Source organism: Anthonomus grandis, chromosome 14, assembly GCF_022605725.1.
Source record: "Anthonomus grandis grandis chromosome 14, icAntGran1.3, whole genome shotgun sequence".
Classification (NCBI taxonomy): Eukaryota; Metazoa; Arthropoda; class Insecta; order Coleoptera; family Curculionidae; genus Anthonomus; species Anthonomus grandis.
The window spans coordinates 13,978,280-14,238,621 of NC_065559.1; the positions used below are offsets into that span (position 1 = coordinate 13,978,280).

General features: G+C 31.3%; 1 protein-coding gene and 1 long non-coding RNA gene across 9 annotated transcripts; one reads left to right on the forward strand and one right to left on the reverse strand.

Moving 5' to 3' along the window:
• The first annotated feature begins 2,391 nt into the window (after positions 1–2,391).
• On the forward strand, positions 2,392–231,181 carry LOC126744646 (uncharacterized). 8 transcript variants are annotated; one of them, XM_050452145.1, is made up of 16 exons: positions 2,393–2,623; positions 132,647–132,820; positions 178,524–178,694; positions 193,637–194,097; positions 195,742–196,210; positions 196,296–196,532; positions 196,582–196,836; positions 196,889–197,234; positions 197,711–198,192; positions 198,304–198,560; positions 199,266–199,388; positions 199,804–199,935; positions 199,988–200,268; positions 200,357–200,550; positions 224,038–224,409; positions 230,456–231,177. In XM_050452145.1, exons 2-16 carry the CDS (start codon positions 132,721–132,723, stop codon positions 230,692–230,694), a joined length of 4,119 nt encoding a protein of 1,372 aa, XP_050308102.1. In that variant the 5' UTR covers positions 2,393–2,623; positions 132,647–132,720; the 3' UTR covers positions 230,695–231,177. The 8 variants fall into 8 exon arrangements, with proteins under 8 accessions (XP_050308106.1, XP_050308102.1, XP_050308103.1 ...); XM_050452146.1 differs by having other exon boundaries at positions 196,296–196,526; XM_050452147.1 differs by having other exon boundaries at positions 196,901–197,234; positions 230,456–231,176.
• LOC126744664 (uncharacterized) lies at positions 49,012–140,717 on the reverse strand. Its single transcript, XR_007663276.1, has 4 exons — positions 140,624–140,717; positions 116,458–116,580; positions 112,764–112,933; positions 49,012–49,924 (listed from the first exon to the last, which is right to left on the reverse strand). It is a non-coding gene; the product is annotated as an uncharacterized LOC126744664 (long non-coding RNA).
• Positions 231,182–260,342: the final 29,161 nt, after the last annotated feature.

Consider the following 260,342-nt stretch of genomic DNA (forward strand, 5'->3'; position numbering starts at 1 on the left):
AAAATTCTCTTCCCATGGTTCTACGAAGTTTCGGACTTGACAGGCCGCTCTCGTGGAGTCTGGCATGCTAAAGATTTAAAGGCACATCCACCTGATAATAACGTTCAAGATCAAATCTAATGTTAGTATAAGTCAGCATAACTCAATTATATTAGATTTATTTCTTTTTAATTATTTCTAGGGTTTTTATAATGTATTATATTAAGTGTTTTCAAGTTAGAATTTCTTTTTACTAAGTTATTTAGTTAGATTAGCTTTTCTTTATTGTGGATTGAATTGCCATTGCAAGTTTCAGGTAAACTTCCTTTTCAGGAAGGAGGGGTGTGTTACAGGTTTAATCTCCAACAGATATAAATTGTTTTGCTTAACTAATTCTCTTTAAATTCAAACACAGAAATATTAAACAATTAACTGATTAATTTTTTTGTCACGATAAAGTAAATTTTAACCATAATTTCATTAAATGATTAATTTGAGAATCATGTATAAATGTATATATGTATGCTACACGGATGTGATATGCCGTTGGGATGGTCCCTCCTAACATACCCGATCTGAAACAGAAGGAAAACCATTATTGGATGAGAAAAGTAAATAATAATATGGGATATTGTTTAATATTTTTGTTAGTTGAATAACATTAAGAACTGTCATTGATTTTACCTTGCAGGTCAATTTGGCCTATTTTAGATTTTAATGAATACTAAGCATATATTAATTATTTGTTTATTTTGTTCAAGTCATAAAGATCAATATTGATAACAATAGTAATGTCAACAATCTGGTCTGTCAAGTTTTTTTGTAAATCATTGTTGCTAAACCATGGCCTCAAGTTATAAGTTGCTCGATAGTTGCAAATCACTTAAACCAATGTTGGTACCAGATAGTACCTAGTAGTTAAACCCAGCATGTCAACACCTAGGTACTTGACAGATAAGTGCATACCTTAAAATCTGGGGAAAACTGACAATTCTATTTTTAATAGATTCATTCTTTATCTGGTCATAAAGTATGACAGATAGTTTCGCTTAATGCGGATATGAAAAGGTGGACCCTATCTTGGCCTAATTTTTTTGTAGTTACTAATATATGCTAGGATAGCTTAATTGCTAATTTACAAAGTAGGCCTAAGAGTTTATAGGGCTCCCTGTTTTTTTTGTGTTAAATAAACCCCAGAGAAGGCCACATTCCATCTTCGGTAAGTTAGCACATGTCACATTCCTAAGTCTTTTTCCTATTTTTTCATTTAATTAATTTCTTATGTGCATGCTTATCGGTTTAATTTAAAAGAATATCAATGCATCCAACTTTTCAGAGAGCAATTTTATAAAATTTAACTTTCGGAACTTGCATTTTTACCAATCGGCTATACCTATTACTCTTCACTACCTGCTAGACATTCTGGAGGCCTCCTAACTGGTTGATCTGCTACTGCCTTTTTTGGCCCAAACGTATAGCTGCTAACAACGGAGCCCCATTCAGACCAGGTGGGTCCTGCTGCCAGTCGGAGAGACTCAGAATTCAGTTTCTTCAGGTACTGATTTATCGGCTCGCCGTAATTTATAGATTTTTTTTTTTGAAATTAATATGTAAAAGTGGTTACAGATTTTAAATTGAATTTAGCAAAATTGTTTATCTAGCCACCGTCATTGATTTGATTTGAAATTGGGAACTGAGTATATATGTATATGCGAGGTATTATAAGATGAAGGCAAATAATAATAACCCCCACATTTAGGCATTGTGAGAGAAACAGTGCATTAAGTGCAAAAAAGGTTTTGAAATGTTTAAAACATACTGTAAATTATGGTTTTAAATGCTGTTATGATGTAACAGAGCTATAGGGTTTTGTTGATGCAGATTGGAGTGCAAATGGTGTTGATCGGAGATCAAATACAGGTTATGTTTTAACCACTTTTTAAGAGAGGCTCTTGCAACCAAGGTTCTACAATTAAAATATTTAAGGATTGATGTTTTGCTGTGGATGAACTAATAAAGATGAAAACGAAAGTCTTGTTACAAATTAAGTTTAAAAATTTGAAATTAAGTTAACTTGGCATCACCTTATGCAATTTAAAGTTGACAGTCAGATGAGAAAAGGAAGATAATAAAATTCGCATCAGTCTGTGGTTTTTTGGTCTGTTGCAAAGAAAAAATTTATCTTTTAGTTACTGCGAACCACGTTTTTTAATTAATATTACTATATTTTTCAGAGGTTATTGCAATAGTTCATATAAATGTTCAAACGGAATCAACCTGCCGCGACGCAGTTTTCGCGAAAATCATAAACGTATAAGAAGAACAACAATAATCAACATCTTAAAAATAAGTAGGCCGCGACAGCCGCCATATAGCTAGCCGCCTTTGCACTTAGCCATTTCCATTTCCACTAGATCAGCAGATCAGTCTTCTGCCGAACGTCACCTGATGTAAAGTCGCGGTTTATTGTTAGGTTACCGAACAGCAGCGATATTGGCGACGACGCGATCTTTGGCGATTTTCGACATTTTTCATGTCCTTTTACATCGCATTATAACAGCTATATCCGCGCGCGGGTTTGTTTTTTTGCTTGTTCAATGATTGATTATACTTTGGTTTGCTAGTTGGCAGCTTAGCGATAAAGGTAAGATTCAATTAGTCAAGTGAATAATTTAAAGCAAATATTTACCATATAATTATATTTTTCTGTTATTCTATTGAAAAAAATTGAATAATTTTTCTGCGAAAGAATTAGTTATGGCAAATATTTATAAATATCTGTTTAAACTACAGTAATGTTTATATGTATATACATTGCCTAATAAATTTTAAAAGAAGGAAAGAAGGAAGGCAAAAATGATTATAATTAGTTTCATATCTAATTTTTTTTCTTTGACTTTATGTTAAATTTCACTCTTTGTAGTTGAGTTTTGCTACATTTATCTAAGAATGGAGTTTGTCTAAAAAATTATATTGATTAACCATTAACTAAGAAAATGTCGAACAAAAGTTTTTGCAATTATTATGTTTTTATAAAAATTGAAATCATTTTAAATACTTGTTAAAATTTTGATCTAGGCGCTCTGCAATTTTTTTATTTTTTTTTATGTATTTTGGGTTTTAGGAAATTAGCTGCTTCACAATGTAATCTGTTTGCAACTTTCTAGTTAATTTTTTATATTAAAGTTTTTTAATGGTTAAGCATATATTTTATGGTGCATAAACTTTAAGTTTCAGATAACTCTTTGAAATGTGATCCCTAGGATTAAGAACAAAGGTATTAGGAGCAAGAATCTATAATTTTTCACAGTCTTAAAAATCTTTATTCATAACATATCTTTTGTTATTTGTCAAACCCTTAACCTTTTTTTTGTTATATATTATGTTTGTTTGAAATTTGAAATTTAAAGTGCATTTGGAATTTTTTAGTTTTTAGGATGCTTGTACACAAGATTTCGTTTTGTCTTTTGTAATATAGCACATTTTCTTTCTTTCTTTCTATTTTTTAAAGGTTTTCATGTCTTTTGATTGGTCTAACTTGATGGTAGAATTGAATCATGCAGGCAAATTGGAGCTCTTGAAAAATTGCTAAGCCTGGTAACATATCCAGGGTTAATACCGTAACGATAGTTAAACCTACTCTTGTATTGTGGCAGTATTGAAATTCAAATTTCTATACGAATATATTCTTGTAAAATTCCGCTGTATTGACAATAAATCCTTGCAAGTTAAATCCTATATTCCGATATATTATTTCGAAATAATATTCCGGAATATTAATTCGTAGAAAAGTGGGGTTTCGTTATTTGATTAAATAGCTAAATTGCAAAATATCTCAGCATTAAAATTGTATGTCATTAGTGCCTACAAGCGTAGGTACATGTAGGTATCTACACATAGGCATTCGTGTTTTTTTTAAACGTTTAAAAATTAGTAGGTTTATTTATTAATTATGTGCATTTAAAGAATTTTCCTGTCTATCAGGTCAAGAATATACAGGTTGGAGAATTAAAATGACTCATTATTCAAAATAATGACAGCACCGCTTCCTTTTGTCGATGAGCGGCCGCCTTCAGTAGTCTAATAGGTATTTACTGTTTTAATTTTTACAAGCTGTTTTTGTTTTTATTTTTGAATAATAATAATATTGGCTTGCCTCGTTTTGCTTCTGACTGTACGCTGCACTATTGAATTTTAAAGCGCTATTATTTTGTCTCAACTGTTTATACTCCTTCTGAAAGAGTTCAAATTACTAAAAGTTCTATGGAGCAAATTCGGCAATACAATGTAGTAATTTGTTTTCAATTTTTGAGTTAATCAATTTCAACATTTGAAAAAAACCGGTTCCTTGCCAAGAAACAATTTTAAATTTTGACACTTTTTTTTGTCTTCAAGATTGTCATAAGTTCCACACTAAAATGCAAAAATCTTCTATCGACAGGTTCCAGGAGTAAAAACGGTTTGTAGTGCCCTAGAAGTATATTAAACAGGATCAAGTAGAAGCAACAGAGCGGGACTGGGTATAGATCATAATACTGTTACCAGTAATTAGAAAAAACATAAATAGAAATGTTTCAAAGATTCCAAAACTCTGGAGATAGTTTCTGAAAACCAGTAGCAAAGAATGAAATTTTGTGAAACCATGATGGAAAAGCAAATAAAAATAATTTTATTTTATGAAATATTTTATTTTTAGATGAATCTTCTTTTGCATTACATGGAAAATACAATATTTCGGTTTTCAATTCCGTACTGAAAGAATTTTAAATGAAACATAAGTGTTTCCCGAATGCGTACGACAAAATAATTCACAAACACGACAAAAAATCTCCCATTTATAATTTTTTGCTTTAAAATTTTAATTATTAAAAAAATTTAACCAAAGCACAACGTTAACGTCGGTACATATTTTATGTTCAAAATTTTCAACTAATTTTAAGGCGACGATTTTATAGAAAATATTTCATTATTAAGCTAACTTTTAAAATATCGTGTTTCTTGTCGAATTTCCTAAAATGTAACTAAATCGTAAGATCTAAATATGTTTACTAAATTATTTTTTATTTAAATTTGCAGTTTAAACACTAAAACCTAATAACATTTTTTAAATAATTTTAAATATGTACGGATTTGCGGAACTTAAAATAAAAATATTCGTAATATTAGAGTTTGAGAATTTTATATTTCGAGTTATAAATACCTCGAAGTTATAAAACAAGGTATGTTCCTATTGTTTAAATAATCAATCAACAATCCGTAGCAGTACTGTTTAACTGTTTACTTGTTAAGTCATGTAAGTTGTCTCTAGAGGTCTCAATATCAGACCACTGCCACATTCTCATTGATCTAGGAAAAGATACTCGTGACAGTGAACGTAGTCTTCAGAAACCCCAGGAAAAATATTTTCAACCCAGTTCGCGAGGAACACATTGGTGAAGTTATATTCCGATAAGGTACACCCTTCCAGCAGACATTGCGATTGGCAATAATAACTTTACTAGCTAAACAGTCGCGGTATTCTAAGATACTTGACTTAAGTTGATAAATCTTTACTACGGAAACAAAGACTCCACACTACAGCGCCCCATGAAGACAGCTGTACGCATAGCGGTGGTGTGCCTCTCGAAAAGACAACCCAACATAAAATATGTCGCTGGGAGGTGTGATTAATTACGCAGACTGTAAGTCCTTCATGAACTGTAGGCTGCTGATACTGGTCACGTAAAAAATTTGGTCGTACCACATACACATACGTTCTTCTAATGAGTGACCATATTCCGCCCATGATAATACGCAATAAAGCCTTTGCGGTTAACTTTGCTGGATACTCAAAGACCAAAATAGTAAGGGCCATATGGTATATCACTCTAAAATTAATGATAAGGCTCTCATAGGCTTTTAGGGAATGTATCCTCAAAATAGCAGAGCTTACTCGCATGAAAATACATTTACAATTACAATTATGATACAATTATATAATTCTATCTATGTTTACTTATAGGTAGAAATTAAAATCGCCGACCACATTATTTGGCAGTACCTGACATTCGCACGGACTTTCTTTACTAAATAAAAAAACTCAAGTCATTTTAATATCTACAGGGTGCAACAAAATTCGGTGCAAATCTTTTAACAACGTATTGTTGGGGTCAAAATAAGACGTTTTTTTTAATCAATTATTTGGTACAGTGACTACAATTATGCGTCAAATTTCCTGAAAATTTACAAGCTTCCATTTTTTTAGATGCTTTTCATCCCAAAAATGGAGTAAACCAAATTTTAGAAATGGATTCAAAGGGGCTTACTTAAGCAGTCGCGGCCCATTTTTTTTCCTAATTTGATAGATAAATCGGTTTTAATAATGCTTTTCTTTTATTTACCAGCGATTTTGTCGAAACCGATCAATTGTATCGAAAAAATGCAGGAAACGAAAAGTTTTAGTAGCCATGAAGGCTAACTAGATAGTGTTGCTAGATTTTAAAATTTCTTGTTGGAAACATGAGAAGAGTCAGCCTTCCTGGATCCTCCCCATAAAATTGAATTTACACCATTTTTGGGACGGAAAACAAAAAGAGCACCTAAAAATAGGAACTTTTCAGAAAGCGGGCTTTAGCTCTGATGCCCCCCATTTTAGATACATTCTAGGAATTCAAAAAAAGGAAAGTTATATCTTAACTCCAACACTATGCTCTTAAAGTATTTGCACCGAATTTTGTAACACCCTGTATATAAATAATTCGAGATATGGATAATATTATGATCGTTATGATCTATGACATGGTTGCACAGACTTATTAAGACTAGAGGCCACTACACCAAATTATGAACTGATGGCAGGCCGGCCGCCAGTAAGGTAAATAAAGACCATAAAGAATTGATAATAATTTATCAAAATTGATAAAGAATTTCTTAATTTGAAGCGTGGCACTGCATACTGCTTACAATCTTTTTTACATTTGGCTCAAATTTACTTGTAGCAACACGTAAAACTGCTTCCAAACTTTCATTTGCAAGGCGGTTTCGATTTTTTGTTTTATTATTATTTAGTATTGAAAAAGTTTGTTCACATATATAGGTAGAACCAAATAAGCTGGCATATTTCAGAGCGTTTATGCGCAACTCTTTGTACATATTTTTATTAATGCAGCGGTAAAAGTTTAGCAAGTCTCCTTCGTTGAATTTGTTGCGTAAATCTTGGTCGTTTTGAATATCAATAATTTCTAACTGCATTAACTCTGGCGCATTTGCAACTGAAATTGTGAAAGGATTGCTGAATATGTCCAACAGAGGTTTCACTTTTTTAAACTCCGAAAATCTGTTTTGAAAAGATTGAATCAGAATATCTAGCTTTTCTACATAACTGAAATTAATCGCAGTTTTGTTGAATTTTTCAGCCATTTTCTTATAATTCGGAAAATGATTGTAATTCCCAGAATTGAATTGTGATCTGAAAAGTGTCAGCTTGTATTAAAAGGAGGATACCTAAGCGTAGAGTTGGGATATCAGCTGATTTCAGCCTTGAAGCCGTGTGTTCAAGACATTCAAATGATTTGTAATGTCAACTAAAAAAGCCAAATCACACAACCAATCAGGATTTTTAAGTTTCGGGACATCTCTTTGCTTTTTTGCCAGAAATATTCCAATTTCTTCTATTAAATTTAGAAATCGTTCCAATGTCAATCCACGACTTAGCCACCTTACTTCTGTATAATACTACGTATTCGCGTTCGATGTCATCAAGGAATTGTTTGAATTGTCTGTGATTAAGTCCTCGTGATTTTATGAAATTTACAGTCGAAACTACCACATTCATGACATTTTGAAATTAATTTTTTTTAGAACAGAGGGCCTCTTGGTGTATAATGCAGTGAAACTACATGAGGTCTTCAGCGTCTATGTTTTTTCTTGCCGATGCTTTTTCAGCAAAGTAACTAGCCCGGAACTGACACCAATCATCGAAGGAGCACTGCCAGTCGCAACTCCCGATAATTTTAAAGTCCAAGTCAGTTTTTGAACACTCATCCAAAAGTACATTGAGTATATCAACTCCTTTGCTTTGACCTTTCAATGAACACATTCCTAATAACTCTTCTAAGACTTCAAAATCTTGAGTAACACCTCGTATGAATATGAGAAGCTGAGCTGTGGAACTAATATCAGTGGATTCGTCGAGTGCTAATGAAAAAAATTCAATGAACTTAGTTTTTTCAATTAACTGTTCCGACAAAGTACCTGACAAAGACATAATTCGTCTTTGGATAGTCATACGAATTAGTTCAATTTTCTCAAACTTTTTTGCTGCTTCTGGATACATTTTCTTAACGGCAATTTCTAAGCATTCTTTTACAAAATCGCTATCATTGAAGGGGCGACTTCGCTTTGCTATCATTCGAGAAATTTCATAACTAACTTCTGTAGCTATTTCTGAATCTTGAATGGGTTTTGTAAACATAGCTTGCGGACCAATAAGCTCCCGTTTCAAAGACAACATTTTTTGCTTCCTTAATTCTCCTGTAAACTTGGTAAAAGAAGGATACTGCGTTTCATAGGGCCTTTTTACATTATATTCCTTTGCAATCGCAACAAATTTTGGGAATATTAACACAACACCTAAAAACAATTACAATACTTAGTTAAATTACCCATCGTTTTTTAATTTATCAAAAATATTTGATAAAATAGTATTCCTCAGAGATTTTAATATTTTAACAGTTAGAGAAATTCTAAAAGAAAAATTGTAATTTATTTGTTTTATTTTAATATTTGGGCAACACTAAACCCAAATTTGATTAAAATCGATTAAATAGGTAGAGAAACACTTATTAATAACAGAGTTTTACTTACGATTTCACAATTCAATTATACACCGCACTTGAGGGGTTAACACTGCAACAGGATTGATTGTGATCAAAATATATGACACCGGCTAGTCGAGTTAAAATCTACACTAGAGCTATTGCCTGCCCAAAACACTATTAAACTGCACTTATTCTCAATCACTTATTACTTCCCTTTGTATTTTCGCGCTTATTTCTTTCTGTTGACACTTCACTCAAATTAAAACCGAAGTGTCGGTCGCTGTGGTTAGCATGGCTTTTATACCGCGCATACGACTCTGGAAGCTTTGTGTATTTACCTACGCGAGCAATCGGGAATTCGGGACTATTGCTATCTCGCTTGCTCACATCGCGCTACAAAGTTGTTGATTTCTCTACTATTTTGAACTTTATATAATAATGTAGAGCCCACAAAACATACGCTGTGAGCGTATTCGCTTTGAGCTACCAGCGTCAGCGAAGAGCGATTATTAAAAACACTCGTTTGGGTATATACCTGGCCACGCTAGTTTAACCCAAAATATTTTGTTTTGATCGCACATAAAATGAATTTAGAAGCATTTATCAATGCTGTTCAAGAAAGGCCAGCTATTTGGATTTCACATCAGGAGTTCATCATATTGGAGTTCACATCATCAGCACAAATTCAAAAATGTTGTTAAGAGATTGTGGGACGAAATAAAACTTCTATTTCCGGACTACTCAGGTAAATTTTTATTTAGTTATTAAAATATTATAACAATATTATTTAATTAGTTTGAAAATAGTTTTTAAACTGATCCCGTATTTGAAAGGCTTGTGAAGTTGCCCGATTGTTTCGCCTAGATAACCGAGGAGTAGAAGAGTTTTTACCTTCATTTATCATACGAAAGTCAACATCTTTATTTCCATCTTTATCTCTTATAATAATATGTAGTAAACAAGCCACTTTTATAAGTAACTCTTGCTCTGGATAATCTCTTATTGAAATATCTTTTTTCGTCATCTAAATTTGTCGATGGATATGGTCGCATTAAAACATTTTTTAATGGATAAGCTTCATCTCCAATTAATACAAAAGGTAATGTAATATTTGAACCCGGAAGGCATTGGGGTTGCGGAGTATTAAATTTGTCAGACATAAGTAATTTATTTAACTTTGAGAAAAAAAACGTTCCTCCGTCATTCTGCCGTCCTTTTCCTCCAACCTCAATAGTAACAAATTTATTATCTGCATCAGCCACAGCTTGAAGTACCAGAGAAAAAAAATGTTTATAATTATAGTATTCACTACCACTTTTTAGGGGCTTTTTAATATGAAGTGCTTGCCATCAATCGCGCCGATGCAGTTAGGAAACTGCAATTTTAACAAAAATTCTTCTGATATCTTTAATAACTGTTCTTTAGTGGGTTGTGGCATATGAATTATCCATAGTGTTGTCCAAATGGCTTTACACGTTTTATAAATGCCTTTTGCTATCGTACTTTTTCCCAATCTAAAGGAATGTCTCAAAGATTTGAATGATAGTCCAGTTGAAAGAAATCTGAAAAAAAAATTATTGTAATAATATATGAATAATCCTTATTATATTTATTAATAATAGTACGAACTAAGATTAAGTTTTTTTGTAGCTGATGCCTTGAAGAAAAAATGGAAAAGCCTAAAGGATACATATAGAAAAGAACTAAAGAAAATTCCAATTCCGCGATCAGGAGATGCTGCCATTAATATTGAAGTTAAGTGGAAATATTTCAAATTATTGTCTTTTCTTCGAGACGAAATGATAATCACAACTGGAGACCGTAACCTTGAAATTCAAGACGATCATTTAATTCAGGAATCCTTGAACGAAACTGAGAACTCTGAGCTATATACTACTGCCACTGCCGAATCTAATTCCGAACAAGAAAATTCCAGCAATTCCCAGACATTCAGTGAGACTCAACCATCGTCTTCAACAATAACAACGTCTGGTGAGCCATCGACATCGAGAGACTCAATTCGGGCATCGGTTTCGTCTCAAGAACCTCGTTCTCTGCCACTGTCTCGTACTCCATCAACAACCTCTGGAATCTTATCTGGAAAACGCAAAACACCCAATGATATACGAGCTGAATACCTAGAAATAGAGAAAAAGAAATTGAGGAAAAAATTTATGGAGTTGAAAATATTTAAAAATAATAACAGTTCGCAAACTGAGCCAAAATCAAATGATCATTTTTTAATGAGCTTGCTGCCGCAGATGGAAAATTTGCTTCCTATTCAAAAGTTACGTTTGCGCAGCAAATTTAATCAAGCTCTATTGGAATAGGTTGAAACATTAACATACGGATATGGATCTGTGTCGGATTTTGTAAATTTATAAGAAAATTAGTTAATTTGTTGTTAAAAATTCAGTAGTTTAATAAAGTCATTATATGACACCTTAATTACTAAACTTAACAGCTAATTTTATTAAAGATATTAAAGCATATTTACTTACCTTAATGTTAAAAATAGTTTTTCCGTCGGTGTAATAATTCTTGGCCCTTTGATGGTAGATTTTATGGAATCTTCTATATTCTGTTGTATGTAGTCGAAAGTATCTATCCTCATCCTAGTGTACTCAAAAAACTTATTAGGAAACTGCCTAATTGCTTTATAAAGCGTGTGGAATTTACCTAGCTTTGGTCTCTTGTTGTTTACATCGTGGACTCCTGATTTACAATTGATTATATTTTGTGACATGAAAGAGCTGCTTTCGAAACAATACAGAGCTATTTTTGATAATGACATTATAAAGAACGCTCTTAAAATGTAGATACAAATATCATACAATATAACCGTTCTTCCTTAAAGACAAGTACCTAACTAATAGGTAAACCTCGCATCAAATGTTTTATTTTCGCTCAATTTCGCTGTCCGCCGCGAAAAGCTCTTGGTCTCATTTTAGACGCTCTAAATTGCCGCTGTAGGTTTCTAAACGCTTTAAGAGGGGCGAATTTTAAATGGCCCTCGCATAAAGGCGGCAAGCGATGTTACTGACTTAGCATTTTTGGGCGCTAGATTCAAATAGCGCGCGCGCGAGATTCAAATTACTTTTCGAACTAATTTTGGTTTTGGGATAGAATTCAATATTTTTCGAATATACGAGAGTATTATTTTTGCTGTCAGCGGGCCACCAGTATTTGACCGGCGGGCCGCGGTCTGTGCATCCATGATCTATAGCTTTATGATCCTACTGATTAAATCCTTGAACTAATTGAATTGGTAAAAGCGATAAATAGAATTTATAAGAATATTTATTGGCTTAAACATAAAAGTTAATGTGACTTAGAAGCTGCTGTTCTGGGTAACTATTAATTAAATTTGTCAAATTTTTAATTCTTGTTATACTTCAAAAGCTCATAAAAGCCTCTGGAAGGCGCTTATAATATGTCAAATCTATAATTAAACATTAATTACCGTTTTAACAAAGCTTCAATTATATTGCACCTCATGTAAATGTAATTATGTAATTTGGTAAATCAATGAGTTAGCAACATATAATTAAAGTAATTGATAAATATATTTATCATGTTTTATACGCAATTGTCCTTGAACATTTCTATAAATTTGCTTTTCTTGCTTGCGTAGATGCAACTTTCCTATTTATACAGTCTATGTGCCTGATATTTTTACCAAAATCGAGGTTTATGTGAAGCATGGTTTAACCTAGATTACACCTGCGTATAATCTGTGCAATTCCTTTTTTGCTTTATATAATCTGCTATTTACAGGGATTTTTTTTCATATGCTTAGCATAAAATAAAAAAATATTGAAATTTTATTTAGGAACTTTCAAAATATAGAGGCAATTCCCGGATTTGGATGGTTTGACAAAAAAGAAAAATTTTAATAAAAATATTTTCTATAGTCTCTTCTTAAAAAGTTTGTTAAGAGCGCGTTTAAAAAAAAAGTAAGAAATTTTAAAAATAAAGTAGAGAACTCCTACTCCTTCGCTTCCCAGAGACGCACTACCTCTAATATTTTGACGATGAATCTTGTATCTCCAGAAGTACAAAATTACATAAAATTCTAATTAAATAACAATGGTAAAATAATTAAATAAATTACAATAGAAAATAAACTCAATACTAAATATTTTATTTTAGAAGCATTTGAACAGATTTCTTCAGTTTTTATTACTGAAGGCAAGTTATTAAATCCAGTTAAGGCTGCACTAGTCATTATATATTTAATATTTTGCAGAATTGATTAAAATAAATCTCTAGATATTTATAGCGTATTATAATACATTCATATATTTTATTGTTTACATGGTCTATATAACTAATTCAATTGCTTATCAACAATTAACCCTTTATTAAATGAAAGAACAAAGGAAAGAAGAAACACTTATAAAACAGATGAGCTTGTAATTATTTTTCGATATCTTCAATCCCGATTTATAGATATGATATAATTTCACCATTTTAAGCTTCCTGTGAAAAATACCAAAGAATAAGGCATTTGGTTTGGTAGACTAATTTAAGCAATATGAAATAATGAATTCTTTCATATTAATAAGATCTTTACCATCACGGCATCGTGGTCTGAAGTAGAAAATCGTTTGTAAGAATAATATTAATTTTATTCCTATCACTTATATAAAAAAATATATATTTTTATCAGAATATACCTCACTGAAAAACAAGTTATACCTAGATCACTCTTTTCTGCTAACAATACTCTCAATGACTTTTCATATCATTATTGCGTTAAATAATTTTTGGCTGCAAATTAATATACAGTTCTCTCTGGTCTAATAATGGATAATCCTCTACACTTTACTTTAGTTTATTTTTAATAGATGTATTGCATAGCATGGTCAATTAATATACGATTAGTTACAGTAACCTTCGTAGCATGATCAGAATTTGCTTCAGTGACTAAAGAAAAACCGTTAACTAACAATAGATATTGTTAGTTAGTAGTTAACATTTTGAGGCAAGTGAATTAATGTCTAAAATATTTATATTTATATCTCGGTTAAAAAGTCCTTATCACACTATACAGGGTGTTTCAAAATTCGGTGCACATATTTTAAGAGGGTATTGTTGGAGTCAAAATAAGATTTTTTTTCCTATAAACATATTTCCTGAAATGCTTCCCTTCAGAGCTATAGCCCACGCAAATTCCCTGAGAAAAATCGATTATTTAGAATCAAAAATTTGTTTTTTGATTCTAAAAAAAAGTCCCTATTTTTTCAGTGCTCTTTTTATTTTCCATCCCAAAAATGGTGTAAATCCAATTTTAGGAAAGGATTCAGGGGGCTTACCCTTCTGATTATCTTAAGGTTATCTATCTTGTCATTTATAAACCCGAATTTAGTAGGTCAAATTTAAAGGAGTAGCGAGCAAAAATTACTGTCATTATCATGTCAATTCCCTTTCTCCAGAAACTCATCTTTTGAAAGTACCAAATGGCGAGAGGAGGTTTAAGCCATTGGAGGTTGAACATTGTGAGATTACGATTCTATGTGGCTTGTACACTGATTAATGTAAAGCACGCATCGAGTAAGATTAATGTAAAGATTGATAATGTAATAAGACTGATTAATGTAAAGCATCCATCGAGTAGCAATACGAAATGCATGCGTGCGGGTTGTCATATTTCGCCTTTAAGCACCTCTCTATGCGTAATGATCCATCCCCCAACCCGTATAGTAATAATTTATTGTTTTTTCTCGTATTTTGAGCTTATTGTTGGAAATAAACTCACAGTTAGGCTACCACAATGTCTTTTTAGGGTCCTCACGTTCTTTTTCTTTAAAATATCAGGATATTATTAATTATGGCTATAATAAGATTAATATTATATTGTAACAATATCTTAATGTAATACATCTATAGACTAGGAACAGCAATCGGACAACAAACTTTATGCATATTTACCGACTTCAATATTCTTCTAAACAAAAGTGTGAGCTTCCGGGTAACGTTCCAGTGATAATTCTGCATCATAATAATCAGATGAAGGATATATATTCCCGTTAAAATCGACTCTTCTACGTATATGAAACAAGTCCGCATCGATATTTTCATCTCACAATATATAAAATTATCCGCCTTTCTAAATCGTAAATGAGTCGAAGCCCAAGGCGACCCACAGACCGTCGCGCCTGCCCGATTCGAGCGTCATAGAGCAGAGGTGTTAAATGAATAGCGCTAAAGCCTAATGATATGAATAATATTTAATAGTCATAAAATTATATGTTTGTGCTTCCTAATTTCGAGGAATTTTCTGATTGCTCTTGGTATTTCTTCGAATAATTTTTTAATGATTAAGGTTTTTTTTCGTGTAATGTCTTACTTCAAGCTAATCATAAACTATATATACTCTGACGTTGATGTTCTAGCTCATCAATTTAATCACAGCTACAGGTATTACTTAACGAGAGAGTAGTAAGAATGTAAGACGAAAGAACATACATTCAAATATTTTTTTGTTGGAGAATCATCCTGTATAGATTTCCTGGACACCCTAGAAAATTAAATGTTGTGATTGCTAATGTTAATTAAAATTCTGGTCTTTCAAGCTACAAATTTGTCGATTCTTTCGTTATCCTGTAGATTGATGTGCGCTTTAAGCAACACAACCAATGACATTATATTGTTGAGGAAAAAATGTGATGAATTGTAATAATTTCTAAAGTAACGTAGTCCGATGCCGAGGTTTTATAGCAGTTTTTTTAATACTCGAAGCTCTTTTTACTACCCGAAAAAAACATTTATGGTTTGGTATTCTAAACAATCATTAAATGACTCTTAGATTGCTCCTAAAGTTTAGCCGTCTAAATTAAATCTTTTACTATTTAAAATTGTTTACAGTAGTAGGTATTTCTATGATATAAGGCGCAACTGGTTTCAATATTAATAATATTGTAGCGTTTTAACCGTTTGTTAAGGTGTGAATGTAAATACTTAATGCTAAAATATAAAACAAAGGTAAGAACACAAAGTCACGGTCTCATCAAATCCATATAATTTTTTCAAAGCTACACGTGTTTCGCTCCTATCGGAGCATCATCAGGCCTAGACCTACACAGATCACATTACAACATAGTCAACTGATTTATTTACATACTTACATTACTAAACACGAACACTTATGACTACTAGAAATATTTATCAAAAAGATATTATTTACTCATCAATTATTAAAATTATTTTTCTTAAGTTAATTATTTTAAAATGAATTACCTTTGTGTTCTTGGAAAATCCATGCAATTTTACAGCATATGTTATGATCACTGGAAGAAAAAAGCAAACCACAAGTGATTTTTAAGTGTGTCAGGGTCTAATTCTTGAGAGGGCGTATTATATTAGTTCCAGTTATTTCTGTTTGATTTTAATAAATCAACATCTTGTCAGGATGTATTACAACAGTAAACTTTTAAACAGTATCAAAACGATAAATGTACTTAAATTAACTTATGGTGTATGTTTTGAATGTGTAAGAAGACAGAATGATAGATGTATTGCTTACGTCAGGATTGGAGATTTTTGAGATGATACGATACTACATACCTAAAAAGTAAAAGGTGCCTGTAAGCAAATATCTTATCCTAGTTATTGTGAATGTTTAATAAAAGTAAAATAGGTTTACATAAAGGCATTTCATGTTTATAGCACCTATACACCATACCATAAAATTATCAATAAGACTCTCCTTAAAATTATAGACATCAGTAGACCTTGTTTAAGAGTTGTTCTCTAATCCAGATAGAACAAAACCTGATGTCCAGCATTAGAAATCATGTTGATGGGATAGTGCTCGCAAACACTCACGAAACAACACACTGATGTAATTACACAGTCTACTAAATAATCCCAAGTACCACAACACTCTGGGTTGCACTAGTGCCACGCACCCACTTATACACTAGCTAGCGTTGTTTTACGTACCAAGGTATCAGGTAGCTACACTTATCATGGAAGGATGTGCATTTAAATATTACTTTATTTATATTGATAATGATTAAGATAATGGAAAAACATAAGGCATTGCTCAAAACTAACTACACTAACCACAACACTTAAATAATTTTTTTTAATAATATATTTTTTTTTACGTTCTAGAAAATGAATTAGCTTATCCAATAAGTTATATTAAGTTTAGAAAAATTTTGTGTTTTTAGGGGATCAATATAACGGTACTTCAAAACTTTTAATACGCCCCATAAATTCCTTTTTGAGATACAGATAAAGTTGTCGAAGAATATTTATGTCCGATTTAAATATCGCGCCAATATTCCGAACCTAACTTTAACTGAACTACTGCTTCCCAGCGGCGATGCGGTCCATATATATTCGGCTGACTATGAAACCGGAAGATTCGCTGACCTTCCACGCATCTCCAGAGACATCGTGCGGTGTGCCTACTTGTGTCATAGAATAAACGATCTCATCGATAATATCGTTTATTCTGTGCTTGTGTCATTCCGACATGACAGAGAACAACTAGTATTCACGCGTTGTGAATATCTTTACAATATAAAAATATGTTCGCAGTTTTTGTAGTTTTTAACAAGATTCTCTAAAATTGATTAGTATATTTTCATTTTTATTCTATATATATTTTCACACATTAAACGTTCTAGGGAAAAATGGCATTAAAATTCCTTATTAATAAAGTGTGTGACCACTCCTGTTACAAATAATAACTGGATATTTGTTTGGCATGTTCCTAATTAAATTGTCAATGTCGTTTTGCTCAATTTGTAACTATTTCTTTTACATACAGTTCAGTATATGACATTATTGCTTTATTTAAAACACGGCTTTTCAACATGTCGCAAATATGCTTGATAGGATTTTAGTCGGAAGATTGCACAGAGCATGGCAATACAAATAAATTGTGACGAAAAAAAATTCCCGAACCTGAAAATTCTCACAAATTACAAGATGCAAATAGATAATCAATATTTTTAAAAATAAAAAAATCTATTGGTAAGTACTGCACATCTGCGAAAGTAATACAGGACACTGATCATGTAGAAACTCTCGAGTCTACTCTTCACAAAATAAACAAAATTTGCCAAGTAGAAAAATAACTTTCTGGCTTTAAATTAGCAGCACCTTATCCATAAATCAGTATAAATTTATTATATACTGTATAGATATATCATAATATATAATTATATATCTATACAGGGTGATTGATCGTTGATGGTACCTTAGAGGTTTACGGAGAACGGAAAAAAGATTTTTTTTTATATTTGGCATCATGGGTTTTAGCTAGTGATCTAAGCTATTTAAAATATTTTTAGCGATGCAGCGTTGCTGCTTATACCAAAAAGTAGTAGCAACTTTTTTCTATTTTTTTAAATAGAATACCCTGTATATTATTTTACTTTCTGATCCGCTATCGCTTTATAATTGTTTTTGGATAGATATAGATAAGATAAGATATTTCTATACCTATTTTTTAGTGGCTGTCGAGCAATTAATTATTTTTTTTAGCTTTTGACCAAAACATAGCTCCAAATAAATTTTTATTACTATGTCACTGGAACGCGCAGAAAATATGAGTGTAAATTATGAGCGTAATTTACGGAAGTACTGTACATTAGTCTTCACTATAAAAATTTGTTCTACATTATACCAACAATTATGACCAACCCTGTGGTCAAAATTAGTGATTTTACCGCTAAATACAAAAACTGTGAAAAATTTTTTAAAACTGTGAAAAGCATTTTTTTAAATGGAACACCCTGTATAATATAACATATTCTAAGGATTGGATTGGATTGGATTCTTAAGGATTGGAATCCCTTCCGAACGAGGTATCATGTTATCATCATCATCTAAGTAGTTTGATTTTTGAAATATTTTTCTATTTGAATAAGTTTCTGTAAAAATAGGGATATTTCATATTTGCTTTAGGTGGCCATGAATGGTCATGACCAAACAATGCTATGCTATTGTCGTTTGACAGTTACATTTTGTTGATCAATAATAGTAATACACGTGGGTTTTTATTTAAAATAGGTACCTACAAATTAATTGAATTGGAAAGAAATAGTAATTTAAATGAAGTTTTGATAAATCTATTTGTTATTCATGGACAATGTGACATAATTGTAGCAAGAACATGCAGAAAGTTCACTGAAATGTACCCCATTTTACAAAAAGTGGATAAAAGAAAATTTGTGCGAATACAAAATAACTTAATGAATACAATATACCTAACTAGAGAGAAAATATGCAAGCACATTTATTTTTAATATATTAATATTATTAGTAACGATTTTTGGATTGCGTGAATCCTCTTGACTCTGTACATGTTGAAATGAAGTCGTGGAAATTTTTAAGATATGTTGTTTTTAAAAACGCTCTTCTCGATCGTAAAATATATGTATTAAGTTATTCATTATTATTTATAAGTTTAAAAAAATTAAAGTTAAAAACGAAATGTTCTGACGTAAATACGTATTTAGTTTATCGTGAGAAGGTGATTAATAGCTTCAAAAAGACCTAACTGCCCGAAAAGTGAATACAATAATTAAAATTTTTGTTTCATGAAAAATGGGCAGATATTTGTAGTAACAGATTTTTGTACGATAAAAAATTAAAGGATTGGTAGGTGTTATTAGAAAAGTATTATTTAATTAAGTACGTATACAGTATTAACTTATGAGATTTTATTTACGCCAGAATGCCGTATTTATTAATAGAAAGTTTAAATGTCACCCTGTATAAATTAGCCCAAACCAATATACTATAATTTTATAATAGATTCTGCTAACGAACTGGCCAAATGTTCAGGGTGTACATCTCATTTCATACTTTGATTAATTAATATTCCTTATACATTTTTTATTATCAATTGAAATATTCGTAAAATTAGGTCTATTGGCTTTCCTATGGAAAAATTCTATGAAGTTTGTTTTTGTTATATTCAGACTTAATTCATATGTTTCGAACAACTTTTTTATTTCATTTAATTCCTTTATAGCAAATTGTTTAGTTCGAATGTCCACTATCAAAAATAATAATGATAATGGTATATACATATATGGATATAATAAAATAATTGTGGTTATCGACCGTACTATTTGAAGAAATACAAACTTATTATCAGGTAGCGGTCTGTGACTAATAAAACATCATTTATTTATTCTCAATATTTCGTCCTATATTTTAGTGACTTCTTCAGGAGAAACTACAAGAGAGTAAAAAAGTATGTTAATATATAAAAGAATTGAACACAACAAAATGAAGCGAATGGAAATACTTTACATGCTATTTAAATTGCAAACAAAAGTTCAATAAGTATAACTTACAACACAGAGTCAGTTTAACATCTCATACATAAAAAAACGCAAAATGTTTTCTAATTTGAACTTCACCCTCGGGATTAAGTTCCAGAAGGTAGGTTCCTTTGTTCACGATACTGTTGCTGAATCTCTGGACAGCCACTGTGTAATTAGGCGCTATACCAATCCATTTCTTATCTTTGACTATTGGACAGCTTTCGTGAAAACTTTAGGAGTTGAATTTCACATGAAAAATCCTAATCTGACTTCATGCGACTGTTTTCATAGCAAATGAATTTCTCCAGAATGATTTCTGTACAAGGTTCCTCAAAAATGAAATGATTTTGCGCATATTCAATATTAAATATTTAAAAATTGGAATAATCTTATTAAAACTGTTCTGATTCATTATACGTAAATTGTAAAAATGAAAATAGTTGTATGTAGTTTTTTTTAACTAATAGTATAATATCAGTGATAAATATAATTTTATTACCCTTATGATAGATCTTAATTTTTAGAGTGTTTTCAAAAAGTATAGAATTTTCAGCTTGTGGAACAAACTGTAATTCACTGTGGGTGAAATATTTTAAAAATTGATTGATTTCTTTTAAAAGTTCGTTCGGCTCTATCGTATAGTTGTGGAAGATATTTATTTTAGCAGAAGTTATGGCTGCTTCTATTTTTTCGAAAATATCGTATACTGATTGAAATTGTGCAATTATTTGGGAAAGTAAACTTTATAAATACACGTGATTTATAGATGCACTTCTGTGGATAAAATAACTTAGTTTATCTTGTAAAATAACTTGATTCTTTGTTTGCTTCTTAACATTATTTTCAAATATTTGTATGGATGTTTCGAGTGACGAGATTTGATCTTTCACAATTGTTTTAGTTTTTTCCTAATTGAAAATTTTCTTTTTTATAAGTTATTAAGTATTTTAGTACAGTTTAGAAGTTTTGGACCATTTTCTGCAAAATGGTCTAAATAGACTTTATTAAATTTTATGAATGGATTATCTGTATGTAAACATATACATTATGTTTTATTTAAAAATGATACTCTCTTAAAAAAATCAATTATTCCAGGTTCATTATTAGTTTGAGGTATATGAACTGTTAGGATTTTATAAGACTTATAGTTTTCTTGATTTAATTTTAATTTGGGGAAAAAATTATATTTGATCTTAGTAAAGTAATATTTGTTTTATTATTGACCATTTCGTCAAGTATTTTTGTTGCGTTATTAGTGGTTTCATTGATCGAAGAGTGTGGTGTTTAAGAGTCAATTTGATGTGGTTTTTTATTTATTACTTAATAAATAAGATTCTTATTAGATCGTGTTTTAACATTTGATGACTAAATAAGGGTTGGTTTTTATTGACATTTATTTTTATCCGATAGATTCGCAAAAATTACGATTTGTCGAGTTGTACCTTAAAATTTGTATTTCTTAGCCTAGTGAAAATTCCACTTAATCTATCTAGATGCTCTAATAAAGTAGTAAAAATGACAATGTCATCAAGATAGACTAAATATTCTTCATTTAGTAGTCCTCGCAATATATTATCCATTATCCGCTGAAACGTAGAGGGTGAATTGTCATAGTAGTATATCCATGATGTTTGGCAAGAAGTATTTATTGTTCGTTTGGTTTTCAATAACTGACAACTAGTTTCCATTTTCGTTCTCCGGATGAATCTATTTTTTTGCTAATCTATATTTTTAACAGTCCAAATCGGACTTGACCATGTGGAAACTGAGCCCTGTCTTCTAACTTCTGACTTATAAACTATGTATTCACTATATGTATCCGAAAAAAATGGTGTTTTGTTTGTAAAATTTATTTTGTGTGTATTTTATTGATAAAAGTTACAGGGATCTGTTCACACTAAAAGATGTCTCGAAATTTATAAAATAAGTTTCTAATTACTTTTTTTCCTATTGGTTACCATAATCGACACGAATATTTTTTTAATTGTTTTTTAATATACAGGGTGTTTCAGAACTATGGGATCAAACTTCTGGGGGTTGTTCAATGCAACAGAAGAATCCATTTGAATATAGGAACCCATGTCCGGAAATGCGTCACTACGGCCCTAAGACGCGTTAAAATTTATAAAAAACATAAATTACCTAAATAGGATCTGCTGCATTTATTTTTACCTTTTGTACATGATACAATAACAACAATTGTTTAAAATCAACGCTTATCAATGTCAATTCTCAATGTTAATTCTCAATGTCATGTTTAAAAATTTTATAGCTTACAATTTTTAAACACTTATTGCTAATGGAAACCTTTACCAATCAAGAATTGGCGGATATGGATTTGGCATATGGAGCAACAAACTGCAATGCACGAGCAGCATCGCGGTTGTATCATGAACGTTATCCCGAACGACAGCATCCATACAAAAAGTTTATTGCGGTTCCTCGGCGGCTGGCTGAGATAGTCATGTTTAAGACCAAGATGCATGATACTGGTGTTGCTCGAACCATAAGAACGGTCGAATTTAAAGAAGAGATGCTTCAGCGAGTTGCCGATGAACCATCAAATAGCACACGTGACGTCGCTAAGAATATGAATACAAGTAACGCTTCTGTCTGGCGGGTACTACACGAGCAACAACTCCATCCTTACCACTTCCAGAAAGTTCAAGTTATTACTCCAGCCGATTATCATCCTAGAGTTCAATTTTGTCGATGGCTTCTGGATCACCTCATTGCACAACAAGAAAATCCTTATGCAATTTTTCCAAGAAAACATCAGAATCATTGGTCTGTCAACGTATGGGCAGGCATTGTTGATGATTATTTAATTGGGCCATACCTTCTACCGGAACGATTAACATGACCTATTTATCTGCGTTTCTTGGAGGAAGTTCTTGAAGAACTCCTTGAAAATGTTCCACTAAACGTTAGACAGCAAATGTGGTTTCAGCATGATGGAGCGCCGGCTCACTTTGCTGTACAAGTACGCGAGTATTTGGCTCAGCGGTTTGGGCACCGTTTGATTGTCAGAGGTGGAGCAGTTTCTTGGCCTCCTAGGTCACCCGATTTAACGTCGCTCGATTTTTGTTTGTGGGGACATGTAAAGTCTTTAGTCTACGAAACTCCGTTAGAATCAGAGCTAGACTTAATTGGACGAATAACAGCAGCATTTGAAATCATTCAAAACGAGGATCAAATTTTTAGTGTAGTCCGCCGAAATCATGTGCGGCGTATAAATTGGTGTATTGAGGTTGGAGGAAGACATTTTGAACAATCGTTGTGATGGTATCATATACAAAAGGTAAAAATAAATGCATCATATCCTATTTAGGTAATTAATATTTTTTCTAAATTTAAACGCATCTTAGGGCCGTAGTGGCGAGGTGACACATTTCCGGACATGGGTTCCTATACTCAAATGGATTCTACTGTTGCACTCAACAACCCCTAGAAGTTTGATTCCATAGTTCTGAAACACCCTGTATTAACTCGTATAATATATGATTTATTATCAGGTGTCGGTTTGTTATTATCTAGGTTTTTGATTAGATTTAATTCATTAAGATTTAGTTGTTGAACATTAAAGGGTGCTATAATAATTGTTCTGGGGTTTTTGTTAGTATAAGTATATTTATTTAGAATTATATTTTGTAAAATGTTTGATTTAAATTTGGATTTTTTTTAAGTCATAGATAATGGGTATTTTAGCAAATATCGTTTTAATTTGTTTATTATTAGGCATAGTAAATCAACACATAGAGTCTATAATCATATTTATTACTAAAATCAAAAACATAAAATTTATGACTTTCCTTAACGTTAAAAAGTTGGAATAATAATTACTTTACTACGATGGGAGATTATGTGTGCGGTTTGAATTTGAAAGTCTTCTTTAAAGAGAAATTTTTTAAAATACTTTTATGCAATTTCTGTTGAGATTAAACTTTTGATATTCCCCGTATCTATTAGAAATTTGGCATTTATTTCGGGTATTAGTATGTACGGTAAATCTACGGAGGTATTATTTAAAAGTACGTTTTTATTGTCTCTTTGTTACCTGGATCCCTAGTAAAATTTGTTCATCTGAGATCATTGTTTTGGGAATGTTTATGCGGATACGGATGTATGTTTTCGTTTTGTGCAGATTGGTTAAAATTACCTACGATAGCGTCATTTGTTGGTTCAGCATCCTTACCATTGTTAGATTAATTATGATATGGATCATATTGATATGAATAAGGTTCTTCATAATTTTTGTTATAAAGATAGTGATTATACATATCTTCTGTACTTTGGCTAAAAGTTTTTTGATTAAAATTTGGAATATAGAGTCGATTCTGGAAGTAATTCGGTCTGTAAATATTTAGTGGTTGGTTTATTCTAGAAATGGTGTTATTGTTGTTTGGAAAATTATTGTATCTTGTGTTTGCATTATGCTACAAAAAAAAACTTTCTCAATTACGAGAGACACTGCTTTTTTTAGCTTTTCTGGATTTCTAATTCTAATAATATTTTGTAGAGGTTCTGCTAGACCTCCTATAAAAGTTTTTAAGCCTAATTCGTTACAGTTTTTAGTTATTAATTCTTGGGCTGCCGCTACTAAATTTAAGATGTTAAATTTTGAAATGACTAAAGATCGCGCATCTTGGCAACGCAAAACTATATAGTATTTCGCCTTTATTTGAATTTAAATGCTGATCTAATGTAATTAAATCCTGAACTAAACAATCATGATTTCTGTGATCACCAAAACTTAATTTTAACGCGCCTTTTATGTTATCCCAAATTTCAAATTCGCTTATTCTAGAGGCAATCAAACTTCGAGCCTTGCCAGTTAATTTTCCAATAATTGTCCTACATATAACACTATTGTTAATTTCATCACCTATAAAAATTATTAATTTATTTATTAAAACAGCCAAAGAATGTGGCTTTTCATCAAAATTTGGGATAGTATTCATATATATGTACTAGTTTTAAAAGTTAAGTTAAAGAATAGTTTACAGTTATATTGTTTATATTACTGCTGTTATTTGTATTCATGTTATTGATTTGTTCCACATTAGCTTAACTAGTTGCCATATTTCTTAAATTTAAAGCAAGTTTGTTTTTATTGCGTAAATTGTATAGTTTATATTTCCTTATTAATTCTTGAAGTAAAACATCAGAATCGTCACTATCAGACATTAAGAAATTAAAATTAAGTTATATTAACTAAGAAGTTCTTAAATCTTATTTCATTCACAACAAAAAAACATAGCATATGAAAATGCTATTATACTATCAGTGAGCTTTTAGAAGACACTGTTTTAAGTATATTTGTTTTATTATCTTGGCTTCATTTTAGTTTGCGTTGGAATGCGTTGAAAATTTTAATTTTCAATCAAGTAATCACGGAAAAATAGTTTTATTGCATTTTATGACTTAAATGTTTTACACGCCTATTTAGCACATTAGCACATTATTGGAAAGAACCACTTTTGAAATGCGGTTTCTTTCTCCCAATAATTTGATATGATTATTTTTTCAATCGGTTGATAAATAAGCCCATAAAAAGAAAAAAACTAATTCACAAAAATGAACAAACAGAAAGCATTGTAATAACAGGCCTGCGTATTTTTTTCAAATGACATAACACATCATATTTTGTCAAACGTCATATTACTATTTGAGAATAAATGAACAATTTTTTCAATATAATATTTTTTTCAATATCTTAATTGTACATATTTTATTTACCATTTACCTAACATAACATAGGTACACACAAACGGCAAACAAACAGAAAAATATGAGGTTTATAAATTATTTAAAATAAAACTTTTTACATGTTTTGTTCGAAACGACCACCTTCTGGTCTAATGAAAGTAAGTATGCGCGGGAATACCGGAGTACGGCATATCAACTTTTTCTTCATTAGTAAACATTTCAAATATTAGCAAATTTATTTAAATAACAAATAATAATTGCGCTTAACAAGATGTCATGTATTATGTCAATTTAAAAATACAAGAAGAACGCGTCATAACGCAGCCTATTCAAGAAATCAAAAAAAAGCCTTCTATGCTATTTTTATTAATTGAATGCGTTTATGTGACTTAGATTTAAGAAATTTTAGATTTAAGAATTTCTTCTTATGGGCTTATTTATCAGCCGATTTAAGAAATAATCATATCAAATTATTGGAAAAAAGAAACCGCATTTCAAAAGTGGTTGTTCCCAATAATGTGCTATTTATATAATAAAGTAAATGCGAAAATTAATGGTTTGGACAGTTTAAATAGGCGTGTAAAAGATTTAAGTCATAAAATGCTATGAAAATTATTTTTCCGTGATTACTTGATTAAAAATTAAAACTTTGAACGCATTCATAGCACTCTAAATTATAAAAAAATTTCTATGAGTATAAAACATAAAGTAGAAAATACAGTATCATTGTTTTCAGAATATTATTTTTTATTGAAATACCTAACAATATACCAAGTGTTAGTGCAACTTCCTGTTGAACTGGAAGTGATGTAAAACAAAAGAATATGTCAAAAGATGCTCTTATAACTACTCTATCGATATACCAAATTTCATTTATCAATTTAATAACAATTATTTAGTGTTCCCTTTTTTTTGTGTCACCCGGTATATTTATTATTAGTTTTTAGTATTGATTGGTTTGTAAAATAAAATGATTATGCAATCATACGAGATAATTAAAAGTTGAATTGTGCGAGCAATGGAGTATCGGGAAGTGAGAAAAACCAAATTATCTTAAATGTAAAATTTTTGTCTACAAATACTTTCAATTAGTTAAGCTTTTTAGTTTTAAGTTATTTCCATGAAACGGTGTAAACATAGCCTATATACAGTAATAGTGATCTATAAGTGAACATACTATATATAATTAACTATTGGCGTTTACGAATTTAATTTAAATTCCAAATGGACCATCATAGTTACTAAAATCTGATAATCATTACAAAATCGTTGATTCTTGTAGTTACTTCCAAGTATGGAAACCAGCCGACCAAACGAATACCGAATAAAGAAGTTAAGAGACTTTCACAAATTCATTCATGGCAAGGCAACTAGGCGTCTGATGGCGTTAAGGTTACATGTGCAAAAGGTATTACGAATGATTCTTTTTCTTTTGGTTCTTAGCAAGTGCTGCTATAGCATAATCATAAATAATTGCGCGCCGATGCTGGTTTTCGTTACACGCCTTTAAAGACATACAGTGGAAATAAATAACATCGCGACTGCCATCATTTGTTTTTGAAATTACATTGAATCCTGCAATCCAACCAACTTTATAGCATAAATGGTACAAAGTTTACATAGCTATACAGGGGCGGATTTAGACGATATATTATGTATTTTCTTGATCCTAATTGTTCTTCCGAATCCTATAATTTTTATTAGGGTTTTAAAGCAGAAATATAAGAAAAATCTCTTCTCTTCATGACAAGCAATAACCGAAGTAAACGAGCTAGTCAATAACTTATTGGGTAGATGCAAAGAAGAATTGTTATTTATACCTTACAATATTAGAAACTGCAGATATAAACAAGTGTGTGGCAAGAGTAGTCATTTGATTATCATTTTTATGTGGCCAGATAAGAGCAAATGTTTGAAAAAATTGAGGTTACAAAGTCACATCATAAAAACCTACACCTAAACATCATAAGATGAATAATCAAATTACATTACATTTATGGCGAGTATTTAAATAGACCTTACATTTTTTTTATTTATTTACTCGATCGACGAATGAATGATTCATTCGACTCCATTCAAATTTAAGAAGTGCGGCAATATGAAATTTCTTATTAATATCCACATACAATAAATAATAGCCTAAAGTAACAACATTTGCACATTTTTTAATTTTTTTCGGAATAATGTAAAAGAAATTTAAAGCATGTGCATAACTATAAAGAATTGCAAAGATTCTACTAATTTGATTATTTAGTATATATGTTTCTGGTTGCATAAGAAGGTATTGGGAAACACAGATAGCCATTCCGGCGGATATCTTGTCAAGCTAATCAGTACTCTATATGCAAAATATACCGGATACCATTTCCTTCTTTATGATATCTCATTTAGAGACAGGTATGACAGAATCTGTTTAGTACTAAAAATTATCCCAGTTATAAATATTATTTTATAAACTTTATAAGTTCATACTAAATAATTTTAATTCGATCAATATTATTTTAATAGCTAGGTAACCTTATTGTATTTGAAGATTGGATTGACATATAGTGACTTCAATACTAAGAGAGTCGTAATATCCGCATATTTACTTTACAAAGCCCAAAAGTCTATTTGCTTTAAAGGTTATATTATCAAAATGGTGAGAGAAGTTATGCGTAGGGTCTAATTTAATATTTATTTGTTTACTTCTAGTAAACTGCATGTAATTTTGGCGACATTAGGAAAATATTTTATTGTTGCAATTCTGCAAAATAACAATGTCTTTTGAAGATGGGATTCTTCGAAAGAACTTTAGATTATTGGCAAAAAGAGCCTTTTTAAAATTTGTTCTTAAATTCTAATCTACCTACCCATATAATCCTAGAAATTTGTTCCCGTATAGATATCGTTTTAAAAGAAAAACTTTTTTCAAACTAATGAAAAGTTCTATTCTCCGGAGACAGGTTTGGCCATATGTTCTAATTTGTCACCTTTTCTGTACCTGGACAATGTTTTTACTATTTTCACCGGTTTGGAAAAAGATCTGCAAGATTTTTTTAAACATCTAAATTCCGTTTATAGGTGCAGTAAATTTACCTTTGAAAAAGAGAGTGAGGGTCGTCTACCCTTTTTAGATTTATTGATCAAGAAATCTAATACAGATTCATTGGAGTTTGAAATATTATAGAAAGCCATCAGCAACTGATAATGTTATCCGTTTTTCTTCTAACCATCCTTTCATACCAAAAATTCGCAGCATTTAATTCACTTTTCACAGACTTTTTAATATTCCTCTTTCTTTAAATGACTTTAAAAAAGAATTAAAAACTATATTTCAATAGTATTACTTATTTCGATTAATTATCCAGCCAAGTTGCCAAAAGTTTTTAAGACACTCAGGCAGCCAATTATGTGTGTGCTATAATACTTCTAATAATTTATCTATGCACCTGGTTAACACTAAAAATAACATTCCTGCAACCGACCGATCAGACTCAAATGATCTTATCCTGACTGTAATGTGTGTTACATCGGGCAAAGCGAAAGAAACATTGAAACTAGAATAAAAAAACATACCAAACTAACAGAAAATAACGTAAATAAATTTATTAATAATACTTCTTCACCTTTCGCCAACCATATCATCAAGGCTAGACATAGGTTCGCACCGGAGGCAGACAGAGGTTCTTCATTTGTCAAAAAGGCTTAAGGTTAGACCTTTTAGAGATCCTCGAAATTTATAAAGCCATAAAATCACCAGATTTTGTTTGTGTCAATGAATAGACTAAGTTTGATAGCAATCTATTTTTTAACTCCTAAAGTACACACAACCTTCCGGCTTAATATCCTTTTTAAGAAATACTTATCATGCATACCTCCCTCTCCAACTTTCTTCTTAATTTTAACCTTTTTTTAAATAACCTCTTCTCCCCGCGCTACTATAGTACTCTGTAGACGTTCAATATTAATTCGAGCTTATTCGCCTTTATCGTTATAGTTTTATCTTTCATGTTCAAACCTTAGTTTTAGCTGCGTTTACTAGATGTCGCGCCATTCATCGAAATGCATAACTCTTGATATAAGATTATTATATCATTATTATTATTATTACTTCCCAACCCGCTACTTTATAAAAAGACTAAAACGTAGTGGTCCAAGAGAACCTGGAGGGGTGGGGATCCTGGAGAACCCCCTGAAGAGACCTTAAATTGTATGGACAAGCAACTTCCTATTTTTACCTGCTGATTTTGACTCGTTAAATATGATTTATTTCACAATGATAAAAACAATCAAAATATTACGCTTGACTTTGTCAAAAACCTTATTAAAATCTGTATAGATAGCATTAGTTTGACTCATTTTTTCAAATTGGTTAAAATATAATTTGAGAATAGAAAAAAGTTTTGTCTCGACTAAACGTCCTTTGACAAAGCCAATGCTGCTAGTTGACAATAACTTCTAGATAAACTATGAAAAAGTTAAAAGTTTTTTAACAAAATCAAAAAGTTTTGGAATAGAAGTAAAGATGAAGAAAGAAAATATGAAAAATAAAGATGCTTATGAATCTTTAATTTAAAATGTCATTCCTGTTTTAGTTTTGAGGATTGGGCAAACATTTAATAAGTTCCAGTTATTTGACAACTCACCAAGTTTTAATGATTAGTTAACCCTGCGCTGCACACATGGGATAACATTATGAGTTCTGAAACTTAAGGTGTGGCATACCCGTATTAAAAAAATCTGGAATTTGGTCGCACTGTTTTTTATCATATGCTTTTATATAATTATTTTTTATTTTAACAACGAAATAAATACCTTCTATAAAAATCAAATTTATTTTCTCAAAAAATTCAATTAATAACTTGATGGCAGAGCAAAAGGAACATAAAAAAGTATTAACATTGGTGACTTTTCTTTTGAACAATTTTTTATGTATTAACATTGTTAGTGGCCCGCGTCGGCTGTGATACGTTATATGAGGCTAAAAGCTTATCGACTACACCTACTCTACATTTAGTAAAATTACAAAAAGGTATTATTTCTGGAAGCTTCTTATCTGCTTCATTAATGGTATTATTGTGATGCAGAGAGAACAGCAAAATAATGACCTTTCCTTTTCTTGGACCCTGGAAAACAATAGTATTTTTATTTTGGAAACCAAACAGAGGCGAAGATATTTCTCTTTTCTTGAGGTTTAAAACCTCCGGTGAAAAACACGACTTGTTTTTTCTGTTACGATTATTTATAAGGTCCAGATTGGAATACCAGTAATCAAAGATAATATTGCGTCACAACACAGCAGCTACTCATCGATCCACCATATTCTTAGGGCTGCTGCTAAGTCTAAAAGGTCCTTTTAGGCTTCTTACCAACATAAAATTTCATAATTAAAACATAGAAGGTTTTCGCATACACTAATGCATCTTTATGCCATATTTCGCAGGGTTATTTGGCATGTACTGTCTGAAAGAGTATCTACCTCCAAATGACTTAAGCTTTTCGTCAATCGCAAGATAATCTGAAGGGGAATAGGCGGCCTAATAGTTTTAATTAAACTTATCACAAACTGCTCTAATATGGGCTAGCTTACCAAGTCTTAATCGATCACGGTTGCTATTGTGATCAAACTATAAAAATAATACTAAAAATTCGAAGCGCCTCATTGATATAATTACTTTAGAAAACTCCCGTTATACAAAGCAGTCCAAGAATAACTTTGAGAACTGCAATGAATTTTTTATTTTTTCCATTTGGTTCCATCTTTTTCTTGAAAAAGGTACCCTCTTAATTTCCGTTTTCCTTTTCGAGCATCAATTCTACCGACACGTATTTAGCCCTTTAAAGTATTCTCCTCGACTAGCGCGGCATGTTTGGCTATGCGGTAGCGGTTAAGTAGGAAGAGGTAAACAGAAGCTACTCAGGCCTTGAAGGCTATGCTCAGGAAATGAAAAAAAATACCGCAATCGTTGCATACAAATACTGCAAGCAAAAGTTGGGTGTCTCATACTCCACGTGTCGGGCACCGGGTTAGTAATATAATAAAAAGGCAGATACAACACTCGGTTGGGCATTAGATCATATCCAGCTCCCTTATGAATGTCTACCATAAAAAGTGCAAATTATATATCAGTAAGGCTTATTAATCTATAACACACTACATTGAACCTATCAGAATAATTATAATTATTTTAAGCATTACGAGACCCTACGTAAAAATTACCAGTATAAATAGAGGAAAAGTGAATAGCAAATACTTCAATGATAAAGAAAACAAATCGGCCATAGTGTCATTTTTTACTCATTTATAATATTGTTATGTTACGAGTAAAGACTGTAAAAGTTAAATCAATGTAAGTAAAATCAAACTCCAGAATTGATACATGATTGATACATATTTCATTGAACTATATTAAACCTTAAAAGGTAACCATATTGCAGAGCTATTATGTAACATATTACTAGGAGATTAATATATTCATTGCCTCAAACTCCAACCCGACTACACCAGTTATTTTAATTTTTTGGATACATCTTGATAGAATAATTTGACTGAAACTTTCATGTAAATTATTAGGTAAATTATTTTAAGTTTTATAAAAAAGATTATAATTTTTGTGTGGGGGAATTTAAAAATACGAGAACCAAAATCTAGATTGGCGTTTAATTGAGTAATTACATCTAATCCTCTCAAAGTTAAAAAGATAAAATTTGTTTATACCTAATGTAGAAATGTAGATAAAGTTGGAATTGTTGCTACTGTTTGAACTTAAAAAAATTACTTCTTGTATTAAATTTAAAAATTTGACTCATAAATTGCATTTCGTTCTTCTACAATAGTTTCTCTCAACAACTTTTAAATCTGTTGGCCTACTAAATTTGTGTTTACAAAAAACAAATTTAGTAGGCCAACAGAGGCCTAGAGACTGCACTTAAGATTTGGAGTCAAATCTGGAGATTAGTAGGCCATTTAATATCGCCAGTCTCACCAATATGACGCTTAGAAAACCTATTTGTTTAAAATTCTTTTAGCATAACCACATTATGAGCAGGACAGCCGTTTTGTTAAAAATAGATCGATCTCAAATCTAAATCAGGGATAATTTAAATGGCAGAAAGTATTTTTAGTATTTTTGACCATTGTAAATGAAAATTTCTTATTTATAATTTCAAGTTTGTTTATGTCTTTGAATACCTCATTAACTTATCATCAACTTGGTAGTAAAACTTTTAGAAAATAGACTAGTTTAGCAAAATATCTTGAAAACTTACACACATATAATAATAAAATATCATAATACATAAAGACAGACAGCATAAGATAAATTAAAAAATTCTCAATGCAAAAATCCCCTTGCTTTAATATTGTTATAGGATTGGTCTTTTTGTGTCTAAAATGTGTATTGTTAAAGCGACAGTAATACAAATTAGAAGTTGCACATACATTTTATTGTTAATCATCTATGTTGAGTAGCTACAACCAATCGTAGAGCTTTTATTGCAAGATACGTACAAAAATATCTATTAGAAACAAAGAACAACAATAAATACCAATCAGTGAGATTAAAACACTCATACAGACACATCATGACCCAAACATCTTGGTTAAGATGACAAATCATTTTTTACTCATGGAAAATAAGAGTATTCAGAAAGAGTTACTTCCATCTAAGGGCGCTTTACTGAGGAAGACAATATTTAGATGGAGGAAGGCATCATTTACATAAAATTGGAATGATCGGTAAACCGCGAGTTTAGATAATTTTACTAGTAAATCTACAGAGCGAGACATCTCGAAACTGTGCTTAGAAAATATTACCAGAAGAAAATTATTTGCCTACTCCCATTTTATTATAATAAATTTCTCGATTATGCAAAGCAATAAATCTAAAGAATTGCCATTTTTAGTTTATGTGATACTATATTTTTGGTCAATTTCAACTTTTCTATACAGTTTAAGTTAAGTTTATTATTTTTCTATTAAGTTTAAGTTTCTATAAAGGTAAAATTGCCGTGTCCTGTCGGTTGTGATTTGTTATTTTGTAAGAATAATTGGTGTTTTGCTAAGCATTTGCACTTCTCTATAACTTTTTATATTAACTTGTTCTTTAATTTTTTTTGGATAATAATCCTATATTCTTACTGTTATAGTATGTTTCCATGTGCCATAAATCGAATTATTATTATAATTTCATATACAAAAATGAAAAACCAATAACAAATAAAATATATACCGCATGGCTTTGCGATCCCAATATTCTATTTTTAGTACATAACGTCAATTTTTATTTATTTTTCCATAGAAAACTATGAGTATTTTAAAATTTTTAAACAAAATAAAAAATCATAATATATTTGTAATGCGCAAGTATGATCATTATATTTTAAAATAAGGCCAGCTTCCTTCGACGACATTAGAAACAATTAAGATTGAAAGTAAATGAACGGTTACGAACGTACTTGGCCGCCTGACATTGAAATTCCGTAAAAGGAAATGCATCGGTACAGTATTAAGTCTCACATGAAACTAAGAACAAATGTTTACATCTTTATGTTTTTTTTGACTCCTTATGTAGGTTAAAGACAGGATCGACTGAACACAAAAGCCGATTCAAGGTTAGCGCATTATAATAGATTTACCAAGAGTTACAAATTTAAAGTGGTAAAAAACAAGGTTGTCAAATAGATGAAAATATTATAATTATAATAAATTAATAAACAAAACATGCAAACGTTAAAGTAGTTTTCTTTTGCATCAGTCACTTTTATTCTGCATATTATTATGCCACTATGATATTGATTTCAGGGCATTTAGTACTGGAACTCGATGCCCTTTTTCACCGTTACCTCAAACCGCCTAAGTCCTTTTAATAAGGTATAGGTGTCTATTCAAGTAGCAGTTCCATCAAATCCAATTTGTCATATTGATTTTACTTTGCAAGATGTTAGGGTTCGTCGGAATTTAGGAGTAGGGATGAAACACTATTAGTTTAGTGCCATGTCTCGCTGGTTTAATTCCCCAGGCACTGAAAGTAAAGACATGAATTGAGGCGTTGAGAGCGGACTATCCCTGACTGACTTTAAATGGAGATAATTAGGTTTAAAAAATATGCATTTTTTTGTACACTTCTAAAAGGTTATATTTGAATTTAATTTATGTTGCAATACTAAAAATTATATATTTTTTAATATATCTAAGAAAATAATACTATATTTAAAAAAAAAGGAAAAATGTGGGTTGGTTCGTTTTGGTTTTATAGAAGTATAATTAATTTCCATAATGGACTCTAACCAAATAATGCAAATTATAAATTTTTTTACATATTTTTATTTCAAAATGAACAATTAACTTAAAACTATACAAAAAAATATAAAAGTTTTTTTCTGCAAAAACAACGAGAAATATATTCATTTTCTAAAGAAATAGAGAGAAAAACTATTCATCATTTTTATCAACTATAGGAATTTCATCCCGTGCTGCTGACGAACAGTTTAAAGAGTGAAACAAATTGTGATAAATTGGCGGAATGAACTCAATTAACTTTAGAGGTCTTTTTTTTTCGAAAGTTACACAGTGTCCGGTAGGGTAAAATAAAGGCAAAGGTCCCTGTATGTTATCTTTTGAAACATTTCTTTTTTGAACATTAAACTTTTGCAAGGGTTGAGTTTCGCTTATACCATATTTAAAATAAATTATAAATGGATCCTTTTTTTTATTATAATACAGTGCATTTTTAACCATTCTACTTTTGTAGAATCTGAACTTATTTTTCTGTTTGTAATTAGTTTTTCTAAGCCGACTGTAGAAAAAAAATTGTTTTGGTTCATTTGAACAACTTTAAAAGAATTTTTTTTCTTTGCACTTGTAATGACATTAACCCAATCATTAGGAACATAAATATTGGGAAAGAATTTTTTATTTTTTTCAATTACACCAGAGTCTCTATCGCAAACTAAAAAGGAATGACCGCTAACTAAAAAGTTATGCTGAATTTCTTCTACCGTAAATTCCTGAGATTGAACAACATAATGGCAAATTTAAGCCATTTTAATGTTTCTGTTCTGACCTCCGCAGCCGTCAGAATATAAATATAACTTTCTTGGTCGTTACTTAATTTTAAGTTTACTTAGTCGTGTTTAAAATAATACATAAGACATGATCCAATTTCTTGTGATCCACGAGATGCTAATGATTCATCCCATACAAACATCGTGGCTTCATTGCTCTGCAAATTGTGTACTCCAAGATACTATCTTGAAGTACACATTGCCATAATTGCCTTTGTCCATTGTCCATAATTGCCTTTTATAATAGGTTATACCTGTAGAGATGACGGGCGTAGGCAATGTTTTCATCAGATCGAAGGCTATAACTGTAACTTCGTCCTGTGACATTTGGGCATCTAGACTCATGGCATCGCGTAGTTGTTGCGCTTTTCGTTGGTGAAGTTCTAGTTATAAATTTAGTTCCTTTTCCTTTCCTTCATCTACTTCATATTTTAATTTATTTTGCTACATTTCTTGCAGGAGTCTACAATAGGTGGGTGAAAATGAAGATCAAACTTACTATTAAATACATCACGGAACTTAAATTCTGACACAGGATTAGCTGCTTTTTTCTTATACTCAGTATAAAGAATTCTAATATTCATGTCGGGACAAAGGTACTTTCTGTCCGTCTTATGCCTTGAGTAATGGGAAACATAGGTTGGAAAGGTTCTAATGAAGTCACAAAAGAAGGTTCTAATGAAGTTGATCCTGTGGTAGCATTAATTTATTTTTTTTCTTAAGGGTTTTATCAAGTTTACGGTCTGACGCCATTAGAATTTGCTTAAACAAGTTTTTACATATTTTAACGTCACTTCCTTGACTATTAAGTAAATAATATTCTCTCGTCATATGTTTTGATTTATTAGTAGGAGTAGCATTATTTATGGTATAATGACGAGCCACTGGCTTAACTTTAACTTGTGAAAATATGTATCCGGTCTGTAAGTCGAAATTAGCTAGTCCATAAAATTTCTTATGGATTTCCGTTTGAATTTCTGGAATGATTAACTTATAATATTCTAATTTACAGCAACAGTCTGCAGGTAAAAACGTTTTAGCGGGAACAATTTGGTTTTTTACATTGGTATAACTCTTACCACTAGCTCGAAAATATTTACGTTTGTTTTTTTTCCATTCACTCTCGTTTCTCATATGCTTTCTTGATTTTTTTTACGCTTTCTTCTAACAAAGATTCTTGAAAAACATTGTTATCAATAGTATTACTAGAATCGCTCTCGGGTTCTGACTGTGAAATTGAAGGCTGGTAATCATCAGAGCTGCCATTGTCTTCAAATTCCGAGGGCTCACTTTGACCATCTGAACTTGTTTCTAAAAGTTAGATTAGGATTAGCTAAATATCGATTTACTAAAGTTTAAAAAACAAAAACACCAACCTTCTATTTCCTGGGATGTTCCTGGACCTGAGCAACTAGTTGAGGCCATATTTTTTAAACTAAACTCTAATAAATAAGTATTACTAGCTTTATAAAGTGTTAAACGTTACCACGCGTATCGTTTATGAACTGGACTAACCCACGGTAAACAATCTTTATCATAAATACCAAAGCGGATCAAGCCACATAGTCCGCTCTGGCACCGATTTATCATTAAGATCGACAGGGTGGACCATCCTATTTAGTGGCGCCATCTGTTATAGGATGCTTGCAACTCAGATGGTCCACTTTGGCTTTGAAAAATGTAATATTAAGTATCGAAAACACGCCTTAGTCCAATATCTATGATTTTGTCTATGATTTTGTGGGATAGTCCGCTCTGGTTCTCAGCGCCTCAACTGTAGGACGGTAAATCCGATTGAGCGTGTTTGAAATGCTTAATTCGTTAATAAAACGGTAGAAAACGACAATAAATAATAGTCACAAGTTATAAATAATGTACTTACATAAACCATAGAATGAAATGTAAGATTTTTAATTTAATGGTGAGGTGCGAGGAGATAACACGACATTTATATACAAACCTAAAAAAGTAAAGTACCTGTGAGCAAATATTTTACCTTATTAGATATTTTATAAGAGGTGCATTATAAAGCCATATTGACATAAACAATGGTATAAAAATAACATGCTTTCATGAAGACTAACTAGCCTCATAGCTTTGCTTTACGATCAATTAAAAGAATAACATCAAACAACTGATATCTCATTTAAATAGCAAACAAAAACAAGTTGATGTGGGCACACCATAAACCAACAACTACTGGATGTGCATCAGACATCCAGCTACTTAAGTAAACAAATTGGCTCTATCGGCGGGCAGTACTGGAAAACAAGCGCTGACACTAACGTGATACCCCGTTAGCGTTATTTAAGGTGCCAAGGTATCAGTCACGTATACTTAGCACGAGTACGCAAAATTCTAATGAAATACTTATTAAACACAATTAGGTATAAATAAAAGTACATAAAAAATAATGGGTAAAATAAATAAACAATTAGGTGAAATAATGCTCAGTGACAACCCTTATCTTGAATAAGACTAGAAATTCAGGAAAGCACAAATAAGGGCACAAGCACAACCAACACACATAAACCTCACTTTAAAACTGATAAATGAGTAACCCAATTTGTGATTTAAAAGCTCCCAAAACCATCCTCTCTTGAAACTATGTTATAAACTCAGGTATTTTACTGGTTTGCAGGTTTTTCGTACTTTTCCTTAACCTTTTAAAAAACATAACATTGTTGCGTTGCATTGCCTGAAATTTTGGGTTATAATGATAACCCAAAATTCCAGGCCTACGAGAGATGTTGCAAATGTCTATAAAATAACAACTTCAAGTACCTAAACTAAATGCTTTAGATACATATCTATTTTTAAGGTTCTTTTGTGCCTTCAACTTTTAAAGTCATAAAGTAATTAGTAACTTACGTCTCACAGAACTCACATAACAAAATAGGGAGGAATCCCTTTCTTCAAAAACTCGTTCCTATTTTTTTAAGTTTATGTGTTGGCTGGAATTTAAACGGCGAAACGTCGCGCTAAGCTAATAGTATTTCATTCTTACTCCTACATTTCTATGGTTTCACGAATCCTAACGTTTTACAAAGAAATTAATTTAAGGAGACGAAACTTCAATACTTGGTTTTAGTTACCCAGATTTTAAAGTTTGAATCTTACTGATGCTAGGATCGGATACCGACGACAGAGGTTCGAACAGCATAGTCTTATAGGGCTCATTAACTTCTATGCCACTCTTCAAAGGTCCTTGAGGTCATCTTATCCCACCTTGTACAGGGTTATATTTCTACACATAGGTCAATATTTAATTAAGCATTTTTGAACATATTTAACATTAATTTTTAACTTTTGGTTTAACTTTAAAGGTTGTGGAATGGTGAGTCGTATTGCCAGATTTTTACAATAACGAACCGAACAGTTTTCTAAGTATGTAGCCTTATCAATTTGTACTAAATAAAATTTTTCACAGATTGAATTTTGTGTGGATTTTCTGTTCAAAAAAAAATTTTTTTCTATTAAATATTGCATTGGTTGAAAATGTTGCTTGATATTGTAGTGCAAAAATTGAACTAAAATTTAAGTAATAAAGTTTTTTTTAGCCCGAATAATCCATTTCAAAACATTTTATTTTTATTTTTAAATTTTAGTTATTGTTTAAATACATAAAAATGCACAATTGACGTTTATACAATCCATGGCAAACTCATTAAACCCACACTATCATAAGTTCAAATTTAATAAGAAGTCAACTAAGGCAAAAAGTAATAAAATGGAACATACTAGCAATATTCAAGTCCAAAAAACGATAGAGGAAATGCGTTGCCTATGTTCAGTTTTCATATATTGCAAGCATGTTTGATTGGGAAATAGTGACATAAATTCCTAAGATTTTTCCTGTTCATCAACCAAACAATGCCTATATGCGCTTATCTTTATTTTTTATTCTCATTTTTCTTACGCAGCAATTACTTGTCTCTCTATCCAGACTGAATAGTTTAAGGTTTCACTTACACATCTTTGTCTTAACAGTTTAGCTAATCTGTTATATTTTTTACCACCCGCTCCTGCTTTCGGCAATATACAGGTCGGGGAATTGAAGATCACGGTTTTTCAAAATTATGACACCGCTTCTTCTCGTCGATGAGCGGCTACGTCCGGTCGTCTGATAGATATTTGCTGTTTTTATTTTTTACATAATAACAATAATAATATCGGCATGCCTTATTTTGATGTGAGACTGCACCGTGCACTGTTGAATTTTGAAGCGCTATTATTTTTTTCTTAACTTATTCTGGCTGTATACAGGTTGGCGAATAGAAGACTACACATAGGCATTATAAAAGACAACGCCGCGTCTCGCTTACTTTCTGGTTGATAAGCGGCGCGGCGGATTGGGATCGTCTGATTTGCTCTTTTCGGCACGGCACAATCAACAGACCTCATTTTGCTATGATGCATACTACACTGGTCAGTTTTAAAGCGCTATTGTAATTTTTTTAAAGAAATTCTATTTTGATTAGAGTTTATATTTATTTTAATAAGAACAACACTTTAATTTTCAAAACGCAATGCACAGCAGAAAAAAATTAGATTACGAATCTATGCGGCTTTTACATGATGTGTAATTCCTGCAATAGAAAAATATCATACCAATGCCGCGTAACATTTTTTAAAATTTTGCCGCAAGAGATACAATCCCCACCCACGTCAGACGCTTACTAAAATAAAATTTAAAATAATGAGCTCCAACCTTGAATGCCGCAGTCGCGACAGTATGCTGGTTACTGTCGCGACTGCGACGTTGCAACATTTCGCCTGTTAAGAACTTAATAAGAGTAGTGATTCATTCGCCAATTTGTATCATTTTCTATACTCCTTCCGAAGCAATTCAAATTAATAAATGTTTTCTTATGGAGGCAATTCGGCAGTAAAATATAGGGATTTGATTTCAAATTAATTTTAATATAGAGCGATTCCTTACAAAAAAATTATTTTAGATGGTTTCGAATTTTGGGGAATCCTTTTATCTTGCCACATTTAAGTCATGAACCTTCTATCGAAAGCGTCCAAAAATGACTGAATGTAAGAAACTGAATATGGACTATAAAAATGTTACCAATATTTGGAAAAAATATGTGTACAAATATTTCAATAACTCAGCAGATATTTTCCGAAGACCAGTGGAGAAGAATAGAATTTTTTGAAACCACAATAAAAAAAGCAAATGAAAATGAAAAGTTTTTACCAAATATTCGATTTTTAGATGAATTTTCTTTTCTATTACATGGAAAACATAATCCTTCCGTTGTTCAATATTGGTCTCGGGAAAATGGGCACACAAGTCTTAATTTCCGTAATTACTTTCATCAAGAATCAAATGTTTGGGCTAGTATTTTGAGCGACCATATTATAGGATGATTTTTTATTGATGGGTACTTTAAACTCCCAAAAATACCTTAAGTTGCTGCAAAACCATCTTATTGTTGCTGCCATTTAAATTCTCCTTGATTTAGACCTGGGATTGGTCTATTTTCAATAAGACCGTTATCCTGCTCCTAATGCACTTATGGTAAAAGAATTTCTAACAAGTACTTTTGCGGATCGTCTTATTAATATGACTAGCGATATTAAATGCCTTCCTAGATCTTCAGATTTATTTCCAAATGACTTTTATTTTTGGGCTTATCTTAAGGAGACCATTTACAAACACGTAAATGAGAACTATTAAAGCCATGTCCTTAACTTTTTTCTGGATATTCACTGTGGGGGTGAGAGCAATAATTTTATGAGAGAAAAAGGATAATAAAAATGAACATACCATAGGCTGTTGATTCCTTTCTTCTATATACTTGAGCTGCTGATCATTTGGGTCCGAGCTTTGAGGGCATAAGGGGCGAGAGTTAAGAACACCTTCTATTTGAATGAGGACGGTATTAAGTTCTTCAAATGTGAGTGTTTGCAAACCAATTACACGAACAAGGTGTGTTTTTACTGATTTGACACCTGCTTCCCACAAACCTCCGAAATTTGGAGCATAGGGTGGATTAAAATGCCATTCAATTTTTTCTTCTAAGAACTAATTTCTTTTCATGCACCGGTAAAGTTTCTTCCCTGATCGCTATAAATGTGGTTCATCCTACCTCTTCGAGCAATAAAACGACGCAAGGGCGCCAAAAATGCAGCACTTGACATGTCTGAAGCAAGCTCTATATGCAGAGCCTTAGTTGCCATACATATAAAAAGGCAAACATATGCCTTTAAAACCTTAGTACCACTAACACGGCTTGAGGTTATAGAGAAGGGTCCGGCGTAATCAACACCAACATGAGCAAAGGCCTTTTGCTGTTAGACGACTAGGGGGTAAGTCACCCATGAGAGGTTGAACTGGCGTAGGGTTAGAGCGAAAACAATTATAACATTTAGAAATCATTCGACGAATGGTACGTTTTGGAGCCATAATCCAATATTTTTGGGAGAGAATATATTGAAGAGTTTGTAAGCCAGGGTGTAACATAATTTTACGAGTATATTCTATAATTAAATCCGTTAAACGATTATTGGAAGGTAAGAGAATTGGATGTTTTTTACCAAAATCAATTTGGCTATATTTAATACGGCCACCAACGCGTAAAATATCTTTTTTATCGAGAAATAGGGTGAGTTTGCGAAATACTTTTGTTAAAATTTTATTAGAATTAAGAGCGTGTATTTCAACTGAAAAACATTCATGTTGAACAAACTTTATGAGGAGGAGCAAGGATTCTTCCAATTCAAAAATTGAAAACATTCCATATTTGCGATTTGAGGGTTGAGTTTTACAATTATCAATAAATCTTTTTAAGTAACAAACAAAGAAAGAAGAAGTCTCAAATGCCGATAAGCATTGAATGCGACATTCTTCGGAGGGTTCGAAAAGTTCAAAATTGCTTGTTGGCCAATTAGAATGAGGTTGAGTAAGCCAAGGGGGCCCCGCCCGCTATAAGTTATTAGTAAGTAAATCCAAGGGAAAAAGACCTCTGGAACCTGGGTCAGTCGGGTTTTAATTTTAATAAGTTTTAACATTAATTTTAATTTTATTAGAGAAAACTCCCAAAACAAGTTACCAATTTTGAGAGTAAGACGGCCGCGCATAACTCTAAGCAAGCGGGGAATAGAAATCCTTCTTAAAGGGCATACCTTTGATTTTGAAATTAAAAAATTGGTTTTTATTGAGCCATCTTTATACAAATTTCGTAAGTATACTACTGCACAATATGCGTCCTGGCTAGAATCGCAAAATCCGTGCAATTGAGATGAGACTAAATCATTTTCAATGATTCGCCAAGGAATTTTTAATTGAGATAAATTATTAAGTTGCATTCTTATTTTAGTTCAGGTATCAATAATATTTTTTGGAGGCTGGGAATCCCAATCACACCCGCTACTCCAAAGCCTTTGAATTAAAATCTTTATAGAGATATTGTCACTGGAGACAAAAAATCTAGAGGATCAAATATTCTTGCAAGTTTTGATAGTAAATGTCTCTTAGTGCAAGCTATATCCCTTTGAGCAATTTTGAATGTAAAACAATCAAAGTGGAAATTCCATGAGAGTCCCAAAATTTTTAAAGTAGTGTCATCACTTGAGTTAAATGAAAGAGGATTGAATAGCCTGGAACAGGAAGGTAAGTGCGAGAGAAGATCGGGATGGTTACTGGCCCATTTTCGTAATTCAAAACCAGAAGACCTAAGAATTAATATGAGATCGTTTTGCAACTTTATTGCATCTTGCAAAGAGTTTTCTCCTGAGAGAATGTCGTCAACAAAAAATATCATTTTTCAATACTTCTTAAGCTTTTGGATAGTCTTTACAACGTTCTTTTCCTACCTCCAAAATGGTTTTTATGGCTAAATAGGGACTACAACTAACGCCAAAAGAAACAGTTTTTAATTCAAAGTCCTGGATTGGATCATTGATCAATTGATGAATCGATGCAATATTCGTTGGTAGGGAGTGTGCTTAGGGTTTACTAAAATTTGTCTATACATCTGCTTTATATCCGCAGTAAACACTATAGAGGGGAATCTAAAATTTAAGAGAATAGTAACAATATTTTGTTGAAGCTTGGGGCCTGCATAAAGACATTTATTTAAACTTTGCCCATTTAAATCAGGTGCGCTAGCATCAAAAACAACTCTTAACTTGCTAGTAGAGCTATCTGGTTTGAGAACACAATGATGAGGTATATAATAAGACCGTAAGCATCCAATATTTTTCGAAATATCAATGAGATACATATGTCCCAAATCAAGATATTCTTTTAAACATTCATTATACTTATTGTAAAGAGAGTTATTTTTTAAGAGCTTTCTTTCAAGAGATAAAAACCTTCGCAGAGCTATATCTCGAGATCCATCAAAGGAGGGTTCCGCCACCTTGAACGGTAGTTCAACAACATATCTGCCATCATTATTTCTAAAAGTGGTCTTTTCATAATGCTCCTCAACCAAAACATCATTTCAAGATAACTTAGAGCTTGCAGGAACCTCTTTTATTTCCCAAAAATGTTTTATGGTGTCTTCGAGATTATTGACAGAGGTTAAATAAGTATTACTAGAAGGAAAGATATTTTGAGAGGGGGAGGTAGAAACTTTACTTATAACAATCCATTCAAAAGAGGTATCTAGTGCTACAGGTTTATCGAGTGACATAGAGAGAGAATTTCTGCTTAGTAAATATCCAAAAATATCAGCACCTAAGAGCATGTCTATGGGTCAAGATTTATAAAATTTTGAGTCAGCGAGAGATAAATGAGAAAAATTTTTATAATAATCTTGAGGGAGAGAGACAGTAGGGTGATTATTACATATTTTGGGCAAAATAACAAAATCGAGTGTATAAGAGGGGTTGAGTTTTCCTACTGGCTTAAAAGTACATGAGACGCCACCTGTAGCCCGTGAGTGAGTTTGACCGATACCGTTTATATCCAGGGAAAGAGAATACCTTAATAGACCTAATTTTTTTAAACATTTTAGGTTATAAAATTACTTTAAGAGGCACTATCTAGAAGAGCTCGAACAAGTTTATATATACCCATTGCATCGCGGACTTCTATAATAGCAGTGGCTAATAATACTGTGCTAGAAATATTTGAGACTAGTGAGGCTGTAGTGGCTAAGTTACAATAAACATTTGACGTATTACTTGAGGAGAGAGGAACATTGGTTTCAGATCCAGAGTTACTATTAATGACTAGAGGAGTGTCCATATGTAAGAGTGTGTGATTTTTTTTAGAGCAATTTGACACACTGCACGAGAACTGCAGTGCCAGGACATGTGTTTCGTACCTAAACAATTAGTGCATCATCTCTTTTCTTTTATAAGAGAAAATCTCTCACCTGGATTTTTTGCACTAAAAATTGGGCAATTATATATGAGATGATCTTCAAGACATAACTGACAGGACACTTTCTTATTTATTACACTGTTCCTCTGATTTTGTTGTGAGTTAACGACAAAACTAGAAGTAGGTTTTGCTTTATACTGAGAGTGATTATTTGGTTTTTTATCATTGAGTTTAAAATGCGACTTTGATTTCTCATACTCCGACCTTTTAACAGAGCTATTAGAGTAAAAAACAGTGTCTAATGCTGAACATTGTTTATTTAAAAAACTGACAAGTAATTGAAAGTTGTTATGTAAGTTTTCATCTTTGACTAATTCTGAACCACATTCTAATTCAAGTAGCAGTCGCTTGATCCAATCGATCCATTAACATATTAAATAAAATAAAATCCCAGAACTTAACAGGGTAACCTAAATTTTCCAAAACTGAGATATTTTCCAAAAAAGTATTCACTAATAATCGTAAAGGAGCAGAGGTATCTAGCTGAGAAATTCGAACAGTTGATTGAATAGAGAGCCAGTGAGTATGAGCAATCAAACGCTTATAATCATACCTAGCTTTTAATGCATTATAGGCAACTATATAATTTTGGCTTGTCAATGGTGTACATTTAACGACAATCAGTGTCTTTTAAATAACTAACCAAATAATTAAACTTTTCAATATTAGTGATAGAGTCATTATTGTGAATCAAAGAGTCGTACATATTGATAAAGGTCTGCCTTGTTTTTAAATCTCCATCAAATACAGGTACAGAAATTTTAGGAAGTTTGGCATTATTATATTTTGATTGAGTTTGAATTTGAGTACCATTATTTTCTTCAAAATGTGTAGAAAATATAATTTGAATTTCAAAATTAGTTTTATCAAAATTCACTAAAATTTCCTTTTGATTATCCAATTCAGAATTTTCCTGTCCAGAAATTAATACAATTATGTTGTTGTGAATTTTCATAAAATTATCATATATAACATCAATCAACATGTACCTACACTTAAAAATGGAGTGCTGAGAAGGATCTCTTCGACTGATGAGCAGGTGAAACTATAAGGGAACTGATGTGGCGGTTTTTATAAGAGTGTCTAAATGTAGGAGTACGAGATTTTAAAAATTATTTTTTATTTAATTTTGATAATATGAGAATATTGGTATGTGGAGGCTCAGTATTTTTTAGAAAGGATATCCGGCTCGAAGGACCAACATGTGGGGGTGAGAGCAATAAATTTATGAGAGAAAAAGGATAATAAAAATGAACATACCATAGGCTGTTGATACCTTTCTTTTATATACTTGAGCTGCCCGTCACTCCCGCTACCGGCCGGTATTTTCGATAATCGGCGAGGTTTTACGGGATTAGTTACTTAATTTGAGTACTATAAATAGTAAAGTATACATTCAAAATGCTTCATATACATGAAAATGGTTCCCTTTTAGGTGCCTGTCCACTCCTCTCACGTCTGGTTCCTTCATTTTTAGGAGGGGAATGAGGAATTTTGGTGTTAGCGAGCAGACATATTTTTAGATATAGGGGTCATTTGAAATTTACTTAAAGAAGTGAGATTAATATAGGTATTTAAATAATTACTGCAAGTAATGCTAATGCCATTACTGAACATTCACCAATTTCTCTAATCATAAAATCCAAAAAATATTATATTTTTTATGTGGAATTTAGGTGTTATGTATCTTTTATTGTTGGTGTCTTTTAGGATCTCTTATTTGAAAACAACACACTGTACATTTATTTATGTATTTTATTAAATTGAACAACAACATTTCGTAAATGCACAGAAGATATTTTACAATGTATTCATACAATGCATCATTGCCATCGAAGAGGTACTTTCTGCTAAATCAATCACGACGTAGTTATTAGCGGCTTATAAAGTAAAAAGCAAAAGTTTCTTCGGGTACTGTATCGGTCCAGTGCCTTTATAAACAGGGGTTTCGAATATTTATAAAAAAAGATTGCGCATCGGAGAATTCGACGACGATGGTCGCCGACGATATCCATTAACTTTCGATCGATCGATGGAGAAAATTTTATTATTGGGAACGCGGCGCACGGTGACTAGACTGATTTGCAGACGTCCGATGCAATTTGTGATTGCAAAAACGATATTCCCACAGTTCGGTTATAAGAAGGAACGATGAATGGGCAAACTCCCTCATCAAAAGTTGACGTTGCCATGATTGTAGCGAGAATTTTTTTGTGATTCATATAAAGGGCGGGTTTCGTAGCAGCGAGTCATTAAATTCGAATTCAATTACGAATTGGTTCAGATAAAATTAGAATCTTGATAGTGTGCAGATTATTGGTGTTTCTAAAATTTAAAATGAAATATAATAATATAATTATCATAATAACTAACATCTGTCACACGTCATGTTGGTTTTGGTCAAAGCTTCCCATAATTTATGGTTGCTTTTATAGTTTTTCTTGTATAAATTTAAAACGAAATAAAATTGAGGGTTACTGGTAATAAGTATAAGGTACATTATACTTATTAAATATACGATTACTATTTATACGATTTTGTATTTGTATCTAAAAGTCAAGGCAAACTTAAGGAATTTATAAAAAATGTTTGTCTTAGTAGCTTATCCAGATCTTTAGCAGAAGTTAGTTGATTTCTTTATTACTATTGCAATCGGCTATTTATTTAATAATCAAGATCAAGAGAACATGCTTTATTTAGATGATACTAATTTAGTATCTACTTAACAAATACTGCTAGTTTTATAAACTTATAAAACAATTGAATAATATTTTAAATGCCAGAAACAAAATTCTAGATCTCGCAATTGTATCATAAATTAATATTATTTAGTTTTTCTTAGTTGTTAGACTTCAAAATAATATGCTCTGAGATCATTTAAAAAAATAATTTGTATCGATGTTTTGATTTCTATAAGATCATCCTCAGAACTCTGCAAAAAATTTATGTATCATATCATCAAGTTTCACGTAAAGGTAAGATCTGTGCATTTTAATATAGTACCAGCAGGTTATTAGCCAAGATAGTTTCAACTGTATTGCTTTTTTCTTAGAACAGTAAATTGCTAGGTCTTAAATATAATAAACTTCATAAGCATATCACCTATTCTTTAACAATTTTTTATCCTTCCTTTCATAATAATAACTATCAAATATTACTCAATATACAGTTTTTTTATTCGACTTATGAATCCGTGACTTAACAAAGTTCCTTGTAGTAATTTCAAGAACAGTGAAACAGAAAATAGATACATAAAAGTTTGAAAATAAAATTTAACGACAGCCTATGCTTATTAGCCTATGCCGAACAAAGCGAGCAATTTGCCATGACTATTGCATGTGGATTATTGTCTTACCTTTTCTTTTTGGTGACCTACTGCTCGAACCTGAAGCTATCTGAGTTTATGGTAATCATGAACTGTTGTGTCCGGAGTAAGTTTTTAAGCTAATCTTTCTTGAGTCAAGTTTTACCTATGTTTAGAGTATTGGTATAGTCGACAGATTGCATATTTTTATAATTTTTCTGTATAATTCTGTATAATAATAGTACTATAGCTTTAAATGACTTCTTCGCCTTTATAAATTGGGCGCTTTGAAATAAATGAGCCCTTTAACAAGTTTAGTTTTTCAAGGTATTAGCTTAATTGTACCTCTAACGCACTTTTACAGTTTTATGATGCGGTATGATCTTAAGATTTGCCAGTGGTTGAAAAAAAAGTTCAAAAAATCAGTTCGTCCAAGGATTATATGCTCTTTTCTCGTGAATATATTAACCGTTTCGAAGATCTCGTCTTATGATTTTAGTGATTTTTTGGAAGCAATGATTAATGTTTGTTAAGAATCTCATAATTTTTATATTCTCTTTTTTTTGTGGTCGAGTTCTATAAAGAAGAGATAAAATTAAAATTCCATGTCTCGGTCTCAAAACATCCTTTATATATGTCACGAAGGTTAAATGTTTCGCTAATAAAGCATCATCAGACCTTAGAAACTAGATGACCTGCTTAGTACTGACAAAAAAATCAAATAAAGTAAGTAGTAAGAGTGCAATAAAGATGGACATGACGCGGTCGATTTATTTGCTGACTTCTCCTCCCTGTGTATGCAAATCCCTATGCAGAAGTGAATATTATAAACGACCTAAAATGCAAATTAACCTAAATTAAATTAATATTACCCTAGAGTCTGTCATTAAGGGCATTCATTAATTAAAACTTCGAACGATCGAAACTGTGGAAATATAAAGCAATTAAACCCCACAACCAGCACAGCTTCCTTATTCAAATGCGTCCAATATGTGCACGTACTAGAAGTTTCTGTTAAGTGCTTTCAGAAATAGACATAAGTCGACAATGTATATTAATTTAATAACAGAGTAAATTATACTTTGTTCCTAGTGTTAGATAAAAAGGGACAAAAAAATAAACAAACTCACTACAGTATATTTTCAAAAGTAAATCACTTAATTACTTAAAACTAAATAATATTAATTTACTTATCGAAGTACGGCAAATTTAATAAATACAGACGGCGTTTAATACGAGTGTGTCGAAATATCATTCCCTATACTAGTGGGGTGATCTTCGTACAACCGCTTGCGGTCTGCATTTTTAAGGTGGGTATGCGCAGGTTTTTTCTTCCTTTTTTTATTTTAAACAAAAGGAATTCTTATCTGGCATAAGTAAACTGAGCATCATCAAATCAAATGTGGCCATTTGATAACTTTTTATTCATTGCGTCATCCATGTCCTAAAAGGAAATTAAATTAATATCAAAATTACTTAAATAGAGTAACTTAATTTAATCAGAATACACGAAACAGCGAACATGGTTAATAATTTGAGAAGAACTAACTACTTAAGGAAAAAAGCCACAAGTTCAACAAAGAAGCTCCTAAAAACATACGATTTGATTTTTATTTGAAAAAAAAAGGTGTTGATAGTGTTGATGCAAAAAACGCCTTCCCCAAATTTCTCAATTCTGAAATATGTGATTTTTTGTATGATATTGATGATTTTTTAAAGGGAATTGAAAACTACACTATCGCCACGACATAAACAAATAATATAAATAAAGAAGAAAAATAAGAAAAAATACTAAAAGAGTAAATTTGATTTGATTATCATCCATAACAAGAAAAATTTAGCAGCTTTTTGAAAAAGTTATTGCCTTTAAGATTCTGAAACTGGCTTTCGGTTTTGTTTTAATCCCAAATAAAGTTAGAGGTTTTAGTTTACAGACCATATATGAATCTCTATCTTATTTATTGTTTTAGTATTATTTTATTAAGAATTATTAAATACCATATCATTTTGTAAGCCGTTTTTGCCATGCATTTTATTCATTTTTATAACACCTTACCGGTCCGTAAATGGGTTCCACCCACGTATCATTTGAATGACGTCAACCGATGTTTTTAGACACGGTAGGCGCACAACCAACTTTGAGATCTGGCAGCACCAGAGAACAGTTACCCAGATTGAAGTATTTATTTAACGCCTTCTTCAATATACCAAAAGTTTAATTGGAGAACATCGAGACAAATAACTGTCCCAATGCCTAATACGCTTATGGTTTCATTTTTTTTATACACGACATATGCAAATTTATATTGGTTGATGGTAGGTTGAACTGAGGTCATGTGATTTAATATTCCCCTGTTACAAACTATACTAAGTAATAATTTTAAACTAAGAATAGAGAGACGCTGAGTTAAAATTACAAAAAAATATTTAGTGTGACGTTCTAGAAAACTTAGAGATCATTCTAGAATCTAGCTTTAATTTATAGATTTTCTTTTGATTTTTTGTAATTGAGTGGTAAATGATGGTTTTGATAGTTTTGCTCTGCCACGCTTCACATTTCAAAATTCAGTCTCCACCGACATAATAAAATAAAATATTAGATGATAGGTGATTCAGATTTTTTATTCTAATATAACACCGTGCCGCCAGAAATAGTTTAAAATGTGAAATTTGACTTTATTTATCTCTTACCGAGTAATTTCTTTCTTCTTATAACAGTTGGATTCCAAAAGCTTTTCAGCTCCAGTTACAGTATTAAATGCATATAGGTTATAAATTAGGAAAAAGGAAGTGAAAATACTGTAGTTTTGCTTGATAAATGACTTTTAGTTTTATTTTGTGAGTTACGTAAACCATAGAGAATTAGGAAAAGACTATTTATCCATTATGAACACTCTTTTACACAATATTACTAAAGAAAAAAATAAAAATACTAAAATAAGAATTTCTAAAATATTGTTTGAATTTTTAAATATTTAAGGCTAATAAAGTATGCATGTAAAATCTATTACAATGACAGCAGAATAGCAAAAGTTTTTGCTTTTTGGCTTCATTCATAGCCTCATGGCTAGAGGATATAGACTCAATATATGCATTTAAGGATATAAGCTTGCAAAATATTTCTATGTTATTCCTATCACCATCCTCCCAGCATAGAGGTATTATGATAAATGCTGTAGAGGACACAAAGAAGATCCAATAGGTCTTCTCTGGAAAACTTCACAGGTCACATCCGTTAAAATAAAAGTTAGGTAATTTTAATCCTTTTGTAATAATTGAGCATATAACCTTCTTTTTATTAAAAGTAAATAAGCCACTTGATAATTGTTTTGTTGTGATTTGCCTATTACTCATCCAACTAGGGTGACAAAATCCTCAAAAAAAAGCTAAATATAAAGCATTTCTAGTTAAGCTCTCCGATTTTCACCTCTCAGATCATAGGAGCATAATAAATACCATATTTACTCAAAATAAAGCAACTTCAAAAAGTATTAAAATACAATTAATTAAGTTTAGGCTTAAGTGTCGCAATCAGTAGCAGGATTTTTAACACACTAGCAAATGGTTGATCCTACCTGTTGCCTTTAATAAGTCAAAATTCTCCAGGAAAAACAAAAACGGTTGATTTAAATAATTTAAAAATATATTGGTTTAATCAGAATTTTAAGAGTAGGAGAAGACATAAAGTTTGTAATTGATCTATCATACCTGAGACCCGAATTAGAGCTCAGTGACACTATAAAATCTGCTAGGAAAATGTATCGAATTAAAATAAATATGATAAAATAGAGAAAATCTAAAGGAGCGGATTGCTCGCAAAAAATAAACCTAGAAAGTTGTGAAAAATTATTAATGAGTCTAAGTCTTCAAGAAACTTGACACTTCCTAAATTTTCGTAAGACCACTTTAATTTATATTTTTTTGCATGTTGCATTTCTCTGGATATGTCCAAAAAAATTCCATGAGATGGAAGTCATCCATGTAGGTATTTATCAGCTTATATCTATCAATCTATGTTCCTGATGAACAGTAATTCAAAGGATGTTTATAGACAAGCAATAAAATAGGCCCTATTTAAAAAAGAGAGTAATAGTAAATGATCTTCTCTTCCCACTTTGGATAAGGTGATGGTGATGTGAGAACATGATATTTTGCAAAAAATTGTCATAGTTTTTTAATAAAAATAAATGTCTCCGTCAATTTAGGTTTATAGTATAGTTGTCTAGATTTATTGCTGGTGACGGAAGTGGTCATGGCTTTCAAAAAGGGGTAAAGAGATTACAGCGGCTTCTGAGAACCCTCGAAGGCTTTTGATTATATCTGTCACTCTATGCAATGTCATATTTTTATTAAATCGATAGCAGGTTTTTGAGTTTGGACGCGAAATATTATTATCAGTACCAGTACAGGTGGGAATTTCCCAGTCATTTAGCTTGGGAACCTACCTTATTTATAATATACAGAGTCTCTCAGATTCAGGTAGAAAATAAAAGAATTATATGTAAACATTTCCTATAGGCCCTCCCCACGAAGATACGGCTCTTTAAGAAAGCCGCTGGAAATTGGTTTTTCTTGAATAACTTTTGAAGTACTGGGCATAATTTATTACAAATTTTACGTGATCAAAACTACTAAGGACATCTAAAAACGAAGTCCTTAATACACATTTACCTTGTTTATTTTGCCAGGGGCCGACTAGGTTGTACATTGTAATGCTTAAAATTTTAGCATCCTGTATGATTTGTTTCATTCTTGTTCATTGTCGATAAAATGAACCATTTTGGAGAAAAAAATTACGGAATCACTGTTTTATTTTAATTAACAAGAACTATGATATGTTCTTTTCTTCAGCGATGCGATAGTTGTTCAAATAATAGAGAAGTTCCATTTTAAGTTGTTTAATCTGAAAAAGTACATGTTTTTAAAAATACCTACGGAAAACTGGTAGGCAATTCCACTTAGGAAGTTTTGCGAAAAAAAGTACTGATTCTGGTCAGAGAAGAACAGTACGTACGGTAGAATTGCAGGAAAATATTTTGGATGCTGTAGCTGATACTCCTTAAACGAGTACTCGAAAATTAGCCGCTTAGCTTTAGACACCAAAAACAATAATAGATAAAGTACTCCAAGAACAGCTGTTATACCCATATCATCTACAAAAAGCGCATGAACCAACTCCTGAAGATTTTCCTCGTAGAATACAGTTCGCGAACTGGCTATTAGATCAGCAGCGATCTAATCCAATTTTCATTAGCATTATTCTTTTTACCCATAAAGCATGGTTTACCGAAAATGTTATTGTGAATTTACATAACTCGCATATACATATAGGCTGATGAAAATCCTCATGCCTCTGTTGTTCCAACATCAGTTCCAATTAATTAATATCTAGGCAGGAATCATTGGCATTTTTTTATTAGGCCATTCGTATTATCTTTACGATTGAATGGAGAACTTTATTTGTTCCTTCAGAAAAGTTTCCTGTATTTAATGAAGCATTTGCCACTTGCGATCCGCCGAAATACGTATTTTATGCATGATGGAGCCCCATCTCATTTCAGCGTTGCTGTATAACGTTTTTCCAAACTGTTATATAAGTAGAGGAGTATAAATTGTCTGTCCTCCTCGGTCTCCCGATCTAACGCCACTGGATTTTTATCTATGGAGTCACCTTAGAACCTTGGCGTATTCAACTCCTGTCGATACTCGGGAGAAACTTTAACAGATAATCAGGATTCAATGTGATGTGATAAGGAAGAATCCAGGGTTGTTGTGGCGAGTCCGGCAGTCCACGATTTATGGTACTCGCGAATGTATCACACGTCAAAGCTATCGTCGCTAAGTTTCAAGCTATTCATATTTATTATTTCAGGGTCTTTATCATATACAGGGTGTTAAAAATTTAAGCATTATAATATACAACTCAGTCCGCCGTTAAAATAAACAAGGTAAATGTGTTTTAAGGACTCCGTTTATGAGGTCCTCGATAGTGCTGGTCAGGTAAAATATTTATTAAATTATACCAAGTACTTCAAAATTTATTTAAGAAAAACCGATTGGCGTCTTTAAGGGGCCATATCTTCATAGGGAGAGCCTATAGAAAATTTTTTTAGAGGAAAATTCCATATTATTTTTTTATTTTCTCCCTGAATCCAAGAGATTTTCCACATTGTCCGGGACACCCCGTATGTTAACGATCTATCACTTATTATTTTGAATATGGTTAAAACAGACCAATACGCTGATACAATGTAATTTTGGTGGGTGAGGAATTTAGTGAGAATTCAAAATGCAGTTGCTATGGCAAAACAGTAGTTTAACTAACTATAAATTAATTTCAATAGCATCTGCTTGCTTGATATTAGTTGTAAAAATCCTAATTTTGGAAATATTCCATCGAGTATCTCCTTAGTATTCTCTGACAAACAGTATTGTACTAAACATGGTTGACAGATGAGTTGCTTTCCAATTACTTTTACCACTAGGTCAAAATAAAGGCACATATATTAAGCTACGCAAACTATTTTTTTTTATGTATTTGCGTTGAGTCTATTAAAATAATTAAATTCAAGTACATGACCATGCAAATATATTTTTCATGATGCCTATACGATAGGAAAATTTATACGTTTTCGTAAAATCAAAATCTGAAATTAATAAGCAAAACAAAAAATAAACTAATTAAGCGCTGTAAAAGTGTGATAAATAAAGTTAGGCATGGTTTCGTTCAACCCATGGCTAATTGTTGATTTAATTATCTTTGAGAATTCGTTACAAAATAACCTTGACTTGATTGTATATAAAAAATATACGTTTTCAGGTTTATCGAGGTACGATAAATAACTAGATATTAGGGTATTAAATACTAGTTGATGACGTTAATGACGTTGTTAAGGATGGATACAGGGTATAATGTGTTTGTTTAGTTGCTGTAAGTACAAATAATATGTGCACTTTGGTAATAAATTAGGGTCTAATTTAAATTATCAGATTTTTTATAAGGTTTCTTATTGAAAATGTTGCAGATGCTAAACAGTGAATCTTTTTTTATGTTACCTTACAATAAATTTGAGGTAGTGGGTTTCCATTATTTCATTACCATATTTGGTGGTAGTTTTTGTCTAGTTTACTTCGAGCTACAAAGAACTTTTTGTTATAGGTAAACATTGCGACATGATGTTTGGTCAACGTTTGACGGCATTGCTTTTTAAATATAAGGTATGTTAAATTTGGTAGTAAAAAACATATATAAATGAAAAAACAAAGTTTCACTTTTTTAGTTTTTCCTAACTTGTATTCTTTCTCTGTATAAAATGGTATAATAAGTATTTATTTCGTTCCAAATTTTGATTATGTTCAGTATGTAACACCTTTAAAAATTTATCTTTCTCTTGATTCTCTTAATAAAAGTTAGAATGAAAGAAGACGCCACACTGTGACTAGAGGTGCTTTTCTCGCAAAGTTCTTTATTTTTTAGGTTTTGGGCTCCTATATACTATATTCAAAAAAGGCGATAGCTATTGGGGGTAAAGTCACTTAATTTATTTAAGAGAATCGTATAAGCTATAAGCTATTATGTGTGGTGATATTGACTAGAAACAAGAACAATCACCTATTATATGTTATATTGTCGATCCTTTTTAAGAAGAAACCTCATACCAAGTGTTTGCAACTTGAATAGAAGCCAGACCAGTGTTTTAATTATTATTTGTTGTTCTAATCAATAAATAAAAAAGGCAATCTTTATCTAAATTAATTAATAATTTATTACTTTTTCTTATGAGAATATAATCATTTAGGCATAGGGCGCATAATACCTAATATGTTCGAGGTCTAGTAATCAGATTTTTTTATTATGACTGCTATTAAAAAAATAATTACAAACCGCTCATTTATCTGGACAACACAATGATCTTGCTTGATAATACGTAAAGCTTGTTCATTCACTCTTAACGTCCTCTAGCCGGTATTCTCGCTAATAATATTCATTTATAAGTAACCGAGATAGAAAGGACTTCCATTGGTTCAAAGCATTATTAACTGCCTGAGTCTATTTCGTTTAACAGCCCTCATTACCGAGTCAGTTATTACTAGTCGGTCGTCCGCAGATACACGTATGGTAGATAGATATAGTATACAGTGGCAACAAGAGTCTAGAATCTATCCCATCCCGAGACTAAACACTACATTGTTCCCATCTCAGAGCCAATAAATTCACTATGACTTGCGGTTTACAGATCTTTTTAATCTGTTTTATCGCGAACCGCTCTACTTTCATTCTAATATTGGGTTAAAATTGGTATACGTCTTACAATGGTAATTGCATATACAGCGAAGTAATACCGTAAGATTTAATAGATGACGGACCCTCGGCCGAGAACGAAATGAAGTAATTTTAAATATATAAGAATATGGTGATTAAGTCTAGATTGTAATAACAGTTAACTACTCTATAAATATTAACGCTTCGCTATTACAATCAAGACAGCTTACAAAATAGTGAGATCAACGATGTAATATAAATAGGGGAAAATGACAAATACTTAAGTGCGAAATAGGTGCCGAAAATTAATTAACGCATTATCGATGCTAACGTTACTAACAAGTGCATACATAGGAGAAAATGAATATTAAGGACAAGCCTCAGGGGTAACCTATTTCTTTGCTATTATTAATATTTTTTTATTTATTAAAAATATTAAAGAAAAAAACACAAGAACATTCATAAATAAGAGTTAGGAACATTAATCGGAAAGCTGTAGTAAAAGAAATCTAAGAGGTAACCCGAAGAGGATCTGACGTAATCATCACTGCACCAAGCTATCTGATGAATTGATCCAATCATGGAGAAATAAACTGTTTTCTGGAAGACATGTTTATGAAGTTTTGTCAATAAGCAGCGAAATACTAGATACTAACGAGATAAATTATTCCAGAGACAAAATCTTCTAATTTCAATGAAAAATTATTAAAAAAAAACTAAAAATATATTGTTAGACTACTATTTAAAGAAAACTGTTTAACATATTACGAGGTGCATGGTATTTCCATCGAAGCCTTGTATGATTATTATATGCCAGATACATGTCAGAGATGGATATCTTTTAGTGTAAATATTTTTTTTAAGTTTACCGTTAGTGTCACTGATTTGCAGAGTAACGAAATATTAATAATACACAAGACTTTACTTACATTGATATATTAAATGAAAAAGTTTACTGATCGATGTAAATATAAAAAAGTATTATAGAAAATATAGTTTAAATGTTATTGCCATGTTTGAAGTATAGGAATGTTGATGATGTATGAGATCCCTAAAAGAAAATTTACAAAATCGTAGCATTTTGACCATCAAGAAACTCGCCATAATGTAAAATATGGAAGTAAACATATTTAAAAGATTATGCAAAGGGAAGAAATACTTTTTAACAGATGATTTGGTTGGGACTTTGTTTTCTTGAACTGAGTAGTAGAGTGCATTTTCAAGTATAATTACCGAATTTTGAGGAAAATTCGGCAACAATTTTTCTTCTAACAACTTAATAAAATTGGCTTCATTCATTTGGCGATGATAGTCGCCACTAGCTTGACCCGCTTTAAAAACAAGACCAGCGTTGAGTACAAAACCACTCTGAGGTCCGGCGTGAACAATTACTAATCGACCTGAAAATCGAAGTAAGAAGGAGCAACATTTATTTTTTAAATAAAATCTAAATTATTGCCGCTGATACATATTCAAATCAATTTAGTATTGGGCATTTCGCCGTTAAAAAGTAATATTAACAAACAAAAAATTAAAAAAAAAAAATACTTTTAGCTTTAAAAAAAAAGAAAAATTCAATTTTACACTTATTCAACAATTTAACAAACTCGCATCTAAATCAATTTCCCTTATTATTATTTATATTAAATTTCAAGTAAATTTTAATTGGCTTAAGGTATAATAAACTTCTTATTATATATGATTTGTTGTTTTATTAAGATTTTCTTAAAATTTTATATTTATTATTAATTCTATATTCACGGCGAAATGTATAAATAAATAGATTTATCCTTAACTTTAATTATAAATTTAACTTTACATCGTAACTGGTGATAAAAAGCAGTGAATAAAGAGAATTAAAAATGTTCTTTTTATAACGTCCTTGCAAGCATTTTATAATATTACTTTAAAAATTATCGAATAATAAAAAAAATAACAATATTCTGAATACGTTTCAGTATGACCTTTAAAATGAGCGCACAAATATGTTTACCACTTGCTTCAATGTTGCTAAAAACCTCAAAAAACTCATTGCTTTGCCAACATTTTCCGAAAGTTAAGTCATTATCCACCCATGTTTCGTCATAGTATACAATATTTCTTCCTTCTTCCCTATATTTTTTAATTGCCCTAATATATTCATAGCGCCCATGAAGAATAGCAGGTCGCTCCACCAAGATGTTTCTTTTATTTTGACATTTTCTAAAGTAAAATCCGTTGGCCTTTAAAAGCTATCTCAAAGTTTCTCTGCTATACTGAAAATTCATGGTTTCTCGTAACTTAATAAGTAATTTATTTATAGTGGGAACCATAAAAATCATTGATTCTGCGTCTTATAATTGGAAAGTCGTCAAAATCCCTAAAGAGACAGATTCGAGATTTTTTATTAGGTGGGAATAAAGCATCTGATCTGGGTGTTCTGCTTGTCGTTTCATATCTGTCTTATGAATTTGATTTACTCTATCTTTAGAGACGCCAGTATATAGAACAATTCGATCAAACTTTTTTTAAGAGGCAATTTAAATGCGTTGGCTAGAGCCTTTTCATCGCAAACCCTATAAACATTTGCTATTATCTCCTTAGATTGATCGGTTAATGGCTGTCTATGTAAGAATTGGTTTCTTTCCATAATGAATATTTCGGAATAAAGTAAGAATTCTTTTAAAACTCTGGAAATAAATATACAATTTTTGTTATAAAAATACTATTTGGTAGTTGAAAATTACAACCCACAATAACCGTTAATAACACAAAACAGAAAAAAAATAACAGTTAAATATAATTGCAAATTAATAAGCGTTGAAATCGCAAAATCGTCGAAAACGGAGAATCTCTACGCCTATGGCAAGATAACCAGAGAAGAATGCTTTAATCCTAAAATATGCAAATGTGTCACGTGAGTTATATGCCTAAGAAGTGCTGAGTCTCCAGTGTAAATCTACCCACTTGCGGGGTTGGCTACATCAGTACTTTTTGCGTTATATCAACCTTAGATTTTAAGGCGCTTTATCTCATTATTTCTGTTGCTGCACGTTATACTGTCAATTTGTATTTTAAGAAATAAAATTGTTTTTTAAAAGGTCTTCGTGTCGTTCAACGTTCGTATTTGGCGCAGTCGGTAGATTTGTGCCTTAGTTGTCAGGAAAGTCGGTCTACAAAATTTTCGTATCGTACGGAAATCGTACCGAAAAACAAAGACTTCTAGGAGTGTTTCCAACACTAATGGTGCAATCCAGAAAAACCAGCGACACCTGACACCTCTGTAGGTAGACTCAAGAGATCACGGGAAGAAGGAGTCACGCAGTAAGTGCCTTTTCCTTTCACCTCTATAAACTCTCTGTTTAAGGAATTTATAGGGATATTTAGGAATTATCGCGAATTAAACGCATATAGATTTTATTTCCAGCACATTGAATGCATTTTTTAGTTGATAGTTCCAGCGAATTGATCGTATTTAATTTTAATCTCAAGCGCATGGATCGCATTTAGTTTTAGAACATTATATCATTCTTATGAACGATATAGAAGTACTTCGCTTAGTGATTTATCTTTAATAGAAAAACTTATAGAAATGACTTCACCATCCACTACCACCAAAGTAAATTGGGATCTTTTCAGAGCTAAATTAAGCAATATTAAGCCTTACGATGGTGATTGCAATAAGCTTAATAAATTTATTAGTAGATGCGAAAGCTTTATTGATAGTTATAGGAACCTCAACGACGAGGAATTAAATAAACATATATTCGAATGTATCCAGGAAAAATTAATTAATAAAGCTGAAAATTTAGTCGATAACCGCGCCGAAATAACTGATTATTACATTAAACATTACGAAAAAACTGACCTAAACACTTTTATTGCAGACTGTACAGGCGTTCAAAAAAATAATATGCATCTAAAAAGACCCGCCAGTCTTGAAGACGCAATGGCCTATATTAAAGAGTTCGAAAATTTCGAAAGGCTTTATGGTAGTTTCGAAACAAATAAGTTTCAAAAATCTAGTCACAATCCTAATAATAATGTATATAATAACTTTAGGACTAGTAATAATGTATCGAGTAACCCTCAGTCATATAACAGACAAAATCACAAAAACTCCTTTAATTCACAACCCAATCAACAACGTTACTCTCAAAGACCACAATTCTCTAATCAACATAACTCTTTCACACCACAAATGCAAACTTCCCAATTTCCAATTGGCCCTGTTAACATTCCACCCCCAAGGCAGTTACCACCCCAAAAATATTTCACAAACAGTAAAATATTTTTGAAAAACCAAACAATGCCTTTAAACCCGGTCAAATAAATCCGCGGGATCTACCAAAACCGGAACCAATGTCCACCACTTCTAGAAATCCTTCTATGAGAAGTTTCAGACCACCCCCACAGTATGGAAATCGCAACTATTTCCAAACAAACCCAAATGTAAAACCCAACTTTACATTCCAGGAATTAAATCACCAGGAATATCCTGATGAGTCCTCTCGAGAATATTCCGATAATTATGAAGGCACATATTGCACCAATTATGCTGATAATTGGGAAATAGTTTAAGACTATTTTGATGAAATTGATCAAAGTGTCGAATTAAAAAAATAAGAGAAAAATCCCCAAACATTCAAATAAAATCTATAATACTGACTTTCTAAATTTTTAAGACCTATCCATAACAGATCAAATAACATAGTTGAAATAAATATTTCTTCTTATAACTCGCTACCCTACCTTGTAGTTAGTTCCCCCAAAACAAAATTATTGATCGACACTGGTAGTAGTAGATCAATACTAAAAACCGTATATTGCAGAAAAATATTTCCCGAATTGTATATATAACTCTAAAAACATAATAAAGACAGCTGTAGCAAAAATACTCAGTATCAAGCTACAATCCCTTTACTGTCAGAATATGGAATCAACCATAAACTAAATTTTATACTTTTTGATTTCCATGATTATTTTGACGAAGTAATTGGGCTCACAGATTTACTGAAAACAAACCTAAACATTGACTTTAATAACCAAATACTTTGTAACAGCGAAACAACAATACCATTTAAGTTTCGACGACCCGAGGACGTTAACATCACCTTATCTTTGAACCCTCACGAAGGCACATTAAAAAGTCTACCTGTTTCTGTAGATGAGTGCGCATAATTAGTACCTTCGATGTAATTTGATCAGCTTTTTATCCCACAGACACTTAGCTGTGCAAAAAATGGTCATGCAACCCTTGAAATAATAAACAATACTGATAAGATTATTAATGGAACTTTAAACAGACCAATTAACGTCGAATCTTTTGAATCAGACACTTTTGAATTTTTCTCATACGAATGTATTAAGCAAATTTCAAAAAATAAATATTTTTAAAATTCACCATGCAATAACGATATAAGAAATCTTATTCGTTCAAAGCATATGAACTCTGAAGAATCGCGTGCTATAATTCATTTATGCACCGAATTCAAATATATATTCTATAAACCAGGAGACGAACTTTCCTTTACGTCCAAAGTAAAGCATGAAATAAACACTAGCGATGAGGTCCCTGTACACACTAAATCATACAGATACCCCTATGTCCACAAGGATGAAATAAAATCCCAAATAAATGATATGCTCGAGAAAGGAATAATACGACCTTCTACTAGTCCATGGAGTTCCCCTATATGGATTGTGCCTAAAAAATTGGACGCATCCAAACAACAAAAATTGCGTGTTGTCATTGACTACCATAAAATCAATGAAAAGACAATAGACGACCGTTATCCAATCCCTAATATCACTGACATACTTGACAAACTAGGACGTTCACAATACTTTTCCACCGTTGATTTAGCCAGCGGGTTTCATCAGATTGAAATAGCACAAAATTCAATCCAAAAAACCGCTTTTCCTATAGATAACGGGCACTACGAATATCTTAGGTTGCTCTTCGGCCTTAAAAATGCCCTTAGTACTTTCCAACGTGTAATGGACGAAGTTCTAAAATAAAAGATCTTCAAAATAAAGTATGCATGGTATACATGGATGACATCATCATTTTTAGTACAAGACTCCAAGAGCATCTTCAAAACTTCAATCTTGTGTTTAAATTAAGAGAAGCCAAATTAAAAATCCAAATCGATAAATGTGAGTTTCTCAGAAAAGAAGTTGAATTCCTAGGTCATGTTGTGACACCTCAAGGAATTAAACCTAACCCCAGAAAGATTTCAGCAATCCAAAACTTTCCAATCCCTCGAACTCCAAAAGAAATTAAACAATTTCTAGGCCTACTTGGGTATTACCGCAAGTTCATTAAAAACTTTGCAAAAATTACAAAACCCCTTACCCAATGTTTGAAGAAAAACGAAAAAGTAATTCACAATAAAGGATTTATCGATTGTTTCAAACTTTGCAAATCTCTTTCAATTTCAGAGCCGGTATTAGCCTACCCTGACTTTACAAAACCATTCGAACTTACGACAGATGCTTCGAATTACGCCATTGGTGCCATATTGTCTCAAAATGGACACCCAATTAGTTATGCTTCCCGCACTTTAAACTCAGCAGAAATAAATTATTTCACCATTGAGAAAGACCTTTTAGCCATAGTCTTTAGTTGTAAATACTTTCGACCATATTTATTCGGTCATAAATTCACCATACTATGTGATCATAAACCTCTAGTGTAGGTTTACTCCCTTAAAGAACCAAATAGTCGATTAGTTCGATGGCGACTCAAACTCGAAGAGATCTCTCTAGAGATCTTCTCTGTTGCAAACGAACATGGCGATATAGACGAAATAATAAACCGATTTTTACGAGCATCAAACGACCTACCTATACTTGAACGATGATACTTGACGACGATGAACTAGCATCCATCCTTGGCACTAAAAAGACAAGTAAAATAAAAATATTACAAGACATTCGAGTTTCACCAAGAGGAACTATCGAAGATTTGACCCCAACACGACAATTCTCACGACAATTCTCCCCGATTCCCGAATTGGACAATTCAGACTTAGAGACTGTACATACATCTTTTGAAAACCCAATTTTTTATTTTTCACTTACTGAAAGACTACTCAACGGGTATAGAAACCAAGTTCTCCTTACCGAAGGTGATATAGAATCACTTAAATGCCAAATCTCACAGGTATTTCAAAATACCAGGATTCTAGTAGTCATCCCTAGGAATAACCTAATTCCCAATATAATTCGATTCTTAAAAGAATTTATTGAGCCAAAACGTTTATACACATTCTATTTTCGAACGGAAACTCTAGCTCAAACCTTTACAAGAACCATACAAAAACTTTTTGTAAATTCCTCCTTTAAGTTTGTTCAAAGTACGATATTCCTAGAAGACATCGAAACTCAGGACGATCAGCAAGAAAAACTTAGACTCTATCACACTACTAAGACTTGCCATAGAGGAATTTCAGAAGTGAAGTGTGCTCTAACTGCTAGATTTTATTGGCCTAAAATGGTTGAAGATATCGAACAATATATTAATCTTTGCGAGATATGTAAAAAGAATAAATATGACAGGAATCCACCCGCCATAAAATTTAATCTGACCCCTTCTACCTCGAAATCGTTCCAACAAATTCACATCGACTCGTTCAAAATCGATAACGAATCATTCTTGACAGTAATCGACGCTTTTTCTAGATATGGACAAGCTTATCGTCTTAAAAGCCTAACAGGCCCAAGCATCATAGAGTGTTTCCTAAACTTCATCTCCCATCATGGTTTACCTCTTAAAATCACATGTGATCGTGGAACCGAATTCAAAAACACGGATTTCGAAGACTTTTGTCAATTATATAAAATAGAATTGCATCATACTACTGCTAAAAATAGCAACTCTAACTCTCCTGTGGAACGATTCCATTCTTAATCGAAGGTTATCGTTGCCTTAAAGAGAAACAAAATCGCCTCACAACTGAGCAACTTGAAACGTGCTATCCTAGGTTAGAATAATTCCATTCATAGCGTAACCAAATTTACCCCTTTCGAAATCATCAAAGGTCACATAAATGAAACTAATCCTTTTGATCTTAACGACCAAATAATTGTCTCCGACTATGTTCAAAATCATAAAGAAAAATGTCAAAAGACTTACGATAAAATAGCAGAAAACAACCAAGCTATTAAAGAAAGGATCATATTTGAAAGAAATGAAAGTTGTGAAGAACCCCCTAAATTCGACGTATCTAAACCCACTTATATTAGAACTAAGTTACGAAGTAAAGCACTTAATTCAGGAAGACTATAATAAAAGATCAGTCCTCGATAAAGTTAAAAACTAACTCAGAACTTATCATAAAAACTTCGCACGAAGACCAAAAATTAAACAAAATCAATCTTTACAGGACAAAAATGGACCTGAAGATCTTTCCAATACTGACACTACTGATAACGCAGGTACTTCAACTGACACACAGCGACGACGTTAAACTAACCCCTATCAAAAACCCCATTCTTCCTATTTCATTAGGACCATCTAAGATAATTTACCCTAAACACACCTTTCTCCATTTTATTGACACACACTTACTAAAACAACATTTAAATAATATATAAGTATATTTTAACAAATTAAAGGCTCAAACCTCTAAAGGAAAATCGACCCATCCTTTAAATTTTATTGGCCCAACCCATGGCTTAATACTCAGAACCGAGTATTTAATTAATATTACTCAAAGTAAATTGTTAAATCTTGAACCCACAGACAGGACTAAAAGAGGTCTGCTCAACATAGTAGGGAAAATAAACAAATGGCTATTTGGCACCCTTGATGCCGACGATGAAAAATACTATACTGACGCGATAATAAGTTTGCAAAAAGATAAAGACAATTTAGTCAAGACGGTAAACTCGCAAATGTCATTGTCAAAGAAACTTATTGATAACTATAATTCTACAATATTTAGTCCTATAAATAACCAAATTAAGTTAGAAAAAGGGATCAACATGCTACAAATGTATATAGAAAATGAAATAAATAATACGTATCTTTATATTTCTTTCGAAGGTGTAATTTCTCAAATCAATTTAGATTGCCAAAACTTAATAAACTTTTTGGATAATCTAGAAAACGCCATCACTTTCGCAAAGCCTAATGCAGTACACAATTCTGTAATTTCGGTAAACGAAATCAGAGAAATGATGGAATGCTTGGAAACTATTTACGATCCTAGAGTTTTGCCAAATTTTAAGAACATTCTTTAGTACTAATTCCTTGGAACACAAGTAAGTTTTTCAAGTAATAAAATCATTTTCGCAATTCATGTCCCTATATTAAAACTTAAACAAGCCACTTTCCACCACCTACTTCCTATCATACAAAACAATTCCATCATTTTTCCAAAATACCCCTACCTGGCACAAGAAGAAGTCGACATCCAATTTGAAGACAGCTTATGTCCAGAAATCGAGAAAACATTCTCCTGCCTAGAGAACTTTTAACCTCAGGATAGTTGCAATATTGAGTTGTTGGAGAAACGTCCACCAACAAGTTGCACACAAGTCCTTACCAAATGTACCCTTATCCAAGTTCCTGCAAACTGCGGAATAAAGCTTGATGGAAAAACATATTCCAACGATGTCAAACTAGTAAAAGGGAAACCTTTGGTACTATCAGAAATCCAAGACTACAAACCTCAAGTATCCAGACCTTACAAGTTGCCCAATGTAAGTCAAGTCAACATACAAGACACTTATGAACTCAGGAGCCTAGCGAACCAGCTACATCCCATTGACGACGTTTCACCGATCCAGACTTCAACAATAATCAACAGTACCCTGATTATTGTTATTATTATAATCATAACTTTACTAGTGGTTGTCCAGAAGAAGCTGCTTCCAAGACACCAGAAGCCAAAACCTGGACCTGCCACTTCCAACCCTGAAGAGCCAGAAGAGCAAACACACTCCATTATGTTTGCCTCTTAAGGAGGGAGGAGTTATATGCCCAAGAAGAGCTAACTTTCCAGTGTAAATCTAAATAGCATATGTCTCGACATATGCTACGTTCTTAATTTGGTCCATAGGCATATATAACTAATTATTAATATTAAAAATCCTTTTAAATAATATGAATGTTACTATATCATTATTATTTTTAATAAGAATCAGTTTGTCTTATTTAAAGTGGATGATTTTAAATGCTAAAAAGTCTTTGGAACATTAGATAAGCTTAATGTTTTTATCTCTAGCTGATCATCATGTCTACAGAAGCACAAATAATTCGCTATATGGAAGAAGAAGTCATACACGAAACTCAGAAGTAAATATTTGAGCCGAGATTTTAAATATTTTAATTTTATAAGTTATTACTTTTGGACTTTCGTTTTAGATATAAATTCGATGATCCTTGGCATTTCTTTAGAATAATTTAATGCCAACAAAATGCATCAAAAATAGTCCAGCAAGGTTGAATGTAAAAATTTACAGTCATCGGACCCATACACTTTTAATCATTTTTAATTGTCACATTATACCATAGAGTAATATAAAAAGTAAAAAGTATGAGAGGGTTCAATCCCATAGTGACAAGTAGGCATCATCTTTCAACAATCATCTTTACCCTAAACTCGATTGCAGCGTACGGTTGCGGTCTAACCGAACTAAAATAATTGACATTTGTCACAGTCGGTAAAATAGTCTACTGTAATACCGATCCGTCATAGAAATGAAAGGCAGGCTATTCAAAATTTTAGAATGGCGCGAAATTTAAAATTATTGACCCATTAAATCAATTTTTAACAGCGTAAAGGCTGTGAATCTCGATCACAAACTCTAAAAAATTATGAAATAGTGCAAGTGTATTAATTTAATTTTTGAAGAGGCTAAGAGTGATAATGTATGTAATTTAAGTTTATTTTTTACATTTTTTAATTGAATACGTTCGTATTTTGACATTAAATTCATCAAATTTGCTTTTAAGCTGTTAAGTTAATGCATTTAGGCCCTTCAAAAAAATAAATTGTTAATTGCACTTTTTCATTAATTTTTAGAGAATGTGAAAGAGATTTTACAGCCCAATACGCTATCAAAAAAAGATTTAATGGGTCAATTATGAAAGACAATATTTTACAGATTAAGTATAATATAGTTAATCGTATTTTGAGAGTTAAATGCTCGATTATCACTGTTATCAACAAATTAACAAGGGTAGGGGTTGAATTTAAGTCAATTGTAAAGTAAGTTTATAATTTATTGTCTTAAAAGGGATCCTGATACAATTTGTTTTTGTGCTGCTTTAGCACAACACTATCCATGGTATGCTTTTTACATTTTACATTTTAAGGATATGATACAAAAATTACAATTTATCAATTTTATAAATTAATTATTTATAGACATAAGAACTATATTTCTCAAAAATATGCCCTAAAAATTTTATGTTTACTACCTACTTTTTTGTACAGAGGGCACCCGAAAATGTTAGGGGCGTGATAATATATAAAAACTAACCCTGTAATTAAAATATTCTTTGTGGAGAGTATGATATTAAAAATTAGTTGACACTGATGTATACCCTAAATTCTAGATGTCATCGGTCTTTTTTCTTAAATATTCAAAGAGAATCCCTGGATCTTACTCCCATCTTATCGAGGTGAGGTACCTCCTTGAGTAGTGACGTGGTAGAATGGAAGTTGTTTCACTTATTGTGCTTTTGGTACTTCCTAGCAGCAACGCACATGATACCTTTCGTCAGACCTAGTAAAAAAAGTTAAAAAAACTACTATATACAATATAGTGTGAATGACCATTGGCCTAGCATAATTATGTTCATTCTAAACATTATATTGAGATTGCTGGATTATGACAGCAGGTAATAAAGTCAATGTATCTTCCCAAGGTACTTGTGCCTCAACCAGTACTGGGGCATTTTGAATAATACTTGGGCCAGCAATTGGGAGAGCACACTTTCTTAAACGAGTATGTATAGTACTAGTAAATGAAATATCATCAAAATGGTATTGACATAAATAACACCTTGTTGAGGTTGGGCTTACACTATGTATTTTAAACCATTCGGACCTCCTAATAATGTCACTTTCAGGAAATTTAAAGAAAATTTTATTTTTGTATGAATCTTCAATAGGACAATAGTATGTATTAGAACAAATAGGTGCCTTGCATTTAAAACAACAAAAAAGCTTCTACCTATATGATGAAATTACACTTTAATGACTTTAAGCTACATTTTTAACAATTTTTTGTTGAGAAAAAAACAAAAGAACACACCCAATGGACGCCCAAATAAAAAGGAATAAGCAATGGCGACGATCGATGATGCGAAGGTGGGTGATGGCAAGGAACGAAAGAAAATCGATAATCTAATGACAATTATGACAGAAGTTGGCCCTCGATGCCGTCTAACCGAACTAAATTTCTTAGGTTAAGTTTTAAAACTTGATGATCAGGTTAGGCTACCTTTCAAACACTCTTTTAATATTCATTTGTCTATGCATTATACACACACTGTGTATGTGTATAATGTGACCGTTAAGCATGTACTGTTTGTAGTCGATTTTTAAGGTCTGACGATGCTCTTTATAATAAGCGAAACACGTGCAATCTACTGTTAGAATTAATAAATACTTTTGAGACCGAGACTTTCATTCACTTTTATTTTTTTTTAAATGGAAAGGGGTATATATTATGATACAATTTATAAATGGGATTTATATTTTTTTTTAAATGACGTTTTTCAAAGTTAAACGCGTCGCTATGTAATGGATTTCAAACATTTTACTGGACCTCTTTTTTTTTTTTTGTTTTTTTTTTTGCGGTCGGTGGAGAAATTCTTTAGAAACACTGGTTACACGGCGCCGCCTTCAGTAGTGTGGGACTCAGTGTCGAGTCTGTTTCGTCCTATACCCACTAAAACTCCACCGCTGGGTGGTGCCTTGTGGCTCCCTACACTGCGGTCTGCTAAGAAGCAGTCCTATTGTGTTTCATATGTTTAGTCCCACAGGTTCAATTCTGTAGCTTCAAGGAAGTCCAGGATTGTGCCCAGTGGTAGATTTCTTATACCCTCTGGTGAGGGTTTCTCTTCCCCCAGGAATGTTGCCCTGGTTTGATTAAATGCTTCACAGAAGCACAGTATGTGAAGAGTTGTTTCGTCCTCCTCATTGCATCCCCTACATAGCGAGGTAACTGATTTCCCTAGCGTATGCAGGTGTTTCCTGCTGGGTGCACGGCCTGTAAATAGCCCCGCGACCCTTCGCAGTTGTTGTCTGGAGAGGCCCAGTATGTTCTCACCCTTCTTGAAGCGTGGGCTGCCTATAAGTTGTTTGGATTGTTCCATCTTTGGCAGCTGTTCCCAGTAGAATTTGTTCTGGTTTGTTAGCCAGTTGCCGATTTCCCACTTCCAGGTCTTATCGTTGACATAACATGTTGGTTCAGGGCCTACCAGGCTGTTGCTGGCTCCCTGAGTTGCAAGTTGGATAGCCCTTCTTGCAGCCTTATTGTTGCCTATATTCTCTGCTAGGATTATCTCTGGCCTATTTTGCGCTTCGGCGAGGTTCCTGAGATCCTCCCAGCAGCTTTGCACAGTCCTTGACTTAGTCTCGAACTGTTGTAGTGCAAGTGTTGCAACCTGGTCTCCTGTAAAAATTGCGAAGGTTTTGCCTCTTGGCAGCCCTTCTCTCATTAGTTGGACACAGGTTTGTATTCCTATTGAGCTTGCCTGTAAATTTGTTGTTTACAGGCCCAGGTTTAGCATAAGTTGTCTGCTCTGTTGTTCGTCCTCCACCATGCCCACAGCTACCCCGATCTTGGATCGTTTGGTTGCCGTGTGCCATACTGAGTAACCTCTTTGCCTGAGCCTGTCCGCTTCTGCGTCCAGTGGTCCCCTTTTCTCTTTGATGACAAAAGGTTTGTCTAGGTATGTGACCTTGGTTCTGTCTGTTCTTAGGGCCAGGCGCCCAAGGTCCTGGACCTCTTATTTTAAGGTTTGTTATTAAAAAATTTGTTTTATGAGGTGTAGAATAATGTAAGGGTCAAGTTACTATGAAAACTACATTAAATAGCCGAAAATTTTCTGATATAACGGAAGTTTCGCACACCACTGTACAAAGAATTCTTAAATATTATAAATGGAACACATAAAATTCAATTTCTTGAAGAATTAGATAATGATGACCGCCGTTAAACGTTTCGTAAAATAATGTGCAAAATAATTCTAAATACTCCTAACTATCTTTTTAATATTAATTTCTCAGACGAATCTTAATTTTTTCTTAATCGTAGTGTCAATCTGCATACTTGTTACTGGTTCAACACAAATCCAGGGAGCTACCATGAGGTTCATACATACAATCCTCAGAAATCCAAATTTTGGGCTGGTTATTTACGGAGAAATTTAAATGGAAATACTTACCTAGACTTGTTGGAGAATACAATTAACCCAACAATTAACCCAACAAGTCAAAATAGTGTTGATGAATTGGAAAAATGGCATGCTGTCGAATGGCACTTGATTTGTTCCCTCTTGATTTTAAAGAACATTTGAAATTGAACATTTATGCCAGACTAAATCCTTAGAAGATTAACAGGATCTCATTAGTAATGAATGCCAACACATCACTCTCGATCTTCTTCACAATGTCTGGGAACACTTCGAATAGTTACTGTTTTATTTAGGTGTATGAGGTGATCGCCGGAAATGTTCAACAATTATTAACATAAAACGTAAGAACTAATCAATAAATCGTATGCTTATTAAACACGAATTTTGTTCAAAATTCTAACCTTACAAATAAGATTTGTAAGACCCTGTTTATTTTCTAAAGAGTTGAAATATTTTTCTAGTCATTAAGATGAAATTTATCGGTCTGGCCGAAAAGATGGCCAGAATATTTACAAAACTAAAGCTAGCTCAGCGATACCGTAAGTAACCAAATAGGGTTTACACTTAGCGTTTCCCCTCGGGAATTATTTTATTCTATGAAAGAGTCTGAGATAAATATTTGGTTTATAAAATTCATTTGAGTTTTGGTCACTAAAGAGTGAACACTTAATTAAAACTGTGATTAATGAAATATTTTAAAGGCCGATTGTTGCTTGTCTTGCTTGCGTTATTGTGACGATTGTTTGTTGTTTCTTGTTAAGATACTGAGCTGGTCTGGGACCATTGCACAGGTCGTTGTATTTAACAAGGCTTTATATCTGGAGAGGATCTTCGCGTTTTGGTGTCCATTGCACCCCTCAGTACAAAGTGTGTTATCGTCAGGTGGTCTAGATCGGAGATTGCTGTCTCAATCTCATGTTTTATGATAATGTTTTTGGTAGCATTTTGGCTACGGTTTGTGCGTAATGTATTGCTCACGTTTTGGCATATTGAACGATTGTATATCATTCAATATCAGTATGCTGTCGTTACTAGGACATTTAACCACAGATAGCTCCGCGGAGCTATTTACATCTGTGCATTTAATAATCGAATAAAAGTAATAAATTGGTCCATAAAGAATTTTGGGATATTTAAGTAAAGTGGTTAAATGTTAGTGAACATGAATTAAATGGTTACTGTAAAAATAAAATCATATTAATTCATATTTTTCATATTAATGAGTTTTGCTTATTTCTTTTTAATAACTAATTTTACAGGAATAAGTGTGCTCAGGTTACTTTTATTATTTCAGGTCTATACGTTACAATCTCTACTTTGGAGTCGCTTAAGTGCCCAGTTGTTTTACAAGGTGTTTATTCTATTTTAATGCTTTATTTTCATTATTTTGCACTATTTTGAATTTATTTGACGTATTAAAAAATATAAAATTATTTAACTAATCCTCACAGCTTTTAATTTTTTTATACATATATAGTTTATTTACAAAAATCCACAAAATCCTTCTTAAACAATATTTTAGATGTTGAATGAGATATGTAAATATTAAAGATATTAGATGCCTTTTTAATGGCTGTTGGTATTCTAGACAAAGCTGCATACATTGTGGCAGTGGTATGCCACAATATTAACATTTTGTCGCAGTATCTGCACGCTCACTCATGTCTTATCAGCATGACATGACACGTGAAACCAAAACTTCACGTTCGTGTTTAAAATTTTGACGAGATCTGCAAGTCAAGGCCCCGTAATGGTCGACGTTTCTCGGTAATATTTAACTTAATACCGGGTTTGCATAATATATATTTTATTATATCTCGTCAGGCCTGTTTTACTAATTATTTTTTATTTTATCTATAAGGTGTTTCTTTCAGAAGTAATTTCAGTAGTATAAAGAATGTTTTTTTATTTATTGTCCACATTGAAAAACTTTTAAAAATGAGCAATTTAAGGTCTTATTTGACCCTGTAATAAAATCTTTTTCACCCTGTAATGTTTATCACAGGGTGAAAATAATAACTTTTAAATAATGATATATTGGCTCAAAAAAATGTTAATGTGTTTACATTTTCCTGCCTATGTTTGTTTCCTGCTTAGGTAGGTCATTAATAGCAATTATGATTATTCAATTGGATCATATCTTTTGTCAAAAGTATTATAATCAAAACGGCTATTTCTTTCAAGGAGGATCTCACACTGTTTTTAAAAATGCACCTATATAAAAGTTAATGGATAAGGCCACAATATCCTCAGAATTGGCATGCCCTATATCTAGAATTGTGCTGGATTCCGAATTATCCTCTCACCCTTATTAAGATTTTAATTTTTCACTAATTAATTTTTAAGGAGTATACAAGTCAGGTATATTTCATTATTAAAAAAAATGTTCATGGTCGGTTTCCTAGAAGGGTAATATTAATTGAATTGATTTTTTTCCCAATCGTTAACCTAATTTAGGTGGATATGATTTTTAAATAGCATATGAAATATTTGATGTTTAAAAGTAACATAATATAAAAGAATATCTAACTACTCCAAGTTGGTTGTACGTATATAAATTCATTTGCATTATAATGCCTAATAGCTATATATCTCATTTTGCATGAATTAGTATATCATAATGTTACTGTTACAAAGCAAAACCACTGGCAATATATTTATCAGGTGTCGCCACAAATATTTACTTTCACAGTCTTGCAATATCCAATGTCTTTTACAGGTTAAACAAGTTAAAAAAACAAAATCAAGTTCCCTATTAAGGGGATCATTAAATGCATAATTTTCGCACATATTACATTTATTTTCACACTGTTTATATATATATATATATATATATATATATATATATATATATAAACATATATATATATATATATTTTCTAAATCACATAGTACACCAGTGTAAAAATAAATGTAATATGAAAAAAAGATCGGTAATAGGTGGCTGGATTGGGACAGCTTTTAAAGCGGGAGGGATAAATTCATCTCTAGGAAGCTTTAGATCTGCTGTAGCTTCTAGCAAGGCGATACAACGATATGCCTTTGGACCTGATTCTTAAATGTGGCAATTGGATAGGAGCTCAAAATGTTTTTAAGCATTATTTTAAGGAGGTGCATAGGAACGGTTCTTTAAAAAAGACTGAAATAATAAGTGATACCTTTGTGCCATTATAACTACGGTTACCTGTTTATGTAACTAGTTGTATTTTGTTTGACTTTGTGTTATATTTTTTCTTTTGTTCGCGTTCTTGAATTTTTTTTATTTCTAATAGAAATAAATTTCTGTTTAATGGTAAAAAGGAGAGTTGCCTCATTCCTTCCCCCAAATTTCACAGTACACTATATATACAATAGTCGTCAGAAGCCAAACACTTCTTATTAGGGTCAAGCCGACGGCACAGACCCTAAAATATACAACGCTTTTCGCCCAAAGGGTAAAAAACGAATTATTTTAGGTCTTGCCTAGGCTTGACCCCCGTTAAGTTCTTGACGACTTAACCTTTACATGAGAAGGTACTAATCAGAGAGACGCGAACTCAGTCAGTTGATCCGGTGAGCGGACTAGCAGGGGGGTGGGGATGTCGCAGAGGGGTAGGATAGGTTAAAAGGGGAGGTAAAAGACACTTGTGCTCGATCAGAAGAAGTAGGGTAATATTAATAGGGTCAAGCCTAGGCAAGACCTAAAATAATTCGTTTTTTACCATTCGGGGGAAAAACGTATATTTTTTATGCAATGGTTCCTTTATTTCGGGTTTCAAATTCGCCCAAAAATGTGGAAAAAATTAAAAAAAAAAACGTGTTTCATATCCGTATACGTTTAAAAAAAGGTGATTTACAGGAAGTAAATCATCATTTTTTGATTATCAAATATTATTTATTAAATTTCTTACATTCATTAAACATGTACATGATTCATAATTAAAGCAATATATCAGATGAAAAAAAAAAGAATAGATATTTATGTTGATGCTAATGTAATGAAAAAAGATAGTTTACCAGCAATAAAACACTCTACAAAGATCCTCGCATCATTGAACTCTTAATGAATTCTTTTATAAGCGTTTCGGATCTCTTGCAATGGAACACCTTGAATATCTTGAATGGATTTCCTAATTCTGTTTTTAAAATTATCAGTGGTAAATTCCAAATAAGTTGCATACTTTCTGGTTAAGAAAGCTTTACAAAAAAAGTCCATTATTGTAAGATCAGGACTTCTTGGCGGCCAAGGAATTAGTCCATGTGGCTCAATACAACACTTGGGAAACCGCTGATTTAGCTATTCCAACACAATAACTGTAAAATATGAAGGATGACAATCTTATTAAAAATATGAATCATTGTATGTCATTAACAAGGTTTTTCCTTTTGGAGCAGCATGTTTATTAAGATAATTGTATTTAACATATTTTCGTCGAAGAAGTAGGGTTCCATTATTCAGATGGACATTATTGTACCACAAACGTTTCTTGGAGTATACTGTCTTCTGAAAGGAATTCGAAAATGGGCATTTCTGCATGATCGACCAGTAGTCCAAACTTTGAAAACTACTTTTATTAAGAAAAACCATTAATTTGCTATTTATAATAATTTTAATATGTATTAAAAAATAAGCCTATTATCAAAAAGAAATATTAAGAGTAATAAAGTTTTTTAATACATTTTAGAGTTTTTTATTAATAGATTTATCTATTTTTTCCAATAAAAAAAACTTTCGGAAATTTAGGGTGACGTAGAACTTTTGTGTCTATGTGTATTTGCGGAAGATACTCAATATTTAGTAATGTCCTGGTTTGGTAATCTTTTGTCTTGTTACTACTTTTTTTTCTGCCAACTATCAACACTTTTGGGATAAATTTTGGTTAATCATACAGAAGAGGGCGGTAGGGCTTTTATCTCCCTATACTTGGTTACAAGTGCTTACTAAAGGCAGTTTAATTAAGAATTAATTCTAATTCCGTTTATTAAGGATTTGCAGAAAACGAATATCAATTGTATTTTACTAATAAAAAATTTGGTTTAAAAATAATAGATTTAGTTATTATGTCAATTTTGGTATTCAATAATAAATAGCATTTTTATTTAACTTTACCTCGATTGCGTTTAACAGCATTCAATTTCATTATTAGATATGCATATAGTATGCATATACATTTATACTATATACATTACATTTATACATTTATACTAATATAAAATATAAGTATAAGTAATTATTAAGTTCATTAACTACACTTTAGAACCTTTAGAAGAACATTCCCTTAAGGACTATTCAATAGTATCTAATAAATTTGTACTACAATGAAATTTTCTGATGTCGTTTTGGGCGTCCGGTACATCAATAATTTTAAATATTTTCTTCGCTTTCGCATTCAGCGTACAATAACCTGCTTTGAATGAATATTAGGCGGAATAATATAAATTACTTATTATTGCAGTTTATGTAAACTGAGACTTCAAACACTGATCAATACTATAAAAACAAGAGTATTTTATGGTTATTTTGGATCATTTATTTGCTTCGATTTGCAATGCAGTTCAAAATATACACAATAGAAATATATGATTAAGTTATTTGCATTCATTTATTTTTAACTTGAATGCGCCAAAATTTTAAAAGTTGCACCATATAATTTTGTATCGACATTCATTATAATAAGTATTTTAATTTTCTCGTGACCTTTTACAAACTGGTTTAAGATAACTATATAAGAAAAGGAATTATAGTGCAGCCCTGCAATAATCCTTGGTTGATTGGCATTGAACACTGAATACGTCTTTTTTTCACGATATGAGCAAAGTAAGTCTGAAGTTCATGTGGCACGATATTTTATTTAAGAAAGATCGCCTAATTTGACAAAATTTCTATGTCAATGAATTGCAAAATATTAAGAAATGTACGCTAGGAAAACATTATAAGTAATAGGTCTAGTACGAAGGATTTTAAAATAAATGTTTCTGGTATCTAAATCTTTGTCTAGAGTCACTACTGCAAGATTTTTCGGGCTCTATCATTTTCTGATGTAACACGGTGTTTTTTGTCAGCCTGGACTGAGTCCCGGTAGGACAATCAGGCAAACGACTTATTGTTCACATAAAACATTCAAAAACTAATATTTTAAAGACTGTCAAGTCTACTATCTAAGACTTGTTTCATACATGATTTTTGATTTGCAATTTAACGAAGGTCAGTTTTATGGTAGCTATATTGTTACATATGTGCACTAGCAAGATTTATTGATTTAGGCATGTTATATAAATCAGAGTTATACACGACATTTGGAACGTGTTTTATATATCTAAAATCGTTTGAACATTCTTTTAATCTTTTTACTTCTTAATATATGTAGTAATTTCTGGATCAAATGTGTAAAAAGATGACTTTTTTATAAATGGGAATTTTATCAATTTGCATGAATAAAAAAGGAGATTTTTACTTATGTGTAAGGTATACATTTCTAACTACCGCAGAAAATATAAAATAAGATGTGATATTAAATAAAATATGAAATTGAAAAAATACTAAATTACTTTATGCGCGAAAGTGTAAAAATATCAACCAAATGTCAAAAAATACAAAACCATTTCGAACCCCAAAAATAGGTTAGTATATTATGCCAGTTAAAAGGACAATTAATAATAGGTTAATAATATATTACAATAATAATATTAAAAAAGTTTCTTAAATATATTCATTTTATTCAGATTATATGTATACAGTGTGGTGACTTTAACTGGAATAAATTCAGTTAAAACTAATCAAATTTTATCTCGCAAAATTCCTGAGACCCGTCGATTTTTGTTTATTTTTTTTCACATTTCAAGATAGTTTTTGTATTTTTTCACCTAAAGGGGGGTCCAAATTAATCCAAACTTTTTTTTCAAATGGAAAGCCACTTTTTTTAAACTCTCATTGAAAAGAGCCCCTTTTCCTGATTAAATTGCCCTATTTACTTTTGTGATTATCTAAAGGAGAAATACGAGAAAAAAATAAAAACCATTAAATTATTAAAAGTCTCGAAATATTTTGTGTTGGTAAATTTTTGGCGTGTTTGTTTATTTTATTGGTATCGAGACATTTCCTGACATTGTTGTAGTGTCACTGTTAAAGTGAATTTCAACCAGTTGTTAAATAAGTTAACATATATTGAAAAAATGCCTATTTATCCCAATCCCACAAGATTGAAATCTTAATGATGATTGGTTATGGGGACAGAAGTCGTACTCAGCTAGAGGTTGCCCACTTATTCAGGCAGAAATATCCAGATTTGCCACCTATTAACCAAGGTACGGTTAGTAAAATTGAAAGCAGATTTCGAGAAGTTGGGCACGTGAGGGATCTTTTAAGACAAAAGTCTTCTAAAATCGATAAAACCCAACTAAATGTATTGTTAGCGATGGAAGAAAATCCGGTAACTGCAGCCAGAAGAGTAGCTCGCGAAAACTCTATTCATCATAAATCTGTGATAAAAATTTTAAAAAGTGCAAACAAACGACCTTATAAAATGCAATCCGTTCAAGAGTTATTGGAAGACGATCCAGATCGCAGAGTTCAGTTCTGTGAATTAATGATGAACGCCATTGACGAAAATCGCATATCTTCGGAGTGGATCTTTTTTTCTGATGAGGCTACATTCACCCTAAATGTCCATGTTAATAAGCAGAACTGTCGCTACTGGTCTGACGAGAACCCACACTGGGTAAGGGAAACTAATACACAATATCCCCAGAAAACTAATGTTTGGGCTGGCATAATTGGCAGGCAAGTTATAGGGCCCATATTCTTCAATGACACTTCAACTGGTGAAATATATCTAGAATTTCTTGAACATGAACTAGTTCCAGTCTTACGTGCCTTATATCCGAGTCAGTTCGATCCAGATTTGTATGATGAAAGAATCTGGATATAACAAGATGGTGCTCCCCCACATTATGCCCGTAATGTACTCCAGTATTTAGATGACAATTTTCCAAACAGATGGATTGGTAGAAGGGGTGCAATCGAGTGGCCGGCACGTTCTCTCGATCTCACCCCACTTGATTTTTTTCTGTGGGGATATCTGAAAATTCAAATTTATATGAGCAAACCAGGCAGCCTAGACGAACTCAAAGAACGTATTAGGCAAGAAATCCGACAAATATCTCCAGAAGTGTTAGAAAATGTCAGAAACGAATTTTATTATCGTCTTGGGCTTTGCCAACAAGTAAATGGTGCTCATTTTGAGCATCTTATATATTAAACGCAACTTTTAATAATTTAATGGTTTTTATTTTTTTTTCGTATTTCTCCTTTAGATAATCACAAAAGTAAATAGGGCAATTTAATCAAGAAAAAGGGCTCTTTTCAATGAGAGTTTAAAAAAAGTGGCTTTCCATTTGAAAAAAAAGTTGGGGTTAATTTGGACCCCCCCTGTAGGTGAAGAAATACAAAAACTATCTTAAAATATGAAAAAAAATAAACAAAAATCGACGGGCCTCAGGAATTTTGCGAGATAAATTTTGATTAGTTTTAACTGAATTTATTCCAGTTCACACCACCTTGTCTTGGGAACCAAACAACGTAGCCTGATACTATAAACAACGATTAATAGAATACTCTAGTAACGCGACAATAATTTGTTATGAAGACACTAAGTGCGGGTATACACGATCCGGTTTTAGACATTCTGTAATAATTGAAAAACTTATCATTGTACTGCTGAATATTTGCATAAAATTTGTCGATTTTTTTAACAGGATGATGGATGTCTTCAATGTTACGTTATATTCGCTCTCACAAAAGATCTTCTGCTTTAAGATCACAAATAATTCTTAGCAATGAAGATATTATCTCTCTATGAAGGGCTCGAAGCAATGAAATTTTGGATTTTTTTTACTGCATATTCGTTTGCAACGCCAGTATGTATCGCGTATATTCCATGCGGTAGAAACGGATGCGTTTCTACCATGCGAAGATCATAATTTTGTAAATTATAAATATTGAATTTGTTTTTAAAATTAATCGCTTTTTAATTCGTTTCTTACATCAGAAGTAAGACAAAGAAAAAATTAGAGAAAGAAAGTTGTGAACCCAATCAAAGTGTCTACGGTGCTGTCAAATCGTGTGATGAAATTGAGAGGTTGGAAAAGATTTTTTATTGATTTAGACAAGAGCTATTAGTGATGAGTTTCAGCGGGCTTTTTGGAGAAGAAAAGAAGTGGTTTTTGATTTGACATTTGTTGGAAAGTCCTGCGATGAGTTTAACATTGAATTATTGTGCCAAACGAAATCTCAGTAATAGACTTACTTGCGTTGCACCATTGTAAATTACACCAGCAAGGAAACAAAATCTTAAAGTAAAATATCAGAAAAAAATATTTTTTTATTTCTTTAATTTTTGATTTAACTGCGGGCCAAATATTGGAATTTATTACTGAGTATATTATTGACATTCATGTCAAAACTCCGTGTTTAACTTCTTACTTTTCTGGGGAATTATAATGTGTCAGAATTAAAGGAGAAAATCTCAGAAAACGTCGGTCAAAAAAGAACATCTTTTTTTAGGAGTACACAAGAAGATGTAACAATTTATTAGGGCTTTTATTACTCATGGAATGAAAGAGGTCATGTCGCCAACCAAAGGCATGCTTCGTGTGAGACCTGGAGAATTCTTCGACTCCTTAGAACAACATTTTTAAGTTAATATTTAATAATAATATTTGGTGCATATATAAGTTAATTGCAAGTAACGTTAAGTTATTTAATATTAAAGTATTTTTATCTTCTTGCGTCAAGATATAGAATTAAAAAATATATAAAATAATAAATTTAAAAAAAAAAAATCTGATAAATGATATATGTCAAAATTTATGATGTACTTTTAGCTGTACGATAATATACTTTTAGCTTCAGATAATCGCGTGAATCCGAGAGCGAATTAATGTGAGGTTGGCAATGTTAGAATTAAGGCAAACCACAAGATGCCTTATCCTTGGAACTAAACACCGTAATCTGATACTATAAATAATGACGAATGGAATACTTTAGTAATACGCCAATAACTTGACATTTATAGGAATACTAAGAGTTCTTGGTAAATGTAAATAAATAAAAGGGTTGGTAAATCATCATTGGGGCAATAACTAAAATTAATTAATGAGATTTTGAGTAAGATAAAAGTTAAAAGATACTCCGGTGAGTGTGCCGAGTACGTGCTGTACACTCTAGAACATTTGGAAAAAGTTAATATCTCAAAAAATTATTCCTAAAAATAGAGATAAAAATAAGATTAAATATGACTTACTAATATCGTTCAGTAAAAAATCTCAGGTCATAAAAATTATAAAAAATCTATAAGCAATAACTTGACAAATCATGCATTTAATTAAACCAACCTGAACTGCTTCGTAAAATTAATAATATTCGTATTCACAGTCTACCTCCAACCAATTTGTGGAAAAAACACAACTTTATAATGATAATCATTTTTGTCCTGAAATTCAGTTCACAACCACACCGGAGGAAATTTACATTATTAAATCTTACACACAGTTAAATCTAATGCAATGGGTGTTGATTCAATATATTAAAAATTATATAATTGAGACTGATGACATTTCAACTCTTTGGAAAACTGCAATTGGTATCCCACTCCCTAAAGTCAATAGCCCAACGGCTTTTCTGATTTAAGGTTAATCAGTATATTGCCAACACTGTCAAAAGTTATTAAAAAAGTTCTCTATAATCAACTTTTTTTTATTTTATGGAAAATGAAATGATTCCAGATTTTCAATGCGGATTATGAAAAGGGTTTAGCCCCCCTCAGCGTAGGCATCCGTTCTTGAAGGGTTTGGTGAAGGTCTTGTTAGTACTTTAATTATGCTTGATTTTTCTAAGGCATTCTATACTTTAGATCACAAACTTTTAGTGTCTAAACTCAAATACTATGGCTTTAACACCAAAGCGATCAAATTTCTTGAAGGTCCTGAGAGCAATCGTCATATGACCTTGTCCTAAGTGAACATTGCGCCACTCTCCGCTATCCTTAATCCTCTTAGGCGCCGCCATCCTCTTAATACAGACTGGGAGGTCCGGTAGCCCAAGAAAAATATTTAGTGGTGCCGCAGGTGTTGTTCTCATGCCTCCAGTAATTCCCAAGCAGACCAGGTTTTGTAGTCTGGTCAGCTTTTGGTCAGCTTTTGGCAGCGTTGATGACCTTTAATTCGGCTGGCCACCATACCACGGATCCGTATGAGATCCTCGGTCGTACGACTGCAGTATAAAGCCACTGAAGAACGTGGGGTTTTAGACCCCATCTTGTACCTATTGTTCACCGTAATTGCCATATTAGGGCTGTTGCCTTATTTACTGCCTGCTCTACGTGAGTTTTTAACGTGAGCTTGCTGTCTAAAATAACTCTCAAGTATTTGACATGCTGCCTTAAAGTTAAACGAGTCTGATACATATTGAGATATTTAAATCCTCTCAAATTCCGCCTCTTAGTAAAGAGAATGAGCTCGGTCTTTTCTGGGATGACCGACAGCTCTGTCTCCCGATATCACTGTTCCACTATCCCGCACGCGACTTGTATCCGCTCACAGACTGTGTTACCCGTGACCATCACTAGTCCGTCGTCCGCGTATATCTGTTCATAGAAGCCTTCAAGTTCTAGCTTCCTGAGGAGACTGTCCATCACCAGGCACCAAAGCTGTGGCGAAAGCCAACTGCCTTGCGGGCCTTTCACCTTGGTCTTGACACCACAATCTCATAGTGTCGCACTGATCATCTTCCGGTCTTCTAGCGCCGTTTTGACCCACCTGATCAGATAAGCCGGAGTGTCCCTGGACAGGAGGGCTTGGCAGATAGTATCTGCTTTTGCCTTATCAAATGTACCTTCCACGTCAAAGAAAAGAGCAAGTGCCATTTCCTTGTTCTTTATGGTTTTTTGAGCTTTGTTCACTACAGGGTGAAGTGCCGTTTCCGTCGACTTCCCTTTCATGTAGGCATGCTGATTCCTATCTAGTGGCGATTCTATTAGAATTCCCTCTTTTATATACCTGCCTACCTTCTCTAGTCTTTAGTAGAAATGAAGTCAGGCTTATTGCCATAAAGGACTTTGGTTAACGGTAGTCTTTCTTGTCCGGTTTTGGGATAAAGACCACATTTGCCGACCAGATTTGTTAGTGGAACATACCGCATTGCAATACTGGCCTCAAAAAAGTTTGGCAAAAATATCTTTTTAATTACCTCTAATTATTATTTTTGGTTTTTGAAATACAGTCATTATAAGTTATGTTACTATATTATACGTTGTGTCTAGTACTTATTAAATATTATAATAATATAAGGAATTTTACTTACCTACATACCCTAGTAGGTGTATAATCAAAATATAAAAGTGTTATATCGATCGCCTTAAAGAAATGCAACTTCCAATATCTTATTTAACATTTTTATTTTACGCTCAAATTATATTTTATACCGCAGTGTATATGCGTGTAATATGGTGAACACCATCTATTATTATTTTGCGTTCTCACCTTCTATTATTTTAATTTCTGGTCGTTACAGCAAAAAATATTTTTATTTTGTAATTCTTAAGTAGAAAGCCTTGTACCAAATTAAAGCACTTATTTTTTTATTGCTCTTTATTATAATAAAATGTTATCGATATAATATGTTTTTGTTTGTTGCAGGTAACTAGTGGATGTTTTTAAAGGTCATCTCATGCCCATCAGTCATTTTCATAAAAATTACTAATAGTATGTATGGAAGAAGTTAAGAGGTAAGCTATGGAAAGATACCTACTTGGTTAATCTATATGATAAAAATAATATCTAGTTTGTCTAAATTTCAATGACCGACAAAAATTGTTAAAAGCGTATTACCAGAAAAAAGTTTGAGTATATATCGACGTTTACACTATTTACTTAATCAGGATACAAAATTATTATTTTCTGGATATGCGGTTGAAGGTTTTAATTTTACATGATGCAAAAATATTTTATATGTAATTGCTACCTTTAAACACTTATATTAGACATTGTGTTTCGCCTCTAAATACATTTTAGCGAACTTTAAATTACACTATAAGCGTAATATAAATAAAATAAATTTCTATTTGGAATAATACTTAGAGCTTATTTATGATGCTGTGGTCTTCAATTAATAGCTGCATTAAGTAAATGATGAAACTATGTCACCATTTTTTTCTTCAGGCAAATCTCTATTAAATGTATTTAATGTTGGAATACTGTGATGTTTCTTATTAATGCTTCAAATTATTTGTACTGGTAAATATTTTTTTACAGTTTTTCAGTTATACTCTGAGCCATAAATGTCTTATAGGTATTTTTATTTTAGGTGTTATAACTCGTTGCGTACTTGGACAATATAATGCATAGTTTTAATCTCAGTATTTAATGATTACTATGTTTCTCTTTCTTGAGAGTTCTAAAACTTACTTATAATTATTTTAGCCAAAGTTTTTATGTCTACTAGCACATCAATTTAATTGAAATATCATTTAAGTTCTCGGCGGCGGTACCACCTTGAGTTTATTAAAAGCTAAAATAACAACTATGGGCAGAAAATTTAGTGTTCAGTACTTTATATAGAAAGGAGGTCGAGGATATTGCACCCATTCAAGCAGTCACCTGCGAAAAATATATGAAACCTGAATTGATCGGGTTTACTTACCTACCGGTCTATCTGCCGTGGAAATTGAACGAATTATTTAGGATCATAAATAGTAAGTTGCATTTGAAGCTAATAGAAATGATGTAGAAATCACCGAAGTTATTTTTTTATATTCTTTAAAAACTTTTCTTTAAAAATCTTGTCTATCTCAATATAAGATTTATTGATTTTTCTGACACAGTTATTATAGTTAAAAGTTAAAATATTCGTGATATTTTTTTGCTGAGGCCTTTTTAAAAGCCTCTCTTATAGGTGTTGATTTCCTCAGCAACGCGAGAGCTGGGCACATATGACTCGCTGATTTACCGTCCTCATTACATAGGGTTTATAAAGATTCTTTGTGATATATGTTCTTCTTGTGCTTTTTTCGTATTGTTTTGTATTTTGTAGGTTCATAAATATTATCGAGAAGCCACCTAAAATCAGTCTGCTCCTATTAAGTTTTTTTTTATACATGTTTACTAAAGTTTTAAGATTTCCAAGAAATTCAATACTAATTTTGAGTGCTTTTTTATATTTATGTAAAAGGTGTGATGAATTATCTAAAACCAAAATTATTTTTTTTTACCTTTTCACAGTTTCACCACATCATTTGAAATAATAAAAATAGTTAAAAGAACATGTACAAAAATAATTGAAATAATTAATAAATGAGTTTTGAAAGATACTATCCAATAGATTAAAAAGATATCAAAATTGTTCTATGTACAAAAATTATGGGAGCCTAAGAGGTATAGCTAACTAAAGACTAGTCTCAGTTCAAAGTCAATTTGGATAGTAAAACATTTTTTTCAATAATTTGAAGAATGAAAAAGCCGTGGTCCAAAGTGAATAAAATATTTTCTGTTATGAAGAAAATAGGATGTTAAAATATTACTAAATCAAACGAACTTATCTGTACTGAAGTTCGATTATAATTATATTTTGTTGTCGTTTCTTAAATAAGAAGCATAGACGTTTAAAGAGAGTTAATTGTATAATGGTAGATTTAAAAATAAAAAACTTTTCTTTAAAGGTATACTTTCATTAAAGTATACAGAATATTAAATTAATGTTTTTAATATAGATAATAATAGACAAAGAAAATAATAAGAAATACTTCATTAACATTAAAAGTAACATTTATATTGCGATAATCTTAGGATAACTAAATAATCTAAATTTACATAGTAATTCGAAAATGGCTTACGCATAGACATAAGCGTTACAAACAGGTCTTTTATAAAAATTAGCAAAGGTCTTCGAACAACGTATTACATACTGAATTTTGTATAGATTTTGTTATGCCTATATAAAATAGAAGAGTGCTAGCCACACAGATGTATTTAACATCTTTATAAAATGGCCAACAAATATTAGGTTATGTTTTACGTGGGCTAGATATTATAATGCGACTGCGAATAAATATTTAAACTCCTGTGGAAAACTTTCAATGTCTTCGACTTTATTAAGGGGAGCGTTTGTGCCCATTAAGCAGAAGTACACGAATTGCTTTCATTGGCTGACACTCGTAGGTACTTCAGTAAAATTGAAGGGTCTTAAATATTTTTATATGTTGGTAAAGTGGGGCTTAAATAAAAGATTGATTAATTCGAAAATATTCTGCTAATGAGGGACCTACAATATGAGCTATAGCGGACCGATAGGAATTAAGAGTTCTATATGATATCTCTTTTTTATATCCTTCCTGTAAATTGTAAAACGTCCGGGGTTGATGCAGAGAAGCAATCTTCGTTCTTTGAACGGCAAAATTGATACTAGAGCTTCAAACCAGAATTATACTAATTGATAGTACATATTGCAATTGAGGCCAAACAAATATCTATTGTTGCTTTTGGGGTTTATCTTACCTCGAGGCTTTTGTTGATAAGAGCCCTGCAAAAAATGCTACTTTCCATCCTAAATAATTTGTTTCCTCTTTTCTTCTAAGGACCAAAAACTATACGATTTGAATTGATATTATTATAATGTACACCCCTGCCAGTGAAAGATAAATTTAAAAAAAAACCCGCAATTGTCTGCCCAAGGGGTTGCAGATAACGGGTTAACTAGGGTTTAACTAACAGTTTTTGCATTTTTGTTAGCCAATTTCAGATACGAATTAGTTTATTTATTTTAGTAAAGTGCCGCGTGACTATGTTTTCTTATTGTTTTCGTATTGGACATGTCAGAATTAAAGCAAACCACAACCCCTTATACTGGGAAACAAATAACGTAAGAAGCCGATGCTAGTATAAACAACAAGTAATTGAATATTCTAGTAACGTTGCCTTTAATCGTCGCAGCCAGCATATTTTGTAAATTACGAAAATAGATATCTTACATTCATGATACGTGTAAAAATATTTAGGACACATTTACTTTATGAACTTAAGCAAAAATTATTATCAATAAATTTTCAGGTAATTAATTAATGTTGGCTTAATAGTACTCCTTCTAATTCAACACTAACTTCACTTCTTCTATTAAACACTAAATTCAAATTTAAGGAAAACTGACTATTATTAGCATTTAAATAATTATTTAACCCATATTTGATTGCATCATAAGTTTAATTTCAATTATTATTACCCTTTTGTGTTATTTCATTGGCCATTAAAATGATAAAAGCTAATTTAACAAGGCAAACTGCGAATGCCCATTTAAAGCAAGCATTCCATCTTAATGCCGATGAAATTGAGTCTATTTATACTAACGTCCAATTAAAACATAACAATTTTTCTAATTACAGATGAAACATTGTTTGTGCACGATTAGGTCAGAATATCAGCTAATAAAGAATATTAAACTGCCAAACCTCTTACAAATGTTTTTTTAATAAACAATTCTTCTGCATTGATTCGAAACAACTATTTCCTGATCAACCTTCGGGAATCTCTGCAAGACTTCCTAAACTTATCATTACCATTTTTTTTTATTTTGGAGATTGGTCTGGGTAGTTAGTAGTCTGTACTATACTGATATTTGAACCATGACATTGCAACCCATTGCTAACTGACTTTCTTTTTGGATCGACAGTGTAAAGTTCATTTACGATTATAAAATTTAAATCTTTTTTTTTCAGATTTCATCCAAAAGATCGATGAGCGTTAACCTTTTTTCTTACACTAATCAAATTAAATCTAATAGCCCCAAACGTGTATTGTGGTCTTTGTGTCATCTTGTATATAGAGATCTAACATTCTTGTTTTTAGTCTTGACTTCGCATCTGCCCAATAACTCCGATACTTCTACAGAGCTAGATTATCAGTAGTGTACAAGCATATTCTCCTCATATAGCTCCTCTAACTACTCGCAAACGTTCTAATCGGCAGCCCATAATGCAATCAACAATTTTACTTTCTACATGTGTCATACACATACAAAATTTTTATGTTAATTTTCAAAAGGTTCAAGTTGTTTTAGATTCTGGATCCATGGCAAATTCATATCGGAAACTTGCCTGCGTCATTTAGGCCCTTCTCGTAAAAGATCATCTATTTCTGTGTAAAGCTTAAATATTCTGACCATATGTTCCACTATCTATACCATTCAGTACCAAACACTCTAAAATCATGTGATCATACTGATCCGATCCTACTTTTTTTTCAGCTATTTTTATTCATAAAATCTGTTCATATACCTAATTCTTATCTACATAATTTTTATATACCCCGCTGAGTTACATCATATTTCGTCGTTAATCTTCCAAACTGACGTATCTCATTTTTCCTAATTGTTCAGGAGAGCAGATTTAAGTTTTATTGATTATTAGACTGTAAAATTGAGGACCAATAATTTAGTTAAATAAACATATTTTTAATTTATATAAAGGAAAAATATGTTTACTTTAAACTGTCTAAGAGCGTTAAGATTAAAAACTTTCGGTTTCTTAAATTTTTTGAAAAATTTCAGATAAGACTATTTGTAAGACCAAAATATCTAAATTAAAATCACTTATGCCCATTTTTTAATAAAACGAAATTAAAAAACATTTTTTTGTATTAAAAAGTTTTTTATTGCAATTTAAAATGAAACAAAGAAACGCGCATACTTGTATGAAAAGTTCTTTATAAAAAAGTAGTAAAAACAAACTGAACAAAGATTTTTTTTAAATAGATAAACTTCATCCCAAGAATAATACTGTAGGCAACAAAAAACAAAAAGGTCATTCTTAAAACCACTGCCTACTGTCAAGAATGAAAAACAAACAAATAACACAGTTGCGACCTATTTAATGTGGAAGTGAACGATAGAAGTTCCTGTGCTCTTCCAGTCTTATTATTTGAGTCTGACCAATACAGAATGTTTGAAAATCGGAGAACTTCTCCTTGGATACTTAAGGAAACCTATTTAATGTGGAAGTGAATGATAGAAGTTCTTGTGCTCTTCCAGTCTTATTATTTGAGTCTGACCAATACAGAATGTTTGAAAATCGGAGAACTTCTCCTTGGATAATTTAATAGGTTCTGAATTCAGCTTTCCAGGATGTACGTTGTTAAGGTTGACTTTAAGGCGATTAAGTGACAATGATTTGTATTTTTCTTCAAGATGGCTTGTTTTGAAAAATATCTCATGAGGAAAATTTTTGCTCACCTTAATTACCATAATCTCCGTCCATTTTATCTGCTCTCCAGTAGTTGCTGTTTTTACCGATAGAAATTTTAAATCTCTTGAAAAGCCTTTAAAGTCCAAAAAATCAGTAAATTCAAGGGGGTTAACTTGGTAAGGATGTTGTCTTTTGGCAAGTCTGAAGACTGGATATAGCTGAGGGGGCACGAAAATGTTACCAGCATGGGATATAGCATGTGAAATCGTACTATGCGCAGAGTCTCCCTCGTTCTGGCCATGATACGACTCAAAATATCTTAGGGTTATTTCTTCTAGATTTTTACTATGCAAAACTGTATAGAGTAACATTGTAGCCATGATGCTATTTTTATTCTGGTCGCTACAACCATCGCAATACATAGATACTAGTTTCACTCCTTGATCATCGTAACTTTGCAATGCTTTATTTACGCAAGTTGCTATTTCGGATGAGCCCCTTTTGCTAGCACATTGGTCCCAACAATAGCAAAAGCAGGCTTTGGTCGAGATATTATAGAACGTGAAATTAAAAACTGCAAAGCGTCTTTTGTAAAAAGTGGTGTCTACCGAGGTGTCTACTGACTTGTAGTGTTTCTGAAACAAATAATTCTATATCTGTCAGGCATTACTGTAAATAAAATTTAAAGTGAAGTTCCACAATACCAAAATATTACACACTGTCTTACCTGAAAATTTTTTAATTTTTACAGGAAAGTCGGAGTCAGTATCTATTATTTTTCCACTATACCACTTATTGGAATAATACATTTTAACCTTAGTGCCTATTTTTAATTGTCCACTAAACAACAGTTCTTTAGAAAAGACGACTTTTTTTGTCCCGTCTTTCCACAACACAAGCACATCCATCATAAAAACAGTACAATCGTAAACTTGAAATCAACTACAACAAGCAACAACTGCACGCTGCAACGAACTGACTATCTAACACCGCATTTTATCCAGTCTGCAATGATTACGCACTTGGATTATTATTCCTGTCAGAACTCGTAAACTGAGTTACGCCTGAAGTGGTTGGATATGTTTTAAAAATAAATATCTCACAAACTGACGTATCTCGACTTACGTCTGTTTGTGAGAACTAAAATGTAAAATATTTTGATATACGACAAAATGTCTTTTATTTTACCAACGAACCAATGCGAATTGAGTTACGCTACTTTGTCAGATGAAAATTTACTTATTTAGAAGCAAGTTGCTGTAAAAATCTCAAATTCGCATTTTTATGAGATACGTCAGTTTGGAAGATTAACGACGATTTGGGACTTAAATTTGGCAGCTAAGAAGTTTTATCAACCTGCTCCTACTAATATGATCATAAGGGCTAAAGCCCAATCGAGTATTTGGCAAATCAACCCGTTGTTCTTAAAGCTATTTTTAAGTACATTACTCAAGGAAAGTATATAATCTATATAAAGATCATAATCTTACTAGTTTTTATATATCTTTCATTCATTTATCAACTTTGATAAATAGAGTTCGAGAACCTACTGGTAGATTTTCAATACCACTACCGTTTCGTCAACCTAGCCCTATTTTCTATAATACCTATTTTCAAGCGTATTAAGGTTTCTGCGTGCTTAAAGGTTGCTTTTTGAAAAATATACTAAAAAAAGAATATGTTGATTTCATAAAAGATTACTATGACCAAGGACATATTATCCCTATATCTTAAACAGAAGCACCCTTCAGCTTATTATATCGCTTATCATGCGATTTTTAGATAGCAAAATATCAATTCTAGTGTTCGCTCCAAAAATTCGTGTCGTCTTTGACTTTAGCTTGCGAGATGTTCGACGAATTTCAATGAACGACACTTTGTATACTGATACTAAACTTCAAAGAGATATAATAATAATAACCTCAACCAAAAAAAAAAAAGGATTATCGACTCAACCACTTCTGCCAGCAGACTATCAACAGCAAATAGAATTCACCAATTGGGTTCTTGAGGAACTTGCTGATTTTGCAAACACAATCTTTCAAACAGGGTAAAAATAAGCCCTATTAACAGTGATGAGGCTTATTTTCACCTTGATGGCTTCGTTAAAAGGCAAAACTGTCGCATCCACGAATGATTCATCAGAGAGCAATGCATCCACAACGTGTGACTGTATGGTATGCATTATGGTCTAGAGGAGTAATTGAACCGTTTTTCTTCGAAAACGAAGAAGGTAATGCATGCAACAACGGTGAATGGAAAACGTTATCTTACTATATTAACACAGTTTCTTGTGCCTCATTTGGAAGCAATTTATCTTGACTGAGTTTACTCCCGGTCGTGTTGTTTCACGACTTGGTGATCAGAATTGGCCTCCACAATCTTGCGATTTAACGCCTTTAAACTTCTGGCTGTATAGGGTTATCTGAAGTCATAAGTTTATGCCAATAAGCCTGCAACCAGCAAAACATTGAATGCCTAAATTAAATACTATATCAGTGAAATATTACCACATGTGTACATTAACGTTAAGGAAAATTTCGAATTAACTTTCAACACCATCACAAACCACTTTCAGAACTCATATATACTTAGAAAAAAAAAGTACTTTTACAAGTAAAGTCCATATATTGTTAAGATGAATCATAATTAGTTGCCCATTTTGATTGGTATTATGGCGTTATTTAAATAAATATCAATTTAGAAAATATCTCATATACTCAATTATCAGATATCCCAAAGTTTTGAGCTATATTTGTTCTAAATACGAACATAAGTCTATTTTCTTCTTCTTTTCTATAATTAAACCGATGGGCTTCTAAATTGATTTAAATGACATTGTTTGGTTCATATTAGTATAAAAAATTGGTAGATTAGGATTTACACTGTTACTATAAAAGAGATAGAAAGATCTTTTTACCGTATTAAAAACTTACACACTGCAGGTCATATATCTTCCTTTCATATTATGCGAATGTTCATATTGCCGTACATCTTTAACATATTTATAAATTGTAAGTAGTAAAATTCATCCAATATTTAAGGGTAGTTCGACTGATAAGGTTGAAAATGACCCTTTTTAATATTATCCATTTGAGGCTTTAAATTCATTAACACTATAAGTGACTAGGCAATCGCACAGAAAGATCTTAACTCTTTGGGTCAATGGTCTGTATACTAACTTTAACTCTTAAACTTTAAAGAGCGAAAAATCCGATGAAATATGGCTGACCAAATCTAACAGTAACTAAAGTATAACATTAACTATAAGGGATTGGATTTATCCCTGTTAAACTTTAAAAATCAAAAAACCATTATTAACAGTAAAAAAGGTCAATTCGCTTATAGTCAACTGTATAGTTTAGTTAGTGTTTAAGATTTGTTTAACCCTGCTTTGGATTTTCCGCTCTATTAGTTACATCTTTAATATTGTATATGAGGTCTTTTGTTTTAGTTAGGGATAAAACAGTTTTGTAATTTGAGTGTCACACCAAAGGTTCTAAACATATGTAGGACTCTTAAAAGAACATTAATATTTTTAGTTTTATTTAAAACCATACATTAATACTAGAAAAAGTAAGTTTTGTTACTATATTGTTATTTATTTATTGATTTATTATAATTTATTAAAATTAGGAATATTAAAACAGGCATTATTCAAATTATCAATTTGATCAGTCTATTTGTTGATACTAATATAATTTTCTTCTATCTTTAACCTCTCCAATTTTCTTTTTAACATTTAATATGTTTGCATGCATATCATTTTATCGTTTTCAAATTTAAAATATTGACCTATAGTCATTTGGGCGCTGTGTTTCCTTTGCCTGTATAATTTTTTTAATTTTTTTGTTTATATAGACCCTACTTTAGATTTTTACTAATCTTTACTCTATCTATATCGTGTCTCTAAATTTGAGACTAAAAGTTATTCAAATAATATGATTTTTAACTTATTTAAAAGTAGTTATTTATAGTCACCCCAATGGATTTCTGGTATTAAGACAAAACCAATAAAACGAAATTTGATACCTGGGGAATGTTGATCTTTAATGTTAAATGTCTTTAGCACAAGCAAGGCTATGAAATGCACGACTATCAGCGGCGCGGATAAGAGAAATAGACCAAAATAAACACGTTTATCTGATGTGTAAACCCGAATAACCTGCAAATGCAATCATGATTTAACGCTAAAACCTGTTTATACTGTTTACACCTTTGCCCATTTATTTCCTATTCCAAACCAATTTTTTGAATGCGTTCAGATGCATAGGCGAAACCAAAAAAATCCTGAGTTCGTCTCCGTTCAATTAAAAAAAAAATACGTTGTCTTTATTTCTTATAAAGGCCTATGTAGGTAATGCATCAGATTCTAATAATATTTGCTTACAGATTTATATTTTAGTTAATACACGATGTAGTAACCATCTCATGTTTACCTGTTATCATAAGTTTATTTAATGTATGTTATTGTACTTAAAATAGGGTATATTTTTTGTTAATTATTGTCCAACCATAGCTGCATGTTTTAAACCTTATTCTAGGTCTGATTATGCCGTACAGCTAACGCGTAACTAAACTAATAAACGCTACATTTGTGAGATTTCGACTTTTGGTTTATTTTCCTCTTTGTTAGATATTATTAAAGGTCTTGAAAAGGTCTTTTTAACTGTTGTTTAACGACGTATAGATCCATTGTGGTGTCCATTCATCCATCCATCCAAGAAATAACAAAGTTGACTATGGTTGCAAAAAATCCAAAATGCCTAGAAAAATATAGTTAACGCAATCGATTGGTAATAGTAGATAAGCCAAAACTCCCAAATTTAATTAAAATCGGATTTAAGGTGGCGACGATATTGCAGGTTTTCTAAAAACCGAATTCTTAGATTTAGCCCGATATTTGGAAAACTCCTGTAGATATCGTGAATATTAATATGGCATTTGATTGGGCTTAGAATAGCACAACTTTTTCCCATTTAACCGAAACTATATCTCTTACCGTTTATGAATTCCCCATGTATATCATTTTAACTGGGACACCTTGTATTTCACCAAATGTTTCATCAATAATTTATATACATATACATCCAGAATATATGAGCAATATCTGAGCAAGAAAATGCGAGAGCCGGCAAGGCAAAAAAACTAAGAGTTTTAATAATAGAATTTGTTTCTTACAGCTCCTTGATACAAAGTTTTAAGCCCCTACAGAACGCCTCTGAAAATTATGTTTTCTTTTTCAAATAACTGTTAAGATAAAAGATACTTTTTATAATTTTATGAAAATTTAGTATGATGATCAGTAGAAAAGCTTCCTTAAAATGAACCTATTTATATATTTGAATAATTTTGTTTTTCAGGCACGGACTACTTCTAACACATTATTGCCATTTTCATACTTCCTGTATAATAAAAGTACATTAAACGTATATTATTTTAGGTAGGAGGAATCTTTTTCTAAAAAAATATACTTTTCGTCCATATCGATAATATAAATGGTTTTCCACAAGAACCTATAAGTTCCTATTTACTTATATATAAAATAGATTTCTTTTGAAACCTATTGTATATTATAACCCATCATGTTACATTTTTTTATCGTAAAACTCCTACTATCTAAGAAGCATAATTTTTCGATTTTATTATACAGGATGTAAAAAATATGGTTAAAAGTCCGTCGTTGGAAAGCAAAATTATCCAGATATGTCTCTCATAGGTTCATTTTAGGAAATTTATTTATTGAAACTTTTATTTTCTTGCAAAATACCAAATCCGGGAGAATGCCCACATAATCTGCTACACCCTATATATTATTCTAATGCAGGCAGTTAATTACCATTTTATCTAGCATGTAAAAAGAACGGCTCATATACGGTCAGTTCATGTGAGTGCATGATCTGAATCTAAAAAACCAAAGACTGCAAACATAACGTGACTCTTAATGAAAGAACTCTTAATGAAGATAAGTTTGAAAATAGACAGTCCTTTGCAGAGTCTTAGATATTGAAATTGCACCATTTTCGCACAGTATTTATTATTTATATATTGAAGTTATACATGTCTCATATTTTAATTAGTTTAAAACAAATAATCCGCATTCAACAAAAATTTCTGGTAGGTGCGTGATGTCACGCGTTTGATAGATCTAATAATATTTCTTTTAACGTTGGAACAGTTAAGATGTAATAAAATTCTAACTAAAGACATTACACATTTTCAAGAAGGTCATTTTTAATATTCTTCTTATTAACTTCAAGTGGTTCTACTAAACATTATTAAAGTTTAATAGACAAAAAAACGACCGGCAGAAGAAAGCAACATCTGGACTAGACTACAAAAGAAAGAGCCTGAACTTCTACAAAATGTCTCTGTGCTTTTGCAAGAACTGTGAACAACAGCTGACAATTAGGTTTCCGCAAATGATCTTTCTCAAACATTTACTAAAATTTATCCATTATGAGAGCTACAGGAAGATCAAGTTATTTAATGTGCCAGAAAGCAGAAAAAAGTGAAAATAATTGTAAACAAGGATAATTGGACAGTAGGAGAATTCCCATGAACGAAAAAAGGGAATTTTACACACGCGTAACATACAAAATTTCTTAAAAAAAAATAAAAAATACCAAACTACTTTAAACACTAGTGCGTCAAGAAATCAATTTACTCACTAGTGCGTATAAAAAAGCCAAAATTTTTATTTTTTTTTTAAATTAAATGTCAAACAAACGTCAAATTACTTTTTATCGTCTAGTACGTAAAAATATTTTTCTAGGCACTAGTGCTTAAAATGTGTTATCGAAAACTTAATGATTCTATATCAAACCACAAGAATAATACAAACCTACCTAAAAAAGACATTGCAAATTCTAAAGTACTTTACTAGAGATACAAGATCTTTTACACTAATCATTTATAGTACAAGGCCTTATTATTGATTGTATACTAAGTTTTCTTTATACTGCTAAAAAAACTTATGCAGCAACACTTTTTAGCGTTTAGAAAAAGATTATATAATAGACATTAACCAATACCATACACTAATGCCCTCAGTTCAATGCATTGCCCTCCAGCAACATCTTCACATTCATGTTTCTATAAAGCTTAAGGTTATCTGCAAATATACAGAAAGGGTTCTATAATTGATTGTGTTCATCAAAGTATTAATAAACAAATTAAATAAGAAAGGCGCACAGTGAAATGCCTGTGAAACACTCAAAGTAATACTAAACCGTTCATTAAAAAAAATTAATTTTTACACATTGTAACCTTAACCTAAAATTACTACCAAGCCACTCAAGCAGTGTAGGGTAAAAGCAAAGTGAAAATTTACCTTGTCAAAGGCCTTTAAGGAATTATTGTGGGCAGAATCCACCTGAACTTTTCTCTCCAATGCCTTCAATAAGTCCTTGTCCTTGTAAAGTACCAGATTTTCTAATGTAATATTTCTATACAGAAATCAAACTAATTTTCTTATTCCAGACTTCCAGACCAGCTGAACATAAATCATGAAATTATATTGAATCAAAATTTCGAACTTGGGCGTCGGGAACAATGCAAGTATATCTATCATACACACAAAAAAAATATTTTGTAAATAAGCTTGCAATATCTTGACCGGTATCAGTATCAGTCAAGACCGGATCGATGACTCTAATCGATCTACAGGGTGTTCATTTGAAAACTTCCCACCACGGATTTATCGAAAACCACTGTTTAAAAAGAAAAACCGAAATACGTCAAAAGGTTTGTCAAGGGGGACAACTTTCTAACCTAAAATTACTTCACCACCTTTTACCCTGTGCCCCCCAGAGTCATCCCTTTAAAAATTTTATATGGCGAGGGGTATCGAGTAATAGCTTGTTTAAAAGGTCTTTCGAAGTCTTTTATTTTGACGTTTGATTTTTTTAAATCGGTTGATTCGAGAAAATTAGCAAAATCTTTGATTATCTTAATTTGTTCAGATAAAAAATAAAAACATGAAAATATCAGTTTTTATTTTAATAAGTGTTCAAAATGTTGCCTGTTTTTGGCCAAACAATGATATAGCCGATGTTCAAATTCCTGACGGACATTTTCAAAAACATGTTGTGGGGTATAGCATAGCAGCTGTCGATGATGCGTTGACGAATTTCATCCAAATGAACACCCTGTATATTCATTTATATTTGTATTTAAAGAATATTCTGTTAAAATTGTAGAACACTTGATTCGATATTAGATTGAAGTATATAGTTGCGATTTGAGTACGCTAAATACTCAATAATTTATTAAAAATAGTAAGTGAAGTAGTAAATAATAGTTTAGTATTCAAGTATGCTTATTTTTTAAGCTCACCGGAAATCCATAATAATATGGTCCAAATGATGACGCCCTACAGTCAAAGGAAGATGAGTTCTATGGCGAGCTAAATGGAACCGGAGACCTAACTGGGGAACTTCAATGCAAGAGTAGGTAATACAAAAAACAGTCAAACAATAGGGAGTTAAAGTCCGAAACACTAACGGCCAGAGACTAAGAAAGATTTATGGACAATACCGATTAAGGGTAAAGCTATCTAAATAGATTCAGGCGATGGCATCAGGCTACACGAGAACTTAAATCCACTATCAAATTTATTATTAGCAGGCAATGTACAATATAGTAGATATAATCGGTCAGTAGTAATTTACTTTAAAATCATTCTGTTAATTGGTTTCTTAGTTTTTATCTCAATAAATATTTGTTCAATTAAATTGGTACGTAAGTTAACTTTGTCCACCTACATAAAAGACTCCCAATATTCTGATAATATATTTTGAGGTTCAGTAATCGTTCTTTGACTGCCTTAGATCTTATAATCAATGGATTGCCAGTTTTTAAATTTAACCAATAAATTGATCTCATCATTATTTCTTATTTCAATTAGCTGGTCATATAAATTTTTCAACTGACGAGGCATCATTGTTAGAATCACTTTGATTTGAATAAATTCACCGAAAAGTCAACTCTTATTGCGTTAGCATTTTGGAGCCGTTGATTCGTTATTAAATATAATTTTGTACCAATCCTATTGTATGTATACAGGGTGTCTCACGACGAACAGACGCGATCTGAGTTAATATCTATTAATGTTTTTAACAGGTGTATTTTAAAAGGTTATTTAAATTTGTGTGAAAATTTTGGGAGATAAATGTTTATTTATAATCTTTAATAGGGTAGTTAAAAGCTACTTCTCTTGCATAATATACACAGTTATGCTGGGAACAAATCAAAATAAGTGTTGTTTATAATGGATGTCACAATAAAAAGAAACAAAAACAATACTGTAAGTTTCTTTAAATTCTAGGGTCTAAATCAAATACTTTTTGAGTGGATTCAAACCCGTAAAAATATGGTATTTTTTATTGAGTATTTTACCGCCTAAAAATCAATGAATATGCGAAAATAATTTTTTGTAAAATGATATTTACATACAAAACAAAACTACTAAGTAGAAATCTTGTTTGGAAGTGTGGTATCTTGGAAAAGTTTATATATAATTCTTATATTTTTTGTTCACTAAAGAGAGAGGTTCATTTATTATAGAATTTTCATAAGACATGTAGTTATAAATATTGAATTGAATTTAACCTACAAGCTGTTTTGTTCCAATTTTTCCTTTAAATATTTTAGCCTTTACATAGCAGTGCCGTTCGTTTAATTCATTTAAAAAAAGAAGTTTTTAAACAAATATTATCAATTAGGTATTATTTTTTAGGTAGCTTTTCTGATTTAATTTCATTAATAAAATATTGAAAATATCAAATTTAATACTATTTAATTAAGTATTAAATCAATACCTCAAAGGTAGTTTTATGAAGAATTTATTGTATTTATTTAAGTCAATTAATGTAATTAAGGATTTATTAATCAGGGATTGCTTAAAGTAATTCAGTCACCTGAAGTATTTAAAAATAATAGAAAAAAATAATATTCACTGCACTTACGGATTTATTTAGATCCTTAATTCAGTCTTTGTTTTACTTGAGTATTTGACAAACTTTTTTCATTTTTCAGCAATTGCTTTTTAATGTAACATACACCTAAATCAGAAGTAAGCGATAAAAAAAAAATATTTCAAACTAATAAAAGTTTTTTCACTAATAAGCCCATTAGACCATTTTTTAAATTTATGTCAAAACAATAAAAGCATTTAATGAACTTTTTTATACTTTAAAAGTAAATAATAATTTAGACAAGTCAATTTATAAAATATCATTAGATAAAACAAAAATAAATATACTAAACCTACGTACATGGCAGATTGATAAATATTGACGGATATTATTTAAGATTCTGATTTACAATAATTTAAAAAGGGAAACTCAAAACCTTCTCAACTACTTTTAACTCTTAACCTTCTAACTAATCAGGATTAACCGAGATTATTGCGATTTAGCTTATGAGACATTACGATATATTATATTAAAATATTACGATTTAGAAATATTTGAAATGACTCTGAAATAAGTGCTCAGTTAAATTACTTCAAGAATATGTATAAAAAGTTTTGGAATTTTATTTCCACTGGTTTTTTAGTTATATTTGAATCAGGCTATAGGAAGTTAATCAAGATAGTCTCTTAAAGTGATGTTTAAAATTTCAGCTTTTTAGATACTTAAATAGCTCAGCAATAAACAATTAGTTATATAATAAAAAACACGCATTTTTTTTTCTTAAAAACCGCTAAAGATAGGTACAGAGAGAAAGATAGAACAATATGTTTAGAAACGACTCAGTCTGAAACAGGGAATCAAAATATTTAAAAATAAATAGGGTATTCTGTAAAAAAAATCAAGGGTTTTGCGTTTTTTTTTATATAAGCTGCGACGCCGTAGTGCTGAAAATATTTTAGACCGATAGAGATTGTCTGTTACCATGGCTACTAAATTTTCCGAAAAATGGTACATTCCGCTTTCTACATACATACGGCTAACGTACCATCGGTCGTCAATGACCTTTAAATAATCAAATAACGCAAGAAAACATTTAAAACGATTTTGCCAAAGGTCAGTTCTTCCCACAATTTAGGAAGTAGTTGAATTTTATAATATTCTATTCTAAAAGGAAACTATATTGCGCAACTTTGCTCTAACTATACCACCTCGTATCTTCTACCGTTTCCGAGATCCTCATGCTGCTCATCGTTATTTTGGACATACTGTATAACCATGATGCGGGGTATTTAAATAAAATGTTTGTTTTTTTTGTTACTAACTTTTTCTAGTTTTCTAATTTAGAAGTATAGGTGTAACAATTAGTAATTAAGGATTTGCCTATATCGCAACTTAAAATGTGGCCTATTTTCCATATTTTATAGAGTGCTATTCTATTACTATTCTTACTTAAAATCTTTTTAACTTTTTTGCCTTTAATTTTATCAATTTATCATTCAAGTCTTATCAATTATTTCAATTGTTCTTTATATTCACGTGAAACCTGCTTATATCTTAAAATTTGTTCCACATATTTGTTGTATATGAGGTCAACCACATTTTTATTTAAAACCTTGATACTCTTGGCCACAGAATGGGCAAAACATCATGTTCGTTTTTTGGAATTATAACTTGTATTAAACTTTTTGGGTGATTTTTGTAGAAAATAGCTTTTTATATATATTTTTTTATTCATTTTTGTCTCAAAAACAAATTTTGGTAATTAATTAATTATTTGTTAATAAATTCAATTTGTAAGAAATTTCAGCAGGCCTCCACCCTTCAGTACATCATTCATCATTTGAACACCTAAATGACACCATTGTATTGTGTGTTAAAAATAAAAAGGTATAAAAACGTAGTTAGCAGCATCACCCTTGTATTAAAAAATTAACCAACATGGCGGCGTACCCGGAGATTTTAACGTCCTTGAAAACCTCAGTCAAAGAGGCCAAGTCCAAGCAGCTTAAATGAATGGATCCTGGATTTGTCGGCAGCACCACTCGGTAAACGAAACTGAACGGCAATCAACAGTCGACCGGGTACATTTTAAAACACAAGATTGCGTATCTTCCTAAATATTTAATCAACGCTAATAGTTTTAAAGTCCAAGGGAGTTTAAGCTCAAAGTCCAATTTCTTTAACGTATTATTTGCGCAAGCTTTATCGTGGTCAGTTAGTTCCTTGGAGTTAGTAGTTTTTTTTAATAATATTAAACATAAGAACATTTTTGTATTTTATGTTCTTTTCTGTCAGTTCAGTTAAGCATCTTCTGATTGTTGTGCAATATCACTCCTTGACCTTGGGCTTTATTGGGATCCCCCACACATAGTCTCTCTTAATCTTGCCCTCCCTTAGCTTTAGAGCATTTCCAAATTGAAATTTTCACTGTACTCATAAAGTCTGTCTTATTAGTTAAATAATCTATTGATCTCCCTGATCTTTCTGCGAATGTTTTTAGTCTGTTTATCGTGACAAAAAAATCAACCCTCATCATTTAATAATATTTGTATCTCTGATTTTAATATTTCGATATGTACAGGTTATTACATTTAAGAAAAAAATGGTATATATTTTTACATTCCCCATATTTTCCAAAATATTAAGATAGCCAATTGATACAATTTAGCCAGGAAATTTTAAAATCGTAATATGAAAAAAATTGCTTATTCGTTATATGAAAAACTGGATATGAGCTGAGTAAAACTGTAATAAAAGTGCGAAGAAAACGCAGCTTCTTTTTGCTTTATAAACATAAAAATACGCCTGCATAAATAATTATAACAATTAACCCAATTGAGAAAACAAGTCATTACAAAACAAAAAAAAACCGTGGATGAAAACTATGTGAGACAGAACTACTTAATATTAGTTATTATAGATAAAATAATCCACCAAGTCAGCATCGGATACAGTTCGGGACATTCAGTACGTACTGTTTACAGAAATTTTATAAACTTAGGCTTTTTCTCATTCTCACAGTTCAGCATTTGTACGTGAAGAAAAGTCGCTTTTATTTGTGTCTTAAATTATAGTTCAGAAACAAAATGAACCTGATATAAAAAAAATAGTTTGGACAGGCGAGGCACAATACACATCCTTGGGCCGCAGAATATCGCAAAAAATTTTAAGGAAACATTTTTTGTTTTAAGAAGTTCAGAGAAAAATATAAATTTCTCGTTTTAAACTTCATTAAATTCTGAAACGTTCATTCTATGTAAAACTATAAGAGAAAGCTATTTTTGAATAACATTTTTTTTCTTACTTATCTTAAGGATTGCAATACACTTTGACCAGCTGTAGAAGTAATTACCTACCGCGGAGCAAATCTCGTTAAATCCAAAAAGAGCTGAAAACAACCAAATCAAATATATCATGTAACGTGTTATATTAAGACAAAATTGGCATTTTAGAGAAAGTGATTAGACGCTTTATTTACTAAAAGGTCAATCACCTTACGTTAAGTAAACTGTTGTTATGGTTCTAAAACTGTTGCTAATAATATTTGGAAATTATTAGGAAAATTTGTTTTGTCTAAAAGGTACCAATAAAGTCTCTTTTTGCAAAAGAAAATCTTAATAGATATCACCGATATGTACCCTTAGAATTGCAATAAACGTTCTATGCTGTTATGTCATGAGACCAGTCGACCACAGCGAAATAGCTTTATGTTTTGACATATGGGTTTGACAATAAATATATCCGAGATATTTATCAAAACTAGTTTTTTTTTGAGTTTTTTTATTGTCTGATAGAAAACATATAGTTATCATTCAAAACAGCCTCATTGTTATACGAAAAAAAATGATAATAAATTACTGCTATTACTATTAAAATAAAGATAGCCTTGATAATAAATACCAGTTAAAATATTATTATCTTATTTTTTAGAATTAATTTCAAATTATGTAATAAATATTATTTATGAAAAAAGGGCGTTAACATGAATGCAATACTATGGTAACCAAATTAGGCCAGTGGTGTACTGCAGAGATCCAGCTTCTAGACCAATAAAAATTCTAGAATTGCAATTTCTAAGACTATTCAATCAGCAGCATGTCAATACTTCTTAATGCTAGTATCGTATTATAGTATAAAAGCTTGTTCATTTAATAAACAGTTATTATTATTTGTAGTAACTTTTAAAGTAGTCATTTCAGTCGCTTCTTCAAATTACTATAGATATAATAAAAATATAATATTTTATTTTAAATAATATGTTTCTGACATCCTTTACATTTGATGTTAGAAGTAAAAGATATCTGGCAGACTAATTTAGTGCATACCTTTAACTAAAAGCTATGTCAAAATCATAAGTGATCAGTTGAAGGATTAAAAATAACTCATGAATTAAACAAAAATTATTATCTAAATTATTATCTTAAATATTAGTAAAGAACTATTTAAAGTAGAAAACCACTGTTGTGAGACCGAGGAAAAACTTGTGGTAGCTATCAAAGCTATTTCTTCTATATATATTTATACAGATATTTTAAGAACATGCATCAAATATTATTTGGGATGATCTTTGCCCTTCACAAATGTTTTGATTTAAAGATTCATAACTTTTTTTTGATATCAATACAAATATCAATTACATGTACTCATGGTCCACAAAAAAGTTAAAAAGTAATTTGTGCAATATTTCAGATAAGATATTATGATAGAGTAATATAAATAAAGTAAAATATTTTCGAAGTTAGAAAACAATAATAAAATTGTTTATATTTAATATTTCACAAATTTAAAATATTACTCTCCCTTAACAGGTAAAAATTACCTCTTTAAATTTTATGCGATCTTCCCGTTGGAGTGTCGTTGCTCTAAAGTTTCCCTTCTCAGACGACTCCACCTATTACAGATAATGCTAGGTAAATCATACTAGGTAGTATGTGGTATGAAGTTTCCTCCCCTGTACCGCAATTCGGATAGAGTGGGCTTTCTTTTATACGAAGAAGGTGTAGATGCCTGTTTAGACTGTTGTGCCCAGTCAGGATTCCCACCAAGTCAAGATACTTTGTCGGGTCTTTATTAGCAGTCGCCTTGCTTCAGAGCCGTCATGCTCTGGTATCATTTCCTTGGCCTGTCTACATCCTTCTGTTCTTCTCCAATTCTTCCTGGTTTTTTCCCAGGCTCAATTATTAAGTGCCTGGGAGGTTTGTTTTTTGCTAAGACCGAGAAAAGGTTTGGGGCCTACGAAGGGGTTAACGGAACCCTGTCTTGCCAGTTCGTCGGCCCGCTCATTGCCCTTGACACCTTGGTGTCCTGGGACCTACCTCAGTCTCACTTCCCTGTGTGCTACAAGCCTTTTCAATGCGTTTCTGCATTCCTGGACTAGCGCTGAGCTGGCTCTGGATTTTTGAATCGCCTTGGGGGCAGCTTGACTATCGGAGTAGATACATATCCCCCCGTTACCTTCCAATGCCTTTCCTTTGTTTGCTACTTCGAGTATAGCAAACACCTCCGCTTGGAAAACTGTGGTGTGTTTCCCTAACGGGAAGGATTCTCCTGTATTCGTTTCCATCCTGTACACTCCCGCTCCGGCTGAATTGGTGCTTTTCATTTATGATCTATCCGTGTACCAGGCCTGAAAACCACTTGGCTCTCTTATTTGGTTCGCCGACCATTCTTCCCTTGTCGACTTGAAACCCCCTCTTTAACCTTAGTTTGCCACTTTCTGTAGTGCATCTGGATATCAGAATTAGTATGTTCTTACACATCCTGAGAGCAATCGTCATATGGCCTTGTCCTAAGTGAACATTGCGCCACCCTCCGCTATCTTTCATCCTCTTAAAAGCCTCTCAATTCAGACTGGGAGGTCCGGTAGCCCAAGAAGAATATTTAGTGGTGCCGTAGGTATTGTTCTCATAGCTCCAGTAACTCCAAAGCAGACCAGTTTTTGCAGTCTGGTCAGCTTTTAGGCGTTGGTGACCTTCAATATGGCTATCCACCATACCGCGGATCCGTACGAGATCCTCGGTCGTATGACTGCGGTATAAAGGCACTGGAGAACGTGGGACTTAGATCTTGTACCTATTGTTCGCCGTAATTCCCAAATTAGGGCCTTTGCCTTATTTATTGCCTGCTCTACGTGAGTTTTAAACGTGAGCTTGCTGTCTAAAATGACTCCCAAGTATTTGACCTGCTGGCTCAAAGTTGGCGAGCTGGCGAGTCTAATACATAATGGGAGGTTTAAAGCCTGTCAAATTTCGCCTCTTAGTAAAGAGAATGAGCTCGGTCTTTTCAGGGTTGACCGATAGCCCTGTCTCCCGACACCACTGTTCCACTATCCTGGATGCGACTTGCATTCGCTCATAAACTGTGTTCACGAATTTACCCGTGACCATCACTAGTCCGTCGTCGGCGTATGCCTGTGCATAGAATTCTTCAAGTTCTAGCTTCGTGCGGAGACTGTCCATCACCAGGCTCCAAACTGTGTGGCGAAAGGCAACTGCCTTACGGGCAGCCGTCCTTGACCGTGGCCTCGACACGACAGTCTCCCAGTGTAGCACTGATCTTCCGGTCTTCCAGCGCCGTTTTGACCCACCTGACCAGATGAGCCGGAGTGTTCCTGGTCAGGAAGGCTTACCAGATAGTACCGGTTTTTGTCTTATCAAATGCCCTTCCACGTCAAAGAAAAGAGGAAGTGCTATTTATTTCCTTATTCTTTATGGCTTTTTCAGCTTTGCTCACTACAGAGTGAATGCCGTTTCCTTCGACTTCCCTTTCATGTAGGCATGTTAATTCCTTTATAGTGGCGATTCTGTTATATACCTGTCTATAAGCCTTTTTATAGTCTTTAGTAGAAATGAAGTCAGACTTATTGCTCTTAAGGAGTTTGGTTGACGGTAGGCCTTCTTGCCCGGTTTTTGGGATAAAGACCTTGAGTTGAATTCTCTTGAGTCCCCCCTTGAGAGCGCGGTGGTGCGACCTTCTTGTGTCTTTTTTTGAGACGGTCCAAAGTGTCATTCTACCAGGGCAATCTCTTATTGCCAACTCTCCTGGGAGGACATGTGGCCTCGTAAGAACTGATGAGCATACTGTTTAGCCGTACTACCTCTGTATCTAGTTCCTCTTTGGAAGATATGGCTCCACCTAGAGTATCCTTGGACTGAACAAGGCCCTCTTTAAATTTGGTCTGGTCGGTAGCCCTCAGGTTCGATTTTGAATCGGATCATTCTATGGTCGGACATTGTGATGTCTTGTGATACCCAGCCCCTGCGTGTTTTCCCTCCTCCTTCTATGGGCTTGGGATCATCTAGGCAATCGTTTTGAGCCCCATTAGCTTACGCTAAGTGGACCTCTATCCAACGCTTGACTAGGCGGAGTTTAGTGTTACCTTAAACAATTTGTTTTACAATGTCATGATGGTCACAAAAAAGAGAAGTCCTTAAAAAATGGTAATAAACCAACCAAAACTTTTTCTCTATATTGACTTAATGACCATGATTATCCAAACATGTGTATGACTTACGGTGGATTAAGTTGATTAGGGAAATCAGTTTTTAAGAAGGATATGTCAATCTGGATGTGTCATCATTTTCTTTAAACTAAACAGGTAAGTGTTGTGTTTCTACTCCACGTGAATATCATTTCTACTCCAGCATCCCATCTAAGTCGCACAGGATTATGAGGGTTGTTAAAATCAGAACCAGAAAAGTGTTTGGAGCAAACTCGATAATTGGTGACATTTTTAGTCGGAGCCAGGACAGATCTTCCTCCAAGATTTTTGTAAGAATGGATTCATTGGAAATTTAAAAAATCTGTGATTTCTGTGACTGTCTGGGTAATTGCTAATATACAAACTAGTGTATATAGGATATTTAAAATACAAAATAGGATTGAATACGCTGAAAAATGAAAGTACATCCAAGACGGTGCTATTAAGATAATGCACGATTATTAGAAAACACTAAGGTATGTCATAATTGAAATTTAGATCGAAATCTCCTGTTATATTTAGTTGCACGATGATTCGATGTTGGCACGTTTGTAAAATAATTTATCAACCCATGACTCAAAAAAAATACAAAAAGCTAAAAAATCACTTAAAAACTTAATTAATTTTTGGAAGAAACTCTTAAGGCTCGGCTTGTTTTCTACCCAAAGAGAACTTTAAAAAGACAATCGTCAAATACGACAGCTAAAATGTCATTAAGGTCATTATTGTCATATTTGATGTACGTCAAAAATTAGTCAATCAGAATAAATTGGCCATCTTAGGTGGCAGACTATTCCGCCCCGCCACATTCAACCTTGATGTAATACCGATGATGTACGGCACAAAAACAGAGAATGAGTTGGATGTGCATTCGGACCATCGTGGGAGCCCTTAGGACCAGGGGATTGTACGGTATGAGTAGATAGACTATTTTACGTTGTTATCTTATTTACGGTACGAGGACGAAATATAATTAATCGATCAAAAGAACTTACCTGAAGTTCGATCGTAATTATATGAAGGTCCAGTCCGAAAATATTACAATAATTGTTTACTATGTGTACATGCTACATAATAAACAATAATTGTAATATTGAGGACTGGACCTGAAATATAATTCATTTTAATTGATGGTTCTGATATAAATAGATCAATTTAAAACTCTTAAGAACAATAGTAAGGATAACATAACTGCTAATTTTATTTTTATTTTCAAATGTGCAAAATGTTAAGACTAAACTAACATTTAATTTTTATATTAATCTTATTAGCTTATCCTTATTCTTTCCTATAGAAACTATTTTAAATTAACATAAGCACTCTAATTACATTTTTAAACCATCATTATTATGAATTTAATTGTCGCCTGATTTGCTAAGTTTAGGAATAATTCATAAAAATCCAAGAGTTCTGAATCAGCTTTTTGGGCAGCTGTACTAATTCAGTCAGTTAGGTCCAGTAGTATTTAAAAAATAACACGTGATGATAAGTTTTTTTAAATTCGTATTCAGATATAATTTAAAATATCTTTTAAGTATATGTAATAAGCCGAACTAAGCCTAAATCGAACGAAGCCTAATATCTCTTGCTTTTTAAGCTGCGGGTAACTATTTTATATATTAGGTAGGTAATCAACATAAGAAATTTCTTTTAGAAATTTGAATCTGTATTCCGGAAACCGTCAGCCTTTAACCTTAACATCAAAGAAAATTTAGGATTTTATGTATATTATTCTTTAAGACATGCACTACTACATAATAATTAAACTTAATTAAAATTCATAAAAACTGATTAGTTCTATATATTTAATAGTAGAAAGTTACACTGGATTTAAGCTTAATATGTATTGACTTTAAATAATATAACATACTTGTTAAGAACCAAATTATATCCATTACTTTCAATTTTGGAAACCAGTTTTCAGACATACCTACAGATTGGTATATCGACCTAGTTATTAAACGATAATGTGACGGTTATATAATAATGCGGTACGGCAGGTATGTTTATTATGCCTTTCCCTTATATTTTTTAAATGCCGCGTTTTGTATTCCAGTGTACAATGTTTGAAAGGATTCAATTATAGGAAAAGGAAATTCTGTTGGTTTATATTTAGACTTTACTTATTTTCTTCATATCATTTCATTTTATTATAATAAAAGTATTTGATATTTGAAGATTTGATGTGCTTTCACGTTTTATAATTTTCTGACCTAAACCAAATAGGTTAAGGTACGTACACAATAGTAAGTACACAATATCGAATTGACTTACGTATTTTACATAAACGTTTCAGTGATATTGTAATGCAGCGAATGCCACAGATTTCACAAACCATACCACAACCACAACGTCTTCTTGTTTACCTAAAATTAAGTTTCCTGCATTTTGTGGTTCATATGAGCTATGACTACAATTGAATCAAATCATAACGTAGCTTGGGATATCTTATGCCGGCTTTGGTACGTAAATAACGCACCAAAAATCCCTCTAACCCTGGCGACCTCCTGTTGACTCCTCAATCTTTCCTATACGATTATCTAAAGGAATAGAAGGAAAATCGACAAAGCATGCCTCAGGCGCCACTAAGTAATTAAAGAAGCTTAAAGACCCCTATTGCACGGGTACACTTTTGAATAGTGTAGAAATCAAGTAGTGAACTAACATTTAATAAGATAACTTAATATTATAACAGATTTTAATGCTTAAATACAAAACAAATAATTCCTTAAAATCTAGCAACCCCAGTTCCTAGCACAGGCAGGTTACTGGTGAAAATGTATCGGAAAATTTAGCATTTTAAACCAAAATAATAATGAAAAGCGGTATGATTAAAGGGATGCCATGCATTTTATATACATGAGGTGACGGATGCGGATGACACTCGAGAAGCAAAGCCAAAAACTCAGCACCAACAAGTAAAGCAAAACTAATTAAACAAAGCAACATCAGACAAATAAAACGTAAAGTGATTCTCTGGTTTAAAGTAAGAATATTCTTTTTTTGAATAAGAACTTTCGCACAGAATTTTTACGATACGTTGCTTAAATACCAAAAATAAGACGCAACTTACTACCTGCCCTAGAAAGCCGACGAAATATAGATCCAAAAAACAGATTCAAAACCAAATAAAACAAATCCGGACAGAACGACATATTAATAACAATGGAAAACTCTATGCTTAGAAGCGGCAGGTAAACCTGTCAACGGGTGGTTCTTACCTAATTCATAGGCTATCACGATAAGAACGAATGTATACAATTAAAAGTGACTAGTGTCAATTAAAAAAATACAATTCGGAACTAACCAACCTGATGGATCTGGCGTCTTTTATATCTACGGCAGGAACTTAGCAAATATTTACAACGCGAAAGTTTACGAACCATCTTCGGGGTTAGTATTCGGGTTAAAAAAAATGCAGTTGAGGCTTTAAACCTCTAAACCTAGCCCTTAAACTTAAAAATCACAAAGTTATAGCATTCTTAATAGCTTAAGCAAATTTAGGCAAGTTGGTTTTAAAATTTTTGAGTGGAAAACAAATAAACCATTGTTTGGATAATAAAATGACAGTAGCCATAGAGATTTTATAAAATAAACAAATACTACAGTTACCGGTCAGCAAAGTTTGTTAGTTTTTTAAAATCTGAATTAGTAAAATACCTTTTACGCATATTGAAAAATATGGTATGTTGAAATGTTAGAGAAGAGAGCAGTAGAAGAGTACTGCCAAACCTAGGATACTTTTTGATCCTCTACAAAAAAAATAGAAGTAACGAAAACGTGTTTAAAAGAACTAAAAAAAAGAACCAATTTATAGTGAGCGAAGATGTTTTCAATTTTTCTATTTTTCTTTTCAAATTTCTATCTTGGCATATTTTGAAGCTCAGATGGGAAACTCAATTAAAGAAACACACATTTGTGCAATATAAGTATCGACCTGTACAAACATTGTAAATATGTAATGCGTTTAACCGTAAAAATGTACACTATTAGGCCCAAGAAAAATATTTTTCAAAAGGATGCACCTTCCCATCAACTAAATTATGTAAGAATAGAGACTGTTTAACGATAAATGGATTGCGACACATAGCCCGAATCGTTGGCCATCTAGGTCAACAGACCCAACTCCTAGCGACTTTTATGTTTTGGGTTACATAAAAAATCAATTGTGTAGAAAAAATACCAAACAGATTTTTAGGTTAAGGTTATTAGTCCTAATAAACTTTTTTATGAAAATTAATATTTTTTGAGTTATGTAAAAATATACAGGGGATTCCATTTGACAAAAATAGATTTTTCACATTTTCTCGAAAATTTCATTGAAACACCAAAAATTTTATAATTATAATCTTATAAACATCATAAGCGCAGTTCAAACGTTTCACTTACAGCAGAAGCTTGCGTTAGGGGACTTTACAATCTTTAGGAAATAAAGACGCGGCAGTTGTGTGTGTCAGTTTTATCATCAGTTTTATCATCATTATCTTTCATTAAAATAACTACATTTAAAAACCAGTGTTTTATTGAGGAGAGCAAGATAATCCAGAAACTTGGTCGTGGAAAAGCCCACGTCAAAATAGTTTATTTTACTAAGACAGATAAAACTGTGGAATATATCTTCTACCTACAATAAGGAGTAATTATCAAAAGAAATAGTATGCTTATATAGATAGAATAGAAAACTTAAAAGGCAAATACGTAGATGATAAAAATAGTAGCTCAAGGTCTAGCTGTTATTGTAGAATTAAACAATTTTCAACTATTGAAGAATTGGTACATCTTCGATATATACCAGCGCAGCATGAATTGTCACGTTCTGCTATAGCTATTGAGGCAATTTATTTTAACCAACAAAATCGAGGGACGGAAAATATTTTCTAAATCTTTTTAAAAATTCATATGTCAAAGAAAAATTATAAACAAGTAAACAGTAATTTAATTAATTAGACAAGGTAATAGAGTACTATTACTCCCTTAAAGTTTGTTTATTTATCTTTTTGGGACACCTTATATATAATGCGATGGAAAACATCATTTTGTTGAAGTAAAATCTATGTTGTTTTGACAAACTCGTAATAAGTTTACTTATATTATACCCTATTTTATTGGGTAATGGAGAAAATAGAGTTATTTACATATTTTAGAACCAAATTGAATTCGAAAATATGAAAAAGTTAATTAATTCTTAAATACAATAATTGAGTTGCGGTATAATCTTTTTTTTATACGCAGGAGCTAAAATTTTATCTATCAACCTCTGAGAAATAGTCATCTAATATCCAATAAAATAGGTAATTTATTGTTTGGTTTATTAAATTAATTCATATTAAATCAATGAATAGTTAAACTTATTTTAAAACAAGTCCATAAAATTACAAAATTATAATTCTCTATATGAATTAGGAACAGGCAATATTATTTATTTTCCACCACTGTATGCGGCGGTATGCGGCGCAAGGTTCATCCGAACGAAGAAGACAATTTTAGATAAGTAGGTCTTACATTCTTCCTGAGTTATTTGCAACTACCCGTTTTTGTTTATGATCTTCGGTTCTAGAAAGAATGCTTTTAATCAAACTAATGCTTTTAATTATTCTTCTGTTGCGTTACAGTGTAGACCGGTTTTGCAAGCTCATTGCTTCAAATGCGACGACTTATTGCCGGACCACCGAGATGATTTCTGTTTCTAAAGTTCATAAAATATTACGAATAAAGGATTATATAACAAAATTCATGTTGAAGTAACAATTAGTATTTAACTGCATTTATAAACTTAAGTTGATATACCAACATTTACCTCTACAAAAGTCATAATAAAAAAGATAGCAAAACAATACAATTTTGACAAAATAAGAATGTTAATGTGTTATAAACATTTTTTTATATTCTTGGCGAATGTTGCATGAATCCTTTTTTTTTGTTTACTGCTGTAACCGTTTATCAAAATTTGTGTTATTGTATGCTTCTCAGTAAGAATCTTTGGTTCGATCGATTTCATTTGTTTCATTATTTTGGTCTATGTTTACTAAAACAACAAACTAGTGGACATAATACTTACTTATGGAGAGTATCAACAGAATGTAGCCGCAGCAAACACAGTGTAAGCGAAAAGGCTTCCTTTACAAAATCATCCGGCCCCATGTACGTTTGTAAATTTAGTTATTGGGCCACGTGGTACACGGTATTTAAAAGAACAACGAAGAGGCCACGCTGGAAGAACTGTTCAACCTGAAACATTACAAATTGAGGAAGACATTTTAGAATTAGTCGAAAACGAGTTCTAGAGCCATAGTAGCTCAAGTTCAAGTTTTTCATAGTAAAGTGTGGAAGTAAAGTGTGGAAGTAAAGTGTGGAAGTAAAGTGTGATAGTAAAGTGTTGAAGAAAATACGATAAGAATAGTGTTATTCTTGTCATTATCAATGAGTACAAGCGTTACAAGCTCAAGATTACCCTAGAAGAGTTGTATTTTGCCAATGGCTTTTAGAACAGTTCTACAGAAATAAAGATTTTACAAAATTTATTTTGTGTAGAGACGAGACAAAATTTACACGAAATGGAGTACAGAGACAACAATCATGCTTGGGCAGTACAAAATCCGCATGGTGTAAATGTTTAAGCTGATGTGGTAAATGGCATGCCTATTGGACCCTACTTTTTTCCACCTCGACTGACCGGTGAAATTTATTTACATTTAATTCGACACGGTCTAACCCAATTATTCAAAGATGTTCCTCTAAATCTGACACAGAATATGTGGTTCCTTCATGATGGGGTTCCAACAAATTTTAGACAAGAAGTTTACAAACATCTAAATACTGAGTTCCGGAATAGATATGTAGGGTGCAATGAATCTATTTCTGGGCCTCCTCGCTACCCAGATTTACCGCCTATTTGAAAGAGTTTGAAATGTTTTTGAAAGAGGTGTATCATGTTGGAGCAGTAAATACTCTAAAAGAACTTTGAGAGCGCACTAATCATTTTTATGATTTTGACATCAGGATTTATTGAATATTGTATATTAAGTGAACAAATAGTCATCATTTTGAACAATTTGTATAATCTTCTCCTGAAGATGCAAACATCGTTAGCGAATCACGTGTCTAGAATAATTAAAGAGTTTTAATTAGTAGTAAAACTGTTTTATGGTACGCATACCCATGTAAAATTAGTGCCAAAAACATTAGTTAGTTTAGCGAGATTAAAGATTATTAACTTGACATATTTATACGTAACTAAAGTGGTGAAACTTATCTGTCTATTGTTCATATTGAAGAAAGCATCTTTAGAATAAATGATTATTAATAAAATTTTATTATATCTTTGTGATAGTGAATGTTTTGAATATGAACACAGGGTGAGGGTAAATAATTATATAAATAAAATTGATTTATTATATTATAATTTATTTTATATATTTATTGAGTTAAAAGTATATGAAGTTAAATAATGAAGGAGTCATCAAATACCCGTAATTCCCTGTAATTCAAAGGAAGGTTGCAGTATATTTTATGGAAATATTTTATTAAATAAGACTGAATGCATTTCGGTTTATTAAAATTTATTTAATATTGATAGAGTTTTTGAAAAAAAACATTATTACCTTTGCTGCTTGAACCTAGACCTTTTCATACATTTTTTAAGCACTAAATTATTTCCTGTGAAAACCCTCATAAACAAGTTTTAATTATAGAATATATGAATGTCGCATTAAAAATAATGATGCAACTAAAAATAACAAATTCTACTACCAACCAACGGTAAAAAATTCGAAAGAAATTATACAACGATATCTACAATCTCACCGTGTAAATAAAAGTAAATAACTCGGTATATAATTTAACCTTGAAATAGATAAGCATGCAGCATCGGTAACAAGATCCTGTGCATACTTTGTAAATTCCTGTGGTGCCGAAGACGTAGCGCCGATGCGTTGGTTCACCTATAATTGAAAATCACTCTCGGTTGGTCGCGGCGGCAAGCAATGCCTCGAATATTGGCATAAATTATCATAAAAAATATAAAATACAATAAAATTATACGTAAAATTTATTAGTAACTAAACTTTAATTTATTTAGAATTTATACCAGTTGTATAGATGGCACCAAAAACCTCAATTAAGGAGGAAATAGAGATTTCTCGGCTAACTATTATGTTCTAATTCATTTGATGATGACGAAGTTTAATTTAATTTGCTTGCTAAATGATTTATTTTTACACAATTTAAAGATTCAAGATATTACGAGCAAATCACTTTAAATCGTGGTACCGTGGTAACATTGCGGTTCTAATCTAATGAAATCTAAGACTCTAAGAAGTAGTTAATATTTTTCCTAATAATATAAGTGAGCATATCGTAAAATTCGGTTGATTCAAATAACTTACGCGAATAATATCTAGTAAATGTTAGATGTGTGAAGAAAATGTTAATAATATTTAGGATCACCTTATTGATTTAGGTTTTATGTTTAAGCTCTAGACATGAGGGGTTAATCTCTTTAATTAATTTTTTTTCATATAGTGTTTCATATAAAATATTAAATATTTCATAAATATGTATTTCATCATATACCTTTAAGAAGTTTTATAACGTAACGTATAATCAGTTGTGAAATGTCTAATTCAATAAAATTATGATAAACGTATCGCGACGTATTCATTTTTTAAATAGCATAAGCTTCGATAATTACCCATAAAGAACAAAACTAAAAATTCTAAGAAAGCCTTCACAAGGATTTTCTCAGGTCGCCGCTGCTGTAATGTTTTTTTTTCATTATTGTCTGTAAACTTGCTTCAATTTACGCATTAATTGTTAATACCATGAAATATTCGCTCTCGGTTCGCTGGCTGGTTGCATGCAAATCTTTTATTCGATTCCGGATGCCTTTTTTGCTCAAGCTCGCGAGACCGCAATTTGAATTCTCGAGTCAATTTCATAATAATTCATTCAGGTGATTCGCCTGGAGCTTTGGGTTGCACTCGCTTCAGGTCGTTTGTGTATTTTGTTTTAGATTTGGTAATGCTTATTAAAATTTTCTTAGAATCGATATATGCATTTCGACAACAAAATTAGTAGAAAGCTCTTAAAGAAAGCGATAAGAGCCATATTGAGTAGTATAATGATTAAAACAATAGCATAAATTAAAATAATACCTTAAGACAAGCCTTAAACTGTCGTTTATTCCATATTATTCCCAGAACAAGAGTGCTTGTTGGAGCATTAAATATATCTCTTTTTTATCATTAGTAGGACTGGTAAACTCCCACCCTTTAAACTCAACTTTTGGTTTATTCATGAGAACTGTCAACTCCCTAATAAACCTTTGAGCTTCTCTGTGTCCGATAAACTAGATCCGATAGCAACACAATTGTTTACACAAAAGCTTTTTTGTAGTTTTAAAACTGTTGCTTCCCCTTAAACTGCATGTTCACTACTACTGCGCCTTTTGAGCAACTCTGTCAGGTGGTATTCAATAGTTGTCAAAAGTTTTAAAGTCAAAAAGTCAAGGATAAAAAAATGAAAGTATCAATTTTACAAAGCTGGCTGAAAATTCAAGGCTTTATACTACAAGGCTTCAAAAGCAGAATCTTTTTTATCAATAAACAACCCATAAATGTTGCAAGAGTTACTATAACAACCACTATAGTCCGCTAAAATTTACATGTCTCTTTTTCTATATATAATATGCCCGTTACATCAGAACCTATAAGAAAATAAATGAGTATGTTATTATCCTTATGATACCTACTTACCCTTTGATGATGATTGACTCCCTGATTGATCTGATAGTTCAATACCAAACGAAGTGAGTTCTTTAAACCAATCCCAATAAAACACGGCTAGAACCTTCGAACAAATGACAGACTGACCTAAAACTTTAAAGGACAAAATAAAATTACAGCTTCTTAATTTGCTATCAAAACACTAATGATATTGTTTGGATAAAGAACCTCCAAAAGACCAGATAGTACTATTTTCGATTGAAAATATAAGATTTTTGTTAGCTAATGTCAGCTGATAAGTATGTCTTATGATAAAACTACCATTATTGCATTCTAATATTATTCTCACTATCTGCATAAAAACAATAACTAACTTATTAGATGACACCGAATTACGAGCCGCATTATTAACACTCTTTGGTGCTTCTGGACTGTTCTCCTTGGTACTTACAAGTAAATTCGGGTACATCAGGGGCACATGGACCTTATAACAAACAATACACTTTAAACACAACCTTCATGTACGCGCCCGATGACCGACTTTTAAGCAGCAAAAATAAGCTTTTTATTACTTAAAACAAATTTTCTTTCAGCAAGCGATAATTCGTGGGCTTTAAACAATTGGCTACTTCATGTGATTTATCACAAAAAATACATTATGTATTTTCTAGTATGAGCAGGGTTGTCATATTGCCGCTGGTTGATATAGTTAAGTATAGATAAAATTTGTCAAACCTTAAACTATAAATCGTATTGTGATTTGTAATCATTATATACATAGTAAATTATTAGAAGTCGAGATCCTTTTTTTAATAATGTGTGTGAAGCTAGCATCTATTTGGTTGCCAGCATCAATCGATAACACTGCATATATAGGTGCGAACAACGAAATCTAGAACGCTTATGTAGGTTTCAAACGACCTATTTATTCGTCCGCATCCCTTGTTAAAAAAGGCCATATACCCTTGAATCTCAGGACGTTCAACGCCTATGCTGAGCTGTAGATACAGCGGGGCGAAAACCGGGACACACGAACGTTTTCTCACCTCCCTTTCTGTTTCGCTCCGTTCTTGTGACGCAGTATTATCATTATGCCGAAAAGTCCACCTGCTTTGTCGAAGTTGTCAGTTTCTTTATGTGAGCACGCAAAATGATGAGCATTTCATATGCGCGGCGCAAGTGAGCGAGGCTGCGTACAGTTTTTAGCTTTCCACACCAGTACTCAGTGAACTTCCTGAAATTCTAGGGTTCATGCTTAAAACCTTTATTAATCAATCGATTAATATAATCCACAAAACACAAAACTATAGAAAATGATAGTTGCATACAAACTGAGAGAAATTCTTTTGACAAATGTGCTAGCATACTCTCACTTGGCAACGGAAACTGTTATTACTAACTTGACAATTTGATGTGCATAATATGACCAATTAAAATGATAGAAAGGCGTGGCCAAATTAAGGTGGGAAAATTTCATTCAATAGGAAATCTCATAATTTTATTATATAATCACAATATATGAAGCAAGCGCCTAATCAAAAAGGTTACTGATTGAAAACAGGACCTTCTTGATTAGGTTTTAGCATCAGATCTTGATCACGATAAACAAAAACTCGTTAGCTTTATTTTTCATATCATCACCAATTTCAAAATGAAACTAAAGCAATGTTTTTCATTAATACATTTATTATTTAATTTTAATGACAAATTGGAGTGGGTTTTTTCTCGTGTACGCCAATTGATTTCCGTACAGCACAAATAATCTCTTTATGGCAATCTTTTGACAATCCAGGGTATCTGTCGACTCCTCAATCTTTGCTGTATGAATATTCACATACATGGAAGGAAAATCGACGTAAAACTTCCTATTCCTAGGAGTCCCCTATTCTCAGTCGGCTAGCTTTTAAACAGTGGAGAAATTGGATAGTGATTCAATATTTATTGATTCAATGTTTTCATTCAATTCAATTATTTGATTCAATATTATGACAACTTAAGACTATAACAGGTTTTTATGCTTAAATGTAAGAAACTCATTCCCTAAAATCTAGCAACCTCAGTTAGCAATTTCTATGATCTAGGACAGGCAGTTTATTAGTAAAAATATATCGCAAACTTTAGCATTTTATTGTTAAAAATAACTAACAGCGGTATGATTAAAAGAAGGGTTGATGTCTTTTATATACAAGCTGTTAAGGGTGCGGGTGACATTAGAGTAACACAGCGAGAGACTCAGCACCAACAAGCAAAGTAAAATCAATCTAACAAATCAACAACAGTGGCGCCGCCCGAGGACAGAGCAGAAAATAAAAGTCAACAATAAAAGTTATAAATTTTTAAAAGTTATAAACATAGTAATTCTCTGGGTCAAAATATAACCTTTTGGCGAGCGGAATTTAAGGTTCCAGTTAGTAACCTGCTGTTGCTTGCCCTACAAAACCAAAGAAAGATAGGCCCAAACAAGAGGCCATCTTTCAAAGTTACAAAGTTCCAACCCATTCAAAGTTAAAAGGAAAGTAAACGGAAGAAGGCGGATTACCTATATTCAACTATTAGAGCCATTCAGTAATTTTTTTGCTTGAATTATTTCTACCACCTTGGTCAACCAGTAAATATATTAATGTGACAAATGGAAAGGCTATGCTCGGAAACGGCAGGCTAACTGACAACAGGTAGCTCTTACCTAATTCACAAGTTTTCAAGAATAATGACAAGAAATACTAATGAAACACCAAAAAATAGTGTGTACTTTGCTTCAAAGGTACGATACGACTCTACTGCAACGAACGAACGTTTACGAAACATCTTCGAGACCAGTAATCGGGAGAAAAAAATGCAATTGAGGACACTCAAAGAAGATTGAGTTTTCCGTCGGGAAAACGAGACGAATATGTGGTGAAAAAACTTAAAGTCAGTCCTCAAAACAGGTATTTTAAGTGAAAACAGGGGGACAAGAGTTGACTGACTACACGTGCGCAAGAAAACCATCTTTGGAAAAATCGTGGGAAACTGTATAACCTGTAATAACCATAATTTATCATGACTTCTGCACACCAAGTCATGGCCTCTTCTTTTAGAAGCCTTTCTAAGGTATATAGCCTTAAGAGCTAGTATAAAAGGAGATGTAAACAGTTTATACAAAATAAAAGAAATGTTCATTAAAATAGCTAAAAAGCGTAAAGTGTAGTAACGAAAAACTGTTGATTCTAAGCTCTCATTGAAAACAACGAAGACCAGGGATCACAAACAGTCTACGGAGAACAGAGTACAACCTATTAGAAATCTAACCTATCTTGGGTTCTATCTGGTCTAGAAACCTCTTTAAATTGCTTTACTCATGTAGCCCATAATTAAAAGCCACCTATAACTTATAGGTAAAGCTGAAGAGGTAAAACGGAATTTTAGGTAAATTATTCATTCCGGAATTAAATTTAACGATGCAAAAGTAGTTTTCTGGTAAATACTACCTGAGCTAACCGGTATTTCTATAAGATAAAACAAAATCTTGTAACTTGTTTACAAAATATTATTACGTAAAATTATAACTAATAATTTATTATAACAGATTATAAATTAGAATTATTCTAAAAATGTTTAAAATAATTTTTTTAGTATCGAACTACTCCAATGCAAGCAGATTAGAAAAATTGTAAACATTTTTGTGCTATTTGCACTTAAGATATTAATTACCATTAGATTAATAATATTCCTATTTTACAAACACAAACATAGATTCAATAGAGGATGAGTTATCTTTGTTTAATATGTACTTGTTTTTGTTTCCTAAAGAAAATATAAACAGATTTTAAAAAGTAATTGAAAGTTTCATAGCAGACTCGAGTATTATCTAAAAAAGCAATATATAGCTATCCGCAATACAAAATCAACTCTTTGAAAATTAAAATAACTTGTTATAGTATAACATATATCACTTATATAGTATATGTATGTTGTATATAATGCTAACAACATAACTTAGAACTATAATATTCCAAAAACTTTTGGAAGATAAATGTCTACATAAAATAAAAATAAACTGTTAAAAAGATAGTTTATAACAAAAAAAAATCATTCTGATCGATTCTGGGTGCCTAGCTCTTTTAGTCTCCTTGCCTCCATCTTGTCTCAGTGAACATAGAAAGTCTTATGATACAAGCATGAAGTAAAATTAAAAAATAGGCAGTGCAAACCTTGCAAATAAATTCGCTAAATGATTCATTTATAAAAATAGCAAAACAAATGTTTAAATAAATATGGATTCTAGTGTAAAGCTATAAATATCAGCGATATTCAAATTTGCTAGAGAGTTTCAGTAACAAATTATATAGCTCTAAACCTATTATTACTATATTTATCAGAACTATTTAAAATGTACATACTCTTACATGATGGATGTTTACAGGAATATTTTAATGTAATTTTTGATTGTGGAAAAGAAAATGAGAGGCCAGATATTTTGTAATAAGTTAATTAATTTGTTTAGCTTTAGCCAACAAAACCACACGTCAGAAACTCCCTAGCGTATACGTTCTGTTGCTGATCTAAACAATGAATCTGGCTATAAGAGTGTTGAAGATTAAACCTATTGATAGGTATTGCTCATTAATTTTTGATGAAATATTTTTTATTAATTAACTGATACATAACAAATTCAATGAAAACCTAATAGATATATTGACATTGAACCCTTATCTAGGAAAACTGAGTTGCCAATGGCAATCATGCTTTAGTCTTTAGGTTAAATGGTCTTCATAAAAAATGGAAGTAGCCAATAGCTTATTTTTTTACCCGGGACACAATTAATTCATCAGAATTTTAGTTAATGAGGAAGCCATTACCAAAATACTGCTAATCACACATAATTGATATAACTTTTCTTTTTTAATGTAGGTATGGTCGATGAAGAAAAGACGAAAATCATACAGCTCCCCTGTTTTATTAATGTGCTGCTACATTTTCATCCCTATTACGTTAATTATTTTTACTAATTCTTGTACTATTTTATATGTACTTTATAGTTAAAGTTGATTCCTGGGATTTATTTAGGGCTCTACTTACGTTTAGTTTAATTTTTCAGTTAATTATTTTCATTTATAAATCACTGTCTCTAGAATTTGTATACTTGCTTGTTTTGACTGTCAGTATTCTCTTGAAATTATTGATCTCTTTTGGCAAAAACCATAAATTAAATTTTAAATATTTTTAAATTATTCCAAGGAGTTTTAAAAAGGATGCGCTTCGTGATATTTTAATAAATTTTAATTGTTTAGTCAGTGTCTACCTAAGAAACAGTTAAACGACAAACAGCGCGCAAGAGTTAGGTTAGAGTTTGTGACATTGCCAATAAAAGTGTGTTCGTTACAATATTTTTTATCTATAATGTTATTTTATATTTATACATTTTAGATTTGTTATATACATTTTAAGCAGCCTCACAGGTAACTTATATAATATATTATATAAATTGTCTGAAAGAAAATATTTTTTGTTAATATATTAATAAATTTGTCTAAACATATTCAAATCCAAGGAAATATAAAATAAATATTATTTTATTTTTCCAAGATGTTTCTTATTTCTTATTGTCTTATTATTTTCTTCTTCTTAGAACTTTTCTCTTGCTAATAATGTTTAATATAGCGTCCCATGGGTTTTCGCTTTCCTGACCAGTAGTAGACCTAGAGGCCAGAGACAAAAATGCTATTGCATAAATAAAATTTGGTATTTTAATCGAGGCTCTTATGGAGACATTACCTTTTTGGCTCTGATTTTTAGTTTAAAGTATTTATCCTGCAAACTATAGGTAATATAGAAAAGATTATAACTTAGACCAAACTGTACACTTAAAACCATACTTTAATCCTCTTGAACAAAACCTGATTGAACTAATTTTATTAACCATATTTTTAAATAAATCAGAAATTTTTATCGATTTTTTTCTCAATCTTAGTTTTTGTTTTCTTTTTTGGAAGATATTATTATTACTGCTTATGAGCAACAATATAAGAAATGTATATATTTTGAAAAGGCGAAATGTCAGATAATTAACAGTCAGATATATAAAAATGTACCATAAATTAAGATGTGTAAATTTGTATTTCTTTTTAATGTACTGGGAAAGATTTGAAAACTTATTTTGCTCTAATATTCACATATTTTCTCTGATTATAACCTTTTACTTATCGTTAATAATTTGCGAGATATATTGGTCATAAATGCGTAGTACCTGCACAACTTGAATTTCTTCCGCCTAATACTGAATTCGAATATTCCGCGTTTTTCTTGACATGACTCAGTCGGTATTGTAACTACCAATATCGATTATTCATAGGTATTTATTTCTCAAATAGTTCCAATGACTGCGGGAGGTTCACTGAGTCGCGTCGTTAACGTGATGACAGTGGGTATACATACATGCGATTAACTCCTTATCTTATTTTACTTTCTCTATACTCGATACCAATTAAATTTCACGGATTGGAAGTGGTTTTTATAATGTTGTAATAATATGTTTTCAAAAGAACCATATTTGAGACATGTGCAATTGCATAGGAAAGAATGGTCCTATGTTACACCTGTGTAAAATCTGTTTTTTTATTTATGAGAATTGTTGGTATATGGTTGGAGTTTTTTTTTTTGATTATACGCGTTTGCTTTTTGTAACTATTGTCTCCAACCTGTAAGTTTGTTGAATTTATGTCTCCTTTTTATCAATATTGCGATTTCTTAAAAGATGTTTAGTTTTTGATTAGGTACTGATTGGGTTGGTTCCTTTTGGAATATTGAGTTTCTTATTTCTCGTTTTTTATTCAAGAAGTGCGTTGTCAACTTGAAATAAAGGTGGGATATATATTGTGCATTGATCTTCAGTAGGTGGTTTCTGTTTCCAGCATCTATTGGATTAAGAAAAAAATACACCTAAAAACAGCCATACTTGAACGAGGCAAACTACTCTGGAAAAGTAGTCTTGGCTTCATGGTCATAATTTCTCAAAAATGTAGCTCTACAATATGATTATATGGCCTTCAATTATTGTATTAAAATACATTCTTTGGTCGGGATAAAATAGTAAGATTTTCTTAATTTTTGTAATTAATGTAGAATAGGCATAAAAGTGGCATAACAGTGACAATTATTGACTCAGTTGTTACGATATAAATTATTAACTTTCTTTCGCTAACAGTAAATGTGTTAATACAGCTGCTCAACTGTTAAATTAATAATTAATATCAAACCGGTAAGTCCATCATAAGTATATTTTTGAGTTGGTTCAAAGAATTGAGCAACGGGGTCAATAGCTAAAAAAAGGGATTAAAGTGAGCTATGAGCTGACGATTTTAGAGAATGTTGTTCAAGAACCCATAGTGAGTATATGAAAGTTGACGATAATCTTAGATAATAAAACGAGCAGCATTCAGAAGATAATAAAAAAAAAACAACTTTTATGCTTGCAAAATACATCTGGTACAATAAATGAATGGACTACTTTGATAAGCGATTGGCGAGAATTGTATAAATAAAAAAAGAATAAAAATAAGTACAAATTATGATTTATTGCTAAGGCTGTGAAAAAAACCATTATTGATGTCATGTATGTCATGTAATTACTACTTTTTTCCATTTATATGCAATGCAACTTATCTAAGCAATTCATTTTAATAAAGCTCTTAATAAGAAAAGCAGGTGGCAGACAACATCCAAGACAGTTTTGTTAAAATATTTGCCAACGTATAATATTAATAATAATATATTATTTTCTCATGATGGCGGTTTTGCCGGGAACCTTGTTAAAATGAAATAGGCTAGTGATGACTGACACATTCTTCCCTTAGTACCGACGAGTTAATCTCGAATGTAGGTATGTCTTATTTATAAACCTCAAGAACATACGGCTATATTTTCTACGCTAATGAGTGGTACTTAATATGAAATAAACTAATAAAAATATTTATAAAACCTGGGCTCCAATTAAAATAATAGTAACGTGTCAGCTAAAACAAAGTTGTATAGTTATATAAAGCACATAATGCCAAGAAAGAGAATGGCTTTTCTTAAGAATTTTCGCTGCGTGAGATTTTTAATCACACTAAACGTAGGCAATATCTGATATTTTATTTATACAGTCATTTATGAGAAAGAAATTAATAAAGAGATCTAAATACATTAAAGTTTTCTCATAACACTGATAGCTTTTTTGTCTCGTTTTAAGTCAGTAGGTACGTCTGCAATAAGCAGCGCACTTTTAATATGCATTAATTTTATTTATAGGCTGCTTTCTTTTTAATTTTCTTTAAAGGATTTTCTAAAAAATCCTTCATTTCTATTTTACGTACTAAGCTTTATTTAATTAAATGACTTTTAACTTTGTTACTTCTTACTTTCTTAACTTCTGCTTGAAACATCGTTGTAAAACTACCTTATGAAAATTGTTATATTTGCCTAAATCCGTTTAGGCTTTTTTTTTGGTTTCGCTATTTATATGCGACTTCTGCAGCAGACTATGAAGCTTGGTTGTTATTTGTTTATTTCTACTGTCCCCTAACTTGTATTATTTTATTTTAGCAATTTCATTATAAAATAGGACAATTGCTCTATTAATTTCTCAGATAACTGTTAATATAGATTATTTTCAATTACCAAGTAAATAAAGCAACTCTTTTTATTGAATAATATAGCTAAAATACGTTTTTATTGCTCATTTAAAATGTATAATTGAAACAAGTGTTTTGTGTACTGGCGAAGCAAGTATCGTTACCTCGCAAATTTCTGGCTTTGTTTTTGATTTATTGAAGTCTGCTCTCCATGGTTATTTATTTTTCATGCGTCGCTTAATTCACGTTGGGCTGCTTTGCGTGTGAAAGGGAAAACTTTGACTTTTTAAGATCGGTATCGACTTTCATTTTCGACCTTACCGCTAACTTGGTCTCCGTATGTTGGTAGAAGCACACGTTAAATTGTATGGCCCACCAAGAGAAATAAGACAATAAATGATGAATAATAGTGAATGATTCTTTTAACTTATCCAGGCATGATTTGGTAATTTCGGGGCAGATTTCCTTAGATTTATCGGAAATTCAGTGAGTGATGGGCAATTTCTTTACTTGTACCAGTAGGGTAACATTGTTATTATCATTGTAAGTTTCGTCTCCTTAAATTAACTTCTTTGCAAAATGGCAGAGTTCGTCGGAACTTAGGAGTAGGAATAAAATACTATTTGTTTAGTGCGACTTTTGTTATTATCACTGAAAAATGGTTTTAGGGTTTTCTATTTCTCATTTCTTCTAATAGTGCTTCTTGGCCTTACCACAGCCTTGAGGGTGTAATAATTTGTGTAATGTTTGTGTAATGAATGAGTTCGGTGATGTATCACGTGTGACACCAGAATAGTCTGGTTTTCCAAGTCCAATCGCCCAGAGGAACCTAATCCCAATATCAGCTGTTATGAACATTACTTTATAATGGACACAGCTTTGACACATCGTTCAGCTTGTCTGGATGAGGTTCCGCTTATCGCCGAATAAAGACTAGAAAAATTCAGGCCAGCTCTTTTATATTTACTTTATCATTAATCAAAAAGTTTTTTTTATTTTTACGTCATTGATAAGTATTAGTGACGTTTGTTGTCATTGTTGATTAAGGGTAATTGGTAGAATATGAACACATAGCCGAAACCCATGAGTTATGTATTCTTCTTGTCTTCCTGACCTCGCTCAACAGTAATATCAAATATGTTTTTTCATACAATTGATTAAGATGCTCGGTAAAACCGTTTGCGAATAATTTAAATTTCTGATTATTAGTAATAATTTTTAATACTATATATACACTCACCAAACAAGCTTGGTTCATGAACTTTTGCGGTGGTATATATTTTGATACTTTTATTCAAATATATAATTGAAATAATACATTTAATATAGATAAGTTATAAATTATTTTAAAGGGTGTAAATTGTATTTCATATTTCTATTTTATAAACTGTAATCATTGATTAAATTTTGCGGATTTTGTCTCTATAGAGTAGAGATTTAGTTTTTAAACTGTATAAAAAAAAGGTATAAAAAAGGTTTATGTAAATAACATGGGCTGTTATTGGGAACTGTGGCATAGTCCTAATTATCTTTACAGAATCAATATAGTTAGGTTAGAAGTTTTATTAGTTTTAGTGAAACTAAGGGGCGCCTATGAAATTCTATTTTCAATTTCCTAATAGACAAATCCTAACTTCGTTTACAATCTTTTGTATCTACTATTATCTACAATCCTTTTGTACAATTTAAAATTGTGCAATGAGCTATAGATAATACTTTTGCAATTAATCCGACTTGAATGCTCTCTTGAATTTTCTAAGTTGATTTTTTTAATAAAAACTGGAACTGTAAAAAAAATAAAAATTGTTAAAAATATATTAAAATAAATACTATTTATTCAAGTAATTTAAAAAGCATTTCATTAAATAAGTTGTTAAATTAACTTTACTTTTCAAACGTCCAAATATATTATTCTGCTACAGATCACAATACCTAATCTGATCATAAAATTCCGTTCTCACATTTGATAGGGCCATTGCAAAAATTGCAAAAATTGCCAATTTATTTCTTGGGTGCCGAATTACCTATATACTAATATGCAAGAAAAAATCAATAAAAAGAAAACGATAATATGTTACCGATTCTCCGATTCCCCATTTACGTTTGCAACTGAGAGGGTTTTAAAGAGGGTAATAAAAGCTATTTCTACATCCAAGAACAAAACTTTATGGGTAGGGGAGTTAGTATTCCTTAATTTGAATACCAGGCATCTCAAAAATTAAACTTTTAAAAAGAAGAAACTGTTTAAATAAGTGTGTTATTATATTATACAATATAATCCAACTTAGAGAAGCTTCTAAACAAAGTACAAATTCAATTATTTATTTCAAAATTTAAAATATATTTTATTTCTAATCAAACTAATTTAATATACAAGGTTTCTATTCAACTGATATTCTTAAAACTTTTTGACTTTAATTTATAGCCTCAAAAATACCTAAAGAATTCTGCTTGTCAATTAAAAAGATAAATGATCTCGGCATCAACATATTCAAGTCATATTTTTTTTCAATAGAGGATTTTAGTCAATTATAGGACGATATCTTTTAAGATCGAAATCTAGAAGGAAGGTAATTGGGTCAACCGAGATTTCTTTTTAATTTTTTCAAGCTCTCCAGCATTTTAAGTTTTTATTTTAGTATATAGACGTAATTACTATAACCCAACTTTATTTAAAAAACCCAACACCTATAAAAAATCTTTAAATAGATAAAGCATTCCCTGATATAATAAATATATTAATTTGACCAGAACAATAAAGTGAATCGTGCCTGCCCAGAGATATCGCTTACCATAATAGAGGTCATTAATTTTTTAATTAAAGCATTTTGCATTTTAAACAGCCTACAACGTTTTCACGAACACCTGAACATTAACGCAAATAATAGTTATGGCTTCCCGACAAGCAAGCGAAGCATCTTCTCATTTTAATTACGTAATTTTTTAACCTAGGCACCTAGTTTTTGAGGTTATTACTCCTCTGTTAATAAATAAGTTACGATTTATGGTTAAAAGTGGTTTTATGTTTCTACATATTTGCACTTTTTCAGGCTGGATCATCTGTATATGCAGACAAGAGAAACTTGCTCTCTGCCCTCTGCTAAATAACTACATTTTAGCTGCTTTTTTAAGCTGTAACTCCTGATAGGTTTTAGTTCGTCGAAAAAAGTTACTAGCTTGTTTTTTCAAATTGATACCAAGAGTATTTGTGATAATGTAATTGATTAATTAGTGATCTCATTCTAAGGTTAGTTAAGATAAGATGATTGAGATTTAAAAAAATATTCAGTAAAAAGGCTATTATAGCTTATCTAAAGTTAAAACTGAGGTGTTTAAACTGCAGCTGCTTAAATAAAATACTGCGCTAGGAATAGTTAACTTGTGAGTGGTGCTCATAAAATTGTCCTTTAAGAAGGCCATGTTTATAGATTTAAAGGTGTTTTTAGTTATGAATTTATTTTAAGTCTAAAAACTTAGCTAGCACACAGCACAATTTCCATTTCGCCATTAGGTGTTTAAATACTTTCCACAAGTTGATGTAATATAGATTTGCAAGATTATCTGGTTAGAAAGGAAGTAATTTAGTTTAGATACTTCAAATCCAAATTCAAAATTGTTTTATTTGTCACAATTATAATATAAAATTACAAAATATGGATTTTTTAAATTTACATTGGAACACATAGTAAAAATATTAGACTTTTCAGAATTTAATTTAAGGTTATGGTCTTCTACGTACTGATTTGTTTATTAAATCATAGTGACATTTTTGGTGTAATGTGTTAATTTAGTTAACATGAATAGGAATATAGACTTGTGAATCATCAGCCTATTGTTTTAAAGTTGAGTTTTATACATATCTTTTATAAGTTAAAAAAGGTAAGGGTGACAGTATAGACTCTTGAGGTACTCCCCTGTTGGGTTTGTTGAAAGGCGATAACACCTAATGGTCTATTAAGAAATGGTCTTTTAAAAAATTACGCTATCGCAATCTACTTGATTTTGTTCCTCGTTCATTCTAATATTCAAAATTGAAACTAGCTTGTTGACGTGATGCAATTTTGCCTGAACCCCGACTGACAATCAAGTATTATATTGTTTAACTCAATAAATACCAAAGTTACTAAAGTTTTAGAATTGCTATATATTTAGATATTTTAGTTGGAAGATTCATTAATAATGTGAATCAAAGGATTTAGGCAAAAAGGTGAACACAGTTTATTATCTCTAATTGAATATAATCCTACCGCATTAGATTTTATTAAAGAAACTAATTTGATTAAATTACATTCACTTTACTTTAATATATTCTCTTTAAAAAAATTGCACTTTATCATCAAGTCTTTCATTTGGTAGATGCGTTTTCAAGAAATAAGTAAACCAGCATTTATAACATGTTTATTGTATTGTAATGAAATTCAGCAAAACACCTTTGTTGGTAACGTCAAAACTGTACACTAACCAACATTGACTATCGTTTAATTCTTCCTAAGGTAAAAACTGACTAAACAATTAAACCCTTTTAAAGACCCCTGGACCAATTTAGAAATGTTTGAAGAGACCAACAATTTTAAGAGAATACTGACAATCAAATCAAGCAACAAATTCTAGAAAATATAAAATACAAGGATTTGCAATAATATAATATAAATAACTTTGGGGCCAAAATGGAGCCCTCAACCAAGCTGAATTACGTAAAACTGGACACTATAATGCAGATATTAGGCTAAACGTAATAGATACGAATAAAATCGTACAAAAACTAGGAGAATAATTTACGTAATTACATTTTCATAATAGTATTATAATCTTTGAATGTATTAATTTTTTGTGAAATTCTTGTAGCTTTAGTTATTCGTTGGGAAAGACTAAAATCATTTAAAATAAGTTTTAGTCTTTCTAAGTTAATATTTTGTTTTAATAGTCGATATGAAGCTCACCTGTTTTAATTATACAATTATATAGTTGACCTAAGAAGATCTTCAAAACTATATCCAGAAATGTTGCCATACTTCCGGAAGGTGGGTGGTGTACATTGATCAGTATAAACAATCTTTTTAAATTATAAAAGTTATTCCTAATACTGCAAAAGTATTAAGCCACAAGGTTAATTAATAAAATTTTATGAAATTTTATGAAAAGCCCAACCCTTTCACCGCTCCCTTCTCTATCTTAGTAATATTATCTAGTAAATTTATTCAAGTATCCGGCTAATAAAAGTATCTAGTTTCATTATGTTGAAGCTATGTCTCTGTGAGTGCAATGAGATGTGAAAACTCGATACGTTTTCTAAGAACTGGAGAGCATTCTCCAGAGAATCTTCGTTATCCAACATCTGCAAATGATAGTGGTCTTTGGGCATAATTTCACCAATTAAACAAATCCCTCCACACTCCGCTACAAGTATATCCGTTCGCCGCTTTAACCCCCACCCGATCAAAAACCAAAATAGTATAATACATTCTTTAGTTAATGCTTGCTTAAACAATATATTAAAAGGTGTATAGAGAAAATACAAATGATCGACGTGCCTTTCATTTGGTGTACATATTTTTATTATTTTCATTTTTCCTCGTGAAAAATATATTTTATTAATTTCCAAATGTCAAGTACATTAATGAGCCGAAATCAAAATTTTTCTAAACATACTTTATCAAAATATAAATATAATAATTTAACATTGGTAATAAATAGAATAACAACGTTTATAATTGAATATGGAGGTAATGAAAAAATATGTTTTAATCATGCTTATACCGTGTGACACAGAAAAGAGGGAACACTTAATAACTTGTTTACTTTTCAAGATAAACAAATGAAATTTGGTATATCGATAGAATAGTTATAAGAGCATTTTTTCACATATTCTATTTTTTTTCGTTACTTCCGATTTAACAAGAAATGACACTAACTTTCTTATTTTAAATGGGACACTTTTTAAAATTTTAAAATAGGTTGCCATAAATGCGTTGAAAGTTTTAATTTTTAACCAAGTTATCACGGAAAAATAGTTTTCATGGCATTCTATGACTTAAATCTTTTACGCGCCTATTTAAAATTTCTAAATCATTAATTTTGGCGTTTACTTTATTTTCCTAAATAGCACATTATTGGAAACAACCACTTTTGAAATGCGGTTTCTTTGTCCCAATAATTTGATATGATTATTTTTTAAATCGGTTGATAAATAAGCCCATAAGAAGAAAAAACCTAACTCATAATAATGAACAAACAGGATTCATTATAATGACACGCCTGCCTATTTTTTTCAAGTGACATAACACATCATATTTTGCCAAACGTCATATTACTATTTGAGAATAAAAGAATATTTTATTATATATTATTTATATATTAAGAATATATTTAGTTTTTTTCAATATCTTAATACTACATATTTTATTTAACATTTATCTAACATAATATAGGTACACACAAACAGTAAAATAAACAGAAATATGAGGTTTATAAATTATTTTAATACAAAACTGTTTACATGTCTTGTTCGAAACGACCATTTTCTTGTCAAATGAAAGTACGTATGCGCGGGAATATACGTACGGTATATCTTACTTTTTCTTCATTGGTAAACATTTTAAATATTAGCAAATGTCATGTATTATGTCAATTGAAAAATAATTGAAAAACGCGTCACAAAGGTAGGCCATTCAAGAAATCAATGCCTTCTATGCTATTTTTATTAATTAAATGCGTTTATTTATGTGGCTTAGTTTTTTTTTTCTCCTTATGGACTTATTTATCAACGGCTTTAAAAGATAATCATATCAAATTATTAGGAAAAACAAACCGCATTTTAAAAGTGGTTGTTCTTAATAATGGGCTATTAAAAACAATAAAGTAAATGCCAAAATTAATGGTTTGGACAGTTTAAGTGTCCCATTAAAAATAAGAAAGTGTCTCTTGTTAAACCGGAAGTCATGAAAAACAAAAGAAAATGTCAAAAGATGCTCTTATAACTATTCTATCGATATACCAAATTTCATTTGTTTATATGTTGAAAAATAAAAAAGTTATTAAGTGTTGCCTTTTTCCTGTGTCACCCGGTATAATATGCATATGCTTATTTGTATGTAGAAACTACAAAAAAGGGGTTAAAATTTGCTTATATAAAAAAATATAAGAAAAAATATATTGTACTAATATTTTAAATATAGATCCTTCGGTTTTTATTTAGGTTTTCTTACGTGGGGAATATTTTAAAATTAAACTAAAACCTCCATTTTTCTGAACAATAAAAACAAAACCTAATAGGTACAAGTTTGTTGTTAATAATATTGTTAGCCTCAAAAAAAGTAATTTTAGTACTTTAAATGTTTCTACATTAAATAGTAAAGTAACATTGTTGCCATGTTCCTCTACACAATAATAATCTCATGACTCATAGCCATCAGGTCTCACATCTAACTGAAGTTTAAGACTCAGATTCCGTTTTGCGTGTATCACCCATTTTATATTTAAATCTTTAACACTACAGAAGATACATTTCAGAGCTAAAACACATGTAAACAGGCATTTAAATATCAATTTCACCTGTTGCGGGAACTTAAACTTCAGTTACGCTAGTTGATTGTTTTACGTCTTGTATAACCATACAGTTACAATTTCAGGCCCACCTATAAGCAGTGACAGGACCGTAATAGAGGCAAAAAAATGAAGAATTTGTCTGAATAAGTGGCCGAAAATGCCGAGCGCAGAAGTAACACGGTCCGATTCGAATCGGTCAGATACGTCACTAAAACCAAGAGTATCGTTTAATAGAGATGTACACATCAAGAGAATTGGTACGAGTATTTTTTACTAAAGAGTTTTAATAATAAATTTGCTAACAATAAAAAATTAACAAATAGCTTTTTAATTTAGGAATAACAAGATTTTCTGAAATGAAAACAAACCTTTAACTATACAGTATGGCCCGCATTGGGTACACATGTATCGGCATCCTGGAGATATAAAATTGTTTAAATGGGGAAAGTTGTAGAGTATTTAATTGCCAATCTACTGCCGCTTTGGGAATAATTTTATATTTCTTCATTCTTGAAATATTTAAAAAAAATAAAAAAAATTGCATTTTCAAAAAAGTGCTTTATTTCAAAATATTCTTAAAATTATATATTTCTAAAAATATCTTTAAAAACATTATCAGAACAACTTCTTTACAGCAAAGCATTGCTGCATTTAATTTTTTATTTTTAACGTTTCGGTTTTGAAATACCATCATCAACTTTTTTTTTATTTTGTCGTTTTGCTTAAATAAAAAGAACCTTTTTTTCTCTTTAAAAACAAACATGACAAAATTAATTTTTCGCTAAGTTTTTACTATTAACTTCCTAACTATTGGTCTATCGATGTTTACATAATTACTAACTTTTCTTTACTAATACTTACTACTTATTTCTAAATAACATAACAAACTACTTGTAACTATAATATTCAACTAAACTATTCAAAATGACGCCCATTTTGAATAATGCCTGTTTTACATTTTTTTTAAAACAGCTTGCAAAGGGTGTTTCTATTTATTAACATATATGTATTCTATGGTCTAGAGTTGCAGGAGATTCAAACTTATATACTTTATTTTTAACAAATCCCCAAAGATACAAATCGAGAGATACTGACGATTATAACATTTATGTCTGTTAAATACATCGCAGTTACTGTAAAACGTTACGTCGCGCCGGTCCAAATAATTTTTCTGCTGAAATTGGGAATTTCTTGGAATTGCCAACAACCAGTTTGAAAATTCTAATTACCTTGGGTAGACTCTTTCTCTTAAATGTTTAACAATAGTAGGCTTATATGAAAGATATTTATTTTTTTGAGGACCTCTGAACAGTAGTTCTTGGTATACATATACCAGTATATCAGTTTTCCGATCTCAAGTTTGCATTAATGTTCTATATTAGTTTAATTAATTGTCCCTCTGATAACTATTTGGCGTTAATTTTTTTAAACTTTCATGACTTTTAAGATTCATGACAAGCCTAGCGAATAATCTTACACTTGGGTATTTTGTCTCAAGGCATAGCTCCAAATATGTTAGGTGACAAGACTTGTATTTCAATAACATTCTAATATGTCAAATTGTTGGAAATCAAAAGTTAATAAAAACTACTAAATATTAATAAAATAAAAAGTAGAATCAAATGTTTATACCAATAGTTTCCAGAACTATCAGAAAAATGACGTTACATCGTTAGGCAATTGGCCTCCATAGTCATGGCCAATTGAATGAAAAATGAACTTTTTTATTTTTTGACATAAAAATAAAATACTCTTATGAAGAAAAATTCAGAGATTGGAGGGACACAAAGTCAATGACCTCAAATTATGCTCTCGAAACAACAATGCATAGACATAAATACCGGTAAAGCTATTCGTTTAACACCACAAACATTTTAGTTAAAACAAAAAATAAATAAATAAAAAATAATGCTGAAGTTCACATTAAATTCGGTTTTAATACTAAATAAAATAAAACTAAACAAAACAAGTAGAATGAGGTTAAGTTGAACGGGAGAACGAAAATAAAGCAAAAAATAAAATAAAAAGTGAAATATAACTTGGTCGAGAATTGAACCAGCGATCATCGGGTCCGTAGGCAAGCGCTAAACTTATGAAGTGTCAAATATAATTTTAAAGAAAAAAAATCTTATTTAAGAAATTTTTTTTTATTTAAGCAAAAAAACAAAATAACCGCTATCAAAAGTGGATGGTATCTCACAAGCGAAATCTCAAAAATAAAAAGTAATTATAGATAGATTTTAAAAATGTTTTGAAATTAAAAAAAGTACAGCACTTTTTCGATAATGCAACTTTTCGGTTTTTTCAAAATATTCTACAAACGAAAAAAATATAAAATCATTCTCAAAACGGCACTGGATTGGCAATTGAATTCATTACAATCCTACTTATTTAACAAACTTTTTGTATCTCTTATAGTTTCCAAGACACCCACATATGTATACCCAATTTGGGCCACCCTGAATATCTTTCCATCATGCTCTTTCAAGATAAAGACTGTTATAACCCTGAAGTCCGAGATATAAAAATATTTTAAAAGTGGTTAAAAGTTTTTTGAAAAAGAACAACTTTTTCAATAATATACAGCAGCCGATTTTTAAATTTTGACAAAAAATTATTTAAAACATAAGCAAAAAGATCTTAAAATTTTATAGATAAAATCGAATGGCTCACAGATGACAGTCAGATAAATATGACTAAAACCTTAGGTCACGTAAAATACTGTTGCATAATGTTACGGTACACAGAAATAGGATTTGAACAGGGCTTATTTTGAAAATAGTTCTGACATTCTGCGTATTAAAAAATACGCTATAAGAAAAGACGCAGGATTAAAAAAAAAATACATATTAGGTAACCCAAAAATTATTACATTATTTTTTTGCTCTTTTTTAGTTCTTAGTATTAAAATTTTAATTTAATATTCTAATCCAATTTAAATTATAACCTTATTAATAAAGCTAATAATCACCTAACGATTTTTAATCATTGATAAAAACTAATTAGTGAAAGTTACCCGGCAAATTCTGCATATGGAAGATATTACTTTGCTATGTGATATGCAGTTGTGTTATGCAGATAGGAAAAACAATATTTTTGCTTGGCTTTTACCATTATAGCTGTGGTTAACTACCTAAATATTATTGCATAAAACATTAATTGTGGATTAACTCCAATATTAGATTTACATGCTATTTTTATAAGGCTTATATATACTACTGCGGCATTGCTTGTTATTTACTTAATTCTAAATGAACCAAAAAAAAAACAAAAAATTATAATAAATAATAAAAAATTAAAAATCGGTTATTTTCAACAATGTGAAGAGATTGGTTTCAAAAATGGCTCGTCTTCTAAGTTAATGTTAAACGAATTGAGAAAGGAGAAGCATAATATTTAAATTAATGACTTTGAAGAGGATCCTTGAACATGAAAAAGAATGTGAAAATTCTAAATAATACACGTTCAGAAATTCCTGCTTTGATTTAAGAGATGTATTCTAAAGGATGCAAAGGTAGCTTTGGAGATACAAATTAAAGAGCATTGTAATAAATAAAAAAATGAACATGACCAATTGATAAACGACAGAAGAATACAATTAATAAAATATATTGTTCCTTCTATTTAAAAATTAGAAGCTAAAACTGATGCATATTCTTTGAAAATAGCCTTATGAAAATTTTAAGTCATATGAAAGAATGTGAGCATTCTGATATAGGTCAAATACCACCAGTTTGTATTGATAGAATTAGAATGTGAAATAAGTATAATAAAGATAAATCCGACTTAGTAATAAAACACAAATAAATATCTAGAAAATACATTATTAATGATTATGGGAAAAAATATTTTATGTAAGCCTTATGCAAAACTTAATGATGTTTGTTTCTGGTGTAGATTTCGTTAATCAAAAGTAAGATTTTGTAATAACTGTTTTTACAGGAGTCTTACCAGAAATATTGATATATCTTGTAAGACTTTTTCTTACGAAGCTATTTCTTACGAATTTAAAATTAAGCTTTTTATTCAAACTACCATTTGCAAAAAGGTTTTAGATTTTTTGTCTGAGTTTTTCAACATTTCTAATTAAAACAAAAAATAGTATTAAGATTTTGCCTAACTATAATTTACTTATTTATTTCAATTATAAACTCGTTCGTACATGTACGAAGTTTTTCTGTACGTCTAGTAACCTCGTACTAAGTCTACCTCGTCTACGTAAGTACATACCTCTAGTTTTTCTGTCTTTAACGAAAATATCAAACAAAAACTTTAAGCTGTTGCCTTTTACGCGATTTCAAGTTTAAATAATCCCAAAAATAAAATAAATTATCTCGGTGCGAATAAGGTTTTACTACTAAGGTTTTATTACTTGCTTTTGCTTGCAAGAGGTCTTAAAACAACAAGATATTATACAACTTATTCCAATTCCTAGTTGCGAAATTGTTTATATTAAATTTTAGATTAAAGTATAAAAAATAAAATTTTGGAATAATATTTATGTATTATGTTAATTTATTACTAAATTATTATTTTTTCTTTCTTAGACCAGCGCGCCGCGCCGGTCGTCTATGTTCCCTGCAACTTTTGTACCACTGGGTCCGAACGGCGCTGCCAAATAATATTTAACTAAAGTTAATTCTCAATAAAATAATTCATATAAGTTAGTTAACAAAAAAAAAATTGCTCTAATCGCATTCTGCCTACTAGCCTATAAGTAAAAAAAACAAGAAGAGGAAAGATTTAATTGAAATAATTAAAATTCTGCTCACAACCTTGAAATTAATCGTATATCGTCATTGTTGCCTTTGTCATTGTATAGTATAATGCATTGCAGAAGCTATCTGAGACCAATAATTGCAAGTCATATTTAATAAAAAAAGCAGCACCCGGGAGTATGTCTGTTCTCTATGTATGTATACCCTTAATTACAATTTCTACGCGAACGAAGGATGGAAGATAAGAAAAAAATCAGCATTAAAGAGTATGGTATTGCCTTGCAGTAAATAATGGTTCGATGTAATTGCTAATATTCATTAATAAATTGCTTGCAGTGCAAACTGCCATATAAAATGAGAGAATGAAGATTAAAGAATAGACTGCAATTGCATTTCCAGGATTTGGACAATACAGTCAGTTGAAGGAAAATTAAATATTTGTTAAGTAATAGTTAGTAATTATTGTCTTATTGTGTTTTCTAATTTTTAATAAAAATATTGCATAAGATTTATCTTATAACTTGATTATACAGAATATTTGTTTTAAAACTTGCTATCCACATAGGAAGACAATTTTTTAAAAAGCAATGAATTACATACAGTGCTGTCATTCAACGAATCACCTGTTATAACTTAAAAAAATAAAAAACGTCAATTTAGATATACAGGAGGACGTTTTATTTTATATTTGACAAAATTTTGTCAATCACCTCCTCACCTCCAGCTAATACCAGTTTGTTATGTCAAATGGGAATCCCGAGCGTGTGGCACATCATTCTAAGCAGCATTAAAATGATATAGTAAGCAAAAATGTGTGGTAATAAAAGATATTCTATCAACATAAACTTTGGTAGGTTAAATGGTTGCCCCTTATAATGTCACATATTATTTTAAATGGCAAAAAATTTTCCACCTGACTTTGACAAAAAAAAATTATGTAAGTTGAAGCGATTTGCCACTAAAAATATATGGTAAATAACAGTTCATTGAGTCCAAATATTTTTTTTAAATATGCATCTATTTTGTGCAAGAAAAGAACTAATGGTTTTTTGAAATTCTTACACAAAAATAACACTGCAGTAAGTAGCATTTTTAATATGTTTAAAAGCCAGTTGATTATTATTGTTAAAATTGTCATTCTGACGCTCAGTCAAAAAATTCGAAACTGTGAATAATTTAAAATGGTGTATATCCTAGCCGAAAGAATAGAAATTATTTTTCTTTATGGCGCTGATCTGCTCGTACTACCGCCGGAGAATTTATTGATAGACGTTCAGACAAGAACGTATGCCATAAATATATGTACTAGAATTAATAAGGAAGCTTGGAACTAGGACAATTAGCAATGGATCCAACATTATCTATTTCCAAAGTCGCATCACGAGTGAAGTAATATGAGTATTTCAACAGGTTTAGTATACAACATTTTGGAAAAAAATAAGTCTTTGTCCCTATAAAATTAAAATTCTTCAAAAACTAGGGGAAGACGATTTTGATAGGAGCGAATGCCAGCGAATTGAGGAGGACTCTCATTTAGTAAAGACCATCTGCTTCAGTGACTTCAGAGTCAACTTTCTTTCTACATGGACTGCTAAATCGGCATAACTGTAAATACTGGGATAATGAATTTGTATCCAACAAAATCGAGCTTCCCCGTACTTGTTGATAGATGTTTTGACAGTACGAGAGTGGTTTAATGAACAGTTTTCAGGGATGTGTCTTGGCAGGCGGGGTACAGTTTTAATGGTTCGCACGGTCGTTAGACTCAACGTGACCAGATTTTTTTCTTTGGTGGTATTTAAAAAGCAAAGTTTATAAAACCCCGCCCAAAAATATTAATCATCTAAAGGAATCGAATTACTCGAGAATATAAAGTTATTAGTGAACAAATAGTTGCCAATGTTTCTTAGGAATTTCAAAACAGACTTTATTATTGTCTTGTGAACTGATTAAGTTGTTTATTTTTTAAACACCTTTTTTTTCACAGCCCTAGTATTTATAAACTTATTATAGACTTACATTTTTTATACACCGTTGGGTCGTAGATTCCATGCCTTTTAAAATGATGATAGAATAGCCATTTGACATACCAAATCATGACATACATCTATGACGTCGATAAAATATTCATTATAACCAGACATTTTAGATCACTATTCGATGATGGTACGTCAACCGATTTCATTTTTTTTTGACACTGTTAAAAATACACTTTATTGCTGCTTACAATAATGTTTTACACGATCGGGTTACCATTTAACATATCAAAGTGAGGTTAGCTGGAGGTGAGGAGGTGACAGAACTTTGCAAATATAAGATTAAAAGTCTTCCTGTGTAGCAGCCTTAATGGTTGTGATTTGTTTTGAAATGAAAGCACTGTATATTAACAAAAGTACAATTATGACTACCAGATTTTTTCCATTTTTTCAGAATGATATCCATTTTAATGTTTAAATAATAAATAAAAATTGATCTGAACGGTTTCTAAATATGTTTTATCTCCCTAAATACCACTAACTGAAACCCTTTATTTTATTCTCGGCACACGTTTCGCTAGCGATTTTAGCATCTTCGGGAAAAGATTAAAACTCCTTGAAACTAAGTTTTGATTCTCTGTTGAAGATGCTAACATCGTTAGCGAAACACATGTCGAGAGTAAAATAAAGAGTTTTGGTTAATGATAAAACTGTTTTGTGATGTGAATTAGGATATAAGCCCTGATATTTATTTTTTTGTCACATATTATTATATTTTATGTTAATTATTTTAGTTTTTTAATTTTTTATTGAAAGTTATTTTAACGCAGAGCAGGTTTGTTCTACAGGTATGTCATTTTTAAATAGGACTGATGTCCTTTTATATTAATGCTGCTGTAATACAAAAACAGACCTTTTTTATGAAGTATTGCCTATATAGGACATAGCTTAAAAAACTGAAATGGAGCAGATTAATTAAGACAATTCTTCTAACTTTTCCTTACTGTACATGTAGCTAGAATATGGACAGATGGAATGTTGCGAAAAAAAGCAGATTGCGACGCCAGAACAAAGCATCTAAAAACTTCTGAAAACTGGATCGACATCTATAGAACCGGATTTATAAATATTAAAGTATAAAAATAGATTAAATAGCTAGTACCTTTATATAACCAGCCGGTATTCTTGTTTCGACTTGAGATGCACAAATTTCTTACTCTTTAAACTCCTTAATGTTAATAATAAATTATAATTAAATTCTGTAATTGATTATTATGTTTTCGTGCAACCTGATGTAACACAAATTATAATGCATATATATTTTTTCTCTTACAATTATATTTTTTTTCAAGAAAAAAGAACTTACAAATTAAGTAGGCTTAGTGAACGGTCCCAAGAAACGTGTCTTCTCGCGTGGTACTGGTGCTGCTGCGGCCGTCACTGCAGACAAACTGGAAATTGATAATAACCTTCAAGTTAGATAGTAGAGTATGGTAGACATAAAATTTATTTCAGACTGTGAATGGTCAAATATTTTAGTCGGAAGACAGAAGTGAAGGAATAAACAGCAGCAGCAGGAGCAGCAGCAGCGAATCCGCGGTCCGCGTTCGTTAGATAATAAGTTCGTACGTAATTATCGTATATTTTATAGTAAAAGAGCGGCGGTGCGGCTGTGCGGTTTGTTTATAGTGGCACACCGGATAAATCTCGTTGATGTAAAGATTCTGTAAGTGATGTTGGTTTTTTTCCTAGTTTGTTTGTTCTTCTTCTCTGGAATAATTTTACTTACTCGTACTAAAGGTATCTCATTTTGTGTTACTAATCTTTATTAAAAAAAGTTTTAATTTTATTTGCTAACCTATATGTATATTAAATATCCTTTTGTAGTTTTTATTAACTATTGAAAATATATTGATATATCTACCATTATAGTTTTAACAATTTACTAATAATTATTAACGTCTTTCTAATAACTTATAAAGTAAATGAAAGTATGCTACAATTAAGAAGTTATTTATTTATATTTTAAGGAAACAAATTTTAAAATTAAAAGATTTTCCCTTTTTTTTCTCGATGTCTGTATAATACATTTTCATTTAAAATTGGCGAAAGCTCTAAAAATATCCTAAATATCCCTTAATCGATTTTCTTGATCTTGGATAGTGTTGTTTGTCGTGATAAGAGGCTAATTTAGGATCAATCAATTAAACTTATGAATTGCAGAGACGTTTCGGGTGGCACCGTATCGAATATTTTAGACAAAAAAATTTGTATCACTTACTTTTATGCCAATTATATTTATTTTTTTAATTAAACAACTAAGAACTGCAGCTTTTTTTTTCTTTTAATTTTTCTTGTATCCTGCTTCATTTAAAAAAAAAAAATTCTAATCAGTATTTAAATTGGTATGTACGTATTTAAATAAAAACATTATAGGAGCTTTATCATGTTTAAATACTAACGTTGTAAAATGTGTGTAGAATGTGTCTAAAATCGATTTAGATATTTATAAATAATTGCATAAAGAAGTTTCATTCGAATCCTTTAGGAGTTTTGGAAGTTATAGTCGTTTATATTTTTCTACATCTAACATTTCCATAATTTTTTACCAAAAACCTTTCGTTTGTAGAGATTTGCAATCATTTCAAATCGGTTTAGATATTTATTAGTAATTACATAAAAAAGTTTCATTTGAATCCTTTGGGAGTTGTGGAAGTTACAGCATTTAAATTTTTTTTGTACATCTAAAAAATCAATAATTTTTTTATCAAAAAACTTTCATTTGTAGAGGTTTGCAACCATCTAAAATCAATTTAGGTATTTACTATCTTTTACAGAAAAAAAGTTTTATTCAAATCCTTTGGGAATTTTGGGAGTTAGAGCCTTTTTCATTTCTTTAACATTTGATTTTTTAATTGATTTTCACAATAAAACCTTAGTTTGTAGAGGTTTGAGACCATCGTCAGTCGATTTAGATATTCATTGTTAATATGTGGACAAAAAAATTATTAAAATTCCTTGGGAATTTCAGGAGATACGGGCATTATATTGATTAAATAACAGGGAGCGCGGACTATAAATTGGTCGCTGGCAACCGACATATGCTGCGTTCTCGATTTTGGTTGCTGGATATCGATCGGACGCTAGCTTCACACACATCGTTGTAAATATGTAATATTACTTTACTCAGTGCATTTTAGTACCGAGGTTTTTCGTGTTTATATATAGCGTCCGAAAGTCGTGTTAAATACTTAGTGACCGTTTTAGAGCAACTAAATTTTATTGAAGTTGTCTCAGTTTCATTTTAAGAAATGACTGATATACACTTTATTTATGGTAGAGCCAAAGGTTCCGCTCTAGAAGCACCTAGATTGTTTCACGAAACCTTTCCAAAACATCGACTTAAAACACCCCACTCCACACCCCTATGAAACCCTACCACACGGGCTGTGGCAATTAAAGGAAGGGTTCTTCAAGTGGTTTAAGCGAATGCTTATATCAGTACGAGAAAAATCTCCTAAAAGTTGTGTTTGAGAGTTTTACATAAACAACTTCTTTATCCATATGATCTATAAAAAGTTCAAGCATTGAACATTCAAAACAATGGATGTTATAGATTAACGCGCGAAGAAATTACTAATTTTCATAATGATATCATCATAGGGCATGATATCATCATATATGGGCCAAAGAAAATCCTGATGGGATTTTTGAAAATCTATTTCAAGATAAGTTTTCCATTACGTTAATTGCATGTATTTTGAGAGATATACTAATAGGACCGTATGTAATGCTTTAGCGCTTTAAGGGCGACATATTTACATTTTTCGCGACATATAGTTTGCTTGATTTGCTAAAAGAAGTACCCATCGGATTTAGAGCAGAAATGATTTTTGTGCATAGCGATGCACCACCTTATTTTAGTTCAACAGTTCGTGATTATTTAATACAATTTATCCAGACCGAGGGATCGGACTCATTTCGTAATCACCTTATTCGCCTAATTATAAATTTATGACATAAATAGTTCAGCAAGCTTTCTATTTCTTTTATGGTTAATTAAGGCAATTGGTATATTAAGTTCCTGTTCATAACATGCAGCAATTAGAACAGCGAATCATAGATTGTTGCCATGAAATAAAGGAATTTTCTATCGAGTTAGACGGTCAATGAAGCATTATCTCGAGAAATATATTAAGATGAATAAAAGATACTTGGAATAATTGTGGTAGCATACCAAATTAATAATAATATCAAGAAAATTAGGCAAAAATACTTCAAAACATTTATAGTCACCTCCTGTCATTTTTTAATAATTTACTCTCGGTTCAAACTGCACCGATCGTACCTAAAGATATCCATCTCTAATGATACAACTTTATTAGATTTTTGTGACATTAAAGTGAAGTTAGTAAAATCTGTATTGTTGTGACGAATTCATAATAAGTTACTTATTTTATTGGATATTACGTCACTTATTACAAAAATCAATTTAGAAAATAATATCTCACACGCTCAAAAATTGAAAAGAAGAAGAAAATAGACTTATTTACGTATTTAAAATAAATATGAACTTAAATCTTGAATGATACATAACAAAAATGTATATATCGTTATACTTAATTTAATTTAAGTTCAATAAGTTTTAAATACAATAATTTACTTGATGTATAATCGATTTTTTATATACCTAGGAGCTGAGGTTTAATCTAATATTCTCTAAGCTCGTTTTTTCTTTTTAATATCCTACCTAATTTTGTTATGAATATCAAAATTAAAAACGATAAAAACAACGAGAAGACCTACTTTTTTCATGAAAATACCTAATTTGAACTAACGTTTCGGTAGTTATATCTACTACCGTTATCAAAGTAAATAATGTAAAATTAAATTAAATTAAAAATATGAACAAAATATACATATCTTTTAAAATTCTCGTTAATACTTCCTTCATAACTCCTTTCTCGACAAACTCGACAATAATTTAATTACTTTTTTTTTATTTCACGGTTAATTAATAGCTTGACAAACGTGATATATTTAAACTTAAGAGTGTTTCAATAAGAGCGTAAGAGTTCAGTGTTCAATAAAATACGATTTTCTGCAGCAAAGTATTGGAATATTTACTGATTCAGAAAATATATATTTGACAATTATATATGAAACAAAATATCTTGCAAATTGCCGCCACGACTTTCGTGGTTTATGCGTAGCTTTTTTACAAAATTTTTAATAACGTTTTGTTGCATTGTATGCATGTGGTGGTATTTCATTGATACAGCATCTAGTACTGGCTTTCAATGCTTCAATGGTTGCAGGGTTTTTCAGTCCCACAGGCAGAAGTCTAAAGGCGTTAAATTGCCAAGAGCGTGGAGCCGTCCTGCTGAAACCACATGTCGTTAGGATAAATAGATTCCAGAGAAAGAAACTATGTTAAAATAGCACGATAACGTTTCACCTCCATTTAGCGGTACTACATCACGATTTTCGTTTCGAAGAAGAATGGTAAAATTATACTTCCAGACCATAATGCACACGTTGGTTTCTGATGAATCAGTCGTGCATTTTCTAAGCCTTAAATGCAACAGTTTTGCCTATTAACGAAGCCATTGAGGTGAAAGTGGGCCTCAGCACTGAAAATTATTTTGTTTTAAGAATCAGCAAATTGCTCAAGGATCCAATTGCTGAATTCTCTTCACTGTTCGTGATCTACTGACAGAATTTATTTGGTCAGTTGGATTTTGTACGCATGCAGCTGTAAACCTTAAAAATTCGCTAATGAGTACCTAATGAAATATCCAATTTTTGTGCCCAATAACGAACTGACACCTCTGGCTTTTATGTCATACTTTTGAGAACTGCCGTGATGTTTTGTTTCGAAAGACCTCTATGAGCTCATATTGTGGGTTTGACTTACCGAACCAAAACTTTCGAATGTTTTGATTATTCTTTTCACAGTAGATGAATTAGGAACATTATTTCACCGAATATTCGACGCTTTTTACGAATAGTGACAATTACATTTTCCCCATAATAATTTTTGACGATCAGGACGCGTTATTCTAGCGTCTAATGCTCCTTGTTTACTAACTCTTATCTTTCGATCTGTTACATTATTATCATGTGATATTATGACTGTCAAACATGGCGCGCAATTCAAATCTTTTGGGTTCTTATTGACACACCCTTAACATATGTGTTCAACCTAACCCAGAACGCTGGGACATCCCATGTCTCACAACAGTCTGTCCTGAAACCATTTTCTACAAGTTACTTGTGTCCTACCTGATAAATAACATTGTACTAAAATTTTTTAGCGCATAACTCATAGTACTTTAAAATTCTCACCAATTTGATACGCCAAATACAGTTTTTCCTTAGAAAATATGCCTCTAGTAAAATCACCCTTAAAAAATATGTAGGCTTGTTAAATTTCAAACAAATTTAGTATGTAAAATTATTTAAATATAACTTTATATACTTTTAATAATTCATAGGTGCAGCTACTAAGACATATTATTGTTCTATTTATTTCATAAACATTTATGTTTTACCTATCTATTATTAATTTATAATACCTTAGAAACGGAATATGTTATGGTAGCAATAATATCTGCTATCACACCTAGGGCATTATAAACGGGCATTATGATAATGCCCCGGAAATTTTATTGCTTATCCAATTTTATTTCTCTCATAGTAAAGAATAAACATCCATTTTATACAAAAAATAATGTTTCTTTAAATACTAAAAATTACAATTTTGAAATGTCTCGGAAAATGAAGCTGATCCCACTATAGAATGGTCGGTGTTTTTTGTGATGGTAGAGGTGGCAGCACTAACGCTATTTTGTATAGTTTGTAAATTGTCCATTAAAGAATTTTCAGTAGTCGATACGGATAACCTCGGAATTAACTGAATGGGCAATCATTTTGGCTACTTTATTTTTGGATGAAATACTTTCTTCTATATATCCTTCAGCTACTGAAGAGCTTTTCTATTTCCCATGTTGTTTTAGCATTTCAAACGAAGCACCTGCCTCAACAAGTAAAGTTGACGATGTGCGACGCAAACAGTGGCCGGTATAAGGTTCTGCATTATCCAGTTTTAAAAATTTTGCGATCAATGTTGGGACGCTTCCTGTGGTATTTTTTCCAACAGGTTGTACTGTACAGCGACTCTTTCTATAGGTAAGAAAGAATCTTCGCTCCTTTATTCCAGCTGGTCTTAATGCTGCATACTTTTTTAATAAATTTAAAGCGCCTAAATCTTCTTCAATGATAGTAAAACTTTTTGAAGTTGAAGTTTTGGTTTCTGGTACCTTTATTACCAAGACCGTTCCTATCTTCAATATCATCAATGGTCATTTTGACCAACTCATCTCGTCTAAAACCTCCAAAAACACCCATTACCAATATGACTTTGTGTACTAAGTAGATATCATCAGGAGCCTTTTTAATACATTTTATTATTTGTTCTCCTTCCAAAACTTTAGACTTCTTCGGGACATATCCTTTTGACTTAACTTTTAAAAAAGATATGTGACGATGGTATTGCGAGATGTCTATATTTTTATAGACCATTAACGTAGACCTAGACGAGCTCGGACTGTATTTTTCCGACTAAAAATATTAAAATTTGTTAAACCAATGTACCTCATCAACATCAACAGAAACATCAAAGTCAAACTTAAATAATCACTGCAAGTCACTTGATAAATTTCTGTAGGTAGGTATGTACGTATACCTACCTGTACAGGTAGACCCTATTTTTTAATTAATATTAAAATTATTTTTGTTCATTAAAATCAATTTTTAGGTAAAACATAAGGCATTGCATGCACCACAGGCATTGTTAGACTTTAATGCCCATCAGGCGGAAACCTACTATTTCCACCTTTCGGGCATTATCGTCCTTACAATGCCCTTGATACATAAATAGCTATTATGTTAAATTTTGCCAGTTTTATTACCATTAATTATTAAGAACTATTTTTCTAAATATTAAATGAACGTAAAAGCTGAATTCATATTTAATAGGTAGAAATTTAATTTTATACATTTAATTTAATAATTATAAGCAATATTAGAATTGTTAACTTTAACCTTGATTCAAATTAATTAAAATTTTATAACTGTTAAAATTTATATTTTTTTTTACCACCTGGTATTCTTAATTTGTTTAACAATTGAATATAGTAGATATTATTGTAATAAAAACATAAGAAATACAAAATTTAACTAACGAAAACAAAGAAAAAAAAAACAATGAAAGCCGCACATTTACGTACTACCAACACGCGATACAGGGCTATAGATGTTTCACTCTTGCTAAAGCCTCAAATTACAAACATTAGTCTAAAAATTAATGAAATTCATTCAAAAATTCATAAAAGATAGGTAATTCATAAAAAAAGGATAAGTAATTTTAAATAAAAAAGTAAAATTCCACAACATAGATTCATTGAGAATCAAACTCGGTTACACACAAGATTAGAAGTACGAGTGTATAACTTATGGACTAGCTAGATATTGATATTAAATTATTTAAACGATATTAATTATATAAAAAAATGTTAAATTATTTTTCATGGTTTATTAATAGTATTGCGACGATTTTGATCGGTCGAGAAATCATGCGACCTTTTCACGGCCGTCCTGTGAAACTTTTGTATGGACGTTTAGATGGATAACATAATAGTTTAGTATATGTATATAATAGTTTAGTAATAGTTTTTAGTAATAATTTCTATGGACACCCGGTATATCGTTATAAAATCATGATTAGATCAAAAATTGGTTCCCGTCCAATTGTGGTTCTCCGCGAAGGGATTTTATGCTGCACAGAAATGTTATTTGTTGTTTACTTTTAAATTGACGACATTGCCGATGCGCTGTTATCCCTTCTTTTTTTCTGTAAATGTCATACTAACAGAATTCTAGCGTTTATGCGGCACGATTCTAGATCGTTCTCAGTTGGCTGGGGTTGTAACTGTGACCGGACGTTATCTTTGAAATTTTACTCTTTATAGGAAATAAAAGAGATCCAACTTTATTGGTATAGGCTGTACTCTTGTTTAGAAACCGTAATTTTGCCTGGGATGTTATAACAAATTCCAAGTGTTTATTTAATATGAAACCAAATGCCTCACATTTCTTGGCAGTACGTTTTTGGTAACCGACATTGGTTTACGAGGTAAGACTTATGATTTCTAATTAATTCTATTTAATAATAGAGGATATTTTTCTTTTCGTTTTTTAGTTTCTACTTCCCTTTTTGTCTTGGTTTGTTTTAAAACATTAGCTTAACACCAGCTAAGTACCCCAGCTTTTATCTAATAGTAAATTGACATATTTTATGTTGTTTTACTTATTTATTTCTTTTATGTACCGATAATCTATTTTCTTTTAAATTTAATATTGATAATACTCTCCTCACTTGGTTACCCACTTTGTGGAGTTTTGCTTTATTAAGTGAATTTAATATGAGTACATTTTCGGTATTACCGGTAAGGCATAAGTGCCTTACAGCTTCTTTATCATGCTAATGAGGGGGCGAAACAAAGTAAAATTTATTATTTTAATAATTAAGCTATTTCTTTTTTTTCACAAGTAAGGGGTACTTGTACTGAGTGAGCCACTATTATGAAAAAAACTAAATATTTTAAATAATTTGATTATGATTTTTATTTTACACAGCAGCTTCTTTAAAATTGAAAGAACTCGTCCATTATCTCAAAGAGACTTACGTAACTAGAGAAAAAAATGAAAACTCCAAGTCTCAGTCTCAAAATGTCTTTTTTTTTTTTTTTATTATTCAGGTGACATGTTTCGCTAATGAAGCATCATCAGACCTATAATAAACAGAAAAACACACGTAACTACAATAAAACCTTACACTAAAGCAAAATCAAATATTAAAAATTAGATAAAATTACCTTATAGCTAGGTGACCTGCTAAGTACTGACAAATATAATTTAAATATGAGAATACCCACATATTTTGTAATAAAAAACAATAACACGGCACAAGGGAAGGAGAGTATCCACAAGGGTACAGGAACACCTAAGCCTCGTCAATAAGTTCAGGGACACCAACACCACAGAAACTAAGTCAGCATTAATTCTGTTAAAAACAAAATTGAAACGCACGATCTTCTAATTTCCAGAGCAGACAAAGGCTCTTGTTTGGTAGTCATGAATAGACTCGACTATGTGGCTAAAGTGACGAAATTTCTATCGACTGACGACTTTGTGACTATTACTAGGGATCCAACGATTAGTTTTTTCTCAAAACTTAAGAATTCTCTAGATCGATGTCTTATAACTCTAGAATACTTTAACACCACTAAATCTAACCTATACCCTATGAACCCCCGTACTCCTGTGCTCTATGGCTTACCTAAGATTCATAAGGAGGGAAACCCGATAAGACCAGTAGTTTCCTTCGTAAACTCTCCTTGCTAAATTAACTAACTAATCGTTAGATATAGTTGCATGCAGAGACGTGATATCTGGAGTGCTCCAAGTAAAGCTGGTATCGTCGGCGAACAGACAAATTTTGCCGCTGATATTCAGATTGGCCATGTCATTAATAAATAGGAGAAACAAAATAGGGCCCAAAACTGAACCTTGCGGCACACCACATTCAACTGGTTAGCATGAAGATGTTGTCGTATCAACCTTCACGAGTTGACTTCTGAAACTAAGATATGACTTAAACCATTTGAGAGAACATCCTCTAAACCCATAGTGTTGCAGTTTGTTAATTAAAATATTGTGATTAACACAATCAAATGCCTTTGAGAAATCGCAGAAAACTGTAGCTGTGGAGTGTTGACTTCATTTTTTTCTCTAGCTTCTTTAAAAGTCAAAAGTGACACTAAACGATTGGCCTGTAGAAAATTGATCTTGACTTTTATTTTTTCCTAGTTTTGTCCTCTTAGTAATAATTTAAATAACGCCCTAGGCCTTTGACTAAAAATGCGGTGGCGCTCATTAATATTTCGAACGTTCTAGTTAACATTTATCTAATTTAAACTTAGATAAACTGGTATAATTTCTGACCTAACAAACTCACCCCCTGAGCCGAGTTAAATATTGCGTGGTTGAAATTCTGATTAAGTTGGGCAGAAGAACGACCCGGTCCTTAAGATTTTTGTTTTCTTCTTAAAAATCACAACCCTTAACCCTATGTAGTTAACTTCGTCCAATTTTTATCAGAGTGAAAAAGAAAAATTTAATCAATCATATATTCAAGCCACTGGAATTTAAAATGACTTGAACTGCCTCGTAATTGGCTTACTGAATTAAAGTTATACCAATGTCACCTAATACTACTTATTACCCATCTAAAACGGCCACTATCACATCACAATCGAGGTAGAAATTGAAGTCATGCATATTATTACACACAACGGACAATAACCTAACTTTTTGGTTAACTTTTAAGAATTCATACAGAAAAAATACAAATAGAAGAACATACAGAACCCAACAACTACACTCTCAAACAAAGCGTCAATACTACTTGGATAATCGAATTGCATAAAAGGTAAGCAAGGTTTATTTATTTATTTATTTATTTATTTATTTATTTACGGGATGTGCCCATTCTAACAAAATTACAAAATTATTTATATCCTAATCCTAAATGTATATAATTATTCTGGCATCAAAAAATATATTAATAAGATATATAATGAACTTAAATTATTATTATATCTATTAAATATCCAAATTTTCTATAAATCAACAATATATCTATCTAAATGTATATTAATATGTAGCAGCCCAAGATATACAAATAAGATAAAACTTCCAGAAAAAATTAAGCACAAACTAACCTTAGCCAAAAAAAATAAATACAACAATATATAGTTTTCCCCAGTTGAGTAAAAAAAAATATGTATAAAGCAACTAAAAACTAAAAACATACCATTAAAATAATCTAAATAAGAAAAGTAAAAGCAATCAAATTTATTTGATACTTAACACATAGTACTCAACGAGTAAACTCACTCAGACACCTTTTAAATTTTGAAGGCTTTAAATCCACTAAGTCAAAAGCCTGATTAAATCTATTTCCCAACATGTGGAGTCGATTAATTGGAGAAAATTTACTATACTTTGTATGGTGACATTCAACCAGAAAAAGGGACGTCTCTCTAAGGACTTTGGTATTGCACCTAAAGTTTATCCGCGATAACAATTCAGGGCAATCAATAGCATTATTAATTAACTTGTGAAGAAATATCATATCACACCCAGTTCGATAGTCCTCAAGAAAAGTCATATTTAGCCTTGACTTAAGTTCCTATAGAGATTCATCTCGTACATTTAATCTCCAGGCACAAGTCCTGAGAAATTTATTTTGGACCTTATCAAGACTGTAAATATGGTTAGCCTAATAAGGGGACTAGACTATGGAAGAATAAGACGTGACACTACGAATAAGTGTAAGATATAAAACTCTGAAGGCAGCTACTAAAAAATCTTGAGTATTTCTAGTTATAAAACCAAGAGTACGAAGGGCTTCACTAGACAAACTATCTATATGGAATATGAAAGTCAGGGAACTGTCAAACAACACCCCCAAATCCTTAATTAGCGATACTCTTGAAAGTATATTACCATTTATGTGGTAGTCAAATGGGACAACTTTTCTAGATTTAGTAAAAGAAATGATAAAACACTTATCCTCATTAAGATGTAAGCCTTTAGAGACAGACCAATTAGAGAATCTATGTCTGATTGTATCATCAGGCAATCAGACAAGTTTAAAATATGTAAAAATAGCTTCAGGTCATCTGCAAATAATAGAAATTGGCAAAATTTGATAATACTAAAAATATCGTTAATAAATAAATTAAAGAGTAGAGGCTTCAAATGTGACCCCTGAGGCACCCCTGAAGTAACCAAAATATGAACTGAAAGTGAACTCTTTACATTAACAAATTGTATCTTTTTATATAGGTAACTATTTAGCCAAGAAAGAAACCACTTAGGGAAACCATAGCATCTTAATTTAAAAATGAGCAATGAGTGAATGACTGTGTCAAAAGCCTTTGAGAAATCAGTATAGATGGAGTCGACCTGATGACCCTTCTCGAAAGCCCTGACAATGAAGTCATGATATACTACAAGGTTTGTAGAAGTAGAATTACCCTGCCTAAACCCATGTTGCTCGCTGATCAAGAGACCTCTACAATGCCAAGTAAGATATTTGTTCAAGATAAGCTCAAAAAGCTTAGGGATAAAAGACAACATAACAATGGGCCTGTAATTTTTTATATCATCCCTGTCCCCATTTTTTAATACAGGAGTTATAAAGCTGTCATGCCATTTCTTAGGGAAAGTTTGCAATTTTAAAGACAAATTAAATAATGTACACAAAGGTAAACACATCTTTTTAGGAAATAGGTAGGAATATTATCAGGACCATAACTTAGTTTGTCCTTAAGACCAAATATAGATTCAAAAACCTCAGACAGGGTGAACTGGATAAAAGGCATGTCGACAGAATTTAAAGATAGAATTTAAAGTTAGTGAGATCAACCTCATCAGAGTGATAAACATTATAAAAATAGGTAGAAAATAGGTTTGCAATATCTTCCTTCGAATCTGCTGAAATATCATTTAAATGCATAGCATTTGGGATACCATGACTTTTATTAAAGGAGTTAATATGATTCCAAAATTTTGTGGTGTCAGATTGAATTGAGTCATTTAAGGTAGCAATGTAAGATCTATAGCATTGCTCAGTATGAACTTTACATTGAGTACGTAGGTTAGCAAACAGGATATAATCTTCAGCTAAGTTAGTACTTTTGACTTTAGCATGAGCAGTCTTTTATGATAAAATAAGATTCCTTAATTCTAGGGAAAACCACCGAGGAAACCTGGAAGGTTTATATATTTTTTGGGGTACATAAAGTGAGATTGCATATAAAACTACTTCATAAAAGTTACTCACAATTATCGATGTCTGAATCATCAAAAATTCTAATCCAGTCCACTAAAGAAAAATAATCATTCAAACTTACAAGATCAGCATTTTTAAAATGAAAATAAGTTGTACTATAATCCAACTTTTTAATCCTATCACTAAACCTAAAATGACAAATTGTTGCTAAGTGGTGAAAGTTGTTTGGAAGAAGATTGTCTAAAGCTTGTTGAACAGATATTTTATGGCACCCGTCAATGCTGTTAAAAATCAGATCCAGAAATACGCCATGATTGTTTGGAATAATGTTAGATTGTTGCATATCCAGATAAGAAAATGATTTACAAAATATTTTGGCTGGATAGGTCAGTGAGCACTCAACTAACAGACCCTCCTCAATTGAGTAATTCTAAGTAGCTAAGGGTAAATTATAATCTCCAAATAGAAATACAGGTATATTGAGAAAATTGTCCTTAATACTTTCAACTGCTGAGCAATGGACACGGTAGATTTCTTCTGAAGAATTTGGAGGGATGTAAACACAACCATCATAATCACATTGCCATGAAGTTGATCAAGTTTAGCACCAATGCTACCCAGATTTTGAAAATAAATAGATATGGAGGTTAATGTGTTCGGTTTTTTTGATAGTGGCTTTTTGGTAATTGATGGAGAACCATTTATGAATTTAATAATTAAATCAGTCTCTTCTTCTTGTTCTCTGCCACGTAGCTGAGATAGAAAAGCTTTAAACTATTCTTGCTGGAGCTTTGTTTTATCATAGCCCATTCTTATGTTACCATCAAGTCTATTTCGCCTTTTCATTGCATTCTTTACCAAATTTGAATGTTTAGCTACCACTTTAATTGGCCTGTTCCTTCCTTCGGAAGCCTGCCCTACTCGTAAAGCCTTTAAAACATCATCCTGTGCGATGCCAAAATATTTTATAATGAGGGCGAGTACAACATTGTCATTGTCAATTATTTTTTGCATACTGCTACTTCCAGACTTAGGAACACCATAAACCATTAGATTGTTCGCCCGCTCTGCACGATTTTCAATTTCATGTAACATTGATTCCACGTTAGCAGGAGCACCTTAGTTCTGTTGAGATGTCTGCTGTTTTTTTAATGTTAAACAACTATGGCTCTCTGCTCACTTGCACAAAGACCGGAACATTTTTCATCTAAATGAAAAAATACACGGCAGCTATCACATCTAGAAGCTTTTTCTATGTGATCATCATTGATTGGCTTTAAATACTTGTTTCAGGGCTTCACTATTGACAATATAACCTTACAAACCTTACTTAGAAAAACTCCTAATAAAAACAAAATACTTGTGTAAAATCAATATGCTACACACACAGAAACGAATTTTAAAATGGTTGAAACTGTATTTAATTAAGGATCGAATTACGCAACTTTTCTTTAATTTAACCAATCTATCGTATCTCATACCGTTTCCAAGATCCCAATGCAGTTCATCCTTATCTGCGCACCATGTATACAAATTTAATTAGCATAATATAGACACCTAGGTATAAATAAATAAATAAAGAGTTAGTTTTATATTTACAACAGATGTCATTCAATTCCAGCAAATACAAAAACCAAATATAATAATAGTAAATAATGTTATTTATTAATAACCAAAATTGACCTAAGTATAAAAAATTAACCTTACTAATCTCAATTTCTAAATGTCATAAATTAAGCAATAAAAAAAAACCTAAACATTTTGCAGCAGGCACAAATACGGTACTTGCAAGTTTTTAACAAAACATTACAAATATGAGGCAATAGTTATTATGTGAAAAATTACAAAGAAACGCAATATTTCAACGCTGTATGTACATAACGCAAATAGGTTTTTTCCAATAAATTACATACACGTCCCATGTGGTTATTTCTGAGTAAATATTTTAAACTTAAATAACGATAGTATGTGCTTAGGAATTAATGTTTTCAACTTTAAAAATATCGGTGACTCTCGCGTGCGACTGGTTTTTCAAGAGGTTACTGCCTTAATATCATGTTGACTTTTAATTTAGAAAAGTGCGCGTTTTAAATTACCTGGGTTATTTCAACACAAAAGGGTATTTTGGAGCTACGCAAAGACGGTACTTTGTATGCAATGTTGGGATCTGAAGTACTTTTTTTTAACATAATTAAGAATAAAATTATTTATCATGTGTATTTAAAAAAAAATTATAAAACTTAAGAACGCATACAGAGTATTATCAAAGGTAATCATAACCATAGCCTACTCTACTCTCCTTTTATATTGGCTTCTATCTTCTAAAAAATGTTTATGTATTTTTTTATTATAAAGTTAATTGTTTAATGCAAAGTCAAATCTTCCTTAAGCAACAGCATGTCATATAAAATATTCTGATCTATTGGATGTTTCATTTTTTTATATCTTAATTTTTATGTCATATATAAATTTTTTTATTGCTTAAATGTACATATTAACAATAAAAAAAAGACTTTGAGACCAGCAAAAAAAAAACAAAAATAGGAATACCAAATCGAAAATGCTGGGCGTCTGTTATAGAAATCTATAGTAGGCGAAGTTAATTATTCATATTATTTAAATGTCAGCTGGTTTGCAGCATATATTTTACTCCTTATAAACACCTACAGTCGTCGATATTATATCTGAATAACCTGCTTCGTCAACGGGTAGGTTTGTTGCAAAGATTTTTGGTCAAATATTTATAAGTATTTATATATTTTTATTTAAATACGGTTCTTTGGCTTCATTAATAAATTGTGAAAAAGAAGATTCCATACTATGTTAAGTTTACCTACCATATAAACATAAAACAAATATGTTTGGAGGATTATACTTTTGGTAAAAGTAACTACAAATTTTATTATTATTTGCAGTTCCAAATACAATCACAGTATATCATACACTTACATGCATGCATGTCTTTGACTATTGGAATAAAACAAATGTACATCACTTTGGTTTATAATAAATAACAGATATAAACTACAAGAACTTAAACTATAGATATTCTAAAAATAGAGTAACTAGTAACTAAAAAACGTATTGTATTGCATTTTCAAAAACCTAAATAACTCTGCAATAGCAATATCTTCAGTGGTCCTCGGTTTAACATTCTTTCTTTTCTCACCCTGTGAACGTAGAAGGTTGATCAAACTTAATCAATAACGGCAATGTCAATTTACTTGTAATATGTTTTAACAATATTCTAAAACTAAAAATTTTCCAATCACATAACAGTATGAAATTTATTGAAACAAACGTAGCACATCAACCAAAAAACAAGGACGAACTGGCTCATGAAGCTCGAGGTCTCTTTTCATTCTCGGCGATGACGACAAACGAAATGCAAATTTCTTGAAAAAAAATAACAGCAGCAGCGACAACGTACACTCGAGTACCGCCGATTGCGATGCTAAATATTTAAGAAGGTGACTATAATGAAGTAACATGGTGTCACATTATTTTCATATTAATCTGATTGTTTCGAGATAATGAGTGCGTTATAATTTGTGCGAGTGCTATTTACGTCTCCCCATACATGGTATTATTTCCTATGTAGAAAAGTGAGCGTAAGTACTTATTTTTAGTTTTATTAGTTTATTGTGCAAATTATTACGGAAGTACACAGTTGTTTATGATATTACCTTTTTTCCTATTATATATATCTCTACTTCAGTTTGGGATTATCTGCTAATAAAATCTGTCAAATCTTTTTTTACTTTCGCCTATGAATATAACTGAGGTTAAAGAAGTCATTACGGGGGCAAGAATCGTGTGGCCCTGTTGGCATTTCTACTAGAATGCACTTACCTAGTATACTGACTCTACTGGCTACTTGAATGTGTCTTAAATGCTTTAGTTTTTGCTAATAATAGATTATAGCGAAATGGTTTCGAGTCTGTTTGAAGAATTGACGGCCTGCAAATTACTGTCAAGTTTTGACTTTTTACTAAAAAGATTTGTAAAAAAGAATAATTTAAGTAAATTTAAAATTTTAGCTATATTTGAGAAAGAAAAAGATATTTTCTTCTATTATTGTCATTTAGGCTATGACGTTTATACTCAAGATTTATATATTTTTCATGTAATAAAACAAAAGCACAAAAAAGTTAAAATATTCCGAAGTATAGAAATATTTTATTAAACAAATAATTCATCTAAGGAAAATAAGAATTGCCCTAATGATATTCGACCTCCGATGAGGAGTCGGAACTAATCGTCGTTCATCTAATATTTTAGTGGAAATGCAATTATCATTGAGTTTAGAAATACAATCTTTTACAATGAAAAAAATACATCTCAGCCAAAAAGTAAGTGATTTTGAAGTTTCGCAGTGTGTTAAAAATATTGATCGCCAATTTTTACTTATTTTTAAAGTGGTATACGTCTCTTTTAATGTTCTCGTAACTTTATTAAATATTTTTGAAAATTCTAAAAATCTTAGTGTTTAGAGTCATCGCTCTTTAGTAAGGCTTTTATATTATTTAGAATACCGAATAACTGCGATAGTAACCAGTGTATTTATTAAAATTAACGATCCAAACAAGGTTATATGGTTTTAATATTGTTGGGTTTAGAGATCAATAAAATAAAAGTTTCAACAAAATAAATAAAAATATAAATATAATAAAAAATAAATAATAATAAAAGTTCAACAACTCAACCCTATTTAACTTGCCGATGTTTTGCAAATTGTTTATTATATTAAAATAGGCAGAATTAGGGCCGTCTATATAGGTTTTTTAATTGATAGAATTGTTTTTTTATATTAATCATTTCCGAGAGAATTCTTTTTTTGGGGTTCCGTTGTTGGTCAAGAATCGATACAGTTTCAAATTCGAAACCATGTCCTGTTTGTTGTCTGTATTGTGCTAAAGACGTTTAGTTTATTTTTGAGTAAAAGTTTTTTGGTCATTTCTGTCCTTTAAGTATCGCGAGATTTGTCCTATGTACCATTTATCACATTTGTCACACGGAATACGATAAATTATATTTGATTTTAATGAGTTCTATCTTTTTGCTTTTAACTTTGAGGAATAATTAGTTTTTATGGTGTTTCAACATTTTTGAGTTACTGTTATTTGATTTTTATTAAAACTTGGGTATTTCTCTATAGTCATTTTTAGTTTTTCTATTAGTCCTTGTACGTATGGTAATTTGCAAAATATTTTCTCATCGTTTGTCGTTAGTTATGGTGTACTGTTTACGCAGTTAGGTTTATAGAGTTTTTTTTTTAATTTGGGACAGTAGGTAATTGTTGTCTGAAAGCATTTTTTTAATGTATTCTAAATTTGAACTATGAAATTGTTCATATGCTAGTGTAAGAAATCTGTATTTTATTATTTATAGATCCCTAAACCCAACAATATTAAAACCATACAATAACCAATGCCTTTGTATCTTTTCTATTAATTTTCTTTCTTATATCGACTAGCACGAAACTAACCATCTATGAATTACCAATTGTTGTAACCAAAAGTCAAGAAATAACCAAGAACTCTATGATATCAAGTTCAGCTAAAAATAGTTCAACAAACATTAAGTAAGTGACATAATCAATCAAATCTATCATAAAAAGTATAGTAAATAGAGAAGCGTACGTGCATATTGTCCTTATAAATGTCCTTTAGTTTTATTACTTAACAAGAAACAAGTTGTCAACGAGAAACCACATTACATGACAAACGTTTCAAAAGGAACAATATCACTTTAAGCAGGCTAGTTCCATCTTTCGCGGCCATATTTGAATATGCTTAGTCATTCCATGGTTTATTTGACCCAGTCTGGCGTTTGCAACGATACGTGCGCCCACCTTTATGTATTTTTTTGTTTCAAAGTTATATTAACTATTGTAACGGCTTATGACTAAAGTTTATTATACTTTTATATTAAGTTATTGGTATAAAGAAGATTGTAAAACGCTCTACGTTTGAACTCTAAACAAATTAAGTTGGTATTTTTGTGTAGATTCTTGATGTGAACAGAACATACATTAAAAAAAAGAAAAAGTAGCTGACAAATCACGATCCATTAAACCTACTGCTCAACTTTATGCAAAATGTGTTTAATGGTACTTAATAGAATCTTTTTGTAGGACAATTTGTACCTTTCAGCCACTGCGACAATTTTAATTATTTTACTGATTTAATAATAAAAAAAGTGCTGACCTGCTTTTCTTCACACTTTTTTCCCATCAGCATGGCTCAAGAGAAACCTAGACTTATCAGTAAGAACTACATTTATTCTCGAGTTCAATTAATATGTTATTCTGCATATACAGGGGGTCCATTTAATATCGCGGTGCTCGATTGCAGCTAAACCGTGAAACGGAAAAAACTTTAATAGTAGAAATGTTAATTGAGTTAGAGACTACTTTTTAAAATTAGTTTGGTTGATACAGGGTGTCCCAAAAAAGCGTGGTACATACTTTGAACTTTTTTTTTTAATGGAATTACCTATATTTTTTTTCTAAAATGGGAGTCTTATTTGACTTTCTCTTCAACCCTAAAACAGTTTTTTCCTAAAATGCGACGTTGCCTAGTTATTTAAAATTTAAAGAAATTTTCACAAAAATCAATATTTTACTAAAATTTTAAAATTTCCCACCCACGTTTTTTATCTTTTAAAAAAATCTGTGTAGAATCCTTGATTAAGTTTATTTTATCTTATGAAATTCCAAAATTTATTTGTGTTTATACGGAGTGATCAAAATCGTTTTTCAAATAATGATATTTTCAATTAAATTTTGTGCTATTTTTTAATGAAACACCCTATATATTAAGACATTTTGATAGAGCATTCTTTTATCTTCAATTTAATACCAACAAGTTTGCGTTTATCTCTAACCGTTTTCTCAAAATTTGTTCTTAAAGGAAGAGTGACACTTGTTTATTTTTCATAGGCATTACAAAGTTTAACTTTACTTAAGAATTATTAAAGTATACTGTAAGCCTACAAAAAACAAACTAGAACAAAAACTTGTTAAATAAAGAAATCAAATTGGCATTCACCAAGTCGGTTGGAGAAAATCCGAAAATTACCGTAAGACAAAAAATGACTTACAAATAGGTCCATTGGCAAATGCCACAAGAAAAATTAATATTACCCCCATTTCAGCTACATCAAGGATTCAAGGATCACAAAAATTGCTCAAAATGTTTACCGTTCTGCTCTAGACACAAATCAGCCTTGCGTGCGAAATTTTTTTTTAAATGCAACTTTTGCATGCGCTCCAACATATCTTCCCTAGATTTACAGAATTCCCCAGATTCCACAAGATGAAATCCAGAACCGTTAATTCCGGTGACAAAGGAGGCCATTCAGTGGGGTCTATCCAGTATAAAGTTTAATAAATATGTATACAAAAATTAATTTGAATAGCTAACCTAGCCTTCCAATCCACCTATTACCAAATTGGTGTGTGATATGTTCCCTGATATCAGTAAAAATGTGAGCTTGTGCACCCTTCAACTGATGACTTTCAAAGTCGGGAATTGCGGAAAATTCTCTCATAAGAAATTTAGAAAAACTTTTCCTGTTCAAAAAAAATGGAACAATAACAAATCATGTAATATTGCACCCCCAAACATTGATGCTCCATCATTGTTGAAAATTATTCATAAAAACTCGATGGAGATTCACAAAATCATTTCTGTGAAACGTAGTTTATTTCTGTAGTTTGCTTTTGTACAGGATGTTGGAAATTATTAGGAAATTTTTCCTAATAAACTTCAACAGTTCAATCAAACTTTCCAAACCAAAAAAAACTTTCCAAGGCATTCACCGATAACGTAAATAATTTACTTATTATTGCTGAGAGTAATTCATTTTGACACAAACCTACTTAACATGACTGATAAGTAAATAATGAATTATGGCCAACTTCTTACTTGTAAGACAAAATTTCTTATTTTTAAATGAGATAGCATCAGGGGTTAATATTGTTTGTCTCTAAATACTATTATTATTACTATTTATATTTCCGTCCCATTTCTATTTTGTCCATTTCTATTTTGTCTACCCTCTCTAAGATAGTTGAAAAACTTGCAAAAAGCAGAATTTTGTCCTTTTTACATCATAATGGCATTTTGTCTGCAAATCAGTTTGGATTTCAAGCCGGTAAAGGGACTCATGATGCTGTTTGTTAAATGATGTTCCCCTACCTATTCCTACGTCTTCCATTACCAAAAACTCATTAATTTACATAAGTAAAAAAATTTACAATCATGTTCCTCTGTGTGTTAGACATATATCGGATGTTAAGAAATTTAAAAGAGAATTAAAGTCGCTTTTATTGGCTAAGGCATATTATGACCTGGATGACTTTTTTAATGATAGGTTTTAAGCTTGGACATGTTGGAAAGTTCTCTTTTTTTCCTTTTTTCTTCTCTAGTTTTGTCAACAAGTTTACCTTTATTTAGTAATTGATTGTTTTATTTAGTTATTTTTAATTTAAGTATGTTCAAAAAGTTTTGTCTTCTTGTGTTTAATTTTGTTCATTGTTTTGTCAATTTTTGAAATTGTATTTGTGTTTTGTTTTTTTAGCTTGTAGGATGCTTGTACACAAGATTATTCTTACGTAATATAGCACATTTTCTTTCTTTCTTTCTTTCTTTCTTATTATGGTTATTACAACTATTTATTTTTCTTACTAAAAAGTGTTCGAAATAGAATTAAACAGACATCTGATTCCATAAAATATCTATTAATTATTTTCCATCGTAAGTGTCGTAATGCCTATGAAAAATAAGTGTCATTCTTCCTTTAAGAATAAATTTTGAGAAAACGGTTAGAGATAAACGCAAACTTGTTGGTATCAAATTGAAGATAAAAGAATGCTCTATCAAAATGCCTTACTAGATATAGGGTATTCCATTTAGAAAAATAGCACAAAATTTAGTTGAAAATATCATTATTTGAGTAACGATTTTGATCACCCTGCATAAAAATTAATGAATTTTGGACTTTCAGACTCCCATTTCAAAAAAAAAATATAGGCAATTCCATTAAAAAAAAAGTTCAAAGTATTTTCCACGGCTTTTTAGGACACCCTGTATTAACCAAACTAATTTTAAAAAATTGTCCCTCTAATTCAAATAACATTCCCACTATTAAAGGTTTTTTCCGTTTCACGGTTTAACCGCAATCGAGCACCGCGATATTAAATGGATACCCTGTATATTTTTTCATGGTCTGAATATGTAGAAACCAATAATTATTAATTGTCGTCGCCCTTGCACCACAAGGATAAGGTTTATTTTTGTCTTTACTTTAACATTTCTCTAGTAAGTCTTAAGTATTTTTCCTAAACCAAACTAATTGTGCTAGTAATTTTTCTTCCTTATAGAATACACTATACGTCTTTACTTCCTTCCTAGCACGTTGAATTTTTAAAATTTTTACGTGAATATAGACATAAAAAAGGAAGATTGATTGAATTTGATTGAAGATCTCTTGATTAGGAAAGAGATTTTATAGAATCAGTCTATTATAGTAATAATTATTTTAAAGGAACAAGGTTTTTAAATACTTCAACTCTGAATCGAGCAAACAAAACGAGGCCTCTCTATGGACTAAAGTATTTTAAACTTAAACCTTTTGGGCTGGATGGTGATGCAATAGTGCGTTAAGATTTCGTTAAAGAAATTACAAAAGTATTATCAACATACTTTTTGTCCCATCAATTTTGAGAAAAAAATAAAAACTCTAAGTCTCAGTCTCAAAATATCTTTTTATGTGTTAATCAGGTTATATGTTTCGCTAATAAAGCATCATCAGACCTTATAGCTAGATAACCTGCTAAGTACATAATAAGTACTTAGCAGACCTGCTAAGTACAGTACTTAAGTAAAACGTAAACTTACGTAGGTCTCTTTGAGATAATTCAGGTTTAAAATATATTTAGGTCAAAAATAACACGTGTTAAGTATACTCTCTTAAAATTTGATCGGTAAAATGATCATAAACTAACACATCAAACACAGTATCAAAAGGCCGCAAAAATTACATTTTTATTGTTTAAAAGTTGAGACGAAAGTAAATGAAACAAAACATCAACAGTATATAACAAATAGAATAACGACAACAACTACAGTATAATATAAACGCAAAACCGATTTTAGGGTAAGCCAAGTCTGCACCATGCTAATTTTAACACACTCACAAAATTCAAAATTATTTTATTTATTATCATATACAGACCAATATATTATGATACGCATCTTAAGAAATGGTTGATTTTTCGAAACATTATTTCTACGTAAAAAAGGGGTGGTCCAATAGCGCCACAACAAGAAATATTAATTTAAATATTTTTTATACAAATTTTTAAATGGCACATTTTTAGGCTCAAAAATGCGAAATTTTTGGATCTCATATATAGCGAGATCCCAATAGTGAACTAGGAATTTGTGACACGTCGTATAATATATAATATCTAGTAAACAATGACGTTTATAAATAATAGAACGCAATAATATTAATAAAAGTTAATATTTTACTTATATTCGTTTATTTGGAGAAAAATGTAAAATAACAACAATAAAACGTATAAAATAATTGCATTTCCTATTTTTGATCACGCGATTCTGGCTAATAGTCCCGGCCCGTTCACAATTCATACCTAGCAGCATCGAGAGAATCTGGTATCTTCGTCTGTTTCACGTTATCCGCGCCGAACTCGCCTATCTTTATCTGACAAATATTGATTGTTGAACGGGCCGGGGTGCCGTGGAAAGACTCAAATCGATCGTAAATATATACGGGAATCGATCACTAAATATTGTAATATATTTTGCAGTTTATTTACAATATTATGTTGTAAATAAACTGTAATTATGTTTATATTATGCGTACATGTAGTGTGTTGATTGTACATACTCAATTTTGGAGCTTGATCAAGTAACTTCACTTAAACTATACACAATCTTACTTGCACAGCCTAAAGTAGGAATCGCCAGAACGTAAGTGTTTTATCTTAGTTTAATAGACTGGCTAAAAAAAGTTGAGAAGTCTGTGAGTGTTTAAAATGTTTTGTAAAATGCTTGGATTTTAGTCGGCGGTCAATTTTTCGATATTGTTTTCTTGTGGTGTTATTTTCTTTTTAAAAATGAACATTTTCAAAAGAAAAACAAAAAAATTGTGTAAAAACATGGGGTTTTACGTATATTTAAAATGATTTCATAGATAAATTATATAAAATTTTGCCATTTAAACATGTACATCATGCGACAATAAATTCGACATAGGCGCACGAACGTGCCGCATCTGCGATATATCAAAGATTCTAATAGATCTCTGAACTGGCCTTTCCCAGCGCGCACTCATTCGCTGCCCTTTGTAAAAGAAGCCGACATGCGTCTGAAAAACCGTTACCGGGTTTGTCTTTGTTGGGTACGATTCACTGAGAAATCTCGTTTATTGTAATAAATATAGTACGGTTCGATAGTAAAGCATACTTCATAACACTAATTATTCGAGATTTCTAGGTATAGCATTGGATTATAATGTCTTCTGGAAAGATCACGCACATATGTGAATCAAGAAGCCCACCTGCGTCTATTAACTTAAAGAAGGGCTCTCTGTAGTTCCGCCACTGGATCTACATAACTATCGTCAAACCTCTTCTTATATATAGGGCTATTGATTATTGGTCCAAGATAGAGAAAACAAAAAAAGCCTCGCATGCATAAGCATTACGTCATCTATCGGCCCCAACCAGAGCCTTTGAGGCTTGTTGAACCTTTCAACACTTGCCATCACCGGCCAAAGCCTAATGAGTTATGGGCCGGAGCCATTCTAAAATTTCGTCACAGGCCATTCAGGAATGTCCTTTCCTTTAAATGGAAAGTGATTATATGACACCTGCGATACTAGACTTGAGGATTACGACCCATATGGCATGCAGAGAGGAGTGGCTGGTTTCTAATAACCCTGCATTACTAAATAGAAAGGCCATTTAGCTTACGAATAGCTCCAGAATAAACAACAGAGCTTGTGCAGGCTGCTGCTGTGAGGCTCCACATACCGGCAGGGCCTACTCGATATCCTAATGCGAATTAATATTTTAAAATACGGATACCGCAATACAGTCATATCGATTTGCTCGGACTGTAGAGTCGCCATTAAGGCTGAAAAGGTAAGCTCCAAGGAAGAGTGTATAAACGCTCTAGACGAACTGGTGAATAAGGGCCATAGGGTTCAGCAATACTGGTAACGAGACTGATATCCACAAAATTGCCGGTAGGCTTTAAATCTATAATAGGCATAGCGAAATTATAGTACCGAATCAATAAAGCGTCTGCTTGATAGAGAGACATTCGGAGAGGGATGAAAGTCGACTAAGGCACGCATAGTCATTAAATAAAAGTTTATTTTGATATTACTTTTACAATAGTTTTTTTTTTTAAATATATTAAAATGTATATAATACAGTAGTAAAAAAATTTAAATACTCTTAATTAAAATTGTATTTAATTGTTATTTAATTCATTACGTCGATGATCTGATATGTATTTCTGTGAATACCATATTACCATATCCAATTTTAAAAAAGGATATCATATAACATCAACATAAGATAACATATAACACTAACATCCTGAACTACTTTTTGACGAAAGTCCTACTACACTCAATTAATTTTAATTTTTTTAAAGAACCTAAATTTAAATATAATTTACACTACTTCAAGCCATATTGATGTCAGTAACATATACCAATAAGATCACAACAAATAAATATTTTTTAAATCCACGAATGTTAATTTTGTGTAAAAAACAAATTAAGCAACGAATAAATTTCATAATAAATAAATAGGGATATGCTCAAAAAAATGCTCGGGCACGTCGGTAGAAATTTTATACTTGCTTATTTTTTTTTAAAGAAGATATGTACAGAGTATGTCACGTGTCAATTTTTGGATTTTTCGCAATATTCTCGATATATTTTATGTATAATGTCCTATACCCATTTTCAACTGTATTGGCGATATTAATTGTTTTCCGATTAATTACAAAAATATACTCGTTACTACACACTCAATACTTATTTTCCATTTTCGTTTTGATAATGAGAAAGTAAACCATTTCAAGATACTTTCTTACCGATAAGAGATTGAAATTGTGTCCTTCACTTTGGTTTAAGATGCTTGGCCTTGGAAGTTATTTTCTGTCAGTAATAGTTAGTTATCAGTATCCTACTCGTTGGCTGCTTATCAAAAGAATAGTTCATTTAACAGAAATACACAAAATAATAATTCTACATATGGTTAGTTATGGAGATAATACACGGACACAAATGCAAATTGGTCGCTTATTCGGATTATTCCCAAGGAACCATTAGTAAAATATAAAAGCAATTTCGCCAACTTGGACATGTAAGGCGTATTAAAAAAAGCAATAAGTGATGATTCACATCGGATATTATGCTTGAGTTTGAGGAAAATCTATAAATTGATACAAACTCAGGAACTCCTGGAAGACGATACTCATAAGAGAACGAATTTTTGTAAACAAAAAAAGATCATATCATAGATCCCTTGTTTACCGATGGCAATTTGAATGGTGATAGTTATTTAAAACTGCTCCAAAATAATGTCGTGGCAACTTTGACAATCTATATCCTGCTCCAGCAAACCCACAAGTTCTCGCTAATATCATATGGCCAGCACGATTCCCTGATCTGACTGATCATTAGAGTTCTTTTTAAGGGGATACATCAAAAATATTATCTACAAAACTAAACCCCTCGACTTAACTGACTTAAAAAGACGATTAACGGTTACGATTAGTTCGGTTATGCCTGAGATGTTGAGTAATATTAGAAGAACTTTCTATTTAAGAATAGGATGTTGCCAGGACGTTCGTAAATGAATAATATTAAACATCTCCTAAAATTAATGTTTTTTTTATCATTGAATTATTTTTGTATGTTGTTTAATTAAGAAATAAACAGTAAAGTTTTTGAGTGTGTTGTAACGAATGTATGTAAGCAAATAATTTTCTGTGTTTTTAAATTTAATTTTTACAATAAATCGAAATCAGATAATATCTCCGAAACAATTGAAAATGGTTATAGGACATTGTAGATAAAATGTATGAAATATTACATAAAATAAAAAAAAATTCGCATGTTAAAATACCAATCGACGTGTCTGAGCGTTTTTTCGAAAATGTTCATATTTATTTTTTATGTTTTGTGTTCTATTTAGCTGATACACACTGTAGATATCACACCCATATACTGTAATTATATACTGCCGAATTTAAACTACTTAAATAATACAAAATTACCGGTCTCGAGCTATTTGTGTAAAGTGAATTGTTATATAAGAACTGGAGAAATTATATGGTGTTTTTTATACATTATTTACAGATTAATATTAACATATAATATAGTGTGTCCAAAATAAGGATATCTACCATGGCCACCTTGGACCACAAAAAAAAAATTCAAGATTAAATTATAGCAAACTTGCGCATTTTCATGCCTAACAATATGTTGATGCAAAATAAGTAGTTTTGGAGATATGCCTAAAAATCCGAAATTTGCCGATTTCGTTTTTATTTTTTTTCGAACGTTATTTACGACGTTATTTAAAGAGATATGGAAAAATAAAAGACACTTTCTTATGGCTACTTTTTAAGATGCACAAAACATCTTTGAGAGATTTTCCGTACGATGTTTGTTTTGGAGAAACCATAATCAACTTTTTTATATGGCGCCTAAGAAAAGTATGCCTATATGGATATTATTAAATTTTTGGGACTTTATCGTAATAATCCGCTTTAAATAGATATTCACACAAGGTTTATTGTACTTTTTATAAACATATGTTCAGCTTCTTGAAAATAGTTTTTATAGGACTCCTTGATATTGATAACTCTCCTGCCAAATTCAATTTATTAGGGTTATGGTCTTGATACACAGGGTAACCTAAAAAACTTATTAGGGATAGTAAGGGATATCCAACCAACTTTTAGTTACTAGACATACGTAGAATAGGTGGGGATGTTTTTATATTTTGTGACTTTAACTCAGTCCACGAATGTTTGCGTAAAGAGACTTGTTATATAGGAAGTCATTTGAAAAAATATTATTATGATTGATGAATTATTATTTACAATTAAATAGTAATATCGTTTAATTAACATAATAAGAAAAAAAGTTTAACATTTTAAAAAGTGTCATAAACGTTTTGGAGTTTATTATTTTAATTTACTAGTAATTAAATAATGCAAATTATGTTTTTCAATTGCGGTTATAATAAAATCAATTAAGTTTGCCTAACAAATAAACATAGAAAGTTTAGTTCTATCTTCTTGTAAAATTATAAAAAATCTTAGATACACACGTTTCTTCAGGATATTAAGAGAATTAAGCTGTCCCTAGATAATTTTAAACTTTATATAAAAAAACTAAATATTGTTACTCTTTTAAATTCGGTTAGAAGGTAAAATAGTTAATTTATCTTGCAAGATCTAATTTTAATTTTAAATCAATGAAGTCAATATAAAAATGTAATAAATATCAAATAAATAGCCTGACTAAATAACACCTTTTCTTTGATTAATTTAAAAATAAATAGATATTCTATTCTGCTGGTAACTTATTATAAATTACTCATGCATATATCTGTAATTTAAATAAGAAAAAACAGTCAGCAATTAATTATAATAATTTGACTCTCTACAGAATAAATACATAAAAATATATAAACGTAACAAAATAGTCATATACAATATAAAAATGATAAATTAATATCGCTTAGCAGTGAACTACATTAAAAGTATCTTATCACCGTATCAAATTTAAGCGGTGACACTGCAGGCTCGGTGTCATAAAGCATCTTTAATTGACCAAAACAATAAAAACTCTAATAAAATCAAGAAAATAAAATTTCGAGAAGTTTAACATTTTCTAAAAAGAAACTAGTCCAGCAACCACTTCGTTGCCACATAGTAGATGCGTTATTATGTAACTTTCTATTATCCTAGATTATAATTAAAATAATAATTATTACAGCGTAGAAGAGAGATTTTTTAAAATAGTTAATTAAACAAATGGCCGCTGATATGGCCGATGGCCAATTTTTCACTTGAATTGTTTTGCTTTACAACAGTAATTCTAAGATCATAAAAAAGTATATAATGTAGGTAGCCACTACAAGTATATAATATAATAACTTTGTACTGGAGAATAATTAAGAATTTATTATTGCATAAAAATAATTGCTTTAGGACTTGTAAATTGGAGCTATAAAATTTTTCAATAGAATTTATTTAAGTATTACAAAATTTGCGTTTTAGACATTGTGCAATTAGTTAAAATAACCACTATAACATACATTCATTATAAATTATTATTTTCGATCTTTAATAAGCAATATACAGTGGTGGCCAACTAATTAGAAACGATTAAAAAAAAATACTTTATTCAATGTTTCAGTTCTTTAAAATAAATTAAAACCAACTTGTTGTAAAATTTTGATTGTTCATCACAACAGCAATATATAATTTATTTATAGACATTCCACTAAGAAATTTGTAAGGAATGCAGAATATAAACAAAATTTATAGATAACACAGTTGGCCATCTACTTAGAAACGACGAAAATAAACGCACGTATAGTTCATTTCAAACCTTTGTACTGGTAACAATTTGTGTTTTTTGTATCTACAAGCCTTGTTTTTGTGTCTTCCACAGTTTAAAATGGGTAGAAAAAAAATTGTGATCCGTCAATGCGTAAAATCAATTTTACGCTAAGGGAAAGAGGTGGACTTTAGTAAAATAGCTGACCACCTAAAATGTTAAAAAAAAATGGTTTTCTATGCACTCAAACACATAAAAGAACATAAAACGTATGAAAATATTCCACGCAAGAGAAGATCTAAAAAAACCAGCCAATGAACTTATGAAACTATTGTTCCAATGGCTAAAATGAATCCATTTTTAACCTCCAACCAGATTAAAGAAGAACTTTCTCCAGCTATCGCGATATCATCACGAACTATAAGACGACGACTTAATGAGGCCAACCTATTTGGACGAGTATCCCGCAAGAAACCACTGCTAAAGAAGAAAAATCGCCAGGCTAGATTAAAATTCGCTAAGGACCATATTCATTGGACCATAAAAGAGTGGAAAAAAGTATTATGGTCTGATGAGACAAAAATAAATCGCATTGGTAGAGATAATAGAATATTTGTGAGAAGACCAAGGGGTGCGGAAAATCCGTAATATACAACCAGCACAGTCAAACATGGAGGTGGAAATATAAAATTATGGGGATATTTTTCGTGGCGTGGTGTTGGTCCATTAGTGAAAATTGACTAATGGACGGTATTCTTGACCAAGAAAAATATAAAGATATTATGGAGAACCACATGGTGCCGTTGCAACAAGACAATGATCCCAAGCACACGGCTAAGTCTGTAAAAAAATGGTTTGACGATAACCATGTTGATGTACTTGATTGGCTCTCATGTAGTCCGGATCTCAATCCCATTGAGAATCTTTGGAGAGACCTGAAAAAACTTTTAGAACATAAAAATATTAAAAACCTTAAAGATCTGGCGGAAGAAGCAGAGCCGCCGTGGAAATCGATACCACTAGCGAGATGTCAACATCTGGTGGAGTCAATGCCCAGGAGATGTAGAGCTGTCGTTGAAAATAAGGGAATTGCTACAAAATATTGATTTATTTAGGGTTTAGAGTTCTTATTTTGTTTTTTTAAATTGATAATTCTTTGGTTTCTAATTAGTTGTAAAATTCAATATTTGTATAAAAAATTTACTTTTTTTTAAAAGTATATATGTGAAGACAAATCCACTAAATTTATGGTAATATTAAAGGTAAATGTTAGTTACGACAATGGGCGAGAAATTTAAGAATAAACAATTTTATTTACAAAAGATTTATGATTTTTATTAATTTATTCACACTATTTCTAATTAGTTGGCCACCACTGTAGATTCAAGTGATATTATATTACATTCAATACTTTTCTTAATCATCTTAAGGATAAAATCTAAAAAGAAAAGAAGGATAAATATCTAAATAAACTTTAAGATGAAGATTTAAGAATCATATAATTTCCGTTCATAAATATAAAAAAGTTTTGTTGTAAACCTGAGTAAGGCATACGTTTGGCCGACAACACTGGTCAGATTTAACATGCACACAAGTTAAAATTCAAAAAACCAGAAATATTCTAAATGATATGAGTATGAACTACTTAATACAAAAATTTATTCGTATTATGTGGGTGTTTTTTATAAAAATAATAAATTTGTTGTTAGGCTAATGTCTACATTTTTAAAGCGTTCATCGATTTCTAGAACGTAGAAGGTACTAAGGTTATAAATTTCAATTGCTAGCCATCAAAAGACGCCATAAGTATCATAAATAAATTTCCACAATGATCAGGCTCTTAGACACTTTCCTACATCTCTTTTTAATAAAATATGCATTTACCTAATAACTACTTTTAAAACCCATAAGTAAACAAATTGGTAAATAGTTACATATACGGTCGAGTTTAGTTATTGTAGTCAATTTTAGTTATTATGGCAAGAAATAATTTTTCTAAGAATCGTATTTGTTGTCAACAAAACTAAGATTGACTGAAAGAATCCATTATGGTCGAATAGTGGTGATGGCTTTTTAGTTATAGAATTGTCTTATTTCTTACCTCTGAGTCTAACATTTAATGTCTTAATTATAAAAGTAGTTGCTCTATAGATCCTTAGGTCTAGCTGTTCCAATGTAATCAGGTAGAATCATATGAGCAATATTAAGAAACACTATCAATTTGCATTGGGTTCCCAGGGAGTAGCTTTTATAAATTCTGTACTCTCATGTCATACTTCTTTCATGTCATACTTTTAATTTTCTGCAAAAATCTCAATATCTCAATATACAGGATGTTCAATTAAATTTAACAAAAACTCCTTTCTGGGAGAGGATATTTCTATACAGACTATATGGTCTATTTCTTCGACCATATTTTTGCATAACCGTTACTCTATTGGGGTTAAGATGATTATTAATTTAAGTATCTGAATCATTACAACATAATCGCTTTAATAATTACTGCATAAGAAACATACCCACGATTATGTATATACAAGAACTCTTAGCATACATTAATGCAAGAATCAAAGATGGAGGCTCGGATCACGGTTTACCTTGACCATGATCTTCATATTACTTCCGACTTACATTGTCACTAAAATTAATAAATATATTATAGTGATTTGAGATTCACCCCCAAAATGGTAAATGGAACGGGATACTGACTAAAAGTCAAATTTATTTACGTATTTACTTTACAAACAATAACGAATTTATTAAAATTCATTCTGAACATTCTTATACCCATAAAACTGTGGTGGAATTGTGGAGAAAATTTTCAGAAACCGGACAACAGTTGAACAACAAAAAACGTGAAAGAGTTAGACCTGTATGAAACAAAAACGCTAAAGTTGCAGTCTTTGGCCATTTTGCTATGGCACCACCTAACATAGAGATAGAAAAACCTGCAGTAAAACAGCTACCGCTTTAGTATATCCCGAAGCAGCGTTCGCCAAATTTTTCACATCACATAAACCCCGAACCTATAAATATCAGTTGGTTCAGGAAATAAACGAAGATGACTTTGATCGCTGAGTAGAATTTTGTGAAAATATCTCGGAAAAATTAAACAACCATGAATTTTTATTGTACAATGTTTGCTTTTCTGACAAATCCACGCTTAAATGGAGAAGTAAACTGTCACCACTGCAGGTACTAGAGCAAATCGGATTCATCCAAAAAGGGAGCTAATTTTCGTAACTGATTTGAAACCATTTTTTTATTTTTTAAGTTCAGAATATCCTCAAAAAAGTACTCGATCTAAGTCTCTCTAACCAAGACAGCCTTATGTATTTCTTCTAAACCAAGACCATAATTTCTTTTATTTTTAGGATTTTTGCAATTGAAGATAAATCTCGAACAATAAGTAATTATTCTTTTAATTTTTCCAAAATTTGAAAATTTTGTTAGCAAATCTAATATTTCTGAAGAACTGCGTGTTGAAATAAGAACAAGTGGCCTGGATTCTTCATGACAATCACTATCATCAATTTCGCTACAAGGAACAACCCCAGACTGCAGCCACGAAGGTCCCGCCCACCATAAGGGATGGTTTAGCAACTCATTAGGCAGTAAGCCTCTCGAAGCACAATCCGCTGGGTTTTTCTTAGTGGAAACATAATGCCAAATATTTTGAGATACCTTTGCTTGTATTTGTGTTACTCGGTTGCTGACAAAAGTCTTCCATCTATGCGGAGATGATTTTATCCATGCGATTACTGTTTTGGAATCACACCAACCATATACCTTGTCAAAGGCAACTTTAGACGAGTAGCACTTAATAACTTCTGAAAGTAAATTAGCTAGAAGACCTGCGCCACAAAGCTCCAACCGTGGAACCGAAATTCTCTTTAAAGGAGAAATTTTTGACTTAGCACAAACTAATGAAATAATGGGTTCTTCATTACTACGTACCACTCGACAATAAACAACAGCTGCATATCCTTTTTCGCTTCCATCGCAAAATCCATGAAGCTCAAGAGACTCGATATTATTTGAAATAATTCTGCGAGGAATTTTTATGGCCTGTAATAAGGATAATTCATTTTGAAATCGCACCCAGCGATTTTCGACATCTTTAGGCACAGGCTGATCCTAATCCATGCCCAATACCCATAAATACTGTATAAGATATTTGGCAAAAAATGATATAGTGGCTATGAAACCCAAAGGGTCAAAAATGCGTGCTAATTCTGATAAGATGCCTCTCTTTGTCGGCAAATTATTTTTCGGTATGCATGTGTAGGAAAATTTGTCTAAGGTAGGTAACCATGTCAGACCCAAAATTTTTATAACACAATCCGAATTGTCAAAAGAGAGAGGTTGCTGCTGACAATCAGACAAGGGTACTGCTTGAAGAATTGCCTGATGATTTGAGGCCCATTTTCGCAGTTCCAGTCCAGCTCGTCCCAATAATTGGATAAGATCCGATTGCATTGTTTAAAATAAACTCTTGAATCGGGTCTTTTTGTAAAAATCGCCACAAGATCTTTTGATATCTTCTATGCTCTTCTTTGACTACAATTTGGCGATACATGTGTTTGATATCGCATGTAAATACTATTTCATGAAATCTAAAATTTAAAAATAAAGAAAAGATATTTTGCTGAAGCTAAGGGCCAACCAAAAGAGCATCATTTAATAAAATCCCGTTTGCATCTTTAGCACTGGCATCGAATACTACTCTTAATTTAGTAGTGGCACTGTCTGGTTTAAAAATGCAAAAATGTGGAATAAAATACTCCTGGCCGTTTACGCCCCCTACTTTCAAGGAATCTAAAGACATATGTCCAAGATCTAGATAATCTTTCATGAATTCCGAATAGGCAGCATATAAAGTAGGATTTTTAATTAATCGCTGCTTCAAGGAATAAAAGCGCCGAAGAGCAATTTCTTTTGATCCGACGAATTTAGGATCGGTTTGTTTAAAAGGCAATGAAACAACATATCTTCCCTTTGGGTCAGTAAATGTAGTATCACAATACAATTTTTTACATAAAATGTCTTCCGCTTAAGGCAAAACTTCAGCCGGAATTTCCTTAATTTCCCAAAATTTTCTAATGGTCTCATCCAAGGGTGACTGACAAATAGTAAGAAGAGTACGAATTCCTGTTAGCCGAACATCTGTTTTCCCCATGACAACCCAACCAAATATAGTGTTAAGAGCTACTGGCTTTCCGGGCCCTGCCTCAATTCATCCCACATCCATAAGGAATGGAAATATATCCGCTCCAAGCAACATATCTACAGATCCGGGTTGGCTGAATTTGTCATCAGCCAATTTTAACGTCGTTAAGTATGAAAAGTTTTCCAATGAAATGTATGGCTCAGGCAAGTGAGAACAAATTTTAGGTACGACCTTAACCTCAACATCAAATGTGACAGAAGATTTACCAATAGGCCCAATTGTACAGCAAGCTACACCAGATGAACTTGTGGAAGTTTCACCTAATCCATAAATGGGAATCGGTGACCTTCTACGAGGTAAACCTAATCGCATGAGGCATTTATCTGTAATAAAACTGGCTTGACTTCCGCTATCCAGTAACACCCTGACAGTCTGAAAAATACCACGACTATCAAGTACTGCTACTTTAGCTGTTGACAAGAATACCAAGGAGGAAGAAGACGTTACACTAGTGAATGTTTTTACCTGAGGAAAGGCACTGTTCTCAGGAGTATCCTCCAGGGTACTGGGCTTGTGTTTAATAAAGGAAAACCTTTGATTTGGAGTTTTCTTCAAAAAATATGAGCACTGTTCCAAATCATGATCTTTTGCGCAACTAATACAGTTTTTCTGCTCAGAGGTATTACCCTGGAGAAAAAAGGTAGAAGGACCTGCCCTAGGGCCCTTATATGTGGGTTTATTTGGGCTAGAGGAATGTTTTGGCATATTATTACCATATGACGGCTTGAATAATGGCTTTGTAGTTGGACTCGTAACTGTCAAAGCGGCAGAGTCAAGTGCTAAACATTGTTTTTGTAGAAAAAAAGTTTATTCTTTATAAGAAGGAATATCTTGAGAAGGATCAGTAGGATTAAACTGCAATTCAAATCTTTTAACTGATTGAGAATCAATCTTTTTTTGTAATAAGTTAAAGATTAAAATAAAAAAATATAAAATCCCAGTGGGGTACAGGAAATTCTAAACCTTCTAAAGCTTTTAAATTTTCATTAAAAATGTCCAACAAATGTCTCAAGGCCTGAGGATTCTCAGAAGTTACTTTAGGGGCATTTAATATTTCATTCCAGTAATGAGAACTTTGAAATCTTTTATTTTGATATCGTTGGTAAAGGGTATTATAGGCAATTTCATAATTAGAAGAATTAAGTGGAATAGTCTTTACAATAGTTAATGGTTCATCTGTCAGAGATGTAACTAGATATTGGAATTTTTCAATATTAGATAAATCTTGATTTCTATGTACTAAAACTTTAAACAAATCTATAAAAGAACTCCACTCTTTAAGATCGCCCTTAAAAATGGGCAAAGATAACTTAGGTAGTCGTATATTATTATTCGAATATTTTATTCCAGAAAAATTCAATGAACTCGGAGGATCTTCACGGGAAGGAGGAAAAATATTGATGTATAACGTACCAATTGAATGAAAAATTTCATCAAATGAAGATCTGATAGCCTCCTCCTCACGTAACCTACCTTCAGACTCATCCAATCCTGACAAAATCCCTATAATGTTACTGTGTGCATGATTAAAGTCTTTATATAATATTTCTCTCGAAGAAAACCTTAATTTAAAGGAGGCTGCTTTAGTTTTATCATCAGGATCTGCTAAACATTCTTCGGCGAGTCTATATAATTCTTTAATTCTATTCATCTCAATATTACGCTGATTCTGCAGCTTTTTTATTTCTTTTTTAGTTCTTTCTGCCATTACAAAAATATAAATTTAAAAGTTCCACCAAATATTTGTCAAGAAAAAACCTTAAGTTAAAATTACTCTAAACTTTAAGTCGCTAGATCTGCGAAAATATTGAAATTTTGTCAGTTTCCACCTTTATAACATCATTTAGACTAAGCCTGGATAACAAAATAACGTATGACACTTTAAGAAAAATAGAAGTTTCTAAGTACTCACTTATTCTATTTAATCCACAGGACATAGGTGTACGAGTATTTATATGTCTTTTATCCAAACAATAGCACTATGTTTACACTTGTTAAGTATAATTCTATACCTAATTACCCAATAAACACCAAAACGAAACACCTAATCTTATTTAACACTAATTTTAAGTATATTTATTCAAAACCGTATTAGGTACACCATTGATATGCTCGTATTATTTACTTGAAAATAAATAACGCACCGAACAATCCCGATAATTATTAATTAGATATTTCTTGTCGTATCAGTTACCACGGCATTTATTTACTAAAATTCCAAATTTATTTGTGGGCCAGATACAGCCGAACTATTTTTTAAAAAAAAGGTAAAAATATGCGTCCACTTTTCAGGTTGGCCAACTTCTCCCGCAATGTGGAATTTTGGTAATATATTTATTGGTATAAGACCAATGTTAAATAATTATTTTTTAAAGACTAAATTTTCATTTTAAAAAATGTTAAAATGAGTTTTTTTTTTTTGGATAAATGCAATTATAATGAATTGAATTTCCTAAAGTCTTTAATGACTAAATTTTACCATTAAATGTAAAAAATATATTAAATTATATTTTTTTTTTACACAACTTGCATAAGACAAAGACCGGTAATCCGGCTTCAGAAGGTACCAAATGTTTACGAATGGACTGTATTTCATTATATATAAAAAAAAAATAATAAATGGCAAAACCAAAAGACTTACCTCGATAAGCGTCGGTTTTCACTTTATTGGTTTTGGCCGGTCATTGTTAGTACGAACGTATAAAATTAGTACCGTTCACGGTGCTAGCACTATTGCAAGAGAGCTCGCTTTTTGCTGCGAGTTCGTTCATACATCCGCATATACGCGGAAACTGCGTGTGTCCATGGAACTGCCATTTTGCACGCGCCAATTTTAAATTTAATTTAGTAATATGCAAGCAGTGTTTATCATTTTTAAGAAAGCTGCAAACCCAATTTAAAAATAACCCAAGAATATTCCCAGTATAATTCTTAGTCTAGCGTTAATATTTTAAGTCCCAAATACTCTTATTTAAACTTCACTAATTGCTTATTTCACACAGGCATTCTGTTTAAAATATTAATTTATGACTCTCATCATTAATTTCATTAGTTAATTAAATTAAAAAATAGCTAATCTATTTGACAAGCTGTTATTTCAACAGGAATGACAGTAGAGGCCTTAACCTTGGCAGTTTTACTCAAGATCAAAAGACCTTCAAAAGAGGGTCATCTGTTGTCATTTGTCTCCATTTAAGATTTTGGGGGTGAACTGGCGAATCTGAAAATACGTACAAAATGTGTCACCCTTAAAATCGACAGGTGCGAGTATATTTTTTTTTGTAGGGGGGTAGTTATTTGGCGTGAAGTTTTAGTTGGGATACTGTATATCATGAGTTTCGTTATAAATGGACTCGCCTTGGTTCTTAGCCTCGGAGATTTCTTGAATTATATAAATTAATAAACTTTATATCTAATAAAACCAAACCGACGCCATCCGGGTATAAGATTATAGTTTTTTTTTTTTAAATTTATTTTTAGTTCCGCGCGAAAGAGTATCGGGTGCAGTAACCGGCATTGATGGGGGCGAGACAGTCCTGACGTCACCTGTCCGAAAAGAACGCCGCAAAAAGTCGAAAAAAGAAATCGAAGAAGAAGCTGCCAAAGTCATCAGTCAAGCCGATAACGTTGGATGCATCGCGAATGATAAAGGTAAATCATGCCTGCCTGATTTAATATGAGCAGGTTTAGTTATGGCTATTAGTTATCATTTATTTATGGCTTAATGGTCAATGGTAAATGGTAATTTTTATTTTAGAGTTGGTTTAAGAGAGTATTGAAATTTTAGAAAGTCTTAAGTTTAATAATTAATACATTGCCTGATATATGACAAAAATAAAAATAATAATGGGATTCCAATGCAACAAGAAGTAGGGTTAATAATAATAGGGTTAATAATAAGGTTAGACAATAAAGAAATAAAGACACAAATAACATAAAAACACAAAAATCGGCTATCAAAATAAAATAATACAGTAAAATAAACCAATAATACAGACGTATGTAAACAAAATTGAACAGAAAATAAGCAGAACATTTCTGATTAAACACCAAAAGCAAAATCCAGTATAGAAATATACTAAAAAGTTACTATACCGAGACACCAAGGTATAAGATAAATCACTGACATCACAATGACCATTTACTAATGGCTTAATTCAGTTTCTTAAGTCAGTTTCTAGAAAATCTAAGAATCTTTAATAAATTTAAACGAAAATTGTATTTAAGTGAAAACGCAGTTTCAAAATTTGGTAAGTTGAATTGGAACTTGATCGATTATTAATATATATAATATTACCAATATTTATCATTCCGAGTGGGGTACACTTATCGTATCTGTTTTAAAAGAGGATCGGTATGTATGCATTTGTGAGACTATAAAATTACCTTAAACCTATTTTAGTACCCTATTCCGCGGATAGATGATATTTATGGTAAATTAAGTAGGGGTGAACATTTTTAAAAATCTATCTTGGCTCATCATATCAACAAATTTAATAGAATTAAATTCAGCAAAATTAACGACTATCTCAGCCCATAAAGGTTTATTTAATTATAGTAGATTATAGTGCCAGCTGATTGAACAAATCAAAAAAAATAGACGCTGTAAAACAAATACCGATACTGACAAATATATCTCAATTAGGAGCTTTTATAGGCACAATTAATTACTATAATAGATTTATTCCTAATATCCCTACAATTTTAAACCCATTGTATAAGTTACTAAAAAAAGACACCGTATGCAATTTGCATAAGAAATGCCAATAAGCCTTGAAAAAGTAAAAGATTTTACCAATTAATTTAACATTGGATGCGTCTAATTATGGTGTGGAGGCAGTTTTGTTCTATGTCTTAGAAAATGGCATAAAACCACCTCTTTGCTTCTAAAACATGATTCAATAAAAATGATTGAGTCACATAAAGAAGCATTTAGCATTATTTTTGGTGTCCAAAGATTTTATCAGTTTTTGTATGGCCATGAATTTACTTTAAATACAACTAATAAAGCACTTGTATCTATTTTCGGGCCAAAAAATACTACAGATGACAGCAAATAGACTACAAAGATTTGCGTGTTTTTTAAGTGGATTTCATTTCGTTGTGTTTTTTAAATGTTGCAAATTTTCTGTGGCGATTGCCAGTTGGCGTTTCAGGTATAAATACGATAATTCAAATAGTTTCCAAAGAAATTATTTATTAGTGTCCAGATCTGAAGTTAAACATATTTAAGATTGAAAAGGCTTCGCAAAGAGATAAAATTTTGTTAAAAATTTATACTTTTGTGCCATCAGGTTGGCTAAAAGAAATTAAAGATAATTTTTCTAAATGATTAATAGTTTTTCTAAAGTGGGATGCAATTTTATTTGTAAATAAGGTACAAATTTGGGCAAATCGTGTGATAATTCCCAAATATTTTCAACATTCAGTTTTACAAGTGCTACGTAATTCACATATGGGCATAGTAAAAATGAAGCGCAAATTATAAACTCAAACCAGCAGAATACCTTTTAAAGAAGTTTTATTTAAAAAATAAGCTTAAAACTAGTACATTACGTTAGAGCTGTATAATTATAATTAATTTTACAATTATGTGAAAACCTCCTAAGAAAGAATTCAATAAAATACGCTGATGCTGCTTATGCGGCAAAATGGATGCTTAGATGTGCTATATAATAGGGATGGGTTTATGCACATAACTCCTCCTCCCTTAAGATTCTTCAACGTCCTCGTTGATGATGTCGTGTAGGGTCTTTAAGAGAATCGCTTTATGTTCCTTTGCCACAAATAAATAACAACTATAAAAACTATTACAAGTATAAGGAATAATAAAGAAGTACTAATTACATGGCTTTTTGCTGGAAAAAAATCTTTATATATAATGGGCTCTCTAAGATCTTGGATTTTTTCAGGGTACATTAAATGCTTAAGTTGTAAGTTCAGGGAAATATTTGGATTTATTACAGATTTTTAAATTTCAGTTGTTTTAATAGTAAGATTATTTGATTGTAAGAAATATTTATGTTGACCAATAATTACATTGCATTGACTTTGTATGTGTGAGCACCCTATTAAATTGTATTTTACAAACTGAAAACAATTTTCAAAAATAGTTTCAGGAGTTTTTGTACAAAATAGTAGAGCTTTATAAGTTATTATATGAACCTGATACTTATTATTTATCTTTGCAAATGTACAGTCTGTTAATAAATTACAACCATTTATAATGGGCTCGATACATATCCATTTATCTCTAAACATCTTGTATACCATAAGATGTTACAATAAAATTTGCTTGGACTTTGGAATATTTTCAAATTTCAGGTATTTCTTTAGTATTCAAAATTTCGAGATCTAGACTTTCTAAATGAGCAAGAGTTAACGTGTGCAATAATTTTTCTAGGTAAGAGTGCATATTTTTAAATTGTAAAATTTGATTTTACATTTCTACTAAAAGCCTAATGGTGACGTTTATCATATTAAGATTTATTATATTTACATTTTCCTGGAATCTAGCAGTTATATGACCGGCGAATGAACTTAGTTCATTAACCTTATGCATCGAATTATTTTGATTACTTTTGAACACTTTCACGTGTTGGTTTATATTCTCTAAGTCATCATTGTCTAAACTACTGGTAAGGAATTTAATGTAGCTTCCAAATAAGTTTACTAATCCATAAGGTCCATAAAGTAAAAAAAAGAAGAAAAACCTGTCGTTAAGTGAATACTTTGATAATACACTAATATGGCTGAAATCATTTAATATTGCGGGATTTCTTCAGGATTTTTAATTTTTTGGGTTTTTAGTTTTTCAAGGAGCGTAGAGTGTAATCGCTTAATTAGATGTAGAGTTACCAGGAGTAGTGTAATGTATGTCTATATACAAGAATTCACAAAATTCTTTAAATAATCGGTTTTTAATCTCGGATCCTTGGTCTACGACAATTTTGTATTATGATGAGAGAAATATGTCTTAATTTATTAATGACAGTCGTAGCATTTTTATCGGAAATATAATACTCGTATGCTTGAGTATAGAAATCGCATAGGCAAAAGAATCGATAATTGTTAGAAAGTAACAATTTGAAAATTGGAATAGGTCGAGGTGTAGTGCTTTAAATGGCTTTTCAGAGGGTAGTGGCCCTTTATAATTAATTTTATACGGATGTCTTTGTATTTATAAGAGTTGTTATGGTTTCATGCATTTGAGGCCAATAACATTTTTGTTTTAGATGATTGTCATTGTGATTTTTTTGATAATATTCTGAAATTATGTCTTTTTGTTGCTCTTGGTTTTCAATGTCAGTTAAGTAAATATTTGAAATATGATGCTTCGCACTAGCGTTAAGGTTGGCAATAATATATTTCTGAAATTCAAGCTTTAAATCGGAATTTTGAAATATACAAGACAAAATGTATATCAGGTCGGATATTTTCTTTTAGGATTCTGCTAAAATGTTCTGAAAGTTTATCCTTTTCGACTTTGACAAAATGGTGTTTCTTTATAAATAGTCTGGTATATTTATGCAGGAATTTATTACCAAACTCTATAACTAAACGTGAGGATGAATAATTTATAGGGAGTTCAGAGATTGGTAAATATTTTCCGTTTGTATTATTGTTAGAGTGTACCGTAGCATTAGAGTCTATGTCATCTTTTCTAAGGTCATTATTTTGAGGTCGGTCAAGGATTTCAGCGATCACTTCGTTATATCTTTCATTAAAAGCGAAATCAGCAAGATTCGCAACTGTGTTGTCAGTATTAGGGGCTATTGTCGTTTTTTTTAGGACGTTGATTTCGACACATGAATTGGGATTCTTGATCTTTGATAGCCACACGAGAGGGTTGTGATCTGTTTCAATGGTAAATTTCTGTCCATACAAATAGGGGCGAAAATGTTTAGTGGACTCAGTTATGGCTAGAAGCTCTTTTTCGATGGTTGAATAATTTCGTTCAGCAGAGTTAACTTCTCGAGTAGAAGGCTATAGGGTGGTCATTCTGTGAAAGTACGCTACCAAGGGCTATATTGGAGGCGTCAGTGGTGAGTTTGAAACTTTAACTACAATCAGGATACGAACAGGGGAGTTGGTTATTAATTCCTTACATTTGATAAATGCTTCTTGATATTCTTGATTGCCAATGAACTTTTCGAACTTTTCTCAGACATTTTGTTATTGGAAATGTTATCTTGGCAAAGTTTTTTATAAATCTTCGATAATATCCAACTAGACCAAGAAAGGGTTTTATCTCTTTAAGAGATTTTGGCATTGCATATCGTTCAATAACCTGGATTTTGAAAGGATTTGGCTTTATGCCTTCAGGGGTTAAAAAGTGACGTAAAAAATTCTTTTGACAAAAATTTTGATTTGTCTCATTGAACTTTGAGATTAACTTCCGGAATTTTTTAAAGATGTTTCTGATATGATCGATATGCTCAGAAAGGGATTTGGAGAAGATGACAACATCATCCATATAATCAAAATAAAATTTGTATAGATATTCACGTAAAACTTCGTCCGTCATTCTTTGGAATGTGTCAGGAACGTTTTTCAAACCAAAGGGCATTCTTAGATATTCAAATTTGTTAATTGTTTACTGTGAAGGCTGTTTTTTTATGGAATCGGGGCTCAATTCAATTTGGGGGAAGCCTTGAGCAAGGTCAAGGGTGGTAAAATAAGTACATTTACCTAGATTATCCATGATTGCCTCAATTCTGGGCAAGGGATACTTATTTTCGATAGTGGCTTCATTTAATTTTCGGTAATCTATTACCATTCGAAATTTTTATTTACCGGAAGCGTCGGCCTTTTTTGGAACAATCCAGACAGGAACAGAGTAAGGAGAAATAGACGGCCTAATTATTTTATTATCCAGAAGTTTTTGAATTTGTTTTTGTATTTCTGGTAACATGGATGGTGGATGGCGAAACATCTTGTATATTGTATATGTTTCTAACAAATCTAATGTTTAGTTTGGCTCGTAAAAGTTAAGTCAGAATCTTTACATCTTTAAACTTTTGGCATAAGTTTAATCGTTTAAATGATTGAAGCGTAACTGGTTCTAAATATTAAAGGATATGTTGTTTGTAGGTGGATCAATTATTTCAAAATGATCTTGGGGAATAACTCTCATTCTTTGATCAAATTTGATGTTATGGCTAGGAAGTGGATTTGTAATTCTACAGAATCCATTTTTAACCGATTAGGCTATCCGGAACTACCACTTGATTGTTAATTTGAAAAGATGGTGGTTAGAGCATTGCTATATAAATGTTCAATTGGTCTAAGAAGAGGTTTATTATAAGCTAATGAAAATTGTAATTTTTTATTTCCTTGAAGTGTAAAACATCTACTTTGAGTGTAAAATAGAATTTAGATTTTTAAGATCTTTGGTTCCTATGAGTGCGTCAAAATCTGTGTGCCAATTAAGGACACGCATTTTAAGGGGTAAATTAATTCCAATTTCTTGTAAAAGAGGAATTTTAATACTGCAATTTTCACGATATGTTTTTCTGCATGTCGTGACTTCAAAAGGTTCATAAAAAAGCATATCTGAGTACAAGTTTGCAACATTAGGATTCATTTTTGATTTAGATGCTACGGAGTCAATTAAAACTTTTATTTGTATTTTTGGCAAAAAGAAGTAGGGTAGTTCCACCTTTTGGGCAATATTGTTTATGTTAATGGATCTAAAGAGGCTATTTCGATTTGGATTAATTGAAGAAACAGTAGGCGTAAAGAACTTCCTTGTGCATTATAGGAATGTCATGTTGCTCAGTGTCATAGAATTCTTCGTCCTAATACTCATCTAAATATTGGAGTGTCAATGGGTCATGATTTGTCTAGAGATTTGTCAGCTCCTGAGAAAAGAAGTTTCTAGGACCGGAGGGTTGAAAATGATTTTTATAGGGTCTATTTTGTACTTGCTGGTGCATACGTGAGGGTCCAGCAGATTGTACAGCATGGGGGTTGGTTTTGGCAAAAGTCTTGGATTAAAATTTCTTTCTGGGGCAAATACATTTGTGGGTTTTTCAAAAACTTGTAAATTAGTTGGAAAATTATGTTTTACTGGCCTGGGCTGTACGTATACTGGTTGAGAGGGAAATGATTGCTTAAAACTATTTTGCTGTTGAGAATTCTGATGTTTTTAATTAAATTGTCTAGTATTCTGACTAAGCTGAGGAATAAAATTCATATTTGCATTTTGATGTGGATTCTATGGTTTTTCAGTAATTTGTAAGATTAATTTGTGATTCAATTTAATTGTAATTAGTTACTTGTAAAAGTGCAGCATCTAAATTAATGGGATTTGGAATAAGTAACATAGTTTTTAAGGATTTGGGGTCATTTGACATTAGTACGATAACACGAGTTTAAAAAAAAAAAAAAAAAAAAAACGATAAAAAACAAGACCTACTTTTTTTTTTAAATACCTTATTTGAACCAACGTTTCGGTAATTATATCTACTACCGTTATCAAGTTACCAGTTTTTTCAACACATACTTTTTCTGAATTTCCTGAAAGTTGGTAAAATATTTTCAAAAGGACCTAATATGTCCATTTTGTTAACAGTAATATAACTACTTATTGCAAAATGTTCAATATTTACTTGTTCTTCTTCAATAGAAGATGAATTACTAGAATTTTCTATAGTTTTTCCGATAAAGCTAGAAGAGTCAATATTTAATACAGAACTGGGACTCATTATGGGAAAATATTGCCTTATCATATAAGATGCATTTTTAAAATGGCTGAACGTTGCTGTTATGTCGAGCATAATATTTACTCAAACCATTGATTAATTAAAAGGCCACGAGTACTGTGCTCTGATAATGATACACAGCTTAAATGTCAGAAGTTTCAGTAAATTTTAAAAGATTATGGTATTAGGCAAACTATTTCTATTTATCATGAAGCTTCTCATAGCGCTGCAGAAAACAGTGTAAAAAATGTAAAATCTAGCTATTAAGGAATAAATTTAAATAATAATCAAATAAATTTTAAACGCGCTATTGATTGATTTTTGATGACATATGGGAAACAGCGTCAAAATTGTTTTTAGGAAGGCAAATTTACTCTGGGTTTGATTTTATAATTCCTTCTAATACTAATAGGGTGCCACCTTAAAATACTAATATGATTCTAACGAATCATTTATCAACTAAGTGATGTCGAAGCTTAAATCCATTTAGGGAATTACTTAATGACTCTCAACTAAGTACTTCAACATTATGTATTTCAATACTTATCTAAAATAGGCCGCAACGTAATCGAAAACCACTAAATAGACTTAGGCATGACTAATATTTATTTATTTATTTATTTATTTTACAATACAAGCCTTACAGGTAAATAAATACCCATCTACAAGGCAGGAAAGACCTTCAAATACATAAATATAACTTATGCTAACTAAGAAAAATGTATATATAACTTGTTACAAAAATCTTCTAAGCTAACTAAAACTAACTAAAAAATTACATAAAAAGTAATAAGAGGCATAGAAAATAAGTAACAAAAACGATCAAAACCTAATGTGCTGACTATAAACCTCAATTTTTATTAACGGAAATGGCTATATTATTTACAAAAAATAGCTTAATACAAACTCAGGTTACTTGTGGCTTAGTGTTCAAGTGAGCGACATAAGGCTTCCTTTGTAATATTGAAAATGTCAAAATGAGCATCATTATTGTAAATACTACACATGGTATAAATTGGTGAAAATTTAAGTAGATTTGTTCTAGGAGTAGGGAGATGGCGGACTATCGATTAGATAATTAAGTAATTTATGCAATGTCATAAGAGCAGAAAAGGTTCGTCGAGTTTCTAGGGAACAAATATTAAAACGTTGGAGCAGATCATCATGTGGAAAACCCTGAGGTGGGTATACATTATCACACTTAAAACATAAGTATTTTAAAAAGCGCCTTTGCACTTGCTCTAGATTGTTAATGTGTACATTATAAGCCGGCGACCATATCACCGAAGCATATTCCAATCGCGATCGTACATATGCAAAATATAATGTTTTTATGGCATCTGGATTTCTGAAATCCTTAGTGCTTATAAATAAATCCATATGATTTTGACGCTTCTGAGACTACTGTGTCAATATGGTATGAGAAAGACAGTTTGGTATCAAAGTACACTCCCAAGTCTTTAAAAGAATTTGTGCGTATTAATGTAGTCGTATTTAAAGCGTAGTTAAATAATAACGGTTTTAATTTGTTGGTATATGTCATAACATTACATTTAGAAACATTCAACTTTAGACCATTTTCTACACACCAAGCATTTACCAAGTCAAGATTATACTGCAATCTATGACAATCTGCGAGATTTCTTATTTTATTATATAACTTGATATTGTCTGCATAAAGTAAAAAATCGCAATCCAATTTATCACCAATATCGTTAATAAAATAGTTAAACAGTAGCGGTCCAAGCACAGATCCCTGCGGGACACCAGAAACTACATCATAGGAGCTTGACCTTTCGCCGTATAACTCCACGTACTGACTTCTACCACATAGATATGAGCGAAACAATTGAAGAGAGACAGCTGAAAATCCAAAATTATTAAGCTATAAGCTCCCGTCAGGCTTTTTTAGAAGATTTATCGACTGGCTTAAAGTCTCCTTCTGGTAAGGGCCACAGATTAATAATTACACATATTGGGAGCTATAAAGAATTTTTAAATGGCGGTTTGTTTGAATTCGAATCGAAGTCAACCAAGGATTACCACGAAGAAATGAACGCTGATGTTTTTGAAGATTATTTTTCCGAAATGATCAAGTCAATTCCCGAAAATTCAATTATTGTTATGGACAATGCCAGCTACCATTCAAGATTAATAGAAAAATTACCATCATCCTACTGGAGAAAAGGGGAAATAAAAAACTGGCTTACCGAAAAATAAATACCTGTTGGAGGTGACGCGGTAAAAGCAGAGCTTCTGACAATAGTTACAAAAAAATAAATCAAAATATAAAAGACACGTTATTGACGAAATAGCAAAACAACACAATATAACTGTACTTCGTTTGCCACCTTACCATTGTGAATTAAATCCTATAGAGTTAATTTGGGCTCAAGTAAAAGGATTTGTGGCTAGAACTAATAAAACCTTTAAATTGAAAGATGCTAGAGAATTTCTGAAAGCAGCAGTGGATAACGTTACCCAAGAAAACTGGAGCAATGCTGTGAATCATGCTATAAAAGAAGAAGAAAATATGTGGACCCTCGATAATCTTCTAGAAGAAACTGTTGAACCCTTAGTTATAACAGTGAGAATGTCTGATTCGGATGAAAGCCATGAGAGTAATGAAATGTGTGATTTATAAATTGTTTTTTTTTTTGTATATTTCGTAAATATTTTTATTGTAATATATGTAAATATGGTTAATAAATTAAAATATCCTTATATTTATGTACCTTTCCTATAAATAACAAGATATGTTTGGAGAGTTGCATTTTTTATTGGTTGGTATTAAAAAAATGAAATTTTACAACAATTTTTTAAACATTTAAAAAACAATAAAATTGCGGTATTAATCAAATTTTTATATTTCATTTTATTTGCCATAGTTTTATAATGAGGCTTTTCCGCTTTTAACAAATGTTTCTTGTTAATTTAATAAATATAGGTTATACCTACCAACGATACTTTTTCAAAAATCTTTATCTAATAGATAATAGATAAAATCCAACAATATTTATTAATTTTTCATAACAGATAATTATTTAACTTAAAAATTAAAATCAATATCCATAGTCGGGACGACACTGGCAACCTGTTTGTCATAAAAATTAACTCGAAACCATTGTTCCGAATTTTACGACCTATTGTATTTGAGACCATACAGGACTTGTCCACTTAAAATTGGTAAAAACAGCCTGGTTTATCATTTTGTTACATGTAGAAAAATGAAAGACTTACCCTATATTTATGCTACTTCTGCATAAAGAATGAGGCACTGTGCTCTCACCAAAAAGGAAATAGGGTATTTCCTATATAGGTTGTCTTGATCGACTGAGAACATCAGTAAAGATTTGTGATCGGTTATTATTAATATTATAAGTGTTTTTCTGATCTTAGATAAATCGTTAATATGAAAACTACAGCCAGTTTTTGATTTATTTAAGTACATTACACAAACCAAATAAATAACCTATTATTATTATTTATACTAAAATATTTCTAAAACAAAGACGACAGCTCACTACACCAAGCAGCAGTAAAAGCAGATACGAAACATCGAGGTCTTAATCTGAGTGAGAACAAAACACTAAAATGGCGGTAATATATAAATGTACACAATGGTTCCAAAAGATAATTTATGGAAGACAATATAGTAATTCATAACAGCAGCACATAGAAAAACAATGTACCCATATATGCCAAAGCACGGGTGCATTATGTAACAGTAACGGAATATATAGTCTAACAAAATACAGCAGCTGAAATCATTCACTAAGAGTTGGAACTGAACTCTCAACTGAAAAATTAATAGAACCCTATTTTAACCACCCGAATATAAAATCTTTTTTTTATCTAAAATTTTGCGTAGAATTTCATTTAAGTAAATCTAACTTGGGACTTTACTACTGTTTTGATTCCTCCTATGAATGCAAAGTTATTTTCCTAACTTAGATCTGACAGAGACTTATATTTTTTTATTTGGGACACTTTTTGATAAAACGCGTCTTTTTATCAAAGTGTTTCAATTTACGGTTATTAAGGGGGGTCCGGGACTTTTATAATACACGGTATAGGACATTCGAAACGATGTGTGAAATATTTCGATTTTCCGTATTAATTCAAAGCCATAATATTGGATAAGGAATTCCTGCCAAATAAAATCAAAGAAGGCTTAAAGAGTCATGCTAAAATATTTTGCATGGATATCTACTTTGTACGCTATTTTATACATGGTGAAGCTGTCCGAAAAGGTTTTGATAATATTATTAATATTTTAATAATCTCAAATGGTTATTGAAAGAGGTCGTCCATATTCTCAAAGAGACTTTGCTATAAATAAATCAAAACATAACAACACAAAGTCTCCGTCTCGAAAATTTTATTTTATTAATTTAATTATACAAATCTTATTAATTTAATTCATCAATTAATTTTTTTTAAATTTAAATACGACCTAATCGGTCGTTAATCTTTTTAAGATCTGATGATGCTCTTAGGAGCGAAACACATTGCACCATTTTGACTAATAAAATAAAATTTTCAAGACCGAGACTCTTTGTTTTTGTGTTTTGCTTTATCCAAATTGTTATTCTGAGCTTGGTAAGAAATATATACAGAGTATATTGACAAGTAAGGTATAATACTATTAATATTAAACATACATTAACTGTATATAAATAGCGATAGAATAGCAGTAAACATATATTATGTGATTTTCAAAAGAAACATTGATCGACTTATTTTAACCATCTACTTTATAATTATGAACAAGAATTAGTTCTTAACGCACTGAATCCACTACCTACTATTATGTCTTTCTTTTACGACTTTTAGAAACTATAATACGATCTCGGATTTGTTTGGATTGAGTTGACCAGTGGCGAATGACCATAAGTTTTTTATCGACAATAACTATTTGTTTTTTTTGACAATAACCAAAGTTTACCTAATCTAGGCTATAATAAGGTAATATTTTGTACCTGATCTATACTCTACGGTTGGAGACACACTTAATAAACAAAAAGTTTGTTTTTAATTGCTTAGCATTTGCTAAGCTATCGTGACTAGTTGTGCTTGGTTATCACGAACTTCGTGTTCAGTGTACCAGTTCAATCTACATTTCTATAAATGGATTTGCTTTACGTTTAATTGGTGAAATTAAATTTACGAATGAAGAGTACACCGATATTGCTTTTACATATGGACGAGCGGATGGTAATAGAGCTTTGGTGTAGCGCTTGTACCAGGGGTATTATCCAGATGGGAGATTACCATTCAGGGTGTTACAAAATACCTTTCGTCGGCTTAGTGATGGTATTGTTGTCGAGTTGTCATTGGCAACAACTCGACACTTGGTGTCATTCTAATCAATATTGGAGATTGATGAGTGAGTAAATACTGGAAGCTTTCACCTCGGTTCCTACGGCAAGCATCATAAAAGTAGCTAAAGACCCTGGAGTTTCTAGATGGAAGGTGTTGGCGACTTTGCACAAAAATGATGCTGAGTTTACAAGAAGATCCTGCCAGAAAAATTCAGCTTTACCGCTTTTTGTTAAACCGTTGTTTTCAAAAGTATTCTGTGGATAAACAAGTCCAAATTTTTAGGGAATTATATTACCAACTTCCACAACCTCCATGAATGGGCTGCTAAGGATGCAAATTTACAATAGAAAAAACCAAATTTTTGAGCAGATTTTCGTTAATGTGAGTGCTGGACGATTATCCAGCGATTGTTAAGACGATTGTCCAGCACGTTGGTCTTGTCTATCAGGAATTACTTTCGTGACTGATTTTCAGGGGGTTGGATCGGCAGACGCGGAATATTTCCTTGACTCCCTCGATCGTGTGACTGTTAAAATTGAATTTTTGAAATTAGATCAGTCTATCATGTTCTTAAAGGATTGCATCTACGTTTTTTATATGCTTAATACACCAGAATTTTTATTTTAATAGCTTAAAAAGTAGAAGAAAAGTGGGGTGACTACCATAGCTGCAAACTAACGAATAAAAAAAAGAAAATACATATAAACAATGTTGGCACTAAAATTTAGTTTTGTGTCGCCTCTTATATATGAATATTTTACAACAGATTGTGACCAAAAAATATATAAAAAAAAAAAAGTGATCAGTGAAAATAATCAAACCCCATAATAAGTTAATTGAATGCTTCGGAATTTTTTTTTTTTTAATTTTTAGATAATGTACAAATATTATTATATGTATTAAATCTAAAATTGTTTTCATCAACATATTTTAGTTGTGCGTCTGACAATAACCCTTCCATTTGGCCAAATTTTTAAAATTGTTGATGGTTTGGTATAATTCATCGATGCAGTTAATCGAAGCTCAATATATTTTTTTTTAATTTAGGTATTTTTATTGTAAAACATTTTACTTGCTAAGCAACTAAATTACATATCTGTCAGTAAATTGGATGACATTTTTCAGTCCAAAAAAAAAATTATATTTAGGTGTCCGATTGTTATGGGAGATGCGATGTCGGTCAAACTGTCCACCCCGTATAACTTTTTAAAATTGTTTCCAGTTATTTTTAGTTTATTAGGTTGATAGGTTATAGTAGGTAAACCCAGCAGAAAACTAAATAATTTTTTAATGTTAAAATTATAATTCAAAAACGATTTGTATGATAGTGAAAAAGATCTAATAAAAGGGCTACTTCTTTGATTTGATTAATCGGTATCAGAGAGTAATTCGTATCATAATTGAGCCTATGGTGTCGGAATTGGTGTGCATGACTTCTGGAGTGCCGCAAGGATACATACTTAGCCCGCTATTATTCTTGGTATACACTTCAGATATTTTTGCTTGGATTATGTGTTGCAGAATGTATTGTTTTGCCGATGACACTCAAATGTGATATTCATTCGATCTTTAATCCATTGCCAAGGCAACGTATATATAGAATAAATAAAGATCTTAACAAATTTATCAATATTTAAAAAAAAATAACCTTATACTTAATGCAAAAAATGCTTTTGTCATCCAAAGTACCGGGAAATGATAGAAAGCACCACTAATCTAAAGAGAAATGTTTAAACTTCTATATGAGCAGTACTAGGAATCTTGGGCTTATAGTTGATAATGACCTAAATTTCCCCGAACACGTCTTTTTTGTTACTAAAAGATGCTGTCCCATTTTATGACCCCTATATAGCAACATTCACATAAATAAGCATAAATTAAGGAAAAAGCTCTGCGAAAGTCTTGTCTTTCCCATGATTGATTACTGCTATTTAGTATATTATGCCTCTTTAGAATTACCTACTGAAAATATATATTGCAAAACATTAAAAATACTTGTTAAAGATGTGCTTGCGGAATAAGAAAGTACAATCATGTTTCTGAAAAATCGATTGAGTTATAACGGCTTAAAGTTGATAAATTGCATGACCTATGCTTATTCAATTTTTGTATATTTACTACTTTTCTCCACGTCATCCCGATAATCTCATCTCTACGATAAACTTGAATTTCGCTATAATGCACACAATGTTGCTTTAAGATACAGTCATAGATTTAGTATACCTCGTGTGTTTGATTATCATTATATGTGTGTTGTTTTCCTTTAAATTGATTGTTTTAAATATATGAAACGAATATTGGTCACTTTTAACTAAAAATAATATTTATCTGTTTAATATTTTATTTTATAAGTGTTATTGCATGTTAGTTTTAATTTAATTTTTCTCTTTCTTTATCATGTTTCTCTTTGTTAAACTTAGTTAATAGTTAAGTAGAGTAGCTCTGTAAAGCTAAACTTCGCCTTTTTATATTCAAACATATTTGTTTACAAGAATTATAAACAGTTTAATATACATATATTGAAAAACATGAACTTTTTTCTACTAAGGTTTTTTCTTTCAGGTGCTGGCCCAGAAAAATATTATAGCCTCCCAAACAGGAAGCGTACAAATATAAAAGAACTAAATTCAAGCACCTTTAATTCATTAGATCGCAAATCTACTAAAAGACAGGGTTCTCTAGAGTTTAATCCACCAAAAAAACCGCCTAGAACTTTCTCTTCAGAAACTAGATCTCGCACGAATACACCTAAACCGTCAATATTTGATATTTTCAAAAAACCTGAAAATCCGGTTGTGTTACCAAAAAAATCAAATTTAAGGAGAAGCGTTAGTGACGCAGCTGCATTTAAGTCTAAAAACCCAACTAAGACAAACCCAAATGTAAGGAAAAGGTCTGATAGTGAGAGGGAGGAACCTATTGAAAGAACAAATGATATTAAAAAGCTGTCTCCAATTATTGAAGTAACCCAGAGGGAAGATTATTTTGTTGCTGATAATAAGGATGACGTTACAGTTCCGGAGGCGAGTACATTTTAGTCATTAAATTTTATTAATAAATTAATTCAATATCACTTTACAGGACAGTCTTAGAAAAAATCAACGATGGGAAAAACGTATTACTTTTTATTCCTTATCGCGTTTTTTTTTAAATAGTAATAATTGTAAATATCCTACACCTAAATGTATTTATCTTTGATAATAAATGGCTATATTTTTGAAGCCTTTGTAATTTCGTTTTTAAAGCTTTTATTGATACAAAACGAAAAAAAAATTCCACAAATAGTTCTTTCTAGCTTTATTATGGCTAATTTAAGAAAAAAACTTTATAAAACATATAGATTTAGTTTTTAATCTAAGTGTATATATTTTAGTCTTGCCCTGAGTTCTAAATATTATAACTACAGGCTGCACATTTTTCTTTTAAATTCTCAATTCATCTAAATAAGCAATAATTAATAGTACCTGTAAAATTGTTTCCCAACGTCATTTAAAATATCTATCACTTTCCAATTTTTTGCACTCAATGTTGACGAACAGCTAATAAAAACTATGGCTTGTTCGTAGAATTATTAACTTTTTGCCTAAAAAAAATAAAAATATGAAATCTATGGACAGTTATTTTAACAGAAATAATAGATTTTCTCTAGGGATTTCTCTAAACACTTTTAAATTAATTAAAAGTGTTCAAAATTACTCAAAAATCACTCGATAAATATTTAATTTTTTAATATTAGTATTTAAAAAAATTATTTAAATACATTTTAATGTTTTTTTTTTGTAATTGTTTTTTATTTAAATTTGTCATTTATTTTACTATTTATAAACAAATATAGTTCTAGATTAAATATTCTTCTATATTTACTTAGTTCTTAGCAAATACTACTCGTAAATTTTCAGTTTTTTTTTACTATTGTCTCAGTGTGTTGACCTAACTGTTTATTAAATAATGAATACGTTTCTGACTTCTGAACAATATAATATTTAATTTAAAAAATTTAATTATGTCATAAATTACAGTGAGCTATAATACTCATACACATAAAGTAATATCTGATTATGCGAGATGGTTTCGCTAAAAAATGCCGTGTCCTCTTATAAAATGTAAATATTGTTTTGTGTAAAGTTGTTAAATACGATAGTGTATGTTGATTCTTTAGAATGTAAAAATTAAACATAAAACTAGTTTAAATTATTACAAATTAGATCCTTATTAGAATCCAAGCTATAAATACAAGAAAAATCATCACCTTTAAATGCTTTTCTAATCTCTATTGCTTCCAATAGTTTACATTTATTACAGTAATATAAGTTTTTATATTATTGTCTAGTGGTCACTCTGATGCTTTTAGAGTCTTAGGCGGTCTCTAACAACTAACCTAAATTATTATGGTGAATATGATACATCATCAGTTGTATTAGATTCTCCACAATCTTCTGGTTTATTGAGGTATCCCTATTCACACCATCATTAAAAGATCTTAGCTTATTGTGTCTACCTTAAATTATACACATTTTTTATTTCGCAAATGTCTGTGTTTTCTTCTCATGCTTCCGGATCTATATGTCTTGGTACCTTTGAATATTTTTCAAAAAAAAGTTAAATTAGTTAACGTTAAATATAATAATAAAAAACACATGAAATAATTTTTTTAAATTTACTTTTAGACCTTAATACCGCAACCGGTTAACCGCCCACAAAGTGTAACTGAACAACTTAAAGACTATATTGCAGAAGTCGATGAAGAATTATATAAAGAGACTGGAATAAGAATTAGTACTCTACCACCCATACGAGATCCCATTCCAATAATTATTGACGTAGATAAGGCAGAAAATATTTCCATCAATAAAAAACATAAATTAAACTTTGGATTAGGTAAAAAGATAAAATCACTGACCCAAAAGAAACCGAAAACTAAAGGCAAAAATGATGGCAATTATAAACCAGTATACCAGAACGAAAAATCTTTTAAACGGGTTAAAGTGGTAAAAGATATAGTAAAAGAAGTAAATGATACAAAGCAGTCAGAGCCAGTAAAAAAGCCTAAACTTAAAGATACAGAAAAATTAGAAGAATTCACTGAAATGATTCATAGCAGTCAAAAACCTGTGGAGAAACCTCCTCTTACTAAAGGTAATTTATGTAAAATTATTAGCGTAATAAATTTGTAGCAGGTCACATAATTGTGAATAATATTAATTTACGTGTTTTTTTCTAGGTAAGACAGTTAACAGCATGGTCAAACGACTGAGTAACGATTCTTGTTCACCTCCACCTCAAACGAAACTAAATGTACTTATCATGCCAAACGTCTCAGTTCAGCATAACAACAATCAACCATTTTCCTATACCAGAGGAATTAGTCCAGAAAAATATACATCTAACGAAGACTTGCCCTGTGAGATGGCTACCTTTAACAAGCCTGTAGTTTATGCTCAAGTGGTCAAAGGTAAAGGTAAGAAATATAAATTTTCCGTTTCACTTGTCACATAAGTATTATTTAGATGCTGGAAAGGAAACAATTCATACAACTTACAATAACAGGCGACAAACACAATCTGATTCTGATGAGGGTTTGGGTGGAGAAGATAGTTTCGGTTTTAACAGAAAGTACGATACAGATAAAGCTTTCACCAGATTAGGAAATGAGGGGAGTTACCTTAGTGATACTGACAAGCTACTTGACGAAATTGATAAATATAAAGCTGAAAGCCCTATTTTGCCTAAATACCGTAATCCCTCACACCTTGCAAATAATGGTAAGATTAAGAAATATTTTTGAGTATCAAATATTTTTTTTTTATTCCTTAGTCTTATTCTCAGGTATAATGGAACGGGGTCGTGGTGATGGCATGGATGCGAAACGTCGAGAAAGTCTTACAGAAATTGATAATTTTGGTCAGTTTAAAAATTTCTCATCATACCAGCATCACCGCAATGATTTGGCTGCTAGAAGAGACCTTTTGGAGTCGCGAATGAATAGAAGAATTACCGAGAAAACAACTCCTTCGCCGGAATATTATCCGGGAAAAACTGTAAAAAATAACGTGTTCATTTCCGAGAAGTCGTCGAAATACTATAGGAGTGGTGCTGCAAGTCCACTGGACTGTAAAGAAAAGTTTGTCATAGAGTCTAAAAAGGATGATTTTGGAGAAAGGTATGTGATATAAGCTTTGAGAATACGAGGTTTTTAACTGATAATTATTTAGCTGGTGGACAAGAGATTAAGTATGGTAACAAGAGCTATTTATCTATATATTTTATATACCCACGGTTTTTTTAATATTGCAACAAAATTCAGGGGCCTCCTCAGGAATCCTTGAAGGAAATCAAGCAAAAAAAGTTCCTATGAACATAATATGTTCTAAACGTTTTAGATTTTACACTACAGGGTGTTAGAGTTAAAAGAAAAATAACTTACTTTTTTCGATAAATTTGATATCCTTGTAGATTGTTATCTCATTCTTTTCCAGAAAATACTTTAACTAAAGATGTTAAAAATAAAATAATAAAAGTAATTCTTGATTAAGATACTCAGATTTATGTGTTATGGCCAGTAAAACCTTCGGTTTTTATTTACTTTCTTATTTTTTAAAATTAATTAATAATTTATTATGAGTATTACATTTTTAGGCACTTCGAATCTCGGACAAAACGATATTATGGCACTCCCAATGACCCTATCTCCAATAAATATGAATTAGACAATGAACCGAAAAGTTTGAGCGACTATCGATCATCACCTGAAAATAACCAGTTTGAATCTAGTCATCATACCACAACGCACAACGGCTATCGCACCGAAAAGCCCAAGCAATTAATTAAGGATAAGCACATATATAAATCCACCCCAGAAATGTACTATGACAATCATTTTAGAAGTGCACATAGTTCTTACCATGAGTCGCTACCAAGAGGAAATAAAATTGAGAGTAAGAACTCTCAAAAATTTAGATCAGAACGATTCTTAAATAGAAATGAAAGTGACAGGAGAACCGATAGATTGGCCGACTCAGGTATTGAGAATGATTTAAGGAGGGATAGCAGTGAGAATTATCCAGTTGCTAGGCCAAGAAGAGGAGACTCTGATTTGTATAATGAAAGTGAGGACGAAGGTAAATTTTTATCTAGCCTGCTTTATCTATATATCAAGGTTTATTTTAATATAAGATTTATATCATGGTTATTGATTTAGAGATAATGGACTTATCTTTTCGTTTTTGTAGGTTTTGCAAGTTCGCTACTAATTGCTAACGAGAAAAACCACACCGACACTAACCTGCATATATCTCGACGAGATTACGATGATTCCGACGTAAACTCGAGAGGAGACCAGTTTTATCGAAAAACGAAAAGTAAATACGTTTCACGTGAGAGAAGTATTGACGATGGGTCGCATTTTGATCCAAGGATTGATAAAGATGTTGTGCGTGTGATTGAGAAAAAGCCGCCTAAGCCTGAGAAAAAAAGTGGATTAGAAAAAGTTAGTCATATTGTGTACATCAGGTTTCTTTGGCAGAGAAGGAGAAATAGAATCTTTAGTTTTTTATATTTTAAAAATATTCAGATATAATTTCTTTTTAAATCTCATAGGTGATAGATCACATAGTAAAATGAGGTATTTTAAACATCAATGTTTAATTATTGATTATCAAAAAAAGTCTGTAACGTTAAGTTTAGAGAAATATTACTGCTTCTAATAATAGATCAGGGAATAAAATAATATATGCTCGCCAATTAGGGCATGGCCATTTCTAAATATACATGTCTCGTAGAGACATATAAATATATGTCTCTAAAAAATTATTTTCTTTTTATGTTTTTAAATAGTTTCATGTCTATTTAAAAACATTTTGTTTCGGCATTAGATGATGCTGAAAGAAAATATTGAAGAAATATATACTTTTATGTGATTAATACCAAATATTAAGAAGAAGCTTTTGTGAGACGAACTATGAAAGAGGTCGTGATTACCCAATGGTGCAATGCTGTTTTTATTAGTTTAATATATTGGTAAATACCATTGAAACTAATTAAGATATTATAAGATAAATCATTAACACGGAGAACATTATTAACAGATTATTAGAACATTTCAATGGAAATCCTACATAATTAAATATTAACTCAAAAATTGTTTAGTGAATCTTGGATACAATGCAACCCATAAATTGAAAATGTTTTTTAGGTCAAATCATTATTTACCAGAGATAAAAAAAAAGACAAAATCAGCACCTTTCAGAAGGGAAAATCCAAATCGCTTCTTTGCAGAAAATCTTCACCGGATGACCATAAGAATATTAAACAGGAGGTTAGCCCAAATACTTCTAGCTATAAATATATTCCCCAGTAACTTTTTCGATTGACAAGATCTTATAAAAGTAAACAACTTAACTTTAATCTATTAAAAATTACATGGTTTACTTACTTTTAATATTTTTATTCAAAAGATAGCGTAATACGTTTACTATAATTAAGCCGGCAGTTTTGAACGGAACGAAATTTTTAAGACAGTGCTACGTGATTGCACCATTCAGATAACATTGTTAAGAAGTACGTGCCACGACTTCGGAGAAACAATAAAACGAAACTGCCTGCGTTGCCAAAGAATTTTATTAACTTAATCTACCTGCTATAATCAGTATTGTAAATAGATCTACATTATACCATCCTTGAATTGTTGATACTTTTGTTAGAACTAATAAAAAAATAATAATATGTTTCAGGATACAGATTTTGAAAATAGGAGACGACTTTCCACGCCAAGTCCCACAAGAGATATTCCAAAAAAGATAGAGAGCACTCACAGCAGTTGGCTTAAGTCTCTAGACAGACTTACCAAAAGAAGATCAGGAAAAGTAAGTCACATTTTATTAATTGTTGTAATTGTAATAAGCAAGATTTTTATAGCATTACAAAAACGAAAGCATAACGACTACAGAAGATGCAGCTAATTTTCCTAAATTATCATCTTCTGTTAGCAACTTAAGGTTCTTTGGTGATACCGATCAGGAATCAAATAGCGACAGTACCAGAGAAAACACACTTACAAAAAAGCGATCTGGAATAAGAAGTTACTCTATCAAAGACCTGCATAATATATCCGAAGAAAAAAAACGAAACTATAATGTGGGAAGAAAGGTTGATCATCACAGATCTATTACAAATGTTGCAACTACAGGATTTGATAGGTAATTTTTATAATGAAGTAAAATAAATAAATATTTTTTGGATTAATATGTTTATAATAAAATTGTTTATCATCATGTTATCATGCAGAGATATAAAAGGCAGCAGAACAAGCCTTAAACCACCAATATCACCAACATTGAGATATCCAAATAACCATACTTCCAAAAGAGACGAACGAAGAAGACCAAGACGACAGGATATCAGTTCTGTAGAGAGTTCCACAGAGGGTGATAGTAGTCAACAGTCCCAAAGAAGTGTTGTTTACTTACATGCAGCAACAAGTAAGTACTGTGAAAAGAAATGCAGTTAAAACATGTATGATCAAACATTTTAAAAAGCAAAAAAAATGCAAAATCAAAGAGATTAAAAATCACTTTTAGGGATATCTCTTGAAATAAGATTTGACCTAGAAACAATTTTGAAATATCTATTAAAATATGTTCCTTTGTCTTTATGCCGTCATGATGGCACGATGAATATAAATATTAATAATATAAGTCTAAATAAGCAGAACCAGTTTAATGATACACAAATTGCCGCAAAACTATTAGTATCTTTGATGTGCCGCGAATAGTTCGTGTGCCGTTGGTGCTTGGATTGTCACGTGCATGCATGTTTAAATCGCAAAATTTTATGTGGAATGAGTTATTAAGTAATATTCTAAGCGATATTTAATCACTTCATAAAATAAATAAATGTTTAAATTCTTTTTTAAATTTATACATTTGATACGTAAAATTTGACTACATACGCCCACGTTTGTTAGACGTCTGACCTCAGGCAAAGCTACTCAAGCGAGTTACGATTTCTAACCCGCTACCTCATGCCGACCCTGCATAATAATTGTATAGTAAGCTTTGGCAGCAAATATATTATTATAAATACCGTAGATTTTATTGTAACCAGGTTCAATTCAATTAAGTTTTGTTAGATTAAAAAACTTAAGTTAAGTTAATTGTACCCATTTTCGAATAAAATTATTTTCTAAAACGCAAATGCTCTGAGGTATTAGTTAACTGGCACAGTCGGTAGTTCGGTCCTTCCAATAGGACAAAAATCGCCTTTTTTGGTCTGTTTCTACGGTTTGAAGACCGCTGCAAACCTTGGAAGCTGACAAGAAGATCTGCAGAAACCTTCAAAGAACAAGAATCGTCGAAAGTACCCGCAATAAACCAAATTCGAGCAACCACCGCACAGCACCGAGCACTGAGAACGTTTATGCTATAAGGTCCTGGAAGTACACAAATGGAGTCCTATAGAAGAATTTAGGCTAAGCTAATGAAATTTTTTACTAAAATGTTACTGTAAGTGAACATTTTTCTATACCATTTTCTTAAATCCTAAAAGTGATATATACATTTATGTATATGAGTGTCGATAGATCCCTTTTTTTACCATTTTATAAATATTTACTAAGTTATATCCTTTCTAAAAGGTTAATCGATTCCTTTTTATAACACTTAAATAACAAATAATAATTGCGCTTAATAAGATGTCATGTATTGTGTCAATTGAAAAATAATTGAAGAACCCATCAAAACGTAGCCTATTCAAGCCTTAATTAAATGCATTTATTTATGTGACTTGACGTAAACTATTGAAAACTATACTGACGTACCCTATTTTAAAATTTAAAAAAGTGATCAATCAATCAATCAAATATACTTTATTGTCAAAAAATTTTGTAGACTAAGCTATACATAAAAAGCAAAACACACAAATATAGAAACCAAAATATAAGTACTAAATAAATATATACAAAACTGAGTACAAAAGACATAAATGTACCTGGTTAAGTGTAAAATGTACCTGAAAAGTAAAAAAGTTATTAAGTGTTCCCTTTTGTCTGTGTCACCCGGTATATAAGCATTTATTTTGATTTTTTTTATATATGTCTGAGCTTGAAATAAAAGAACTCAAAATGAAACGCATGAAATATAAATTTTTGTCACCGGCTGGGACGTAAAAATACTGGCCAAAAACAATCAAGGCCAGTTGTCGTTTGTTTTTGTCCGCAGTGGCTACGGGACAAAATATACTATCTTAAAACAAAACTTATTATAGCTACCCGCATTTTGTTTACTGAGCTGCTAACAACTGATAATCTTAAATTATTTAAACAAACCCGTGTGCATTTCCAAAATTCTTGTTGAACTGCAAGGAGTGGTTGTGTGTTCTAAGGGGTCAAAAACGATTGTGCATTCATTGGGAGAGTTTAAAAAAAATGATTCGGGTAGTAAGTGCGAAATCAATGAGTAGCATGATAAAATTATGGAATTTTTCAAATTATTAAAAAAAAACATATGGTTTATAATTATGGTTTTTTTGTTGTATTAATAGAAGCATTTGGTTATTTTTTCGGTAATTACCATGTTGCAATGGAATTTCGGTGACAGACATGGATGATTTTAAATCTTTACATGCAAATGGGCAGGGAAAATTTACAAAAGATCATCTGTGCATAGCACATCTTAATGTTCGATGCTTAAATACCGGGTTTGATGAACTTGTTACCTATATTTCTAAGTATAACTTTCATTTGTTTAGCTTATCAACAGGACTCAAATTTATTTAAGATCAATGGGTATACATTATTGAGAAATGATCGCGAGGGAAATGGGGGAGGTGTTGGTATTTATATAAAATACCATATTAAATTTTAGAAAATAGGACTCGACAATATAAATAATGCTTGTGAATTCATTAGCCTTAAGATTCAGCACAAACAAAAACAAATATTTTTTGCTTCTATCTACCGCCCACCCTCCTCCGATATAAATTTATTCATGGATAGTTTAAAAGATCTTTTAAATTTGTCTGTATGATCACGTAATTCTCACAGGGATCTTAATATTAACTTACTACAGCAAAGTAACTCTAGATCAAGATTTTACTCTTTACTCCAGTCATTTAATTTAAATCAGCATATTACAGATTCGAATAAATATTTATGCTCAAACCAACACTTTTCTAGATGTAATTATATCAAATAGTAAATTTTTTTTTAAAACCATTAAAGCAATACCAATCTCAGAATATTTGTCTAACCACTGCCTAGTTTACAGTGTTTTTGATCTAATTGATGAAGTAGGGAAAATGTATTTAGAATATAGAAACTATAAGGATCTCCATTAGAAAACGCTTGAATTACATGCATATTATTTGCCATGGGAAGATACGTGAAAGATGTTAATATAAAATTAGAATTATTTAACTCCAACATTTTAAGTTTAATCAAAAAGCATGCTCCTATTACTCGGAAAAAAACTACTGAGAGAAAATAGACCATGGATTACTCCTAAATTTTGAATAAAATTGCCTGATAAAGCTTATAATAATTATGGGAAAGATAAAAGAGACTCTACAATATTATCGAGAACTGCAAAATTATACCAAACACGCCGTTGTACGGAAAAAAATGCATATTTCAATTTAGTCAGTTTAAAAAAAGGGAAAGCATTCTGGGCAACCGCAAAAAGACTTAACATTACTCAAAACCTGATGTTCTTCCTCACTTGGCTAATGTAACTAAAATTAATTACCATTTTTCGAATTGTAACAATGGAGCTGATATTTCCTCCATTGATAAAATTTTGAACTGACATATAATTTTTTTATATCATTATTAGACGAAACAAGTCTATTAAAAATTGTAAATTCTATAAAAACAAATGCAGCCGGTAAAGATGGAATTTCTATACGTGATATTAAACTTTGTTTTTCATTTTGTAAAAAGCCTCTTTTAAACATAATTAATACTTTTATCTTAGAAAACGTATATCCAGATATATGGAAACAAGCAAATATTATACCGTTACCTAAGATATCCTGTAAATTTTAAGGATGTAAGACCAATTAGTATTTTACCTGCAGTTAATAACCATTTTTTTTTTAAATCAATGAGCATAATTCCTGATTGTCAGTCTGGTTTTCGAAAAAAATTCAGTACTACCACCACATCTCTAGTAAAATTCATCAATGATATTAGAACTAATCTGGATAAAAAAGAAATTACATGCGAGTTAAGTTTCCAACACGAGGGTGTTTTAAAAAACTTTTATTATGACAGGGTGTGACCGACTTACAAGACATACGAGCGAAGAGTTGTTAAACAATAGGTTACATGAGAATATACAAGCTTAAAGTGATTACAAAGCATAATAAATTGAATATAAAGCATAAGATAAATAATTAATTAATAAGCATATTTAAATATACAGGTCGTCAAAATTATACATATAACTCCTCCCGCCTAGGACGAAAACAACAGGGATGAAGGGCTGTTTTCGGATTTACCATTGGTAGGGTTGTTAGCTTCTTCTTCTTTTTCTTCTTTCTTCTTAATTAGGAGTTCGTATACTGCAAAGGCAATAGTAAAAACAATTAGCAATAAACCAAGGGTAGTAGCGAAACTCCAAGTAACAGGGTGGACTGGGTCGTCATCTTCCGGAATAGTCTTCAGTAGCTTAGCTTGTAGCTAAGGATGTGTGTGTAGGTAAGGATGTGTGTTCTTGTAGTCTTTGGACATGGTTGAAATCAATGGAATCTAGTTGAATAGCATCTGAGTGAAATTTGAATTCGATATTGTCGAAATTAATTTTTGGTAGATAGAAAGGGCTGCTTTCTACAGTGTCTTCTTTGTTCATTAATTTGGATCCAAGTAGACTAATACCACAATTGTAAGGTATAGAAATTAGGCTCGGTTCTGTCACGAAGAGGATTTCTTTATTCTGGCACAGCTTCTGGATTTTAATCTTGGTAGAAGTAGGTATTACCAAAATATGTTGATTGGTAATAGGGCGTATAATTGGTGTGGTTACATTTACATTGAGTAATTGGCATTTCGTCATCTCAGCTTTCTTGATGAGGGTAGTAACACAATCATTGAGTTCTGGATTTAAAGCATCTCGGCATATGTAGAGGTTTTCAATCTTGGGTCAAGCTTCATCTTGGTATTGTTGTGAGTAAGTGCCCATCAAAAGGTAAGGTGATTTGGGTACGATTAAGGATTGATTTATAGGAACTGAGAACAGGTGAAACAATTCAAATGATTCTTTTACGAATATTGGAAAATGAATTGCAAAAATTATTTTATTTTTTGAAAAGCTGACTTGTAGTCCTGCTAATTGATAATAGTAATAAAGGTCCTCTTAACATTAATATTTTGTCTGTACCATAAAGGGTAGATAAATTTGAAACTATTAGTTCTAGTTGAGAAGCTGACAGTATTGTGCTGTGCAGAGTATTTAATTTTGCAAATGAGATTGCATCTTCAATGAACTGACATATAATTTTTTTATATCATTATTAGACGAAACAAGTCTATTAAAAATTGTAAATTCTATAAAAACAAATGCAGCCGGTAAAGATGGAATTTCTATACGTGATATTAAACTTTGTTTTTCATTTTGTAAAAAGCCTCTTTTAAACATAATTAATACTTTTATCTTAGAAAACGTATATCCAGATATATGGAAACAAGCAAATATTATACCGTTACCTAAGATATCCTGTAAATTTTAAGGATGTAAGACCAATTAGTATTTTACCTGCAGTTAATAACCATTTTTTTTTTAAATCAATGAGCATAATTCCTGATTGTCAGTCTGGTTTTCGAAAAAAATTCAGTACTACCACCACATCTCTAGTAAAATTCATCAATGATATTAGAACTAATCTGGATAAAAAAGAAATTACATGCGAGTTAAGTTTCCAACACGAGGGTGTTTTAAAAAACTTTTATTATGACAGGGTGTGACCGACTTACAAGACATACGAGCGAAGAGTTGTTAAACAATAGGTTACATGAGAATATACAAGCTTAAAGTGATTACAAAGCATAATAAATTGAATATAAAGCATAAGATAAATAATTAATTAATAAGCATATTTAAATATACAGGTCGTCAAAATTATACATATAACTCCTCCCGCCTAGGACGAAAACAACAGGGATGAAGGGCTGTTTTCGGATTTACCATTGGTAGGGTTGTTAGCTTCTTCTTCTTTTTCTTCTTTCTTCTTAATTAGGAGTTCGTATACTGCAAAGGCAATAGTAAAAACAATTAGCAATAAACCAAGGGTAGTAGCGAAACTCCAAGTAACAGGGTGGACTGGGTCGTCATCTTCCGGAATAGTCTTCAGTAGCTTAGCTTGTAGCTAAGGATGTGTGTGTAGGTAAGGATGTGTGTTCTTGTAGTCTTTGGACATGGTTGAAATCAATGGAATCTAGTTGAATAGCATCTGAGTGAAATTTGAATTCGATATTGTCGAAATTAATTTTTGGTAGATAGAAAGGGCTGCTTTCTACAGTGTCTTCTTTGTTCATTAATTTGGATCCAAGTAGACTAATACCACAATTGTAAGGTATAGAAATTAGGCTCGGTTCTGTCACGAAGAGGATTTCTTTATTCTGGCACAGCTTCTGGATTTTAATCTTGGTAGAAGTAGGTATTACCAAAATATGTTGATTGGTAATAGGGCGTATAATTGGTGTGGTTACATTTACATTGAGTAATTGGCATTTCGTCATCTCAGCTTTCTTGATGAGGGTAGTAACACAATCATTGAGTTCTGGATTTAAAGCATCTCGGCATATGTAGAGGTTTTCAATCTTGGGTCAAGCTTCATCTTGGTATTGTTGTGAGTAAGTGCCCATCAAAAGGTAAGGTGATTTGGGTACGATTAAGGATTGATTTATAGGAACTGAGAACAGGTGAAACAATTCAAATGATTCTTTTACGAATATTGGAAAATGAATTGCAAAAATTATTTTATTTTTTGAAAAGCTGACTTGTAGTCCTGCTAATTGATAATAGTAATAAAGGTCCTCTTAACATTAATATTTTGTCTGTACCATAAAGGGTAGATAAATTTGAAACTATTAGTTCTAGTTGAGAAGCTGACAGTATTGTGCTGTGCAGAGTATTTAATTTTGCAAATGAGATTGCATCTTCAATGTTACCTAAAATTGTTATAAAACTTTGACAGTTAATGACTATATGGTTTATAGTATTTTGTAATTTTAGGAGTATTGAAATATCCGTTATTGTTTTATTCATTTGATTTTCAAATTGATTAACATGTGCCTGTAAAGATTTTTGATTTTTATTTAATATGCTTATGGTATTGTTGTAATTATTGATTAATTCTTTAGTTAAAGAACATTTGTAAATTTAATTCCTTTTTATAAGTATTTTGATTATTACGTAATTCTTGAATAGCTTTTTCGTAGCGCTCTCCATCATCTGAGTCCAGAGTACCAAATAACCATTTTGAGGTTTTTCCTACAACGTTTAATAGTCCACGTTTCGTTCTATGCGGTTTGATATTATTTAATTTGATTTTTATTTCATTAATTAAATATTTCGCATGCGTAAGCAAATTAAAAGTATTTATATGATGCATTAACATTAAATTGATTATATTGGTATTATTGTAAGAAGCATCTAAAATATTATAAGCGTTTTCTAAATTACTAAGTTCTAACAATAAGGGTTCTAAGTCTATAAAATTTATAAATATATGCCTATTTTCTATTACTCGTGCATTACCAAGGTGGAATGGGAGTAAGGGCGTATTTATAGGGGTGACTGATAAGTCGTTCTTAGTCTGATCCGTCATCTGTTGTGTCGGTGCAGTTATCAGTAGTGCGATATATGTCATCATCAGGGGGTTCATTTTCCTGCGGAAAAGAAAGTCTTTTAGGTTTTTGAATCTGTGATTTATGTATGACTTTCTTTTTATTTGAAATTACTTTAGTTCCGATATCTTTCTTTACAATTTCTATTTTCTTTCTGGGTTTATCTTTCGATCTATTAGCTTGTTTGTCATTTACATAAATTTTACTACCAGAAGGAATGTCAACGGGGTTTTCACGTTTTTCATTTTGTTTTTGGTTTTGTTTTATTTTAGTATTTAGGGATGTTTTAAATATATTGTCATATATTATTTTTAGGCGTTCTCTTCGATCAGTAATGTATTTATTGAGAATTATTTCATCAGTTAAATCGAAGGTGTCTAAAGATTTTACACGGCCATTGATGATGTCAAATGGTCTTTGTTTTGTGACACTATGATATGCAAGGTTATAACCTATTACTGCGTATAACATAAGTTGTAGAGGCATTGGGTTCTTTAAATTTTAAAACTCTAAATAAATCTATAAGGGTTGAATGGACTCTTTCAACAGGGCTATTACTGTTTGAATTACCGGGGGTGGTAAAGTGTATTTTTATATTATGTAATTTGCAAAAATCAAGCATTAGTGATGTTTTGAATTCGGTACCATTATCGCAAGTAATTTGTTGTGGTAAACCGTGATGACTAATAAAAGTACATAAATTATCTAGCACAATGGTTGCTGTGCAACTTGGTTCTAATGGGTATGCTTGAGTATATCTAGAAAATACATCTATTATTGTAAGAAATTTTGTGTTACAAATTTGAAAGGTGTCTATGTGAATAGATTCTAAGGGTTCAGAGGGTGTAGGTGTCAAAGCAAATTTAATTTTAGGTGGATGTTGATCGTATTTAGCTTGCTGACAAATTTCGCAATTATTAATATATTCTGTCAAATCATTCTTCATGTTTGGCCAGTAATATAATGTTTTTAGGGACATCAAGCATTCGTTTATTCCTCTATGACAAGTTTTCTCATGGTGGTTAGTTATTAGTTTTAATTGCATATCTTTATCTATTATATCATTTAAAAATAATGTTGTCATGATAAGTTTATAAGAATTATGTCTAAACGTATTGGGTAGTATTACACTTATTTTATAATCTAAATCATTAATTTTCGATTTCATAATGTAGATACAATGTACTACTTTTGGATTTACATATTCTTTAAAGAATTTTATAATTTCTTGTTCATAATTATTTGTTAATGTTAAGTGATACCTATTTTTATTATTAAAATGAATTGTTTTTAAAACGTTAAATTTTTCATTGGATTTTTGTGTAATAATGATTTGATTTGTGTAAGTGTTCAAACAGTTCTCTGTTGTGGGTATATTTAGTATCGGATCTTCATTTGCTGAATGGACTGTATTTCCATCAGATTGTTGGTTTTGAATATTTTGAAGATTAAATGGGGATCTAATTTGAATGTCTGATATTATGTGGATTTTCTTTTTGGTTGGGTCAAATATATTTTCTAATTGATCTAGTTCTTCAATTGTTACATCTTCTGATTCATTAGATAGGTATTGATTTATATCATCTGAGATATCGCCAGGGTTTCCTGAAAGTGATTGATTTTCTATTAAATTAATCTCTATGCGGGATAGTGCATCTGCGTTAGTATTTTGGGTTCCCTTTTTATATTTTACATCATAGTCAAATTCCTCTAATTTAAGTCTCCATCTTACGAGACGTGAATTTGGTTCTTTCATATTAAATAAATATTGTAAAGATTTGTGGTCAGTGATGATAGTAAATTTTGTTACAAAAAGATATGGTCGAAAGAATTTAGTTGCCCAAACAATAGCAAGGAGTTCCTTTTCTATTGTTGAATAATTAAGTTCTGCGGGGTTTAGTGTCCTAGATGCGTAAGCAATAGGTAGATCTGAGCCTATTGTTCCTTGGCTAAGTACAGCTCCTATAGCAACATTGGAAGCATCTGTAGTAAGTAAGAATGGTTTCTCAAAGTTGGGATATTGAAGTATTGGGTCGTTGCATAGTATGTTTTTACATATATTAAAAGCTTGAATGTATTCTGGTGTCAAATTTATTGTAGCTCCCTTTTTTAGACATTTTGTAAATGGTTTAGTTAATTTAGCGAATCCTTTTATAAATCTTCGGTAATAACCTAGCAATCCTAGAAAAGATTTTATTTCTTTTGCTGTTTTTGGAATTGGAAATTTTTGTATTGCGTCAATTTTCTTGGGGTTTGGTTATATGCCATTTCTAATTATTACGTGTCCTAAAAATTCTACTTCGATTCTAAGGAATTCGGATTTGTCTAATTGAATTTTTAATTTTGCGTCTCTAAGTTTTTCGAAAACGTATTTTAGGTGTTTTATGTGTTCTTCAAGGCTTGTAGAGAACACGATAATGTCGTCCATATAAACTAAGCAAAACTTTCCTTGTATATCTCTTAGAATATTACCTATTATTCTTTGGAAGGTTGCCAGCGCGTTATTTAAACCAAATGGCATTCGAACATATTCGTAGTGTCCATTTTCTACTGTAAAAGCGTTTTTTTCAATTGAATTAGAAGACATTTCTATTTGATGAAAGCCGGATGATAGATCAATTGTTGAGAGATAAGTACACCATCCTAATTTATCTAAGATATCGTTAATATTGGGTAAAGGGTAACGATCGTCTATAGTTTTGGAATTTACATTTTGGTAGTCGTTTACTATTCTCCATTTTTGTTTTCCACTGGAGTCTAATTTTTTACTAACAATCCAAATTGGACTACTCCACGGACTTGAGCTTGGTCTAATAATACCGTCAACATTTTATTTATTTGTCTTTGTACTTCTTGTTTATGTATAAAGGGGTATCTATAAGACTTTGTATGTATGGGGATTTCGTCGGTGGTTTTAATCTCGTGCTTTATTTATTAGTAAAGGTTAATTTGTCATTTTCTTTGTGAAAAATATCTGAAATTTTATTATTTTAAAAAGTTTACTTTTTTCTTCAGGGTTAAGATGTTCGTGTCGGATTGAATTATTTATATCAAAATTAGGTATCGATTTATTTACGTTATAAGGTTTATTTTTCAAATCTTCTATATGGAAAAATTCAAAATTTTCTTTATGGAAATTAGGTAAAATATGACCTCTAAGTGGTTCATTTAACTCAATTTGAATATTCTTATCGGTATAATTAAAAATGTCAACGCGTGCGAATCCATGTCGTGCTGTTGTTAGTGTCTCAGGAAAGTATAAGTTACCTATTGTTGTCTCTGGTAAAATTATATCCATGTCACCATGTGCTACTGGAATCTTGGCACTTAATACTTCGTATGCATTAACAGTAATTTTATATTTCTCACGCTCGGGTTATCGATAAAATAAAGTTAATGAATTATTTTTGCTGATTAGTCTTTCGTTAATTAAATCTATATTAAAGCCAAAGTTCTTTAAGTCATTTAATCCTAATATGCCATCGAAATAATTATGAAAGTCGTATAAGATGAATGAAATATTTTTATTTGTTTTAAATTCGGGAAAAGCTGGAATATCAGCTTTAAATAAAATTTCTTTCTCTCCTACGCCAGTTTTTAAGGTAGAGGAAAATTGATATATTTTGTCTGGATAGTGTTTTTCTGCGATTGATGGTCTTAGTAGAGAATGAGAACATCCTGTGTCAATTAAAAGTTTAATAGGGGGTTGTTTTATTTGTAAATATGGTAGGCTATTAATTGTTTCTACATTCATATCGAAAATCATTTGTGAATTTCTGAAGGGCTGGTTATCTGAAAATTTTCATTCTCATTATGATTTTCATTTAACTGTAGCTTATTCCGATCATAGAGTTTTAGTTCATTTAACATTTTTCAGGAGGATGTAGGTAGCTTTTTTAAATAATAGAGCGCTTAAATAATGTAGTTTTGGATGAGGCTGAAACAATAGATTATTTTAAAGAAAATTGGAAAAATTGGGTTGAATTAAAAAATAAATATAAAAGTACGTTAGAGTGGTGGTGCAATTATGCGAAACCTGAAATTAAATCTTTATTTAGGTGGCGATTTAATGTAATGAAAAGAGAATAAAAAGAAAAAATTTTTATACAAATTGTTTGTCTACCTTAATGAAAAAATTCAAAGCAATTCTAACCAGAGAGCATAGTTAGTGATCTAGGTAATGAAAATATATTATTATTTTATGTTCTAAGAGAAAACAGTTAAAAAAATGCACATTCATGAATTAAAAGCGGGAGAACGAAAAACAGAAATTTTTATTTTTTTTCCAAAAACTATATTCTAACAATGAGGTAAATATAAATAGTACTAAAATAGAGGGTGCACTAAAAAAATATATATCTAAACAGGCAAACCATGATAATAAGCCTTAATAATATTAAGGCTCATAGAACACCAGGACTTTAAAGAAAGAATTTTAAAAGAGCCACAAAAAAAATCACCTGGTCCAAATGGTCTTACCCCGAAGTTTTATATAAGACTTTAATATGTAATAAAATCTGAATTTAAAAATGTATAATAATATACACAACATAAAAGAAATACCAAAAAATTTTAAAGGTCATATAATTTGAATCCCAAAGCATAGTACACAACAAAGTGTAAATGACTCGCCCCATATCCCTTCTAAATTTTAATAACTATAAACTTTACATGAAGTGTCTAAAAGGTCGCTTTAATAATTATTTAGAAAAAATTATATCTAAAGAACAAACATGTATGATGAAAAATAATAGAAACGTTTTTCCCCCGAAGGGTAAAAAACGATTATTTTTGGGTCTTGCCGAAGCTTGACCCATTATGAGATTACCTTCTACTTTCCGTTGCATCAAAAGCGTAGATATACCTCTACCTCTCCGCCTATGGATGTGCCCCTTCCATATCTTTCGTAGTTCGTTATTGTGCCGTCTTCGCGCCGGCTGGTGCATCGTATGTCATTTTTTAGTAACTACTCTTTGCCGGCTAGAAGGATGGGTCGAGCTTCGGCAAGACCCAAAATAATCGTTTTTTACCCTTCGGGGGAAAAACGTTTCTATTATTTTTCATCATACATGTTTGTTCTTTAGATATAATTTTTTCTAAATAATTATTAAAGCGACCTTTTAGACACTTCATGACCCATTATGAGTAGTGTTTGTGTTCTGCCGTCGCATAAAAAAAAGTGTACTGTGATTAATACAAAATAGTATATTTATTAGCTAAAAATTAAACAGGCTCAAAAGTTTTAAACGTTCTAAATGATTCTCCGGAATTTTCCCAGGACCGTGACTTCCAATAATTTCTTTGTAATAAAATTTGAAAAAGTTGTCTCGGCTCTTCCAGTTTCCACATGCTAAAATATCATCCAATGAGGAATTATATGACATTCTTTTGGAGCCCACTGCTGATCTAATAGATCCTGGAGAAGCAGAAATCTGTGCTGCTTTAAAAATGGTACGAATCCAACCAGCGATAACACATCTTAAGGCTTTTTGCACCTTACCTCTAGTTGAAATAAAAAGACTTGTTAGGTTTTCTGCCGCTCTTCTTCTTAAGCTAGATACTTGTATTAATTGCTTAACCCTAAACACAACATTAAAGAGCTTATGCATGTTTTCGGTAAATTGAAATCCTGATTGCCTACATGTAGCTTTGTCCGTCTTTGACCCAAAGATAGGCCAAAGAACAATTTTGTTTGGATACTCTTGTAAATGTTTCTCATCCACTACCAAAAGAGATAAATCATGCACTCTTCTTCCCGAAGCTAGCAGAAGAAGAGTTCCACATATCTTGAAACCTCAAATAGGCTGTCTAAATTCGGTTGGTTTGATTCCATCCAGTTTAGTAATGTATCAATGTCCCAAATACATTTTTTATTATTGGAAAGTGGGGTTCTAAGACTTATCGCCTTAAGCATTCGACGTATAATAGGGTGAGATGACAGTTCTTCTCCACGGATTGGATTCGCAAAGGTACAAATAACAGATTTGTTTACCAAGATACTGCTATATGACAATTTTCTTACACGATGTAAATAACTTAGGTACAGAGCAACATGCTGGGCCGAAGGATTGTTTATAGATATACCTTCAGATTTTGTCCACTCCAACCAATTTCTCCAATGTGCTCTATATGTATTTAAAGTAGACTTTCTCCAAGAGGTTTCTAAAAGAGACATATCTTCTTTATTCCATCCAACTACTTGTTCGTTCCACCCTAAATTTTCCAAGCCTCCAAACACAGCAAGGCAACTTCTGGAGGTGGTTTCCCTGTTTTTACATCGACCAAGTTGAGGTGTAAGTCCAGAATTAGAATCGGCGGCTCGAGCTAAAAGATCTGGTTTCCAGAATCCCTTTTCCCATTTTGGGGCAATTACTATGTAAACTCCCCGTGATTTGTTTAGATGTTGAAGCACGCGAGGTATTAGCGTCGAAGGCGGAAAAACCCAAGCGAGGTTGTAATTCCAAGTCCGACTGAAAGCATCTATGATGTTTGCTTCTAGGTCGTGAATGTCTAAAGTTGCATAAATCGGAACTACAGCCGACATCTTGGATGCGAAGAGATCTATCTGTGGACAACCCCATATCTTGAATATCATATTGGTCACCTTCTTTGATCAGTGCCACTCTGGAACAGGCTTCTGACGGGCTTCCTGGAATGTAATGTGCTGTTATTTTATGTTGAACCGATGTGCCAGTTTCAGGATTACTTCTGTTTGATTGAGAAGAGCAAGAGATCGTGTTCCGCCTTGGTTGCGGATGTATGATATCACTGTTCGAAACAGTGGGCTGCCAAGGCAGTTGTGGATATAGGTCTCCTGATGGACTCGTCATGCCCCACCGGGGGCTACCAGAGCCCAACGGCCTTAGAGAAACCGATAAGGCTCTCTGGTCAGAAGGACTTAAAGTCGCTCGGTACACTGAAAGTGTTACCCAAGTATTAGAACCTGGCGCGCGTGAGTGCTAGGCACTCCCCGACTAGTTGGTCAACGGTTTCATCCTCCTCACAGCACCATCGGTATTCCAGGTTGTTCGCAATACCGATAGTATGGAGATGGCTTCTTAAGTGCCAGTGACCGGTTAAAAGACCTGTCACTAGCCGAATTTTGCGTCTTTTTAGGCGTAGTAGATTTTTGGTGAGATAGGCAGAGGGCCCACCTATGTGCGCTTTGGCCTGTCTCATACCAGGGGACTCAGCTTCGGTGGGTCCACTTGTCCAGCAGACCCTTCATTGACGCGACCGCAACGCATTTGGCGATACCAACCATTATGGGTTGGTTTATGTTCCGGCCCCATCGGCACATTCGCGGATCCCAGTCTAGCAAGAGAGTCCGCTTCCTCATTACCTGCATGGCCAGGTATCCAGACGAGCTGGACCCTGCATCCAACCTGTACCAGTTTTTTCAGGACTTTTATGCACTCTAGTACAAGCTTGGAGCTTACCTTTGCGGCCGTGATAGCCTTAATGGCAGCTCTGCTGTCCGAGCATATTGATACGACTGTATTGCGGTGTCCGCAGCTTAGGATTTTCTGTCCGCATTTTAATACAGCGAATACTTCGGCCTGGAAGACATTGGCGTGCTTCCCCAGCCATTTGCCATTTATATGCCATTTTGCTTGATTTGGAGTCCATGTGCGTTTGACGTTGTTTAAGCAAAGCATGAGATGAAGTGCCGAATGTAGAGTCGGTCTTCGCTAGAAAATCTGAATAGGGAGTACTTTATGAAATTAAACCATGATTCAGTAATAACTGGGAAAAAAACTGGCGATGCGTGTAATTTCTTCTGAACCTCTGCATATTGTATCTTATTCCAAGCTGCACTCCCCAATCTTTGACATTCTAAGCCATGGGCTTTAATAGCTGTTTCTGGTTCTGGAATACTTGGTTCCTGTTCCTTTGTTGCTGGAGCAAAATCAAAGGAAAATTTATCATCCTGGGAAGTTGATGGAAGATCAAACTGAGGAGGCCTCCAAGAACAATAGCTCCCATCAGCTTTTTCTTCATCCAAATCCTCATCATTATCCATAGAGGAGTTCGAAAGAACTTTTTCCCTTTTCTCCACATAACACTCTTCAGACCTCTTGCGAGAAACTTTTTCTAGTATTGCCTGCAGAATTTCTTGAGATCTCTCAAACTTCTCTTCCAATGCATCTAGCCTATCACTGGTCGTCTTCTTCCTATGAGTCTTAGCTAACTCTGGTTGTGATTGAAAAGCAGATTCACTGTCTGAGACCATCCCTGCGAGCTGCATAGAAGCTTCCTTCCGAGATATCAAAAGAGGTTTGAAATTTACAATTGATTGAGAGACAAGCTGACACTGAAGATGGGACCCTCTAATTTGCATCGCCAAGGCCGACGGACTTATAATTAACGCTTTACAAAACTCCCATTGGATCATTTTGTTCGCGAACTCTTTAGTCAATTTTAACGCTCTGATCACTTCGGAAAATAAAAGCGTACTGAAAAATAACATACGATGCACTAGCCGCCGCCGCTAAGCGAAGACGACACAACAGCGAACTATGAAAGATATGGAAGGGGCACGTTATAGGCGGAGAGTTAGAGGTATATCTACGCTTTTGATGCAACGGAAAGTAGAAGGTAATCTCATAATGGGTCAAGCGAAGGCACAGACACAAAATAACATATTATGTGCTCTCTCGAGATATATAGAAGAAGTAGCTATTTGTAAGAACAAATTATTGTTAAGTTTAGATTTTGACCATGCATTTGATAGGGTGTCTCAAGAATTTTTGTGGTATTGTATTATACTAACAGTGCTACGGTTTAACAAAAAAGTTATTCAAATTCTGCAAAATTTATATAAGGATGCTAATTCGAAAGTATATGTTAATAAGGAATTTACTTTACCAATGAAGATAGACAGTGGAGTTAGACAGGGTTGTCCTTTGTAAATGGCTTTGTTTGTTCTGATAATAGAAATATTAATTTTGTTGCTGAAGCAAGAAAGTATACAATTGGGGGCATTTGCGGATGACTTGGGTATGATTTTTTAAAGTCAAGCAAAGCATATTGACTTTGAGATTGAAGCACGTTTATGCTCTGGCATCTGGAGCGATTTTAAGCAACAAAAATGTGAAATTATTGAATTAGGCCCCATCAACAAACATAAATTTAAAGACATAGAATATGATTGGTTTCACATAGATTTTAAAACAAAAATTTTGGGTATTTATTTGTTAAATAACATCCACAAAATGATACGTTTAAATTGGAACACGGTGACAAATAATGTCCAATATATAGTTATACAGAATATAAAAAGAAATCTGTCAATATATCAAAGAGCCTCCCTTATTAATATTTATGCACTATAAAAGGTTTGGTTTGATGCCAAAATTTTGCCTATTCCCGTTTTAGTTGCTAAAAAAATAAGTTCGATTTGTGGCTGGTTTTTATGGGCTCAATTTTATTAAAAAAAGATGGTAGACTAGGAGTGTTTGACCCATGGACAAAAGCCAATAGATTATTAATTAAAAATATAATATATAGGCAAAAAAAAGTTATAATAAAAAGTGAAATATTTATATCTAACCCTCCTAATATCACTTGTGTTTCTCATGATATTCCACATTTAAAACGTAATATTTTAGAAGCTGCATACTTACCTCCAAGAATTGTTTCAAGTGCAGAACTCAGCACCAAAATAATTTATAATCAATTTATTATACAAAATAGACAAGTACCTAGTATTGTAAAAAAAGACATAAATATTTGATTTGGACAATTCCTTTTAATAATATAAATTTAAAAATTTTGTCGCATGAACAAAATTTTAAAAAATGTTTATTGTATGTAATTACGCATCAAACCTATCCTTTTCAAATAAAATTACTAAGAACAGGTAGAGCCAACTCCAAGTTATGTCAAACATGTGGAAATACAGAAGATACGTTACTTAATAGATTTTGTTGTTTTGAGCAGGACGACTGGTCGCTAGAAAGATATTAAATATGAGTAAAGAATTCACAGGTTGCAGAGTGTCTTTTTCCAATCTAATACAGTTAAATTATAAATTCAAAAATAGAAAATTTGATGAACTATATGATAGCTGATAACATTATTTATTATAGAACGATCAATATATTACGTTCTTAACACATCGAATTACAGTAACTATTATTTGAAATGTAAAGTCTAATTTAATTTTGGGAATTTTCGTTAATAAGTTTTAGGTTTAGATGGGTTATAGTGCGTAAAATTTATATGTTTAGATAGTAATAAGGTATAATATAAATATTTTATATTTTAATAAAGGATTTTATTAAAAAAAAGACATTTTGAAGACAAGACGGCATTTTGACAATGCAAAATAAAAACCATTTACCTTATATAATCAAAGGAGATATTTTAGATTTTTTTTAAATGTGTTTAAAAAATATGTTCTTTAAAAAAAAGTCTCAATTAGAATGAATTATCAGCTTTATTAGGGTTGCTCTTAATAAAATATACTAAAAATGATGTAGATGTCTTAATAAACCGACAAAAATAACAATTGTATTATTTGATACTTAATTTTTCTAAAGCTTTTTAAATTTTGGTAAATTACTAAAACGCAACTAACATACAAATTGTTGTGCTTAATAATTTTAACAAAATATTTTGTCTTTGTTCTCTCGGCGTTAAGGAATTTCTTCTGGTTGGGTATGGAAACTATTTTTATTCTGTGTTTAAAGTATTCAGTCTTAGTTCTCCAGTGCAAATATTTGTATAAAATATTAATTTATCATGCCAAAATAACATTATTTTTCATGTGATCTGAAAAAAAAAATGTGGAGTTATTTAAAGTTGGTAGAAAAAATTTGTCTATTGTAAAATTTTTGAATATTTCTAAAAGTGCTGTAACGAAAATAATACAAAAATTTGATAGCCGTGCTGATGAAAGAAATGCGCCAAAGTCGTCAAAGAAGTCGTAAAACTACTCCTCGAGGCAATCTGGTGTTAACGTGACAAGTAGAAACGTATGAAACAGTCTACTTAATAAAAGAAATAAAAGTGTCCTTACTACCACATAGATTAGACCCAAACCAAAGTCCCAACTTGTACTTGTTTTTAAAACCAGTGTCAATCAAAGAACTAATATCAGATATATCATCATTTAAATCAGATAGTAGTTCAGGGATGGACGGAATAATCATCAGGATATTAATGATAATTCACCCTTTTATTGTCTTACCCATACAATACATAGTTAATCCAATCTTTCAAACGGGAAAGATACCAGAACACTTTAAAGTCTCCTTAATAACTCCAATTCATAAGGCGGAATCCCGAAATAAAATTAAAAATTATGGATTAATTACCCTAGTTTATAATCTGGCCAAAATATTTGAAAAAAGCATTAATTGATAGACTGATATATTTTTTCAAGCAAGCTAAAATCTTATGGTCTAGACAATATGGATTTTTAGAAGGAAGAGGGATTACCGATGCTATAGAGTGACTCACCTTAGAGATCGCCAAAGGCCTTGACGTCATGAAAAGGTGATAGTAGTCTCTGTGTTCTTGAACATTATGGAGAAAAAAAAAAGAAAAAAGAAAGCAATTTACTAAAGTAAATAAGATCTTAAGTTCTCCAGAAATAATTAAAATCGGCGTTCCTTAAGGGAATTTAATGGGACCTACTTTTTTCATTATCTATATAAATTCATTACTCAAATCATTTTAACTTCTTGCAGTATTTGCACTTGTTTTTTAGAAGGATATAACTAAGCACCACAAACAACAACAATAAAACTGAACCAGTACATTTTAAAACACAGGATTGCGTATCTTCCCAATATTCAATCAACGATAATGGTCTGGGGATGTTTTTCCCCAAGATGATTATTATTTAACAAGTGATTATTCAGGCCCAATTATTCAAATAAAAGATAAAATGGACCGATTACAATAAAAAAAGATATTGGCAAATACAATGCTACCATTTCCAGAAGAAGACATGCCATTGCGATGGATATTTCAACGGAACAATGATCCGAAACATTCATCCAAGTTAGTAAAAGATGGGTTTCGTGAGAAGAAAATAACTGTTCTTAAATTGCCATCTCAATCCCTAGACTTAAACCCCATTAAATATCTTTGAGACATCGTAGATCGCCATTCGGATTCGGATGCATTCCAATATAAAAAATCAGCAACTTTTCAATTTTATTTAATCTGTGTATTCAAAAATTCGTGCAGAAACTTCAAAAATTACGTCTCGTCTATGCCTAGAAGATGTCAGGCTGACTACAAAATACTAAAAAGTGTTTATCATAATGTTTATAATACCGTTTTTTTATTATAATTTGTAGTTTTATTACATTATATTTAGAATACTCAGACTCAAAAAAACTCGGGAATCTCCAAAACACGTTTGTTTAATTTCTCAAGACACAATAGCTCTCGCTCCACATCATGGACGCCTGTGGACTGTCATACCACAGGGTAAAATAAATATTAGCCATCTAGCGGCGCAGCGCCAAGGCATGATTCACCAAAATATGTACAAAGGTGGTAAATACTACATATTAAAGAAATATGGATTTATATAGATATAAATCATCAATATATATCAATAAAATAAATCAATAAAATAGATTATAAATCTTTAAATCTAATAAAGAAGACAAAATGAATGTAAACAATAATACTAGAAGCTTTCATACTTATTTCCACTGTTATACGAAAATGAGCTATTATTTTAAATTATTAATATGAATAATCATTATTTTATGTGAAAACATAAATAAATATTATTAGAAATGTATGTATATGCTGGAATAAATATTAGAAAGAAATGTACTTGTCTAAATAAAAAGTTTCGATACATTTTTCCACCACTGTATATAGATTAGACTACAAAAATTTAAATTAAATTTCAAATAAGTATTAATAAAATATGTCTACCAGAAATTTTTATTACGTTTTGTTCTTCAATAATAATCGAACTAGGCAATTAGGAGAACTTTACCTGCGTTTCAATTATTAGATTATTGATTGACATTTTAAATAATCTCAATTGTGAATACACTTTACCGTATACAAAAAGTGTTATCGTTTCTTTCCTAAATATTGTATAACATAAATTTGTACCATTTTACGCGAATATTACGTTTAGTTCAATTTTTTAATAATAAAGTCTCTTCGGACGTTTACTTCTTCTTTTAAAGCCTTATTCCTAATCACAATTTCTGGTCAAAGCAGCATGATTATCTTTTATTTAATTTTTAATTTCTATTATCGATTTAACCAAGCCCTTCACAAGTTCTAATAATTCTTCATCCAAAATATTGTAATGATATTGGCGTTAGCAATGCCGCGAATAGCAGCCGTTCTTCTTTATTCAGCAATCATTGCTGTGACATAAGCCGATACACCGCACGATATGTCTGGAGACACGTGGAAGTTTAGCGAATCTTCCGGAATCTTGGCCTAGCGAGTATATAAGGAGGCCAGTCGCCGCCAGGAGGCGAGTTCAAGTCCAGGTATTCAGTCGTTGAAAGCTTGGGCGATTTACGGAATACTAAAAAGCTTCTACTGCTCGAAATTTAGATAGCGCTAAGAATGAAAAAGTACTTCACTGTCAAGCATCGAATTTTATCACGTAAAATGCGGCGCACTTCCGCGTCACCCTTCACATAGTCAACACGTGATAGTACTTTGTCCTTTCCAATTCCTCTTCCTCGTATCCCTTTCCTAGACCTTTTCTACCCCTTACCGTTGGTGGCTGAACCTATGCACGCCAGTAGCCAGGCCGGATGATGCCAGATGGATCATGGGGGAAGCGACAACGTGCAAAAGTGATTAATTGTTCATTGTGAGAGTCTTAATTAATTAATGTGAAATTATCGATTTGGGGAACAGGGTACTTACCCGACGATTTGTCCCAAATCACCCGAAGCATCAATTGGAAGCAGAAGCCAATAACCTAAACAAGATAAGACAAAATGCGACCATTTTTTATAGTTCTTTAGCTTGCACATGCTTCTTTTTACTTCTGCCGAAATCTAGCTTTCGTTTATCAAATTTTGCGAAAAATCTTAACAAAATTGATGTGAAAATAAATCGAAACGAAATGTTCGCACAAAATTTTTTCAGTTGTCTAGTTCAGTGTGTTTTTTCTGCATTTCTAAAAATGCAGTGAATTATATTGTTGAAAGGAACTGAGACATAAACATTAAAAACCTTGAATCGAATATAGACATTAGCGACATTCCATTTGCATAAATGGTTATTGCAAAATTTTTTTTTATGAAAATGACCAGTGCGTATGTAAACAACAAAAGTGAGAAATGTATTTTAAGAAGAAGCTATTGTGTTAAATCTGTGGAGAGCAAAAGACATAGATTGCCTGGTTTTTTAACAGACCCAATATGTTCAATATTTGGGTTCGAAAGCCTTGAAATCATGAAAATCTCAGTAATAAATAATTATATACATGTGAAAATTATTTTACTTTTACTCCACATTCATTCCAGCCCAATTCACTCCCTTAAACCAGATGCTATACCTTCGGTTAATCTCCCAGGCTTAATACAAGGTAAGTTAGAATAGTCTTTGTGACCTCACCAGACGTGTAAACTTAACTTATTAATGTGTCTACTGACTGACACGACTATCGTGTGTTCAAATATTTTGCATGATATATTTGAAATCAATAAAATAATATATCTATATTTCTTTGAGTCCAAGATATATAAGCCATTCCATTTAAATATGTCTTTTTTCAGATCACGATTATAAAGAACTGGCCACTTTTGATCACATAGAGCAGCAGTCGACAACAGAATATGCTGATGAATTAAAAGTTAAAAACTGCTAGGTCTTCACATCATAGGATCCTAGAGAACCAATGTGGCAAAATCAGCTAAGATTTTCTTTTTGTTTTATTTAAAAAATTAATACTTCAAAATATGATTTCTACTATTTTTAGACATTGGATTCCAAAATAAAGGGCTCAGTGAACCTCAATATGGAGCAGAATTCATCTTGTTTCTGTATACTTTTTCACAACCTCAATGTCAAAAATTATGCATGAGTAATTTTAGATCTTATTCAAATCTTGAAGACCGAATTCTACATTTACTATAACCTTGGGCCATACACTGTATAAACTCTATTTTGCAAACTTTGGTCTTCATATTACAAACTTTCTCATTAAACTAATTTTATACAATGGTATTTGGAAGATTTTTTATATTTTATTTAATATTTTAACAAGCATGTATAACTGTTATTTTTTATTGTATAAATTTGTGAGTTTTTCTAAAATTTATTTATAATATAGTAATATATTTGTGAATTTCTTATCTTTTGTGTCTGCTGCTATAATGTTCTTAAGATTTAATTTTGGAAACCCACACCTATGTATTTAGTAGATGTGGGTTTTTCAGAAATTATAGTAGGCAAACAGAAAAAGGAACAAATCGAGAAAGTTATTTAATATGGGAACAAAAAAAGTCTCAATTTAACACTGTTTCAATCTGCCTAAAAGTGTTAAATTTCGATATTTTTGTCCCCATATTAAATATACTCCTCCATTTGTCACCTTTTTTATTTTTGTACTATAATTTCTGAAAGAACCTCACATTTCCCCTTACTTTTAAGCACATGGTATAGCGAAATTCAAATATTGCGATACTTTAATCGATATAAATAGTAGTAAATAAATAAAATAATAGTAGTCTCAAGTTATCGTGTTTAGCGGTACCTGTAAAATAAATTAGTTGACTGTTCTTTTGTGCATCGAGTGCTGTAATTCATATTTTAGCTAACAAGAAAAAACTGCAATAAGCAATTTGTTTATAATAAAAAATATGTATGTATATATGGTATATAAAATCTTGAGGCTTGGCACCACAATTTAAGCGTACCAAATAAACTTGTAACAATGGGTTTGAGTTTTGGTAATAGCTTATAGCAATGAAATAGTTTTAAGTAAAAAAAAATTACGTATGTAACTAATTTCGTCAGTACCTGCGATGCCAATTTTCAAAAATGTTACTTGTTATTATATTAATTATTTTAATGTTCAATAGTTATTACTGAAGGACTTTGTTTACTGAAGAAAAGAGATTTCTAACAAAAATATCAATTTAAAGTTACGTTAAATCTTTTCTTATAGTTGGAGATATCCCCGGCCCAGAATATCTCCGAACCAGTACCCGCACAGCCTCCAGAGAAGATCTCACCTCGACCGGATCGAGTTTAATTCAACCTCATGTAAAAACGGTCAGTCGTTCCTTTTCGGTACTAGCACCTTGGAAACCTCGACATCATAGAGAACGAATGGATATAGATTATACTCAATATAATAAATCACCGAAATCGGGAAAGTACGAGCAAAGATCATCCAGGACTGCTAGTAGGAACGATAATTCGACTTTAAGGAGAAAAGCTGCACAACAGGAGAGTAAGCGGAATGGGTATCAATCAATAAATAGGAGATCAAGAAGTAAGGAAAATATATCTCACTCCAAAGAAGATTTATTGAGAGGTGAGTAAATAATAATCTTAATCATAATGTAAAAAAAACTAATTTAATTATTATAATGAATATTTTGTTCTTTCGATTTCATGCATTTAAATGAAATCAAAATTAGGTCTTTCGTCTAGAAAAAAGGCGGTATTTGTACCCCTGCCCTATCGAAGTCTCTATTTTAATAGTCAGGCTGATATACCAGCTCCTATTTAGAATCGGATTTAGGTTTAAGATATTCTTTTCCACTCTACTGGTGAAATTATATTATTATTTATAAATATTCTTTTTCATATTTTTTCATCTTTTAGTAAATATATACAAATCAATTCAGACAATGAGAAATGCTACTGTTACAAGTCCATAAATATAAAATATAATATCTAGGTTATACGCATTGGTCGTGTGTATGTTAGAGTGGGAAATAAAACCTATAAACCTTCGAAGAACCAGATTTATTCAGTGGAATAAATCACCGTATCAATGAACTGTATAATCTATTACAGTTTATTACTCTTATTAAATTATTAGTTTTATTAAATTATAACAAGACTAAAGGCGAAAAACATCTTGTCGGACTTGCATTGTTTATTTAATGTAACACGACGTTTCGGTTGGTAAGTATCTCCAACCGTTATCAAGTGTAAACTAACAGCAAACTACTATTCTATAGGCTTATATACTAGATGTGTGCAGCGATGTGGAAAGGAAAGTCATCCGTGAGAAGAGTTGGGGGGGAGGACACGCCTCTCTCTAAATCCTACACTGTCCTGAGAGTAGAGGCTTCCAGATGTTGGGTATATCGATGCTTGGCTGGCTGAAGATCCCCTGATTCTGTGAAATGAAAGCTGCCTCTATGAACTTCCTCTTCCGCCAGTGCTGTTCCTTATGCAGAATCTTGGCTTCTGACCAGTGGATATTGTGTCCATTATGCCACGCGTGCTCTGCTATTCCGGATTTGGAAACCTCTCCTCTTTGGGTCCAGCTGTGATGTTCGTTTGCTCTGATTTCTAGGGGGCGCTTCGTTTCACCTATGTATGAGTCACCGCACTCACATGGGATCCGGTAGACGCAATTTTTGGTATCCAACATGCCATCTGGTTTGGTCTTTGATACCACGCTTCTGATAGTGGTGCTAGATCTAAAGGCAGTTCTAATATTGTACTTGCTGGCAATGCGTCGGATTTGTTCCGATGTACCCCTGATGTAAGGTATGGGTAGAAGTCTAATTGTCGTGATGGCCTCGTCTCTGATTTGATTTGGACGCGTCCTTTGGATGGTCCTACTTATTAGCTTCTTTGGATATCCATTCTGTTGTAGGTCTTTGTGGATGGTATCCACTTCAGTCTTGAGATCCTCGTCGTTTCTACAGATGGTTCGAGCTCTATTGTAGCGGGATCTTATGATGCCTACTTTGGTGGTTGCAGGGTGGTTGGACTCAGTGAAGATACTGGCCCGTGTGTGTTGGTTTTCAATAATATTTTCATAAATAAGACAATGCAAGTCCGACAAGATGTTTTCACTGTACCATTGTCTACCACCTTCAAAAAAAGACAAAAGGCAGCGTGTGTAGTTCGCCGGTAAAAAGTAAAAGCAAATTAGTTTTCTTGCGTTGAAGACAAGTCTTGAAGCAAGAGAAGAGACGACTCAAAAACGAATAATAATCTAAAAATAGTCTAATAGCGTTGATTGAATATTTGGGAAGATACGCAATCCTGTTTTTTAAAATGTACCCGTACTTGGACTTGGTTTTTGGCTTCTTTGAGTAAGGTTTTCAATGACGCTGGAATCTCCGGCTACGCGGCCGTGTTGGTTATTTTTTTAAGACATTAATGATGCTGCCAACTATGTTTTTATTATTTTTTTTTAAACATACAACAAACAGTAGTGTCATTTGTGTGATCAAGTCAACTTATTGGGTGGTCAGGTCAACTCATGTTGATATTTCTTACAAGTAAAATTTAAAAAAACATTATGTTTTCTCCATTTTGTGTTCATGATGAGGGTCAAGTTTTTAATTAAATAGCCTGCTGCACTTAATTTACTAAAAAACTAATATCCAAAAAAAAATGTGGGTCAAATTTTAAGATATAAGTAGGTAAAAGTAATTTAGCAAAATAATTTTAGCAATAAATTCAGCAAAATCTTTTAGCGAATATTTTAAATTTTTTCTTGTGTTTTTTGAAAACATTTTAGAAAATTATTTATTAAATAAATACATATCTATTAAGGCGCTATATTAACCATTTGCAGTTTTGAATAGCCCTTTTAATTACCTTTTCAATGAGGTATCTCTTTTAAATGCGGACCTGCATTTTTTATCATTAATTTTGAACTCATTTTTTATTCCCTTTAAAATGATGTATCTCATTTATATGTTTTCCAACGTTTTGACGTATTAATAACCATAATTAGGATTTTTTCATGGCAAATAGGACACCCTGTATACCTATCTCTCTGTCGCTCACGGAACTATTACCAAAATTACCTGTTGGAAATGCAAGTGTGATACACTGTCAAAAAGGTAATTAAAAGGGCTGTCATAAGAAAGGCGAGAAGAAATTAGGCGCTCATAAGAAAAACCAACCATTATAATGCAAAGTGTTGAAAGTGTTTACAGGGTGACTCCTTTGGACAGGCTATTGGAGATACACCCCTAAAATCTTAAATAGAGAGATACATGGTCAAATGATACATTATCTTAAAGCATTTGAAAAATGCTTTCCAATAATACTATTTAAGCTACTATGTAAGCCACATTTTAGAAACTTCTCTGTTTATCAAGAAAACTACATATTTGACATTTTTTATTAATTAATTAAATGTTCAAAACGAATCAAATAATTAATATATAATATACATTATATATAATATATTCAAATATACTAGCATGACTCAGTTAGAAAGTTACTTAAATTTCATAACTTATATCCCTCTAAACTGCAAATACTGCAAGAATTTAAAATTAGTTCAAGTAATGAACTTATATACGAGTAGAAAATGAAAAAAATAGGTCCCATTATATTTCCTTAAGGAACGCCGATTTTAATTACTTCTGGAGAACTTAAGTTGTTATTTACTTAAGTGTATTGCTTTCTTAAGGATAAATAACTTTCAACGACTTCCAATACAATGCCTCTCACTCCATAATGTTCAAGAACATCAAGGAGCTTTTGGTGAGACACTGTATCGAAAGCCTTAGCAAGGTCCATGAAAACCACTCTCACCTTTTCATGATCCTCAAATCCATTGACAATCTCTGAGATAAGCTACTCTATAGCATTGGTGGTCCCTCTTTCTTTTAAAAATCCATTTTATCTTGACCATAAGATTTTAGCTTCCTTAAAAAAATATATCAGTCTATCCTTTAATCAATGGATAACTAAAAATACTTCGGTTATCCTCCACTAAATTTAGTTAAAAAATATGAATCCTACATGTTTCGGACGTATAAAATGTCCATCATCAGGGATAACAAATTAAGGAGTTTCGTCAATGCATCTTAAAAACGAATTAAGATACATGAGAATCCACCAAACCTGGATCTACAAAAACCTTAAAATCACATTATTACGACAATACGATAATTGTCCACAATTGTAAAGATTTCTATATTATTTTGTCATCAAAAAACGGCTGTAAATTCTCAAATAATAAATTAAATTTTTTTATAATTAGATTTTCTTTAAGATTTTCTAATAAGATTTTGAGTTTCCCCTTTTCGGTTATTATAAATCAGAATCTTAATTAATAACTGTAAATATTTCTCAATTTGCCATGGACATAGGTTTAGTATAGTTATTTTTGTTTAATATAATTATATTTTATAAATTGTATTATAAATATTACAAATTAATTATGAATTCATTAAATGATTTTATTGTTTTGACATAAATTTAAAAAAATATCTGATAATCTTATTAGAGAAAATACATTATTTGATTTAGTCATTTTTATGAATTGAAAGTATTTCTTTCTTATCGCTTATTTCTGATTTATCCTTTTTCAAAAAATATTTGCAATTATTTTCACATTTCGTTTTCTCTATTAAGATTTTTGCGAAATATCCTGAAACATTACATTAGAACACATTTCTAGACCACACATTAGATTAGAAATAAGCTACTTAAAAAATAATACCTAATTGATATTATTACGATTTTCGAAAATCCTCTTTTTTAAACTAATTAAACGAACGGCACTTTGTACTCGAACTGTAACTCTGTAAAGGCTAAAATATCGAACAGAAAAATTGAATTAAAATAGCTTGTGTTAATAGGTTAAATTGTATTCAATATTTATTACAACGTATTAAGTAGAAATTCTATAATAAATGAACCTCTCTGTTTATTGAAAAAAATAATTATACGGGGTGTTCATTTGAAAACTTCCCACCACGGATTTATCCAAAACCACTGTTAAAAAAAAACGCCGAAATACGTCAAAAGGTTTGTCAAGGGGCACAACGTATCGAGTAACAGCTTGTTTAAAAGGTCTTTCGAAGTCTTTTATTTTGACGTTTGATTTTTTTAAATCGTCGATTAGTTTTCGAGAAAATTAGAAAAATCTTTGTTTATCTTAATTTGTTCAGATAGAAAACAAAAACATGAAAATATCAGTTTTTATTTCAATAAGTGTTCCAAATGTTGCCCGTTTTTGGCCAAACAATGATATAGGCGATGTTCAAATACCTGACGGACATTTTCAAAAATATGTTGTGGGATATCATGGCAGCTGTCAATGATGTGTTGACGAAGTTCATCCAAACTTTCAGGTTGGGGAGTAAACATAATAGATTTCAAATGACCCCATAGAAAAAGTCTAACGGCGTTATATCAGGAGATCTAGCAGGCCATTCTATAGGCCCCCTTCGCCCTATCCATTTATTTGGAAACTCCATTGCCGAACAGGAAGAACATAGTGAGGAGGAGCGCCGTCTTACTGGAAATATATTTCAGACGACGAGTTTCCAGAAAAATTAAATAATATTTCCAAGTAGACTTGTCGAAAGCATTAATAGATATCAACTCAAAGCTCCCGAGTTTTCAGGGCGGATGACGCAAAACAGGCAGACAGTGACTGTTTTGTGACAGCACACGCCTTTGGCAAAATTCTCGGGTTCACTACTTAGACTTACGCGACGTTGCCACCATCCCATTGTCGAGTACATTTGAGGGTACATTTTCGTCCATAAAGTTGCGAATCTTCTCAAATATTCAATCAACGATAATAGTCACAACACGCTTACCCCTCCCCCGTTCTCGTACGAATTACTTTGATTGGGTACGATTCGATGAAAGAAACCGTGTTAAATGTAATTAATATAGGACGCTTCAATAATAAAGCGTAATTTATAACTAGCATCAAAACTTATACAACCCGTTTGAAAGAGGTGTAATATTACTCTAAAAAAAGATCCGTTGTATAACTATTCTTTCCTCTAAGATTGTATTTAAACAACACATGATAAAATGTTACCCCAAGGATATAAATATCTATATACTAGTAGACATTCCTTTACTAATATATATTAGCCTACCTTCTTAGCTATAAAACGCTTTTGTATTCAAATGAAAAGAGGCTCCCAAAGACTCGTTGATATTGTATACGAGAAAGTAAGGTATAAATTATAGAAACAGGAAAGTTACAAGTTTACTAGGTAAATTATTGTATTCCTGGAATTGCTTTAGTTGTCACAACAAAGTCACAGATATTCAAGCTCGGATGTCTAGAGTTTATTATTTCACACTTAATCACTAAATATAGAGTCTTTTTATATTGTGTTTTTAATCATAGGAATCGATTCGTGTTTTTATTTATTAATTTTAAATATCCAAATCGTCTAAACTAGTATATTGGCGTAAAGGTCGTAGTAATGTGAGATCTTCTACGGAACTATGCTAATTTTATATCTACTTCTATTTCGATTTTAATCTTCTCTTTCTTACGATGGAACAAAAACATCCTATTAATATTCTTATTTTAATTCACTTTCTATCTACTATGTTTCCATTTCCAATCGGAATTAGGTATTACAGAATCTCTAAAGATATTTTATTTTTAGGATCAACATCCACACTTTACAAGAAAAAAGATAAACTTCCAAGAGAAAACTCTCGATACATCCGAGATCGTGACGACAGAAAAATGTCCACAAAAAGCCAATCGGTAGAATCCATATCAAAGAAATCCCGTGATGACGGATACAATGTGAATAGATCAGCCTCTATGCCGAGAGACACAGAAAAAACGGCTGGATGGTTTAAACGTACGAAAAAGTCTACAAGCACCCAACGCCTGTGATATTTTTCACTTTGAAAATTACCTTTTTTTATTGTTTGCTTTTAACATCAGCACAATTATTAAGTGCCATTAGTAAAGTAAATAATAATAATAATAATAATAATAAGATATATGCTATGTACAAATATTGGTTGGCCATATAAAAAAATCTCTTAATGTTTGTGCCTTATATTTGTTAATTTTTTTTTAAAGATTCAGAATGTTTTTTTGACACATATATTTTATTTTCTTTTCGTTACAAATAACTTCAATCAGATTACTAGTGAAAGGGAGATAAAATAACTAATATCTATAATATTAGCAATTCTTGTTAACCTCATTATCAATATTTTTTAACTTTATGGTGCTATAAAATTTAACATTACTTATTAGTTGTAAATAACACTTGTGTAAGTATATCGTTAAGAATTAAAATCACCGTTCTTTTAATATGTTACCCGAACTCTACCTGCATATTTTGTAAAAAATACATTTTAATAAATTAATTGTGTTGTAAAATGATAAAATGGGCTATAATATTTTCTTAATAAAAATTAATAATAACCAAGAATGCTTTTTATTTAAAATCAAGTTATTAATTTTTTATCTCTTTGCTACAAAATGAAAATTTAAGTTTACAGTTTTTCCGTAAACAAAATCTGATTCAATGATACCGTAACTGATAATGTTATAATTATTATATTGGTGCCTATAAGAAGGCAAATTTATGCAAGGTGTCCCAGCGCAAATGAAACAGAGGTATTTTCGGTGTGAAAACCTTGTATACGTCGATTTTATTTTGGAGGGAGACAATTTTTATTGAGCAAGACACTCTTATGCAGTCACCCCCAATTCCAAAAGTGGCTGCTTTCATTTGGATATAAAAGCTTTTAAACATTCTGAAAGTAGCAAAAAATGAGACACAGGCATTTTGAGTAGTCTATCTATTTTAATCTTAAACGGATTAATTTCATTTTTCAAAGAGGTACCTATATATAAAGTAATTGCCTTTCGAAGAGGCAGAGGAAAGGAGTTAGAAGAAACAACCCAACAATGAAGTTCTCAAAGATTTCCGCCCAAATATTTCATTTTTCAGGGCTGGAACTGGGCTTGAACTTCGTGAAACTGTCCAGGATTGGCATCTGACCAGTAGCAGCAGTTATGACGATTTATTTTTCCATAAAGTAAAAACATACATTGAGCTAAGAAGCAAATGATGTAAGAAAGGCGCCGATTCACAATGATCAATTCACTAAGAGCTTTACAACATTTCACTCATCTATTATAATCGTCCTCATTTAGTTCTTGCACCAGGTGAATTTTGTAAGGATGGAATTTATTTTGCTTAAGTATCCTCTGAACGAACTTTTGCTTACTCCTGTGCTCGTCGCTAATTTTCTGACACTTATTTATGGTTCAACATGAAGTTGATCTAGAACAGCTATTTGCATTACTTAATTAGCAACAACGGCATGTTGAACCTCACGGTTTTTATAAACACATTGCCAGTTTCGATAAGTTTGGCAATTCATTCCAGAACGTATTTTCTGTTGAACCGTTTTTAATGTCATTTAATAATTGTTCCATTCTATTGGCACAAATGCTGTGTCGAAAGAAAAGCTGTATCATCTTAACTCTCTCTGCAGTAGAATAAACTATTTAATACAGTACTTCTACAAGTAAAAGGCCTATGTCATAAAATATAATGTAATATTTTAAGCTATTTAAGTATATGCTAATTTTATAAAAAAATACCAGTAGTTTTAAGCGACCAAATAATTCAAATTTTTCAGATAGGTGCAATTTATTTGTTTAGTTTTTATGTATCGTATACAACTAGCTGTTTAACAATAATATTTACGAAAATATAAAAAAAGTGCTTTTATGAAAAAACACCTTTTTAATTTTCGCTATTTTTAGAATTTTGAAAAGCTTTCATATAATACATAAGACTTAAAAAAAAAAATACACTGAAAATGCAAAATGAAGAACAGTTTTCACAAGATAAAGAACAGCTTTTGGCTGGAATTTGGAAAAAATATAATCCGTGAATATAACTGGAAATAATAACTGGAAATCTTCTCTATTTAGTGAAATAAAAAATAAAATAAAAAAAATAGATAAAGAATGAAGCAAAAGTAAAAACGTAGTAAGAGGAAATCTGACTATAACTATTTTAACACGATTAAAAAATTTACCTTTTTTACAGTCAAAATGAAAAAAAAATTTGTTCAAACCTAAATTTTTTGAATTATACAATATAATATTGTATAATTTTAAGGTAACACAGGTTACCTCAAAATCTTTATAACGTGATTTTAAGAATTTTTTTAATTCACCACCATAGATGATCAAAAATGTTTTTCTTAGAACATTGAAAGGCTAGAATTAGTAAACAACAACTTTGTTTGAGTCCAACATGTGCACAGGGGCAAGAGGGATGTTTTGTTTACAAACATATTTGCCAATTATCTGTTGTCAAGTCGACGCAAATTTCCAACGGAGGAAATTTTTAGCTATATTTTAACAACCATTATAACGTTAATTTAACTTATTTGTATTGTATTTTATATGAAAATTTAAAATAAAAGTATAAGTGCTACAATTAACCTATTTTAACAATAAACATAATATCCTTAAGCAAAAAAAACAAAATTATTAACATTCTTATCCCTAAAACTGCTTCTAAAAAATTTGAACCGACAACACCGGAGCTAAAGCGCCTGGGCCATACGCGTAGTGTCATCTGTTAAACGGCTTTTTGTTTATATTCGGGATTCCTGTATTTTCTTTCATTTTTGGTTTAAAAAGGAAAAAGGCCACATTTTAGTGTTTTTTTAAATTGCTAGGATGGCAAAAACTTCTGTCTTTTGTGCCACATCATGATAAAAAGGTGATTCAAGCCGATCTTCTTCTTCTCACAAGTAAGTACCGATACTTTCTTAACATCACATCATGGGGTTACCATCATCATAAACGTAGAATAGGGGATCTTATAGATATAAACCTAATAAAAACTTGAATGTGAAGGTGTGTATATACCAAAATATTTATATTTTTAAATATGAATATTTTTTTGAACATATTCATCTATTAATAGGCTATAAAAAATACAAAACTAGAATTTTGTCCCTGGTTTTATTACAGGATTTTATGTTTTTTTGTTGTTTTGGCAGAAAGAAGGCATAATACCTTTGATACCTATCTATACATAGTTATGTTTTTTCAATATATATAGAGATTAGGTAGATAGAAGATAGAAGAAATTACTAAATTTTTATTGCCTTTAAAGAATTTTGAGATTTATTTAGATATTGATATCTATGTATAAAGTTATTTTTGTCTTTCCCTAAAATTTAGTCGATAATTTTTTTTTTATTTTACCATATTGCAACTTAGAATAATAGATATATATAGTAATTAGCACTACATATTAATTTATTAGTGTAATATTTGTTTGCTTTTTGATTAAATATCAAATACTTATTATAGATTGCCTAATCCTAATATATGCCCAAAGGGAACAATGGATTTCATTAATGGAAATCAACACAATTAAAAAGAACATATTTGTGCAGATCATATCCTTAGAAATGATTTCTTATATAAGGAAGATAATATTATCAGTAGCCAGACTTATAAAAAAATCAGCTCTACCTCAAAGGTAATTTTTTTTTAAATATATTTTTCTAGTTGAGTCTGGGTCTGTACTATGCAAACCAGACGTGTTTTCTATCAGCGCTATCATTTTAGTATTTTTGAAGTTGAATTGTGTTTTTGATGTTGATAATATTTTTGAAGATTTTTTTATGTATTTATCTGATATCAATGTGTGCGGAAAAGTGTAAAGTTTTCACGTGTATGATTAAAAATCCGAAATAAAACCAGAAGAAAGTGAAAAGTTTTTTTTTGGTCTGTATAATGGAGACTTCTAACAATGTATTTGATGGGGACCCCATCAGTTGTATTAAGTATAAATTGGTCTTTGAAAATGTGAAGTCTATTATTCAATGTTCTGCATGCAAATATTATTATCTTGGAAAATGTGCTAATGTGGACATGCGTGGTTTCCACATGAAAAAAGCCACTTGGAAATGCGACGGATGTGAAACTTTAGGTGAAGGTAGATCAACTACCGATGCACCCAGAAACGATAGGTCTAGAAAACGCAGCCGTGTCGATGATTTTATGAATCAATACTCTGCAAATTAAATTAGTAATATCTTACAATTTTTTGTGAGAAGAAATCGCTGGCCTTAAAGGAACAAAAGTAGTGACAACATCAGCTTCAGTGGTAAGGAATTCAATGTCATATGTAAAGGTATTGCAGAATGATAATAAAATATTGGTAGTTAAACCAAAAGAGGCTGATAAAAACACGAAACAAATGAAGGAGGATATCAGAATAAAAGTTAATCCAGCTGAGATTGGTGCGGGTTTGTCTTTGGGTAAACACACAAACAACGGAGGAATAATTCTTAAATGTGGCAATGAAAAGAATATTGGTATTATTCAGACTGAAGTACAAACTAAAATGGACGACAACTATACTGTTAATGTGCCTAAAGTCTTGAAAAGGCGACTAAAAGTGGTGAGAATAAATGAGTCCAAACATTCGTTAGATTATGCAGAAATTATTGCAAAGATTGAAAAGCAAAATAATATACGTAGGAGTTTAGAAACAAAATAAATATTCTGCGTAAAACTAAGATAGTAGATAAAACGTTTAATTTAATAATGGAAATGGACTCCCTAACATATAACCATTTTATTAAGAGGGAAGGAATGAATATTGGGTGGAACCGTTGTGTCGTTTTTAATGACTATAATATTAAACGGTGTTTTAAGTGTTGCCATTATGGACACATGGCAAAAGAGTGTAAAGGCAGTAAAAGATGTGCAAAATGTACTGGTGATCTTGATGACTTTAAGGAGTGTAATGGAAATGTCGTTAAATGTGTTAATTGTGTTATGTCTAATCAAAGATATGGCCTTAATTTGGATGTTGGTCATACTGTATGGGAGTTGAACAAGTGTGAATCGTACAAAAAGATTGAAGACCAATAAAGGAACAGGTACGACATATAGCAATTAGATAAAACTATTGTATTTAATGCAAACATGGTTTATTTTAACTGTCAAGGGTACATTAACAACAAGGACCACATTAATCTTTTAATTAACGATTGGAAACCAAAGATCATTCTTTTAAGCGAGTCTCACGTAACTCCCGATATTGAGTCATGTGAGCTGGTCATAGATGGGTATAAATTAGAGCAATGTACAAGTAATAACAGTAGAACAGGAGGGGTCTTAGCATTAATTAGGCATGATATTAAATATAGAATTAGAAAAGTAGTATGTTTTGAAAGTTATGTCTGGTTACTGTCTTTGAAATGTCTGTGTCTCGTGATAAGTATTTGTGTTCTGCTTTATATCATCCACCTAACAAAGATGATGCTAAATTTTTGGAGTTTTTTTGATCAATACCTAGATGAAGTTGGTGACTTTAATGGAACAAATGTAATTGTTGGTGACTTCAATTTTAATCTGCTTAAAAATACTTTCTACGGCAACAAAATTAAGGACATAATATTTAGAAATGGATTTTCACAGATAGTCAAAACTCCAACTAGAACCGTTTCTGCTAGCTAAGCTTTAATTGATTTTATAATTACCAATGACAAGCACTTATCTTATAGTGAACACCCAAAATTAGTGACCATTCCATTTTATTAATTCTCCCAAATGAAAAAAAAGATCAAAATATAGAACTTGTATCATATCAATGATCATTTAAGAACTATAATTCTGTAAAATTACAAGAAGAATTTCTTGCATTCGAGTGGAATAACAGTATCTCTGATGTAAATAGATTGGCTAATTCTTTTGTGAACGACATAAAGAGTATTTTAGATAAAATGTGTCCGAGGACTAAATGTTTACAAATATTAAAATATAGGGATAAAAAATGGATAACCGAGGAGATAAGAGAACTTATGCGTGAAAGAGATAATTTATATAAGAGGGCGATAATTGATAAAAGTGAAAATACTTGGAATCAATATAAGGCTAAAAGAAATTTTACAGTTAACAAAATCAGAATAGAGAAGGAAATTTATTTTTTTTTAAGTATAGATTCTAATAAAAAGAACCCGAAAAAACTATGGAAGAATTTGAAAACACTGTTGCCGAGTAAAAGTAGCATACTACCAGAGCAAATTAATTTTAATTTAGAAATACTCCAAGATGAAGAAGATCCCACAGTTTTAATAAATACTTTGTAGAGAGTGTGGAGGATATTATAAATAATATACCACAAAGCGGAAACAGATTAAATAATGTTGTATGTCCCCCCGTGTTTAAAATTTTTTCTAAATTCAAACCTGTCTCTATGTTAAAAATGAAAAATACTGTAAGAAACTTAAAAAGTGTTGGTGGTGGTGAATCTGGTATATCAAAACATGTCCTCTGTGATGTCTATCTTGTGGTTGGTAATAGATTGTTAGATATTATTAATACTTCTTTGTCTAACGGTGTTTTCCCAGATGATTGGAAACTGTCTACTGTTATTCCTGTTCCCAAACTACAAAACACAAATTTGCATAATGAATTTAGACCCATTAACACGATACCTATCTATGAAAAGCTCCTTGAGAAATGTGTTAAGGAACAACTTGTTGAGTTTTGTGATAAAGGCAAAATAATTGTTCCTGGCCAGTCGGGATTTCGTGAGCATCATTCTTGTGAATCCGTTGTCGTTAATATTTGTGATAATTTTCTCAAAGCTATCGACTGTGATAATCTTGTTTTAGCGGTATTTTTAGATTTTAAGAGAGCCTTTGAAACGATAGATAGACAAATTTTAATTACCAAACTACAGCAATTAGGAAGTAGAGATAATGCTTTGAGTTGGTTTAAGTCATATGTGTCCAACAGAGTCCAACGTCTAATGTTTAAAAATAGTATATCTCAGTGTGTTTCTGTTAATTATGGTGTGCCTCAAGGAACTGTCTTAGGACCATTGTTATTTCTACGGTACATTAATGATATGGTAAAAGTTTTTGAAAAGTGTAGGGTAGTATTATTTGCAGATGATACAATGGTGTATATTATAGGCAAAAACTTACAGCAAATGCAAATCGACCTAAATAATGAATTGAATAGTTTATTAGTCTGGATTTGCACAAACAAATTGTGTTTAAATACAGCTAAATCGAAGTTTTGCATATTTGGCAAAAGTCACGACTTAATCAAATAGACATGGATAGTGTGAGCATTACCGTAAATGGGGATAGCATTCTTTATGAGAGTGAAATTAAGTATTTGGTTTACCCAAATACTAGAATAAATGGAAAATAAGAAAATAGTAGAATAGTGTCTAGATGCCAATTTAAACTTTTGTGCACATGCAGACTACGTCATGCGAAAATTCTCCAAAAAAGTTGGATTTATCACCAGAGTGGGAAGAAACCTCTCCATGAGCACAAAGTTGCTTTTGTTTAATAGCATTGCACTTCCGCATTTGCAGTATTGCTCCACGTTGTTGTTTAATCTGCCAATATAAAATACACCAGTTGGAAGTAATACAGAATAGAGCTATGAGACTGATTTTAAAATGTGATCCATATACACCAATTAAATGTATGTTAAGTGTCCTAAATATGATGTCTGTGACTGAACGTATAAAGTTTAATGTCTATTTGTTTATATTTAAATTGAAACATCGTTTGTTACCCAGCTATATTTGTGATAAGTTAAAATCGTTTGAGGATGTACACACATACGATACTAGACATCGTCAAGATTTCGCCATAGTGGATAGGTGTACCACTGTTCAGTTACTTAATTCGATTTTAGTTAGAGGCTCAATAGAATTTAATAAATTGCTTGTGATAATTAAGACCTGTGATAATGTAAACCAGTTTAGGAGGCTATTGAGAAAACATCTTTTAAATAGGGATAGCTAAGAGTATTTCTATTTTTTTTTTAATTTTTGTGTTGTACATTATATTCTTTTTATGATTAAGTTTTATTATACCATTTGTATTGTCCTAGGTTAGATTTGATTTATACCAATAATTGTTGTGTACGTTTTCTTTTATTACGCTGATCACCACTCTATTATTCCTAATGTAGCCCTGTATGTAATGAACTTTTATTGGTTTATTATTATTATTGTAATTCATTTTCTTTGTAGACTTTAGTACTGCTTTATAGTATAATTATAATTATTGTAATGTATGTAGCTATTATGCTAAATAAACTTCTTTATATATATATATATATATATATATTATAGTATATAATTATTGATAAAGGTTTGAATGCTTTTATTTACTTCATTAAGTAAGCTAAAAAAAACAACCTTTTAAAACTTGTGCTTGGGCTGTTATGTAAAATATACAGCTTCATCACAAAAAGTATTAGTGTTACTCATATAAGCTGTATTTATACCTAATACTTATTAAATTAGATATGTGTGTATACGTATTTTTTTACTAGCATTTCTGATGCACTGGTTAAAAACACAGCAGCCGATAATTCAGTTAATTTACCAAGTGATTTGCCCTTTAAATCTGCAGGGGTAGCTTTCCTGAAGAGCGCAAAAACTTCTTTAGCTTTCAAAATGGTATATAGTACAAACAGTGAAGCTAATATAGACAAGTATGGCTTATTAAAATAGATTAATATTCTCGATACACTAAATTTTGTATAATTACAGATCTGATCATTCATCATCAACAATAAATGCATCTGAGATTAATAGTTCTACAGTAACCGTGGGGTCTAGGTCAACAATTACTATTTCTCATCCAATCCGTTTTTTTTAACTGCTACACATTCCCTGACTCTGCCAACGAAAAGGTAAAAATACACTCAAAATAGACTACTTACTACTTTATGCCATGTATCATCCTATTCTATATATCTTATTTAAAAGTGATATAGTATTTTATTGTGTTATATTTGTTTAATTAAATGCAATTAATCAAATATATGATATTACAAAGATTCTTTATAATAACATACATTTTATTGATCAATTGGGTTATCATACTATATTTTTTAAATTTTTTCTTTTTATTTTTGGTAATACTATATTTTTATGTATATTATTCTAGGGTAAAATCAAAATGATATCCTGAGGACCTAAGCACTGATGATTCCACCGTTTCAAAAGCTAAATCACTCACAAAAAATTAAAATTCGAAGATTGCAACAAACAAATTTGCGCCAAAGAAATTTAATTAGATGTCTCAAGTCATTATTAAAATACTTAAGAAATAATAACATGATTTTCGGAAAAGCCCAACATACTACATATTTTATTTGACTTGCAAAAGTACTTTTTTGTATATTACTACTAATAAACTATCTAATCTAATCTATTAGATAGTATCTTGTAATCTATTGTCTTTATTCTTAGGTAAGCTTTGTTTTTTAGTATAAATTAATATGATATAATAATTGCTATTAGGTATTGTATAGGTCTCTGTTAAATGTCTCAAAGCCATTGTCCAGGCTAAATACTCATAATAAAAATCTTATAACCTATAAAAAACCTGCAACTCCTTCACAATTTGAACATCCTTGTAGTTTTAACTCTTTCCGCCGAAGCAATACTGTTCCTTTGAAAAAGTCAGCACTATAGAAGAATATATGTATTATGTGTTATAAAGTAAGTAATGTAAAACTGAGTTTTGTTTAATATAACAATAAAAAATAGAATTTTGCAAAATGTTAAAAATTTGTGTATTAAAACATGATTTATTATATTATAATAATAAAATATTTACTTTCCATAAAATTCTTTTTATTAGGACCGTCCTCTATTGAAGTCCTTTAAAAAAACACATAAATAGCTCATAAATGGTAATATTACTTATACTCAAACTCTATAATAATTAATAAAAATTTATCAGGTAATCTGATCAGAGTGCTTGTATCGGTGACATCAACAATGCGATCGAGCGGCGTTGCGATGCCATTACCGTTTTCTCGTTTCTTCGTACTTTATTTTCATTTATTTAACGTATATTGACATCGACACAGAGTATCTTATCAAATTTATTTAAAAAAAAATGCTTGATTTTATTAAAGGGAAGCAGTAGTATTGTTTTGTGCCTGAAACAACTGAAAATTTTTATGATATTATAAAGTGATTTTTACCATTTCTTTATAAGCATTTGACATCATTACATCAGAGATGTTGCATGCAAACGAACCTGCCCATCATAGTTCCACGGCATGCTACTTCTAGCCTTTCAATGTTCTAAGATTTTTTTCTTATTTCAAAGTAAGTGAGTTCACTTGTCATGGAAAAAATTACCTTTATTAATTCCAAGGGCTTAGATAATATAAATGCTATAAATATTTTTAATTGTTTTCTTATATAATACATTTTTTTATTAATGAACCTTATCAACGTTTGTTTGATTTCTGCTGAATTTCCGATAATCTGAAAAGAATGCTGTCGTAGGTCCTATTCCAAAAGTAATAACCTAATTTATAGTCGATGAGCACTGTGTGTTAGTTCTTGAAGGTTTTAAAAAGATTAGATCGGCTTTAAAAACGTCTTGAACTTGATCAAAAGGGGTTTTGCAGTGCAGCTAAAATGATAAAAGATAGCTAATTGTAAGAAAATTTACTAAGAAAAAAGTTAAAGTTGTACATGAATTATAATATTATCTAATTTTTGGTTCGATATACTTGTAGAGTGGCAAGGTAGAAGTAATATATCCATATTGAGAGACATATTGGTTATATTGCTCTTATCAATATCAATGAAACCTAATTAATAATAATAACTATTCAATCAAAAATCACAAAGTGAAGTATTAACTTAGCCAAAAATTTAACTGATGACGACGTAATAGATTAAGAAAACTTTGTGTTTTTAAAATTAAAAATAATTGTTACATTTGTGAAATTTGAAAAATTTAAATTCAAAATTTTAAAAATATCTATATATAATTATAGATTTAGCGATCATACTTCCATTACGAATCTGTTAGCATACTTAGTATACCGGGTGGTGCATCACCAAGAAAATTTATGACAATCCCATATAAATTATGATACTTTCAAATATTGGCTCCCCTGTAAATATACTAAATTAGGAGTAAAATATAACAGAAAAACTATATTAGACTATTTTAAAGGTGCAAGATAAACCCCCATACCAAATTTCATTACTTTCTAATAAGCGGCTTAGAATATTTATTTAGTGGTCATTATGAATAATTATTATACTAATCAAGAGGAAATAAGTATAATTAAGTGATACTATATGGGGAATAGTTTTCAAAAAGTCTCCAAAATGCTCTCTGTGAATTTTCCTGAAAGGCATTTTCCAAGTTAAACAGTGCAGATTATTGTTAATAACTTTGAGACTAAGGCTACAGAAATTACTAAATGCAAGTGCTTAGAAAAACAATAATGATGGCAGAGCTGGAGAAAATAATTCGGATTTTGAAATGTAACTTAATGTAAAAAAAAATAAAGAAATTAGCAACAGAGCTCTTAAATTTCTCGGTAGAAGAAGCTATAGGAAAAGATCATAGTACAGTATTACGCACACTAAAAGAATACAAATACCAATCCTTTAAATAAGAAAAACATTCGGAAAACTAAGGGAAGGCGATGAAATCCGAAGAGCAGATTTCTGTTTTGAAGTTATGAAAAGAACAAATAACCACAGGGATTTTTTACGAGAGGTTTGTTTTACGGGCGAATGCATCTTAAATAATAAGCCAAGTGTTTAAAATGTTCGTTACTCAAGTAAAAACGAACACAGATATGTACTTATAAGGGCCCAATACCCTTAAAAGATAAATGTTTGGGCAGCTATTTTTGGTTATAAAATTATTGAATGATAAATAAAACAGACAACTTTTTGTATTCAGCGTATACCTAAGGATAAAAACTACTGCCTAGCGTTTTCGGCCATTGGCCATCATCAGGGCTTTGAGCACTACAAAATATACATTCAATTAGAGCAAAAAGGAGCGTTTTAGAATTAGACAAACATCAATAAAATATAAACCATAATAAGTCACAAAGTGGGACGAAAAAACATAAGACAGGACACAAATGTAAGTCAATACAATCTTGAGATTAAAGTTAAGTACTTGTCAAAGCAACGATGCTATTTAAAAAAAAGATACATAGCATATCGTTGCCTAAAGTTTTTTTAGGATTACGTAAAACAAACAAAAAAACCGTATGTTAATCTTGTATTCAAATTAAACCAACAGGCCGACGTTTGGCGTGAAAATAAAATTTACGATCAGGAATAAATGCCTTCATTTTATAATCAGGCCTAGTATATGATTATAAAATGAAGGTAAATAGAAATTTTAAACTTCACTATATTGTTATTAATAATATACAATAACCAAATACATAGGGTACGATGGGGTTATCAGTCAAGTAGAAATAAACTAATGTAAAATAACATAGTTGAGTTAGAAAACAATGAATTAAAACCTTGTATTACCACATACAATATCGAAAACAAAGCTACAATTAGAATAAAACTTAAAATTATCGGAAAGCGGAAAATCAAATTTAAATGTGTTATGAAATAAATTAAAATAAAAGAAAATAAAAGTGTAGATCCCAAGTTAAGATAGAATGTAGAGGAGGAGGAGAAGAAGACAATTAGTGTTAAAGTTTTGCTATATGGGGTTGTTACTATTACGATTTAACGTAATCAAGCTGTCTTGGTTAATCTTTATTTCTTTTTCGAAATCAAATTCTTTCAAATAATCCAGCTCTTTAAAGGTCTTATGGTTAAATGGGTGTATAATTCTGCTGTTATATCTCAATTGGGAAAATTGTGATGAGATGTTTTTAAATGTAGACCAAAAGCTGATTTTTTGGGTTTAGAAATGTGTTCTTTAATTCTTGTCTCGATTCTTCTAGTGGTTTCACCAATTGAGCGGGGTTGGCAATGGGTAATCCTGTATTTCCTTTTTTAGCCGACCTCTTTATGGATCAGTTTGATTATGTTATGACTTCCCCCTGTTAAAGAATAATAATGTAAAAAGTGGTTCCGGTACGTGGATGATTGTCCTACAATAATTAATATTAAAAACATAAGCCCCTACAATATTTTAGATTCTCTTAATAATTTACATCCCCTTATTAAATTCACTGTTGAATAGAACAGCAAGTTAAGCAAGAGTTAAAGATGGAATTTTAAGGACATGTATTCAAATAATGTAATCAATAATGCATATCAGCTTAGTATTGTAAGCACCGAATTTTAGAACCGATTAGGATATTGTTTGGCGGAAAATGGAGGATAATTTTTTGTAATTTTTAAAACTGTTTTGTTTGTTGAATGCATAAAATTGAACGCATGCAATAAGGTAAAAAAAATTGGCTTAGTGGCTAAACTTACACCTTTAAAAAAGTCTAATGCAGTTTTTCTGTAAAATATGAGAAAATATTTGAAAGTGTCATAGTTTATATAGAATTTCCTATGGCCAGCTTGGCAATGCACCTTCTAGTCGTTTAGATAAGTCGTTTGAGTAACCCGACATATTTTGAAAAACTATAAATAATAGATGTTATATTTTTTGTGGGTTTAGGGATCGAAAATTTACATGAAAGTCACTTTATCAGGTAGCCAACGTTTCGCAGTTTTGTTTTTGCACCATACTAGTGAATTTCATCTGACAAAAGCACAAACCAATTTCGATACATTCAACATGTGAAGGTTGAAAACACCTTCGATGCAGGTTTTATAATTTTCTTTTTGAAAGTTTCTTTTTCCAAATTTTGCTTGAGTATGTACGCAGTAATAAAATTGCTAAAATCTTATTAATACATCCACCTTGCCCAGATTTTTACTTTAACTAAATTTTTTTATATAACAATAAAACTTTAGTTTGACCACATTGTGTAGGTATATATAATAGCTTTTAACACTAATGCTGTTTATTGGAAGGAAAATTAATGTAAGATGTGGCGAAGTTTAACAAAATAGAACAAAACAGCATCCTCTCAGTTAGGGATGCTTATGCTGGACACACGGTTATTGCAAGCGTTTGCAATGTTACGAAAAGGAGATTAGCTGAAGAATTTAAAATAGGTTTAAAGAATCGCATTTGTCGGTTCACTAAAGGATACCTACAATATAGGATACCTAAGGATACCTACAATATATAAAGGATACAATAAAGGTGCTCATTAGGTCATTCTATATGTAATGTTTTAACTTTTAACTTATTTAACTGTTATTAATATACCTTTTTTGAGTTTGTATAATTTTGTTTTATTTTGCTTTGTTTTACTATTTACTCTAATATTATTATATATTAGTTAGTAATTAATAATTTAATGCATTATTATTTATTTTAATAACTACTTGTTTCTCTTATCATTTATCTAATATTTACTACAGTTTAGATTAGTTTAGACGAAATGTTTTAAGTTTCTTGTGACCTTTCTTTTACTTGGGTTAACTCTTGTAGACTAAGAAGAATCACTTTACATTTAGCAGTGGCATGGTTGTCTGCCAACCTACATATATTTCATATAGCAAAGCGAATTTTTTGAAAAGAGATTTTGTTATTATACGGGAGCGAAAATACTTGGGTCCGCTAAAGGGGAAAGTCAATGCTTATCTCCAGTTTTTAAAAGGATTTGTTTCCTGCATAATCATGTAAACTGGCTCAATAAAGTTATTTTTTTTTGGATAAATATTGCGAAAAATGGCCAATTGTTTTTCTTTAGCAGAAATGCATGCGGTGTGAATTGGATTTATTATATATTTATTATATATAATTATTATTTTTGTTTAAATTCTATTGATATTAAAAAAGTCAATATGCAAGTTACAACTATTTCGATTTGTTGTGCTCACATGATAAGTAACTATATGCGCAAAGATTTTGCAGTGGTTTAATTATTTGGTAATATTATTAGTTTGAATAGAAAGAATTTGACGCCAGTTTATCCGAGTGAGGTTAAAGTTTTGACGTTGTCAATAAAAAGTAAGTTCCTGACATACAAGAGCATTCCTGAAATAAGTGTTTTCCAAAAAAATAGTGTGTTCCTGAATAACGTTACAATATTTTAACTCAGTTTTATCCACTTAGTTTTTCTTTCATTTTTTTCTTTCTGTTTTAGATTATTTTGTTATTGACTTAATATTATAAAGAATTACAAATAAAAGGCAATAAAGGTTTATAACAGTTGATCCGCAAAATAAATTGGTCGTCCAAAGCTTATACAAGTATTAGTAGATGAGCATGATACTAAAGAACCAATTATTCCGTATTGATAAGTTCTTTAATAACAGTCGTGTAGTAGAAAAGGGAACCTTTTTGCGGCGCCTCTTATTATGCTGTACTTTGCCGTAAACATTTTGTAAACCTGACAAAGTGTTATAATTTCTTTCTTGTTCAAAGGCTAGCTTTGTGTTAAAATTCAATTTTCTTTCAAAAAGATAAATTAACAAATAGTCAAACATTTCTTGTATAGAGATATCTAACTTTTTTAAACATTCTAATAATTATCTAATTTGATCGTAACAACAAATTCTCTCAACATGAAAATTAAACTACTTAGAAAACTATTCACTACACAAGTTAAATTTTCATATCTAGATTTTAAAATACCAATGGCCGTTTCAAAGTTATCTTTTGCTAATTTCAGAAATATCATTTGTGAAATTTGGGTTGTCAATAACAAGTGCAGTGAAAATTTCAAAATACGATTGCCAATTTAAAACTTGACTATAAAATGAGGGTATATCAATTTTAAGTAAATTCAAATTTGAGTGAAAATTATTACTGCCTACAGTATTAACAAGCGGGGAGGATAAATAATTGTCTTTGGGGACATTTTGATTGATTGATTTAGATATAAGTGAAAACCTTTCACAAACATTTCTAATGATTTTAATACAATTGAAATTGTTAACTTTTATGTAAATTGCTATTGGTAACTACGGCAACGCTGCCCAATTTCATTTTGATAAGCGCTACCAGAGGTTGCAATGTAAAAAAGTCAGTCTCTTGTCATAAAGTCTCTTGCGCATCACTCTCTGTAACCGTGATCACAAAAAACAATTAATATTATATTTAACTCATGTAAGAGCTGTTTTGAACCAGCAATGTTAATGTATATTAAATAATAATTGTCAATGAACGTTTGAAGATTAAAATAGATAAAATATTTGTAGATAAAATACTTAGGAGATTAAAATATGCGGATCAGAGAATATCAAGTGGGTCGAAGATAAATATTGCCAGGCAATAAACAACTCATGATTTTTTAATGTTTGTTTTTGAACTCAAAATTAGCGTAGAACCGAATATTATAGACAACGGAGTCAACAATAAATAAACACTATGATTGCTGTGAGCACTCAAATAGTGGCAAAATTAATATAAATATTATCTATCGGGGATAATTAAATCAGTCAGGAAGCAAAGCAAATAAAATAATGCAGATTTTGTTCTTTATCTAGGTTAGGGAAACAAAATAAAATTAATATGCCAATGCAAATTGCGCGCGAAATTTTACGGACGTAAACGAAGGGATCAATCGGTTTTTGGTTCTGTCTTCAATTCTCATTGAATGGGCATATTCGTCTTTTAACGTATGCTTAAAATGTCGGTCTTTGAAAGCTGCTCTCTCCTGCTCGGCGTCGTTCTTATTGAATTCATCGGGGAAATCATTCATATAGATTATTTTGATTTTGGATTGCCTGCCCTGTTTTATTATTCTTTAATAGTGTCACAGCGTGTTTTAATATTTTGCACAGGGATATTTTGGAGATGTATTTCGAAGAAGACTTTGAAATCGTGTTGTCAGGTTTAAGCTAACCTCGTTCATGTTTATACTCTTTTCATTCAGCGTCAGCCATTTGAAATTCCATATTTTGACAACGCTTGTGTAATATTACCTATGTAATGCAATATCCGAGTAAAGGGTGCGTGATATTAAAATTTACGAGAAAAAATTACAATAAAACAATGAATAAAAATTCAGTCGTAAATATACGAGAGTAAAAAAATAATAAAAATATGGCGAATAAAATGTATAAAAATAACCATTAGCCTGCAGAGTAATGAGTATTTATCCTTCAAAAGAAATATTCTGTCCCCACCTACATAAGGCACTTCGTTTTGTACCGTGAAATAAAATATATAGTAAACATAAGAAATTTATTTTTATTTTTTTTGTACACTAAAAATAAAGAAGAAAATACAGAGGACAAGCTTAAGCTTTTAAAAAGGAATTATTAGTTTACTTTTCTTATCTTTAAACAATAACACTTTTAAAGATTTAGAGGTTATGTCCTATAATTTTTTGTCTAAATTCACTTCAACTGACATTTTGATCCTAGAGATAATCCTGGACTAATTTAACCCACAAGATCATTCCTTGTAAACAGGACTGTACTAAATAAAAATAGTCTATCATTTGATCCATGGACCTAATAGATCCGCGCGTTGTAAACGTAGCTATTGTCTCTGCCCGCCAGCTCTTGGATTTTGGTAGGCGAACAAAACACTTCTATAACTTCTAAAGAAACCTAGACTTAGTGTCCTGAGGATGACTGGTTTCTGTTTTTTTTTAATTTATGACCCCATCCAACAACTATCTATTTTTATATTCTTAAAAATCTTAATCATGCTGTAAATAAATATTTAAAAAAATCAGTGTGTGCTATTCTATAACAGTAATACCGTTGATTGAATATTTGGGAAGATACGCAACTTTATGGGCGTTGATTGAATATTTGGGAAGATACGCAACCTTATGGGCTAAAGCGTGACCGCAAATATGCGTGAAAAATAGATGGCGATTCTCTCCAGTATGCGCGAAAATAATTTCGTGCGTCGCTTCTCATTAGTAATCGGCCGATCATCCCTGAGTCGTGTGGGAGAGTTTTTGCACAGGTTCGTGTTTGCCGTATTGAAATTTTGGTAGTTGTTAAAAAATTTTCTTGGATATCATAATCACAAATAGATAGATATATGCAAATGTGTTTAGTTTGTGAGACAATGGCTCCTTTAGGCAAAATTAATCAGTGTGCGTATCGTGGGTGCAATAATGTAAGAAAATGTAAAAACAATGTTCTCAGTTTTTTAAGATAGAAATATTTTTAATTAATAAAAGCTTTGCTAAATCAAATGTATCTTCTCTAATAAACCCATCAGAGAATTTTTCAAATTTATGTCAAAACACAATAAAATCCTTTAATGAACTTTATTGTACTCTAAAAGTAAATAATAATATATGCAAGTCAATTAATAAAATATTACTAGATAAAATAAATATAAATAAACCAAACCTATGTCCACAGCATATTGATAATTTTTTGCATTTATTAATTAAGACTTTGATTTATAACAACCTAAAATGGGAATCTCAAAATCTTATTAGAAAATCTTTAAAAAAATCTAATTATAAACCTCACAGAAAATTATCTATTTTATCTACAAAAATCAATCCGAACTCTTAAAGATATTGTCTCTTCATGTCTATGAGAGCCATTTTCTCTTTTTCTTTTTTTTACTTTAAGAAAATTTTAAATTAATATATTATGTTTATGGTCTTTAGTGTTTTAAGTATTTTCAATAATTGTTTTCATGATGAAATTCATTCATGAAAAAGATAAAAATAAAGCCTAAAAAGCCTTTAAAGTTATTGAGAAACTGGTTATAGTACGAATGGTAGCTTTCCTAATTAAAAAAAATAACATATTAAACGAATGTCGAGTAATGTTTTCATTCCTGGAGAGATTATATTTGAGCTTGAAGAAGGTCACTTTGCTGCAGCGGTATTCTGCGACTTCTCCAAAGACTTTGACAGTGTCAACCATGGAATACTGCTCGGTAAGCTTTCTAGATATGGGTTTAGGGGAGTTGCTCTAGAATGGTTAAAATTTTGTTTCGTTAGACAGAAAAAAGTTTGTTTGGCCAAATGGCAGTTTGTCTGAACTTTGTGAAGTAAGCCGGGTTCGTTTCTCGGTCCTATTTTATTTCTATTGTATATAAATGACCTGGCGTCTGTCCAGATAAAAGGATTCTTCACTATTTTTGCAGATGACACCACTATCTTATGGGCAGACAATAATAAAAGCACATTAACAAGAACAATTTCTAAAGATTTATTAATGATTAAACAGTGGTTTGATGCTAATTTTTTGTCTTTAAACATAGATAAGACTAAATTGTTAAGTTTTTATGTTCAGAGCAGTTCATGATTCACAACAAAGAATTGGAAGTGAATAATTTTAACAGATTCTTGGAATTGTTATCGATCATAAACCTAAGTTTTATGGAGATATGTCAGGAGGCAAAAACTGGCTAGACGATGTTATGCTGTTAGAGTGGTTTTAAATGAACTGAGATTGATATCTGCAAAAACGGTCTATTTTTTTTTGTTGAAAGTTGGAACTTACTTTCATACAAAAATACCTACAGTATGGAATAACATTTTGGAGTTGCATTAGTAAACGGCTTTTTGACTCGATGTTTGTTTTTAAAAAACGAGCCATTAAATATATGTGTCATAAATCTCCACAGGACATGCAGACCCCTATTTAAAGATACTTTCCTTGTGTTGCTTGTTTATTGTTAAGTCTGCTTGCCTAATATATAAAAAATATAAATTGTAACTTCAAAATAATGGCTCCTTAAAACATTATAATATCAGAAAAGAATACAATACTCCAATGCCCATCACGAAAAGTGAACTAAAAATTCTCTTATTTACTTGAGCATAAAAATTTTTAATCATTTTCCAAATGTCATAAAAGTCTCTAGAAGTTCTCCTCGCTTTAAAAAGTCCTTAACGAAACTTCTTAAAAGCAAGTATTTTTATAGCATTAGAATTTTTTGAAGATAGTTAGGAATAGGCCAATAGTATATAATTAGTTTTCAGTAAAGATGTAAAGGTTAGAATTTGTGATGTTACTCTAAAAAGTCTTTAGTAAATTTTTAAGTCGTCTTGCTTTGAAATTGAAAATAAATTTTGTGTTTATACTAGTATGTTGAACCCACTATTGTGTATTGTTTTTAAATTATGTGTTAGTAATATGTCGATTAATGTGCCTATTTTATATCATAGAAGTACCATGTCAACAAGTAGGTACCATGTATTTATGAATAAAGTATGTTTTGAATTTTTTGAAATTCGAAATTGTATTTAAAAGAGAGAGAGGTATATAATATTTAATAGGGATGATTCCAACTACTCACTAGAAATTACCTCGTTGAAAAAGTAATTAAAAGGGTTATTCAAAACTGCAAGTGGCCAACATGGCGTCGACAAGAAGAAAAAAAGTTGATTATGACTCTCTAAAGAAGGAACGTCGTATTTAAAACTTAAAGATGTTAACTTGTAAATGAGAGACAGTGTTTACAACAATGTATAAATGATTTTATTTTATATTTTCAAATAACATCAGAAAAAAATAAAAAACCATTTTGCCAAATTTCACCTTTTTCCTAAATATTTGGCATTTTTCCAATTTTTAGATTGCATTTATTCAATCATTGCATTTATATTGCGCAACTTTCGCCTAATTAAACCATTTACTGCTCATCCTTACTTTGGACATCCTGTATAATCGCGATGAGACCCTTCATACTGTTAAACAAAATATTTGTTTTTATTTCTTATTAACTTTTTCTAGTTTTAAGAATTAGTAATTAAGTGTTTGCCTGTATTGCAAATTAAAATGTGGCCTATTTTCTATATTTTATAGTGTTGTTACACCCTTATTCAAAACCTTTTAAATTTTGCGATTTTATTTTTATATTAATTTCAGTTAAAGGTATCTATTTTTCAATATTTTTGTCCAAAAAAAGTGTACTTCACATATCTCACTACACAGTTTTTGAGATATTGGCTGGTTTCACAAACCCGTATTGTCAAAAATCACATTAAGGGCTACTTTTTGCAAAAAATTATTGACTCTAAAAAACTATAGTACCGTATATAGATATTAAATCTTTAATTATTGAATTTACTCTTTATATTTACGTGAAACCTACCTACATCATTTTTATTTAATATTTATTTTTATATTTTATTTTTTATTATCACCTTTATTTAATATTTTTGTTAATTTTCTAATTAATAAATAAAAGCTTATTAAATTTTTGTTTTGTTTTTATTTATTTATTTTTGTCTCAAAAAAGGATTTTGGTAAGTAATTATTTGTTCATAAAATTTAAGTTGTAAGAGATAGCACCTTCCAATACATTACTTGACCACCACATTTATCTAGTTATTTATGCGAGATCACAGCGCATTTAAATATCGGCAATAACAAAATAAATAAAAGCGCTGTTATCATCATCGCCCTTGTCTTAAAAAAATAACAAAACGGCCGGGCGCCCAAGATTCCCGCGTCGTTAAACTGCAAATGGTCAATATAGCGCCGACAAAGAAAAACAAAACAAGTTGATGATGGCTCTTTAAAGACAGAACGTCGTATTTTAAATTTAAAGGAGTCATCGTATAGGCCAGAAAAAGTGGTCACAATAATTTATTCATTTAATAAATACTTTTGTCATATATTTTGAAATAACGCTAGAAAAAAAAATAAAATGATTTTGCCAAATTTCAGTTTTTTGCAAAATTTAGGAAGTATTTAGATTTTATTATAAAAGGACACTATATTGCTTAACTTTCCTCTAATTATACCACCTCTATTGACGTCCTGTATAACCGTGATGCGGGGTCTTTAAACAAAATGTTTTTTTTTTTGTTACTAGGTATCTTTTTATAGTTTTAAGTATAGTTGTAACAACTGGTAATTGAGAATTTTCCTGTGTCGCTTAAAACTTAAAATGTGACCTATTTTCTATTTCTATTAACATCCTCACTCACAACCCCTTACTTTACAGATCTCACTACGCTGCTTAATTTTTCAGATATTGAATCACATGACATAATGGGGGACTTTTTACAAAAAATTGATCAAGAAGTTATATTACCATCGGTATTAAGTCTTATGAATTATTTCAATTATTCTTTATAATATTTACGTAAAACCTATGTACTTATATCTTAAAATTTGTTCCACATATTTTTTGTATATTAGTTTTTAGTTAATTAAGTGCAACGGGCTTTTTATTTAAAAACTTGACCCTCTTGAACACAAAATGGAGGAAACATAATGTTTGTTTGAATTAAACCTTGTATTAAACTTTGTTGGTAATTTTGTAAAAATAGCTTTTTATATATTTTTTTGTATTAATTTTTGTCTCAAAAACATATTTTGGTAAGTAATTATTTGTTTTTAAAATTTAACTTTTAAGAAATCAATATGCCTCCACCCTTAAGTATATCACTTATCACTTGACCACCACATAAATGACACCGTGCTGTATGTTCAAAAAAATAATAAAAACATGGTTGGCAGCATCATCCCATATCTTAAAAAAATATCCAACACGGCCGCGTAACCGGAGATTCCAGCGTCGTTGAAAACCTGACTCAAAGACGCCAAAAGCCAAGTCCACGCAGCTAAGATAAATCGTTCCTAGATTTGACGCTTCGCAGCAGCACCACACGGTGCACGAAACTGAACGGCAATCCGATAGTCGACTGGGTACACTTTTTAACACAGGATTGCGTATCTTCCCAAATATTCAATCAACGTTATGGGCTAAAGCGTGACCGCAAATATGCGTGAAAAATAGATGGCGATTCTCTCCAGTATGCGCGAAAATAATTTCGTCCATCGCTTCTCATTAGTAATCGGCCGATCATCCCTGAGTCGTGTGGGAGAGTTTTTGCACAGGTTCGTGTTTGCCGCATTGCAATTTGGTAGAAATTGCATTTAAAAGAGAGAGAGGTATATAATATTTAATAGGGATGATTCCAACTACTCACTAGAAATTACCTCGTTGAAAAAGTAATTAAAAGGGTTAAACAAAACTGCAAGTGGCCAACATGGCGTCGACAAGAAGAGACAAAGTTGATTATGACTCTCTAAAGAAGGAACGTCGTATTTAAAAGTTAAAGATGTTAACTTGTAAATGAGAGAAAGTGTTTACAACAATGTATAAACGATTTTATTTTATGTTTTCAAATAACGCCAGAAACAAATAAAAAACCATTTTGCCAAATTTCACCTTTTTCCTGAATATTAGGAAGTATTTGGCATTTTTCCAATTTTTAGATTGCATAATTAAACCATTTACTGCTCATCCTTACTTTGGACATCTTGTATAATCGCGATAAAACCCTTCATACTGTTAAACAAAATATTTGTTTTTTTCTTATTAACTTTTTCTAGTTTCAAGAATTAGTAATTACGTGTTTGCCTGTATTGCAAATTAAAATATGACCTATTTTCTAAATTTTATAGTGTTGTTACACTCTTATTCAAAACCTTTTAAATTTTGCGATTTTATTTTTAAATTGATTTCAGTTAAAGGTATCTATTTTTCAATATTTTTGTCCAAAAAAAGTGTACTTCACAGATCTCACTACCCTATACAGTTTTTGAGATATTGGCTGGTTTCACAAACCCGTATTGTCAAAAATCACATTACGGGCTACTTTTTGCAAAAAATTATTGACTCTAAAAAACTATGGTACCGTATATAGATATTAAATCTTTAATTATTTAATTTACTCTTTATATTTACGTGAAACCTACCTATATCATCACCTTTATTTAATATTTTTGTTAATTTTCTAATTAATAAATAAAAGCTTATTGAATTTTTCTTTTGTTTTTATTTATTTATTTTTGTCTCAAAAAAGGATTTTGGTAAGTAATTTATTATTTGTTAATAAAATTTAAGTTGTAAGAGATAGCACCTTCCAGTACATTACTTGACCACCACATTTATCTAGTTATTTATGCGAGATCACAGCTCATTTAAATATCGGCAATAACAAAATAAATAAAAGCGCTGTTATCATCATCGCCCTTGTCTTAAAAAAATAACAAAAAGGCCGGGCGCCCAAAGATTCCCGCGTCGTTAAACTGCAAATGGTCAATATAGCGCCGACAAAGAAAAACAAAGTTGATGATGGCTCTTTAAAGACAGAACGTCGTATTTTAAATTTAAAGGTGTCATCGTATAGGCGAGAAAAAGTGGTCATAATAATTTATTCATTTAATAAATACTTTTGTCATATATTTTGAAATAACGCCAGAAAAAAAATTAAATGATTTTGCCAAATTTAGATTTTACCTACAAAGTATTTAGATTTTATTATAAAAGGACACTATATCGCTCAACTTTCCTCTAATTATACCACCTCTATTGACGTCCTTTATAACCGTGATTCGGGGTCTTTAAACAAAATGTTTTTTTTTGTTACTAGGTATCTTTTTATAGTTTTAAGTATAGTTGTAACAACTGGTAATTGAGAATTTTCCTGTGTCGCTTAAAACTTAAAATGTGGCCTATTTTCTATTTCTATTAACATCCTCACTTACAACCCCTTACTTTACAGATCTCACTACGCTGCACAATTTTTCAGATATTGAATCACATGATAAAATGGGTTACTTTTTACAACAAATTATTGATCAAGAAGTTATATTACCATCATATATCATATCCATCATATATTACCATCATATAATTTCAATTATTCTTTATAATATTTACGTGAAACCTACTTATATCTTAAAATTTGTTCCATATATTTTATGTATATTAGTTTTTAGTTAATTAAGTGCAACGTGCTTTTTATATAAAAACTTGACCCTCTTGAACACAAAATGGAGGAAACATAATGTTTGTTGGAATTATAACTTGTATTAAACTTTGTTGGTAATTTTGTAAAAATAGCTTTTTATATATATTTATGTATTAATTTTTGTCTCAAAAACATATTTTGGTAAGTAATTATTTGTTTATAAAATTAAACTTTAAAGAAATTTCAATATGCCTCCACCCTTAAGTATATCACTTATCACTTGACCACCACATAAATGACACCGTGTTGTATGTTCAAAAAAAATAATAAAAACATAGCTGGCAGCATCATCCCATATCTTAAAAAAATATCCAACACGGCCGCGTAACTGGAGATTCCAGCGTCGTTGAAAACCTGACTCAAAGAAGCCAAAGGCCATGTCCACACAGCTAAAATAAAATCGTTCCTAGATTTGACGCTTCGCGGCAGCACCACACGGTGCACGAAACTGAACGGCAATCCGATAGTCGACCGGGTACACTTTTTAACACAGGATTGCGTATCTTCCCAAATATTCAATCAACGGTAATACTATACAAATATTTCTTTATTGAGCGTCTTTTATATGCACATCGCATTTCTTTTTCCATCTAAAATATTGAGATATTTTGACGCCTTAGACTACGAAAAAAGAGGGGGGCGGATAACACAAAGCACGCGGTTGTTGCCCTTTGGGACCAAAGCTGCAGTGCCAGTGGCGGAGAGTGGTGGTTTATACAATCGTAAAAAAAAATATTTTTTCTTTTATAAAATAGTTGGTAATATTTATAGAACGCAAGTATTATGAGGTATAGGATATTCCAACGAGAACTGAACAAACATTTATCGTTGCTTTTCCTATATTTAAAAAAAAAAATGACCATTGTTGAATGTATTTTTGTATGATTGAAAAATCTCACTAAACAGATATTTGAAGCCAATCAACCGACTTAATACTGTGGATGTTAAATGAAACACCCCATTTTTTTATTTGATTTTTAAAAGATATGCATCTATTTATTCTGTTGATTTTGCAGAGTTATCTATGGACTATTAAAAATTAGTATTAGTAATTATATCCTACTTTATCAACTAAATGAACTCGCGATAATTTTGCCACAGGTTCTAACAAAAATTATTCAAAATTATAGTAGAGATTTATTAGAAGTAGGTATGGCGTAAAGCAATACGCATAAAATAAAACAATATTTTAACAAAAAAATATTGTCTTTCAGAAATCACTAAAAATTAGTGCTCCACTTAACATATTACGCATATCGTTAGTTTGTCGTTCAAATATATTTATAGTGATATTGTTCAATTTTGCAAATAAAATTATATTGAATTTTTCTCTAAAAACAAGGGTCAAATATACTCGCCGGCACAAAATTCCGCCACCCTGAAGTATTGGCCAAGTTTCATGTTTTATAAATTTTTTATTTTTTATCAGATTCTTACGATTTTGCCATCAGTTTTTAGATACATTTGTTGTGATTTTTTAAAATAATTTTGTAAAGTAGCATTTTTCGATTAGGCTATATTATACAGGAGTAAAACAAACTGTTGTTTTTTCTCGTAATTTCAAAAGACCCTGTAGGAAAATTAAGGTGGATTATTCTGTTTACATACTGTACAAGGAACATCTTTGATGTATTCTAAACATTTCGATTTTTGATTCATCCCATTATCTCATTTCTGCTGCGAGCTGCAAATTTTTTATTAAAACGCTGATTTAAAGCTTATTTTTAGATAATTAATGTAAGTTTTCGGTTAAAAATTATCGACGTTGGCTAAGGACGCAATTAATGTGACATAAAGTTTGACAGTGTCACTATTATAATTTGTTGTGTGTCAATATGGTATTAACTCCAGCAGACGTGGGTAGAATTGTTGCGTTAATAGAGGATGGCCGTAGCAAAAGTTATGTCGCCCGTACTCTGAGATTTCCGAGGTCTACAGTTCGAGATGCCTGGAATAGGTATTTAAAGACGGGAATTTTTACTAGACGACAAGGCTCTGGCAGAAGGAGAATAACCACTGCAGCTGATGATCACTTTGTCACCATTAGTTCTTTAAAAGATCGAAGATCTACTACTGTGTGTCTAAAAAATGATTTGCGAATCCTTCATGGAGTAAGTGTAAGTAAAAGAACGATACGTAGAAGATTAGCAGAAGCTGGACTTTATTTACGAAGGCCAGCAAGATGTCCACAATTACTTCCTCGACAAGACCGACTGAGGTTTGTAAGATCGCATTTTGAGTGGACTCTAGAACAGTGGGCAAACGTACTATTCACTGATGAATCCAGGGTTTGTTTAAGGACGCCGGATGGTCGTGAGCGGGTATACAGACGTAGAAATAAAAGATATGCTGACTGCACCATTTCAGAAGAAACCTCATATCGTGGCGGTTCAGCCTTCACTCTAGATTCACTGATCAAGTTACGAACATTTATTTGTGAGATTTTATAACAATATACTTGTCTAATACTTTCAAATATAATTCAGAAAATTCTAAATCTCGCAAAATTCTGAAATAATTACCAGAAGAGCACGTCTGTTAATAATAGCAAACATCTTCGACCCACTCGGTCTGCTAGAGCCTCTTTATATAAATACGCATTTCTCGACATGCTTTGACAAAACAATTTCGCAACGTTTATCCGCACGGGTTTACAGATGCTAGAGAAAATGCTTATGCTTTTTACATTTATCTTTGTTTAATGGATGCAACTGACAATATTGAATCGCACTTGTTGTGTGCTGAATCCCGAGTAGCACCTCTTAAGACAATCTCACTAGCTCGTCTCGAATTTTGTGGTTGGAATTTACAGAAAAAAAAAACTAAACTTGTCTCTAAATGTTTAAAAACATTTTCCATCCAAATCAATAAGATTTTCTTGTGGACGGACTCTCCAACTGTTCTTGAGGCTCATAACTGGAAGATATTTGTGTGAAATAGAGTCGCAGAAATTGAACGAATGACAAACATTAATAATTGGCATCGCGTTTCTTCAAGTAACAATCCCGCTGATATCATTTCCCGAGGTGCAAGACTTGCTGATTTATCTAAATCCAATTTATGGTGCCATGGTCCCGGGTTTCTTTGTTCCCCATCCAAACATTGGCCTGAAACTATAGATTTTTTAAAACTTAATGTACAGCTTCGTGAAGCTAAGACAAAATTCATCTCGTTAAACGTTATAATTAATCTTGATTTTGGTGTATTTTCTCGTTTCTCGTTTTTCTCTCGACTAACTCGAGTTTTTAGTTATTGTATGACATTCATTCACAACTTGAAACGCAAAAAAAATTTAGGGAAATTTAATGATTTCCGAAATAAACAATAGTACTAATCGATTAATAAAATTAGCTTAGCTTTAATGTTTTCAAAGGAAAATCCAGACCCTAAGCTGCGGCAAATCGGTCTCACCAAAAAGCAAATTAAAATCCTTAGATCCCTTTCTCGATTCTGAGGGAATTCTTAGAGTAGGTGGCCAATTAAGACATTCATAATTACCTCTTCTAGCAAAACATCCTATTCTCCGGCCTGGTAAATATCCATTTACAAGGCTCATCATCGAGCATGAACATTCAAGATGTTTGCACTCAGGTATTCAAACAACCCTTTCTCACGTTCTTTAAACGTATTGGCCTATAAATGGCAAACGTGAGATCCGTTATTAGAAAGTGCGATCCTTGTTTTAAAGCTAAGCCTTAACTCTTCTAAACGAAAATGGCTGATTTGCCAGACGCAAGAGCCAAATAAACTATTTTTATGTGTGGCAGTAGACTACGCAGGGTCTTTTAAACCTAAAGATGGAAAAACGCGCACAAATAAAATTATTAAATCGTACATTTGTATATTCATTTGTCTTGCCACTAAGGTAGTTCATATTGAGCTTATTTCATATTTATCTGCTGAAGGATTTTTAAGCTTGTTACAAAGAAAGATTCGTGTCACGGAAGAATTAATTGGCACTTTATTTCGGCGAGGTCCCCACACTTTGGCGGTTTGTGGGAGGCGGCTGTGAAGTCATGTGAACACAACATTAAACGCGTATTGAACGAAACTAGGGTAACGTATGAAGAGTTGTATACTTTATTAACTCAAATTGAAGCAAGTGCCTAGACATTTCCTGATATATCCTTTATATTAAATAATAGCTAATTTATTGAAGTTTTTTTTTCGCCTAGCAAAATCCACGACCTGGTGGGCAGAGACAATTATACATTAATACTTATTTTCTAATTCTTCGCGATTTTCTTCATCTTCTCCGTCTAATATCTCAATTTCAACTTGGGCGTTACAGTACTTCGAAAGCAGTCAATGTGATTTTTAATTTTAAGCCAAACAAAACTAGTGCAAATTTAGTCAGCCAAATTAATGCGAATCAACGGTTCGAAAAATATACAGTCTCTCGACGAGTCTAAGGCTTACGTGCATAAATAATTGGAACAAACTCACCAAATTTGGTTTTCTTGGGCTGCAATCGATCCACAGTCCATACAGAGTCATAAGTCTGGGCTTTATAAGGAAAAATCTCACCAATTCACATCTGCAATCTGCTCGTCAATCTTGCTTCACAGAATCAATCCGGATAAAAAGATAATATTCTTGCATGTATACGCTGTAGCCAACTTGCTATTTGCACTTCAGAAATTCTCAATATCTTTGACATAGGATTATTCGGTCTTCGACAAATTAATTCTTTTGAGCATTGAAATACTGGATCATCTTGTTTTTGCTTATTTGACGATTTGTACCTTCCTAAACGGCCATGAAAAGAAAAAGAAGTTTCTATTTAAGAGTATTAAGGCACTGGACTTGATTTTATGCGTCTTATTGGGCAAGTTTTTAGTGTATACTAGCCCTCATATTTTTCTGCACTTTTCGAGTTCATTTTCATTCTTCGTTGTTGTTGATACGAACTTCAACTTGCGGTTCTTATACTAGCATTTGTTGTTGCTCTAGGTTTA

Bases quoted from the DNA above. Each gene is read 5' to 3' on its own strand.
- LOC126744646 (XM_050452145.1), top strand. From the start codon at position 132,721: ATGCCGAGCGCAGAAGTAACACGGTCCGATTCGAATCGGTCAGATACG. The intron at 178,695-193,636 runs GTAAATCATGCC...TTTTTCTTTCAG, and splicing joins ATGCATCGCGAATGATAAAG to GTGCTGGCCCAGAAAAATAT. The intron at 199,389-199,803 runs GTTAGCCCAAAT...AATATGTTTCAG, and splicing joins ATAAGAATATTAAACAGGAG to GATACAGATTTTGAAAATAG.